The sequence below is a fragment of the Mytilus galloprovincialis genome, chromosome 3 (genome assembly GCF_965363235.1).
Source record: "Mytilus galloprovincialis chromosome 3, xbMytGall1.hap1.1, whole genome shotgun sequence".
Classification (NCBI taxonomy): Eukaryota; Metazoa; Mollusca; class Bivalvia; order Mytilida; family Mytilidae; genus Mytilus; species Mytilus galloprovincialis.
In genome coordinates this window covers 84,891,547-85,102,745 of record NC_134840.1, presented here as the reverse complement: position 1 = coordinate 85,102,745, position 211,199 = coordinate 84,891,547, and the positions used below count along the sequence as shown (strand labels likewise).

Here is a 211,199-nt window from a genome sequence, read left to right as displayed (position 1 = left end):
CAGTTCATCTTCTTGATATTGCTTGCAAAGCACATTGCCATTGGTAAGATTCGCGGATACTCTGACCACTTTATTATATAGCATCCACAAACCTAAATGAAAAATATATCCACTAATTTCCAACTTTTCTTGTCTGACAGTGAGCTATTATTCCTAGGTGCATATGTAAGGAGGTTACTTTAGATGCATGATGATGGATCTTTTGAGAGTTACAGATTCGTTTGTAGCTTTTGAATATTAGCATCTGACCAATCCGGCAATCGTTAGAGTTTCCTGAGAATAAGAGTTGGTTGTTATATCTTGTCTATACAACAACATACTACATGTGTAAAAAGAGTTACGAGAGATATTGGAACAGAATTTCCCTAACAGTGTACTGGAAAACTATAGTCAAAACCAAATATACCAATAAACATGTTGCTGCGAATGATTCTTACTGCTTTATAAATCCGCATTTAGTTTGAGTCAAAGTCATCATCACCTGCTTTCTGAAGAGAGTGTCCTATATCGTCTTTCAAATTAATTCTTTCTCCCTTGTTTTCATTCATGAATATCAGGTAAATAAGCAAACATTAGACATAAAAAGTTGTGGTATGAGTGCCATTTAAACAACTCTCCATCCAAGTCAAACATGTGAAAGCTCTCTCACAGGCAAACAACCCAGATGTCTGTATTCTTTTATCTTGTACTACAGTGAAACTTCTCAAAACCGGCCGCCCGTCGGACCACGGGATTCGGCCGGTTTTCAGGGGTGGCCGGTTTGTTGATTTTGAAATTAACAAGAGTTACTTCCCTTCAATATTTGTGCATTTGGTTTTTTCACCATGTATTGTACCTCAATCATAAAGTTTGTTTTGTTGTGTAAATTTAGCTTTGTATTCTAAATTGATTATGAAATAAATATTAAAACATCATTTGTATCTTTATTATTTTTTATTTTGCAGGAATAACAAATAAAATGCAACTGTATAACAAAACAGTTTTAATATCGATATATTACGTTATTGAACTCAATTGACATACATTCATCATCGGTACCATACGATGATAATATATAATAAGCAGTACACCACATTACAGCACTTAACATGTTCCCAAATGCATAACTATGATATTTATTAACGATTTGAATTTCTGTAATTTGCCTAAAAGTTATTTTTTAAACATTTAATGAAAATTAATTATCATCATTGATTAGCGTGGGTGAAGATCATAATCTGTCAACCGATAATTTATTCGGGTATTGATTTGACATTGACAGGTAAACACTACTCAGTGGCCATGCAGGTGTCTAATTGACCAGATTAACTTGTTTGTTTATATAACAGTATTATATATGGACTAATGATTACAAATGACAAGGCCGGTTTTATGAGGTGATATTTTATTGATTTTGATTACACAAATACACAAATATCGGCCGGTATCCGGTTTAAAGGGGTGGCCGGTTTTATAAGGTTACTTGACCGTTTATTTACATACACGCCGGCCGGGACTTGTTATTTTGGCCGGTATGAAGGGAGAACCGGTATTTAGAGGGACCGGTTTAGAGAAGTTTCACTGTATCATTTGTTTTCAATGTCAACAAGTAGATTTCTTATTCGCCTAGAATAAACCTTACATCTTGAAAACTGGTGCTAAATCTTCCTCGGTTATGGAATCTTTAATGTAACTGTGATGAATTCAGCTATTGCGATTCCATGGCTTATTCGAATGTCTCTTCCTTATTCAGTCTTAACTTCACTAGAAACTCTTGATGCCTTTCGATAAGGCTTAGCAAGACAAGGATATTTCGTTTCTATCATGAATATCAGGTAAATAAGCAATCATTAGACATAAAAAGTTGTGGTATGAGTGCCATTTAAACAACTCTCCATCCAAGTCAAACATGTGAAAGCTCTCTCACAGGCAAACAACCCAGATGTCTGTATTCTTTTATCTTGTACTATCATTTGTTTTCAATGTCAACAAGTAGATTTCTTATTCGCCTAGAATAAACCTGACATCTTGAAAACTGGTGCTAAATCTTCCTCGGTTATGGAATCTTTAATGTAACTGTGATGAATTCAGCTAATGCGATTCCATGGCTTATTCGAATGTCTCTTCCTTATTCAGTCTTAACTTCACTAGAAACTCTTGATGCCTTTCGATAAGGCTTAGCAAGACAAGGATATTTCGTTTCTTTTACAATAAGGTCCCCAGCACTAATTCCTAATAAAGTTGTATCCTAAAGCTTTAGTACACTTGACGAACAGGGATATCAACATTAGTTGTTGTTTCTTCGTGGAGGTTTTTATCTGGTTTATACGAACCACAAAAGAAACATACATATTCTTTCATTGCTATTTCACATGGTAAGCTGATGCTGGTGAGTTTCCATCTCTGATTGCCTGTTTTTTTTCACAGATCATCTGTATTATTGTTACGTCTTCTTTTTTTTTTTAGCTCTCTTTAGATCTGTTGAATTGAACTTTAGATAGCAGGTCTTATGCCATGTGGCGTTGTTTTTGTACATAGTATGTGGAAGACCACTGCCGAAAAATTTGTTGGGTTCAGATTGGTCGTAGACAGTGAACATGGACGTTTTTTGTATTTTACGAGATTTTCCGCAAAAGTTACATATCTGGTACCAATATTGATACACTTTGAAGCTATTCTCTGTCAAATTTTGACAATTATACATATTAAATTGAGAATGGAAATGGGGAATATGTCAAAGAGACAACAACCCGATCAAAGAGCAGACAAAAGCTGAAGGCCACCAATGGATGTTCAATGCAGCGAGAAATTCCCGCACCCGGATGTGGTCCTCAGCTGGCCCCTATATAAATTTGTGTATTATAGTTCAGTGAAATTGGAGGTCACACCAAACTCCAAAACATATATATAAACTAAAATAAAGTACAGTCAGCAGACAATGCCCGAAGGTAACCAATGGGTGTTCAATGCAGCGAGAAATTCCCACACCCGGAACTGGTCCTCAGCTGGCCCCTATATAAAATTGTATTCTTAAATGAAAATGGACGTCACACTAAAAACAAACCAAAAAAATAAACTAAAAAAATAAAGTCCAGTCAACCTCTTTAACATTTGAGGAAGATCTTCCTGGTCTTTGGTCATCTGATGTCTCATTAAGTTTAAATCTTTAAGAGCTCATCTTTGAATTGTTTTTGAGACTTTTGATTTATAAAGTGTACGTCTATATCTTTATTCAAAAATAAAAATGAAAAAATATTATTCACAACAAATAAATTTTAATGATCTCAAAAGAAATAAAGACAAGATTTTTTTACACCTTCTTCTCACTTTTTGCAAATTATAAGTCGACATTTTTCATGCTTGAATTTTAACTCGAAATTTCGACCGGAAGTTGACCAAACGTCACCAAATGCTGCTTTAACTTTATAAACAATACTGAAAACCATCTAATTTTATTCAGATCAAATTAAAACATCAGTTTTTGTAGTTTAAACTAAAAATTGTGAAAAAGAGAATTTAAAAAAGTGGAAATTTAAACATGCATCCGCCATTTTGGATTTTACCGGAAGTTAAGTATATTTCCAGCCTGCCTCCATATCTAAAATTGAAGAGTATAGATAGAAGTATGTTTGAGCAAAATTTGGTGCTTTTAACACGAAGTGCACAATTCCTTCATATATTGCACCTATCTGCTGGACTATTAGTGTAAATGATACATATATAATCATATAAAACCAAACGTATTAAAGATACAAATTCAACCACAGACTGTAAACTGAAAAATGGTTTGTCTAATGACATGGAATACATAACTAATGATTAAACAAAAAAATAATGTTTTTGGCAAACTTGTACTTAATTAAATGCTAAAACCTCAAAAACAGACGATCTGCACTGCCAACAGCTACACACATATTAATTGTTGGTGTGTATATTCAGCTCTATGTATAGAAATCAAACAGAAAATCTTTCCATTATGATTTCTAAAACACAAAAAAATAATGTTTTTACGCGATTTCAGAGTTGAAGACCATAAAATCGACCTTTCGGAATACCTCGACACTTATCACATTCATTGTTCACGTAATCAAACATAATATGTAGTCCGTGAATGATGCGAATATCTCGCGCCAATTTCTCTGATGCATTCCCGCTTACTAGATACCACTAATTTTAATAAAGATCGATATGGCTATGAATTAAAGTGTGTCAGTGTATTTTGACTCGGATGGCATGTACCTCCACATAATATAAACTTGCAAATTCAACCTGAATTTGGGAATCGTCGAAACCCAAATTTTATCGGCCGTTGTCACTTTCACAATATGTATAACAAGATCATAACTCATGCACAATTGAATGAAAACTTTATAAATACTCAATGAACCATAAACTATAATGCACAAAGCTATAAAATGATTACGTTATAAATCAAATAAAAATATATTAAACTATGCCTATAAATTTATTTCAGATGGCTTTTACCTTTTTAGTTATCTCTTATATTAATTGCTTCTGTACATTCCAACATATGTAATCGTCTGACAAAAACTGCTTTCTGCGTCATTGCAGCATACAACATCGTTGTTAAAATTAAAAATCTTCACTTTTCTTGAGAAAACTAAAATGGCGTCCTCTAGCATTCAGTGCAATTGCGAGAATGCTGGCTAATCTAAACACATGTGAAGAGGTAACATGCACCTAATCCTCATTGGTCAATTAAATATCGTTAAACAATCATACTAGTAATTAATCTTGACCCTGATCGTGAGATAACCCCACTGATCTTTGCCTGTAATCAAAAACTTACAGACAACCCCATGCAAATTTACAGTTTCATATTACTCTTGATAAGAATAATTTCCTGACAAAAATGTTTTTATGTCCCATAAAATTATTTGAGGTAATAGTCCGAAATGATACAAGAAGTATAAAGGTTGGACTAGGTTAACCTCGAGCATAAAACTATCTACAGAAACGTGAAAGAAGACAAAAAAAAGTGCGAGTGACAGATAATCTGTTTTTCTCAGTGTATTAGGGACGACATATAATGAAGGATAAAAACTAACTTCAAATAGTTTTTTTATGGGGGGGGGGGGGGGCAAAATTGCTATAAATTTTGTTTGATTGACATCGATTTTATATATATCCTTATTCGTCGATCAATTTTCCCCAAATTGAGTTAAGAGAGGGGGTAGGGGTCAGTGAAAAAACTATATGAATTAAGTTTTTTTTATCCTACATTGAACTTTTGATATCGTCCCTTAAAATAGATATATAGTAAATTATCAGTCGCTCTAAACAATGCGAAACTATTTAGCTCATTCGCTGCACTCCCTCGCCGAAAATCTATGTTTGCCATGTTTGTAATTCATGAAGTGATTGCTTTAGCATAGATTAGGCATCTGTTCTCCTCCTTAGAATGTGATCCGTTTTATTATTCTGTGATGTTTCAAATACAAGTATAACTTACTATACTAAGTTGCATGGAAATATTCGCTGTTGAAGACCAAATGTCAACCTTAAGTTGTTTCAATCCATAAACTTTGGTTTCTACTAGATATTTGTCTCAGTGGCAACCCTTCGGCGTCTCCTTGTTTTGATATTTAGATAATCTGTACAAAAAGGTTTGGCAGTTAAGGGTTTTCCTGCATGCCGCTTCAGTGCCATATTAAAATGCAGAGAGTTTGCCGCGGTTCGCCTGTTATCCTCCCTGAATATACCACTGTTGAATTAATTTTGTATGTTTATAGAAGAAATGTTTACAAAACAGAAAAGGTAACAAGAATGCACAAAATTGAGTTGACGTAAATTTGTAAAACTGACAACACAATGACGAAAAGAAAACCAACGTACAACAGAACACAGACCAATGTACAAAAGTCTACGCAACACTAAACAGACCAACTTACAACACTAAACAGACCAACTTACAACACTAAACAGTCCAACTTACAACAGTCCACACAACACTACACAGATAAACTTACAAAAGTCGACACAACACTCAACAGCCCAACATACAACAGTCCACACAACACTACAAAGATCAACTTACAACGGTTCATACAACACTTCACAGATAAACTTACAAAAATCCACACAACACTAAACAGATTAAATTACAACATAGATATAGGAAGATGTAGTATGAGCGTCAATGAGACAACTCTCCATCCAAATAACAATTTATAAAAGTAAACCAGTATATGTCAAGGTACGGCCTTCAACACGGAGCCTTAGCCCCAACCGAAAAACAAGCTATAAATGGTCAATTACAAGTGTAAAACCATTCAAACGGGAAAACCAACGGTATAACTAATCTATATAAAAACGAGAACACGTATAAATTACATAAACAATCGACAACTACTGTACATCAGATTCCTGACTTAGGACAGATGCAAACATTTGAAACGGGATTAAATGTGTAAATGGTACCAAACCTTCTCCCTTTTCTGAAACAATAGTCTAACATCACAACATAGACAAACATACTATAAAATATCAATTGAAAGGCCTAACTCAATAAAAAAAAACACAAATTAACACACCATGAACAAATAAATTTGATCTGCGAAACCTGAATGCATATACCAAAAAAATTTATTAGAGATTAATTGTTAAGGGCAATAGTAAACAAACATGTTTAAACTAAGTTAAAGTAAGATACCACTGTGAAATATTTAACAATTTTTTGAAAATCATCACCTTTGAAAAAACCCGTTTCATATCCTTCAAAATAATTTTGTCAGTCCACACAAAAATAAAAAGATCAACTTACAACAGTTCACACAACACTACACGGATTAACTTACCACAGTCCACACAACACTACGCAAATCAACTTACAACAGTCCACACAACACTATACAGATCAACTAAATAACCACAGTCTACACAAAAATACACAGATCAACTTACAACTGTACGCACAACACTACACAGATCCACTTACATTAGTCCACACAACACTGCATAGATCAACTTACCACAGTCCACACAACACTACACAGAATATGGAAAATATAACCAAAACAATCTGTATAAAATACCGTGAACGAACAAGTAGTACTGCGAGCAGAGCTAGCAAAATGACATCCCATCCCTAGTATAAGCCATCACTGGCTACAGAGAAAAACAAAGATTCTTATGATATGATTGAAATTGCGAGAAAGTTAGATATCATAAATTACAATAAGGGGTTTAATTTAGGTGCCAGATGAGGACCGCCTCTGACCCATCGGTGGCATTGAGGTGATGTTTGCTTTTTGGTTGGGTTGTTGTCTCTGACATATTCCCTATTTCCATTCTTATTTTAGTATTTAATAGTGGTATTAAACTAAAATAAAGCAAAATGTGGTCCATACCTTACTAGGGGAACCCAAAGAAAAATATCCTATCCCACTCCACATACACACAAAACAATAAGAAAGTGTACAATAGCATTACGCAGTTGAGAATCTGCAAAAAAATAATGTAAATGTGATAAGGGGATAACAAATGTTTACTACAGTATGCAATATCACTTCTTCCAAAAATTAAACCCAAAATATAGTCAAATGATAAAAATGAAATAATAGGCACAGAAGTTAATATTTTCAGTAAAATCTCGTCAAAGTCTCATACATTTTTGTTCATCAGTTAATGCGGGGTTCACACATTGCCGATTATTGCTCCCGATTGAGATCAGACAGCAATACGACACGAAAAGTGAAAAAGTCGGATTAGTATCCTCAATTATCTGGAATGTCCTATCATTGTCTGAACGCATTCGTTTTAGTTCGTAACAGATTCCTACGGATCGGGAAGGGTCCGAATAGTTCGGCAAAGCATCCCGACAGTTAGGTGCGTCCCGTAACATTCGGGGCAACTCAGCCGATTTTGTCTAGTCGGATTACAATCGTGGCTATGTCGTGACAGATTCTGCTGTATCGGATCGAATTCCGAACAATGTCTTGTGTATTCTGGACGGTGTCCTGTGGAACGGGAATGATCCGGAGTAATTTTTCATAGTTGTTTTTCTGCCGATTGAGTCCAGATTGCATCCAGATCTTGTCGATTGCGAACCGTTTTTTGCCGAAACCGTTCCGAAACAGTCCCGTTATTAATACGAAATTCGTCAATGATACCCACGTCAGAGTCCCGACAATTACAGAATACAATACGACTGAGACCAGACAAAGCCGTTTGCAATGCGATAGAGCGGACTATGATAGGATTACGTTCCGACAGTACTTGATCATCCCGAATATGCCGACAGTTTTCGAACGGATAACTTCCGTCAGCGTCGGTTCACTGTCCGGTCACTGTCTGATCTCAGTCGGATAACCTTCGGTAGAGTCGGGACGCAGTCGTGACAGACTCGGTCGAATTTTACCTGGCGAAAAATACAAATCGGATTAGAAGCGGATTCAGAACGGTATTATCGGGACTAATTCGCTTAGAAACGGTTGAATATCGGTGCTTCCTGAATACTATCTGATTGTTGTCGTGATCAAATTATTTTTTTTACAAATTTTAATTTAAGTTTGAATTTCCATCCACGATTCACAGGATCTTGATCAGACTTTTAATAAATTTTAATCGGGAATGGTCCTATCAAGAACGGTAGTAAAAATCGTGAATGTGTGACCCCAGCTTAAAGCGCGGAAGCGGATAAAAAATCGCATCAAAACTACGAACGGACGAACTTCTCTGTCACTGTATAAGGCGGAATATGACTAAAATACAATGTACGAAATTGATGATGACATAAACCACAGCATGGAAGGAATCCGAGAAAATGTTGCGCTTGCGCTAATTCTATTCACATCGACGTCATAAACAAACATCTCCGCTGACAACGTTATTGTCGAAGTATCGGCAATAGATTACACAAGGATAAGTTTTCAGAGTTTAAAAATATTAATCCCGTGCAGCTTTTTAGAAGATAGTGGAAATCAAAAGAGGAGTGTGGTGAGTTTTTAATTTACTTTTTAACCAAGTAACTCTGTTTTCCATTTCAAAAAGCTAATGCGACAAAAAAGGAAAATCATCTTTAAGGGAAATTTTATTTTAAGGCCTTCATCACCTACTAGTTAATGTAAGTCTTCTTTTCCATTGTCTTGAACTGAGTTCGTTACGTTAATGAGAAGGTCGTTGTTATATCTCCTAATAAAGTATAAAGACATATCAATGTCTGTTAAATTTGCTGATCATCCTCTATACTTCCATAGATTTTGCGATAAATTTTGTTTGCCTAGACAGCTAATTCTAAAAGTACTTTTGACCTTGAAATTGGAGCTCTGTGATACAGTAATGATCAGTAATCTAAGATAAAATGCATGCAGGGTCAATATTAACTTCTCTGTATCTTAGCTTGGTAGAATTCGGCAAATTAGATATGTTAAATTTCGTTTATTCTAGAATCATTTTCAGGGTTTGAAGCCATTTGAAAAGTTGAATTTTGAAACTTAAATTAAATGCATTGGTCAAATGAATGTTTTAGAGCTAGCTTAGATTTTTCTAGTCATTCATACAATATAATAAGTAGTCATCAAGAACAAATAAATATAATATATAGTTGCTCAAGCAGACTGTTTTGAAAGGGGGATATAGGGTAGGGGTAACAACGAATTTCACAATGCATTTTTAATTTTGTCATTTATCTCAACAATCAACAGGATAAGTATGGAGTCCCAAGAAGAAAAGGTACATCAGACAGCAGCTGTCTTGTGTGAAGCGGTCATCAGTGTTGCATCATTCGATTTCACGCTTGAACAATGGGAAGAGGTGGAGGTTGACATCAGAGCTGCTGAAGACAGGGAATCTGCATTGTTAAAGGAATTAGGTATGTTCGTCAAATAGTCTTCCTCCTCTGTCTTAGCTTACACTTCTGAATTATAAATCAAAATAAAGATCGTCTCTTATGATCCTTTTGTACATGTATTGACCACTACTAGTTTTGTTCCTAACATAAAGATAAATTATAACCTTATGTTTTGTAAAATATACTGTTCAAGATGATATTAGATATAAAACAAAATTGTTTGTAGATATGTTTGTATCATGTACAATATAACAGGCCATCTCCCCAATGTTCAAGATCATTGTGATATATAAAATAGAAAATGGAAATTGGTAATGTGTCACAGAGACAACAACTCGACCAAAGAGCAGACAACAGTCGAAAGCCACCAATAGGTCTTCGAGGCAGCGAGAAACTCCCTCAACCGGAGTTGTGCTTCAGCTGAACCCTAAACAGAAATGTATACTAGTTCAGTGATAATTGACATCATACTAAACTCTGTAATATACACAAGAAATTAAAATTACAAATCATACAAGACTAACAAAAGCCTTTTTCTCCATTTAGATAAATTAAAAGATCAGAACACAACTGCAGAAGAAAACATAGAAACAGAAGACATTGAATTGACAGTTCCAGACGACACTCAAAGTGTAGATGATATATTGACAGACTTAGGGGAAGCACTAGACGAAGTAGAACAGCAGAAGACATTAATGACAGTAGCCGGTAATGACGTCACTTCTTTCTATTCTTGAATTCAACTTTGCTAATTGAACATTTTATTTGAACAGTTTGAATATATTTTATTTCCTTCACCTTAGACACAAGTACGTAATACTTTTTAAATCTTCTCCATACTTGAGTCGTATTTCTTGACGGTTCTTTTTAGTTTTTGCTTTTAGTTAAAATTCTTTCAGCTATACCTTTAAGTTCCTTGTTTTATGTTATTTACTATGATCTGAACAGTAGTACAGAGTTTGATCGTTCATTAAACATCACTAAATAACATAAATTGTAAAGTCAACAAGTGTGGACACAGATGAGTGTGGATAGTATGGTTGGATGTTTAGTGTCTTATGAGTGTCTTATGACCAAAAGAGTTCTATGTTTTCCTATATGGTGTTATAAACTGTCTTACATGGTGAAAACGTAACTGAGCCTTAGGAGTGTTTTTTTTTTTTTATTATTCTTTTTTTTTTTTATTAAAGTCAATTATTTTGAAGTAGTTGGATATTAAGAATTATTTGATGTTTCATCTTTATATTTCAGTTTACTAAGTTTATTTATTTTGTTCATTTTATAGGACCAACAGAGAAAACGATGGAAGATGTCAGATATGTTTTTAAGGTAAATAATAAAAGGAAAGATGGTGATTATAGAAACAATCTTACATGATATACTGTGAAATATTAATGAGAGGTGGACAGATTTCTTTTTATTGCTTTTTTTTTGTCCTGAATATGTACGAACTATTTGCCACTGAACGTGAAGGCGGGAGAACAGCCACTCTGTTGTGTGAAAAGGGTAAAATGTTACTTTTTGCTGTAAGATTTTACACGATTGATTGATTGATTGATTAATTTATTGATTGATTGCTAGATTTGTTTGATAGTTTCCTCCAGGAAAACACTAAGCAATAAGATATGTATAGGCTTCTAATATAAAGTGCAAATAAAACATGCTAACAAATATTACCAATGGAACCTGTAATAGAAAGCGTACTAAAGAACAAAGTTGTATCCTATGTGATGGTTCTTACCCTTATAAATGATCATGCTGTTGGTGGCTGTATAAAATTTATAGATTTTTAATTACACCCCTAGTTTGTGATTGGGTTCGTGTTGCTTATTCTTTATTTTTCTATGTTGTGTCGTATTTACTATTGTTGTCTATTTGTTTTTTTCGTATTTAGCCTTGACGTTGTCAGATTATTTTCGATTTATGAGTTTGCCTGTCCCTCTGGTATCTTTTGTCCCTCTTTTACTTTTACGACCTCTGGGCAAACGGGTTTAAGCCCTGGTATAACCCCACTAACTAATTGTTGTACCTTTACCAAATCTGGCTGTGTTCACCTTATATTGTCAGTTTTTGATGGTCTTTGTGTTTGAATATGGTGTTCAAGTCTTTTCAATCTGCGCAGTGGGGTGTTGGTACATGGTTTGTGTGATCAAACGCACTATCCAATATGCGAGTAACTCCTGTTATCTTCTGTTTTTGTCTTACTAGTATAAATGATTTTTTTTTCAATCGGTGAGTCTTATTGTACTTGATACACGATATTATAAGGAGGTTTATGGGTACGTAAAACTGCCTGTCAGGTATGACCTAATAATGGTCACATTCTGACTATCTTTGCTATACGTTGTTTTGTTCGTTCTTTTTTTACTACTTTTTCGTGTTTATTGGTTCATAGTAGCGAGGCGATGTTGGTTGCTGTAGTCTGTGGTTCTGTCCAATAGTTTGGAAATTCCTGGTTTTTTTAAATGTTTTATAAGATATGATATTATTGATATGCTTCCCGAATGATTATGGAAAAAGGATGACATCAAAGACTACATAAACGATGGGTATTTTTTTTTTATAGGATACAGTCCAGAATTTTGATTTAAATGGAGTTATTAGCAAGCAAAGGAAAAGGGAAATAAAGAGGGGGAAAAGCAAAGCAAAGAAAGAGGAGAAAATAAAAATAAAAATAGCTAAAGAAGAAGAAAAAGTCGTGCAGTTGTATTTCAAAGCAGTTGACAACATTATGTCAAGGTACAGCAAGGATGTTAGAGTACAACATAAGAAGGAAGAAAAGAGGAGGAAGCAAATGGAAAAGGTGGAGAAAAAAGCCCTTAAGATGTTGGAGAAAGGTACATATTCATTTTATTAAAACGTACACTTTTAGGGGTTTTCTCCTTAATATTTTCTTATTCTTAATTTAACCAACACATGCCAATGATGAATAAAATATCGTACAAAATCAAAATTTATGAATTTAGTAATATATAAATTCATTTCCTTTAAAAGTTTCTTAAACAATGGTTAGATTTACAATTGGAACACTGAACATCAAAGCTTCTTATGAACTGAATATGTGTTGTAATTTTTTTTTTATTAATACCCACTAAACATAATTAATGTTAAAAAAGAACAACAAAAACTCATTTAATTCAATAATAAAAACCAGTCGCTAATTCAAAACTTTGCTTCTCGGACGCTGATGCTTTTCGTGCCGTGAAAATTTTTGTTTAAAATATTCTTTAGATTATAGCAAATTTAACATAACAAGTAAAACATGGTCAAATAGTTGATACTGAAACAAAGTATGTTGCATGCAATAAAAAAAACCATTTTTGCACATGTGTCTTTATAGTATTTTAGTGTCTCGTTGAACGTAAGAACACTAGTGTTATTTTATTTCTTTAATTTTAAAACTTCATGAACTTATTTGTTTGTTACACTTACCTTTACAGAAATAAAGAAAAGAGAGAAAGAATGTGTAAAGAACGAAAAGAAGAAACCAGCCCAATCTTTAGATTTGAATAAAAAGCAAAACGATAAAAAGAAAAGCAAAGCAAAGAAAGTTACAGGGAATAAAAAGGACTATGAAAAGAAAGAGGCTCACACTGTTGATGATGTAGAGACTAAAGAAATTGCTATGAAGAATAGAAAAGCAAAAAAAGGAGAAGAAAAGGTCATAGATCATAAGGAGAAAGATTCTCAAACTATGGATATTAAGAAAGAAAACATTGTTAGAATAGATAACGCCATTGATGGAAAGAAGAACACATTTTCAGGAAACATTCGTGCATTTTTCCGGATTTTTTCTTGTACACACAAACGACAAGAAATGGACAAAGCAGCAGCTGTAGTTTGATAAATCGTTTTTGTATAACATTAAATTTTCTATATTTTTCACTGCATGTTTTTGTGTTTTATTTTCTGAATGATCAGTCAAAATAGTATAAGCTGAATATATGAAGGGATGACAGAAATAAGCTGGTTCTCGGCTGACTACTACACTTTGTTCATAGAGTGAAGCGAATACAAGCGGATTCCAGTTTATGACAGAAACGGACCTGCCTATCGGAATATGTAATTTGCCAGGAATTAAAAAGATAAGTTCGATCACTGAGTTAGGGCTTTATTGAATACACAAATGAATTAGAAAATGTCAAAACAAAACAAAGGCACATAACACGTACTATCTTATTGTATTTTCTATGGTCCAAGATCTGTAATTTTGTGAAAGTAGTTACTCAAAAACACGAAATCGGCTGGTACCTAACCATCTTACACATACTAAAAATCATAGAAATAAGAAGATGCGGTATGTTTAAGCATGCTAACAAGACATCTAGTCACAGTGACGTAAATGTATGCAATAATAGGGCACAGTATGGCTTTCAACTATGATACAAAACCCAAACTATATAGTAGGCTAGTAGCTCCTACAAGACATATCCAATCCCGAAAACCATAGAGTGACAGACACAATACTAATATGGCAGACAACAACCAAAGACCACCACCTAATTATATAGGCTCCTCTCTTTGCACAGACACGCAAATAATTTGTCGGGGTTAAACATTGTTTGCTAGTTCTCAAGACACTCTGAGCTTTATTAATACGCATAGGATAGAGTTGCAACAACACACAATTAGAATAACACGTTGATTTTGTCTTTTTCCTAGGCGTTTTTATGCTACTTGCCGGTATTATATGTGTTCTGAAAATTAATGAAATGCGTATTTCTACTTTTAAACAAACCCTGTTATCGATCTCCGACTTTCTATCACGTCTTTGTTCTTTACTAGAATGCTTTTTTTTATTAATCAAAACGAATAAATCAATGCTTGCTTCATACACAATAACCAACTTAGATAAACAAAAACAAAAATCTTAAATGAAAGATGGATAAAACATTCTTAATCTGAATCTGGTTTCAAGATTTATGTTTGATAGGCGTTTTTTCAAGAGACAGTCTGCATTCCAATGAGAACCATCTTCACACCGACTGGTTTCTTTTTTTGTCACACATTCTCCACATATAAGACTTTAATAAAGAGGAATTTGAAAGGAAAGTTCGAAATAGTAAGAAAAAAATTATGTCAAATAAAAGAAAACGTTAAGTTTGATCAAAATCGCTAGCAGTTCAAAAATATCAGTTCCAATCAAATTACAAAGAAGGCACAGAACCAATTCAAAGCAAATGACAAGATATAAAAAAAAAAAACCATACAAAATGCATGTCAAGTCGCAATAAAATAATGGAATGAGAGAAGAGAAAGCAGATAAAATGATTGAGGGAATAGTCCGAAATGATACATGAAGTATAAAGGTTGGACTAGGTTAACACAGCATAAAACTATCTACAGAAACGTGAAAGAAGCCCAAAAAAAGTGCGAGTGACAGATTATCTGTTTTTCCCAGTGTATTTGGGACGACATCGCAAAATCAATGAAGGATAATTTTTTTTTACTTCAAATAGATTGGTTTTTTTTTGTTTGTTTTTTTTTTTGGGGGGGGGGGGGATCAAAATTGCTACAAGTATTGTTTAATTGACATCGATTTTATATATATCCTTATTGGTCAATCAATTTTTCCCAAATTAACTTAAGAGAGGGGTAGGGCATCAATGAAAAAACTATATGACTTACGTTTTTTATCCTACATTGAACTTTTGATATCGGTCCCTTAAAATAGTAAATTATCAGTCGCTCTAAACAATTCGAAACTATTTAGCTCATTCGCTGCGCTCCCTCGCCGAAACTCAAGTTTACATAGGGCTAGAGACTGATATTTGTGCAGAAACCAGAAAATGTATACAATCAATATGGCCTTTTCAATTGATCGTTTAAGCATAAATAAGGCATCTGTTCTCCTCCATAGAATGTGATCCGTTTTATCATTCTGTGATGTTTCAAATACAAGTATTACTTACTATATTGCATGGAAATGATCATTGTTGAAGACCAAAAGTCAACCTTAAGTTGTTTCAATCCATGAACTTTAGTTTCTGCTAGATATTTGTCTCAGTGACAACCCTTCGACTCTCCTTGTTTTGATATTAAGATTATCTTTAAAAAAAGGTTTGTCAGTCTAGGGTTTTCCTGCATGCCGCTTGTCATATTAAAATTCAGAAAGTTTGCGTTCGCCCGCTATCCTCCTTGAATATACCACTGTTGAATATCATTTTGATGTTTATAGAAGAAAGGTTTACAAAACAGAAAAGGTAACAAGAATGCACAAAAAATTGAGTTGACGTAAATTTGTAAAATGACAACACAATGACAAAAAGAACGTACAACAGAATACAGACCAATGTACAAAAGTCTACACAACACTAAACAGCCCAACTTACAACAGTCCACACAACACTAAACAGCCCAACTTACAACAGTCCACACAACACTAAACAGCCCAACTTACAACAGTCCACACAACACTACACAGATAAACTTACAAGAGTCTACACAACACTAAACAGCATACCTTACAACAGTCCACACAACACTACAAAGATCAACTTACAACGGTTCATACAACACTACACAGATAAACTTACAAACGTCCACACAACACTAAACAGATTAAATTACAACATATATATATATAGGAAGATGTAGTATGAACGCCAATGAGACAACTCTCCATCCAAATAACAATTTATAAAAGTAAACCAGTACTGTAAATTCAGAAATTATTGCGTGTATTTATTATTGCGATTAAGTCATTTTAGGCTCAAATGCGATTTTAATTTTTACGATTTTGAGAAAAATCCTGTTTAACATACTATATAGTAAAAAATCATTTCTGTAGATCACCGAAAGGGGAAGTGGTCTAGAACACAGTATTATTTTATTTAGGGGGTTCACTATACACGCAAATTTTTATTAGTCTTCACTTCAAGGTTAATCGAGCAAATTTTATTAAATAAGGCTTTTTACAGGTTTTTTTTACATTACTACGGGCTCATAAGGATCTTAAATCTGATTTTATTGCTGTGTCCACAATAGACACAGCAATATTATTCTACGTATTTCACCTGTATCGGTTTGGACAATTCCATGGACTATTCCATACACACACCATTATGCTTTAGGGGTTTTCATATGTCATGTCAAGATGATATAGGCTATTTACCGTTGTTTGCCACAAAAAAAATCTGGTAAAGTCACTTTTCTGAAAAACCAATATAAATATAGTTAACATATTTATATATTTAATCTAACTGTGTTCATTGACCCGAATGTTTTAATGACAACACACACCTAAAATTCGTTTTGGTCTATTCCATGACATTTGCGCGGGTAACATTCATCAGAGACTTAATTTTAATGGACGTTCATTGTTTTACATAGTTAATTTTACTTACTTGTCAATACTATAATAAACACATTTTATACCGATGGTCATTACCGATGGTCATTACCGATGGTCATTACTGATTTGGTTTAACGAGTGATTGGCATATGTCGACTTATAAAAAGAAATTCCAAAAGTTTCTTAATGAACTGTTACACAAGAAGTCACTGGAAGTAACAAAGTTTATTTAAGTTGTCTTGTGAATATGGTGTATTGCAGTCATGTTAAGATATTTGAGATCTAGAGCCTCTTAAAAACACCGTAGACATATCGGAATGGCCCAAGACCTCGGTATCACTGTACGCAGCTACAAAAAGGCTAGCTTTTCACTTGCAAACGAAAGATGTAAATGAAAAGGATCTTGCACAACCAAAAGTTGCAGATTGTACAAAAAAGGCTATGATACCGTGTGGAAGTAAATGTCACCCCAAGCCTACATGCAAGAATGTAATTAGCGATGAAAACTAGCTATGGTATCAATATTTAAATTTTACGTAGTATTTGAATTATAAAAATATTACATTGTCATGTAACCATCATTGTTTTTTATATAAAGTTTTTGTATTATTGAAATTTGTATAATGTCATTTAAAAAAATATACCTATAAGGTCCAAATACTCATATGGTCCGGCCCATTAATAACCAAACGAGTATTCATACTCATATGGTCCGATGTTTTGGTGTGATAAAATGGAAGCTCATAAATTGCCATGTTCAGTCATGCAGAGGACTTACTGAAATAAGTGATTATTAAATCACTTTTTTTAGTAGAAAATTCAATTTGCAAGGTTAAGTCACAAATTGGGATTTTGTAGTTTTTCAAAACTTAAAACAAATAGATTTAAATGATATCTTTTATTTAGTACATGTACATTTAAAAAAAAAAAACACTTTTTGCTACTTTTAAGTAGCAAGTTGTATGCCTTTGATGCTATCATTTAGCTGAAAATTCTGTTTTAGTTGAAAAAATGCTATAATAATGGCTTTACATATTGAACTGATACTTTTTTAAATGATTTTTCCCAGCAATGGGAGAATTTTCCTGTGAAGTTCAAGGTTTCATCTTTCAGATTATGTAATAAAATTCTACTGTTTGCGATAAAAATATTCACTGTTTAGGGGTGTTGAAATTAGGTCTTACATAGTTGATGCGTATCCCATCTGTGATTTGTATATATTTCAATGGTGCCCTCGGTAAGGCCAAAAAAATATATGTTTGTTTACGGGAACCTGACCGATCCTATTTTGAGCACCCACCCTAAGCCATTTTATTGCAGTCGTAAGAAATAATCCAATCATTATAAATAGGGGAACTCTCGCCCCATGGACAACTCGGACCATGCAAGACGGACCACACAATTCAAAATCATGGCGCATAAAATAAAATGGACAAAATAATAAAAAGAAAATACTGACCTACCTACCTACCCTACATATTTTGATGATGTAACCTTAAACAAACATGTTAGTTTTCTCGTTTGAATTGTTTTACATTGTCTTATCAGGGCCTTTTATAGCTGACTGTGGTATGGGCTTTGATCATTGTAACATGTACAACAATCAAACATCAACCCACACTAAACTGAATGTAATTGAAAGACATCTAGAGGTTGATATTAGAGGCGGATTTAGGCGGGGGGGCGGGCCCCTGCTTTTTGAGAAAAAATTTGGTTGCTTATATAGGGAATCACTGAATCTTGACTGGAGCGAGCCCCCTCTTAGGTCAGTCAGTGGGCCCCACTTTAGAAAATTTCTGGATCCGCCACTGGATATACAGTATCGAACAGAAGATAAAAAAGGGAACAATATGGTGAATTTTAGAGATTAATATTATTTCATGTACATGCATTTGAAATATTTAAGATATATTGTTTCGATTTTTTTAGTTCTAGGTTCCACGGTGACCTAGCTTCCATTTTAAAAAACTGTGATTTAAATGCTAGTCTATTAGCAATGATTAGAGGGATATTTCCTTTTCATTGGTTGTAGATATGGAATCTTATTTTACCATGAAGTCAGATTTGAAAATGACTTTGGGAATGAAGATATCATAAAGACTGAATGTCAGTTTTAGTCTTATATATGTACTTTATAATTTTAGTCTTACATGTACATAATTATGTGTACCTATATCACTGATTCAGTGGCAATGGTAAATAGACACTGACAAGTCTTAGATACATGTAATATTTTATAGTTTTGAAAGTTTTGTCTGTTGACTAAAATTAGGTGGAGGTTTGTGTGTTCTTATTTCCAACAGAGGTAAACTCAACACATATCAATATGTGCATGAAGCAAATTGATAGTTGCTAGATACGAATGATTGTACCACAAGAAAGTTTTAACCTGTGTATATATACTTAATAAAATATGATTAAAAAAATCATGTCTTTTTCAGGACTTCTGAATCCAACCATGTAGTATGGAATGTTTTTGAGATGTGGTTTTGGTCGATGGATGTTAATGAAGGACCTGTAGTACAAAGTATATCACTGAATTTAGCTCTTTGTCTAAGTGTATTATTGAATACTTTGCTTTGAGCTCAGTTCATTGTTATGCAAATCATTCTTTGTGAAATAAAGATTTGACAGAAAACTCTCATGTAAAAGGATTTGTCAAAGTAGTATCACCTCTATTTACAATGTAAGTATTAGGGAGATAAAAGCATTCTATTTTGATTTGAACCAAACATATTATAAAAAAAAAGGACAAATTTACCCGAGAATGCTACTACCACAACTAGCAATATGATGCTAGGTTGTTTTAATACATCTGTACTAGCTGCCTACTGATGACTCGGTTCTGAGTGTAAATGGTCCTTCAACTATGCGGGGAAAAATTATAAGGCATATCTAGGCTTATCAATTCCTAAAACAATATTTCATTGTACATGTTTGAAATTTTTAAACAACCACAGAAATTTTTGCAGTTGAAATACATGTAGGTATCCTGTCGTCGTCCCAAGACGGATGGTTTCCAGATAATAACTTCAGTATAAGTAAAAAGGAAGCCTTAAAATTATAACATACTGTGGATGTCGGGATTGGGGAAACAAACAATATTTTAATTTAGGCCTTAGACCACATTCAATCTGTGTCAGAAACCTATGTTGTGTCAACTATTTAACCACAATCCAAATTCAGAGCTGTATCCAGCTTGAATGTTGTGTCCATACTAGCCCCAACCATTCAGGTTTCCACCTCTGCAGTCGTATAAAGCAGCACCCTGCTGAGTATCTGTTCCATTCATTTGTTATTTCTTAATTTGTGTGAATTAACATTGTAACAGTAAATTTTAATTACTACACTTGCATACCACAACAAATACTGTATTGGTACATGTATCACTTATATTTGTATCCATATAACAAAACAAAAAATGAAAAGGAATAATTTTGCAATACCTTTGAGTAATAAAGAGCTTTTTAGGTATTTAGACATATTAAGACTTATTAAGTAGATGTTGATGATATCTGCTTGACATGCTTCAAATTCGATCAGATTACTTTTGGAGCAGTTATGAGTCTTTGAAGCATGCTCACAAAGGTTCTTATGGTGAAATCATTTTTATATTGGTCAAAATTTGTCTTTGCTTCGACCAGCTTTGGAGGAGATATAAAGAATTGATATAAATCAGCACAGAGGTTTACTTCCTATGTTATTGAGCCCCAATAATCATGTCAGATATAAGCCATTGTCATTACTTAAGACCAATAAATGTATTCTAATCTGAGGGAAAAATTCGACATTTTAACAAAAATTTTTACTAAATAAATGATACTGACGATCCACCACAAAGTACAACATGTAATGTAAATAGAACCATACCAATAGTAAGCAAATACATATAAAAAAGATGAGGTATGATTGCCAATGAGACAATTCTCCACAAGAGACCAAATCGACACAGAAATTAACAATTGCTCTCCCAGCTACAAAATGTATCCAAAACCAAAGATGTAGAACATGTTCTATCATAATCATTTGGTAACTAATGTAATTACTGTCTCCCCATGTCTGTATTGAACATAAAAAAATATCAAATAAATAACACTCCTAATGCTCAGATCGGTTGTCACCGTGCAACACAGTTATTAACACCATATAGGAAAAACATAGAACTTTATTGTCATAAGACACTGTCAAACATCCAAACATACTATCCACACTCATCTGTGTCCACACTTGTAAATTCATATAAAATATAAAATATTTGCGAGTTTAAATTTTGCGTTTACAACTCAGTCGCATTTTTCGTAATAATAAAAACCTCGCATTAATTTCTGAATTTACAGTATATGTCAAGGTACGGCCTTCAACACGGAGCCTTGGCTCAAACCGAACAACAAGCTATAAATGGCCAATTACTAGTGTAAAACCATTCAAACGGCAAAACCAACGGTCTAACTAATCTATATAAAAACGAGAACACGTATAAATTACATAAATAATCGACAACTACTGTTTAGATTCCTGACTTAGGACAGATGCAAACATTTGAAACGGGATTAAACGTTTAAATGGTACCAAACCACACAAATTAACACACTATGAACAAATAAATTTGATCTGCGATACCTGAATTCAAATACAAAGTTAATAAAATTTATTAGGGATTAATAGTGTAGGTCAAAAGTTAACAAACAGGTTTAAACAAAGTTAAAGTAAGATACCACTGTGAAATATTTAACAATTTTTAGAAATTCATCACCTTTGAAAAAACCTGTTTCATATCCTTCACAGGTAATTGAAAATAATTTTGTCAGTCCACACAAAAATAAAGAGATCAACTTACAACAGTCCACACAACACTACACGGATTAACTTACCACAGTCCACACAACACTACACAGACCAAATAACTAACCACAGTCTACACAAAAATACACAGATAGACTTACAACTGTACGCACAACACTACACAGATCCACTTACAACAGTCCACACAACACTACACAGACCAAATAACTAACCACAGTCTACACAAAAATACACAGATAGACTTATAACTGTACGCACAACACTACACAGATCCACTTACAACAGTCCACACAACACTGCACAGATCAACTTACCACAGTCCACACAACACTGCACAGATCAATTTACCACAGTCCACACAACACTACACGGATCAATTTACCACAGTCCACACAACACAACACAGATCAACTTACCACAGTCCACACAACACTACACGGATCAATTTACCACAGTCCACACAACACTACACGTATCAATTTACCACAGTCCACACAACACTACACGGATCAATTTACCACAGTCCATGCAACACTACACGGATCAATTTACCACAGTCCACACATCACTACGGGTGCAATCAACAGTTTTTTTCTATGACGTCACATTTTGAGGGACCATGCATAAGTGACCCTTAGTGGTGGACTGATTAATAAAGATACTTGTATAAAACTAGATATCACTGGAATCAGAATGTTCTCTAGTTTATAATGAAATAAAAATAATGTGTACTTTTAATATATTAAAAATATTCCATCCAATGAACATAGGGGAAAAAAGGTCTAATTTGAACAAAAAAAACTTGAAACCAGGTCATGTGCACACCCATGAAGACATGATCCATGCACATTTTACATAATCAAAACTGTATGAAATTTGTAGGTTTTTACCTGGCCTTTCAAAAAAATCTTGTTTCAGGGTACGGTTTCCTGCTCCAAAAAGAGCTACAGTGGCTGCAAATAAGTTTTCAATTTTCACTGCCAAAAAAACAGGTTGTTTACAGTGTTGTCTCCCCTCAAAACATGTAAAGTTAATATAATTTTAAAAATTATTTCAACCATTCAACCTGTTTTAATTCAAAGCTAATTAACTAATTTTTACAATCAAATACAAAAAACATGATACTTTTTCACCAATTGAGTAAATAAACAGGGGTTTCCCTCCATGGTTATTTTTAGTCGGGGAATAACCCCTAGTTTTTTATACGAAACTGTTTATAGCACCCTACACAAACCAACTTACCACAGTCCAAACAACACTACACAAATCAACTTACCACTGTCCACACAACACTACACAGATCAATTAACCACAGTCCACACAACACTACACAGAATATGGAAAATATAACCAAAACTTCAGCTGATGTCTGCTGTTTGGTCGGGTTGTTGTCTCTCTGACATATTCCCCATGTCCATTCTTAATTTTATTAAGAAGATTTATGGATAAAAATAGTGGTAAACTAAAAATAAAGCAAAAGTGTGGTCCGTACCTTACTAGGGGAACCCAAAGAAAAATATCCTATCCCCCGCCCGACATACACACAAAACAATGAGAAAGTGCACAATAGCATTACACAGTTGAGAATCTGCAAAAAAATAATGTAAATGTGATAAGGGGATAACAACTGTTTACTACAGTGTGCAAACATAACTTCTTCCAAAAGTAAAACCCAAAATATAGTCAAATGATAAAAATAAAATAATAGGTGCAGAAGTTAATATTTTCAGTAAAATCTCGTCAAATATAAAAAAAAAGAAGAAAGTGGTATTATTGCCAATGAGACAACTATCCACAAAAGACCAAACTGATACAAATATTAACAACTATAGGTAACCGTACGACCTTCAAAAATGAGCAAAGCCCATACCGCATAGCCAGCTATAAAAGGCCCCGATAAGACAATGTAAAACAATTCAAAGTCTTATAAATTTTCATTCATCAGCTAAAGCGCGGAAGCGGATAAAAAAATCGCATCAAATCTACGAACGGACGAACACACATACGTACGGACGAACTCAGAGTCCTCCGTCACTGTATAAGGCGGGATATGATTAAAATACAATGTACGAAATTGATGATGGCATTTACCACAGCATGGAAAGAACCCGAGAAAATGTTGCGCTTGCGCTAGTTCCATTCACATCGACGTCATAAACAAGCATCTCCGCTGACAACGTTATTGTCGAAGTATCGGCAATAGATTGCACAAGGATAAGTTTTTAGAGTTTTAAATATTAATCCCGTGCAGCTTTTCAGAAGATAGTGGAAAACAAAAGAGAATTGTGGTGAGTTTTTTTTAATGTACTTTATAAGCAAGTAACTCGGTTTTCCATTTCAAAAAGCTAATGAGACAAAAAAGGAAAATCATCTTTAAGGGAAATTTTATTTAAGCCCTTCATCACCTACTAGTTAAAGTCTTCTTTTCCATTGTGTTGAACTGAGTTCGTTACGTTAATGAGAAGGTCGTTGTTCTTTCTCCTAATCAAGTATTAAGACATATCAATATATGTTAAATTTGCTGATCATCCTCTATACTTCCATAGATTTTGTGATAAATTTAGTTTGCCTAGACAGCTAATTCTAAAAGTACTTTTGACAATAAAATTGGAGCTCTATGATACAGTCATCAGAGATATAATGCATGCAGGGTCAATATTAACTTCTCTTTGTCTTAGCTGGGTAGAATTCGGCAAATTAGATATGTTAAATTTCGTTTATTCTCGAATCATTTTCAGGGTTTGAAGCCATTTGAAAGTTGAAATTAAGCAAACTTAGAGTAAATGCATTGGTGAAATGAATGTTTAAGAGCTATCTTAGATTTTTCTGTTCATTCATACAATATAATAAGTAGTCATCAAGAACAAATAAATATAATATATAGTTGCCCAATCAGACTGAAGTTTTGAAAGGGGATATAGGGGAGGGGTAACAACGAATTTCACAATGCATTTTAAATTTTCTCTATTATCTCATCAATCAACAGGATAAGTATGGAGTCCCAAGAAGAAAAGGTACACCAGACAGCAGCTGTCTTGTGTGAAGCGATCGTCAGTGTTGCATCATTCGATTTCACTCTTGAACAATGGGAAGTAGTGGAGGTTGACATTAGAGCTGCTGAAGGCAGGGAATCTGAATTGTTAAAGGAATTAGGTATGTTCGTCAAATAGTCTTTCTCCTCTGTCTTAGCTTACACTTCTGAATTATAAATCAAAATAATGATCGTCTTTTATGATCCTTTTGTACATTTATTGACCACTACTAGTATTTTCTTAACCTATGGACAAATTATAACCTTATGTTTTGTATAATATACTGGGTATGCTATTTGGGTATAAACTGTCTGTACATGATCTATATCTATTGATTAAAATATGAGTAAACTATGATGTTCATTGTATACTAATTGGTCATTTCTCAGATAAAACAAAAGATCATTCTGGTTCTCTGTTCTAAGCCTTACAATATGTCAAGGGCAACATCGTCTCGCGTCTATACAAGTGGTATCTTAAATTTATCAGATACTTTTGTTCATTGTTAGTTTGTTGTCTCATCATGTACACTATACCTTTTATCTCCCCAATGTTGAAGATCATTGTGATATATAAAATTGAGAATAGAAATGGGAAATGAGGAATGTGTCAAAGAGACAGCAACCCTACCAAAGAGCAGGTAATAGCCGAAGTCCACCAATGGGTTCCTTCAATGCTATCACACAGGGTCTGTTTCTCAATTTAGACAAATTAAAAGATCAGAACACAACTGCAGAAGAAAATACAAAAACAGAAGACAATGAATTGACAGTTCCAGACGACACTCAAAGTGTAGATGATATATTGACAGACTTAGGGGAAGCACTAGACGAAGTAGAACAGCAGAAGACATTAATGACAGCAGCAGGTAATGACGTCACTTCTTTATTCTTGAATTCACCTTTCTTATTGAACATTTTATTTGGTTTAGTTTGAATATATTTTATTTCCTACATCTTAGACACAAGTACGTAATACTTACTAACTCTTCTCCATAATTGAGTCGTTTTCCTTGAGTTCTGTTTGTTTTTTGCTGTTAGTTAAAATGATAAGTCCTTTCATCTATACCTATAAGTTCCTTGTTTCATGTTATTTACTATGAGTTGAATAGTAGTACAGAGTTTGGTCGTTCATTAAACATCAGTAAATAACATAAACTGTGAAAGTCGATTAATTTGAAGTAATTGGATATTAAAAGAATTATTTGATGTTTCATCTTTATTTTTCAGTTTACTAAGTTTATTTATTTTTGTCATTTTATAGAACCAACAGGGAAAACGACGAAAGATGCCAGATATGTTTTTAAGGTAAATAGTAATAGGAAAGATGCTGACGACAGCAATAATCTAACATTATATACGGCTGTGAAATATTAATGGGTCCGTGGACCGATATCTTTTTTATTGCTTTTCTTTGTCCTGAATATGTACGAACTATTTGCCACTGAACTTGAAGGGGACTTTTTGCTGTAAAATTTAAGATGGTTGATTGATTGATTTCTAGATTTTTTTGATAATGTCCTGCAGAAAAACACTAAGCAATAAAATATAGACTTCTTATATAAAGTTCAAATAAAACATGCCTCTAACAAATATTAATAATGGAACCGGTTTGTTCATTCTTCTTTGACTACCTTTTCGTGTTAATTGGGTCGTAGTAGCGAGGCGATGTTGGTTGCTGTAGTCTGTGATTCTGTCCAATAGTTTGGAAATTCCTGTTTTAAAAAAATGTTTTATGATATATGATATTATTGATATGCTTCCCGAATGATTATGGAAAAAGGATGACATCAAAGACTACATAAACGATGGGTATTTTTTTTTTATAGGATACAGTCCAGAATTTTGATTTAAATGGAGCTATTAGCAAGCAAAGGAAAAGGGAAATAAAGAGGGAAAAAAGCAGAGCAAAAAAAGAGGAGAAAATAAAAATGAAAATAGACAAAGAAGAAGAAAAAGTCGTGCAGTTGTATTTCAAGGCAGTTGACAACATTATGTCAAGGTACAGCAAGGAAGTTAGAAAACAACATAAGAAGGAAGAAAAGAGGAGGAAGCAAATGGAAAAGGTGGAGAAAAAAGCCCTTAAGATGTTGGAGAAAGGTACATATTCATTTTATTGAAACGTATTCTTTTAGGGTTTTTCTCCTTAATGTTTTTTCAGTTTAACCAACACATGCCAATGATGAATAAAACATCGTACAAACTCGAAAATTATAAATTTAATAATATATAAATTCATTTCCGTTAAAAGTTTCTTAAGCGTTGGTTAGATTTACAATTGGAACACTGAACATCAAAGCTTTCTATGAAAATATTTGTTGCAATTATTTTCTATTAATACCCACTAAATATAATTAACGTTAAAAAAGAAAAACAAAAACTCATTTAATTAACAATAAAATCAAGGCGCTAATTCAGTTGCTTCTTGATCGGACGCTGACGCTTTTCGTGCCGTGAAAATATTATTTTATAGATAAAGGAAGATGTGGTGTGAGTGCCAATGAGACAACTCTCCATCCAAATAACAATTTAAAAAGTAAACCATTATAGGTTAAAGTACGGCCTTCAACACGGAGCCTTGGTTCACACCGAACAACAAGCTATAAAGGGCCCCAAAATTACTAGTATAAAGCATTCAAACGGGAAACCAACGGTCTAATCTATATAAACAAAACGAGAAACGAGAAACATTCTTATTTTCATATTTTATTTTCAAAACTTCATAAACTTATTTGCGTGTAACCGTTGGCCTTACCTTTACAGAAATAAATAAAAGAGAGAAAGAATGTGTAAAGAAAGAAAAGAAGAAACCGGCCCAGTCTTTAAATTTGAATAAAAAGCAAAACGATAAAAAGAAAAGCAAAGCTAAGAAAGTTACAGGGAATAATAAGGACTATGAGAAGAAAGAGGCTCACACTGTTGATGATGTAGAGACTAAAGAAATCGCTATGAAGAATAGAAAAGCAAACAAAGGAGAAGAAAAGGTCATAGATCAAAAGGAGAAAGATTCTCAAACTATGGATATTAAGAAGGAGAAAATTGTTAGAATAGATACCACCATTGATGGGAGAAAGAACACATTTTCAGCAAACATTCGTGCATTTTTCCGTATTTTTTCTTGTAACGCACGACAGGAAATGGACAAAGAAGCAGCTGTAGTTTGATAAATCGTTTTTGTATATCATTAAATTTTCTATATTTTTCACTGTTTTGTGTTTTAATTTCTGAATGATCAGTCAAAATAGTATAAGCTGAATATATGAAGGGATGACAGAAACGGACCTGCCTCTCGTAAGATGTAATTCGCCCGGAACATAAAAGATAAGTTCGATCACTGAGTCAGGGCTTTATTGAATATTTGGGGCCCTTAATCATTTTTGCTGTTCGGCGTGAGCCAAGGTTCCGTGAAGAAGAACGTACTTTGACCTATAATGGATTTTCTTATACAAATTGTGAATTGGGTGGACAGTTGTCTCATTGGCACTCATACCGCATCGTCTCAAATCTAAATAAATTGATTTTCGTTTATTTAACCTATTACATACATAAAGTCGAGTTGTACAAATGAATCAAAGAATTATCACACTTTAATACAGTGTTGTACGACGCACGTTTTGTTTGTACATACCCTTCATTTTTTGTCTGGGGGTAAAATCAGTGCATTCCCGGCAAAGGATGTTACAGAATGTGTTTGAAAAGATAAAGAGATCGAGTGGCCAATAACGGACAACAATGCACAAAACTAAAAACTACTTCAAGACGAACAAAAATAACCAAACATCACTAAAAAAACATCAAGATTGAGCAAAAAGTACCAGAAATCGGGTGCTCCGGAATGGACCAACAGCAGCCCTGTTCTACTACTAACAAGATGTGTTACTCTTGTTTAACCAGTTGCTGTAATATGATGTGCCAGCGGATCCGGAACTTTTCCTATTTCCTAAAAAAAAGGGGGGGGGGTTATTTGACTGACCTAAAAGGGGGGGGGGGTTATTTGACTGACCTAAAAAGGGGGGGCTCCAGTCGTGCTTCAGTGATTCCCTATATAAACCCTCCCTCCTCCCCATGGATTCGCCTATGTGTAACAGTGCTGATCCCAGTCAGTGGTCCCCTTTTTGGTAATCACAAATCCGCCACTGTGACGGTAACCCATTATGATGTATATATACTGAGCAAAACAGCAGGACTGAATATTTTTCAGCCGTATACTAGTATATAGTTCGCTTTGTTATCAAGGGTGTCGTAAGACTAAGGTAAGGTGTTTTCAGAAGTTGGCCACAACCCCAATTTTCAGTCTACACGTGACGTACTTCACTAAAACGAAACCGATTGATACCGCTTTTACGCCAAAAATTAAAGTATCATTTTTTTGAAAAATCATATTTCTCTTCCTCTTAACTTCAGATACAATTTACAGCAAAACAATTTAACTATACTAACCTCCTTTTAGAATATTCTAGTCCTAAAGACAGATAGATTGGTTATCGATGATATCGGACTAGTCATGTTAAAGAAGGGTAGTGTACCTAACCATATATAATGACTTCACGGTTCAGCTAGTAATTAGCCAAAGAAATTTCCGTAAGTCATTTTGCTATTATATACAAACTAAATTGAAATATATAGTTATTAACACAGCTATAACTCTGTGCATTTTTTTTTATTACTAAAAATAGGCGTTCGAAATCGTAACCGGATTTCTGTCAACTCTCTCCGATATTTATCTGTAATTCGCATTGAATTTTGACAGATGGCGGGAAAATTATATAACCAATATCATTTGTGATTAGGAAAGAGAACAACTCAGGTTCTTTTAGAGAGGGCTAAGGTGCAGGTTAGTCCTATAATATATGCCTTCGCATTATATATTCACTATTTAACGTTTTCATGCTGATATTTTCATTTTTTATTTTTTGTATAAAACAAGACAGATAAGACACAATCATTGAGTGTCAGTGTTCATGATGAGAAATGAAAACTGTGTAGAAGGATCATTAACATTGATAAAAGTTTAAAATATTCTGAAACAAAAAAAACAAACAAATTATGAAGGACATGCATTCATATAAATAAAATTGAGAATGGAAATGGGGAATGTGTCAAAGAGACAACAACCCGACCAAATAAAAAAACAACAGCAGAAGGTCACCAACAGGTCTTCAATGTAGCGAGAAATTCCCGCACCCGGAGGCGTCCTTCAGCTGGCCCCTAAACAAATATATACTAGTTCAGTGATAATTAACACTATTCACCTATTAATAAAAAATCTGCCAAATTATGCATTTCCCCAATTGATAGGCTTTTAACTTTTCAGTATCAACCCCGAGGGGTATAAATGTGCATTTCATAAATAAAAGTATTTATAAAAAAATAAAATGTGGTATGATTGCCAATGAGACAACTATATATCCACAAGAGACCAAAATGACACAGAAATTAACAAATATAGGCCTTCAACAATGAGCAATGCACATAATGCATAGTCGCCTATAAAAGGCACTGAAATGAAAACAATTGATTTCAAACAAGAAAACTAATGGCCTTATTTTTTAAGCCAATTTCTAGCAATTCAAGAGAATCACTTTAATTACCTATAATTTACAAATATTTGTTTTTGGTGGCCAAATAGAATTGTTACAGTTCTATACAGTTTTTTTTTCGTCTTCATTAAACCAATTGAGAGGCTATGATTACATACATGGACATCAATTAGTGCTTACATAAATATATACAGACTTGTGACAGTAGAAACTAAATACATTTTAATATTAAACAAAGCAATTAAAAGGTTTGGACCCCCTCCTCAGGTGAGGGAAAGTGGCTGATCAAGAATTTTTTTCTTTGTGGCTGCCCACACTGGTCATGCTTGCCCTCTGTGAATCCCTGTATAAAAAAACCCTACCCCCTCTAATTGCACCTCTAAGGGGTACTCCTTAAATGAGGGACTGTCAGTCAATCAAGGGGTTATTATGCTGTTGTAGAAAATAAAACAAAATCTTGTTGTTTGTTGATGAGTTACATATATGTTTTTCGTTCATATTTTATACCCTGTACATAAATAAGACAGTTAGTTTCCTGTTTGAATTGTTTTACATTTGTCATTTTGGGGCCTGTTATAGCTTACTGTGCCACATGGGCTTTGCTAATTGTTAAAGGCCTAATAGTGCCTTATACTTGTTAATTTCTGTGTCATTTTGCTCCTGTGAAGGTCCTATTGGGCCAAGTGAGTTTTTTTCATCACTTGTTTTCCGTCTTCTGTACATGCATGTCATTTGTCTGTTGTCGTCGTTAACTTTTTCAATTTGAACTTCTTCTATAAAACCACTGAATGGTATGAAACCAAACATGGCATTAATGTTTCTTATGAGGTGCTGACCAAGTATTGTTACTTTGTAGCCTATCCATCATCCAAGATGGCCACCAGGCAGAGGATGACTTGGTTTAACATGGGACCCTATGAGTAATACATTCAAATGTCTTCTTTTAAAAAAACACTGAATTGAATGAAACAAAACATAGCATAAATGTTCCTTATGAGGTGCTGACCAAGTGTTGTTACTTTGTAGCCGATCCATCATCAAAGATGGCCACCAGCAGGGGACTTAGTTTAACATAGGGAAATCTTCTTTTAGAGAACCACAGAGAGAGCCTCTAGTTATTTTATTTAGCTTTTAACTTAAAAGGGGAAAATTCTTTATAATTTCAAACAAACTTTCTTAAAAGAGAAATCCTCTTCTTTTAATATTGAAGAAGATGCAAGTCAATGAATATTACAAAAATCTTGGACATGTTTTAACCATATGATACCAGGTAGACGTATAGTTCTTTGGGAAAAGTTTCTTCAAATATTAAAAAATATGTTCCCTTTTATACTAAGAAGTGGTTTTTGAAATGTACCATATTTTAAAGGGGTGCTCATTACTTTGAGGGGTTAACCCTTACATGTATTTTGTTCCCAACCTGATTAAAGTTGCAATGTAAAAAAAATGTACTGTGGATTCATTTATTTTTTTGGGTACCAATTTTCGTGGTTTGAGGAAAACTTGCATATTTGTGGATATTTAAATTCGTGGTTTTTGTAAAGTCTGCATACATTCCTTAAGTAAATCTGTAATTCGTTGAACATTTGAATTCATGGTTCTTCGGTATCCACGAAATCCACGAACATTGGTATCCAACGAATATTAATGAATCCACAGTAATCTCCTTTGAAACAGTTATTAGGTACCGATTATCAGATTGTCTTCAGAATGATATTGTAAAATATCAGCTGCAAGTTACAAAATGAAGCTTTTTTGTCAAGAGAGTGCAGCGAATGAGATCAAGAATCCTTCCTATTGTTTCAAGCAGCTGCCATTTTACAATCTCTATATACAGATTTCGTGCTGTATTTGTGTCTTTTAGAAGTGTTTTCTGAGTTTCACCAGCAAACCAGAAGATGACTTGATAAGTTCGGGTCAAACATATTATTAACTTTTGTTCAAACATTGTGATATTGCTTATATGTCTGGGTCAAGGCTATTTAGGCTGGGTCAACATTTTTGACGTCACTAAGCTGTGATATGCAATTTTATTAAGAGCTGACCAGAGTGATATACTCTGACAGTGGGACGAATGCTAATGCTTATATTATACTCAGCCCGGATATACAACATACATTTTTTACATTGTAAATGTAAACCTCTAGCCAGGAGACAACATTACACTTTTACTCTTTAAAACCAATTGTAATTTGTACATGAGATGCAGGGTTCCGCAGAATACTTTTTAGATTTTTTCAAAGGAGCGAATTGTAATAAATTATTTTTCCTATTGTCTGGATGTGAGATTTGATAATAATGATACTAATATTTTTCTATTTTCAGTCCAGAAAAGCTCTTTATAGATCACACTAAAATGGATCCAGTCTTAGAAGAAAAAGGTAATAAATTAAAGATAACAAAGGTAGAAACAAAAAAAGAACATTTTGGTTCAATTAACATATATTTAGCCCAAGTGCTTCCTTGATAAAAAAAAATCAAATGAATAAACACATAAAACATGAACAACAGCAAAAAAACAAACTTGATTTACACTAGGTTACATATCAAAATAAGATCTGATATTGTCAATGTAAATTTACTGCAGAATAAAGGTTCCCCTACAAACCTCTATTATAAACATTACCATAATATCTGTTCCAGTTGAAACAAATATTATATATCGGTACCCTTTATTTCTATAGGAAAGATACTGTAATATTTGTTCCAGTTTAAAAAATGTTACATAATATTTCTTCCTCTTGTTACTTATAGATTATTACATGGCATTTTCCATATGGCCCTGGTATCAGCCCTAGACTACCATATCAAGGCAGAGGGCGTTAGCCCGAGGGCTTGATATGGGTCGTGGGCTGATACCATGGACCATATGGAAAATGACATGTAATAATCTATTTATCACATATTTTCAAGCAGGAGAAAACAAATAGCTTACACCAAATTATGTTTAATATTTCATCAAAAATCTAAAGATATTCAACGAAAAAAATAAATAAATGTATCAATGTGAGTAAAAAAAAAAGTTCGTATAACAGTAGGTTAACAACGTTTTGTGAAAAGTTTCAGAAATAATTAACAATAAATATATTTATTCTAAGAATTGCAAATATTAAACGACTTTAAAGTGTTACATTACAAATGTTAAAAAATGCTTAGGATCGAAGAATCCTATATCGATACTATTCCAGTGTGGTGTCATATATTTTCTAAATTCTTCATGACGTCAAATTTTACGGGAACTTTTGTGATTTTCACTGATGATTTCTACTTTTTTTTTCTACAGCACATTTGTAACTTTCTAAATTTCTTTTCATTGTGTTCAACTTGTTTACAAATAGCCTTTGATTGACAGATTACCGGAAGTTAAACTCGGGGGCTTGATATGGATTTCGAGGGTTGATATCGATATCGGCCCCGAGGGCTGATAACCAACCTTGACTTCCGGCTATTATTGCAAAAACGTACATATTAGTACAAAATATGTGATAAAAACTTTTATTTTGTGACAGTTGGATAATATCAGATTATTACATGGCATTTTTCATATCGCATGTATTATCAGCCCTAGGTTTAATATCAGCCCAAGGCCGCATTGCTCGAGGGCTGATATCGACCAAGGGCTGATAATACATACGATTGAAAAATGACATGTTATGATCTTTTTATCATATGCTTCAACAGTTAAGAAAAATAACAGACTAAGGTATTGATCCTTTCACGTGTTTACCGAAGTTTAAAGAGTAAAAACGTTCACGGACGTCGGACCCAAAATTTGATACATTCAATAAGAAATTTTTCTATCATATGCCTCAACAGAGAGAAAAACAAAACAACAGTTTAATATATACGAATCGACAAACAAAATAATTCAACAATATACATAATTATGAACATTGTTTGGACAAGTGTTTTTTTAAAAGAAACTTTCTAAATTATGTTTCAGAAAAAATTAAAAAATGCGTTTATTTAAATTTTTTTTAAATTTTTATTTTTATTATTTTTATTATTTTACACGATATACCTTCCATTATAATTGTTTTATACACTAGTTTGTAATGTTTTCCACTGAAAACGTAGCATTGAAGTGTATTTTCCGGAATTGGCCGAGTATCACCGGAATGCCATGTGATAACGCTACGGAAAGGCATGTGATAACAATGGAAGCATGTGATAAACTTTTCATATCAGCTCGCTAAGCACCAATTTCGAAAAATATGAAATTTACGTCAATTTAATGCTATTATAATACGGTAAAATTTATATGTTATTTAGTCTAAGTATATGATAATGCAAGTTTCAAAACTTTCCACCAGAAATTATCAGTTTGTTAAGTACCAATTTCAAATCATGCCTCCTACTTTAAGGGTAAAGAAACATGAAGGTTACTAAAAACCAGACATTAATGATCAAGATTAGTCATATTGGGTAACTGATGAAAATCTAAGTTATCACATAGAAGTGGATTGGTTACTGTAAATTCAGATATTATTGCGTGCATTTATTATTGTGATTTTGTCATTTTACACCTGAATGCGATTTTAATTTTTACGATTTTGAGAAAAGTCATGCTTAATTCAGTTAAAATATTACAAAATGCGAGTTTTAATTATTGCGTTTACAACTCAGTCACATTATTCACAATAATAAAAACCTCGCAATAATTTCTGAATTTACAGTATTGTGGCATGTTTTACATTTGAAAGACATTTGAAAAGATATAAACCACAGTTGAATGTAATCTTTTACAGTATATAGAAACTTTTATTTTGTACCTCTGCTCTTTTTTCTAGACATAGAATAAACAAGTCTAAAAATGCATGTAGATGGGTTTTTTCTGGACATAGGATAAACTAGTGTATAACTGAATCATAATCGCGTTACAACAACGAAAAAAAGAATTCCACACTGTATTACATTAAAATTTCCTCTTTATTCATAAATCTTTAATTTTTACCTTTTTTAGGATCAAACAATAGTGCAGGTTCTGAAACACCTATGGATACCGCGGAAGGGTCAAGTGACTCCAAAAGTCCCAAACATAGTAAAAATGATAAGTTACTAGATTCCGACTCCAGCAGTCCATGGTCAGACTTTCCCAGCTTGAGTGACGATGATTCATCAGAGGAGGAAGACATTAAGGAAGATGAACGCACAAGTCAAATTAAACTGGACAGATTATTCTGGTATCTTTATTCTAGGTTACTGAAAGATAAAAAATGTTTAAATGATATTTACACAGACCTTTTTGCTAGTCCTGGACTTTATGACAAGTTCAAATTCATCAAGAAAATCATGAATGCTTGCGAGTTTGGACCAACCTTTGATACTTTTTGTTTTTCCTTGCCACGGCCAGATAATATGGAGAATGATTTCAGAAGAGCTGTTCACAGCATGAAAGAGCTTCTAAGGAAGTGTCAAGATGGGTCTGTTACACCAACTGGTATGAATTCTTTAGATTTTCCTTCAGAGTCATCCAAACAAATGGCAGAAAAATTACTACAGAAGATTAAGAAAAAACTTGAAAAAGAAACAGTTGAACAACCTAAACAAGATAAAGCTCTTCGTGAACAAACAAAGAAGGCTGAACAAATCCCAGATAAGAAGGTCAATGGTACTAAAAATGATGATCTAAAGGACACTAGTTCTACAGAAAAAGCTACCTCCAATGCATCAAATACAAGTAAAAAAGAAACCAGTTCCAAAGATATTACTGGTTCCAAGGAAGACGATACCAGTCAAAAGGGCACCAGTTCTCAGGATAAAAAAATGAAAGTGAATGGTTCTAAAACGAATGCTGAAAATGAAGATCTAAAGGACATCAGTTCTAAAGAAAAAGCTACCTCCAAAGCATCAAATACTAGTAAAAAAGAAACCAGTCCCAAAAGGGATACTAGTTCCAAGGAAGATAATGCCAGTCAAAAGGCCATCAGTTCTAAGGATCAAGATAAGCAGAAACCAGATGATCCAGATGCAGAACATGATCAGAATGAGGAAAGTAAAGAGGAAAGCCAGGAGGAGCACAATGATTCTGACTGGGATTATTATGGAAATGAAGAGGAGTTTGATGAACTTACTGAGGATGAAAAAGTAAATAAGATTCTTGGATATAGCTTCCCTCATAATATAATTTATTTGCTGTCAGATGGAAAAACAGATATTATACCATCTTGGTGTGGTCAGATACAGGTTCTTATCAATCCTGTCAGTAAAACATTGTCATTTTTGATGTATGATTATGTACCATCTTATCCAGATGATATAAGAAGAGAGATAGTAAATGGAAATTCAGCACCAGTTGTCCGTAGAAACATTTCTAAGGAACTGGAGAAATTTGAATGCTGTAGACTGTTAAGGATGGATGTTCCACTGAACAGTTTGGAGGAATTGTTTGTTGTTCAGCCAAATGATAGTGAGTTTCTCATATATTCAAAATTGACTCCGCCTGCAAAATTTTATCAGAGATATATCAGTGTTAGTTGCAGGGATCGAAATAATTGGAGTGAAAGACAGCCATTTTTACCTTTTGAAGGTCACTCATTTTCAGATTGTTCTAGAAAATATATGCTCATTTTTGGAGGAGAAGTTTCTGAGATGTCAGACATCATGGCACAGATCATTGCTTGTAGGCCAGAACAAAAAATCTGTACTGAACCAAAAGGAAAAATTTCTATGATGGATCTAATCAAAAAAATAAATGAAAATAGCAACCCAGAAAGTTCTAGTACAAACAAAGAGGAGGAGGCGGCTGTGCATCAAAATATAGATGTTAATATAAGGCACAGGAACAATATATTGGACATGTTGATTAAGTACGAGATTATCACTGAGGATCAGGGTGAAAAAATGAAACAGAATGTGGATTTGAAACAAAAAAAGCCACAAAATAAGAAGATTAACAATTTTTTTGACAAGCTAGATCTTGACCCATGTTTGAAGGATTATGTCAATTTTGGATGTGAAGATGTCAGCAAATTGGAGAAACACTTGACAGATAAATTAGAAGCAGGAGAATATGGCCATGAAATGGAGAGCTTAATGTTGAAATATCCAGAAAGATACAACTTTGATGATATAACAGTTGCTGAATACCTAAATGCAGAAAAAGAGGAGAACAGCTATAGGACTCTGTTTTATTCCTTTTGCAGGTCTGCACCAGAACAATGTGACTGTACATGGCATTGTAAGGTATGCAAGCAGTGCCAGGATTGGAGATCTTGGCATTGTTCAAACTGTAACAAGTGTGCATATGGCATATCAAATTCCATATGTGAATATTGTGGATATAAAAGTTCTGGAAAATTTGTTCTTCAGCCTGATTCTTATCACACAGAAAAAATAGAATCATATGAAGGGATGTATACTTGTAATAAAGTAAAAGATGACTGGAATTTAAAGTTGGCCACAGATGATGTCCCAGATTGGACAAAAGAGTTGAATGTCGATGATGAAAGTTCAGGAGACTTCAAGCTGAAAGATTATATAAACAGGGATGACCTTGGAATAGTTAACCTTTGGGCATTGGCTATTGGGTTGTCTGGTAGTGGTCCAAGGAGGCACATCGGTCGTTTCTTCACTGAGTATTTTAGATATCAAATTGCAGAAAATATTCCTCTTATTGTGTTACATTAATAAATGTATCTGTATAGAGAGAGAAAAAAATAAATAGGTCAGCTGCTGATGTTTATACATGTATACACGTGAATGTACATTTGTTTTTCGAAATTAGATATTTTGTTACATTAATTTCTTTGAATATTTTGTATTTGTGTTCTACAGATTTTTTGTTATTGATTTGCTTTTACAAAAAAACATTTTGTATATCAATTTGTTTACTTATATATACATATATTCTATAAGAGTAAGCTGATTTATTGATAATGAATGTAGTGCTAGCATTTTGTTTAAAAAAGTGTAAATATGGATTCAACATGTTCAAGTAGTGTGAATTTTATTTTATATCAAGTTATTTTGTTTCCAAGCTGGAGTTTTGTTGCAATGATGTGGATCATCTACAAGAAGTTATGAGAAAAATAGAGTGTTCATTTTTATGTTTGTGCTATTTTGTAAAAATAATATTTTTGTTCATGTACATTTAGTTTTGAAATTTTGCTAGAAAATTGAGAATCAGGTTACAGCTATAGTGTCTGAGTGAAAACTCTTAATTTTTTGTAAATGTAGTCAATACCTAAATAATGTTCAAGAAATTATGTAGCTTTCTGTTATAAGCAGTTAGTGCTTCAGTTATCTAAAACATACATGTTTTTCTGTTTTGATTTGGTTCTAATTGTACAGTTTGTACATGTGGTGTTTTCCTTGAAAAATTTAGTTTATTATTTTGACATTGAACTTTGACAAACAGGTAGAATATATATAAAGTTGAAGACTTTTGAAAAATTTAATGCTTAAGTAAAATGGTAAATATTTTTTTTTTTATATAAAGCTTGGCAAAAAAGATTTTTTCAAAATTTCAATACAGTTATAGTGGGTTACTTCCCCTTAAATTAATGATTGTACAAGGAATACACAAACAGTGTTCTGCAAACAGTCCAGAATGATAAATGATTTGCAAAGTGGTTTTACTACCTTGTTAATGAGAGGACTTAACCCACAATAATTTATTGTAAATGATATTTCAAAATTTTACACAAGAAAGAAACCTTAATTGGTTAACAATTTCATTAAGAATAGATTTATTACCAAAGACATATAAAAATTGTTTTAGTTTCTACCAAGGCTATTGAAATAGGATCATTATGAGTTATAAGTTTTAATTTTATTTGAAAATTTCTTAATATATACAAATATCTTGTATGCACATGGAATGGTTATTATACATTTATGTTGTGAATATTATAAGCTATACATTTGACATGGGGTAGTTTGTTGACATAAATAAAAACTTCACCTTCATTTATCCAGAAAATTGTACATAGAGGTTTTCTTTTTTTGTTATTTATCATTGTTTGAAATAAAAATTCAATGCAAGATTTGATTTTGTTTTCATGAAAGGACAGCATGAGCTTTAATTTACAGTGGAGCTTTCAAATAAACTTGACATTTAGTACACATGTTTATTATAATTCAAACATTTTAAATCTATGTAAAATTAGGGTTTTAACCCAGATTTTACAGTTCACTGTACACAGAAATATAATGGTGCAATCAGGATACGATTTCCTTATGACGCAAATTCTTCATGAACAATACAAAAGTTGATGAAAAATCTTTTAATAGTCTTGGTGAAAAACTCTTTGTCTAGAGATAACTAGATGATTTAAGCCATTTTGTGTGGATTAGACAATCATGTACTTCTTGGAAACAAATAGACATAAGAAGATGTGGTATGAGTGTCAATGAGCCAACTCTCAAACTGTAAAAGTAAACTTTTTAAGGTTTACGTAAAGCCTTCAACATGGATACTTGTCTCACACTAAACAGCCAGCTATAAAGGTCCCAAAAAATTACTAGTGTAAAACCATTCAAACAGGAAAACCAACAATCTAATCTTTATAAAATCCAGAAACACCTATAACCTTTAATTTTAAACCTAGAGAACCATTAAAATTTCATATTTTTTATTTGACATGTATAATAACCAACACCAAAGGGTGTGTTATAATGATTGTAAAACTTTCTAGGTTAAAGGTCAAGGTCAACAAATCTAGTTTATGTTGACAAGCTAATCTTCTATGGTTAAGATCATGTCCGCTTTATATCCTGAGAACCGTTATGATTTCGAAGTTTATACTTGACATGTACATTAACCAACACCAGAGGATGTGTCAAAATGTACGTACAACTTCCCAGGTCAAAAGTCAAGGTAAAAAAATTTGGTTTCAGTTGATTACCCTATATCCTCTGGTAAACATCGTGTCAGCTCTATATCTTGAGAACCATTCTAATTTCAAAGTTAATACTTGACATGTATATAAACCAACACCAGATGGTGCGTCAAAATGTATACAACTTCGAAGACGAAAGGTCAATGTCAAAAACTTTGGTTACAGTTGACAACCCTATGTCCTATGGTAAAGATCGAGTCCGCTGTATATCTTGAGGACCATTATGATTTCAAAGCTTATACTTGACATGTATATTAACCAACACTAGATGGTGTGTCAAAATATTTGTACAACTTCCTATGTATAAGGTCAAAAACTGGTTTCAGTTGACAATTCTATGTCCTTTGGTAAAGATCGTGTTCGCTGTATATCTTGAGACCCCTTATGATTTGAAAGATAATACTTGCTATGTACATATACCAACACTAGAAGGTGCGTCAAAATGTATGTACAACTTCCAAGGTCAAAAACTTTGTTTTCAATTGACAATTCTATGTCCTTTGGTAAAGATCGTGTTCGCTGTATATCTTGAGACCCCTTATGATTTGAAAGATAATACTTGCTATGTACATTAACCAACACCAGAGGGAGGGTGAGTCAAAATGTATGTACAACTTCCAAGGTCAGAGTTTAAGGTCCAAAACTTTGTTTTCAGTTGACAAATCTATGTCCTTTGGTAAAGATCGTGTCCGCTCTATATCTTGAGTACCATTATAATTTCAAATGTTTAAATACTTGACATGTACATTAAGCAACACCAGAGAGTATGTCAAAATATATATACATTCATAGGTCAAAGGTCAAGGTAAAAAACTGGTTTCCGTTGACAACTCCATGTCTTATGGTAAAAATAGTGTCCGCTCTATATCTTGAGTACCATTGTAATTTCAAATTTAATACTTGACATGTTTATTAACCAACACCAGATAGTGTGTCATAATGTATGGACAACTTCCTAGGTCAAAGGTCAATGTCAAAAACTTTGGTTTCAGTTGATAACCCCTATATCATTTGGAAAAGATCGTGTCACCTCTATATCTTGAGAACTTATAATTTCATAAAGTTTATACTTGACATGAATATTAACCAACACCAGAGAGTGTGTCATAATGTATATTGTACACTTTCCTAGGTCAAGGTCAAGGCCAAAAACTCTAGTTTCAGTTGACAACATCATGTCCTATGGCAAAAATACATTTGTTTTTACTACACGTTATCCATCTTAATGATGTCTAGTTAGCTCACATACAGTTCTGCTGTCAAGACTATACATGCTGAAATGTATCGCCTGCATCTACTTATCATTATCACAGTGTACAAGCGGACAGTGACACAAAACGGAAGTTGCTGATCTGTCCGACGGCGATCGGCTCGTTGTTTTTCAAAAAAATATAGAATATCAACAACAAGTGTCCCATAATGGATTGTTCAGCAGCTCAAGGTAAGTGAATAACTACAATGATGTATTTTTGACCATTTAAAGCTTATTTTATGCTTTTAGCATCAACCGTCTTTTTAAAATAACTCCTGATCATGAAGAGGGGTCAAAATTTTGCGATTTTTCGAGTCATAAATCTTAACAAAACTCCGAAAATTCAAACATTTTCAAGATTTTTAATCGATACATAGTTGAATAATCATATTCCGCATACACACACAAAAGTTTGGTTCATTTTTTTTTATTATATTGTCACAATTGAATCTTTTCTATTCAAAGTGTACTGTCCGCCTCGTTGCCACCGTATGTTTTCATACTGTCCGATTCGTTGGTCATATTCATGATCGATATCTTAAGCAAAAGTAAGATTGAAACATGCAATTTATCCACATTTAAACTTTATTCAACACAGATACTGTCTATGATTATATATGGAAAATATTTATAGATTATATATTCAGCTTGGATCTCGTGTCAATTAAAGGGGGACATTGGTCACTCTTCCAGAACCTTTACTCATGTCTGCTGCTCGTATTCATCGTTTGCGGACCTTGTTGTTAGATTCTCTACCGATATAATATTCTAATAAATGCATGGTGAATTCAGTACACATGTTCCCTATGACATGATCTTTCTAATTTAATGCAAAATTAGAGTTTTGATCCAATTTTACGGCCTAATGAACATAGAAAACGATAGTGCGAGTGGGGCATCCGTGTACTATGGTCACATTCTTGTTTAAAAGTTATTTTAAAACAACAGTAGATGATAGTGAGTGATGCAGCGCACTTAAGAACATCAATTAAATAATGTTTTGCTTATATTTTCAGATATACATGATGAGTACTAGTAATCCTTATAGTTGTACAACATGCTTGTTTTCGTGCAAATTGTTAAGAGAGAATTCATACCCAGATGAAAGATTAAAAAAAAAGTAACTAGGGTTCCCAACCCCGGACCCCCGACCGCCTGGATCCGCAACTGCCTAAGCGATTACAAATACATGTATTAAGTAACGTGAATGTATTCATATTAATTTATTTAATCGATGATTTGTACATATAAGAATTGAATAATAACTCATACAGAATAAATGCAAGTTATGATAAAAAATTTAACAAGAAAGGCTTCGCCGCATACTTCATGTTAAATGTGTGTATATAAGTATTCTTACCTCTACTAAGGCAATAGGAAAACAAACTCATGGACCATTCAAGTACACCGTAACTTTTCAATTGATTCTTTTTGACTTGAATTCCAAGCCATGAGATTTGTTTGATTATTGGTGAAATTAGACGCAAACTGGGTGTAAAAAACTATTGTTTTGATTTTCTGTGTCAAACGTTTATAAATATAAAAAAGAAGATTTGGTGTAATTGCCAATGAGACAACTCTAAACAAGAGAACAAATTAAATGACACAGAAATGAACAACTATAGGTCACCGTACGGCCTTCAACAATGAGCAAAGCCCATACCGCATAGTCAGCTATAAAAGGCCTAGAAATAACTTTTGTTGCATGGTTGTATTTTTCATGAAAAGTTATTACCCCTATTTATGTTTTTAAGTGATAAAAATAACAATGTTCCACATGAATGTATGAATAAATATACCATAAAAATCACCTACGTGCCCCATTTTCCTAAAACAAACTAGAGAAACGTATATTAAATTTTCATGTGCATGCATTAACAATGCTTTTTATATGTAATAATCAGTAACATTTTATAAATGTTGATATTTCCTAGGAAATCGGTCATGAATGTGGATAAATTGCATGTTTCAATCTTACTTTTGCTTAAGATATCGATCATGAATATGACCAACGAATCGGACAGTATGAAAACATACGGTGGCAACGAGGCGGACAGTACACTTTGAATAGAAAAGATTCAATTGTGACAATATAATAAAAAAAAATGAACCAAACTTTTGTGTGTGTATGCGGAATATGATTATTCAACTATGTATCGATTAAAAATCTTGAAAATGTTTGAATTTTCGGAGTTTTGTTAAGATTTATGACTCGAAAAATCGCAAAATTTTGACCCCTCTTCATGATCAGGAGTTATTTTAAAAAGACGGTTGATGCTAAAAGTATAAAATAAGCTTTAAATGGTCAAAAATACATCATTGTAGTTATTCACTTACCTTGAGCTGCTGAACAATCCATTATGGGACACTTTGTGTTGATATTCTATATTTTTTTGAAAAACAACGAGCCGATCGCCGTCGGACAGATCAGCAACTTCCGTTTTGTGTCACTGTCCGCTTGTACACTGTGATTATTGAGTATGAACATGACGAAGGTTCTACTATAAATATCACATAAACCTTAACATTATCCATTATCAAATCAATGATCCTACAAAATCGGGTTAAGGTCAAATGAACCCTGCCAGCAAGGTTTGTATAAGAGTCGAACTCTGCTTATTATGTAACATGATTGTATAGACGTAAAACATTTTGTGTTTCTGGACAGCTATTAAAGCCATAAGTGGCAATATCTTTATCAAACCCAGTTTGCTAATACCTAATATATTTTGATGTGTCGAAATGTTAAGGTTTGCAACAGCTATTGAGGGGTTTTGCACATTGTGGAAGTCTGTACTAGGCCAGAGTAATATATGTCTTTGATGCGACATATAATTGCTTAAATTCACGCTAATGATTGGACTCTGGTGGATAGTTTGTCTGATTGGCAATCATACCCCTTACCGAAAAATATTGCCGCAACCATTTTACCATGTAAATGAAGGTTGCGGCAAGCTTGCTGCAAACATCATTATGCAAATTAGATTTGCAGCAAGCTTGCGGGAGTTGCTTGATGCAAACTTGCGGCAAACTTGCAGGAACTGCACACATACCAGTGCCATTTTTGTAGACACATTCAATTTATCTCTTTCAAATTACACAGCAACATTTATAAAAAGTCAATTCCTGCCTGTATACAAACAGTCATTGAAATAATTCTTGTAAACTTATGAGATTTAAGGAAATGCTGAATATCATATATTTATTGAACCAAAATGCCTCCTTGGTCTCTTATATGTGAAATGCATTTTCTAAACATAGCCAACATGACCTAGCCACAATTTCAAATTGTTTGCCTCCAGGAAGTGCCAGCTAGGCATGCCAGGTCAATATTGTATAATTCTTGCAATGTTCTTGCAAAAATATAGAATGGTCAAAGTTTTCTGCAATCTTGCGGCAATATATAGAACTGTGAAAGTTTTCTGCAACCTCAAGTTGCGGCAAATATTCTTTATCATATTAAACTTTCTGGCAATCTTACGGCAAACATTAATGTTTCTGCTAACTTACAGCAAGTCTGCAGCAAAAGGCTGCCAATAGTTTGCAGCTAGCGTCAAACATCTGCAAACAATTCTGTTCCACAAGGGACCCTATTCGCTTATGTTATATAGAATTTGGAATTTCAAAACATTTTAGCTTCAAAATTTATCTTATGAACCATTTTTGGAACTTTGACCGGAATTTACCTGACAATGCATCAATAATAATAATAATGATAATTTATAAAACCAATTTTAATGAGTTAGCAGGTCAAAGTTCAAGTTAGCAGAACTATCAACATACTGAAATTAGGGGGGATCGTAAAGCTATATTTTGAACCTAACCTACATCCTTCACCAAACGTGGTTTAGTCTATAGTTGTCGAATTTCACCTAGAAGGGAAAAGCAAGACTCCCCATATAGACCAAGATCAAAGTACATATAGTTTTTGTCGAGTCTGCAACTTTTGTTGCAGAAAGCTCGACAAAAGGATAGTGTTCCGGCGGCGGCGGCGGCCTTAATTAAATTCTTAAAAGCTTTATATTTTAGAAGGTGGAAGGTCTGGATGCTTCATACTTTGTATATAGATGCCTCATGTTACCAAGTTTCCGACAGTCGCATATGTCTATTCCAATGTCCTTGACCTCATTTTCATGGTTCAGTGACTACTTGAAAAAATAGTTAATTTTTTTTGTAATGTGTAATTCTCAATTTGTGCCCATAAGAATATCTACAATCAGACGATACACTTTACTATCGAAACGTACATAGATGTTGTCAACTTTAAGGTAAACATGTATAATCTTCACGGTCTCTATTCCTGCCAATATAATTAAGGATGATTTATAATTTTTCGTTTTTTCAAAAGAAGTCTACAAGAGTTGCAGTGGCGATAAATTATCAATCATACTTGTTTTGATAATAATCACACACTAAGAGTATGCAAATCATTTCAGACTAGGAAAAATAAACTTAGGATAATGGGGTAAACATGTATCATCCAAGTTTTCATGGCTTTGACGTACAAATAAAAAAAAAAACACAACATTTTCCTATCAAATGGATGCGACAACTCTTCTACATCACCTGAATTCTACACTGTCCTGTCTACTGCTTGGACTGCTGCAGTACTTTAATATAAGTATAAAAGTCCCAGGCTGCCCACAGTTACATCAGATATATGTCTAAAAACCGGATTTTATTCTTGATTATGTCCGATACGGTTTTATTATTAGAGTTAAATGACAGATGGCGGGAAACTTTCCCTCGTTAAATCTTAATTCAGAATTCTCGCAAGATTGATTTTTACCATAAAGTAAGTTAACAATTAAAATTCCAAAATCAGAAGCATCTCTTTTGTTACCCTACAAGCTCACGAACTTCATAACTATTGCCATTCTTGTCAACAAAGTTGAAAAGTCAATAGTACTTTTCTCAGCCTCAGCTACAGGGCCTCATGCAGCTACAGGACGATGTAAGGCGTCAAGGAAAAAAATATAGCCTTTCAAGACGTCATAATTTGGACTAAGCCTCAGCTGGCTCCGGTCTCAAATACATAAAATTTTATGTTCGTAATCACAAGTCTCAATTCAAGAACACCAATCACAGGCACTTAATTGTTTTCTATCCATGGGAAGATCTACTATCCCTATATATTTCTATTTATATGGATAGTCGACCTTCCTATAGATAGAAACAAGTGCCTGTGACACCAATCAAGTAAAAGATAAAGAGGATACACTCTTGATTTAGAGCTCATTTGTTTCTAACCTAGTCCGAGATTACTCTGACGTCCAACGGCTAACAGACTATCTAACCTAAACAATGTAAACGATTACACGCATAGTCGTTTAGTCCATTTGTTTCTTACATTTTTTGGTCAACGTTGACATCGTTCACATAAACGATATGCACGCAAAATAGTTGTGTAGTCGTGATCACCAAAACACAATTTTGTAATAAATCCATCTGTTTCCTTTGTTTGATTTTCACATAGACCAAGGTGAGCGACACTTGCTCTTTAGAGCCTCTAGTTTTCTTAATGACTTCAGATATTGGGCTGAATTTTGGTATGCATAGGCGGATCCAGGGGGGGGGGGGGGGCTGTGTGGGCAAAAATTTGGTTGATAATATAGGGAATCATTGAAGCATGACTGGAGCGGGCCCCCCCTTAGGAAAAGTTCTGGATCCACCACTGGTATGTGAGTTAACCATGATGCGTTATAGGTCAAGCTTAAGTTTCATTCTGCTGAATTACAGGCTTTTGATAAATTATTGGAATTCACAGTTATACGGTTTTTTCTCTATTCCCCTCCAGATTTTGAGCTGATTTTTGAAATGCGAGACTACCATCATGATTGTGTCCACATGTGTTTATATTGAAATTGCAGATTTTTCAACATTTTGGGACGGGGCCATTTGTGTCGCTTTGACACAACTAGTTTTTAGCTAATTTTAAGGATTTTACATAAAATTTCCAAAAAATGATTAAACAAGGAAAACTTGTGACACTATTTATTTTTAGTCATGTGTGCTGTCCATAAATGATATAATAAAAACAATGTCAGAGTTGTCAAGTGATTTATAGTTTTTTTATTCCTCATAGTCTTTTAATAATAAATGTACAATTATAAATCGCGATAGTTTAGACTTGGCAACACATTAATTTGAAGATCTTTTCTGCATTGATTTGAACTTCAAACATGTCAAATATGTTTAAATTTTAAACAACATAGAGAGGATGTTATATTTCTTACTAGTCTGATTGGGCTAGAGATAAATAAAATTTACTAGTCCGAGCTGAAAATTACTAGTCTGGGGCATCGGGCTAGTGGTTAACATCGCAGACTGCCAAATCATTAATATATTATCCAAAAATGTGGAGAGGGGTAATGTCTGTAATGGGTTGTGGGAGTGGAGTCAGCTACATCAGAGATAAATAGATTTTACAACTGCAAGAAGAGAATAAACATATTTCTCCACCTGAGACAGTTATAATTAAATTTCAATATTTAAAGCATGAGGCCTACCAAGCTTTTTAAATAATTAATTAAACTTTAAAGTCATAAGAAACGAGTGACTGGTGAAAAATAATGTTCATCCACTTCTTGAACCAATGCATGTATATATCATAAACTTAGTCCTCTCTGCACGATTTTATCATTTTTTACGCAAATCTATCGTATAATTGTCAATATTTTTTTTTTCTATTTGTCTGTTATGATTTAACAAATATGGCTACTCATTAAATGCCGTGTTTTGAAGGCGAAGTTTACGGATTGTCACCTTATAGTAAATAATCAACAAAAAGCATGGGTATTTAGCACATGTTTAACATATACAGGTAATTGCTTATTTTAATCAATTCAAATCAAATCAAATATTTTATTGTCATTGTTTTGGACGTATCAATAATAAAGGCGAGTAAACACAAAAGCGTCTTCAATGTTTCGTATGCTTTACTAGAGTAATATATACAAGAGAGACGTTGGCAAGTGACGACGTTGCGGGCCTATTGTTACGTAAAATGGCGGTAAAACGTTAAACAAATAAAAGTGATAAAGTGCTAAACTGAAACTAAAACTAATTCACAACATTCTGGGGGCCGCAAAATGCAATTACTGTTCATGTATTGGTCATAAAAAGGGTATTGAAAAAACACTTTTAACAATTAAAGTTCATATTTCCAGTGGCACCAGTTTCACAATTGGTCTCGTGGTAATCAGTCCATTTGGTGTACGTAGTTTGACTGCTCTTACGACTCCATCCTTCCCGGTAATCAAATCTTCTATAACAGCTAGTTTCCACATCATTCTCGGTGAATTGTCCATGATTTGTACGACGGAACCGATTTTCACATGTGCGCTTTGGTCTCCGGCGACGCGATGAAATTCTCTTAATCCGGTGAGGTATTCCATTCTCCATCGTTTTGCAAAGTGTTCAATTAAAGTTACTTTATGATTAAAACGTTTGTTAGCCTCTGTGAAATCTAAATTAAAATTATTGTCCTCTGAATCAGAATTGTTGTCTTGCGATAATCTTCTTCCCTGCAGTAGATGTGACGGCGTTAGCGGCTCTGGATCTCGGATGTCGGACGACACATATGTAATCGGACGATCGTTGATTACACGTTCAATTTCTATCAAAGTTGTTCGTAATACGTCAGAATTTACTTGTGATTTTCCGAGTACTTTTTTCAATGTTGTTTTCGTAATTCCAACTAGTCTCTCCCACCATCCACCGTACCACGGTGCTGCTTTCGGGATAAATTTCCAATTAATTTGAATGTTCATTTCTTTCGGAATGTCATGTGAGGCGGAAACAAAGGTTGGTGCATTATCGGAATACACAGTACTCGGAATTCCTCTCCTACTAACGAATCGTCTAAACGCTAATTTGAATGATTCGATTGTCATATCAGTAACTAGTTCTAGGTGTACGGCACGAATACAAGCACATGTGAATAGGCAAATATACGATTTTGCAACAAGTTCATTATCTTTAACGAATAGTGGTCCAGCGAAATCAACACCAGTTGTCGTAAACGGAATCATATCGGTGACTCTATCCTTTGGTAGCGGAGGCGAAATTTGCTGTGGAAATGCTTTTCCGGTCACTTTTCGGCACTTCACACATTTCTGTACGATGTGGTTAACGCATTGTCTAATGGAAGGTATCCAATATGATTGGCGGATTTGCGTAATTGTCTGTCCAGCACCAGAATGTAACATCTGCAGGTGCGCGTTCAATATAACTAAGTCCGTAAATTGATTTTTCTTCGGTAGTAACACTGGGAACTTCGCGGAGTCGTCTAACTGTGAATTGTGTATGCGCCCGGCGCATCGAATGACACCTTCTGTATCTATGAACAAGCGCAGTTGTCTTACTAACGGTAGATTCTTGTCATGTGACGGGTTTGCGAGTTGCTGCTTTTCATTACTGAATTTTTCATTTTGAATATCTGTAATCCATGTACGAGTTGCGCGGTCAATTTCATCTTTCGTAATATCTTTTCCGTGTCTAGCATATTTCCTCAAGTTATACGGTCGCTTACTTTTACATATATTAACGAATTTAAACACGTAGCATGTAACTCGTAGTAACTTCTTCAATAACGAGAATCTTGATAGATCGATTATTTTCGAAATTCCATTTAAAGCACACGGTTTTGTCTTTTCGCTGTCATCTGTTGTCGTAAACAAAAGAGTCTCTTGTTTAATTTGTGGGGTCCATGTAGGCCAACTGTTCTCATCTGATATCCACGACGGTCCTTGCATCCACAAAGTCGATTCTTTGAATTGCGTTGATGTTTTCCTCTAGTTTGAAGGTCGGCTGGATTTGAGTCTGTTGGTACGTATTTCCAGTCGTAGTTTTGTGTCGTTTCTTTAATTTCTATCACACGATTCTGAACAAATCTTCCAAATGATTTTAAAGACGAAATCCAGTGCAGAACGATCTGACTGTCACTCCATAGTACTGTGCGTTGTGGTTTTAGGGTTTTCGTGAGGTTTTTAGCCATTCGAGCTCCTATTACTGCAGCCATCAATTCTAGCTTTGGTAATGTCATTTTGGCGAGCGGAGCGATCCGGTTTTTTGCAATTACGAGAGAAGAAGTGTTTCCTTTACACAAGTAGGCACTGGCTCCATAAGCGCGTTGGCTGGCATCAACAAAGACATGTAATGTGATTTTCTCGTTACTTACGTATTCATTTTGATCGTTGAAATAATGTCGTGCGATTTTCGTATTAACTGTTACATCTCGGATGTCATCTAAAATTTCATACCATGATTTAACTATGTTGCTAGGCAACACCTGGTCCCAATCGTATCCTTCTTTCCATAATGTTTGTACCAGTAGCTTAGCTCTTACGGTCACTGGTCCAAGAATTCCGAGTGGGTCGTAAATTGACGATGATTTACTCAATATTTCTCTCTTTGTCGCTTGTGAATTATCAATATCTATACGATCTTCATTTAATTTCGCAAATGTCAATATGTCTGACTTCGCATCCCAACGCATCCCAAGAATTTTCGTCTCGCTATCCGTATCAAGTACGTTTGCCTTTGTAGCTTCGTTGCTAAGTTGCTTGCTATTTGACTTCCATGTTCTCAAATTAAATCCTGCATTTGTCATGAGTTCTCTAGATTCTTCAAAGAAATTTAAGGCTGCTTCTTCCGTATTAACACTTGTAAGTACGTTGTCTACATACAAATCTCGCTTGAGTATCTCAGCTGTAGCACTTGTAACCGTTGACAAATGTTTCAATAATGTAGCGTTTAGAATAAATGGCGAACATGTCGCTCCGAATAAAATTACCTTCAATCTGTAAGTCTCAAGTTCACTCTTGGGGTTGCTTGGGTCTCTAAGCCAGAAAAATCGGGTGGAATCGCGGTCTTCTTCGTCTAGTCCAATCTGGAGGAATGCTTTCTCAATATCAGTTGTTAAGGCGTATTTCCCGTAGCGGAATCTTGTAAGTATATCTGTTAGCTTATTAAGCTGCGGCGGTGTAGAAGAAAGGCAATCATTGAAGCTGGGTGATTCTGAATCTTGACGACAACTGCAATCATATACTATACGTATCGGTGTAGTCGATGAATCTTTTTTCACTGGGTGGTGCGGAATATAGTGTACTCGATTAGTAGTCTCATCCGGGGTCTCAACCTTCTCTATAAAACCTCGATTTTCTTTGTCGTTGATAATGTTACCGTATATCTTAAACATCTCTGGTTCTTTAGCAAGTCGGTTTATCACGTTGTATGCTCTCTTTCTGGCGATCATCTCGTTGCTAGGCAACTCCGGATGTTCTGGTTTCCATGGAAACTTGGCGATGTACCTATTGTCTTTCAAATGAATGTTATTCTCTTGGTAAGTGGTCATTTCTTGTAAGTCCGTTTTCGCTTTCACTTCGCTGTCTGTTTCTGTTCCTATGGATTCGATTTCCCAAAATTTATGTATTTCACATTCTTCTAGTCTGTGTGGGATCAAAATGTTCATAATCGATGACGTTGATTGATTATTACTGTTAGTGTTCAATTGTATAGGTCCTGATAGCAAGTATCCAACTTTGGACTGTACAGCGGTTGGTCCGGAACCTCTAATTACTCTGTCTCCAACTATATCCCAATAATAATCGGCGCCAACTAAGACTGATATCTCAAAATCCTCGTCCTGTAAAGCTGGGTGGGCTAACTTCAATCCATTTAAATGCTGAAAGCTCGACTGGTTCCTTGCGTAAGTATGTATTGGATAAGCAATCTGTGGTACTATAAGAACTTCAATAGGGATAAGCGTATTCGTTAGACCTTTTATATAAATAGAAGCAACTTGTAAATTTCTAACCTTCTTGTTGGATTCACCGAAACCGGATATCGTTATCGCTTCTTTCCTATGTGGTCTCAGGTTCATCTCTTGAGTGATAAAGCTTCGCTGGGCTCCTTCGTCGAATAGTATATTGGCGGTGTTAAAATGTGTCTTGTCATACGTGATAGGCGCTATCGCGGTTTTCAACAATACCTGCGATCTAACTGATGATGTTGATGAATGCATGCTTGCGACTTCGGCATCGGTATCTGGTTTTGATGTAATGCTATCTTTAGACTTGGTATACAAGTGTGTTCCGTTCTTTGAACAAATGCTAGTATGGTGTCGTTTATTACAGTTTTTACACGTTTTATCGGATTTGCAATCGGCAACTCTGTGATTTCCTAAGCAATTAAAACATGCCTGTTTCTCCTTGACAATGCGTTTTCGAGCTTCAATTTCCGTAACAGTTTTACAAGCTAATGGGGCGTGAACTCCTTGACAAAAGATGCACGGCTTCTTGGTTATGTCTCTTTTTCCTTTCTGATTTACGAAGTTGCGATTTGTACCCGTAAAGAATGCTGATGTGGGTGTGTAATTTGGTTCTATATCATCACCGTTTACCGACTGACCCGCTTCACGTTATCTCATGTTGAATAGCTTGCCGTAACGACGGCAAGTTCCAGTGGTCGCCTCCGTGGGCACGTACCATGTTTTCTCGTATATTCCCAGGTAATTTATTTAATATTATGGGCACTAAAAAGCTTCCGAACGACTTGTGAGACTCCCCTATACTTTCAAGGCCACGGATGTAGTTTTCCATACTGTCGTAGAATTTTTTCAAATGTGTAATATTTGACGTTGGACTAGGAAGGCTGATTAAACTCTGCATGTATGTCTGTACTATCTTATGTGGTTGACCGAATCTTTGTTTCAGTACATGTAATGCTTGTCCGTAATTTGTGTTAGTTATTTGTAGACCTGCTATGCATTGGGTGGCTTCTCCGAACAGTTGAGATTTCAAGTAATTAAATTTCTGTACATCGTTTAAAGACAGGTTATCGTGTACGGCAGCACTAAACGAATCCCAAAAGGGTTGCCATTCTAACATATTCCCACCGAACGTTGGTAAATTTAATTTGGGAAGTTTGTGGTACATGCTGGAGTTTGAAAAAACGGACGCTGATGTATTTGCGTGCATGAAACTGGGTTGTGGCTGACTTTCTTGATGATTTGTGTAATTAATAAACTCGTGTGCATTTGGGTTTAGCAATGACTTACTTGACTGTTTGACTGTGATTTCCGATTCCTTAATGATTTTTGAAAGTTTAGTTACACTCATTTCTATGTCATATGTGTATCTGTCGGCTTCCTCTATTTCTTTGCTCACTTCCTCTTCCGATAGTTCCTCCACAATCTTCTCGTTCAGTTGATCGATCGTTTCCTGCTTCTTCACAATAAGTCCTCGAATGGTTGAAAGTTCACTAACGTCATATTCCTGCAAAAGTTCCTCGGAACTCGGTTCCACTTTCTTCAGTAACTTTGTAAGAACTCCCCGATGTCCAGCTCGTCTGGTCTTCATCTTCGCGGTACTCATCTTTTAAATTCGTATTCTTCTGTTTTTGTCACGGCACCAATGTTTTGGACGTATCAATAATAAAGGCGAGTAAACACAAAAGCGTCTTCAATGTTTCGTATGCTTTACTAGAGTAATATATACAAGAGAGACGTTGGCAAGTGACGACGTTGCGGGCCTATTGTTACGTAAAATGGCGGTAAAACGTTAAACAAATAAAAGTGATAAAGTGCTAAACTGAAACTAAAACTAATTCACAACAGTCATATAAACTTTACAGTTTGTGACCAACATATATTAACACAATAAACACAATTAACATATACCAGGTATATTAAACATACACAATAACAACAGCATCAAATTTTTTTTTTAACAACAAACAAGTTGTTAAGAGTCCCCTGCCCTCAGTTCTAATGACTTTTTCAAGAAGGATCCTAACTTATTTGTTTGTAAAGGCGATGATGGATTTAGTAAATATTGAATTTTTAATGACAGATTCATGCGTATTGCTATCACTGGATTTTTACGAGGAGGGTCACGCTTAGGTCACTATGCATACGGAAAATATGTCGGCGAATTGCTTCCTGGCAGCAAGCAATTAAAAATATGTAAACTTCTTCTAAATGTGGACAAATTAAAGAATTTTCCTCAGAAAAAAGTATATGTATATAAGTTGTATAATGAAAACTATCCATTTAGTTTTAAAAAACATATGCATATTTTTTTTTTAATTTGAGGTTTCATATGACTTTAAAGTTTAACTGTTGAGATTGGAGAAATATCATAACAGTTGGAAATCTGTGTTTTCCTTTTAAAAAGATTTGAAGAAAGTTGTGTACTTTTATGTGACATCATCAGGCATGGCATAGGCGGATCCAGGGGGGACCTGGCCCCCCTTTTGTGGGAAAAATTTGGTTGATTATATAGGGAATCATTGAAGCATGCAAGCCCCCTATAGGTCAGTCAGCGCCCCCCCTCCCCTTAGGAAAAGTTCTGGATCCGCCACTGCATGATGGTCTCCTTTTTTCATGACATCACAATATGAAAATTCAGAAAAAAATGAAATTTATTAAGTAAAGTTAAATGTCTACCAATCATTTTGCCAAGAATAGATTTTTCACATTGATCAGGAAATGTAAAAATAAAAATGAAGTCTGTCATTCACAAGGGACTTATCATTTTTTATCTGGGAGGTGGGTGGGGGGTTTGGGCTGGTCATTTTGAAATCAAAGAAATGAAATTTTCTTGATCCCCCATAATATTTCGCTATTATCAGCTCACCTGGCCCAAAGGGCCATGTAAGCTTTTCTCATCACTTTGCGTCCGTCGTCCGTCGTAGTTGTCCGGCGTCATCTGTTAACTTTTACAAAAATCTTCTCTTCTGAATCTACTGGGCCAAATTAAACCAAACTTAGCCGCAATCATTATTGGGGTATCTAAGTTAAAAAATGTATCCGGTGACCCAGCCAACCATCCAAGATGGCCACCATGGCTAAAAATAGAACATAGGGGTAAAATGCAGTTTTTGGCTTATAACTCAGAAACCAACGCATTTATATAATTAGAGGAAATCTGACATGGGGGGAGGGGGCGGGGGGGGGGGGAAATTGTTTATCAGGTCAAGATCTATCTGCCCTGAAATTTTCAGATGAATCGGACAACCTGTTGTTGGGTTGCTGCCCCTGAATTGGTAGTTTTAAGGAAATTTTGCTGGTTTTGGTTATTATCTTGAATATTATTATAGATAGAGATAAACTGTAAACTGCAATAATGTTCAGCAAAGTGAGATTTACAAACAAGTCAACATGATGGAAATGGTCAGTTGACCCCTTTAGGAATTATTGCCCTTTATTGTCAATTTTTAACCATTTTTATTCGGGCCAGGTGAGCTTTTCCCATCACTTGGCGTCCGTCGTCCGCTGCGTCCGTGGTCCGCTGCGTCCGTGGTCGTTAACTTTTACAAAAATCTTCTCCTCTGAAACTACTCAGCCAAATTAAACCAAACTTGGCCACAATCATCATTGGGGTATCTACTTTAAAAAATATGTGGCGTGACACGGCCAACCAACCAAGATGGCCGCCATGGCTAAAAATAGAACATAGGGGTAAAATGCAGTTTTTGGCTTATAACTCAAAAACCAAAGCATTTAGAGCAAATCTGACACGGGATTAAATTGTTTATCAGGTCAAGATCTATCTGCCCTCAAATTTTCAGATGAATCTGACAACGCGTTATTGGGTTGCTGCCCCTGAACTGGTAATTTTAGGGATTTTTTGCTGTTATTGGCTATTATCTTGAATATTATTATAGATTGAGGTAAACTGTAAACAGCAATAATGTTCAGCAAAGTAAGATTTACAAATAAGTCAACATGACTGAAATGGTCAGTTGACCCCTTTAGGAGTTATTGACCTTTATAGTCAATTTTTAACCATTTTTCGTATATCTTAGTAATCTTTTACAAAAATCTTCTCCTCTGAAACTTCTGGGCCAAATTAATCCAAACTTGGCCACAATCATCTTTGGGATATTAAGTTTAAAAAATGTGTGGCGTGACCCGGCCAACCAACCAAGATGGCCGCCATGGCTAAAAATAGAACATAGGGGTAAAATGCAGTTTTTGGCTTATAACTCAAAAACCAAAGCATTTAGAGCAAATCTGAAAAGTGTTTATCAGGTCAACATCTATCTGTCCTGAAATTTTCCGATGAATCAGACAACCTGTTGTTGGGTTGCTGCCCCTGAATTGGTAATTTTAAGGAAATTTTGCTGTTTTTGGTTATTATCTTGAATATTATTATAGATAGAGATAAACTGTAAACAGCAATAATGTACAGCAAAGTAAGATTTACAAATAAGTCAGCATGACCAAAATGGTCAGTTGACCCCTGAAGGAGTAAGTGCCCTTTATAGTCAATTTTAACCATTTTTTCGTAAATCTTAGTAATCTTTTACAAAAATCTTCTTCTCTGAAACTACTGGGCAAAATTAAACTAAACTTGGCCACAATCATCATTGGGGTAACTTGTTTGAAAAATGTGTGGCGTGACCTGGCCAATCAACCAAAATGGCTGCCTCGGCTAATAATAGAACATAGGGGTGAAATGCAGTTTTTGGCTTATAACTCAAAAACCGAAGCATTAAGAGAAAATCTGACAGGGTTTAATTGTTTATCAGGTCAAGATCTATCTGCCCTGATGTTTTCACATGGATCGGACAACCCGTTGTTAGGTAACTGTCCTGAATTGGTAATTTTCAGGAAATTTTGCTGTTTTTTGATATTATCTTGAATATTATTATAGATAGAGATAAACTGTATACAGCAATAACGTTCAGCAAAATAAGATCTACAAATAAGTTTACATGACCAAAATAGTCAGTTGACCCCTTAAGGAGTTATTGCCCTTTATAGTTAATTTTTAACATTTTTAGCTCACCTGGCCCAAAGGGCCAAGTGAGCTTTTCCCATCACTTGGCGTCCGTCGTCCGTCGTCGTCGTCGTCCGTCGTCGTTAACTTTTACAAAAATCTTCTCCTCTGAAACTACTGGGCCAAAGTAAACCAAACTTGGCCACAATCATCATTGGGGTATCTTGTTTAAAAAATGTGTGGCGTGACCCGGCAAACCAACCAAGATGGCCGCCATGACTAAAAATAGAACATAGGGGTAAAATGCAGTTTTTGGCTTATAACTCAAAAACCAAAGCATTTAGAGCAAATCTGACATGAAATTAAATTGTTTATCAGGTCAAGATCTATCTGCCCTCAAATTTTCAGATGAATCGGACAACCCGTTATTGGGTTACTGCCCCTGAACTGGTAATTTTAGGGAATTTTTGCTGTTTTTGGCTATTATCTTGAATATTATTATAGATAGAGATAAACTGTGAACAGCAATAATGTTCAGCAAAGTAAGATTTACAAATAAGTCAACATGACCAAAATGGTCAGTTGACCCCTTTAGGAGTTATTGACCTTTATAGTCAATTTTTAACCATTTTTCGTAAATCTTAGTAATCTTTTACAAAAATCTTCTTCTCTGAAACTACAGGGCCAAATTAATCCAAACTTGGCCACATTCATCTTTGGGATATCTAGTTTAAAAAATGTGTGGCGTGACCTGGCCAACCAAACAAGATGGCCGCCATGGCTAAATATAGAACATAGGGGTAAAATGCAGTTTTTGGCTTATAACTCAAAAACCAAAGCATTTAGAGCAAATCTGACATGTGGTAAAAGTGTTTATCAGGTCAAGATCTATCTGTCCTGAAATTTTCAGATGATTCGGACAACCTGTTGTTGGGTTGCTGCTCCTGAATTGGTAATTTTAAGGAAATTTTGCTGTTTTTGGTTATTATCTTGAATATTATTATAGATAGAGGTAAACTGTAAACAGCAATAATGTTCAGCAAAGTAAGATTTACAAATAAGTTTTCATGACCAAAATGGTCAGTTGACACCTGAAGGAGTTCTTGCCCTTTATAGTCAATTTTTAACCATTTTTCGTAAATCTTAGTAATCCTTTACAAAAATCTTCTCCTCTGAAACTACATGGCTAAGTTAATTGTAGATAGAAATAATTGTAAGCAGCAAGAATGTTCAGTAAAGTAAGATGTACAAACACATCACCATCACACAATTTTGTCATGAATCCATCTGCGTCCTGTGTTTAATATTCACATAGACCAAGGTGAGCGACACAGGCTCTTTAGAGCCTCTAGTTATAAATTTTTGTAAATTTTTAGAAAATATTTTCCACTGTAATTACGGGGCCAAGTTCATTACAGATAGAGATAATTGTAGCAACAAGAATGTTCAGTAAAGTAAGATCTACAAACACATCACTATCACCAAAACACAATTATGTCATGAATTTATCCGTGTCCATTGTTTAATATGCACAAGACCAAGGTGAGCGACACAGGCTCTTTAGAGCCTCTAGTTCGTAAATCTTAGCAATCTTTTACAAAAATCTTCTCTGAAACTACTGGGCCAAATTGATCCAAACTTGGCCACAATCATCATTGGGGTATGTAGTTTAAAAAATATGTGGCCTGACCCTGCCAACCAACCAAGATGGCCGCCATGGCTAAAAATAGAACATAGGGGTAAAATGTAGATTTTGGCTTATAACTCTTAAACCAAAGCATATAGAGCAAATCTGACAAGGGGGAAATAATCTGTTAGGTTAACATCTATCGGGCCTGAAATATTCATGAAATATCAGACAACCTGTTGTTGGGTTGCTGCCCCGGAATTAGTAATTTTAAGGGAATTTTGCAGTTTTTGCTTATTATCTTGAATATTATTATAGATAGAGATAAACTGTAAACAGCAATAATGTTCAACAAAGTAAGATCTACAAATAAGTCAACATGACCAAAATTGTCAGATGACCCATTAAGGAGGTATTGCCCTTTATAGTCATTTTTAACCATTTTCCTAAAATTTTAGTCTACTTTTAAAAAATCTCCTCTGAAACTACAGGGCCAAATTTAACCAAACTTGGCCACAATCATCATTTGGGTATCTAGTTTTAAAAATGTGTGGCATGACCCTGCCAACCACCAAGATGGCCGCCATGGCTAAAAATAGTACATAGGGGCGAAATGTAGATTTTGGCTTATATCTCTGAAACCAAAGCATTTAGAGCAAATCTGTCTGGGGATAAATTGTTTATCAGGTCAAGATCTATCTGCCCTAAAATTTTCAGACAAAACAGACAATCTGTTGTTTGGTTGCTGCCCCTGAATTGGTAATTTTAAGGAAATTTTGCTGTTTTTGTTATTATTTTGAATATTTTCATAGATAGAGATAAACTGTAAACAGCAATAATGTACAGCAAAGTAAGACTTAAAATTAAGTCAACATGACCAAAATGGTCAATTGACCCCCAAAGGAGTTATTGTCCTTTATAGTCAATTCTTAACAATTTTCATAAAATTTGTAAATTATAGATAGAGATAATTGTAAGCAGCAAGAATGCTCAGTAAAGTAAAATGTACAAATACATCACCATCACCAAAACACAATTTTGTCATGAATCCATCTGCTTCCTTTGTTTAATATTCACATCTATATAGACCAAGGTGAGCGACACAGGCTCTTTAGAGCCTCTAGTTATTTGATCCACCCTCTGTAAAAAAAAATTAATGCCTCGTTCACACGTACTTTTAATTCGAATTGAATTCGCTAATCGCCATAACACACTCTTCTTTTTTTAATTCGAATTGCTTCGAATTGGCTAATTCGAAGTAACTAATTCGCATTAGAAATAGTTTTTTTTTAATCTGAATTAAAAGTTAACGTCATTAGGACAGTAAAGCGAATTTGACGCGCATCCCAATTTGAATTAGAATTGGCGTTAAACGTTTGAATGCGAATTAAACTAATTCGAATTAGTTAATGCGATTCGAATTCGAATTACGTGTGAACTCATCATAAAAATGTGATCTCCCTCTATTAAACATTAGTTTATATATATGCCAAAAATTAAACATGCAAAACGCTTACCATGTCATTTCACGGAAATATTGCAAACATAAAACAGTCTTTTCTTATTTCCTATATTGGGCTATTAAAGAAAAACATGTTCCTAAGTATAAAAATATACTAATTAAGTATATGTTCCTCTTTTGCGTAAACGTAAGTTTTACGTTTATAGGCCTTATAAAAACCTCTATTGAGTCTGTAAACTTTTATATGGAATAGTAGTTCATGCTTTTAGCTTGAACATTTCAATTACTCATTTATTGTAACATTTTAATTCATAAATGTGTGATACATTATCATAGTTACCCCAACATTTTGTTTTATTAGCCTAAACAGTACAAATTTTGAGAGAATGAGAGGTCTAAATGGACCCGAAAGGGATCTTTTAATGAAAGCAAAACAGCACATTTGTAGTGTTCGTCATCTCAGAATCATCTGTTAAGACTTTTGTATCAAAATTCAACTGTTTGTATGCAGATTTGATGAATATTTTATCATTAATTGGAGAATTTATTACTTTACAGTATTTTCTTGAATGATGTGGATTGCCTATGGCCATGATTTGATTTTTTTTACAAAAATTTCACAAATTGCTGTAAATTTTAATTTATAATTAATTTCTCCCAACATGCTCGAACTATTAAGCTGATTATAACAAAATATGAGTGAAATATAACGATTGGTTTATTTGGGTTATGAAGCACCAATATAAAAAAAGAAGATGTGGTATGATTGCAAATGAGACAACTCTCCACTAAAAGTGACCAAAATGACATCCAAATTAACAACTCTATGTCACTGTACAGCAGAGATGCAACTAATCGTCAGACCCGTCGGACCTAAGGGGCAGAATTTATGCAGGTCCGGCAAAACTCGTAGCTGTGCAGGACCTGATGGCCGGCAATATTTAAGTCCGCTTGGGTCCGCCAAAACTGAAATCCCCGTCGGCGGCGGCAGAGTATTTTGTTTATAAAATTGCGATCATCTTTAATAAAAGGTAATGTCCTGTTCCCCCGCATTTTCTAACTCCGGGAACCAGTATTTCCGCCCAGTAATAGTCTTTCGTACCTTGTCCATCTCGCCCCGAACAATTCTCCGTATTTCCGTCATGTTTTTTGTTTTAGAAATTCGCTCTCTAGGAAGGAGGTTTATTAAGCATAGTTGATAAGTTCAGGAAATATGTCATGGCCGATAGCATAATTTCATTTGATTTTTGAGTGAAAATATGGGTCTGGCAGAAATTTGATCGGTCTGGCAAAACTTGGTACCCTGTAGGCCCCATTGTCTGACAGGAAAAAAAACTGTTTGCATCTCTGGTACAGCCTTCAACAATGAGCAAAACCCATACCGCATAGTCAGCTATAAAAGCCAGGAAAATAACACTAACAATTCAAACGAGAAAACTAATTTTATGTATGTATTTTATATCAGACAAAATGACACAAAATGGCAGCTTCCTACATCACCTAAATCATATAATGTCTTACTTAATTGTCATGATATGAATGGTGGTAAAAATATAATTCCATTATTTGACTGTTGTAATCATCGGTTCTCTTTGACATTGGTATTTTGAAGTATGCAAACTACTCATTTCCATGTGCAAAAAATATTGATCCCCCATTTTGAATTTAAAAAAAAAATGAACCCCCCTTTTCCACACACAGAAAGAAACTTGTATTTTTACCACAAAATGACAGAGTTCAGATATTTATTGTATGTTCTTATTGGTAATTATCAAGATCAAAAGGTTACCCTTCTGAAATTGTTTCAAGTTAGAAAACTTATAATATTAAAAATGGTATTAAGATATTTAAGTACGTGTATAATGTCATTGTATGTAGAGCAAGTAAACAAAATTTATTTCAAAGAGGGTGTTTTCAATGACCTGGACTACCCATGAGGGTCTTAACATCGTTTTTGGAATATATATGATATGTACAAAGGGAGATAATTCAATCCCAGCTATCAACTTATAAATGATGGAGTTTCAGCAGCATTTTGCCACAAAATTATTGCATTTTTATACGCCTGTCAAAATTTTGACGGGACGTATTATGGTATACAAATGTCCGGTGTCCGTCCGTCTGTTTGTCCGGCGTAAACATGTCGCACCGTAACTTGAGAACGACTTATCCAAATTTCATGAAACTTAACATAGTGGTTTCTTATGATGGTCAAATGATCTGTATACTCTTTGGTGAAAATAAGATTAAAACTTTTTGAGTTACGGCACTTTGTAACTAAAACAGGGGTGTGTTTTTTTCACATGTCGCACCGTATCTCAAAAATGATTCTTGATTATGGCTTAAAACTTTAAACACTTCTTAGTTATATTAATCTTAATATCTGTATACTTTTTGGTGATGATTCAAAATTTTTTTTTGAGTTATTGAGTATTTTGTAAAAAAGGGGGAGGGTTTTTTTACATGTCGCACCATATCTCATAAACGATTTATGATTATTGCTTAAAACTTTACACATGTCTTTGTTTAATTAATCTAAAGATCTGTATACTTTTTGGTGATGATTCAAAATTTCATTTTTGAGTTATTGAGTATTTTGTAAAAAAGGGGGAGGTTTTTTTTACATGTTGTGCCGTATCTCAAAAACAATTTATGATTATTACTTAAAACTTTACACACTTCTTTGTTATATTAATCTATAGATCTGTATACTTTTTGTTGATGATTCAAAACTTTATTTTGGAGTTATTGAGTATTTTGTTAAACAGGGGAGGTTTTTTTTTACATGTCGCGCCGTATCTCAAAAATAATTTATGATTATTGCTTAAAACTTTACACACTTCTTTGTTATATTAATCTAAAGATCTGTATACTTTTTGGTTTTGATTCAAAATTTTATTTTTAATATAGTGATATTTAGTTTTTCGAAGAAAAAAAACAGGGTTAGGGGTTTCACATGTCCCCCCGTGTCTCAAAAACAATATATGGTTATTGCTTAAAACTTTCTCAGAAACTATTTATGATTATTGCATAAAACTTCCACATAAGACGTCGGGCACAGCTGTTTATTAAATTTCATTAACACAAAATTAGATTTAACATACAATTTTGAGTGCAGAAATATTGTTTCTCATCTGAAACAGGATTTATACAATGAATTAGAATCCTGTGGTTAATTTATTTTTCTGTATTCATATAATTGTTCATATTCCTGCCAACTTTTTAAAATCCCCATAGCATTTAGAATTGCAAGTGCGCCTCTCATATTGTCATAAGTGTTTTTAACCTACTTCTTTATGTATGTAGGTTGAATGAGTTTGTATGTGCTTAAAAAACCTTTTAACTCATTTGATCTCTGTTGGGTTCTATAAAAAAATGTTTGGTCCTAATTCATGGTATTAAAATACATTCTGAAAAGACCATATCCATCAATATATATGTGCTGTAAGGTCCTAGGTAGATCAGTGGATATGACTTGTACTTGCACTCGAAAAATCTTTTATGATAGACTAACCTATACAGTCATAGTGTCTACTATTGTTAAATGAACAGTTAAATTTCATAAGTAATTTTCACAAACCTTAACAATCTCTTTAAGACTGCGCAGAATTTACAATTGATTTAAACAATAGTCTAGATCTGCCTTCCTGTTACTTGTTAATAGACAATTACTTCTATTTCAGAGTTGAATACCATGGCCAGTGAAGGTTCAGAAAACTCTATGGATTCATGTGATGTGGAAGATAGTATCCAAGATTCTGATAATTCTGAAACAGATTTTGATAACAGTAGTGACCAGAGCATGGAACAGGATGATTTGTCATCTAGAGAAAAAGAGGAAGAAGAATCTGCTAATCAAATGAAATTAGACACAATATTTGGGCGTGTATATTCGAACAAAAAAAAAGGACCCCTTGAAATATATGAACTTTTGCCTGGGTCACGTTATGAAAAGTATGAATTTGTTAAGAAAATCATGAACGCCTGTGACTTTGGACCAATCTTTGACACATTTTGTTTTTCACTTCCAAGACCTGATGATAAAGAGAACAGTTTCAAAGGAGCTGTTCAAAACATGAAAGAGCTTCATAAAAAGTGCCAAGAGGGATCAGTGGAATTTCCTTCAAAAGATTTGTCAGAATTCCCATCTGAATTCTCAAAACAACAAGCTAGCAAATTACTTGTGAAGATAAGAAAAAAACTTAAAATGAAATCTCTGAAAGAAAAAGATGAACCACCAGTTGTATTATATACTAAACTGGTACCTGGTGGAGAAATAAGAAAAGTAACAAAGAAAAGAAAACTTGGCACAAATGAAAAAGATACCACTACTGAATTGAAACCTGGCTTCTGTATAAATGAGCGTAAGAAAGAAAAATCACCAAAGAAAAGAAGACACAACAATGATGAAGATGGAGATTTTGAAACAAATGATCAAGATAATCATGATAATAATGATTCCAATATGGACGATTTTGATGATGAAGAGGCTTCTGATATGGACGATTTTGATGATGAGGAGTCTTTCAGTGATCAGAATGAGGAGCAGATTATTAACACTATACTTGACAACAGTTTTCCTCATGGTATACTACATCTGCTGTCGGATGGTAAAACAGACATCTTGCCATCATGGTGCAGTCAGATTCAGCTAAGAGTAAATCCTATTGATAAAACATTGTCCTTTTTAATGTATGACTATGAACCATCCTACCCTGATGAAATAAGAGATGAAATATTTAAAGGAATTTCCTCGCCAGAAGTTTGTGAAGCAATTGCTAAAGAGGTAGAAAAATTTGAATGCTGCAGACAGCTAAGGATGGATATTCTACTTGAAAATTTGGAAGAATTGTTTGTTGTCAAACAAAATACAAATGAGATTCTGATGTTTTCAAAACTGGTTCCCCCAGCCAAGTTTTATCAGAGGTTCATTAATGTCAATACCAAGGATAGGAACAATTGGACAGAAAGACAGCCATTTTTACCATTTGAGGGACAATCCTTTTCTGATTGTTCAAGGGAGTATTTGTTAACGTTTGGAGGAGACTTTTCAGAGATGTCTGACATCTTGGCACAAATAAAGGCATGTAGGCTTGATCAGAAGATTTGTATAAATCCAAAGAAAAATATCATGTCTGATCTCGTGAAGGATGTCAGTGACAATCAAACTGGAAAAGACTATTCTTTTTCAAATGCTAAAAAGAAGACAGAAGGTCCAAACGTTGTAATAGATTTTACACGTAGGAATAAAATACTTAATGTTTTGAAAAAACACAACATAATAACAAAAAAGAAATTTGACGAAATGAAGAAGACGATGAAAGTCATTCCCGTAAAGATACCCAGCGGAAAAGTGTACAATGGCCTGGATGAATTGGAACTTGATGATGTTTGTTTGAAGGATTACCTAAACCATGTTTGTATAAATGTTCGTGAACTTGAACAACATTTGACCAAAAAATTACGCGCAGGAGATTACGCTCATGAAATGGAGAGCTTGCATTTGAAGTATCCAGACAAATATGATTTTGACGGTATAACTGTAGCTGAATTCTTAACAGCTGAAAAGGATGATATTACTGGATGGAAAGAAATATTTTATTCCTTTTGTAGATCTGAACCGCAACAAGATAACTGTACATGGCACTGTGACGTGTGCAAAAGTTGTGAACCTTGGAGAACTTGGCACTGTCCAAAGTGTGATAAATGTACATATGGAAAAGAAAATCCAATCTGTGAATTTTGCGGCTACAAGGATTACAGTTGTGACTTTGAATTGATGGATTTAAGAAATAAGAGACACAAGAACCAACAGTTTATCATCCAGCCATATACATATTATTGGGGAGTGATGTTAAGTGAAGGGAAAACCAGTACACTTAAAAGTGATTGGAATATTATATTGTCTTTGACTGATATACCTGATTGGACAAGAGAGATGAAAGTTGATGGTAAAATTACAAAAAACTTCAACCTGAAAGATTACCTTAATCATGATGACCTTGGGATGGTTAACCTATGGAGATTAGCATACCGCTTGCCAAGTAGTGGACCAAGAAGGCATATTGGTCGTTTTTTCTCTCAGCGTTTTAGATGGGAAATTAAAAGTAAATTTCGGTTGTTGTAATGAAACCAAGACGTAAAAAGACAAAGATAGTGGGGATGCAACAAGTACAGTATGCATCAAAGGAGTAGGTCCGGTAAGGCCCCTTTTTGGCCCAAAAATATAACAGTTTTACAAAATTGTTAAAATGTAAACTTTTAGTTATTTATTGGACAGATGAATGCTTCTGCTACATAAATATGGGCTGTTTTTTGACAATACAATGCACATATATCGGGTTGTAGCACCATTAAGTCATGCTAAATTACTGAAATCTTCAAAATTCTATAATTTTAGTTAAATTTTAGACGGTTTCCGTGTAAAACGAAAGTGGCCGCATTCGTGTTCATCCATAATATTGCAATGTAAGTTGTATTTTATGATAATACATTTCATATATAAAGGTTGTGGATGAACACGGATGCGGCCACTTTCATTTTTGACTAAAAACAATATGAAAAGTGACGTTTTTTGGCATATTTGAGAGATTTTTCATATTTGAGCTTCAATCGGGTCGTTTTTAATGACTTAATCAGTTAAAATCTTTCACATAAACTTATTGAATCAAGTGAAATAGACACTTAGGTGTTTAAAAAGTGGTCAAAATCTTTCGTCAGATGAAACTGAAATTTGTGGCCAAAATGAGTCCTTACCGGACCTACTCCTTTGTTTCGAAAGTATTTTCAAACAGAATAGTTTTACATTATTTTTATTTTTTCTGCAGTATGCATCAAAATAAATCTAGAACAATGATAAGGTTTAGCACTTCTAAACATCTTTTCTTTTAACATGTATAAGGTTGGAAAAATGTTTGATACACCATATGTTTTGGGTATATTTATTTTTCCTCCAAGGTGACATTGGTGATTGTCAATGTGTTGGTGATTCGCTCAAGATTTTTAATATATTCATTAGTTGGTAGATACGAATATGTGCCAAGGCATTTTTTTTTTAAATTTCTGTAGGATATTTTAAGTGCAGGAGGACTTAATGCTCCTCTTATCTTGTCATATATATGTATTTCTAATCTTTCTGTTTTGTTTGAATGAGTATGTATGTGCTGAAATATCCTTTTTACTCATATAAATGCCTGCTTTGAGGTGTTCAGTGTAATAAAACTTTCAAAACTCAGCTCAACATCTCTAATGTGGAAATTCACAATAAATTGTGATGGTTGCCAGGTCTGCTTCTGCAAAAACCTTTTCTAAGTTAAGGAACTTAGAAAACCTTCACTTAGAAAATGTTTTTGCAGAGTTAAGGAACTTAGATAAGGTTTTTGCAATTTGATGCAAAGCTGATTTTTATGCAAAATACTAAGTCAACATTGTTAGATTGTTTTATTTTATTTTAAATAATACAAAGAGTAATCAAGAATACAGTATAACATTGACAACACAAAGTTTCTGTTTACTTGTTGAACAATGGTCAATCCTCGTTCAATATCGTATCCCAACACTGGAAAAAAAATGTCATCAAATTCTATAGTACTGTATAGTCTTGCACCCCTTCCATCAATTTCATTCCCTGGGTAAAAACCCGCGGACTATACAAGCCTTTCTACAGTATTTTTTTTTAAATCGGTTATATATGACATATATATGTACATGTATATATGTAAAGTATACTTTTGTTGTTACTGTATTTTCAAATTTTGAAGAGTTTCATTGTATGTATTTACTTAAACCATACCTGCAACACAAAGCTTTTTGTGGAGTATATGATGTACAGTGTATTTTTGTTGTATATTTGCTCATTTTCCTTTATTTTACCTTTGTCGTGCCTGCAATAAAAGGCTATAGCTATTGTTCAAGTATATGATGTATTTAATAATTTTTGTGAAATTTTGGATTTTTTAATTTTCACGTCAATACCTGCATTAAACAGCATTTGATCAAGTGTAAGAAGTTATTTTTTTGTGAAATTTCCAGTGGTTTTTTTTTCATTTCTTAAAAAAAGCTATTGATCTTGTAAAAGACATATTAATTTAAAGTATGTTTTTTTGAAATTATTGTTTTCAATCAAGCCTTTAAAAGGGCTTTTTTTCCCAGTACAAGTGCATTTTTGTTATATTTTGAATTGTACACCACAACAAAAAATGGTTGAATCAAGATTTAATAAGTCCTTGTAATAAGTTTTTAACACTAGACAAGTTTTTAACATACTTACTTTACAAGAATTAACTTCATAATGCAAAAAAAAGTATAATACATGTGTTTATGCTAACCCTACCTACCCTAACTTTACCTTAACACTTTTTATGCCATTTTGTTAAAGTCTGACTGATTCCCTAGAAGTAACCAGCAAAAAATGTTTGTAAAATAAATTATATTACCTTCCTACCCACCTTATTTTTTTCAGCACTTTAGCAGAAACACATGTATTATTTTGTTTACCTAATTTCTTTTTCAGCTTTGCCATAAGAAGACAAGACATGTCCCTGTGTGGAAAGTTATGTATTAAATAATAAAAAAAAAAAAGAGATTGCATTGCTTGGTATTTTATTTCCCCAGTGATCCTGCTTTACGTAAGCTCTAAATCCCATCATATATATTAAAGTCGGAAGATGTTGTATGATTGCCAATGTGACAAGTTTTGCCCTTCAATATACCAGAGACCAAATGACATAAAAGTTACCTGATAATCCACAAGTCACTATACAGCCTTCAACAATGAGGAAAAAACATTTAGCAGTCAAATCTATATCGGTCCTCAAAATGACAAAATGTAAAACAAATCAGTAGAGAAAACTTTCATCCTGATTTATGAATGAAACAATATTTACAACAACAAACAACAACCACTAGACTGACTAGAGTACTGAATTACATGATCCTGACTTTAGACAGGCACATACAAAATGTGGCAGGGTTAAACATATTTGTTGCAGCTCAAACATTCTCTTACCTGGGACAGTGATGGAACAGAACAACATAAGAACAAACCATAAAAATACCAACAAGAGTGCACATGTTGAAAAGTCTTGCCTGTTTTAATTTACTCATCATTTAATTCTTGTTGAAAGTAAGCATTTAACACAAGTAACATTATCAATGTTTTATAAAAATGAGGTCATGGTCAGTTGAACTATGCCAGAAAGATCTGTACATATTACAGAAATTCCATACACCACACTTAGTGGTCCTCTATTGTACCAGAGAAATAGATCAAAGCACAAAACCTAAACATTGACCTATGAACCATGAAAATGGGGTGAAGGTCGTATGAATCTTCAATCTTGCCAGAAAGACATATACACTTTAAAATATAGTTGACCTATTTCTTATAGTATCTGATAAACTAACTCAACTACAAAAACTTTTTGACCAAAGAACTATGAACATGAGGTCAAGGTCATATGAACCCAGTCAGACATGTACACCTTACAGTTCTTACATTCACCAAATATAACTGAAATGCATAAATTATATGAGAAAAGGACTAAAATACAAAAACTAAATGTCCAATGAACTGTGAAAATAAGGTCATGTCTGATAAAAACTGCCAGTCCAACATATTCACCTTATAATCCTTCCATACACCAGATATAGTAGCTCTTGCTTATTGTAAAAGAAAAAACCTACCACAAAACAAGAAACCTTGACCATGCAATGAACCATGAAAATAAGCCAAGGTCAGATGATGCCTGCCAGTTGGAGATGTTCACCTTACAATCATTACATGTACCAAATATAGCAGACCTATTGCTTATAGTATGTGAAATATGGACTTGACCATGAAAACATAACCTTGTTTCCTGATCCATGAAATGAGGTAAAGTGAAAACTGTCCAACAAGGAGCAATACAGTGGCTGTCCTTGTAAGTGCTGTGTTACATATTTGTTTTTCATTCATAATCTTCAATACTATATTATATAGACACCTGCATTTTTCAGGTGTCTATACAATAAATAGTCCACAATATAATAACAAGATTAAAATCATCGGGTAGACTAAAATGTGTGAATAATTTTTCAGAAACTATAAAAAAATAAATTGCTTTGAGCGCAGAGGTCGAATCCTGAACAGTTGGGGCAAATTTGGACACAATATTCAAGCTTGATACAGTCTGAATTTGGATTTTGATCAAATTTTTTTACACAATATAGGTTTATGTTCAAAGATCTTACAAATCTATTGCGCAACACTGCAATTGAAGGTATCTTCTTTCTTCTTGAAACTTTCAAAATTTGAAAAATTTTGAAGAAAAAAATATGAACCCCTTAAAAAAATCAGAAAAAAATCCCCCAATCTTTTGAATCCCTCCTTGGAGCAATTACCCCAAATTCAATTGAAGCTTTAGTAGTATGGAACATTGTAGTACAATTTCAAAGAGATCAATTCACTAAAACACAAGTTATTGTCTGGAAACTAGAAAAATGCTTGTTTATGGCCCTTTTTTGGCACCTTTTTCCTACTCAATCCCAGACTTCCCTTTGTGATATGGAACCTTGTGGTACAGTGTCAAGAGAGATCCATACCCTCACACACAAGTTATTGTCCAGAAATAACATAAATGCTTGTTTTGGCCCTTAATTTCTAAACAGTCGGCACCATAACCCCAAAATGAATCCCAACCATTATACCTTTGGTATTTAACATGTGGTATGATTTTATCAAATTACTTATACACAAGTTTATATCCTGAAACTAGAAAAATGCTTGTTTTTTGCACCTTTTGGGCCCCTATTTCCTAAACGGTTGGTACCATCATCCCTAAAACCAATTCCAACCTTTCTTTTGTGGTATTGTAAAAATTTTTACCGAGATCCATCCACTTAAACTAAAGTTATTGTCCGGAAACCAAATGTATCTTCGGACGACAACGCAGACGACATCATACCATTATACGATCCCAAAAAATTTTCAATTCACTAAATACAGTTAATATTGTGAATTCATTATTTATTGGATATTAATCTAAGGTGGATTTTATTGGTAAAAATTTCTATTGGCTTATATGCAAACCTTTGGCAAAACTAAAGTATCAACAAATAAACAAAAGTTTTACAATCCACTTAATTAAATTGGTACTCAGGGCCTTTTATAGCTGACTATGCGATATGGGCTTTGCTCATTGTTGAAGGCCGTACGGTGACCTATAAATGTTAATGTCTGTGTCATTTTGGTCTTTTGTGGATAGTTGTCTTATTGGCAATCATACCACATCTTTTTTAGCTCACCTGTCCCGAAGGGACAAGTGAGCTTATGCCATCACTTGGCGTCCGTCGTCGTCCGTCGTCTCGTCGTAAACTATTTCAAGAATCTTCTCCTCTGAAACTACTGGGCCAAATACTTTCAAACTTTAACTGAATGTTCCTTAGGGTATCTAATTTATAAATTGTATCCGAAGTTTTGATCTATCAACAAACATGGTCGCCATTGCTAAAAATAGAACATAGGGGTCAAATGCAGTTTTTGGCTTATAACTCAAAAACCAAAGCATTTAGAGCAAATCTGACATGGGGTAATGTTGTTTATCAGGTCAAGATCTATCTGCCCTGAAATTTTCAGATGAACCAGACAACCCGTTGTTGGGTTGCTGCCCCTGAATTGGTAATTTTAAGGAAATTTTGCTGTTTTTGGTTATTATCTTGAATATTATTATAGATAGAGATAAACTGTAAATGGGAATAATGTTCAGCAAAGTAAGATTTACAAATAAGTCAACATGACGGAAATGGTCAGTTGACCCCTTTAGGAGTTATTGCCCTTTATAGTCAATTTTTAACCATTTTTCGTAAATCTTAGTAATCTTTTACAAAAATCTTCTCCTTTGAAACTACTGGGCCAAATACTTCCAAACTTTAACTGAATGTTCCTTAGGGTATTTAGTTTGTAAATTGTATCCGAAGTTATGATCTATCAACAAACATGGTCGCCATTGCTAAAAATAGAACATAGGGGTCAAATGCAGTTTTTGGCTTATAACTCAAAAACCAAAGCATTTAGAGCAAATCTGACGTGGGTAATATTGTTTATCAGGTCAAGATCTATCTGCCCTGAAATTTTCAGATGAATCAGACAACCTGTTGTTGGGTTGCTGCCCCTGAATTGATAATTTTAAGGAAATTTTGCTGTTTTTGTTTATTATCTTGAATATAATTATAGATAGAAATAAACTGTATACAGCAATAATGTTCAGCAAAGTAAGATCTTCAATTAAGTCAATTTGACCAAAATTGTCAATTGACCCCTTAAGGAGTTATTGCCCTTTAAAGACTTTTTTCACAATTTGTTCATCATGTTGACTTACTTTAAAAAATCTTCTCCTTTGAAACTGGGGTATCAATTTCAGCCAAACTTAGGCTAAATGAGTTTCAGAGTATCTAGTATAAATTTTATATTTTATTTCCTTGTATGTCAAGAAACATAGCTCCTTCCTATGGCTAAAATAGAACATAGGAGAAAATGATTATTTTTTTTTGGCTTTTGAAGAAAATAGGACGATCCAAAAACATTTAAATAAATTGAAAAGCCAAAATAATCATTGATGAGAGATTTAACCAAAAGAATTAAGGTGAGCGATTCAGGCTCTTGAGAGCCTCTTGTTTTTTTATACTACCCATGAAAATTAATTAATTTACAGTATGACATTTAATCATATACTGATGAGCTAAAGGTAACTAACAGTTAACTTGGTACCTTCACACAGATGAGAATTGTGGAGCAGGATCTGCTTACCCTTCTGGAGCACCTGAGATCATTCCCAGTTTTTAGTGAGGTTTGTGTTGCTCAGTTTTTAGTTTTCTATGTTGTGTCAGTTTATTTTCGATTTATGAGTTTAACTGTTCCTCTGGTATCTGTTGCCCCTCTTTTATGTCTTTTGGTCAAATAAATGTAAGAAAAACTTGAGGGTACATAAAATATTTTTATTAATTGTGCAAGGAAAAACTGAATTTTTGTCTTCAGCTTTATAACTATCATCAATAAAAAAAAGTACATGCACAATATTATGTCCCATTGGTTAATAGTCTTGACAACAGAACAGTCAGAAATTATTTTAGCAAGGGAGTTAATAACATTGTATAAAGGGAGCAACGATTGCAATTATAAGGAAAGGCAGACATTTAAAACAATTCCATGATCACAAACAAATCTATCAATATATAAAAAAAAAAATGGATGTGCTTGTAGCAACAACAAAAAAAAATAAAGAAGAAGAATAAAAAAGTTTTGTAAATTTTGTGAAAAAAAAATGTGTTCTTGTAAAACCAATTTCTCACCCAACTGCATAAAAATGAAATAGTTGCTCCCTACAGTTCTGCAACAATTCAATGTTTTAAAAAACTTTTAAAAACTGTTTTAATAAGTTGATTGATTTAAAATTAGTTGCTTAACAACCAGCATATACTTCTTAACTCATTTTATATCTTGAAAGGAAAATGTATGCTGAACACAAACTAGAAAAAAAAATCAAAACACACTGGTTGATAAAAGATATCTATATATGTAGAATGTTGTTTATATATCTTTCCAAGGAATGGAACAATAGGATTTTTGTTTTTTTAATGCATCAACATAATTAATCATAGGTTACTGGAGTTTTAATTCAAATTTCAATAAAAATACTGAGATATGGGAGATAACTCAATGTGTATTCCACATATGATATACTTTTCAGTAGTACCAATTATCCATTTGTAAAATGCATGCATATGCTTATGCTCCATACAGATATTGAAAAAATTAAACAAACCACATCAATTTGATATATTCAATCTAGATCTCTTAAAAATCAAATACACTCCCTGTGTGAAGTAGAAAGTATGACCTGAGATAAAACATATATATGTGAAAAAAATTGACTGTCTGCAAGTCTCATTTTTTTGGCTAATTGTAAAATTGTAATGTGCCACAGTCAAAACTTAGCCAAACTTGGAATAAGAATATGATAGTTTAAAAAAACACAGATATTTGAGATCTAAATACACGTCATTCTGAGTACACCACAATTCTTGCCGAGAATGGGAACAAAAATGAGACACTGTTGTACAATGGGTATATTGACACATCATCAGTCAGCTGGGCTGGGTAAAAAAATGTACATATTGACATTTCAAAACAATACAATTCTTGTATTGAAAGAATTGTATGTATAATGAAAACAATTTAAAATGTTCTATGATATAATGCATCACTCATGTCGTCAAAATATACAATTCTAAAATGACAAATTGTCACATGTAAAAAATGCAAAAAACAAAATGCACTTGAACGGAAATGCATGTATTACATAATAATCCATGTAATTCATAATTATTGTACTACAACAGTATGCATGGCTCCTGTAAAAAAAGTCTGACTCATGAACGTGTAAAGTTGACACAACTTCAATGGACAAAACAATTATTGTTTTAGTAATACATGTACATGTAAATCAATAGAAATCTACATTGATACCTTGAGTCAGGTAATTTTGCTCGTCCTGCTATGTGTTCATTTCTTTACCATAATTTTAATTCAAATTAACAGATTAACCCGACAACCAAAATTACCAGCCAGCTATACAAATAACTTTTTATTAGAGGGTAAAGACAATATTATCAAAAGATCAAGAGAAATAAAAAGTAAATTTTCCTCATATGTTCAAAGTTGCACCAGTACTTTTTTACAAATATTTCCAAGGTGAAAATACAATTTGAAAGTTACATTGATCATCAAAAGATATGTACATAAATGCCTGATGCTTATGAAAAAAATCATTTAGAAAATGCAAAAAATCTGATATGTACTCCAGAGATTTTTATAGGTCATAAAAAAATATTTATACACCATTTTTTTTTTTTATGCAATGAAAACCTTATATGTATGTTAGATTTAAAATCAACATTTTTAAACAAAACTTAATTCTAAGGAGTCAAAATTTTAATGCTGCTTTGTGTGGTCATGTTTTGTTTTCTTCCAGGTATAGGGTGATTTATGTTTTGGCTCTGTGGTGCACCATTCAAAGTTGCTATGAAGGAGAATTTTGAAAAATTATCATGAAGCTTAATGTTAATAGTTATCAAAAGTAACAGGATTATAATTTAGTACGCCAGACAGGCGTTTCGTCAACATTTGACTCATCAGTGATGCTCATATCAAAACCCTCTATTGTTTTAACTCAGAAAGTTAACTTTCATGTAAATTTTGACAATTTTACGCAAAAAAAATATACTTTTTTAATCAAAGTGCACCCTGATAAAAATAAGGGCGAGTGATGATGATAACAAATTTCTTTCTTAACATTTTTTATATGCAAAACATTTCCCCCAATCAAAGGGAGAATGTATGCCCTCTACACCTCACCTAAAACTTTGTAATATGTAATTGTTTCTTAGCATGGTAGTTTATTTTGGTAGGAATGAACATTATTATATAGATATAAAATGCTGGAATGATTATAAATTATGAAGAATGGTTATGAATGAAACAATGGTTTGAATTTATTTACAATTCAACAATATTTACAATTCTTAAAATAAATTAATTTCATCTGAAAATTTTCATCAACTTTTCTCTCCTGATCATAGAGTTTGTACAAATATAATATTAAATAAGATGTTGAGAGTTAACTCCCTTTGGATTTTATAACTGAGAGTTATCTCCCTTCTGATTTAAAGCTAAATTTTGCAAAAAAAATATTAATAGCATTCAAGTGTTTTAGCTTAAAACAACTGTCATCATTTGAAAGTTCATTTTATAACTTATTGTAACAGCATATAAACCAAGAAGCATATGTTAATTTTCATGGAAATGATGAATTGCATTTAAAGATTGCAGAAGAAATTGCTATCAAAAGTATAACAGCTTTATTCATTTTTTCATATACGGCCAAAGTCCCTGCTCAATAACTTTGCTGTAAAAAGCTTTTTCGAATGCTCTTTCAACAATAATACTATTATAGAAAAAGGTAAACACATGGATGGTTTATGCTATAAATGTTAATAACAATATACTTAGTCTTTTCTTTAAGGGGGCTGAGGTTTGTTCAGGAGGAGATAACTCTTAATCAGTTATGCATTTGAAAAAGTCAAGCTTCATCAATGCATTTTAAACAATTACCCGAAACAGATTGGAAATAATCTGTGTAACACAGAAGCTTAAAATATATTAATGAAAGTGGTAGACACAAACGTAATGATGATTTTAAGAGTTATTTCCCTTAACCTATGACTACCTCCCTACTTTACCATAGAAATAAGCATAACAAAACAATCCACTTTTTCTTATTGCTATATTTATCATATTTCTATAAACAAATTCATAATTCAAGCATGTACAGCTGGGAAAAGCATGAGCTTAAGACAATTCATAAGTCCTTAAATAAACTGACCTAGCCATAATAGTAAATACAACACTGTCAACATGATTAAAACTGGAAAATTTAAGATATGAACCTCAGGTGTTGATGATGTTTTCATTTTAAGATCAACCAAGAAAATTCAGCAACAGTGTCACAATAGAACATAGGGTTCAATGACATCAAACCAGCAAAAATTCGCTCCTGAGGTCAACATCAATTAAATCAATGTTGTAAACATAAAGATGGTTGATATCAAAGAGAAAAAGTAAAAGTACCTAGATTTAAAAAAAAATGTTTTTATAATTTTACCATTGAACTGTAAGTTTTTTTTTTATTATTAAAAAAAAGAACCTCTTAGATTCCATACATCTTTTTAAATCTAATTTAAAATTTACAGCAGAAACCCTTCATGTTCGCCAATATTCTTGCAAGAAAAAAAGTAGTTAATTCAAAAATTTTCAAGGTGACTTTGTTGTAATTTTTTTGTACAGAGATATTAAAATTGTTGGAAAAATTACAATTCAAGGAAAATCTTACACTCTATATTTAGATTTATTAATCTTAAGGAGTCTGCCAGCATCAATACACTGTGTAGCTTGAGTTTGATCTTTTTTTTTGAATTTTTTCTTTCTTTTATTCACCAAAGAGAAATCATCACTATTCCTTTCTTTCTTTTATTCACCAAAGAGAAATCTTCACTAAATTCATATTGATTTACTAAAGCCATTTTGATTCTTACTTCCTGGATTTGTCGCACACATTTCTAAAAATAAGAAATTACAAAAGAAACATATCCGTACCTAATATTATCCAATTAGTTTGTCCACTCGTACAAAAAGTAGTCAATTGATTTTATGCTCAAATTTATCATTAAGTGGCAACAACAAAAGCAGCACCAGCTGCCTTTGAGCAAAAAGCTTAAGAAAAATCCTGTCAAACAATGCTCGTAATAGCATCGGAAGAAAATTCACTTTATACCGTTAATGAATGACTGGACGAATACAGCATGAATGCTTATTATAACCACAGGCGATGTTATATATATACATATAAAAACATTTCTACTGGACAGATAACACAAAGATGTTTCACATTTTGTATAACCATACATTAATCAAAACATGAACATTCTAAAAATATACTTGCTTTTTAAGCATGCTTAGTTTTCATTCACAGAAATCAAGGACATAATGACACTCTTATCTTTACACTTGTTAGATGAATTAAAAAAAAAATATGTTGTCTAAGTTTAAAGACATTTAAGTTCTAAGAAAAAAACTTGTCCAAATTTAAAGACATTAGTTCTTAGTCAACAATGTTGCACTGCCAATGCAGTTTGCACACTTAAAAGCAAAATTTTTACGATTTTATTGTAATTATTGTGAAAAAAATCAAAGCTTTCATTTTAAATTTTGATAGCATAAGTTCTTAATGCAGCATTTCCTAAATTTTGCAATAATTGATCTTGCCTGTGTGACCTAACAATATACAATAATAAATGCAATGAAATAACATGTTGTTTAAATAAAATGCAATGCAATAACATGTTATTCAATTAATTGATATGATAGAATAAATTTTAAAAAATCAGAATTTTTATTTGTTTACCAATACTGCATACAAACAATTTTAGGTTTGATATGAATGAAGTTTCAATGTTTATAATATGTATACAATATCGTGCAAACTGTTTTAAAAGGATTCTGACTTTTCAATAAAAATATACAGATGCATTCTGGTATACCAGAGGGAGACAACTCTTTGATATGTAACTTTTTAAAATTTCCATGACAACAAACTTTCAGTTTAAGTTACAAGCATTTTGATGACTCCATTTTCAATTCCATTTCATTTCACTGTGGAATAAAAACTATATTGTTATTCTTTTGATGTTCATTTTAAGTTCTAACAATCCTTTTTTTGGAAGAACATCAATTTAAGTCTTTGTAACCATAGTTACTGATAACATCAATGGTCTCTATTGTCTTCTGCTAAATTGTCTCTTGATGATGATCGTCCAATTTCTTGTACTATTTCTTGATGTTCATCAAGCATTTTTTCAAGCTCTTTCTTTCTGTGTTCTGCGTCTTCCTGAAAGATTAAAAAAATAACTTTTGAATGAAATGAAAATACTCCTATATTTTCACAGGAAAAGGGATAGATAGTAACAATCACAAATTAGAAACAAACCATTTAACCCATTATTTTTACATCACTATGATATGTCCTGAAAACTATACAAATAAAATTAAATGCATGTCAACTGGATATTATAAATAAATGTTTATGTATTCTCTTTTTAAAGAGTTATATGAAAAAAGAATTTTCATGATTGCAGTTTCATCATTTAATCAGTAGTTAGCAAGATGGATACCAAAGTGGTTAGTACTACAGTAGTATTTTCTTCGTTTAAAGGTACAGTGTATTGATAAACGCAGAAAACTCTGGTCTAAATTTTGCATTTGAATTTTTTTTTTAATTACAAATGTATCAGAATTAATATTATTACCAATCAAAATGTCAATTTTAAGAATATTTTTCATCTTATTCATAATATCATTATTAATAAACCAAAAGAAGATGATTATTTTTTTTTTTTTACTATAAATGACAATGACTCGTCTAAAATTTATATCTACAAACAATACAATTTGAACTATAATCATTCCAAGCAATTTGAGCTAGTACAATTAACCCTGATACAATACATGAAAAATTTTCCTCCATTGAACAATAATTGCAGCTAAGGTTCATTGAATAAAGAAATCAAACAGTGTGGATACTACAGAATCACGACAGTCAAATAAGAAGCCTTCCTTCCACGGTAAAAGATCCTGTGATCTGTCGAGTTACTACATAAAAATCAATTTAAGTTGAATTAACTACTCGCTTCCTACCAAAATAATAACAAGTATTTCTAGTAAATCAATGCTCTTATCATCCTATGACTGTTTTTCCGTTATTTTTATTTAAGTACATTATGTCATGAAATTGAAATAACTTTCGGTTAAAAATTTCATGACAAACGTGGGCTGACTGTCCATAAAATTCCATACTGTTGCACATAAAAGACTTTAATTGGAGATGGCTTCTAGATATTATTTTCTAATATAGGAACAAGATACTTCATAGACATACGCTTATAATAACGCTTCAAGCCAGAGAAATATCACATTACTAGAAAAATAAGAATGCAGTAATTCATCATTGATTAAGTATTATTTTATTGACTTGAATACAGTGTAGTATAAATGATGACAAAATTAAACAATAATATATTTTTATTTTATAAGAGTGGACATATACTGAAATATTTCGCCTGATCATGATTGAATTTATGTTGAAAGTGTTTTTAAGATAATTTTTTTTAACAATTCATTACCAATAGTCTACGAAAATGAAACCTAGGTAAGATGAATCCTGCTAGACAGACATGAATACCTTTCATTCATTCCATATACACCAACTAACAGGCTATCATTTGAACTTGGAATTATTATCAATTATGGAATTTACATAGTTTCTTGGTTTGAAATTTTTTCAATAAATTCCATGTTTATTCTATACTTTAATGTTCTGTGCTGTACACAACACTTTCTATTACAAAGAAGATAGTACATTTTCAATAGAATGTACTGTGCCGCGCACAACACTATCTATACAAAATACATTGTATGGAAAGTGTTATGAACAGCTCAAAACATTATAATGGTGAATAAACATGGAATCTATTAAAAATTTCAAGCACAAGAAATTATGCAAATTCCATAATTAAAAATAATTCCAAGTTCAAATAATAGCCTGTTAACTATAGTTTACTTTCTTCTAACATACCTTGAATCACAAAATGTTAAGCTTCAACACTGTAACATGAAAATGAGGTCAATGTCATTCTTACAATCATTCCATATACCAACTGCTAAAAGTACTTGCGACCAACCTTTATATATCAATGTGTATTATGTGGGATGTAAACGAACACTCAGTGAGTAAATGGCAATTTCTGCCAGATACTAACAAACCAAGTGTACCTAACCCTTTTGTATATGATAAGAACAAGTCATCAAAATTGCTCATTAGGGAGAAAGGAGTTCTTACAAAAAATACTTCCAACTTAAGATTTACCTAATCACCATATAAAAGAAATTTTAGTTTTTGCCATCAAAGAATGACCTCTCACCTTGTACTTATTGACTTTCAATGTGTCATATTTAACCCAATTCTAATAAAAGATAAAAAGAAAACTGACAGCTTTTGAAATCAAACTGATTACACAAAACTCAAATAACTTGTTTTAAGAAGCTCTTGACTTGGAATTGTACTTTGGTTAATACATGAATGGATTTTACCTAAAAATATTAATGTTGTTATAGATCAATGATGTCATATCAGAGATGATATTTACAGCTGAATTTTCCTAATAATTGATACCAGTAAATCTAGTTGGTTTAACAACTGACCCTGTCGCTAGATTTTCTGGACTCATCTGATGATTTATTGTACAATAAAGCTAGGTCAATTATCTCGTATTTGGAAATACATCTCGACATTTATACCATAACGGATGACCAGACCAATTAATCATACGGAAACACTGATTTCCAGATTTGATTTCCGACTTCTAATCATTAATGGATGTTTCTTTTGTCTAACTACCGAAATATTATATTGGATAATAACTCAGAATTATAAAAGGTCATTCATCTGTAAATAAGACAGCCACCCAACAAAATGTAAGTTTGTTTTGTCCAACTACTGAAATCATATATTAGGTAATAACTCAAAACTATAGAATGTCATTCATATGTAAGTTAGACAGCAACCCAATAAAAATAAAAGCCAAAAGACACGAGTCAGCAACTCAACGACAAAAATAGCCGAAAGACATGAGACACCAACCTAATGAAAATGCCATAAGACATGAGACAGCAATCCTTTGAAAAAAAGCCAAAAGACATGAGACACCAACCTTATGAGAAAACCATTAGACATGAGACATCAATCCTTTGAAAAAAAAAATAGTTAATAGGCATGAGACAGCAAACTAGTGAAAATGCCTAAAGACATGAGACAACAATCCTATGACAAAAATAGCCAAAATACATGACACAGCAACCTAGTGAAAATGCCATGACATAGACAGCAATCCTTTGACAAAAATAATTAAAACGACATGAGACAGCAACTTAATGAAAATGCCATGACATAGACGGCAATCCTTTGACAAAAATAGTCAAAAAGACATGAGACAGCAACCTTATGAAAATGCCATAACACATGAGACAGCAATCAAAAGCTCAAAATATCGAATGAATAGATAACAACAGTTATTTTCCAAATTTGGTGCACACATTTCTTATGAAGAAAATGGTCGATTAAACCGGGTTTTATAGCTAGCTTAACCTCTCACTTGTAAGACTGTCTCATTAATTTCACATGCATGCACTGATATACTTTATCACTATTTTTTCATGATTTATTACCTTACTTGATGTAATTACATAATGAAAGATCCAACTTTCAAATACCAGTGACAATTTAAAGTGATTTTTCTACTTAAGAATATCACCAAAAAATTTATGGCTTTTGAAAATTGGTATGAGATTAAAATTAAACTATAATAGTCATTTGAATCCACAATAGAATCTAATGCCAATAGGTCAAGACAAATTTGATATCACAATAGATTAGCTAAAATAGATTTTAGTGTTCACAAATAACCAGATGCTGTTATAAAGTATCGAAAGAGATGTGATTTCACAGCATGTTGAAGTCTACAAATAGTAACAATTGTCTTTGTTTAAAATTACTTACTAAGAACAATACGGTTATATCTTGGTACATATAACCTAATCAGACTAAAATGGGAAGAAATGTTTGCAGCAAAATAATTCCATTCAGACATCTTGAAGGGGATGTAATTGAACTGACTGCTGATTTGTAAACAAAAGATGGATGTATTTCTAGTTGATCTAAACTATGCTTAGAAAATGTTATAAAGCCTAACCGAAGACCAGCTCCTAATTATAGTGAAAACTAGAATGTGTCCATAGTACATGGATGCCCCTCTCACACTGTCATTTCCTATGTTCAGTGGACTGTGAAATTGTGGTCAAAACTCTAATTTGGCATTAAAATTAGAAAGTTCATATAATAGGGAACATGTGAACTAACTTTCAATTGATTGTACTTCAACTACCTTGACCTTAAACTTTAACCTGAAGTTGGACAGACAGACGAATGAACAAATGAACAAACCAACAATTATTAGAAAAAGTGAACAAACTACCTTTGAAGTCAGAGCATAAAAATGTACTCCAAACAGGATTCTTGCAAAGTTTAAGTAAATATTGTCAATTGTACAATCAGTTTGGAGGTGGATTAATTAGTTTTTTCTGAAAGTTTGATACAGTTAAACATGCATCGATTCAGAATTGGCGTTCCTTCATTGGAATGCTACAGTTGTACAAGATTTTAATTGGACTTAAACTTAACAAGTAAGACTGCATGCTGAGACTGTAAAATAATTTACACTGATGGAAGACAAAATCAGGAAATTTCTAATATTGATGATGACAATGATGGATTGCTGTTTAACTCCCAGTGGCAAATTCAGGACAAGGTTAACGCTATATGAAAACTTTAACCCTGCTTCTTTTTGTACTAGACGGACACTATGTGCAGAATTTTTACATGCTACTAGTTGACAAAGTTGAGTACACCGGTAAACATGTCACCCTTCCGAGACACATTATTCCATCTCTCTGACTCTGAGCCAACAAGTCTTGGTTTGCTCTTACTATCATATCATGCATGCTTAGCTGAGAAGCATCAAATACCAATTTTAAAGTATGATTTGACCTGGCTTGGTACGACACACAACCTCCTACACTCCCAGCAAACATGCTACCACAAGACCACCAATTATTATACTAATATTATTAACAGACATGTTATTTCTGTAATTATACTGGTAGCTAACTAAATAATTATTCTAATACAATAACTATACTACTACATGTACTATTTCTATTAAAACACCAATCTTCACTAACGAAAGGTTACGATTCAGTCCCCTCCTGGATTGTAACCCCTTGGCTAGCCAAGATGTACAACATCATGTCAAATAAAGATTTATACCAAATATTGAAAGATACACATGCAATCATTCTGACAAAATAAAATAAAATTTCATATACAAAGTTGGAAGATGCACATGCAATACTTATGATCAAATATAGATATCAAACAACAATATTGATCTTTACAAAGTACTCAAAGACCTACTATAATGTTTTTGTATAGAGACCCTCAGAAGTAAGTTACTTTATCGTTTATGTGAACAATAATGTGAAAAACAATTGAGAAAAATAACTTTTTAAGTATGGTGAAAAAGCTGTGAAAACAGAGTACTGTGAAAAATTAAAAACTGTTCTTTTGTTGTTGCTATAAGTTGAAAACAAAGCCAGAGAATTCAATTTCTATGCCAATATGTTAGATATTCCGTATGCATACATGGACTAATAATTGTGAAGTTAGTGAACTACAGGTACATGGTTAGAACATCTACATGCAGGTAAAAATAAGGGGGGTCTACACCAAGTTTACCTTTATTGTATCAATATAAGCTTGAGATATTCTCGACTTTTCAACTTTATCAGTTATTGAGGCTTTACGAACTTTTCCTCTAAAGGGTATTACTACAAGAAATCATGTTTTGAAATCATTAAAGATAACCTGAAAACGTATACATTAGTAATAAAAACAAAAACATATACAACATGAATTTGATTAGTACATAAACAGTAAATTCCAGATTCAAAATAGAGAGCAGGATTTGTTTAACTTTGGAAAGTGTTAGTTACATTGAAGCAAGCTTTGGAAATTTACCATTTCCACAGATCACTGCAAAATGTAGACCTGACATAAGTCAAACAAGGTCTAACAAATCTTGCAATAATAGAAAAAACAGTCTAAAAACATGTCTGTTCAATAGAAACAAAAACCAAGTTTCAGCCATATTTAAAAATTGGCATACCCGTACTTTGGATTCAATTGGTTTTTTTTTAATTTTGGAAAATTTGTATTTTCGTGAAGTTTTGATTTTGTTAATTTGCCAAAGGTTGTAAAAGCCTTTAGAAAATGTTTACATTATTGAACATTTAAATTTGTGGTTTATCTTATGCCACCAAATCCATGAAAATTTGTTTCCCAATAACGTTAATGAATCCATAATATATTCCTTACCAATTCAACAATTTGGTTGGATGATGCAATCTGAACAGGGTCAAATGTTTTCAAAGTTGCATACCAATTATGGTCACAATTAATAACAGACAGCCTTTTGATTAGACCAATTTGTTAGTCTGACAATGCCAATTAATAGCAGAATTTGAGAAAGACAGATAGCATTTTAAACTTAAACTCAAAATGACACAACAAATGTCAAAAATGATTTATTTATTTCATATATTTGAAGATTGTATGAACTATTTGTTAGATAAATAAAAATCAATGAATCATCTGTTTCTTATATTCTCACCATTTTTATTCTGGCATGTATTTTCATAATGTAAAATCCCGAAAAATATAAGAAAAAGTAATGAATTTTAAATCTAAAAGTTATAAACATTAAAAAAAAAGTTCTTAGAAATTGAGTGCATAAATCTTACAGATCTTTTTAACTGCTTATGATTAAAGGCAATTGCTTTGACCTGCAAAAAAAGTTCCATCAACAGATTCAATGTTTAATGTCCTATTTAATAGAGTAATAAAAATTAGAAAAATATAAAATAAATGGAATTCAGGAATGCCTTAATATCACATGGATTTTTTTGCAGCCTAGTTACACTAAGACTTTGAAAAAAGAAACACTCTGTCTAAAAATATTTCATATAATACACCAAGCATCATATTTTCTCAATTTAAAATTCTCCGAGCAAGAATCCAATTTAGATACGTTTCACAGTATCACAATAAATAGACTACAAAAGTGAAAACAAAACCTTTTCCGTAACTTTACAACCACTCAAACATAGAATAGCCGGGAGCAATAACGCTTTCCTTAAAATGGAAGCCGTTCAAATCAATGTTATTAAGAGCTAGTTTCACAGAGGTTGTCATCATTAAGGTTACATATTAGTTAGAACAGAAATTCAGCTATTCAAATGTAAAACGTGCCTTTAAAAACAAGTTATATTGATTCACAACTCTACAAATTAACAATTACAGTCCATTTTATTTTTGGTTGGAAATTCCTGTTTTACAAAGATTTAAAGTGCTTCTTAAGTCACACTTTTTAATAGAAGTCATGACTTTTAGAAAACTTGCTTAGAAAGAGACTTGATGTCTGAGCAATGTCAAATAAACTTCATGTCTCAAGACAACATTAGGCAACCCCACCCAGCTCCTTACTTAGAAAAGATATCTGAATACAATAAAGTTCTTTAAGGAATATATTAAATTTCATTCACATTATTATATAATTTTTACATGAATAGAAGAAGAGATATTATAGCTGTATACTTTTTTAAACAAGTGAAGGACATGGGCCAAAAACATTATTGCCATTAATCACCATCCAGTTTATTCTTATTTTTATAATATATATAAAAATAAACATCAACTTATTGTCACCTGTGAAAACATAAAAATAGAGTCTGTCTGTCATACAGACAGGTCTTGTTAGCACTCAAAAGTCTACAATTCTTACCATGCAGATATTTATATGATTTATATCAACAATGTTGTGAAGGAGTTACATCAGTTTAGATAATCTAAAAGGAGTTCTGCCCCTTGGAAATACTTATTATATAGAAAATTGTATTGTTAGTGCTCTCAAGCCTATATTTCTTGTAGAGATGTTAGAAAATCTATATGTACGCTTTATATCAGCAATGTCTTGAGTGAATTGGAAAATCAACACTTATTTTAAAAACTTTTTTCAGGAGTTATATATCTCTTTGACATGTAATTTTATATTGAACATTGCATTGTAAGAACTTTCACGGCTACTGGGTGCACTTCCCATCAAATTTTTGTGAAGTTTATATATAGAGGCTTTTATGCGAAAAGTTTGAGAAGAGTGCTTTTTACAGGAGTTATATCCCTTTGAAGTAGAAATATATGGAAACTAGCATAGTGTTAGCCGTCTTATGTCTACATTTCTATTTCTCTTGAGATATTTATGAAAAGTTTTAATTTCTTTTTAGAAATTACCCATGCAGAGATAAAAATGGTGCCAAGCAGGGGACATTGGAACTTTGTTCTTTTATAACCCTTCAAAGGCTCACAAATATTTAACAGTATAATCCTTGGTGTGTGGTTGTTAGTAAATACACAGTGATACAAAACACACAATGGTAAAACAATTAGATGTTTTGGTTGTGTCTACGTCACTTTTTATGAGGTTACGTCATCAAAGATCAAAGTCTGAGCATAGTTATTCAAAACTGCCAGAAGAAAAGTGAAATATCTTGTAAAATAGATATGCATAAAATGATATGATAATTTTTCATTAAAATATATTTCATGATGTTTGTATGTAAAGCCTCTAGCACTGATCTGCATCACGAATTTTCTTTCGACATTTGAAAACATATCTATTCATATGAATAAATCAAACAAAAAAAAAACATATTTATAAATAAATAGGACCAAATTTTACTTTTCTTTTGTGAAAACAAACAAATTTTTAAAAATTCTGTCAAAACTAAATTTTTCTTACAAGAAACTGATGCAAAAGTAGTTTTTTAAATCTTTGAAAAATTAAAAACCTATTTATTTATTCGATAAATATTTCTTATACATAGAAAAATCTTTTCATTTTTCAAATTGGTTAACCAGTGGTGTTCACACTCAAACTGCTGACGGTTAACCACCTAATATAGTTTCAGTCTAGATACATGTAATTATTGTCATATCTCACTTTTTTTAAATCTCTCCATTAAATCTCAGCAAGAATAAATGATTGATGTCAGAATTACGACAGTTTAAGTCAGAGAGATGTGACAGCACAAATAAATCATACCTATACCATGTGATTTTAACATGGCTATTATAATATTACATGTACATGAAAACATTGTTATGTAATAATTAAGACATATGACATTTATACACTTATATTAAATTAAAAGTTCTTTAAATAGATATTTGCCTTCACTGTGAAAGTTTATTTCCACATTTATCATGAATTTTATAGCAATACTTTCTTTGAAAATTTGATTTTATATTCTTAATCTATAATCAAATGCTGTAAATATCTCAATTTTTGTAGTTGTTTCAAGCAAATTGTTAATACAAGAACTGTTTTTAAATCTGAAGCTGTTGAAATCTAAATTTCTGAACATTATAGTATTGTGTCTATGGTTAATTCACACGAAGCAAATAGTTTCATCTTGGCAATAAGTATTTCTTAAACTACTAATTAGACATAAGAAGATGTGATATGAGTGCCAATGAGATAACTCTCCATCCAAGTCACAATTTGTAAAAGTAAACCATTAATAGGTCAAAGTACTAACATCTTAAAACAGATTCTGTTAGAATTTTAATAGTTGATTTCCAAATTTATTATATCATAGATGTAATACATTAGATCTATGATTATACTGACTACATTTATGATAAAATGAGAGAAAGAATATTTCAAGAATTTATTTTACTGAGATTCTAATTCATTAAGCTATTTCAATTCCTTTGGTTTATTTTCTCTTTTAACTTGTTTAGAATAAGATCTGTTACTTAATTTGTTGAAGTGACAGTTTAGTACAAATAACAGCTTCATTAGGGATCTCTGATGAAATATCTACACCACTTTTCACTATTTAAATGTGGCATAGCTGTCTGAACAAACATACTTTTAATGGTTAATAAATAAAAGACTGATTGCTTCCTTTGAAGTTGTCAAAAAAAGAGGGTATCCTTTATGAATTGCATGTCAGAAGATATATGATGCTGATGAGGTATTACACTCAGATCACTTTCTATTTTCATAGTGCTGATTCTATGGCAAATATCTTATATTTCACAATGTTTTTTTGAATAGGTGAAGTTCGTATGTAAGATATATCCTTCGGAGGAATGCAACATGCATCACGTTTATGCTTAACAATTGATACCTTTCATAGTGCTGATTAAATAATAAGGCAAATATCTAATATTTCATATTTTTTTTAAAGAGGTGAAGATCATATGTAAGATATAAACCTCCAAGGAATGTGATATGCATCGGTTTATGCAATACAATTAATATAAAGGTTAAAAGTACATTCAACAATCAAAAACTCTACTCAGCAGCTGTATCATTATTCTGATTCAAATTCCATAGCCTTGAAATGTAATATAATTTGGAAATTTCTATGCTTAAAACAGGTCAATTATAGAGGAATCATTTTAAAATCGCTTATCTGATTTTATATGGTTCAAAAATAGATTTTAGAATTACTGTTTTCATATTTAAACTATACAATTAGAAGAAGATATTAAATTATTTTCCAGGCTACTTCTATAATGAGCAATAATTATGTCTGTGAAACAGAAAAAAGCTTCAGTTTATGCAGTTTAAATAGTAAACAAATGTATTAAAAAGGACAAAAAACAAATTTTATACCTAAAAATAGTCAGTTGTTAATCTTATAGTGGAAAGAAAACCTATTTTGTAGCAATAATTGGACATCTAATGCAAATTAAATCAATGTAGAAAATTTCTTTTATGAACAAATCATTCTAAATGATTTTTTATACAAATCAAATGATTATTCACTGGAAAAAAACGTCATGAAAAAGATAGCCAAAAGATAGATACAATAAAAAATCTTAAATAAGATGTGCAGAGACATGAAATAAATGCTGACATAAGCATGTTTGAAGACTTAATAATGCAGGTTGTTCACACATTGTGCAAACTTTTATGATTAATGACGTGAACTCTCCGTAACAGACAATGCATGGTATTAGTTATTACACAGAAAACAATATCCGGTTATGTTCTATACTTTTACAATGAAACACTCCAACTTAGTACATACATGTATTAAACTAGTCAGAATTATGTCTATTTTAGTACTTCTTATTTTAAAATAAATAGCCTCTAAAATAAAGATAGATAGGGCTAAGAAACTCTAGTAAGAGGTACTTTAAAATGATCATAGCTTTAAATGAGGGTTTCATTAAAAATTTGCTGAATGAGAAGGATACATGTAATCATTCTCTTTCATTTAACTGATGAACATTTTAAACATGGTACATTTGTGGTTACCATGTCAGTCCAAATGTCTAATAAGACAAAATTCTTTTTATGAACATTCAAACTTCTTCAGCTTATATGGAAATAATAAAACCACAAGAAAACTAGTTTTAAGAAAATATGTATAAGATTGGAATGTTTCTGCAGTATAAATCACAAACATAATTACAAGAACATATCTAAATTATTACCTTCTTCTTGCTCCTCTTCGGGAGCGTCTATTTCGACTTCGCATTCCTTCCCATGCTCGTCTGAAACTCCAAAATGGATGTCGTCTTTTTTCTGGTCAGAATCTGACATCTTACAGTCATCACCGACCTTCATGGAAATATGAACAGGTTTTCCCGTTTCTGAAGAAAACAAGATCTTAATGTTACAAAAAAGTGTTGGAAATGTCATACATTGATGATACACACCATACGAACTATAATCCTAAACGTTCTCATTAGTTAATATCACATCAGAATCATTTCCGTTCTCTCGTACCATTCTTTAAGGAATAGATTTCCCTGTTTACAGTGAAATCAGGTGGAAAATTAAACATCATTAGATCATCAATACAATACAAAGAGCAACGAGCAAACCTTACCTTCGTAGAGTTAATTAAAAGAATCAAAAAGGTCTCAGGTGTGAAAGACATACACAGTGAATGACGTATAGATTTGTCAAGTGAAATAATGCTTCTTTGTATAACATGCTCATGTATAAAAGTCATACATATATCTTTAATCCCATCTAAACGTTATATTAGCGACAGGTACTTGTAAACTGTACAAATTTAGTCAATCACCTATCAATTTACAATTCCATCTGTCGTATATGGCTGTTCAAGCATCAACAAAAGGGAAATTAAAAGTGCTTAGCAAACAAATGTTTGGTCATTTAAGTTTATATCGTAATAAAATTATGTGATTACATTCAGAATTATAGCAAAATTATTCTCAATATAAAAATTTCATTCTTGTACAATGATATTTGGAAGCAAACACATGTATGGTAATTAAATGTTTATATCATTTGATTACATTCAGAATTATAGTAAAATTATTCTCAATATAAAAATTTCATTCTTGTACAATGATATTCGGAAGCAAAGAAATGTATGGTAATTAAATGTTTATGTCATAATAAAATTATTTGATTAAATTCAGAATTATAGTAAAATTATTCCCAATATAAAAATTTCATACACCAATTTTTCTGTTCATTGATATTCGGTAGCAAACAACTGTACGGTCATTAAAAGTTTATACCATAATATTTTTTCTTTTATTTCATTCACAACGAAATTTATAGTAGAAAAAAAAAATTAAAAAAATTTCATTCACAAATATTTCTGTTCAATGATATTTGTGGTTAATTTAGATTTTAATGATTTTCAGTAAAAATATGCAAAATAGGGCTTTCAAATTCAATTACCTTTATCAATTAAAAGATATAAATAGAAAAAAAAAGTTGTTTATAGAAACAAACAATAGGCAGGTCAGGACTATTTTAAAACTTATTCTTGATTTAAATTTTGGATTATAATAACTTTTACAAATACAGTGAAAAGGAAAAATTACAGTCGACACAATGGGAAAAGTTTAACTAAAGTTTGAAAACATTTTTTCCATTTATGACCCATTAAGCCAAATCATCTATGTTATACTCTAATACAACTAAAAGAATTACGACCATACATGTGTTAAACACCAATTTTCTTGTCCTTGTCAGTTCGATATTAATTCATCAAAAGCATTATAATCACTGGCAGTACAATAATATTCTAATATGACATTCCTCAAACCCTTGAGTACACACCCTTGGTAAAACATGAACATATTGCATGTCAGCAGATTGGCAATGTCATAATATCTCTGGGCTGTTCCAATTGTGCAAATTTTCTACCTTCCGTAGAGAGCTTATAGACTAGAAATATTCCTGTGGGCTTGAATTTATACTAATTTTCCCACAGGTTTGCCCTTTAGGCCATAATTTTACCCCTCACCATCATGTGGTAAAATCAGAATAAATTAAAGCCCTGCAGATTTAGTGAGCAGCAGGTTGCCCCCCCCCCCCCCCCCTTTCCCCCCTGACTTCTGGACCTACATTTATTGTTAATGCAGACTATGTTTAACCCCGCCACATTATTTATGTATGTGCCAGTCCCAAGTCAGGAGCCTGTAATTCAGTGGTTGTCGTTTGTTTATGTGTTACATATTTGTTTTTGTTCATTTTTTTACATAAATAAGGCCGTTAGTTTTCTCGTTTGAATTGTTTTACATTGTCTTATCAGGGCCTTTTATAGCTCACTATGCGGTATGGGCTTTGCTCATTGTTGAAGGCCGTACGGTGACCTATAGTTGTTAATGTCTGTGTTATTTTGGTCTTTTGTGGATAGTTGTCTCATTGGCAATCATGCCACATCTTCTTTTTTATATGTACCTGTTCCCACATCTGTAAAATTTTGAATGCCAGAATTTATTTTCAAATCCAATGTTCCAAATTACAAGGTATCAAATTGTTTCAAGCTTCAAATGAGAAAAAGCTGAATTCTATTTTTAGACTATTTTTTATTTATAACACTGCACATGGATTCCAAAAGCAATGGGGTCAAATTTTCTATCAATTGACCAGTTTGATTGAATGAATTTAAAACAGGGGCGGATCCAGCCATTTAAAGAAGGGGGATTCCCAACCCAGGATAAAGGGGGATTCCATCTATATAGTATATGTCCCTGTTCAAATGCATTGATCGTCCAAAAAAGTTGGGTTCCAATCCCGTTAAAAAACCCTGGATCCGCTACTGTAAATCAAATTTGGAAAAATATTTAACCAATTGGTATTGAAATCAACATTACTCACTTGTAAAAGCTAGCATCAGGTAAATTTGCATTAGTTCCTGCAGAGTACCACTGAAGTTTGTTTTATTTCAAGCGATATTTTTCAAAGTAGTTCCTGATAAAATTGAAATAGAACTGACCGCTTACAAGGAAACTTGTTAATACCAGTATTGATTTCGATTGTTATTTAGTATAAAGATATTTTCATTACGTAAATTTAAATTATCAACTACAACGAGGTATCAGGATATATTTTGAGTAATATTAACACCTTTATGAAAACCGGTAAACAAAAAATAAATAATTAATTTTACTTCCGACTTTATTCAATACAAAAGTAAAAAGATAACCACAAAATAAATGCTGAAAGCTATTTATCAAATTTGTAATTAAATAAAAAAAAAATCAGATTAAACTTAGGCATTACTCGGTCAAATAATCACAAGACTAGAAAACTGACAAGTCAGCAAAGGGCCCTGCTTGCACATTTATCTGAGTCAAAGAAAATGATTCATAAACGCGAATGCTCATTAGTCGTCATTTTCATAAATTTTGAAACCTGCAATTATTTCAGAATGCACAGTACTCAATTTAATAATGCATGTTTTGTTAAAATCCAAGCACTATGTATTTTGGTGGACTTGTGAGTTCCAAGATTTTTATCCATAACAATTTTTAATCTCTGTAAGTACCATGACCTTTTTAAACTTTGAGAGAACTGTGATTTTAAATATACATTTCTTAATCTGTGAAAGTATCAGGAATTAAACTATAAGAGTACCGCTATATCAAATATACTTCTTTTAAACCTTATGTACTATGATTTTATTAATACATTTTTTAAACTCCGATAGTACATTGATTTTAATGATACTTTTTTTCTATTAACACATCACAATACTCATCAACACTAAGTTACATTAAGTAATCAACAGGTCAAGAAAAAATCTGATGTTAATTATTCATCTGAAGACTTTCAAGGACTTATAATAAGCATTTCAGAAGATAATTTCTCTGACAGGAGTCAACCTGCAGTTCACCCTTTAAGTACATTTTCTTATCAATTTTATTCTTATATAGTTATTTATTTAATTATCAAATGAGCTTAATAATATAAGATCGATAACAAGATGATGATGATGGTGGGCTGTATAATGTCCAGTGGGAAATTATATGCATTTGCAGGACCAAAAAGTGAAAATGTGATATGACTAGACTAACACTCTGCAATGACTTTTTAACGGTTCAGTTGAATAGGTTTCATTCCCACGGAAGACAGGTTCTCCAACCCAGACACATAATTCTTCAATCAAAGCTAACCAGTTTTTCTCTTACTGCTAAATGATGCATGCTTAGCAGAAAAGCAGCTAATATCAATTTTCCGGTCATCGGGTTTTGAACACGCAGACCTATGACCTCCAAGACTTGAGGTAAACACAACACTACCGAGGTTGTCAATTTGAAAAAAGTAATATCCCAAAATAAAATAAAAAAAACGTCCATCCATCCACTATCATTATGATCAATCTCACATCAACGGAAAAAAATATCATTTTTTATAACAGAAAACTTTCAGTGGTGGATCCATAAATTTTCACAAGGGGGAGGCATTGACTGTCTAAGTGGGTGCCTTCCCAAATCATGCTTCAATGATTCCCTATATAATCTTTTAAATCCCTTAAAAAGTGGAAGGGGGCACCATGTCCCTAAATCCACCTCTGACCTTGTCAAGCTGAAGGCATATTGTAAATAAACATTTTTTTCTTTGAATTGAATTGTATATCACAGACTGGAGACAAATTATTTCCATCAGAAAAGCAGCAACGTCTAAAAAAAAATTTTTTTTTTTTTTAATCTTTTAATGGCATCTTTTCTTAATTTATTAGTAGTTATATACCATTTTTGTGGGTTTAGTGAGTTCAAGTGAAACATAAATTCAAAATTTGTGAATTATAATTTTTTTTATAGACTTTGTATGCAGGGATTGGCAAAACCACAAAATCAGATATCCACAAAAATTGCCAGTTTTCCTCAATCCCAGAATATAAATAAATCAACGATTGTATGTGATGCAAATTTCTCTCTCCCAAAAATTAATATCTCCTTAACATCAATGATCAAATGACTATTTTGATCAAATGTCTCTTAAAAAAAATTGATTTAGAATAAAAGTTTCTTATCAGGATCAGAATCCACTAAATCCAACATGAAAATTTCAGCGAAATCTGTCAAACGGAAATTCATAAACTTAAAACTTTTAAATCTTCCTTGACTGGTTTAAAGAACACATTAAAACAAACACAAATATTTATAAATTTTAAGAAGTGTCAACTTGTTTTTCTGACTGTACAACAAACTAAACATGGTTTGATAACAGAATACAAATGTATATCTTTATAACTTTTAGCTCAAACTTATGACATCAATGCCCAACAGGGAACTTTTAGTGGTGGATCCATATATTTTCATAAGGGTGCCCATTGACGGTCTATGTGGAGCCCTCTCCAGTCATGTTCAGTGATGCCCTATTATAATCAACTAAATTTTCCCCTTAAAAAAGGGGGGGGGGGGGTGGGGACTCTTCCCTCAATCCACCTCTAACTTTGTCAATCCAAAGACATTGTAAATAAACTTGGTTTTTTATCATCATTAGCTAAATTGTTAATAACAGACTGGAGATAAACGTCTTGAGGAAACTATGATAGTCCGTCAGAAAGGACGATAAATGGCTGACCCGTGTTAAGAAAGAGCCATATCTCTTGTACGTTAAAGACACCCTTGTAGATTTCGAAAAAGAGCAGCCAATGCCTCTACAAGGCAGCACTTGCACCCGCAAAGTGGAAAGGGATTAATATAAGTTGCAAAACTTGTTTCCCAATCCACTATAATTAAATATGTTTAAACTATATTATTCATCTATGTGAAAAATCTATTATCTATTGAGGTGACCAGAGTAATATAAATTATTTCCATGAGATAAGCAGTAACATTTTATATTTTTTATCATTTTTTTTTCCTTTTATCTTTTAAATGGCATATTTTCTTAATTTAATTTAAATATGTGATGCAAAATTATCTCTTTGATAACCCCAAAATTTAATATCTCATTGAACATCAGTGATCAAATGTGTCTTTAAAAATAATGATTCAGAATAATAGTTTCTTACCAGGATCAGAATCCACTAAATCCAACATGAAAATTTCAGCGAAATCTGTCAAACGGAAATTCATAAACTTAAACTTTTAAATCTTCCTCAACTGGTTTAATGAATACAAAACAAACACAAATATTTATAAATTTAGAGAAATGTCAACTTGTTTTTCTTACTGTACAACAAACTAAACATGGTTTGATAACAGAATGTATCTTTATAACTTTTAGCTCAACTTATGACGTCAATGCCCAAGTCAATTTAATATTGTGTTAATTAAGGCTTACTCGAATCACAAAAGTTTAAAAGTTTACAAGATTTTACAATACAATATTAAAATCTTACCACAAGAAAGCATTACACAATATTAGATGAGATTTGTTTAACAGGTTTCAATATCGTCAGCTCACTGGGAATAGTATAGAATTTTTAAATCTGGTTAATTATAAAACAGATAGAAAAAATATTTGGCAGAAGATAAGACAACTGTATGGAGAGAGAAGCCAGGCAGTGGTTAGATAACCCTCAATCAGGTTTTGTAATACTGGACACATTTTCCGTCATACGGGGAAATTTACCATGCTAAAAAAGAATGTTGGGCAGTAATTCTTTAGTTCATTTACCATACATAAAACGAATCAATAATTCATTAAATATCTTTATAGATTCATCACCAAAACATGTGTGAATTGATTTAGACTTCGTTTCTTTTTCAAGTTGTTCTGTTAATTTTCCTGCAGATTTGGTTTCCCCAATTTTCCATCAATAAATTTGTAACATTGATTATATTTGTTGATAACTGTAACTTTGGTATCTTTTCACATAAGAATATCTTGTCCTCTGGGAAAAAAAAGATTTCTGCATTTGCTTCAAGATATTTTCAAGGTCAAATCTGAACATCAGGGGTCGTAAAGTCAATCCATTGAAAATTTCACCTCTGGCCAAAGTAATGTAACATGGTACCATTTTATCAATGTTCCATCAAATGGATATATCTGTATTGTGAAATAATTTTATTTATTGAATTCAATATCTCCTGATTGCTGATACTGATTTTGATTGACACAAAAAGGTGTCCATAGTACATGGATGCCCATCCGGACTATCATTTTCTATGTTCAGTGGACTGTGAAAATGGGGTAAAAACTTGAAATTTTGCATTAAAATTAGAAAGAATTTTGCATTAAAATTAGAAAGATCATGTCATAGGGAACATGTGTAAGTTTCAAGTTGGTTGGACTTCAACTTAATCAAAAACTACCTTGACAAAAAACTTTAACCTGAGGCGGGACAGACAGACAGACAAACGAACAACTGACGCACAGACAAAAAAAACATTTATATATATAATGCCCATAAATGGAGCATAAAAACATAATGCCCATAAATAGGGTATAAAAATATTCTTCAAAATCAGACTTAAATCTGACTGAATAATTTCATATACCTGGACCCTTTAAGGGTTTATATCAATGAGAGAGACTGTGACAGAAACCTAATGACAAAATTAGCCAAGGAACATCTAGAGATCAATGGACTGTGTTTAATAATAAACAGGTGTCAATGGTATATGTCAAGCTCTATATTTAATAATAAACAGGTGTCAATGGTATATGTCAAGCTCTATATTTAATAATAAACAGGTGTCAATGGTATATGTCAAGCTCTATATTTAATAATAAACAGGTGTCAATGGTATATATCAAGCTCTATATTTAATAATAAACAGGTGTCAATGGTATATGTAAGCTCTATAATAAACAGGTGTCAATGGTATATGTCAAGCTCTATAATAAACAGGTGCCAATGGTATATGTCAAGCTCTATAATAAACAGGTGTCAATGGTATATGTCAAGCTCTATAATAAACAGGTGTCAATGGTATATGTCAAGCTCTATAATAAACAGGTGCCAATGGTATATGTCAAGCTCTATATTTAATAATAAACAGGTGTCAATGGTATATGTCAAGCTCTATATCTGTCCAAGTTTTAAAAAACTGTGAAGAAATTTCAGAGAAATAATCAAAATCTGCCATGGGATTGAATTGCTTATAATTAGTAACTGATAAATTTATTCCTTTTGTAGATATTAATTACTAATTGTTAATGACGCAGCAGCTACTGACACATATCTTAAAGGTGTCAGACCACAAATTCAAAATCTCTGGCTTTTATTAAATGTTTAGTTTTTGGCATTCCTGATGAAATCCAGAAAAGTGTGAATTCAAGATGCCCAAAGTTTTATAATGTGTTTATTTCGTTTGCATTTCACAAATCTTGTTATCTTTTTATATTATCTATCTACATTATTTCATGTGTATATAAGCTTACTCCAAATCAACACTCATACCTAACTGGTTTTTAAATTTTGTGGTTTTTCTGTATTGCAAATTTAATGAAATTTTTTATGTTTTCTCCAGAATAACGTTCTCTTGGTCAAGTTATTTATCAACAATTAGAAGATCATAAAATCCATTATAAAGATGTTTTCTCTGTAAAAGTTTTAAAAAAAATAAAGGAAAACTCATGCTACCAGATAAACAGCCCTTAGTATGAGATTACAGCCAAGAAACTCCCTATTGTTTGAAAAACCATTGATAAACTATAAATTGATGAACAAGTATATTTGTTTAGGGGCCAGCTGAAGGGATGCCTTCAGGTGCATGAGTTTCTCGCTGCATTGAAGACCCATTGGTGGCCTTTGGCTGTTGTCTGCTCTATGGTCACATTGTTGTCTCTTTGACACATTCCCCATTTTCATTCTCAATTTTTATTATAAATAATTGATCTATTTGGTCATCTTTATTCCAATTGTTTTTTCATGCAAACTTTCAAGACCTGAATACTTAAAGGGAAAATTCACGATTTTTTACTTATGGTTTAAATATGTTCATTATGACATAATATATATATTCACAAAGTTTTATCGCTATATGTGCAGTAATAAAGGAGAAATTCAATAATTAATGAAAAAATATCAACTACTTCCTGTAGGTCGTGACGTTTTCTCCTGATTTTTGCATGCCGGGATTTAAAATACAATCATTAAAAGTCTTGGTTTTTAATCATATTTTAACGTAATCGTAAGCGCGCCGATGACTTATGCTTTATCTAATAACCATCCGATAATAAGAAGATAAAACGCACAGACGTTCAATTGTACTCATTCGTAAGATAAATTATCTATGTTAAACGTATATATTCGAATAATGTTTGTAGACAACACAAAAAGTTATAAATTTATTTTTAATAAATGCATTTTCGGACTGATAAGGTGAACAAATTAAAGTACAATAATCTGTAAAGACAATATGTTGGTGTACTCATGATTATTGACCTTTTACTATCTCTGCTATGACTAGGTTTATACGATGTGTGTATTCACGGCTCTGTGGCAATACTCGTAGATGGCTAGTTGAAAGGTAAATTGTTATTTGCACTTCGGTATTTAACCACGCCTCTAGGGCACACCTTGCCAGGTGTGACTGTCTATTCGGATCAGTGGGAGCATTTAATACACACATTACAAATACATATTCAAGTTGGTGACAAATAAAAATTGGTCGCCGTGGAATTATTTTATTATATTTGGTGCTATTATTTATTTGAATTCAAATAAGTTAATTTACTAAGAAATACACAATTTTCGGTTAAAGACGGGAAACTTAATTCATATGTCAGAATGAAATGATATACAAGTCTTGTCCTTGATTTATGTCTCATGAAAAAGGGGGACTTAGAAATTAGAAATAGCTTTACTAAATCATTTTTATTTGTCTTTATTGGGCGAAAAAATGTACGAGAACACTTACATTTAGACTTTTGAAAGCCATGTATTAATTAATATATGAAACTATCTGAAGATAACTCTACCGAAGCGGAATATAATATGTACGAATAAAGAAAAAATACTTTTGTATTGGAATGGAATCGAAAAATTACGAATAGATATTCTTTTCAAGTGTGAAAAACGTCAACCAAATTTATTCATAATCGGGAACGTCCTTATTAAAATCTGAGACTACTATAATAATCGTCGTCTCCCAACGTATATATATACTTAAATAACTATCTGACCAACGATGTTTAAAATTAAAAGACAACGAATTTAATGTTATCATTCCCTATTTTTGAATGTTATTATAAGTCTGTTCAACTTGCAAGAATACCCCTAAAGCGGACAAATATCCGACAAGCAGTTTATTCTTTAAATTGCTGTCATTGAAAATCAAGAAAGAAAATAAATCCCGAAATTGATACTCAATAGTTTTCCTAGAAAATATTCACATCCCTTGGGGATTATTAGTATACGTCCAGTTGCATATATTTTACATGAATGTTGGAACAATTGTGATGATGACAAATTTCGTCCTTTATTCGAGAACAATCTAATTGATATATAAATCTGTGAGTTTACTATGTTCTTAACTTCGATGAACCAAAGCAAGTTATAAATTGACCTGTATTTAAATCAAATTGTTTCTTTTTTTTCTTCTTCTTCTTTTGGTATACAATAGTCTATCGAATTCGTTGATTACATACTGTTGGCATACGTGGACTAGTCTATAATAATATACAATACTTTTACCACAATTTACACAAAATGTATGTTTCTTTCTTATGTTCAATGTATACATGTATACATATTTTAAATTGCGCTACTGACTATAGTTCCGTAACTTTCTACCCAGGCGTATGTATACACGAATCGTCGACAAGTGCGCACATTTTTTTAAATCAATAATTCTGGTATGTTCCAATCTGTCCTAAACTATTGACAATGAGTATATATTACATTTTCCCAAATTAACCCTTGGAAAAATATGTAAATAGATTTGTATTTCTTCAATTTTTTTTTATAGATAATATTCTTTACACCAGAAATGTTATTTATAAACAAGCGTATGAGTTCAGTAATGACTAGTATAAATATCACTTTCGGACACGCAAGACAAAAATGTATATTATACATGCACCTGATAGTTCAAAATGGAAAGTTATAAGTAACGGTCGTGTACACTGATCAATACCTACAGAAGTGAAACGATGCATGAACTTGCAAGCCAGCCGGACAGGAAATCGATTGAATACCTGGACGTGTCACCTTACACCCCTTCCAATACCTTTGGGAGTAATACCTTTAGCCATGCTGGTGATCAGATGAGGGAAGATCCGAATTTATTTAAATAAAGTTTATTACTTGAAGGAATTATGAACGAATTAGATTTTCGAAAACAATTTCCACGGAACACTTATTTATGATTTGAACTTTGACTTTTTAACTAATTACAATATTATCAGTTTAAAAATAACAGACTATATGGTTATTTAAAAATATAAGACCATTTTCCGTATCAAGTTATTCAGTCAGATAAAACAACCGTACGATTGACAAGATATCGACACGCAATTACGACTACATCGTTTACTGTAGTTTTGTTCCTTTGTGGTTTATAGACATATCGGGATTTTTCATCGGAGAAGGTGACAAGATGGCGGAGAGCAGAGAACTGATACTCAAAATTTAAAATCGATGGTGATCTCTTATTTAGCGGAATAAAACTTTAATATCTATAAATTTGAGCATTTTTATACAGAATGGACATAGTATCAATTTTTGATTTTTTTGCGAAGTTTCCCTTTAATCCATTGACATGATTAAATCTCTTTTTCTAGTTTTCAGACAATGAATGCCAAGCAGAGGGAGAATATGAGAAAAAAAATCCAATTACATCCATCTCAGCTCAAACCTATATTAAAAGTCAAACCAAAGCACTAAATAACTATTAATTTAATTTTCCGGCTGCCCATCAAGGTTGAATATAAATGATTATGGGAATATAACCTATTTTTGTTCCAATTTTTATTTCCAAGAATAATTCATAAACTTTTATTGAAATACCTTACAAAATCCAGATCCAAAGCTCTTTTCTTCACAAATAAGATTTAAAAGCATAAAAGCGTCATTCGTTTATGATTCTATGGCAATTTTATTGAAATGGGAGACTGCGTCTAAGGAGAAATTGCTGATACAATAAGTCAACAGATCTAAAAAAAGAAGATGGGGTAAGATTGCCAGTGAAACAACTCTCCATAAGAGACCACAGAAATTAATGACTATAGGTTACAGTACAGCCTTCAACAATGAGCAAAGCCAATACTCATAAGCTGTTAAAAATCAAGATAAAGCAGTTTAAACCAGTATGCTCTACCATAGTTTTACTTACTAGTAAGTTCAGATTGAGCAATCTTTATAACTAAAGCTACATTGTTAAAACTGAAAATAGGTTTACACCTTTTGATTTTTATAGTATTTTTTACTAGTAAAAAGGTTAATAAATAAAACCTTATTGGACTCAAAATGATTTAGTGCCAATGATAGTTCTCTGTAGACATCTGTCTTTTGTTGAAGGCTGCATGTTTGTTGATGATCATCAGATATCTTTGCGTTTTTTTTAATAATTTTTTCATTGGGTTTCTGTTTCATTGAAGTAAAGTAAATATACCCTTCATTTCTCTTAATTCAAAACACATGAGTGATTGAGTAATTTCATAAAAATATTTTTTTTGGTTAAATTTGTACAAATTTTCTTACACCAGGTTATATATCTACTCTATTTCTAACAAAAACTATTAGAGGGAGGGCATAGGACATTTGAGCGAAAAAGAAAAAAGCACATAGGGTCATTTGAGCGCCGACTTCATAGGACATTTGAGCGCCGGGATATTAACCTTACCTGAGTTTTCAGACAGGACATTTGAGCGAAATTTTCCCTGATAATTTTACACGAATTAAGATTTTTTTTTAAAAGTAAGAAAAAAAAGTAAGATTTAGTTATAAATATTTTTTATTTTATTTCACACCCGAGTAATTCGACCGGTTCTGGCTGGTTTATGTAAGTGATTCAGACATTAGTAAATGGCTTAAAGGGATTTTTGGGATAGCCTTTTTAGCTCCAGACGAAGTAGCCGACTGTTTCGTAGAAGATTTTATGGCCGTTGTACCTAACGACAAGCCTTGTATAGAATTTGCAGATTACCTGACTGATACTTATATAACAGATGAATCGTTATTTCCCCCTCATCTCTGGGCCGAAGTTCCATCCTCGTTAAAACGTACTAACAATGGGCCCGAATCATTTCATGCCCATTATAACGAGCAGTTCTATCACAGTCATCCATCAATTTATATTTTCCTTGACACTATTATCAAATTGCAATCTGTGACTTACATAAAAATTCGGAGTTTGAACATTGATGCACCGCAGAGCCGAACAGAAAAGGAGAAGGAACAGAATCTCCGGGATTTGCATTCGAAATACTGCCAGCAGGAAATTACGAGGGATTTTTATGTCAGAAGCCTGGGATATAAGTTCCAAGCCCGAACAGACTTGTAAATAATGCCGTTGCCGAGTTTTATGTTTTATGACAGTGCTTTGTTTTTAGTGCTTTGTTTACAATTAAAAGATGTTTTAATCTTTTTGTTGGTAAACTCCTGTTTTATGACTGTGCTTTGTTTTTAGTGCTTTGTTTTTTACAATTAAAATATGTTTTAATCTTTTTGTTGGTAAACTCCTCATTTAATGAACTATATTCGTAAGAAAATGTGGTATGATTGCCAATAAGACAATTCTCTATCCAAGACTTGTTTTCGCTCAAATGTCCTACGCTTATTCTTATTTTCGCTCAAATGTCCTAAAATTTAGGCGCTCAAATGTCCTATACTTTGGCGCTCAAACGTCCTTTTTTTTTCGCTCAAATGTCCTGTCAATGCGCTCAAATGTCCATTGCCGTAGAGGGAATGGATTAGAAATTGACATATGATGTAATGAAATGACATCTGACCAGCTGCAACAAAACAGTGCATGAGGTCACAACTTTTCTGCTCTCTGAGTCATCAGAAATTGACTGTTAACATATTTAATTAGAACTTATTGGACATTAACATGCCTAACTTCATTCTTGATCCTACAGTTTTGTATTGCCATGGTGATAACTGAAAAAGTCAATTCTCAAAATGTCACACTATAATTCAATTTATCACAATATAATATGGCTGTCACATGGCTTCTGGTAGAGAGCGATTTTACTTCATTCAATTTTTCATTTTTTTATTTAATAAATCTTTAGAGCTCAAATTCAATATAATCTGAAGTCAATCACAATACATAAAACAGTATAAAATATTACCTTGGTACAAAACAAACATGGCTCCTTGAAGCGAAGATTTTGGCCCTGGAAATAGTCTTCAAACAAGCACTTAAGATATTTTATTAGAAACCAATTTCTTGATTAGAGAAGTTTTTAGTAGACTATAATAATTCTTTGTTAATAGCCACTTGAAATGACGTCAATACGATTTAGTAAGGAATTATAACGCTATTTACACGACCAGAAGTCAAACAAAGAGAATACAATATATGGACATTCGCTTTTTTATTCGTTAAACCCCACCTTATATAGACAATAAATTGGTGAATATAAAAAAAGGAACAAAACATAAGAGACGTTTTCTAGAGATTCTTCGTCAAATCAATACATCGTTCTTTCTGATTTGTAATTGAAGATTTATCTATAAGGGGCTTGCTGCAAAAAATCTATAGTTGTTAGCTTAAAAATTTCTTTGAAACTGAAATAGCCCGTGTTTAATCTGTAATAAACCATCATCTGTCATTCAGTGTTTAATGGACATAATTAAACCATCCACGGAAAATTATTAAGCAAGGGAAGTACAAGGCAAATTAGATTAGATTTACGATTTCATCAATAGTTCAAGAAAAAAATAAACAAATCAGTTATTTCATCATTCCTTTACATTGACTTTTCAGCAATGAATTATACTTTTTTCTATGCATCAGAATAACAAATGCTAGTATAATTATACTTCTAAATATTCTAATAGTATTTTCTACAATTAAAATAGGTGATTGGGGATTTCATGTAACAAATAACATTTTACGATTCCTGCATGATCATAATAAAATAAATCTATTAGATCCCAATACATGGAAAGAACAAAAATACTTTTATTGTTAAAATAACATTCATTAAATAAGTGTTTTACTTTTATTTAACTTCATGTTATTGGGTTGCTGTCTCACTTAACTTTCATTCAATATTTCCATAAAACTTACATGCATCTTAGCATAAAAAATCTCTGCCTACTAACAGCAGCTGAATAGATCATTTTCATAGTACAGACTTTTTGACTCTAGATTTAAATAAGTAACCTATCCTGAGGTAGGACATCCTGGTACTTGGTCAGGAAAGAGCAACCCAAAGGATCAAAATGAAACATATAATTGGTGCAATTCCTGAGAAGTTTACTGTTTTCCAATGAAATTGTAGTGTGTAGAAAACATATAACAATTAATTCCCCTCAAAATTATACTGATTGTAAGTTTGATTTTACTTCTTTAAGTTGCTCCTGCTTGACTGAGTACCAGGATGTTCTACTGCAGAGAAGGTAAATTGTTGAAAACATATAAACTCTAGCGTTCAAAGTCGGTCATATAAAAATAAACTATTGTAATACTGTAATGAGAAGTAATCTAATTATACATCAAAACTAGAGGCCCTAAAGAGCTTATGTCCTTCACCTAGATTTCTTGCCTTGTGAATCATTTTTGCTATTTAAAGTTTGTTTGTACCTAAAATGTACCTTTAGCTGTACCCATCTCTACATAGTCCTAAGTCCAGAAAAAATATAAATGCTATCAATGCTCCCTTCCCCCAAAAGACTAAAATAAAAGTTATATCTCTTGAGACCACTTACTTGACATGGATGTGTTTATTGCAGTTTTTTTAGCATTTGTATCATCCTACTTGAAAATAAGATTATAAAAACATCCCAGAAAGAAATACTGAACTAATAGACAACAAAAACAAAGGTACATTTAAATATATGTATTACCTTCTTGTGTTATTGTTTCAAAGCCATTCAATTATTGAAAGCAAGCTTAAAGTACTTTTATCTTCTGAAATAGATATCGTGTTGTTCTTCACTTTAATATGTTCTTCTTCTTTGGATAAGATTTCATTTAGCAAATTTATCAAAAGTGCAGGAAGACAAGATTGCATGATTTTGCAAAATCGTCTTCAAATGTCAGAGGTAGATTTGTACAGAATTTCTTAAACAAAACAAAAGTAAGAAATGAAAGAGTCAACCTTAGAATCTTGTTTCAAACTACAATGTATAAATAAACAAATGGGTATTCTTAAAAAAATATTTGCTTTTCATAATAGATAGATTATACAAGGAGAAATGAAAGAACATATTGGTTAAAGTCAATAGGACAGCAACCAAGCAATGAAATGAAAAATAAATATTCATATGATGCAATTGCAAATTGAGATAACTTTACATCTAAAACAAGAATATGTATCCATGGGATACTGATGCCCCACTAGCACTCACATTTCTGTGTACAGAATCTATGAATGCTTGGTCAAAACTCAAAACCCTTATTTGTATATAAATATAAGAAGATGTGGTATTAGTGCCAATGATACAACTCTTCATCCAAGTCACAATTTGTAAAAGTAAACCATTATAGGTCAAAGTATGGCATTCAACACAGAGCCTTGGCAGACACCAAACAGCAATATATTCTTATAGAGTAACATCATGCTGGACATTGCTAAATTTTATATTTATGTAACCAGAACTTCATGGTAAACTTCCTTAAATCAAAACTTTAAGCAGGTATAAGATGGAAAAATGGATGAACTAATACGTAGCCCTGGAACATAAACCCTTTAGTACTGCTTTCTTTATTTGGCAGGACATGAAAACAGGTACTTTAAAGTCAGGAAGAAAGAATTTTGAGAGCAGTGAAATTCTAGCTTTTTATGTGTTTTTTTGGTTCTACTAAGAAATATTGTCCCTAAAACAAGACCAATTTGTTATCATTTGAATGTGCATATAGTTCGGACTTTACATGAACAAATAATTCAAAGCAAAAATGAGAAAAAAAAAACTTTCCTATCCAAAATACACCTTTTAGATCACCTTCTTCTTTCAAGGCCTCTTTACCCATAAGTCACCATTTTTTAATGCACTTGTTCTATTTTCTGGAAAAATTGTTCCTCAATTTAATTGTCTACGACCTAATCCCTATATACAACATAATTAATAAAAATAGAAAATCACAAAACGTATGAACCAACTTTTCTGCTGGCATACAAAATCATAGACTGTGCGATTGAATAGATATCAAAGAAAAAGAAAGGAATGTACTAGTAATTAAATCAGCGCTGTACAAAGTTGAAAGTGATATTGTCGATTGAGAATGCATCTGCATTGTATGTTGTAATGGGATTATTACGGTACTGACGAGCAAAGAAGAATCGCATCCACACGTCTCATTCATTACGGGATTAAGTATAAAGTATGTAAAATTTTCCTATCAATATATGTACTTTCTGACAATTGCTATTGATTACATCTCTAAAGTTAATTCCTTTAAATTGAAATAGAAAGTCATTGGTCCTGTCTCCAATAGCACGGCAAAACCACTAACCAGATAAAACCGATTTTTTTTATCTGCAGGTTTTTCGCATTGTTTTTTCAATGTGATTTTTCTTGGCTTCCTATGTACAGGAAGAATTGTGAGGTAATATCCCATTCAATTTAAATTCTTAATTAGTTGACTCGAAAACAACAAAACAAGTCTGTAAATCATCACAGCTAAAACTCAATACTGCTAAGTATCTGCTTTGTAACAAGGTTTGAGAGGAAAATGCAAGAACTTAGCGAAGCATTTATAAATTAAGGGATTAAAAGTTCTAGGGATCATATAGCTTTAAGAAAATGAAAAGAAGGTTTAAGGCTAAAAAAATCAAAAAATCAAAAAATTGCTTCTTAATTTGAATAAAAAAAAGAAGAACTTATATTGCAACTGAGTTTTGGCAATTATAATACAACTGTATTGTCAAAAGGTCAGAGCTTCTTGTGTTAGTATATTAATGTAGTAAAATTTAAGACTTCTTCAAATATATGTATAAGCAAATAAAAAAAATCTGGTTACATTGAACTAAATGCCATTTTTAATTTCACAAAGAGCTCTTATAAATAATTAAAGATATTGAAACCGAAATTGATAATCAGGCTGATCTCATATAAAACCTGCAGCGGGATCTGATTACCCTTCTGGAGCACCTCAGATCATTCCTGTTTCTTGGTTGGGATTGTAATGTTCAGTCTTTAGTTTTCTATGTTGTTTTTTCTGGACTAATTTGTTTTTAATTTCTTGCAATGGCATTGTCAGTTTGTTTTAAACTTATGAGTGTGAATGTCCCTTTGGTGTTTTTCACATTTTTTCCCCCTAAAGCAGCTGCTTCACCTCGTGGGCAATTATCGATTCAATACTTTACAAATCTTTAAATAACCTCTACCCGATAAAAACAGTGTAAAATCCAAATTAATCTCAACAGTTTTAAAAAAATTAATCAACACATGTACAATTTTTATGTGTCATCGCATTGTTTTAACATTTTAAAAGTGAAATAGTGACCAAATAGATATTGACCCACTTTCCTTTGAAACTACTGATGTCTTTAAACATAAGTTTGTCACAGTATGCTTTTTAGGCACTATAACGTCATTTTAATAATTTAGTGAATAATGAACAAATGGATATTGACCGACTTTCTCTTATAATTATTGTTGTCTTTAAATATAAGTTTGTCTCAGTATGAGAAATTGCAAGATTTTTCAGGATAATCCTTCTTATAAATTAAGTAACATCACAATGCTCTACATTTATCGAAAATGTGATTAGTACTTAGTACTTTAAAGATACTATTTTTTCCTGGATTTCGTGGGTACTGGTTTACAACAAATGCCACATTTCCTATTAAGTTATAAAAAGAAGATGTGGTATGATTGCCAATGAGACAACCATCCACAAAAGACCAAAATAACACAGACATTAACAACTATAGATCACCGTACGGCCTTCAACAATGAGCAAAGCCCATACCGCATAGTGAGCTATAAAAGGCCCCGAGAAGATAATGTAAAACAATTCAAACGAGAAAACTAACGGCCTTATTTATGTAAAAAAATGAACGAAAAACAAATATATAACACATAAACAAACGACAACCACTGAATTACATGCTTCTGACTTGGGACAGGCACATACATAAATAATGTGGCGGGGTTAAACATGTTAGCGGGATCCCAACCCTCCCCCTAACCTGGGACAGTGGTATAACAGTACAACATAATAAAAATAGAAAATCACAAAACGTATGCACCAACTTTTCTGCTGGAGACTTTGATTAAATTTCATAGACTATAAGCTTTGCACTTAGCACTGGAATTCATTTCCTAAATATACAAGTAAAAAATCAATCAATTTTTTTATTCCATAAATAGAAATCACTTTTGACTTCCACCAACTATAAACATACTGAATTTCTCATTTTGTAAACAAGTGTGTATTGTTTGTCCGCTAACCAATCTTTTTATTTGTCAATACTTTTTACTGGTTTTACACCAAGTTTACATTTTTTTAATAATGGTAATTTAAAAATCAAATTAGTCAAAAAGTTTAATACAGCTAATTAAACAGACAACAGACATACGCAAATTGTTGACAATAGCTCACACATAAATGTGATGGACTATGAAACTCAGATCAGGAGATTAGGACTCAGATCAGGATCGGGTTTTTTATCGACATAAATTTTGTTGTAAATGTAACCGTATGATGTAGAAATTGTATTTTTTCTTTTTCAAATTTCATATATATGTTTATACATTTTTGTAGTACCCTTATTGCCTTTCTATTTGAATGAAAATAAAATATTAAGAAGAATCTGTTTCTTGTTTTGTTTTTAATAATTGATTGTTCACTGCTTGCAAATAAATCATTATATGTATTTATCTTATTTGTACAGATTTGTATTCATGTCTCCATCTCCTTATCATTGGTAACTGTATAGACAAATAAGAAACAAAGCCACATAAACAAGGTGAGCTAACAAGGTGAGCTAAGCAAAAAATTTCTACCCATCCACATATTATAACCTTTCATTTATATATTGAAGTAAATATGAATAATCATTGTTGGAATTACTAAATGTACATGAAATTGAAGAAAATACCTTACCACTAAAATGTAAACTGTCTACCCATCTACCTATAATTACCTTTGTCAATGTATTGAAAAATACATGTACATGTATTATCATTGTTTGATTTGCTATAATATGAAACTGAAGAAAATAAGACAATTATAAATCCATACTTAATCTAGGAGAATGGAAAAAATATATTCATATAGATTCTATTACAATTCCTGATATTCATCTTTTGTAGAGTCAAGCAATGATGTAATAGAATTGAAAAGTGAAATTCTAATATCACAAATAATGATTTAAAGCCAAAAAATATGCTTCTTCAATAAAACTTACGGAATATAGTCAACTATAATATTGTAAAACCTTCATGAATTTGACATAAAATTATAAAAAGAGACAGAAAGCACAAAAGTGACATTCAAAACTCTTAAGTTGAAGAAAACCTATTTTATTTATAACATCTTTTCAATGATTGAAAAGGTAATACAAATGTAATGTCAGCCATGTAGTAGAGAGGAAAAATAAAGAACTGGAGAAGGCCAATGGCCAAAACATCTAAAAAAGTTGGTTTATTGATACAATCATATTGAAGCAAACCGACAACACCATGGCGAAAAAAAAAAGAAATTAAATGGAAGATAACATACATAGAAGACTACAGATTGAGAACCAAAAGAGTAAGCAGATCCTTGCTCCACATAGGGTTGCTAATCCTGTCACCATAAGTACACACTTGGTGATCAGTCTTTATCGGTGATGTCACACACAGGGAAAAGAGAACGTCTAGCAAATAATCGAAATGGTCAGAATTAGTCTCATAAAACATGAAAAAGACGTAGAAAAAAATGTTTTCACAAGATATTGATGACATCAAATTAGCACTTTGTTTTCTGTTATAATACATGTATCATAGTATCACATCATATAAGGTTACAGAATCAATCTAACAACAAAAAATATACTGGAGCAGGTGTTTATGTGCTAATTCTAAAGGCAATTAAAGAACCTTAGTGAGCACGCTCACATACCCCACGTCCCCACATTGTCATTGGAGAAATAAAATAAGTGTAAGAAGAGAAAATTGTATAAAAAAAAAAAGACTGAATCATAATTTCCTGTCAATATGCACATCTACATAGTATGTCCTTATTATGTACAAAGTTTCATGAAATTCTGTTGTGTGGTTTCAGAGGAGTTGCGATGACAAACTGTTGCAGAAGTACATTGAAGCAAATAAGATCAAAGGAGCGTAACTCCTAGAAAAAAAATTGAATCATAATTTCCTGTCGATATGCACATCTACATAGTATGTCCTTATTATCTGTAAAGGTTTTGTGAAATTCTGTTGTATGGTTTGAGAGTAGTTGTGATGACAAACTGTTGCAGTAGTACATAAATTCCAAGCGAGAGGAGTCAACAGTATAGTGAGGCAAATAAGTTCAAAGGGGCGTAACTCCTAGAAATAAAATTGAATCGTAATTTCCCGTTGATATGCACAACTACATAGTATGTCCTTATTATCTGAAAAGGTTTCATGAAATTCTGTTGTGTAGTTTCAGAGGAGTTGCGATGACAAACTGTTGCAGTAGTACATTGAAGCAAATAAATTCAAAGGGGCGTAACTCCTAGAAATAAAATTGAATCGTAATTTCCCGTCGATATGCACAACTACATAGTATGTCCTTATTATCTGAAAAGGTTTCGTGAAATTCTGTTGTGTGGTTTGAGAGGAGTTGCGATGACAAACTGTTGCAGTAGTACATTAAAGTAAATAAGTTCAAAGGGGCGTAACTCCTAGAATAAAAATTGAGTCGCAATTTCCCGTATATATGCACAACTACATAATATGTCCTTTTCATATAAAAAGATTTCGTGAAATTCTATTGTGTGGTTTGAGAGGGGTTGCGATGACAAACTGTTGCAGTAGTACATTAAGTAAATAAGTTCAAAGGGGCGTTACTCCTAGAAAAAAAATTGAATCGCAATTTCCCGTCGATATGCACAACTACATAGTATGTCCTTATTATCTGAAAAGGTTTCGTGAAATTCTGTTGTGTGGTTTGAGAGGAGTTGCGATGACAAACTGTTGCAGTAGTACATTAAAGTAAATAAGTTCAAAGGGGCGTAACTCCTAGAATAAAAATTGAGTCGCAATTTCCCGTATATATGCACAACTACATAATATGTCCTTTTCATATAAAAAGATTTCGTGAAATTCTATTGTGTGGTTTGAGAGGGGTTGCGATGACAAACTGTTGCAGTAGTACATTAAGTAAATAAGTTCAAAGGGGCGTTACGCCTAGAAAAAAAATTGAATCGCAATTTCCCGTCGATATGCACAACTACATAGTATGTCCTTATTATCTGAAAAGGTTTCGTGAAATTCTGTTGTGTGGTTTGAGAGGAGTTGCGATGACAAACTGTTGCAGTAGTACAATAAAGTAAATAAGTTCAAAGGGGCGTAACTCCTAGAATAAAAATTGAATCGCAATTTCCCGTCGATATGCACAACTACATAGTATGTCCTTATTATCTGAAAAGGTTTCGTGAAATTCTGTTGTGTGGTTTGAGAGGAGTTGCGATGACAAACTGTTGCAGTAGTACATTAAAGTAAATAAGTTCAAAGGGGCGTAACTCCTAGAAAAAAAATTGAATTGCAATTTCCCGTCAATATGCACAACTACATAGTATGTCCTTATTACCTGAAAAGGTTTCGTGAAATTCTGTTGTGTGGTTTGAGAGGAGTTGCAATGACAAGAAACAGGACTGACGGACTGACGGACGGACGGACTGACAGACGGACGGACTGACGGACGGACGGACGGACGGATGGACGGGTCAAAAACATTATACCCTCCGCAACTTCGTTGCGTGGGGTATAATAAAGATTAATATATCATAGATACATAAAACAAAGATATTGTATGATAGCCAATACAGATAAGACAAATATCCACCAGACACCAAAGGACACTAATTTTAGCAACTATAGGTCATTGCTCTGTCATCAACAATAAGCATTGTCACATTTTGAGTATAAACAAGATCCTGTTAATGTTAGGTGATCTTAAGTGCAGATAAGTAAAATTTCTCTTCACATTATATAAGATCTTACAAGAAATTAGAGAAAACAAATTAACGCTCTTTTATTTTATTTGTAATCCTGTTTTGATATATTTATACAAGTCAAATTTTTTCATAAATTTGACAAAAAACGTGATTCTTAAAGGTCACAAATTGTGCTTAATTATAGTCCAATCAGAGTGCTTTTCTGGATTAAAACTTCATGTTCCACTCAAAGGATAACAAAGTAATTACAAAACCATCACTTTGGTGTGTCATTCATCTTAATCCTACATCTACTTCTAAGACATATCAAAACAAAATAAAAACAACCTTTATAACTCTAGAATCATGCCTGACAACTTGTCAAAATCTCAATGGGGAATTTGAAAAACAAGAGGACCTTAATAAATTGTTTATATATGTCAAAAATATACTTGTGTTTTGAATGAGTATAAAAATTGAGAATGGAAACGGCAAATGTGTCAAAGAGACAACAACCCATTACCAAAGAGCAGAATGTATATATGCGCCTAAAAACCAATTTATGGATTTAGAGCGAAAATATTTCCAGTTTAGTCAACACCTTTGACAAATTTGACCATAACAATAATTAAAAGCAAGTGTTATTTCTACGGGAGTTATAGTAACAGTTAGTATAAATTGTATAATCTATTTGATTTGCCCTCTACTTCAAACCTTTCAAAAAGGTTAATGTATATATCTTAACAACCATTGTCTATTGCATAAATTGAAATCTAATTTTTACGTCTATAGCTAAATTTCATATACCTCTACTTCAGACTTTTCAAAAAATTTAATGCATAAATCTTAACAACCATTGTGCATTGCATAAATTGAAAAGTAATTTTTACATCTTTAGCTATATTTCATTAGCTTCTTCAAACTTTTCAAAAAATCTAATACGTAAATCTTAACAACCATTGTGCATTGCCTAAACTTGAAAAGTAATTTATACGTCTTTATAGCTTTATTTCATTAAGTGTAGTTCTCCTATTGATATGCCATATTAAATAACACCCAAGTAATTAAATCTGGTCACGTATGGTAATACAAGAGAGGAGTATTCAGAGAGAAAAAAATCTATACCTTTTTGTTGTTTTCGTCTTATAGTTATGGCTTAATTAAAACTGAAGTAAAACCTGTTTTTACTGAAGCGACCATAAATGGAAGCAATGACGTTTTTATTTTAAATTATTTAATGACCTGCATGACATACAAATGCTTTTTTTTTCATGTTTAAAAGACAGCTGTTCAATTTTTACGATTCCTTCAACAATTTTCCAAAAATATTTTATAAATATTCTGTTAAAAGTAAAATGTTGTGTGTTAAAAGAAAATAAAGACCTACCTTGTATCGAATCTTCATCTTTATTATCTCTAGGAGTACCCTGTAAATACAGAGAAATTATCATGTCAATAAATCAAGGAGAAAAAAAATCTCAAATCAATAGTATAAAATAAGAGTGTAAACCTACCATTAAATGGCAGCAGAATTTTTTCATCAACCATGAATTAAATCTTTGCATTTAAATTTTCATTGACACAAATTCTCTGTTAAAATAGTAACGCTATATTCCCAGTTGGTGACGATAAGGACGGTCTTCAAACAAGTGATCGTTAATTGCAATTTCCTCTATCGTATTCCTTACATCTCAATTCTGTTGACCGAGCAGTTCATTAACTGGTTAATGTCACAGATCCATTTCACTCGTAACGAAATGAGCGACAATACTATAACAAGAAGATTATAACGCCTTTCTCTCACTGTCCACCAAGTTTCACATTTGTATCCAAATCGGATAAAACACAATTATCTCCTAAATGGTAGTCAGATCTTTCATTGTACGGCAGTGCATCGTAATTTAAGAACCGATAGGACACAATAGAGAAGAGCTCAATATGATGAAACTTTTATGAATTGGCTTTTTGTTTAGAGTATGAAGGAAGAATAATATAAAAAGATTATCAATATTTCTCAATCACTGTTTTCGTTCTGTTTTATAATCCGTACTCTATATTTAGATAGTTATAAAAACACCCCCATTCCCTATGTACATTATATGAGTTATTTCTGTATTTTAGAATTAATTAAATATTTCTATAAACTGAAAGAAATTAAAATCATAGAACCAAGATGGCTTTGGCCCAAACATTATATTTTACCTTCATTTGTATAACATAATGTCTAATTGTACTTGTTCTACACTTTTTTTAGTATCATATATCAAGTGTTGGTGGATACATTTTAAGAAGAACGCCTTCTTACTTTTAAATAAGTTAAAAATACACAGCTATACATAAATGTTATTTCCTAACTACAAATTAGGTAAGAGATACTATTTATAATCCACTGTGAAAAAGTGGGAAAACTCATTTAATTACCAGGCTTATTTCAGATATGTTAAATTCATCAGTTTTGCTAGAAACAGTGAAGATGGTAAGCCAAATCAATTATGAAGTCGATGAGCATAAATGATAACAAAAATAATCCAAAGTTTTGCCAAATAAATCTGACTTTCGATATGCTTAAAATTATTGCAGCTTTTTGTTAACAGTGAATTTTGAATTATTGCAGCTTTTTATTTACATGTAAATTTTGAATATTGCAACTTTTTATTAATAGTTATAAGTTTTGAATAATTGAAATTTTTTATAACAGTAAATTTTGATTTTGAATATTGCAATTCTATCAACAGTTAAAGTGCACAATGAAAGAACCAATGATATTTCTTGACAGCACAGCACTGAATACTGGACTGATGATATGTACTCTCAAGGATATAAGTCTACAAGCAGTTGCAAGTCAACCATGTGGTTTTAAACCTCGCCAAAGATAACAAACAGCATGGATTATGATTTAATATACTGCATACAAGTATGTCTACACAAAGACTCAATTATGTACTTCGTAAAAAAAAGCCCAAACCTCCAAAAATATTTTATTAACATGTTTTTAACATTAACAGCAAATGACCTTATCATTGTCATAAAGACAGCATTATAAGCACTAAATACTTGGCTGGAGATATCCACAATAACTTAACATCAACCAGTTGACATCAACCTAAGTAGTTTTTAAATTTTAAAATAAATACCAGAACCTTATAAGACAACTTATGACATACAAAATATTGTTTTCTCTTTTTCTATCTTTCCAGAAACACATCTTTTAAGGCTATATCACCTAACATGCAAGACCCTCAGATCCCTCGAGGAAGGTCAAAGTCTTATAAAAAAAAAAAAACTTATTGTAAATGCTATCTTATTACTAGACATATATTGCACACAAGACAATTGGCATTAAAAGTGGACTCAAAACATGACACAAAAACATAACAAACAATTTCTTAGAATAATTTCTTATTCAAAATAATCATAGAGGGGCCTGATGGGTTATTTTCGTTTTTCGTGATCGGCACATTTTCAATCGCTATGGTGAAACGTTTTTCGACAGATTTTGTTTTTTATATATTTTCATGATCTGTGATCATGGAAATTTATTTTCTGTGAATTGTGATTGACAAAAAACTTGTGAATCGTGATGAGACCACCCCCCTCATCATAAGGATGTGACCAGCTTAAAACCTATCCAATAATTTGCTACTAGATTCAAATGGTCGTCCCTGAGCTTCTAAAATCAAAATGTCAATGCATGACTCATGAGAAATATTTATACCTTTTTTGATCAATATAACTTATGTTATACATATATATAGTGCTCTTTGCTCCTTTGTATAACACCATAAAATGCTCCTTCTATTCTACATAACACTATAAAACCTGCTTTTATTGCAATCTTTAATGCAGGTAATGGTTTCCGTAGTTCATTCATTACCATCATTATCAGATATTGAACTTTAAGGATACTATAACCTAAATGAGATTTTCAAATGCAATCATAATTTAACATGGAAAAACTAGAATGGAAAAGATAGGCTTTCAAATTTCAAAAAAAATATGCAATTTTGATAGCAAGATTTGTAAAATGTTTTCACCTTATTGTTTATCAATGATTTTGTTGCATAACTTTACCACAGAAATAGTTCTTAAATCTAAACTGATTGTTTTGGTACTTGTTATGCAAATCTTTAAAATTTATCAAATTGTATTTTAAAAATATCCCATTAATCTTTGAAAACTGCTTTGAATTTGAGTTTGAAACAGTTCGATATAATTGCCAGTAACTACAAAATCGAATAGATTCCCCCGATTTCAACCTTGACAATTTAAGTCTCAACACCATAATTTTTGTTTAGTGTAGCATATCTATAGATATGCAATAAAATAAAAATAAAATTGACGATCTACAAGTCAATTGTCATAAGAAAATGAAGAAATGAATTGTTTCTGCTGTCATTCAGTTAGGTTATATTTGGTTCAGTTATAAAAGATGAACTAATAAAAAAAGTCCTTTCCGAGTTCATAGTAAGGTCAACTAAAGAGAAAATACATCACAAATAGCTAATATTTATAGATTTCTTAACAATCAATGTAGTCCGACTTTCAGGGATACACTACAGATTTAATTAATTACAGGTTTATGAATTAAGTTCAATTAGTAAGGGGAGAAAACTCTGAAATAATCAATGGAGGGAAAGAGATAGTTTACACATTTTAAAATTCATCAATCTGAACTATACGCTTACTAATAAGGCATGTTGTTTCAACTGAATTTCACTCCAAAGTTATGTTTTAACACAAATTAATTTTATTAAAAGACATGTCAGTACCAAATTAAACGATCAATCAATCATTCGACACACATGCAGTAACAGAAAAGAAAGGGTATGGAATATAAAGTCATAAATCTTTTTAAATACACTTGACAAACTCCAAGGCAACCAAACAATGCTTTTAGTGCCTGAGGCTCACATTATAGAAAAATTGAGACAACAGTATAAAAAAAAATTAAAAAGCTAAATCTAAATAAATAACCCTATAATCTACCATGCCTCAAAAAATCAAGTTACCCTCCACTAACTGGCTATCACAATAATAATGACAAATATTATGGTTTGCTGCGCTAGATCAAAATTTGCTTGTTGATAATGTTTTTCAGTTTATGGTTTCTAAAGGGTAATAACTCCAACAAATAGTCAATTGAGTATTTTTGGTCATCTCATTTATTTGTATCGTATTTCTTGCCTGGGTGTTAATTCTTTGTTTTGTACAATCTCTGTTTCTTGATATAAAAAAATCTATACTGTAGGCAAAAACATAAAAATTAGCCAAAAACATCATTAAAGAACAATTAGGCCTATAAGAAGTCAATTTAATGGTTTCAGTCATATTGTCTTTTTTGTATTTGTAAGTTATTGTAGTATTCATGTTGCTCAGTCTTAGTTTTCTATGTTATGTACTTCTGTTTGTCCGTTTGTCTGGTTTCAGCTATATTGGATTTATTTTGTATCTCAGTCATTTTAGGGTCCATGTTGCTCAGTCTTTAGTTTTTTAAAATGTGTTTTGTCTATACTCTTGTTTGTCTTTTGATCTACATCTATTTTGCCCTGGCTTTGTCATTTTCAACATTAGTTTGAAAATCCCTTTGATATCATTAGCCTCTCTTATATTGCTGATCAATTGTTTTTTTAATTATAGATTCAAAGACAAAAGACAGAAAACTTTAACATTTGTTAAATAAAATAATGCATCCAGGGGCAATAACTCCTACAAGGAGTTAATTAATGGTTTGTCATGTTGGTATTTTTGTTGATTTTGTAATGCTAGCCAACTAATTTTGTTATTAACAGATTCTTCCTACATTTTCTCAATTATATTATTCAAAGTTATTTATTTCTTGTGATTTGGTTCCTGTTGTTTCTACTATTTTGGGTGCTGCCTGTTTTGAAACATTTTTAATTTTGCAATGGTTTATTCCATCTTAATTCCATTTTTTCATTTTATCATTTTATATTCTGAAAGCCCCATCCAGACACTAATAGATCTAAAATCATAAGCAGAAGTGGACTCTTAAACTCTATATATATTTGGGGATATTGTCTCTAATGTTCCATCAATACCTCTTAATTCTTCCTATTTAATATCTATTTAGAGATGAATTCATCAAATGGAAACTCAAATATAAATTTCTGTTAATAGATCAGATGTTATTTCTTAACTTAAAAGTGTCTTATAATAAACCTTTATTCTTAGATTCACAGCAGACGCCATTCACATGCTAATTTTTATTTTTGAAAATGATCTATTAATTCTATTTTGATAATTGCAGATGTTATTTTGAAAATTATTAATCAGAATTTAAGATGGATCACCTGAGTAAGACTTATTTAACAAATAACATTCTTAAATAGATTCTATTTACAACAACAAAAAAACTGCAAAGATTATGGATTGAGCTTTTGATTTAGCCTTTTGACTTTCCATTTTAGATTTTCTTTGGCGTTCAATATTTTATTATTTTACTTTTTACAAGAAAATTATATCTTGTATTGCTGTTAATCAGTTTTGTTGTATACATTCTATTCTTATCTTTTGTACTTTTTCAACATAATCAGCAAGAATACTAAATTTGTTAAAACAAAAACAAAAAATTAAGGGCAATAACTCTAACTTGCAACTTTTGTGGTAATAAAGTAAGTATATATATCTTGATATTTTGAGGTTTTGTTTTTTTTCCCGTTTTTTTTTACCTATCTTATTTCATTTCTTCATTTGTGTTCTATTTTAAGCCATGGTGGCCATTCAAATTGATTGGCAGCAACAAAAAACAGAAACTCGAAACACTAGCAAAGTATTGGTTGAAATTGTTCTATGATTTTAGGAGAACATTTAGAAGTTTACCACAAGTTACAGACACCAAATGATGCCCATCAGTTTAGGATAGCACAAAGAGATGGCTGTATTAGAACAAAAAATAAAAGAAGAAGAAATACTACTTATGTTATTATCTCCCTTCATCAAGGGGGAGACAAAAAAAAAATAAAAATTTAAAATACTACTATATAGCCCTATAAAACAAACCTACCCTATTGGCAAATAAACTAAATAGATGAAATACATTTCTAAACACACAAAATACTGTATCAGAAATAATTATAAAAAAATCCTTTTCATTAACAAAACATACAGAGGAAATTATATGTTATTGAGATGAACACTATACCATATCTTCATTTTCAATCAACTGGTCACTTTTATCCCTAATGTTATAAGAGCTATGGTAAAATTACAAGAGCAGTGAATTTGAATATAAAGGGAAACAGTTCTTATTTCATCATGAATAATACAATATTGTAAACTAAATTCTTGCAAATTAGTTTAAATTAAATTTCAGATTTTTTCAGAGGTTTTATTGAAAAATTAATGCAAAGAAAACAGCTTGTTTTGATTTTCTGGGTACTTTTCTTAGAGTTAAAGTTTTTTTGCTTTATTTTCCAAACATATTTGCGGCATTGCCTTATTCAAAACAGAATAGATGTCACAATATAGATCAGTTGCACAAACATAGATATGGTATGGAAATAATGTGTTATTTATAAAAATAATCAGTTTTGTGCTATAGTAATGGATGAACAAAAATAAAATATCTAAATAAAAAAGTCAACATGTTATTAAAACATAAGAGGAATATATAATGGAATGACACAATCCTAAAATACCTGAACATCTGGTTCTGAAGGTCGATAAAAAAGTCCTTGACCCTGAAGGTGGAAACAATATCTATTTGGTTATATGTACCCATATACTAAATTATGATGAAAGAACAAAATTCATGTTCAAAATTTAATCATGCTTTCAGACATATTCAAAATTAACCTTTACCAGTATAAACATATATAACTTGAAACCCTAGAAAACATATACAAAAGAAACAAATAACAGGCAATTATTTGAACTTGGAATTATTTTTAAATATGGAATTTGCTTGATTTCTTGTTACTGAAATTTTTAATAAATTCTATGTTTATTCTGTACTGAAATGTTCTGTGCTGCGCACAACACTTTCTATTACAAAGAAGATAGTACATTTTCAATAGAATGTACTGTGCCGCGCACAACACTATCTAACCAAAATACATTGTATGGAAAGTGTTATTAACCGCTGAAAAGATTATAATACCAAATAATTACATTAGATGTATGTTTCATTATAATACTTTACTCTGATTGGCCAACTGCACATCACGTGTTATTCCGTAAGCAGTTGCATCGCTCAATACAACTTTTCATTCATGATAACACGTGGTCCAACAATAAAGTGCACAGGTGAATTAAATTAAAAAAAATATATAAAATTCGTGTTTTCATGATCATAGCTAAAAAATGTAATTATAAGTATTGAATGCTTCTTTTTGTAACTTTATAGGGTTGTAAAAGCGTTGACCGTGCGCACATTTTTAGAATGAAGCGCTTCCGCGCTTCATACAAAATGTACTTCGGTCAACGCTTTTACACCCCAATAAATTTACAAAAAGAAGCATTCAATTCTTAAATAAACATTGATTTATTAAAAATTTTAAACACAAGAAATTATACAAATTCCATAATTAAAAATAAAAGTTCAAATAATAGCCTGTTAAATTCTCCTTCTTTTCGATGAGTTACAAAATATCTTGTCTCTAGATGATATATTCTAGATTTTATATAAATAAGAAGATGTGGTATCAATGTCAATGAGACAACTCACTATCCAAGTCAAAATGTATAAAAAGATAAAGGTCGAAGTACGGATTCCAGCATGGAGCCTTTGCTCAAACTGACCAGTATGCTATAAAGAACCTCTAAATTTCTCACACAGGCAAACAACCCATAATTGTAAAATATAAGGATATACACAAACATTAGTACTGGGACACATTCCACTGCATCCACACAGCTCGACCAACAAACCCTGCGATCAACATACTTTAACATGCTTGCTTATAAGCATATGAATTCTGAAAACATTAAATTGCTTGTGTAGACTTCATATTATTTATGATAAGCTGATGATTGTACAGATAAAATGCTAAGATGGAACTGGCTTAAATTGCCAGAAAATTGGCAAACTTAAATTGTACTTTATGGCTCCAGTTGTAAAAGTTACAACATTATAAGTGTTTTTATACATAAAATTGAGAAAGGAAATGGGGAATGTGTCAAAGCAACAACAACCCGACCATAGAGCAGACAACAGCCGAAGGCCACCAATAGGTCTTCAATGTAGCGAGAATTCCCGCACCCGTAGGTGTCCTTCAGGTGGCCCCTAAAAAATATGTATACTAGTACAGTGATAATTGAAGTCATACTAAACTCCAAATTATACACAAGAAACTAAAATTAAAAATAATACAAGACTAACAAAGGCCAGAGGCTCCTGACTTGGGACAGGCGCAAAATTGTGGCGAGGTTAAACATGTTTATGAGATCTCAACCCTCCCCCCTATACCTCTAGCCAATGTAGAAAAGTAAATGCATAACAATACGCACATTAAAATTCAGTTCAAGAGAAGTCCAAGTCCAATGTCAAAAGATGTAACATAAGAAAATAAAAGAAAATGACAATAATACATAAATAACAACAGACTACTAGCAGTTACTGACATGCCAGCTCCAGACCTCAATTAAACTGATTGAAAGATTATGTCTTCATCATATGAATATCAGGCACAATCCCTCCAGTTAGGGGTTTAGTATCATACTATCATAAAATATATGAGAAGAATCCAAACTAAACCATGTTATTGCAAAATGCCCTCTGTTAGACAATTTTCATGGTTATAAGTAAAATAATTATGAAAGACCTTTCAAATTTACCATTAACATTGTTTATTTCCATTCCATAAACAATGTTTGACCTTTTGATCACACCCACTATAATAATGTCTGATGTTTGAAATCTCAAATATCATCAAACAAAATAACTTCCTGCCGACCAATAAAGTACAATAAACTTCATTCTAAATTGTGTTTATTGTGGGTTGAAATCTTTCTGTAGAGACATCCTATTAGGCTTTTACTCATTAGGAGTTTGAACTCCTTAAAAATACATATAACATATATATTTGATCGGGTAATTGTACTATAAAAATGGAATCAAATAAGATAATAATTTGTTAGTTTATAATGATTAAAAGTCCAAGATACTGAACTCAGAAACCAAAAGTATGAATGGCTGCAACATTGAAGAGAAGGTCACAGTCAGATGAACTCTGCCAGACTTATGTATAACCCTGATAACAATTTAAGTTTAACCCCTCCACATTCTGTATGTATGTGCCTGTCCCAATTCAGTGGTTGTGGTTTATTGCTGTGTAACATATTGCTTTTCATTCATTTTTTTGTACATTAATTAGGCCGTTAGTTTGCTCGATTGAATGGTTTTATATTTGTGTTTTTGGGGCTTTATATAACATACTGTGTGGTATGGGCTTTACTCATTGCTGAAAGCCGTAACCTATAGCTGATAATTTTGGTGTCATTTTGTCTCTTGTGGAGAGTTGTCTCATTGGCTATTATACCACATCTTCTTTTTTATAATTAAACAAATGAAGGAAGAAATTAAGACCATAAAGATTGTACACAAACTATTTTTCATATTTCTTTCAATTGATAAAATAAAATGCTTTGAAAAACTAATTAATTCTATAAGAATTATGGTATTTCAAACAAAAAGTAACAAACTAAAATTTCACAGAAAAATGCCAAATCCTTAATCTTCAAAAAGAAATAATTTAATTTTGGATGTAACGCGTCTTCTGATTGGCTGACGTTATTTTGTTATGAGCCCATAGACATAATTTAGTCATGTGACCATGACGTCATCAACGTTTTTTCATGGTTTTCTACGGTTTAAAATGGAATTTAGAATTAAATTATAAGAAATAACTGTAATATTTTTTCTGTCTATTCGAAAAAACATAAAAAATGTGGAGCACACTGTTAAATAACCCGCTACACGCGTTATTCAGTGTACCTAATTTTTTATGTTATTTCTTCATAGACAGAAAAAATATAACAGTCATTCCTTAAGGGCATACGATACAGTTTTGAACCTGTATTTACAAGTTGATGAAAATTTGCATTTAGGCTATTTTTTACCTGATAAAATCAAATATGTAATAAAAAATATACCTTCATGTGCTACTTTTTGAGTAAAATAAGGTCGAAATTTTGTATATTTGCTCAAAATTCAGATTTGTGTCCGTATTTTCTTTTTCGAAAGAAAGATATAACTTTTTTGTTTTAAAAGATAAACACAAAATGGTTTTTGTTAAATAATCGGTAATTTCGGCATTTTATAAGTATCATTAAAAATTATGCAATTTTTATTCCGAAATAACTCTATATTTATCAAATGTTCATGAATAGAGGAAAAAACGTCATTTTTGCTGCATGTTTATCAAAATTAAAAAAATTGCGCTATTTACAGTTTTATAAAATTTGGGTCACATAATCTCCTTGCAAAATGAAACAAATTGCTGTTTTAAAAAATAGGGGTCCATGCACTTGTTTTCAAATTAAATCAGTTTGAATGATAAAAATCAGTCGAAAAATGCATCTTTTCCCGATATGTCAGAGTTTGACGTCGCGAAAATAACATTTTACGTTAGAAACGTCATTACCTTCACTGTAACTGTATCGTATGCCCTTAAAGAAATAAATTGTATTTTTACAGGTGCATCTTATGCATAAATAATACTTGTTTGCAACAATAGACCCGCTACACTTTGAATTTTTCATTCATTGTTATTTTAAACAAAAGCAATTAAGAAAGCCAAATATTATAAAGTATAAACCTTGGCTTTGTTTCTCTTGTTAAAAATCCATAATGAAACAGTGTTCTGGTTTATGCCAAGTCAGCATTTTTAATACATCATATATTTTTTAACCTTATTTGATCATAATCATCATGTTGATGAGGGAATATAATATATATTTCAATATATAAGAATGAACAATGAGAAGACATCATTAGTTACCTTGATGGAGGGATTATAGACAAGACATATCGCGTTATTGATTTTTACATAAGAAAACTTTTTTTTAGGTTTATTTCCTGATGCTGTGTAAATTCATTAATCAGACTTCATCCAGCTTTATTTTTTCTACGATTTAGAACTGGATGGTACTGTGAATTATGCAAATCTAAAGAAACCTTGCAAAAGTAAGATGGAAAAGAAAATCAAACATTAAGTCTACTTTGATGTTAAGCTTGTTGAAATTTCTGACAGGGAAAATGCTAAGAAATGTTTTCTAGCATGAAAATTAGTTAATCTTGGAACAGAAAACTTCTAGTTTCTACCAAAAAATACTTTAATTAGGTACCACTGAGTTGAAACTGATCATTCCTGGCAGATAAATAAAAATCGGCGATTTTTTTGTGAGAAAATTAAGTAGATTATATAGGGAATCACTGAAGCATGACTGGAGCAGGCCATCTGTTAGGGCAGTCAGTGGGCCCCTTTTAAAAATTTCTGGATCAGCTACTGATAAATATCAGTTCCAGATAGGCAGTGTTACCATACTGACAAACTTTTTGTAGTATTCCAGTCTAAATTAATTTAATTATTCTAGAACTAATGTTTTAACTCCCTAAGGGAAAGTTGACTTGAGGAGGTTAAATGGGCTATCTCTCTGTTTTTGGACCTTTTTTCAATTTTAGTATCACATATATACTTTAGTACTTCAAAGGTATTTTCCAGAATCAAACTTAGTGTATGCAAAATATTTTTCATTTGTTTACTTTTAATCATGTACCAAGTATATGCTCTCTATATTTGATGTTTGTTTTTGTGAGTTTGTTTTTGTACTGTTTTTGTACTGATTTACAAGTTAAAAAGGTTAGCAAACTGTTGTAACATATGCATACTTTAATTTTTCACACAAAAACTGGAAAAAATCAGTTCAATAAACAACAATAACACTTTAGTGTGAGTTCATTCACTACATGAAGATGTTTGGTCACCAAGACAACAACTCAACACAATAATATAGACATGTTTTAAATTGTGCAAGTCAGCAAGTTTTTGTACATTATTGTTTTCCATATTTTCATTTTGAAAATTGGATGTAGTAAAAGCAGATTTTCACTTGTTTCTTTTATATTATTTACAAACTATACAGATAAAGAACAATTTCCAGTTTGAAATTTATAGACACTTATTGATTGTGTATGTTTCTCTCAAAATGGCCTTTTTCATTACTGGTAATTTTGTGTTGGGTTGCCATTTTGATTGTTATCTTTATAAACTATGATTTGTTTCATTCACCAAACATGTTTCTAAATTTCAACTTCAAATTTACAATCCAATTATTGCTTAAAACTGATGCATCAAAAACAATTTCATGGTGGCCATTTTTTTTAAGGTTTGAGGAAGACTAATGCTGAGTTCACACATAATTCGAATTCGATTCGCATTAACTAATTCGAATTAGTTTAATTCGCATTCGAAACGTTTTAAGTCCTAAAGTCAATTCTAATTTGAATTGCAATGCGCATCAAATTCGCTTTACTGTCCAAACGACGTTAGCTTTTAATTCGTATTAACAAAAACGTATTTCTAATGCGAATTGACTAATTCGAATTAGTTATTTGTTCGAATTAAAAAAGAAGAGTGTGTGAATGCGATAAGCGAATTCAATTCACATTCGATTCAAATTCAATTCAAATTAAATGTTCGTGTGAACAAGGCATAAGTTCCAGGGAAGAACCACAAACATTTGGCCAGAAAACTGGCAAAACCAGTAAATTAAGATACGAAAAGTCATTATAGTAATTTCTTACCATTATAAAGATAATTTTCACCATACAAAAATTGGTACTTTAAAAAAACAAATGGATTGATTGATTGATTTTTGGTGTTAAACACCCCTTTGACACTGTTGGATATTTTGTGGCATCCAGTTTTTGTGTTGGTGAGGAACCTTGAGAACATGGAGAAAAAAAATAAATGAAAGTGAGTGTTTTATTAACAACGACTTAAAGTCAGTATCTGCCAAAATTTGGAAATTTAGAAACAAATGGATTGATTGATTGATATTTGATGTTAACACCCCTTTGAAACTGTTAAATATTTTGTGGCATCCAGTTTTTGCATGAACCCCCTGAGGGGTTCATGCTTATATATTGGCAAGTTTTGGATGTGTCTATGGGCCACTCGATATATCTCGGCCGGAAGTCAGAATAAAATTCTCGGAACGTCTCGAAAGTTTTCGGTCATTTATACAGGTCTTAACAGGTTGTTATCTACGTCTTTGATATGGTCCCTTGATGGCCCTTGACGACGCAATTATATTTGTTTTAAAACGACCACTGTACACTGTGTGTATCTGGGTCAATTATAACGTGGTAATGTATGTTGTCTCGATAACATGTGAACTAATTATGTTTGAAGATTTAACCACGGGATACTGAGTGTGTATTTCATCATAGACTTATGGGAGAGAAGATTCTGGTTAACATATTAATATTAGATCGGAAAAAAGAAAGATAATATTCTTATCAAAAGTATTCAATCGGAATCAAAGAAATATATACAAAATATATACTGTATTTTTGTTTCTGAAGAAACTAACAATGATTGAAATCAGAATATTTTCAGAGTTGCAATTAAGAAATAAGTATTTTATATTACAAGATACTCTGCTTTGGTATTTTTAAATATTCATTTGTAAAGAAAACATAAAAATTACATCTAAATAAATTCTTGCATCCTACAAAAAAAAAAAAAATGTTTATAAACAATAATCATTATATTTCGTTAATTATTTCATACCATTTTAGTATTTAGGTTTTATGAGTAATTATTATTTATTTTTTGTACTGTAATATATCCATAAAATGGAAAGTACGATAAATTTAGTAAATATTTAAATTTTAAACAGTTGTGAATAAAAATACTTGTGTGTTTTCAATTCATAAAGCATGATTTTAAATCCTTGCAACTCACAACAACCGTAAAAATAATTTACAATAATCACAACAAAATTTAATTACAACCATAATGTTGATTATTTCATACCGTTTTAGTATAGATTTAGAAGTCTTTGCTTATATTTTGTATAGTAATATATTCACATAGTGGAATGTTAGAATTTAAAAGTAGATTCATTCGATAAATAAACAGTCCATCCGTAAATACTTGACGTTCGTGTTTATTGATATTATATACAATGTATAGTCAAAAGAATTTGAAAATAAAATAATAACAGGAACGTTAGTTTTTTTATAAAATTGTAATTCAATTTTTGTTTGTTTGTTTTAATAGTTTAACCGTATAGCATCTACATATTTGTACTATATGGTAGGGTTTTGAAAATTGTATTCAATGTGTTGACCAACTATCCTACACCTCTTGATGCATTCACATTATAGATCACATTTCAAAAGCACACTATCGGTTTGAGTTCTCAAAATTCCGGATAAAATGTCAATGAATCCGGAGTCAAAACATTTAATGTAGGCCGTTTGACATTCGAATTCAACTATTAGATTAAGATATGTGATGATGCAAATGCGTATTCTTTTCCTTAGTATCAGTGAGATGCTTTCTATTTACTATTTCGTGCGCTAAGATACTACTTGCATGCAATACTATTAAATTCACTCGTGAAAGCTTATTTTCGTTATTGTTATCTAAATTCAGGACACGGAAGAAAGAGCTTCACATATGACTTTCAAGCACGGTCATCATTTCTAACGGTATTCTGACTTCGAGTTGTTTCTCTTTTGTTTCTTTTTTGAGTTACTGTCCTATTATAAACTTTGACCTTTTCGAAAAGCTAAGGATTGTCTACACAAGGAATAGATTCCTTAACTTTGTAATGTATTTAGCCTTTTAACTTTTTTCATTCGAGCGTCACTGGCATGGTGCTTTTTTTGTGTCTACTGAACTCGTGTCTGGCGTACATCATTTTATTTCTGGTATCTTTTTATATCTACATACCTTTTTATATAAATTGGTTATTTTGAAAGTGTGTACAGGTATTCATAAACTTCTGAATTAAGAAATTCTTCAGCAAAACTAAGTTTCACTGTAGAATGTTTGAATTGATTTAAGTAAAACCAGGAAATCCTTTTAAAAAATTTGAGATGTTTTATGAGACCAAAATCAGTCTCTTCATAAGAGGTCCCAATCAATTGTATGCCACAGGTTTCACCGCATACAACATCTACCATGAGTAAAGACAGCTTCAAATACGAGTTGAGAATATAAAGGCATTCATGTAGGAAACAAAATATAAAGATATGATACATGTAGATAAAATAAATGCATCCAGAATTCCACATTTTAAAGCAAACTTAGTAGGTTTGTGCAATTTGCATAAGTCATCCGGTTAGTAGAAATTAGGATTTGCCAAAGGGTTATAATCGGAAAAGTTATGTACATTTCCAAGTAATAAATAAAACAGTCGAGCTTTAAAATAACTATTCAAATAGAAGCTGTAAATATATACTTTCAACTGGCTTCTTATATTCACAGTCAATTATTTCAATTCAAAAGCAAACGCAAATTCAGCAACAACCTTTTGGTGACCCGGCATTCACCGGTCTTAGGTTCATGTATTGCTTTTCTTTTTTTAAAGAAAGCAACTTGTTTGTTGATGAAGGAACTCTGAGAGCATGGAGAAAACAAATAAATGGAAGTGACCTTTCATAGGCAGATCCAGGGGGTCCCTTCTTGAGCCTGTCCCCCTTTTTTGTGGTAAAAATTTGGTTGATTATATAGGGAATCACTGAAGCATGACTGGAGCTGGCCCCCCCTTAGGTCAGTCAGTGGACAAAAAGTTCTGGATCCACCACTGGTTTTATTATTAAAGTCAGTATCTGCTTAAAATGGCATTTTTATGTTTTATTTCAATTCATCATAAAACTTTCATTGAGTAAGCTCATGTGCAGCCAGGGAAAAATAGGGGGGATGTCAATACTGTATAAATGTACTTTGAATAGAATTGTTTGTACAATATTTCTGCTAAAAATATTGAAAACTAAGAACTGTAAACTTAAAACATTAAATCAATTTTAAGAATGAAATCAAACAGAATAGACTAAGTGAAATTTTATGTAATTTCAAACTTTTCATAAATCAATGTCAGGTTCTTTTTTATTTTAATTTTATAAATAAGCTTTCATCAATAATGTCAGAGTTATTTACATGTACAAAGAAAACAGATCATTGATTTTCACTTTTCAACTGATAGATAGCATCAGTTCACATAGTTTTCCAAAGATCTTATTTAACAGTGAAGATCTCAAATAAAATTTCAGTTTTTAAATTTGATAAAGACTTTGATTAAGATTTATTTCATATTCATTAAACCAATATATTTTATGATTTTACACTTCAAAACCTTTTAATATTTACAAAACCATCTGTAAAAGTTACTTAGAAAAAATCATTAAATTGAAAAAGGAAAAAAACAAGAATGTGTCCAAAGTACATGGATGCCCCACTTGCACTATCCTTTTTCATGTTCCATGGACCGTGAAATTGGGTAAATATCTAATTTGGCATTAAATAAGAAAGATTATGCTATAGGGAACATGTGTACTAAGTTTCAAATTGATTGGACTTCAACTTCATCAAAAACTACCTTGACCAAAAACTTTAACCTGAAGGGGGACGAACGATCGAACAGACGGACAGATGAACGAACGGACGGACGGACGGACGAACGAACGAACGGAGCCACAGACCAGAAAACATAATGCCCCTCTACTATCGTAGGTGGTGCATAATAACTGCTCCTTATATCTTTGAAGATAGACAATAATTTCCTGTTTAAATTTATTTTTATTTAAATTGTATATTATCAATAGATATAAGAATATGTGGTATTAGTGCCAATGAGAAACTCTCCATTCAAGTCACAATTTGTAAAAGTAAACCATTATAGTATGGTCTTCAATATGATGCCTTGGTTCACACTGAACAGCAAGCTATAAAGGGCCCAAAACATAACTATAGTGTGAAAACATCCAAACAGGAAAACCAATGGTCTAATCTATATAAACTAGAGGCTCTTAAGCATGTTAAGAGCCTGTGTCTAGCCACAGATAGATTAATGACAAAATGTGATGTGTTTGTAGCTCTTACTTTACTGAACATTCTTGCTACTTACAATTATCTTCATCTATAATGAACTCGGCCCATTAGTTACAGAGGAAAATATTTTATCAAAAATTGACTGTAAAGGGCAATAACTCCTTAAGGGGTCAACTGACCATTTTGGTCACATTGACTTATTTGTATATCTTACTTTGCTATACATTATTGCTGTTTACAGTTTTTCTCTATCTACAAAAATATTCAAGATAATAACCAAAAACAGCAAAATTGTCTTTAAAAATGACCAATTAAGGGGGCAGCAAACCAACAACCGGTTGTCCAATTCGTCTGAAAATTTCATGTTAAGTAGATCTTAACTTGATAAACAATTTAAGCTATGTCCAATTTGCTCTAAATGCTTTGGTTTCAGAGTTATAAGCCAAAATCTTCATTTTACCCCTATGTTCTATTTTTAGCCATGGTGGCCATCTTGGTTGGTTGGCTGGGTTACCGCACACATTTTTAAAACAAGATAACTCAATGAAAATTTTGGTCAAGTATGGTTAAATTTGGCCCAGTAGTTTCAGAGTAGAAGATTTTTGTAAAAGATTACAAAAATTTACGAAAAACTGGTAAAAATTGACTATAAAGGGCAATTACTCCTTAAGGGGTCAACTGTTTCAGAGGAGAAGATTTTTGTAAAACTAAAAGACGACGGACGACAGACGACGACGACGGAGGGAAGACGAACGCCAAGTAATGAGAAAAGCTCACTTGGCCTTTTAGGCCAGGTGAGCTAAAAAGGAGAAACAAGACCCACTTATGAACTAAACAACAACCACTGAACATCAGGTTCCTGACTTAAGACAGTTGCAAACAAATGCAGCTGGTTTAAACATTTTAAAAGATACCAACCTTCAACCTTACCTGAAACAATAGTGTAACATCACAACTTAGGTTATAATGTACTATTTTGCAGATTGTTGTTTGTGAATTTCAGCAGATGTTTGCTAAAGATCAATGAATCAGAGACTAACAAAAAAAAAAAAAAGAAAAAATATGTATAGGTCATAAACAACTGACAGGTGTCTATACAAAATGAAATAATCAAGTCTAGAATTTTTTTTTACGAAGAATATCAGAGTGAACACAAAGTCCCCCAAATAACTAAACAGCAAATAGATAAAATTCCTAAAGGAAGTTCCTGATTTGGGATAATTTTATACCAAAAATTGAAATGTGATTTGAAAATACAGAGGTTTTTGTTTTTTGGATGCATTTGATCAAAGGGTGTATGCCATCTACGTAACTCTGGATCCTCCAATGGAAACCCATCAAATTATAAATAATCCACCTGCATAAATACCTACTGAAGTATCATATTTTTCATGTTTAGTTACTGGAAATAGACCTAATAAGGAAACAAGCATGAAAATAGATCAGATTCACCACCGACAGTTTGTATAAAACCTGCTTTCATATACAATCTAATTGGTTTTAGCATTAAACAGATATTGTATATGTTATTATTGTCATCACATGGTAATTATTACCTATAGATTATTTTTCAGATTACTTGGTTCAGAGACATGTAAAAACCCTAATGTTATATGTCTCTGATTTGTTACCAGTGGGAACAGTGCAAATAACAGGTGATTTTGTTATCAATATGTGCTAAACATTCCATTAAAAGTTCACTAGATGTGATAGCTTTTCTAAAATATGACTAACATTTTTCAAGAAAATAAACAAGGTTGTTAACTTTGTATAAACTTACTAATGAAATAAATTACGAAATATATTCAATACCATCTCCTCCCCCTCCCCTTTTTCCTCATCTCAATAACAGTGAACAGCCCACTAATAGGCTCTCTCATCAAAGAAGTGACAATCAAAATCCAGGATTTTCGACATGTTATAATCGTATAAAGAGGTTAGGCCCCTCCGAGGTAAGAGAGGTCAATACAAAGAGAGTCCAATTTATTTGGGTTACCTTTGCCTGAAGAATATCAATTTCATTACAGGTATAGTAAGATTCATTTGGAATTGCAAGATAAGACAACACCTGTAATATTAAAAAGTTAGTCTGTAAACCAAAAAATCTATAATATTTACAGTAAATCATATTTTTCACAGCACATACCTGTAAACATTGTACTGTGTACACATATACATAGTAAACATTGTACCGCATGAGGATTCATTTATTTTCGTGGGTACCAATTTTCGTAGATTGAGGAAATATTGTATTTTTCGGGGATATTTGATTTCCTGGTTTTACTAAGTTCTTCATACTTAAGAGAATTTGTACTTTGTTGAAATTTGAATTCGTGGTTCCCCTCAAAATCCACGAAAAAAATAGGTATCCCTAGGAAATAAATGAATACACAGTATTCAAGAAAAGAATCGTAAACTCTGAAACTTAAAACTGAACATGTACTGTAACATCAAAATGCAATAAGAACACAATAGGAGCATACCATGTGCCAGACCTAAAACCAATGAAGGCATGCTGTAAAAAAAGGACAAACTGTGAACATTGCAACTGTGACTAAGACACAAGTCAAAATTTCATGCAAATACATTTTTTGAGAGTGATCTCCCCTTTACCCTGTGTTTTCCCTTTAACCAGCTGACAAACATTTCATGCCAATGAACACAACTCACTTTTAAAATAATGATGAATGTGAACGAAGTCTTTTCCTCTCCAATAACTACAAATATGTTAACAGTGGTTCAAGAAATATATCAACATAAATCTCATAAAGTAACAGTCTACAATATATGTTAACATGTTTTAACACTAGAGTACTAGTGATATGAAAGAGCTTTAAATTACCATATAAACTGAAATTGAAATATATGCTGCAATTATAAACCCTTCTGTAATTCTATAAAAGTGACCCAAATATTGTTGTTACAGGTAGACTAATTGCTTTACAAAAAGAGTCACTTTTTAAGCATTGCATTACCTAATCTGAAACTCCACCGAATCTTAAGCTTGACCGTTACAAAGTCTGAACATCATCTGTGATTGTACAGATTATTCAGGCACAATTAAAACATGGATTTTATTTTTACACCCTCAAAATATATTGTGTTATCCAATCAAAATTGGTGTTTCAATGGAGTTTCATTCATAATCTTCTTACTATATATGGTATTGCGGCTAGATTTTCGGAGATGACTTATAGAAGCGACTGTGTTTATTAAATAATAAAACATAATAACCTCTTCTACATGTAATTAAAGTAACTTATACTTACATGCAATTTTCCATGAAGTCTAAAATCTGTTTCACTCCATGCTGACCTAGTTTTGATTCCGCGAGACAGAGCACCAGCACCTTGAGCTGCCATTATTTTGGAACCAGTTCCATTCAAAGACTGGAACTGATCTGTAAATAAAACAGAAATTCTTTATCTTGAAAGTTAGATATACCATATTCTATGGAGTCATATGGACTAGAAGGGCTTTTAAGTTTTGGACAAAAATAAATTCATCAATACTTGTCATGGAAGATTTTCAGCAAAAACATAAAAGTACTACTTTTATGGCAGTACTTTTATGGCATATTTATTGCGAGTTTGAATTTGTTTTACTTATCTAACCTAGTTTAATAATATAATTCTTCAATAAGCACAACTGAAGTTCAATGTTGACGTCACCATACGAAATTTAAGATTTTTAAATTTGGAGTAGATTATCTATCATAAGTCGGATTAATATTAAGCTTGTCAACTTTCATTATACAACATCTCCGTTATTAAAGGATTAACCTATTACAAGGCTTTGGAATTTACAAATTATTCTTCACCAGTCAAATATAGGTTGTTTTATCATGTAGGAAATTAGATATATCAGCAGAAAATGTTTTTTTTTCTTGAGAAGGCCTATCTAGATTGTGTCTAGAGAGGGCAATAAGTCTTTATTGTTTCAAAATCTAAAACCTTGGTTTTTGGTTTGTAATAATGTCTGACTCATTACAGTCACATGGCATCACATTTATACATATATATTGCTAAACATAAACATTCAAGATTGAACTTTAAAACAGATATGTGCTATTTACAAGCATCAGTATTTGAATTTTAAATAATTAAATCATTTGTATTATATCCCAATGAGCAAGGCAGATGATAGAAACATGTCACAGCCACAACCCAATCAAAAATAAAAAAAAAAAACAGCCAAAGGCCACCAATGGGTCTCTGATACAACAAGAAGATCCCTCACCTTGAAGTAGGTCGCACCAAAAATGACCCTGGAAAACCCCATTTTCTCCTTTTAGAAATCTCAGAATCTATATCTCTAAAAGCTAATTCCTAATTTGAGGCCGGCATTACCTGTAAAATGGGGACGAAGTCTGTATGTTTTTTTGTTTTTTTTAATGAAACATGTTTATAAGAGAAACGGAAATACCGTAACGTTTCCGATTTTGGTTCTGTTGTTAGCGATTTAGTTGTGACGTTATGACGTCATATTCAATGTAAATAAAGAAACGCTGTCATTAGGTAACCTCTTTTTTATAACAAACAATTTTTAAAAATGAATTTTTAATGAGTTCCTTTCTTAGACTGATAAATATACATTTTATCCAAAGTCGCAAACAAGACCGCAAACAAAAGTAGATTTCTGCGTAAATTTAGAAATTCAAAAACGTGACATTCCAGATTCAACATATTTTTGAACGATTTTGAGTTCACTAGTACAATAAAACTAGAGGCTCTAAAGAGCCTGTGTCGCTCACCTTGGTCTATGTGCATATTAAACAAAGGACACAAATGGATTCATGACAAAATTGTATTTTGGTGATGGTGATGTGTTTGAAGTTCTTACTTTACTGAACGATTTTGCTTCTTACAATTATATCTATCATGAACTTTGCCCATTAGTAACAGAGAACTATATTTGGTAAAAATTTACATAAATTTACCAAATTAATGAAAATTGTTAAAAATTGACTATAAAGGGCAATAACTCCTTAAGGGGTCAATTGACCATTTAGGTCATGTTGACTTATTTGTAGATCTTACTTTGCTGAACATTATTGCTGTTTACAGTTTATCTCTAACTATAATAATATTCAAGATAATAACCAAAAACAGCAAAATTTCTTCAAAATTACCAATTCAGGGGCAGCAACCCAACAACCAATTGACCGATTCATCTGAAAATTTCAGGGCAGATAGTTCTTGACCTGATAAACATTTTTATCCCCTGTCAGATTTCCTCAAAATGCTTTGGTTTTTGAGTTATAAGCCAAAAACTGCATTTTACCCCTATGTTCTATTTTTAGCGGTGGCGGCCATCTTGGTTGGTTGACCAGGTCACGCCACACATTTTTTAAACTAGATACCCCAAAGATGATTGTGGCCAAGTTTGGATTAATTTGGACAAGTAGTTTCAGAGGAGAAGATTTTTGTAAAAGATTACTTTAATTTATGAAAAATGGTTAAAAATTGACTATAAAGGGCAATAACTCCTAAACGGGTCAACTGACCATTTTGGTCATGTTGACTTATTTGTAGATCTTACTTTGCTGAACATTATTGCTGTTTACAGTTTATCTCTATCTATAATAATATTCAAGATAATAACCAAAAACAGCAAAATTTCCTCAAAATTACCAATTCAGGGGCAGCAACCCAACAACCGATTGACCAATTCATCTGAAAATTTTAGGGCAGATAGATCTTGACCTGATAAACATTTTTATCCCATATCAGATTTCCTCAAAATGCTTTGGTTTTTGAGTTATAAGCCAAAAACTGCATTTTACCCCTTTGTTCTATTTTTAGCCGTGGCGGCCATCTTGGTTGGTTGACCAGGTCACGCCACACATTTTTTAAACTAGATACCCCAAAGATGATTGTGGCCAAGTTTGGATTAATTTGGCCAAGTAGTTTCAGAGGAGAAGATTTTTGTAAAAGATTACTTTAATTAACGAAAAATGGTTAAAAATTGACTATAAAGGGCAATAACTCCTAAACGGGTCAACTGACCATTTTGGTCATGTTGACTTATTTGTAGATCTTACTTTGCTGAACATTATTGCTGTTTACAGTTTATCTCTAACTATAATAATATTCAAGATAATAACCAAAAACAGCAAAATTTCTTCAAAATTACCAATTCAGGGGCAGCAACCCAACAACCGATTGACCGATTCATCTGAAAATTTCAGGGCAGATAGATCTTGACCTGATAAACATTTTTACCCCATGTCAGATTTGCTCTAAATGCTTTGGTTTTTGAGTTATAAGCCAAAAACTGCATTTTACCCCTATGTTCTATTTTTAGCCGTGGCGGCCATCTTGGTTGGTTGACCGGGTCACGCCACACATTTTTTAAACTAGATACCCCAATGATGATTGTGGCCAAGTTTGGTTTGATTTGGCCCAGTAGTTTCAGAGGAGAAGATTTTTGTAAAAGTTAACGACGACGGACAACGACGACGACGGACGACGACGGACGACGACGGACGACGACGGACGCCAAGTGATGAGAAAAGCTCACTTGGCCCTTCGGGCCAGGTGAGCTAAAAATTAGGGAAATTTTCCCAATTTTTAAAAAAAATTTTTTTATTGAATTTTCTACTGTAACAGGGGACTTCGTCCCCATATTAAGAAATATACTTGGAAAGGACAAGGTACAATAAGGCCTGTTTTTGGCCACCCTACATTTTCTCAATTTTTAAATTCTGCCTTAGAAAGCTACTTATTATGTAAAGATTTTCCCTCCGGTTTGAAGTTTGCTTAGATGAACTTCAAAACAACTAATTTTAACAACTGGGTGAGGTGAGGGCGGTAAACTTTCTGTTACATGTATTATTCAAATATTGTAATTATTATTCACTTTACAGGTGTTCCGTACAACAAATTTTTAGTTTTTAAGTGCCTGCGCCTACATAACCCGGGAATTTTTTTATTCTCATGTCATGAGAACTGTTTTTGCTGACTAAATCACCATAATTTTCTCCGGGTCAGATAGGCACACGCTTATAAATTTTAAGAAACAATGGCCAAAAATTGTAGTTTTTCCTTCTTTTGGCATTTTAGATGCTCTTTTAACCCCCTAATCTCACCCTTCTTCTGAAATTAATGGTTTTGAAGTTCATTTAAATAAACTTCGAACCCAAGGGAATATTATAAGGTGATAAGTAGCTTTCAAAACAAAATTTGAAAAATAAGAAAATATGGGGGGGGGGGGGGGGGGGGGGCAAAAACAGGCCTTATTGTACCTTGTCCTTTCTGTTCTCACTGGTCATTCAGGTCATGAAAGTTTTATAAAATAAATAAAAGTTTGCAGACTATTATCCAGGATTGTATTTAATTATATGGGGGTGTTCCTGACCTTGTTTTGACACAAAATTGGCTTTACTTTTACCTATACATTGTATTGACTTTTGCCCTTTTAAAGTGGAGAGATGGGGGTCTTTGCACTGGGGTGTGCCCTATCTTAAACCATGCCTGGATTGAGTATAGTTGTCAAAATTAAACTTCAATACTGAAAAAGCATAAAATTAGTAATTCAAAAATAAAATTTCAACGGAGCATAACTAACTACTCACTTCATACCATTTCAAATATCAGACATCATTTCAAATTTGTGTTAGATACAACGGCATTGCAGACTTTTATTTAATTTTCTGGTGCAGCTTAAGTTCAGCAGTTTTAGCATTATGATTGATTGAATGATTTAATAAAAATCTAAATAAATAACCTCACATAAAAAAGAGAAATCTTAATGCATAATAAACTCACTAAGAACTCCTTTAAAAAAAATTTAAAAATATTCAGAAATTCTGGTAGGAATTCTTTTTTCCAGGCACATTCCTGCTACAATCCAGCTGGAGTATACCCAATTTTCCTGTAGGAATTTCAAAGATATTCCTACAAGATTAAGCATTTTTTTAAGATTGATAAGTTCATGTATGCAGGTGTACTCTACGTTAATATTTAGATATTTGTAAGCCATTCAACCGAATAGATAACTACAGAACCAATTAAATAGCTTTGAATAAGACTGTTAGCTACAGTTAGACTTAATAAATAACTCCAGCTTTAATCAAATAGCTTTAATTAGATAGTTACCTACAGTTTGCATTAATTCTCATATATTTGACAGTTATGTCGATTCTATTCTGATTAACTTTCATTTTTTGACAGCTCTTGTTAATTAAAATCCATAACTATACTATTAACACAATTTCGCCTTAAAATAATAAATCCTTATTCTGATTGACTTTCATATTTTCACAGTTTTTGTTAATTAAAATCAATAACAAATCTATTAACACAAATTGCTTTAAAATGATGAAAATGATAAAAATCATTTACAGAGTTTAATCTAAACCCTGAAGAACCACAATAAAAAAAAACCTTTTCCTGCGATATATTGTTTTTCTTCATAGTGAGATGGTTGTCTATTCTACATCCTGCCCCGTAGAAATAAAAGAAATAAAATTATCAACGAAAATATAAAACTTAATCACATTGCCATCTGAGAAATCATTATGAGATCTGAAAAACCATGACAATGACAAATAAATAAATCTTGATTGCATTGAATTTTATGAGATAAAATGCTATATGACAGTTGGAATTATGTGAAGTTAGGTTAACAGTACCAATTTTACTGCATTAGATTCACATTTCAACTATTGATGTCTAGTCAGTAATTTTTAGAGGACATCTTATTTTTGGGGCCCTTTATAGCTAGCTGCTTGGTGTGAGCCAAGGCTCCATGTCAAAGGTCGTACCTTGACCTATAATGGTTTACTTTTATAAATTGTTACTTGGATGGAGAGTTGTCTCATTGGCACTCATACCACATCTTCCTATATCTATTAACACAACATTGAGGACACAGGCACTTGTTTTCTATCTATGGCAAGATCTACTATTCCTATACATAGGGACAGCCTCAGTTGTTAAAGTGGTTGAAGAGCCTATAAAAGCAAAGAGGACATAAAGAATAGCCAAATCTGGTCACAGAATTAAAGCTATGAATGAGAGATATATTCCTTAATTTAAATGATTTCAAAAATTGCATAACAGCAAATTTCAATCAATTACAACTGAGCATTATAGCAGAGCTATGACAAAGTTAATTAATCAAACTTTTCTGATGTCATTATTTTTTTCTATCTACATAATTCTTTTCAATTTCTTAATTTCCAAGTTTCCCTTTTTCATTTAAAGCTGTTTACACATGAATCAAAGGTCATAAAGGGACCTCAAAATTACTGGTAAGCAACTAACTTTTGAGAGCAATTTATCAACATGACTTTTGTGAATAGGAAAATAGCCTGATTATTTGGGACTGCTTAATTTGAATCTTTTCAAATATGAATATATCAATATAAAAGTTAGAAAATTAAATGAAAAATAAATTGTTGCAAATTAAACAACCGAAATTGGTTAAAACCATTCATTAACATTGATTCCATTTGTAAAGTGTTCTTCTTTTAAAATAGGGATTGCCATTAAGCAACAACAAAATACGATTAATGCATGTTTTTAGTTTTCTCAGTCACCACATTAATTATCCTTTGGATTAGATCAATGTTATTACCATGTCATTAGTGCTAGCTATTGAGGCGTTCATTGCAATTGTGATATTTAAAAAAATATTGCAATTTTTCTGCATTTAGTTTAAACATATTTATAAAATATTGCAATTTTTCGTTCATTTAGTTTAAACATATTTATTTATAGTGGATTGGGAAACAAGTTTTGCAACTTATATAAATCCCTTTCCACTTTGCGGGTGCGAGTGCTGCCTTGTAGCCGCATTAGCCTACTCTTTTTCGAAATCTACAAGAGTGTCTTTAACGTGCAAGAGATATGGCTCTCTCTTAACACGGGTCAGCCATTTATCGTCCCCTTCTGACGGACTATCATCGTTTACCCAAGACCATACTCGCAGATGGTTTCGTTCATTTGCGCCATAAGGTTTTATTTTTTATCCTCCAAAATAAAAAATCTAAATTTGAGCCATTGTATAGGTGGCAGATAACAGAAAAGTTTTAATATTCATCCCTTTATACAGAATAGGTTTTTTTAGGAACTTGATATAACCAACAATTAACCAATCAAATTCATTTCATGTACATTTTAATAAAGAACTTTTGTTCAAAACAACAAAAGGTATGCATTTAAGTGTAAGTAGCAAAGAAGATTCCAGCAATAGCGTCCATAAAAATGAGATCCATGGACACACCAGCTGCCAGAATCTCTAATAAGTAATTTTTTGCTTTAATCTTTCACTGGTTCAGTAGTTTCAGAGTAGAAGATGTTTGAAATAACTTACACAACCGATGGAAGAGGACAACGATGGAAGACAATGTAGGAAGACAGATGTCAAGTGATGGCAAAAGCACAAAGCTTGAAGTCATCACATCTTAACAGTTATCACTTCCACGGCAATTGCCACCTGGGCAATTTACACTCTGAATTACCTCAATTATATATTCAAGGTCATCACAATTAAGAAAAACATTTTCCAATTATAATGCTGAAACAGAAATTAATGCGCCTGGTAACTTTACTATAGACAATAACTGAACTAAATTACTATGTTCAAAATGCCTTAAAAAATGGTGATAAAAACCTTTTTAATCATGGTTAATAACTTTATTTATGGGTTAAACATAAACATGTGCATGTTCCTCGATTAAGTCCTAGCATTGTTGAACACTATTGCATTAATTGACCCTTTATAATCAGCCCCAACTACCTTACTATTTCAGTATATGATGCAAGGCTATTTTTAATGCTGATTTCATATGAACATAGACATATATATGCATGATGATCTTAATACACATATGCTTCACCCAAGAGTGAGTGTGAGTGGTTGTATTGAGGAAATCGAGATATGATAATATTATAAACACAGTTTTTTGCTTTCTTATTTATGCAAATTATAATTATTTACCCTTTTGAAGTGTGTAATAATGTGATTTCTTTTATTTTTTATGTGGATCAAGAAATATCATCAACAGAAAGTTAATATCATGATTTTTTTTTTTAGTTTGCATGCATCAACTTTTGTATTTCCTCGATCACTCATTATCATAAAAACTTCGCATCTTAGTTAAAATGAATCTGAAGTTCTGTCAAAATTTCCAAGAGTTGTTTCCCTTGCGCTTAATATGATTGACTGATTGGTGACTGCTAAACATGGCCAAAGCCCACAACAAGTGTTATTGCAATGACAGCTTTCTAAATGTATTTCAGAAAAATGATTGATTGATGGTTGCATTGCAACAGACTGTTACTATGAATAGATAAACAAAATTCGTGAAATAAACAAACAGCCTTTTAGTTTGAAGGTGACAGGACTTACTTATTTTAACTGTAAATAAAAATAAAATGTTTATAACTATTTCTTCCTTTTATATACACTGGACTGACCATGTGAGGGCTGTATAGCCAGTCAAGGTCATTAAAAACTCCCATCATCATTTTATATGTAAAGTATATTGCTCTCTTAGGAGAATTGATTTCAGGGACACATTTTGAAATTAGCTGCTTATCATTTAACCATCTAAAGAGAAACACTGTTCTACAGATATTTCCTAGAGTTATATCCCTTTAATTTTTAAAAAATTGAAATATAAATTCAAGCAGCATTTTACGAAATATAAAAGTAAAATATATAATAATTGTTTAATCAAAATAGAATATCACTTTGTAAAACTTTAATGACGCTACAATTAGGAATAATTTACACTTATGACAATACATTTGCTATTCCTGAGCACATAAAATATCTGAAGGCTTGTCTGCATAAATAATATGAAGCAGCTTTAAAATAGAAAGCACTGCTTATTCATTATTCTTGTAAATATTTTCCATATCAATACTGCCATAATTATAATATTTATCAAATCAAGGTAGTTAAATTTCAAATTTTTAAATGCAAGGGTTGGCAAGCAAATCGGAAAATTTAACCATCAAGAGATGAAAAATATTGTATTCTACAGAGTATAAAATGGAAGAATCTGTTTTGAATGAATGAAAAAAAAATCCTTTAAACATTGAAAACAAACATTCCCTTTTGACCTGCTCAAGCAGTCTTGTTTTAGTTTTTATTACCAAAGAAAACTCTTAATATCTTTTTTATAACTTCATAATCACATTTATCAGGACGTCATTAAATTGGAAGTGTCTATACTTGGATTAGATATTATTGCTGCAGACATAAATAGAAATCTTAATCAAAAGTACATCTTTCAGTGAAAAAACTAGGACACAAAATGTCCTTATCATACCATGTCCTTATATGGAAATACAATATATAGGTCATATGAAGTTACAGCAGTATATGCCGATAGGTGGTACCTAATTATCTTCTCTTATATTTACAATTACATCTCATTTCCTCTCCACGTAGTTTTGTCTGACAAGAATGTTCTCCTGTTATTGGATTAATCATTCAAAGAACGCATACTGTCCTGTACATCATAGGACTTGATAAGAAATTTGAATTTGCCGATTCTCTAGATGCTAGTGAAAACCGTTGATACTTTTTTATTATTTGAAAACTTTATTTAATAACTGGGATATCCTCAGAGGTGAATTTTTCTTAAATTTTTCTTGAAATACTTCCCTAGAATTTAATTACATAAAGATTTTGTCCTACTCTAAAAGTTAATGATTATCAAGTAAAAATGACAAGATATTGTTTTCTTACATTACAAAGTCTGTCAAACCTAGCTTAGAAGGTAACTCGTTTATATATGGATTTTTTAAACATTAATCATGATTTTTTTTCAATCTAATTATCTATTTGTAAAAAAATATACCATTAAAAATTAAGAGAGGTTCTAGAGTAATTCTTCAACATACCGGTAAACTAAAATATTTTCCTTATAATAAGTCAAGCTAACAACATTGGTTTTAAAAATTCACCACCATGATTGGAAATTATTGAATTTCATCTTGTCACTTTCATCAACATTTCATCAAAATACCTGGTTTTTCTACACTTCATCAGATAACCAAACAATAAAAAAACATAAACTTACTTTCAAACTTAGAAGATGGAGTAGTCCTTCCATTTTTAGCACTTAATGAATATTTTGTATATGGATTACTATAATATCTAAAGAAATAGGGACTGGGCACCAGTGGTCGACTTGGCTGTGATGGTACTGTTTTTGGACGTCCAGTTTGATTAAAGTTAGCCATTATTTCTGCACTTTTGGGATTTCTGTAACTCCTGTTAAACAAAAAAATAAGAAAATTATTTAAAACAATTTTAGAGCTTAGAAATTCAACAAGGCATAGAATTTTGCCTCCTTTCACACAAATAAATAATCACATGAGAAAATATAATTTTTCAAATAATCAAGAGTGAAGGAAATTTGGAAATGGTTTAGATAATCGATAGTGTTTTTTTTTCAACTATCTACCAAGAATTTGTTTGGACATTGTCACTTGATCATAAATTTTTGTTCTTATCCATATTATGCAAAAAACAAAATATTGATTTAATTTATATTTCAATTAGGAAGCCATCTTCAGTGGCAAGCAATAATAGTCCTCAAACACTTCAAAATTGCCTACACTGACAAAAACAACTGTCCTATTTTCAGTTTATGTTAAGAACATCTATTATTGTTGAATGGATAAAGAAAATTTTCATTGATCAAATCTGCCTGTATCTTTTTAAAATTCAATTGCTATTTCAAAGAAGCCATCTTGGTTGGCAAGCAATAATAGTCTCTAAACACTCCAAAATAGCCTAAGTAAAAAAGACCAACATTGATAAAATGTCCTATTTTTAGTTTATAAGAAGGACATCTATGATTGTTGAATGGATAGAGAAATTTTCATTGATCAAATCTGCCTGTATCTTTTTGAAATCAAATCAATGAAACTTTTGTCTGACTGTCTGCTGCATGGCAAAACCTTTATCTGTAATTACAATCTTACCTTACAGTAAAACCTGTACTAAATGCAGTTTGTGATCTGTTTAATTGCTGTGTCTTCCTGTAAGGTAATAATGTCTGCATATTTTCTACTTTACCCTGAAATAACAATTATAATCGAATATTGGAACTTGAATTAAAGAATGTGTATTCATTTCCTGAAAGTAATTGTTCTTTAGATTGGATGCTGATTTCATGCTACATATGTACCACAAGAGAACATACTGTTTAGTGTGCATAAAATCCAAACTGGTACATTTTAGTTACATGCAATGACAATTTTATAAATTTTATTAAATTGATTTCCATAAGCATAATAATTACTCTTCATTTAAAACAAAATATAATCCATACTAGGAAACAGTATCTAGATTGCCTACATTTGTTTATTTTTTTGTTGGTATTTCAAGCATGTTTCAGTGCCCTTGGAGTGCCCATCAAAAATTTCTTTGGAATGAATTGGTTTAAAAATTATACAGAAACCCATTCATTTTTGCAGGTGTGAGTGCGTCCTTGTAGCGGCATTAGCCTGCTCTTTTTCAAAATCTACAAGGGTGTCTTTTACGTGCAAGAGATAGGACTCTCTCTTAACAATGGGTAGCCATTTATTGTCACCTTTGACTGACTATCATTGTTTCTCAAGACCATACTCGCAAATGGTGTCAAGGGAGAGCCCAAAATTCAGTCCCTGAAATTTTCTCCCCTGAACGGGGATTGAACTAGAAACCCTTGTATTAGTAGTCCGATGCACCAACCACTACAACCCATGAAATCAAAAAACTTTATATCCCACAAACAAATAATGAATTAGGAGATAACTGTATTGTATTCTAAGCTCCGACGGCATCAATTGGGCATTTGATGGTCGCAAATTAAGTTTACTGGCAACGCGTTAGCAGAGACAGTAAACGGGTATTTGCGACCATCAGATCCCCAATTGATGCCGTCAGAGCTTAAAATACAATATTGTTATCTCCATTCTAATGAAACTGACAGAAAACAACGTTAAAACATGAATTTAAAATCTGTCATATACCATCTGCCATGTAGATAAGTGACGTTATCCAATCAAAATGAACGTTACAAACGTTGTTGCATTAGATTCCACAGTATTACCTTGCAAACATGTCTAAAACAGTCCTCTAAAGCAGAATCTTCTACGTCATGTGTAGATATCTTCGTCACCTCATCCGCCAAGGCTTCAGCGTACATGCCATCACTATTATGACCCTCATCATAACTTGCTAAACCAGATAAATTCTCTGACCTTGTCACTCCATTGTTTACCACCACTGTAAAGTTTCTAGGATTAGTCCTGATAAAAAAACCAAAAAATTTTTTATCTCAAGTTTTTTTTATTTTATTTGTATTGTTATAGAATCATTTTATAAAATTGTTAGCATGTTTGAATTGCATCTACACCATGTTTCAAGTAGCATATTAAATAACGATGAATTTATCAGAATTCCACCTTTCGATCTTAATCTGAACAAGTAATTTACTGGTTACAAAACATAATGGCTGACATGTAAATTTGGTTTTATTGTAATACAGCATACCCAGGCAATCATACCACATCTTCTTATTTTTATATTTATAAGGTCAAAACTTTGGCCACCATTATCTGTCTATTATCCTTTTTATATGTTTTTCATGTTTTTGAGGTTCTTGGTGATTTAATCTTTATTAAAGTTTTGAGGTTTAACCAATTCATTATTTTTGCATTATGAAAGCATTTATTTTCATTTTTAGGGACCTTCCCAGAATGATATCATGTAGAGCTAAGGTCAGGACATTTCATTCATTAAATGTTTACAATCCAACAACAAAGTAGGTCATGAAATTCCTTTTATCATGACAATTATGTATGTCTGTTAAAAACGTTTCTATTTACCTTTAACTTAATCAATTATTTACATGAATGCAAAATATTCAAAGTAAACGAAGTGATTAGAGATATCAAGTTTTATGTCTGATTAAAGCTTGGGAGTTCTTAATAAGTTTTTGATCATAATGATCCCTTAAAAGAGCAGTATATCAAAAAACAAATTTCTTCAAATACAGTTATTTAAATTGATTTACTTTGAATAGAAAATTTATTTTGAGATTGTCCTTGAACTGAAACCATAGAAAGTATATTATGCGTCTCAAAAGTAAATAACATTATATATAAGGATAATTTTTCTTGTCATAAATTTTTATATTTCCTTAAAGCTTTGTAACCCTCCGACTTTTTTCTATGCTATGCAATAATAAAACAGAAGCAACAGCTATATTACTCAAAAATTAAGGTCTTTCCCCTACATGAGGAAAGACCTTATTGTTTTTCTAATGTTTTTTCTTTTTCTTTTTTTTCTTCCAACATTTTTTTTTTTTATGGCCTCCCCATGTTTCTTTTGAAGTTATCAAAACCAAATATGGACTATTGATAGACCTCATCATGAGGTATTACCAGATGACCCTGTTAAGGATTTCATAATCCTCTTTATAAGTTATCTCCATTTATTGTTTTTTTACAACATGGCCCCCTCACGTTGTTTTTAAAGATATCATTACCTTATTTGGATGATAGGCAGATTTCATCATGATGTATTACTGTATGAGGCTGCGTAGGATTTCATCATTCATTTTGCGAGTTATATATATCTCCTTGAAGCAATTTCCTTTATTTGCATTTTTTTTAAAACGTTTTTGAGATAGAGTCAATTTCAAAATGGCAGCATGTACAAGAACAGATGGCAATGTTGATAAACATAAACATTTATTTTGTTAACAACCCTTTAAAGGAGTTATTTCCCTGGAAAAATTATACATAATTTTTGAAAATTTGTATTTTGAGAACCAGATGTCGTAGAGATTTGGGATCTTCACCAATAATCTTTAGTTCATGTGACCTTTAATTTGCATCCAAGGTTAAAGGTCACAGAGTGCAAAAAAAATTTACGCTGCAATTTCAAGCTTACATATTAGGAAAACGATAAGAGTTTGCTGCATACATACTGTGTATAAAATGTTCCTCTGACGAGCTCTACATTTTATACATTAAGCTCAATAATGTCCGACCATCTGTTCAAAACTTACAACGGAATAATTCTTAAAAGTATAGTTTTGTGTGAATATCTTATGAAAGGAAACAGATAGCAACCTACTATATACTGCAAAAATTAACAGTATTTTAAGACCTTCAATTTGAGGTCATTGTCAGGTCATGATGAAATTTTACTTTGACCTTCAAAGTGTACTATGACCTTGACTTCGTGAAATTTGAAAGGTCAAGTGGTCCTGAGTTAAATGGTGGTAGTCTTATGTCTCTACGACTTCCGGTTCTCAAGTTTAGTATTGCATCATATATTTGATGATTCATTGTGACCTTGATAAACTTTGGAATTATACCAATTTTTTTTCTACAATGTTGACCTTTAAGTGCAGATCATTTATCATTTATCAGATTTGAGATATCTATTGTCGTTTAAGAGGTAATGCAGTTCGAAATTTTGCGAGCAGAGTTGATATTGCATCATTTTAGGCACTTTGTCAAATGGGGTCATTTGATATATCAAATTGAAGGTCTCAATAAACTCTACTTAAAAATGAAAATTTTAAACCCCTTTTTCATCCAAGGGGGAAGGGTGGGGTCATTTAGTGCAAAAATTCAAATTTCTCAGATTGTAATTAAGGTTGTCGCATATCAAATGAATGAACATAAAGCATACATTTCAAATTTTAAATTGACATCCCCCAAAAAATTGGTTGGGTGGGGTCATTGAGTTCAAAAAACAAATAAGGTTGTTGTATATCAAATGAAAGGTCATGATGCATACATTTGATATATCAAATTCCTGGCCTCCAAAAATCAGTTGGATGGGGTTATTAAGTGCAAAAATCAAACTTTCTAGAACATGGCATTGTCGCAAATCAAATGAAAGATCATCAAGTCTATGTTACATATATCATACTTTCGATCTCGAAAATGTAGGCGGATGAGGTCATTAAGTGTAAAAAGCGAAAAGTTTCAGCAGGTATGCTTGTCGTATATCAAACGAAAGGTCGTACAAATAACATTTCGAAAATATCACTTTTACAAGAAAGACCTTTCAATTGTTTAACAAACAATTGAGATACTAGTTTTGATTATTTCTTGTACAGTTTCATTAAGTTGAACAATCATTTTTATACATATATTTTGCATGAAAAATCCAAAAGAAACTGAATTTAGGCAACAAACAACAAACAACATTAATAAATCTACAAAATGCAATCTACCACATTCCAGCATCTGAAACTGCCTTACCTAATGAGATCATAGAAATCATTTCTATTGGCATGTTTTGCAGGTCCCCATTGTTTTGCCGTCTGGGATCGTGGAGAAAGACTTGAATTTATATTCTCAGGACTAACTGCTGGTTGCTTCCTCTGTAACAGATGTTGCTAAAAAAATAATAAACAATCATAACATCACCATAACATCAAGCCTTCAAAAGAAATATTTATAATTTAATAAAAAGTGAAAGTTGACTTCACTGTTGCTAACTAAAATAGCAATTTTCAATAAAAATCCATTACTTTTTCCAAAACACGTAAAAATACTAATTACCAAATATGACATCAACACAGTCATCTGGTCTGAGAAGTTCACATTTTCAAAATAAAAATTAAAAAAAGAGACCTTGAATTAGTGTTATTTTTAGCTTGTTCATTTTAGGTATTTCCTTTAATCTAAAATATATAATAAACAGCTGAATCTTTAGAATATGATATGCCAATCTAAAACAAGACGTAAGACGACGCAGGACGACGACGACGCCAACATGATAGCAATATACGATGAAAAATTAAAATTTTTGCGGTCGTATAATAAGAAATATATATGAAAGGATAATAGGGGAATAGTCAATAAATCAGCAAGTTAGAAGACAGCAACCTGGCAAAAAAAGAGTAGAATGATTGATGACAAAGACTATCTATCACTAACAAGCATAGCATGTAACATCTCAATGAAAACTCAATAGTTGGTATGTATAAAATAAAATTGAGAATGGAAATGGGGAATGTGTCAAAGAGACAACAACCCGACCAAATAAAAAACATACTACTTTTTGATAAATATTCCTAAAGTAATGAACTAGAGCAGTTCTCGCTCGGACACACACTCCATAATCTAGTATATTATAAGAGCATAAACCTGAAGCACCGGGAGGCACTCTACTGCCTCCACACGGCACTAAAGACAAACTCTGTAAAAAATAAAATTGAGAATGGAAATACACTGGGTTTGTTGGAAAGATTTTATATTGGTTACTGTGTAAATTGACCTAATGTGCCAGGTGACATTTCATTAAAATATTGTTATATAACTTATATTGAACAAGAAAAGAGACTAAATGAACACAATTGTTCCCGTAAATCTAATTCAGAGCTTCAAATATCCTTGACCTACCTTTAATGGCTGTCCAACAAATCCTCGACTTTCTTCTTTAATTCTTAGCTGTTCTACCAATCTCTGTAAAAATAATAACGTATGATGTTAACAATGGTAAACGTGTTGGGTTGCTATCTTTCTTATAAGTTTTACCACACATCTCCCGTTTTTTATATATCACCTTAATGTTTTGATTATATTTTGTACATATTGTGTTTTGTTTTTATGTCTTTATTTGTAACAAGAGGCTGTCACAACGACAGCAAACCGAATTTATTAATATTTATTTGTGTCCTGGCAATATCACAAGAACCATTACTGATGAATGGTGAAAGTGAAAATCGTCAATATCAAATTTGACCTCCATTTTGTCATCAGTATCAACATATTAAAATTTGAAAAGCTTAGATTGAATGGTTCATGAGTAAATGCAACAACGTGAATGGAAACGGTAAAAGTCAAAATCGTCATTATTGAACTTGACCTCTATTTTGTCATCTGTAACAACATATAAAAATTTCAAAAGCTTTGGTTGAATGGTTCATGAGAAAATGCACGGACACGACAGGAAACACCATTTTTCAATCTTTCAAGAACCATAACTCCTGAAAGGTAAAAGTCAAAATCGTCATTATTTAACTTGACCTCTATTTTGTCATCAGTTACAACATCATAAAATTTGGGAAGCTTTGGTAGAACAGTTCATGAGTAAATGCACGGACACAACTGGAAACTCCATTTTTCAATCTTTCAAGAACCATAACTCCTGAACGGTAAAAGTCAAAATCGTCATTATTGAACTTGACCTCCATTTTGTCATCAGTAACAACATATTAAAATTTGGGCAGCTTTGGTAGAACAGTTCATGCTTAAATGCAGGGACACGACTGAAAACTCCATTTTTCAATCTTTCAAGAACCATAACTCCTGAACGGTAAATGTCAAAATCGCCATTATTGAACTTGACCTTCATTTAGTTGTCAGTAACAACATATTAAAATTTTAAAAGCTTTGGCTGAACCGTTCATGAGTTAATGCACGGACAACATTTGATTGCCGCCCGCCCGACCGCCCGGCCGCCCGACTGCCTGACTGCCCAGCCGCCCGGCCGCCCGCCGTACATCCCCAAATCAATAACCGACATTTTTGTCACAAAAATCCGGTTAAAAATAATGAGTTTTTGCATTTTCAATTGAAAATTGTTAGAATTCATTCTCCTAAATTAACAGTTTATATGACATCCAGACCAAAATTACAAGCCAAATATGCTGCAACTCAAAAAGTAAAATACATGTACACTGTAGGTTTTTATGCAGAAAGACAAGGATATAAGAATTAACAATGAACATTTCCTATTTCCATAAAACAGATACTGCACAGCAGAAATCTATCATATAAAGTGAACCCATTTCCTTGTAATAAATAACACTCTTAAGATAGTTACTAAAGCATTTGACAAAAAAATACAAATATAAATAAGAAGATGTGGTATGGTATGAGTGCCAATGAGACAACTCTCCATCTAAGTCACAATGTGTTAACAGTAAGCAATTATAGGTCAATATAATATGGCCTTCATCACAGAGCCTTGGTTCACACCAAACAGCAAGCTGTAAAGAGCCCACAAATGATAGCTTGATTTGTTGATTTTTTTCTAAAATGCTTGCATTTTTGTAACAACCTAAAAAGCTTCCAATACAAAAAAAAACCAGATCCAATACAAATGAAGTTGCTTGACTGTAGCATTATGAATTTCCTTTTGCACTTTAAAGATTAACTTAGCATATGTTTAAGGAAATATATTGTGTATAAACAACACCTTTATAATAACCTTTGAAAGATCATAATAAAAATTTGTAAGGGTTACGCGGAACCCAGTGTTTCGCCTACTTTTGCCGTTAATCGCAGGCTCAACAAAATGAGGAAAAAAATCAATTAAAATATTTCTAATGATACTATCTTTTGATTGTAAGAAGCTTCTGTCCAAGTTTGGTAAAATTCCAGGATAGTTTATGAATTAAATAAATGTTTTAAACCTTAACAGCGGACTGTATGTAATGTTAACTTCAAGAAAAACTAAGTCCATTTATATGAAAAATACAGAAAAACAGGTACAAAATTTTAACAAAATTTCCTTCCAGATATAAATAGCTTTTGATCATAAACAATTTAGCTAGTTCAAGTTTGGTACAAATCCAGGATAGTATAAGAAAGTTATTGAAATTTTAAAAACTTTAACCTCAGAGTGGATATTTGTGGCCGCAGCCACCGCTGACGGAATGTACGATCGCTATGTCTCACTTTTTTGACTAAGGTCGAAGGCTCAACAAAAGGGTGTTGATTTCTAAAAATGCTGAAAAATGTGGTCAAACATGCGCTCCAACATGTAAGCATGTGTTATAAATGTCATATAAAATCCTGTAAAAGTGTCTGGACTCTAAATAAAACACAGTTTGCAAACAAAATGCCATAAAATATCATAATGGCCACTTGTAACCAGGGATAAAAGTATCATTCTCCCTCAGTGAACAAATTATTACCCTGAAATATGTATGTGATAATTGTCTGTAGCAAATATAATCTAGCATGCCTATTTACATATTTATAATTAACTGACTGACAAAGATTATTACTACATACCAAGGAATCAATATAAAAGTACACTTGAACCCTGATCTAGCTTGTAATATCTATAATAAAATTAACGGTACCAATTTTCTTGCACCAGATGCGCATTTCGACAATACATGTCTCTTCAGTGATGCTCGTGGTCAAAATATTTGCAATCCAAAGCTTATATAAAAGATGAAGAGCTATAATCCAAAAGGTCCAAAAAGTATAGCCAAATCCGTGAAAGGAATCAGAGCTTTGCATGAGGGAGATACATTCCTTAATTTATAATAATTTCTAATATTTTGTAACAGCAAATTTTAATAACACAATAAATATATAAAGTATGTATAACCTTGGCTATAATTTTCTAAATCTCCAATATAATAATAAAATTGAGAATGGAAATGGGGAATTTGTCAAAGAGACAACAACCTGACCATAGAAAAAACAACAGCAGAAGGTCACCAACTTGTTTTGACCAGTTGGATAAATGTTTGATAAAGCACCATTGATTAACAGTAATTAATTGTCTGTGATTTCACACAAAATCTTTTTGGAGTACCATACTTAAAATAATTTTTGTTTCAATCATTAGAATAACAGACTCTTTTACCACATTATAGATATAGGAAGATGTGGTGTGAGTGCCAATGAGACAACTCTCCATCCAAATAACAATTTATAAAAGTAAACCATTATAGGTCAATGTACGGCCTTCAACACGGAGCCTTGGCTCACCGAACAACTAGCTATAAAGGACCCAAAAATTACTAGTGTAAAACCATTCAAACGGGAAAACCAATTATTAAAAAAAAATCTCAATGGTTACATGTTCAAATTGAACTTCATTGTATCTCTAGTTGATAAATATAATAATCAATAATGATTCTGGGTAAAGGTCAATATGACAGCAACCTAACATTATAAGCATCAACCATGGGTGACAACATTTTTCTACTATAAATTGATAAGTGTCAATAGCTCATACATTAGCATTGCCGAGAATATGGACAACCAATAAATACTCTGAACAGAGTCATGTGACCCTTATATCAGGCAAAAACAACTGGCAACAATGACCTTGAGACAATTATCAAGTCAAAAACTACAAACAAATTACTTTTTTCATTTATTGAGAAATAAAAAAAATATTAATTATTGTAACATTGGCACATGCTACCAAGACATCCTTCTAAAAAAAACCTTGACAATTTCTATTAGACAAATATTATCGTAGCTTATCTTACTTCCTTAATTAACATCAGAAAAATGGTACCCCGCGGAGATATATAACATTGAAATAATATTTATAGCTTGTTTATATACAAACATGTTTAATACATAATAGGATGACAGACAGATCATTTGGTACGTAACAAAAATTAAATCCTGCTGTAAAAGTTATCATAGATGTTATACCATTATAAAAAAATATTTGTATATTAAGCAGTCTTAACAATTGTGAAAAGTAACTTGTCTGTCATCTAGGTTAGAGGGAAAAAAAGAAACCGAACAAGGCCAGTGGCCAAAACATCTTAACAAAAATAGTTTAATTACTACAAAATGTTCCCTATTGGATTTCTACACTAGATTTTCTAATGTCGTCATGTTTTTATTATTTGGTTGTAGAGCGAGTGTCTTATATAAAAAAAAACAACACATCTCCACATAATCTATATTATAATATAGTGTTATTTACTGGCTGTTTCTGTATTGGCACTGGTATAGATTCAAGGTTTGCTGTATTGGCCTCGAGACCTGTAGGGTCGAGGGCCAATACAGCTGACCGAGAATCTATACCAGTGCCAATACAGAAACAGCCAGTTCATAACACTTTTATTAAATGATTATAAGAGAATTAAAAACCGGAAGTGAACGTCCCATATTAGCCCATGGGCCAATACAGCTTTTTTCCCCCTTTTTTCCGTATTGGCCCTCGTTTTTTCCGTTTCAAAACTTTAAGACATTACAAAACATTGCACATCATTTAACCTGTTTATTTTATGACTTTAATTTAAAAAATATTATACAAATGTTTTTATGCATAACGATACTTCCAGAGTTAAGTAATGGCATAATAAAATTGAAAACCGGAAGTGAACGTCCTGTATTAGCCCAAGGGCTAATACGGCTTTTTTCCCGCTTTTTTCTGTATTGGCCCTGTTCGAAGAGCAATATTAAATCTTGATTTATATCGACAGTGAAACGTTTTTAGTATTGCACATGCTGATTTATCCGTATTAGGGCTTATTTGCTCATATCATTTAATAATAAACATAACAATTATTTTAATGTTTTCTTTATACCTAACTGTTGGTGGAGGACCGATGGCAAGAAATGTCTATGTTCTTCATGGATGAAGAAAAGTCTACATGCAATCAGATGATGCAAATTACATACCCGTAGCCAGGGGGGTTCGGACAAACCCCCCTTGAAAACAAATAATGACTGTTAAAGTCAGCGTTCTGTTCGAATTGTGACTGTTAAAGTCGAGTTTTTGAGGCCAACGAACCCCCCTTTGGAAATTCCTGGCTACGGGCCTGAATTAGATACAAAACCTGTCCTTTCAATGCTTTACTGAATTTAACATTCTAAGATTGAATTAAACCTATATATATATATATTAAGGATTTATAATTTATCGTTAGGTACTACAGTCCATGAATTTAATTAATAATAAAGATGAGTCACAATTTAAATATTGAACAAAATACAACTTTCTAACAGGCTTGTTTGCAGAATTTGACAAAACCATGAAATCAAGTATCTAAGAGAATACAATGTTTTCTTCAAACCAAGAAAATTGGTATTAAAATGTAAGTGGTATTATATAAAATACCTATCTGATCAGACAAGAATCAAGAAAGACAAAAGAAAAACGGCTCCTCGATTGCAAAAGAAACATTACGATTGATTTCAATGAACTTTGATTTAAGGACAGAAGCTTAATATCAAATAAGCTTTATAATTATTGCATCACAAAATAAATAGAGCTCAATGACTGAGCATGTTTGAGGATCGTGGTGATCAAAGGAAATCTTTATAAGTGGCATTTCAACATTATTACATAATTACATGTCTCCCTTTACTTAGAATAGTAATCATTAAATCAAAAACAAAACATTTAGCAATTTATATATTAAATCACAATTACAAAATCGTCTCAGGCATTACCATTTATCTTCTTTTATCTACAAGACAATTTATTTTAAATTCATTTTACTAAACTGAGTACATGTACACAATGCTGGCTTCATTACTGACATTTCAAATACACTAGCAAAAACATCAGTACAATGTAAATCCATAATATGAAAATTTCTGTTGTTAGGGAATGACCATTTAATTTTTAATTTCAAGGAGGGGGGTGCAGATTTATCCCATACCTTATAGTGCTAAATTTTGAAAATAATTTGATTGACAGCATCAAACTAAATAAACATTTTCTGACTCAGAAAAAAAGCCCACCTTAACCCCCCTTGAAGTTAAATGGTCAGTCCCTTATAATATGTTGCTCTATGATGGCTACATTAACATGGCAAGGAGGGGTGATTGATAAAGGGGAGGGACTGATTTATTAGGGCGGTAATATCATGGTACACTTTCAATGAAAAATATGTGAATATGCAAGAAAACGAATAACAAACGAACAAGAGGGAATTATATGAGTCAATACACCTACTCACAAACTTGTCATTATCACTTTAAAATATGTTCAGAAAATTAAAAAAATGTTCACAATATGACAACTTACCATGACAACTAATCAAGAAAAAATTACAAATCTATTTAAGAACTTACACAAGTGGACATCGTATTCAATCCATAAGTCAATTTTTCAACTTATCTATTAATGTTCAGATTGATAACAAACACAACATACTGAATTTTCTGAAAGCTTCTTAACAATACTGAATTGACTGTAAGCCATACGTCTGAACAGTGCTGAATTGACTGCAAGCCAAACGTCTGAACAGTGCCGAATTGACTGCAAGCCAGACGTCTGAACAGTGCTGAATTGACTGCAAGCCAGACGTCTGAACAGTGCTGAATTGACTGCAAGCCAGACGTCTGAACAGTGCTGAATTGACTGCAAGCCAGACGTCTGAACAGTGCTGAATTGACTGCAAGCCAAACATCTGAACAGTGCTGAATTGACTGCAAGCCAAACATCTGAACAGTGCTGAATTGACTGCAAGCCAAACGTCTGAACAGTGCTGAATTGACTGCAAGCCAAACGTCTGAACAGTGCTGAATTTACAACAGGTAAAAATATCTAAAAGTAACTTTAACTCAAGCCAGAACTGAGCGTTTTTCAGTTCACACTTCTCAGATGTTGTTCAAATTAAAATGACTACTGTAAAAGCAGAAAAAATCGTGGAGGATTTAATTTCGTTTATTTCGTGGAAAGAATATATCCATTAAATTAAAAACCCCACGAAAATTTAACCTCCATAGAAAACCACTTACAGTTTAAGAAAACTACAAAATTAAATCCCATGAAATCTTACAGAGAGACAAAACAACGAAATTTTAACCCCATGAAAATTAATGTTGTTACAGTATTTCAGAATAAATATACCAGAGAGAATATTGGTGTGGAAATTGTGTGATAACACCTAAAACACTTCAAATTTAAGGAAAATATATATTTAATGAGGTAAATAACATTTCATATGTTTTAATTTGTGCTGTCTAAAATGTGCTTGAAGTTTTGTAAAAGCAAAATGCATAAATTTCTGCCAAAAACTAATTTCTACAAAAAGTTACTCTTTATTTATGATGTTTTGGTTAAAATTATAAATATTTGAAAACAAGCTTTATATTCTTGGGCTGCCAAAGAATTTGAAACCGATATTACTTAGATGTGATTTGCAGTGTCTGCAATTGATGCTCTTAAATATTACCGGTAAGTGCAAAGTTGACATGCCCAAAAAAAACAAAATTTTTTTGCAGGCCTATCTTTCAACCATTCTTTGCACAAAAGATAAAACCATTAATATTAAAAAAAAGATATATTAATTATATATAAAGGTGAAGGGAAAAGGTCAAAATCACAAATGCTGGTGCTACCCATAAAACAATTGATAATAAAAAGTTACTTTCCAATACCACAGTAGATATCAAAAACATACTAAATACTAGAAATAGCAAAATGTAAAAAAAACTAAACAAGTTTACCTTCCTTTGTTCCTCCTTGCTCTAAAATAATTTTACAGATTATGTTTATAGAAATTCTTCCTGAAAATTTGTCATAGAGTTAGAGGTATGAGTTTTGTTTAAAACTTAAAAAATGAAAAGTATCTAAAGTCTGCCAAGGAAGATGTGTGTGCTCTGATGAACAAACATGATATGTTAGTAAGAATAATTGGCAAAGCCCATGTTTTGGTATTGTAAACACCAAAAATTACAAAAAAAAAATAAAAAAAACAAGTACATGCCTTCATGTCCTCCAAAATCTATCATTTTTGATCTTTTGTCACTTAATTTTAAGTCATCTGCTGTATTATTCCTTACAGTAATTTATGTTTCTAAATACTTCTCTCAAAATGAATCATAAACAAGGGACATAACTCATAAAAAAGATTTATTAAATAGGACTACTTAGTTCTTTATTAACACCAGTACTTTGTTCTTACTAATGTCAAATATGGACTTATTGGCAAGGATAAACTTCTAAAAAGACTAAAGCTGGGTTTTTTTAAGGCAAAATGTATAAATATTAAATTTCTAATTACTGTAAGCCTTTTTCTGCCCCTTCCTTTAAAGAACTTACATATCGTCTTTGTTCTGTGGGTGTGCGTATCCTATTAGAAATTCTTCTTCCTCTTGCCAATGGTGAAATGCCCACTGTTGTTTTCACAGATGGAGGTTTTATGTTCCCTTCCTGGAAATGGAAAAGAAGATACATCTAGAAATACATTAGTGTCTGTACAGGAGGTCTTTCATTTTTTACTCTTAAATCTTTCAGAAATTTTTCACTATAGTATTCTTTACAAATTATACGAATCTTTCTCTATTCTTTACAAATTATACGAATCTTTCTCTATTCTTTACAAATTATACGAATCTTTCTCTATTCTTTACAAATTATACGAATCTTTCTCTATTCTTTACAAATTATACGAATCTTTCTCTATTCTTTACAAATTATACGAATCTTTCTCTATTCTTTACAAATTATACGAATCTTTCTCTATTCTTTTTTATTCTAACACCCCATTCTGCCATGTTGTCCTGTCAATTTTTCTTCATTCTGCACTTTTTGACCATTATTCTCTTATTCTGTAAACCCATGCATCCAGACCCTTATACATGTACATTGGCACTGGCATATACTTTGCAGATAGTATAAATGTCCTTATAGTGAACTCAAACAAATCCTTTTCACTATTATTCATGAAAAATGTTCTCTTGTCACTACATTAAGCATCAAATAAGCATACGCTTAACTTGCTGCATTTGTTTGCACTCATCCTAAGTCAAGAATCTGATGTTCAGTAGTTGTTGTTTGTTGATGTGATTAAAAAATCTTTCCCGATTCTGTTTTCTTGTATAGATTAAACCGTTGGTTTTCCCATTTGTATGGTTTTACACAGTCATTTTTTTTACCCTTTATACTTGCTGTTCAGTGCATATGTGAGCCAAGTCTCAGTGTTAAAGTCTGTACTTTGACATATAATGGTTTACTTCTACAAATTGTGACTTGGATGCAGAGTTGTCTCATTGGCACTCACTAACACATTAACACATCTTCTTATATCTATAAAAGTTTAATAACTTCATTTGTTACTATCTCAGATATTACATTTTTAATGATGTATCAAAATTCCTGAAGATAAAAATTTTGTACTTACCAAACCAAGATAAATACCAGTCATATTGCGTGGCTGGGCTTTACTGGGAACACTTTTTGTGGTGAACGGCATATTTCTTGTCACTGGCAGATCCGGAGAATTTGGTGGTAAATTCCTCATGATTTTTAAAAGTCTTATAACAATTCAATTTATTTTCTCCATTTAAAATATCACATATCTCTAATTCACATAGATTTTTTTTCTGATTATATTCAAGCTTGAGTTTCCTCTCTTTTACATTTTGTTAATTGTCAGGTTAAAAATTAGCTACAAATAGAAAGAGTTGACATGAATAGTAATAAAATCTCATAAATAAATATTTTCATTATTGCTTTTTATGAAGAACAAAAGAAATTAAATAAAGTACTTGTAACGTAACAGACTTACGATATATCATGTTTCATATTTTAAACTGAAATCTATTCAAACTGAACAATTCTAAAGTGACAAAAATCAAAATGTCACATATTGATCAAACACGATTTCATATTAATCCTTTACAAAAGTTAGGTACACATTAATGATATATATTGTAAAGTTCCTTTGATAAAACTGAAGTTTCAATGTTAATAATATTTACCTTTCAAAGCAATATCTACTTTTTCAGAAATATTACGACTATAGAAGAATACTTCACTTTTTCAAAGTCAATCAGCATTTTAATTGTAAAAAAATATTATTAATATCAATATTACAAGATTTACCGATTTGATTCCGATTGCATCTAAAAGGGGGATACACAAGGTCATAATATTTCTGATTCTGACACAGTGTCAAAGAATTAAAACCCATAGTATTTAAACAAGACCAATTTAAAGATATAGTGTTAAAATCCCACAGAAAAATCTTATCAAGAAGTTCAATCAAATATTTTTTTTGGCAGTAGGCCACCCTACATGATACTGGATAACTTTACACATTTGAAGTGTTCAATAAATTTCATTGTTTACTGAAGCATTATATTGCAACACACGATACACATTGAATGATATTGATATGCAAGTTACTTATAAGACCTATAAAAATAACACTCAATATATGCATGTAAATTTAAAAACCTTCCTAAATTGTTTTACATGTATTTCATAATTCTATAGCTTGTTATCTCCCTTTGACAGCTCATTCAAGTTTTAATACATGTACTTGATTTCCAATGAAACTTGAAAGATTACCTTTAAACAACTCAAACATATAGCCATAAACTTGACATTCCAATTCAATACTGTTCAAGTCAGTTCTTAACCTTGATGACTTTATAGTCCAGTTAAACTAAGATTTAACCTCAAACCAGAGACATATATACACATGTGTATATATGTCTCTGCTCAAACTAATTGCAACAGAAAATGTTTTAGTTTTAATCTATAGCATTATGCCCTTTATACACACAGAAAAATGTCCCATAAAATCTAACTTGGGGAAAACTCAAAATCAGCATTTTTAATTTCCTATGGAAATTAACATTGGAAGGGGAGTTTTTTGTTGTTTTTCTTGAAATTTATGTAAAGAATGATACTTTGATGAGTTATAAGTTTGTATTTGACTAAATTATATAATATTCTGCTCATGAAATTTACAAAACTGAAGTATTATGGGTATTTTTTTCGTGCATTTCTCTTAAATTGCAAATTTAAAGCTTTGTAACCATTTTGAAAAATTAATGTGAAAATTTGGTATTGTTTATATCTGTATATTATATTTTTGTCAGCAACTTACTTATCTAAAGAAATTTTAAACCACAAAAAGAAGAATTCATGCTTAATTATCGTTATTAAATTTAAGATTCTTTACCATGACATGTTGAAAAATTCAATAAATGGTCAACTAAATAATTACTAAATCTAGATTATAGCTTGATATTATAAATGAAAACACTTTTAGAATTGTTTGTTATACTCTAAAGATCGCTAAAAAATCAAGAATCAATATATTTTGATGAATAGGAGCGGTAAAGTTATAATTTTGTATCAATTTTTATTGAATTTTCTGCCTTTTTTGCAAGAGTTATCTCCCTTCTCAATGCAAATTTCCATAGGAATTTTAATTGGTGATTTTTTTGGTCTTCCTCAAGTTAGATTTTATGGGACTTTTTTCTGTGTATATTTGGGATATAATGCTAAAGATTAAAGTTTAAAAATCTTCTGTTGCAATTACTTTCGGGTTAGGGTCAAATTTATGCTAGATTGACTGGACTATTAATATAATTAATATATTATATACATTTTTCTCTAGTTGTCTTGGATTGTGTTGTACATTGTAGTACCAAAGGCATTTAAAAAAATTCCCTTGCAGAAAAAAAAAATGAACCTAGTGCAAGACTCTTATAAAGATGTCCATAATTTTGACAAAAACAAAAAAAGACCAAAAACTCCAGATCCACAATTTGATAAATAATAACATCTGTAGGGATTTATCTAAAACTTTAAAATTTAAAATCAAAATTGGAGCCTGACAAAGGCTGACATTATGGAACAAATTTGAAAAGAATTTGAGTTGACTTGAGAAATGTTCAAAATTGTCATTTTAGTAACAACTAAAGTCCAATAACTCTGACTGAAAAATAAAAAAAAATAAGCAATATCAACAATGTCAGTGGCTTCATACATTTATTACCATTAATATTGTATTAATTGTTTGTCAGAATCATTTAAGAAAATATCAACATTGTACATTACATTCTACATGCACAATTGAAAACTTAACCTAGGAAATGGCTAGGATGACACCCATTTTATTTAATTACTATCTCTTTTATTGACCTTTAAAAAACTAGTGCTTGAAATTTTATAATAAGTCCCATGTTTATTCTGTATTGTAATATTCTGTGCACAACACTTTCTTAATTACAAAGAAAGTAGCATATTTTGAATAAAATGTACTGTGCTGCGCACAACACTATATATCTATACAAAATAATTTGCAAAAACTCAAAACATTATGATACAGAAGAAACATGGAATTTATTAAAAATTTCAAGTACAAGAAATTATTCAAATTCCATAATTAACCAGATGCTCCGCAGGGCGAAGCTTTATACGACAGCATAGGTTGAACCCTGAATGGTTGGGGCAAGTATGGACACAACATTCAAGCTGGATTCAGCTCTCAATTTGGATTGTGATTAAATAGTTGACACAGCATAGGTTTTGGACACAGAATGAATGTGGTCTAATGAACTTAAAATAATTTTTTTGTCTTTGAGCAATCACTATGCTGTTGAATATTAATCCTCTCAAAAAAATGTTTAAAGAAATTTTCTTTTTATTTATGAAATCTGAAAAGAGAAAAATTAACCCCCCCCCCCACCATTTTTTTTTCACATCCCCCTTTCCCTTTTTTCAAAACTGATCTCAATTCAAATTTCTAATGGAGTTTGCAACAATAACTACTCATTTAAATACATCATAAAATATTAAAATGTAACAAAAAGTGCTTGTTATCACTGAATGGTAAAGAGTGTTTTAATTTATCAGTTGGTAGTAAAAGTGAATATACATTGTGCATTGTATAAAACAATGATTTAAGTTGATTCAACTACTATTCTGGACAAAGAAAGATAACTCCAATCAATTGAAAATTTCTTGCTATAGCACAATATTGTGCAATTAGATATTTCTTGCTATTGCGCAATACTGTGCAATTGAAAATATTTGCTATTGCACAATACTGTGCAATTGAAGATTTCTTGCTATTGCACAATACTGTGCAATTGAACATTTTTTGCTATTGCACAATACTGTGCAATTGAAGATTTCTTGCTATTGCTGAATACTGTGCAATTGAAAATTTCTTGCTATTGCACAATACTTAATATAATAATTTTGGATCCTGATTTGAACCAATTTGAAAACTGGGCCCATAATCAAAAATCTAAGTACATGATTAAATTCAGCATATCAAAAAAGCCAAAGAATTCAATTTTTATTAAAATCAAACTTAGTTTAATTTTGGACCCTTTGGTATTTAATGTAGACCAATTTGAAAACGGGACTAAAAATTAAGAATCTACATACACAGTTAGATTTGGCATATCAAAGAACCCCAATTATTCAATTTTTGATGAAATCAAACAAAGTTTAATTTTGGACCCCGATTTGGACCAACTTGGAAACTGGGCCAATAATCAAAAATCTAAGTACATTTTTAGATTCAGCATATCAAAGAACCCCAAGGATTCAATTTTTGTTAAAATCAAACTAAGTTTAATTTTGGACCCTTTGGACTTTAATGTAGACCAATTGGAAAACGGGACCAAAAATTAAGAATCTACGTACACAGTTAGATTCGGCATATCAAAGAACTCCAATTATTCAATTTTTGATAAAATCAAACAAAGTTCAATTTTGGACCCTTTGGGACCCTTATTCCTAAAAACCTGTTGGGACCAAAACTCCCAAAATCAAACCCAACCTTCCTTTTATGGTCATAAACCTTGTGTATAAATTTCAAAGATTTCTATATACTTATACTAAAGTTATGGTGCGAAAACCAAGAATAATGCTTACTTGGGCCCCTTTTTAGCCCTTAATTCCTAAACTGTTCAGACCTCAACTCCCAAAATCACTCCCAACCTTCCTTTTGTGGTTATAAACCTTGTGTTAAAATTTCATAGATTTCTATTCACTTTTACTAAAGTTAGAGTGCGAAAACTAAAAGTATTCGGACAACGACGACGCCAACGTGATAGCAATATACGACGAAAAATTAAAATTTTTGCGGACGTATAAAAATAATTCCAAGTTGAAATAATAGCCTGTTTAATAGTCAAGCATTGAGGTAGTCATATAAACCAACAAGAGTGCACACGCTGAAATGTCTCGCCTTCTATAGTAATCATTGATATTATGTTGATAGTCCTTAGTATAAAGCTAAGCTTTATAACAACTGTCACATAAACTTAACATTAACCAAGATAACTAAACATAGACCAATGAACCTTGAAAATGAGGTCAAGGTCAGATGAACCATGCCAGGCAGACATGTACAGCGAACAATGCTTCTATACAACAATATATGTTGAACATATATAGTTGACTTATTACTTATAGTTTAAGAAAAATAGACCAAAACACAAAAACTTAACACTGTGCAATGAACCGTGAAAATGAGGTCACGATCAAATAAAACCTGTGCGACTGACATAAAGATCATAAAATATTTCCATACACCAAATATAGTTGACCTATGGCATATAGTATTAGATAAAAAGACCAAAACTCAAAAACTTAACTTTGACCACTGAACCATGAAAATGAGGTCAAGGTCACATGACATCTGCCCACTAGACATGTACACCTTACAATCGTTCCATACAACAAATATAGTAGACCTATTGCATATAGTATGAGAAAAACAGACCAAAACACAAATATTTAACTTTGACCACTGAACCATGAAAATGAGGTCAAGGTCACATGACATCTGTTCGCTAGACATGTACACCTTACAATCATTCCATACAACAAATATAGTAGACCTATTGCATATAGTATGAGAAAAACAGACCAAAACACAAAAATTTAACTATAACCACTGAACCATGAAAATGAGGTCAAGGTCAGATGACACCTGCCAGTTGGACATGTACACCTTACAGTCCTTCCATACACTGAATATACTAGCCCTATTGCTTATACAATGTAGTATCTGAGATATGGACTTGACCACCAAAACTTAACCTTGTTCACTGATCCATGAAATGAGGTCGAGGTCAAGTGAAAACTATCTGACAGACATGGGAACCTTGCAAGGTACGCACATATCAAATATAGTTATCCTATTACTTATAATAAGAGAGAATTCAACATTACAAAAAATTTGAACTATTTTTTCAAGTAGTCACTGAACCATGAAAATGAGATCAAGGACATTGGACATGTGACTGACGGAAACTTCGTAACATGAGGCATCTATATACAAAGTATGAAGCATCCAGGTCTTCCACCTTCTAAAATATAAAGCTTTTAAGAAGTTAGCTAACGCCGCCGCCGCCGCCGCCAGATCACTATCCCTATGTCGAGCTTTCTGCAACAAAAGTTGCAGGCTCGACAATAATTGCTTTATTCCATATTTTCGATAGCCAATTATGTGCATCAACTATTTAACGGTAATTATGCAAACACAAAAAAGTAAAGCTGGTGAATCGATGTCAATAAATCAAAATTGAGCATAACAACATATTCTTTTTTATCTTACTTCATTTACCTGCACCTGACATATGTGAACAAAATCTTAAGTCCCAATTAAATAATTGACCTAGGACTGAAATAAATAAATTTGTTTTCGCACACCTTTGTCTGAACCCAATTTTTATTGCATTTTTGTCTATCCTAAAGATCGTTTTTGTCATTTTTTAGCATTCAATATCAAATTAAAGTCAGACTGTGTCAATGATTGAAACATACAAATTTAAACAAAACAGTAACTTGCTGAATTTCTATGTCTAATTTATTTTAGTAGTATGTTACATGTACAAAATGTAGCATAAATACTAGTATTATATTTTGGAGGTCTTTAGACAGGCTTCACTGTATTTACAAATTCATCAAACAATTCATCATCTTTATCCAAGTTTATTATTAATTATCTCCCCTTTACTTAACTTAGCAGATGGGAGTCAGGTCAAATATCAAACCTTATCGGACCACAGATGAATTATCACGTTGTGATTGGTTAAATGCCGTCACGTGGTGACCCCCTATGAGACCGTATGGGGTTAGTAAGTTTCATATGGGGTTCATGGCGCTTTAATGGCGACGTCATCTATTAATATTGTTGTGTTTCATTGTTTATTTTTCAACTAAACGCCGCAGAAAAAGTCCAGCGTCCGATAAATTTGTTATACGGTTAACTACTAACCCCCTACGGATCCATAGAGGGTGAATAAAATTCATAGGGGACTCGGCCTCCGGCCTCACCCCCTATGAATTTTACTAACCCTCTATGGATCCGTAGGGGGTCAGTAGCGAACCATATAACTTATAATATTGACACTTTTAATATTTCACCACATGCATGGCTAATTTGAGATAATCTTGTCAGAATCATTCTGAGGTACTACATGTACATGTATGTATTTGTTTGTGTGGGGTTTTTTTTGTTCAAGTTAAAATGTGTAATCCAAATGTGGAACATTTACAGTAAAAACAATATTTGTAGGTTGAAAACAGTTCAGGACTGCAGTCTTTGTAAATTGAAAAATCTATAGTAAAAAGGTCAGAAAGGAACATATCTTGACAGAGAAGAAGTAATTTGTCTAATAAATTACAAGCAAAGACTACAAATGTTACGTTTTGACTATACATGTACATATTAGTTATGATTTAAAATCTAAACAAGAATGTGTCCATAGTACATGAATGCCCCACCTGCACTTTCATTCTCTATGTTCAGTAGACATTAAAATTAGAAAGATCATATATCATAGGGAACATGTGTACCAAGTTTCAAGTTAATCGAACTTCAACTTCATCCAACACTACCTTGACCAAAAACTTTAACATGAAGTGGGACAGACAGACAATTGGACAGACTGAAAAAAAAAAAACATTATTCTCATAAATAGGGCATAAAAAGCAGGTATATTATATATAGGTAGTATGATTGCAAATAATTTATTGATTGATTGTTGTTTGCATAATGACCAGTGGCAATTATATAACAAATATAAAATCAGGGTTGGCAAAAACCCTGGTTTTTTTAGTATTGCCCAGCCCAGTGGGAAAGCCTGGGAAAACCCGGGTTTTAATGGGTAATACTGGGCAATACTGGGTAATATAAAATACTGGTCTAAATTTTATAGAGGATTCAGTGATCAAATGCAAATGTAATATATTTGAGATATATATAACTTGTTTTATTTGTCTAGATTGGTCAACCTGTAAATATAAAGCAAAAAAAAAATTTTTTTCAAATAAGTATAACTCTTATATATATATATTTAAGAAGTAAGAAAAAAATACATTTAAATAATGTATATGTACTGTCACTAATTAATAAGTAATTATTCAGATTAGAACACAGATTTGTGTATGTACATGTAACAATAATCAGCCCTTTCAATTCTATAAATGTTAATGGCATAACCCCTATTAGGGTGTTTATTTTAGCAATATGAATGTACATGTATAACAATTAGAATAACAATTCACTTAAAAAATGCATTTTTATCAAAGTTTGGATTATTGAAACAATGCTTGGAAATTATATATAAACAAGGTATCCTTAAATGTGCAAATCTTGTATTCTGCTTACATATATAGAATAAATGAAGAACAGAATGAAATTGAATTTTTCATTCTACTAGAAATGACTCAATGGTTATCTGTATAAAAAGTATATATTTAGCTGTGATACTATAAAATTACACCAAGTCTAACTATTGTGTGTTAAAATAAGCTTAAAAAATCATATTGCCCAGTAATGCCCAGTATTACCCATTTCTGGGAGTATTGCCCAGCCCGGGAAAACCCCGGACCTGGGAATTCCTGGGCAGGTAATACTTTGCCAACCCTGCAAATATTATTAGCAAATAAAACAAAACAGCAGTTTCAGAACATCTAACCAGATTATTACTTTGAAATACATGTACTACCAATGTCTGATATTTTCAAAATAAATAAAGTGGAAAGTTGCACATTTCATGTTCTGATTGAGGTATCTGATTTAACTTTGTTTGTATTTTATGTGATATTTCACAATTGTTTGCCTAACAATCTGCAGAATGGATATCTACAATGTAGGAAAAGTTTCTGAACTGAAAATAATAATTTTGCAGAGGAAAACTCTTTACAGCTTAAATCCTCATCATTTGGACTCTGTAAGATACTTGATTCATGAGCAAGCATACCACATTTCCTTTTTTTAAATCTATACATGTACATATGCAGCACTTTTTATTGTTGAATTATTTATAACCACAATATGAATCATTATTTAACTTACTTTTCATTTACAACGGTATATATTTTTATATTAAGCAGCAAAAATTATGCTGACATAACACAGCAATTTTTAAACATAATGATTTGTTAAATCAGAAACAAATTAAATGATGCAAGTATGCTTGCTCACACCTCACATAATAATTATTGGCAATTACCTGTTGTTTCTGTACATTCAACTGATGTAATATGTAAGGGGTCGTAATGGGCCTTCATAAGGAATAGCAGTAAAAATTCTTGCCAAATAACATTACTGGTAATTTTGGGTGCAGGACGATAAAATGCACTCTTTCTTTTAGACGATAAATTAATCCACTGATTTTTAAGAATCACATGATTTTTTTTCGAAAACAAGTCACAATAAATATTTGAGACCTCTGAGGAATTATGATAAGAAAATTTTGATGTACCACGGTAAAATTTTAACCAATTTGATGCTAACAGTAGCCGAAAATAACCTTTTGACGCCTGACAGTAAAGGACATCCATATCCTCATAAGTACGAAAATTATAATTCTTCTTGGGAATATTATTTATCAGTCTTTATTTTTACTTAAAGCTGTGTAAGAAGTTTTAAAGGAATAAGTAAAATAGGTTGAATAGTCAAATTAATGACACTAAAAACAACAGTATCAGACAGCAGAGACTTTCTGTACTACTATATACATGTAGTATAGAAAGTCCCTGGAGTTACTGAATTATCATGTAAAATCCATTTGACACTGGTTTATTTACATGAAGCGACCAGTCATTGAGTATATTATATGCAATTGCTGTTTCAATTATTTTCTTACGTGAAAATAACTTGATATCAATGTTTATTACACTTTTACGTTTTGCATGATCATGGTTTTCAACACCTTTGCCGTGTTTACATGTTTCACATCGTCTTTTCATGTTCAAACAAAAGAATTGAGGGTATGTCATTGATCTTAAATAACCATAAGAATGTATGTCAATTTAAGGTTATCACAGTTTTCAATAAATATGCTTTTTACCTTAAAATTTCCTAAAATTTCTGTACGTGACGTCAGCTAGCAACATCAAGCTTTCTGAATGGCCAAGGAAAGTGTCAGAGGAGTTTCGATTGTAATTTTAGAGTTAGTTCCCTTGTATGACAGGTGCGCGTTTTTCAATATTTTAAAATGACTTAAATTTGTTAGAAATATTAAAGTTAATGTCGAGCGCCGCCTCGATGTGTAAATTTCTTTTCGAATTTCAAAAAGTCTCATGGTGCTAGCGATATGCGTGTCTTAAGTTAGGGCTTTTAATACCTTAAACAGAGACATATGTATATGTCTCTGCCTTAAATAATACTTTAAGGGAACAGTCATTATTTATCAGATGAGGGGTCGGTGCATTTTAGGGGGGGGGGGGTCACACAATAAAGGTTTTTATGTCTGACTTGTATATAAATTGTTGACAATATTGGAGTGACTCGGTGTGCGATCTGTGAAATAATGTCTGTTTATTATATCTTTGTAAACTGTAAAGCACCATGCATCAGGATATGCCTATTTTCCCAAGGCTGTGAATCTGATCACTCCTTATCACAGTTGTGTAAATTTTCAATCAATAAATTAACAACTCTATGAAACGTTTCTCCCTAATTTTGACCACAGGAAACAGTGAGTTGGAAAGGTTTCTGGACATGCATAATTAACTTTCTATAGTCATGATAGTGTTTAAATCATTTTGATGTGATTTTTGAGATGAAATGGGTGTGTATATATAATTATTTTGATGAAAGCAAGGATGCATGTTAGTTATATGTCCGTCACGTGGTAATAGGTATACTTATTTTATGAAATTATTACAAAGACATCGAATAAGAATAAAAGATGATCTCGATATTATAGGTATATCCCTTCTGTATTCTTAAGGTAATATTTTTCTATTCGTTAGTATTTTTTGCCCTTTTCTCCTTTTATTCATATTTGAACACCAGTGTTCTGTTCTTTTTTTTTATTCTTTTTTTTGGTCCATTTTTCTGTAAATTTTATCCATTCTCCGATATTCTTTCCTATCCAAATTTCAGACCTTAATAAAAAAAAAATACTTGATGGGCACCATGGTATTCACACACACTACAATACACTATATGATTTGAACAAAGAACAAATATATTCAGCTTGGGCCCCTAAACAAAAATGTGTACTTGTTTAGAGAAAATTGATAAGACACTAAACTCTTAAAACATACATCTGTACAAAACAAAAGAAAGGCCAGAGGTTCCTGGCTTGGAAGTATATTTCTTTATCTAAAATAAATCACTTACATAATATTTAATCAAGAAAGGACAAGAACCATTAATCGGGGTTATTTTATTTGCACTTCCTAAATCATTTGTACATTGGAATCCTGAACCCCCCCTTCATAACTAGATATTTTAAAGTTCAAAGGTTAAAAAAATAAGATACAAGGGCCTGTGATTGGGATTAAAATAACAGTCAATATTGAAAGTTTATCTACCAATATACTGATAAAATTTGTAGAATTATAGGTTGCAGTAAAATAAATTAATAAATTGGAACATCAAATTTTCTGTATATTTTTTTTTCTATTTTTCTACATGTACGTATCAGATATTCCTTTTTGAAAAAAAAACAAGAAAAAAGGCTGTTTGTTATACTCAGAGCTTCTCAAAGCCGGTTACTATGCAGCTGGTCATCATCTCCTCAACAAAACTGGGAATCCTTTTTTTTTTGGGGGGGGGGGGGTTCAAACTTTTGAAATTATGTTCTTAGGGGGGGGGGGTCATTATGTGGTTTTATAAAATAATTGGGGGGGGGGGGTTCCCCAACATAAAATTTTATATAAAAAATTTGAACCGACCCCCTCAGCTGATAAATAATGACCATTCCTTAATAACTGTCAGAGGCGGATTTACTGCGGGGGGTTCAGAATATCCGCCCACTTTTTGTAGGAAACAAAAAAATAGTTAATTATACATAGATAAGAAATCACTAAAGCATAACTGGAGGGGCACCTCTTAGGCAAGTCAGTAGGCATTTCTGGAGCTGCCGCCAAATCAGTATAAAGTCATCGGCCGTGATTTTGACTTCAATATACCAAAGACATATATACACAGAGATTGGCAACTGTGTATATATGTCTCTGAATATACGTAAGAAAACATAAACAACGATTGTAGTATGAGATCTCTGGTCTTATTTGATCAGATCCCTACTACCATTCACATATATTAGCCATATGCCGTCCAAGATTATCCGTCCTAGTCTTACGAGAGTCGTATTGCCAAGAATGTTGTGGATTCTAAATGAAACCGTCCATTACAAATTAGACAACAATTTCGAAGAAATCATTGAATGCATTGGCTTTTCTTTTTCCTGGCCAAACGAAACCTGCCGATAGTTTTTATGTGGCAAAGACTTTTTAAAAAGTCTTGTTTAGTCGTCACGAACAAGTGTAAAGTTATTTTCAATGTATGATGCTACTTTTTCCGGCTTTAATTTAGTGATGCATGATGTATACCAATAACTTGATTTGGTATAGGTACTTCCATAAGATAGCCATGTACACTTAGTATAACTTGACTAGAAGGTACTGATCTACAAAAGATACACTGAATGTTCAGAAAACCGACTCAAGTCGAATCAGTTTTATGGCAGAATTCTGGTAAGTCATTCTTATTGGAATTCATAGTTTACTCATAATTTTTACTAATACAAAGACTGGCATAATACTAGACTTGATAATATTGACCGAATACGATGATGACCTCTAACATGCATATATAGTCTTGTACGCCAATTCTCTTTGAAAGGTGAACAACCCAAATAACAGCATTTACTTTAAATCGTTTGTAATAATATTACACACAGAGCCCCGCCTTAAGCTGCTATTTTTTTCTTTAAGTTTTCTAAAATCTCCATGCCTGTGGATTTCTATCAGGCATAATTCGAGGAACAAGGCAATTTTTAAAAGTCCGTGCACCGCATCATTAATATTGTGGAAGCGTGTCGGATCGCTTAAGCAGTCTGGGGTGTTGTGGATACGAATTAACTGCCTTTCTCCTTTGCAAGCGACAAGAAGGCTGAGCAAGAGAAAACGACAGACTTGTCGGCCTTGATTCAGAAGAATGTTTCCCAGTGGGTGACATGTCATCCTGGGAATTGGCACTGAGATTAATCATCAACCTATCATGCATGGACCAACATCCCAAGTTCATGAACGTTGGTGTACATGTATTAAGAAATTCGATGTTTTTGGTTTCATTTAAAATATTTGTTTTCGGTAAACTTTATATAGAACCAGACTTAAGACGAGACTATGCAGTACTATTGACAATTCTCATCAGACAATGACATTGAACTGGCTGTAGCACAGATTATTTAACATAATAACCAGACATTGTCAACGCTAGAAATTTGCATGTTTTTAAATCATTAAAATACAAACACTGTCATGAAGGTCGGACAAGAAATCTAAATACAGTTCGTCCGAATTGAGTATTTGAATTGGTTAATTCGACAACTTAGTACGTCACATTGTTAGTCCTATCTGATCTAAGTGGTCCTTGTACCGTTTGTAAATTCAGACATGAGTGACTCGGGTTTGGATATTTCAGTTAAAAAGGTCAAACAAAACAAAACAAAGTTAAAAACATCTTTCAGTTATTAGATTGTTTTGAATTCTAATTACCAAAACATTAAAACTCCATTTTTATATTCATGCTCAAAACTGACAGACAACATAAAACTGCAAATTATGCAAACTGATAGTAATAAACCAGATCAAACCCGATTAAGTGACAAAACACACAAACAAATTGAAACATTGTTTAATTTTCGGCTCACGTTTTGCAACTTCAAGAGACCAACTGTCAAAACGTAATTGATTAGTATTTCATAAATCTAACCCAAGGTCCGCAAAGTTGTTTTTCGCACATTTTTTATTTTATAACTTAATATTATAAAACGTAGAATGAGCATTAAAACATATTCATATAGGAAGATGGACGACGATATGAGAGTCAGAGTTAGGCTGCATAAAAGACTGTCTGGTTTAAATGATGTATTAGACAACGAATTAAATTACAAAGTTAACAAAATAACCAAGGACCAGAGGAGAGCTTTTGCTCAACTGGAAACAGGTATGAAACTTTTAAAAAGGGAACTTTCAAAGTGTTCATTAAATTCAGACAAAGAGTTGGACCTTTCTCAAAACAAAACCTGGGATAAACCTTCTGCTGTGGTGTTAAAGGCCAGGATGATGATTAAAACTAACCCTTTGCGGAAGAATAAATCTGAAGAGAGGGACAAATATAATCGAGAGAAAATACTACCAAAGAATGTGATACGCTTGGAAGATTTACCAAGAATAAGATACGAACTTAAACAAAAGCTTGATATTTCTAAAGATGAAGGAACGACTAACACATATGATTCAGAGGAAAATATAACTAATTCGACTCCGAATTCCAGTGAACTTATGACTAATGATATGACCTCATCATATGATGAAATCGAAGGTTCTGACACCGTGTCTGATGAATTAGTTTCCGAGTTGTTCCCGAAAAGATTGATACATCGACGCAAGTCTCTTCCAGTCATATCTTCACCACCAATCATATCGACAACACCAATTGTATCGACAACACCAATCATATCGACAACACCAATGTTATCGACAACGCCTATCATATCGACAACACAAATGACAAAAAGTTACTGCAACACTTTTAGGAGAGGATCTATTCAATCGAATCAGTTGGAATTGATTGATTTTAAGCACAACAGAACAGAAATCGTTCCTGACTCTCGACTAGATCGTCGGCGTTCTTCTATTCAAACTGATATTGAGTGTGTGCAATTCAAAGTTCCGACTCAATCAGAACGTCGCCGTCAATCGTTACCAAACATAATGGTCAAACCAAATACCAGTAAGTGCTCTAGCAGATTAAATGGAGAATCCGATGGGAACGAATATCTTGAAGTAAAATTTAACAAATGTACAGGTCCATCAAATAGTGAGAGACGGGTTCTTATGAGGAAAAGCAGTTCGTTCAGAATATATAGGTATTTAGCAGATGAAATCCCAAACATGTCTAACCAAACATTAGCAGACATTCATAGTTTGAGACAGACAATTTCCGATAACAAAACATGAACCGTTGATATCTATTCTTCTCAAATAAATTTTGGACACGAGACAATATTCAGTAAGTGATGTCTTTCTTGTAGCAGCCACTGAGGCTTGTAAATAATGGTCGAAAATGAACATTAGAGAAGTAGAAAACGGTATTTGAGTATTTCTCATTTATTTCTTTCAAGTTATAATCATGCTCTTAGTGTTTAGATGTTTCATCTATTGGCTATTGCATGACATATTCATTTATCATATAGAAAGGGACATTTACACAGCTACAGTATACCAAAAACACGGTAAAGAATTGATTTTCCTTTGTAAGTTGTATATTTCTATGTACTGATTCGTTTGTACTAATAACCTTTTCGGCCTGTCATTTAGGAAACTAGAGTTGAATGGTTTAATACTGGTATTTCCCCCCTCCCCACACCGTATGTTTGTGAGTAAGGAACTTGGTGAGCCGGCGTCTTACGTCATTCAGGTGCGGGTTTTTTCTCGCTGTGTTGATGACCTTATAGTGGCCTTGGACTGTTTTCTGCCCTATGATCGGGTCTCTTTTACACATTCTCCATTTTCATTCTCTATTTTACAGGTCTTTTGTGCATGTCTCTTTACCATATTTTTGATTTCTTGCTTTACTGTCTTTTTTATAAACACATATCCCACATTATGAAGTAGTTTTTTTTTTAGAGAAATGGTGTAGACACAGATAAGTGTGGATTGTATGTTTGGAAGTATTGCAGTATGTTCTGAGTTTTCTGGTTTTTCCCCATATGTTATGTTAAGCTGTGTTGCACATTGATTTTAAAGTATTATACGAAGAAGTTTCTGACAGGCAGCATGTCAAATATATGCTTATCGTTGATATGTTTGCTCACTAAATGCTTTATTTGAATATAATTCTACTTTATAGTTATTGCTTTTTATACGCCCGTCAAAATTTTGACGGGACGTATTATGGTATACAAATGTCCGGTGTCCGTCCGTCTGTCTGTCTGTCTGTCTGTCTGTCTGTCTGTCTGTCTGTCTGTCTGTCTGTCTGTCTGTCTGTCTGTCTGTCTGTCTGTCTGTCTGTCTGTCTGTCTGTCTGTCTGTCTGTCTGTCTGTCTGTCTGTCTGTCTGTCTGTCTGTCTGTCTGTCTGTCTGTCTGTCTGTCTGTCTGTCTGTCTGTCCGTCCGTCCGTCCGTCCGTCTGTCCGTCTGTCCGTCTGTCCGGCGTAAACATGTCGCACCGTAACTTGAGAACGACTTATCCAAATTTCATGAAACTTAATATAGTTGTTTCTTATGATGGTCAAATGATCTGTATACTTTTTGGTGAAAATAAGATTTAAACTTTTTGAGTTACGGCACTTTAGAACTAAAACAGGGGTGTGTTTTTTTCACATGTCGCACTGTATCTCAAAAACGATTCTTGATTATGACTTAAAACTTTAAACACTTCTTAGTTATATTAATCTCAATATCTGTATACTTTTTGGTGATGATTCAAAATTTCATTTTTGAGTTATTGAGTATTTTGTAAAAAAAGGGGGAGGGTTTTTTTACATGTCGCGCCATATCTCAAAAACTATTTATGATTATTGCTTAAAACTTTACACATGTCTTTGTTATATTATCTCAATATCTGTATACTTTTTGGTGATGATTCAAAATTTTATTTTTGAGTTATTGAGTATTTTGTAAAACAGGGGAGGGTTTTTTTTACATGTTGTGCCGTATCTCAAAAACGATTTATGATTATTGCTTAAAACTTTACACACTTCTTTGATATATTAATCTAAAGATCTGTATACTTTTTGGTTTTGATTCAAAATTTTATTTTGGTAATATTTAGTTTTTGTAAAAAAAAAAACAGGGTGGGGGGTTTCACATGTCCCGCAGTGTCTCTAAAACAATATATGGTTTTTGCTTAAAACTTTCTCATAAACTATTTATGATTATTGCATAAGACTTCCACATAAGACGTCTGGCGTATCATGCGCTCATGGCGCAGCTGTTTATTAACATTGCAAATACTAGGAATGTGTTCATCGAAAGGTTACTGGTGAATGTATTTCCTGCAACAAGTATCACAATTACTAAAGTTCAACTTTCATTAAGTTCACATCTTCCAATCAAGAGTTACAAGACTTGTAAAGATGTCCAATTCAAATAGGCCGGGAATGTCTGTTATCACACAAAACATTCTTCCAGTTTATTTCTTATATGTTACAACGTATTTAAGGTGGTACCCAACACATTAACTAAAATTAATTTGGCACGTTTAATTTTCTTAAAATTTTGACAAAGCATTTATTTTGACCCTTTGACAAAAATATAAAAATTTAAAAAAATTTGAACCAATCGTTTAATCAGAAAAATTACACAGGTTATATAGCAGTTTGACAAACACTTATTTTGATCATTGAAAAGCTTAATATTCCCTTAACAACACAATGTAATTAAAACGTTTTGCTGATTTTACAAAGTTATCTCCTGTAGTGTTAGGTACCACCTTAAGAGAGTATCGCGCCTATCGCTATTCTAAAAAAAAGGAGATGTGGTATGACAAGACAGCTATCCACCAGAGGCTACAGAAAGAGAATGTTAACATCAACACAGTGAGACCTTCATCAACGAGTAAAACACATGACGTATTGAAAGATATATAAGGTCATGACACGACAAAATGTGAAACAAATAAAAACAAACAAACAAACAAACAAACAAACAAACAAACAAACCCAACGACATGAAAAGTTAAGACCGATAAATACGGCAGAGCAACTAACGATAACCTCTAAATTATACAGAGGGCCGATAGATATTCCAGAGTATCATTCAATCTCATAAATCGAATTAACTGACATTGTCATGTCTAAAAAAAAGAAGACAAATAATAGAACACAAGACACAACATAGAACACGAAAGACTAATCAACATGAACCACACCAATAACTGGGGGCTCCGGAATGGTAAGCAGAACCTGCTCCACATGTGGCACCCGTCGTGTTCCTCGTGTTATTACAAACCCAGTAAATGGTATAATTTATTAAGTCACATTCGTGAAAAGGGAACGCGATTGTTGTTACAACATAAGAAACATATTCAATATCATCAGTGGACTTCTGAAAAAAGGCGAAAGATATCAAAGGGATATTTAAACTTTTTAAGGAGTTTAAATGATATAAGGGATATTTAAACTAAAAAGTCGAAACAAATTGACAACGCCATGGGGAAAAAAACAACAAAAAAAAACGGGGATGATCTCAGGTGCTCATAAATGGTAAGCAGAACCTGCTCCACATGTGGCACACGCAACGTCAGAACGTAGGTGGACATCTGAGTGAAACGATCAATTCTAAACCTTTAAAATATATATTATCATTTTTTTTTATATAATTATTTCGTTGGATCTTGGTATTGTTACAACTAGACATCGGGTTCGTAAATCTGCTTTTTAAGTCTAGTTAAAGATTGTACTTCTCGATGAATGGTATTACTTCGTTGTAAGATCATGCTTATTTCCCTTTGACGCTTATGCATATCATCCTGTATTTCTGCTAGTTCAAAATGTCGAATTGGCACATAATTTAATCTTCTGTCAGATTCTTCATCTGCCATTGGAGAATCGGTTTTAATGAAAGCCCACTTATATTTTGATCCATGATTTTTCATGAACTCGTTATATCTGTGATGTGCTGGTGAAAAATTTCTATTTGAACGGTATTCGGGCCTTGGTAAAATATCTCGAAGTCGTTTTTTCAAGGGTCCATCTTTTTCCCATAATTTTGTTAACTCCTTAAACTTTTCGGCCCAGAATTGTGCTTGCTTCAGAGAAAAATCAGGTTGCTTAACGTCTATCTTTTTAGGTTTAATGAATGCATATGGCGGCGATTGATATGTCGGCTGCCGTCTTTGTAATCGACTAGGTCTTGCACCTTCAATCTGTATTCCCCCAGATATACTTTGAACTATTTTAATTTTTTGGAAAGCATTTCCCCATGCAGTTTTTCCCTTCGATGTTTTCGGACGTTTTGAATCGTTTGGATGACGCTCCTCTTGTACAGTTTGTGGTCGAGCAGGAATACTTGGCTTTGGCTGGTTAGATGGAGACACCTTTCCGGGTGCAGTTACGGGTCGGATATCAATTCGCATGGTTGGTAGGCTACCAGCATGTATTATTTTGGTATCCCCACCCTCATCACTTTGCGCTATTTTCTTCTCTCGTTCCTTTTCGGCATGTAGCATTGTGTGATGGTTGTACATTGTTTCTCCAGCCTCTTTAGACAATAGATTTTGAATTTTTTGCGGACATTCTATCTTTTTAGTCAAATCCTCAATTTGACGTATGGGTTTGATTTTCGTTGTCATAATGGTTCCTAGAATAATAAAAAAATAATAATAACTTTAGGACTACTTTAAAAATATATTTAAATCAAAGTTACATACATTATGGAAGCGAAATCGATATAATGTTGGAAATTGTTGTATTTATAGCGAAATTTAGACATTGTCTTTTTGGTTAATTTTTGTGAATGCATAACATTAACGCAATTAACTGCTCTTTAAGCACTCCCGTTTTCCATATATTAAATGCTAGTACTCGGAACAATTTAAAAAAAATTCAGATTATAGAGACATGTAGTAACAAATCTGCCAAGGGTTGGAGACTGTATGATAACCTCGATAGAGTTCGTCGTGTCATTGTGTCTTTTTAATGTATACTCCAGATTTCAGAGGTAGGATTTTGCAAAGGGAAAGGGGTGGGGATGATGGCAAAATAAGCAACATTATAATAGTGGGACATTGAAAAAAATCTATGGATTTACCCACTTATATTATAATTTCATTGGATGAACTGCCGGCCCCTTGTCAACACCCCGAAATATGCATCTGCATCCCCCAAATATAATTATTAATTTTTTTTATTGAGTTTTGATACTTTAGACAATAATACTTTCTGTTTTAAAAATAGATTTTGAGACATAAAGACGCATTTATACGTCGGTCAACAATCCATAAGCTGTAAAAGAGAGGCGAAAGATACCAAAGAAACATTCAAACTCTAAGTTAAAACTGACAACACCATAACAAACAACGACAGACAAACAACAGTAAACCAAACACAACATATCAGGGGAAGGGTCGGCGCCTTCAAACTTGTTTAATACGATCGCATTCTGTCTCTGGGTCTCTCTGAAGTCAGGAGCCTGTAAGTGGTTGTCATTTTTTGCTGTATATATTATTTGTTATTTTTTGGTTCTCGGTATGTTATGTTATAACACTACAGTCTCATGCAGATTAGGGGAGGGTTGGCACCATTAAACATGTTCATAAAAAAAGGCAGTTATTTTTTTTTTCAATTTAATTGTTTCATATTCTATATGGCTGGGCCTTTTATATATAGTCTTCTATACGGTAAAGGTGTTATCGTTGTTGAAGACCGTACAGTTGCATGTAAATGCTTACATCCACCTTATTTCATCTTATGTGGATAGTTTGTCTTATTGGCAATCATACCACACACTTTATATTTATAGTGAAAACTAGAGATTGAAGGTAAATATGTTAAAATCGTGTATGCTGTATATGTGTTGTTGCTCCTGTTGGCAAAGCATATAAATATTAAGATATATTTACTGATTATATGCGCTTGGTTTGTTAACGTAAAGGACAGATAGAAATTATCCAAGTATATTTTGCAACCGATAAGTTATGTTAAACGACCATAAAAATGTATGCTTCTTTGCCTTTGGTAAAATGACATTAAATTTTATTTTAAATTTGTATTCTATTTCTAAACTATCTTCTGTGGAATGACAGATTATTTTTTTGATATTTATTCAAAAAAAAGAAAGAAAAAAATGCATGACATGTAATTTGATAATTTAGTATAGCAAAAACTAAGTCATGCACGTGCTAAATTATTGAATTTGGATTATCGTATTAGTTTACAGTATTTATAAGGAGTTTGTAACACTACCTTTTGTGCCACTCATGTGTTGTCATATGAAGCTTAGAATTTATTTTTAAAAATGGTTGACACAAACGTACTGATGATTTTAAGAGTTATTTCCCTTAACCTAGGTCTACCTCCTTAAGACTCCTCTTTCGAGACACCTGTAGCCCTTAACATGATTATAAATCTAAAAAGTAAAATCGGTTGTGATTCATGGAGCAACTAAAAGATACCATTTAAATGTCGAAAAAAGAGAAGGTTAAGATATCTGTGATCCTGAGAACAAGCCTGCATGGTAACAATTTTAAAAGTTTTGAGATGTTACTGATTTTAAAAAAAATAAACATCTTTATTTACAAGAATTTCCCGTCTTTGTTTTACAACAGGGACTTAAAACCATCCAACATACAGAAAACTCGGTACGACAAAAAAAAAAAAAAATAGTTCTAGTGGTAAGAATATCTTGATCGATGTCTCCATTCAGGTAAGTTTTTTGCACAGACCCCTTGATTATAAACCAGGAACTAAAAAAAAGTAGTCCTAAAATATTCACATCCAGGTGTTATGTATATATTTTCCTCAAGAGTACCTAGTAATATTTTTTCCCCCAAGTCAAGTACCAAAGTTAAAGTTGTAATCTTTAACCTATAACTTTTCTGTCTGAATTGGGTATTGGGATGGATGGGGAAAAAAATGATATTCTGTGTTTTTATTCACTATAAAATTTCTAGAGATGTGGCATTTAAAAGCGTTGCATGTTATCTAGATAATTGTCAAATACTTATTATTTCTAGTTCCTTTTTTATCAGATAGGTTTTTAACTGTTTTGGTTCATATACATTCTTGGTTTTCAAATATTCGACTTAGAGTGTTCCTGATAAAATAAATCCAGAAAATCGTATAGGACTTATCCAACTTAGTTTATGAATTAATATTTTTAGTTTTGTTTATCTGTTTTTGGATACCATATGCTGAACCAATTTCTTTGTATGTTTTGTGTCGTGTAGTAATTAATCTAATGTTTATCACACATCTCCATTGCTTTTATACATATTCAATCCAGTTCAAATACGTCACATAATCACGTGTCTGTCCTAAGTCAGGTACCTCGTCAGGGTTTGTCTTCTGTCATCATTCATTATCCAATTAAGTTGTGGCCATATTGAACTTGTCAAAGGATTTGAAGTAATAAGTTCATGAACATCCCTAGCGAACAAATGCTTTGGAAAAAAGGAGAGATCTATAGGTTGAATATCACTTCTTTTTTAGCCCCCACCACTGAACCTGCTCAGTAATGCGCACGCTCTGCCCTTTTAATTTCACTTAAGATGTTTAATAACAGCTTCATCCTCGAATCATAAAAAAGATACACGAGTCTCGTTCTTTTCAAACCATCTTGTTTTGTAACTTACAATCTTTGGGTACTTCTTACTCAGTATGTTTTAAAAAGTGTCTGATGTCAGCTTTTAACGTCTGTGTTAATGAAATTCGGGAAAGTATTGCGAATAGAAATATTAGTTTTACATATATATTTGTGGTCAGGAGGTATCTATAAACAGTGTGAAACAACTAAACAAAATATTCATTTCATAGGGGCCGGTTATAGTGCAACCAGATCTACGACATTAATACAACCAACATTTTTCTCTTTAAACTTACCTTTTTATTCCTCCACAGAACTGATTTTTCCTTCCCTTTTGACCTAGGTAACCATTATATATTTTTTCTAGTTATTAAAATTTCGATTTTACGAATCGTGTGACATTATACCAACAATGAATGCTTTCAATTCAGTGAATAATTTAAAACAATTGTATCTAGTATCTTAAGTGTCACTTTTTATTTTCGACCATTTAACCCTATTCAAAGCATGATAATGCACATATACGACCTTAAGCTAACCGAGGCGTGTGTATGTGCATATAAATCCGTCCATGCATTTGACTGGAGAAAGAAACGAATGTGCAACATTATTTAGCTTTACACTAATAGAATTGTCACTTGGTTACGACAGCTATTGTTTGTTCAACATCGTGTACGTTGCTTGGTTGGTAAAATTGTGTAAATTTAGAATAAGTGCTTCGTTCTAACTTAAAGATTTGTGGTTCCGAGTGTATGCCTCTTAAATGTCATGTTGTTTCTGCTTTTTTCCGCACAATTGTAGTTCAGACTGATACTACAGACGTCTGCTTTCTATCGCACAATTGTAGTTCAGACTGATACTACAGACGTCTGCTTTCTATCGCACAATTGTAGTTCAGACTGATACTACAGACGTATGTGGGTTTAGTCATAGGTAACTCACGTGTCCGAATCTAATTGCACGTGTCTTTCAGTTGCAAATTTAAGACACGTTCTTTATTTTTTTAACACGAAATGAAATAAGTTAATCAGTATTGGTGTTTTGCAGTATGTTCACATACTTGTATATAAATAACTCATTGATTTGACACTGTTTTGTTTAATAGAACGGATGGATTCGTTTACATATAAGGTCTGTGTGGTCAGGTTGAATTAGACGGTCCATAATTAAGTGTAAGCCCCCGGGGGTGTAAGCATGGCAGTAAGAAAGATGATTAGCAAAAATACGTGTTATTCTTTATATATTTTTTTTTTTTATCTATACTGTATTTGTTTTACAACTTCTTTCCCGAGTCTCTTAGGTGTCTGATGCGAATCGACCATTCTGAAAAAAAGGGGCACAGCACTTAAACTAGAAAAAAAATCTGGGGTGGTATAGGTAAAAAATCAGGATTAACAATACATGTAGCTCCATAAGAAGGGCATCCTCCCTAAATCCCTCTCTGAATGTACATTACTTTAATCACAGCGCATTATTTTGCTGAATACCAAGACTGAAAAGTTGAAGCTAAACACATACACACAAATTATTCTTTCATTGTTGCATAATTCTATCTTATTAAAACATATCTGTTCAAATGGTTCGAGTGTCAAAGCGAGTCTTTCTGGGCGGTCAAAGTATAAAAGCATCTGATACCAAGTGTATCGATATATATCTTTGTTAAACTATCATTGAACACTATGCTCAATTATATATTGGTTTGTATTTGATATTTCAAATTTTGTCTTCAAATATAGATTTTTTCCTGGAAATTTTTGATAAATTCATTACCGAACTCCTACCCTCCGAAGATAAGTCTTTTGCATAATCGGCATACTTCTCGACTGAACGCTGTATTGATCCGCTTTTCTTTACTATCATTTTTGTGTTTTTTAATCTTCGTGATACATCCCCGTGAATGCTTGCAAGTTCCTGTCTAGAAATAGAAAAGTTTTTCCGACCGCCCGTAGTTACAGCGCTATGATTGGATGTCGCAGACGATAGGTTCATCTGTGTCCTATATTTGGAGCCAAATCTCCGAACAAATGCTTTCAATCTTTTCTCTGTTTCAGTCATTTCTGATTTATGCACAGGTGGTGTAATTGGGCGTTTTGCACGGGAAGCACGACAAGCAACGCTAAATATATCATTATCGATGAAATCATCTTCGTTATCCTCTAAATCCCATTTATCAATGGCATATCGTACTTTTCTTGACCAAAATATAGCCAATTCACTTTCAGGTTGCTTCTTCCGATAAAAATCGGCAGTTTTTGGTCGGCGACGGTTTTGCTGTAAATAGTCGTATGTAACCGGAATGTTTTCGATAGATATTTGTTCATCTTGAGAATTCCTCTTTTCGTTGAGTTCATTTGAATTCACAGAACTTGTTTTTTGTACAATTTCTTTGACCTTTTTCCAAGCATTCTTTGGTTTTTGACCAGTATCTTTACGCTCAACATCGCCTTGTTCATCATCACCTTTGTTTTCGTTCTGCGGTATTAATGGATGAGCTGAAGATGGTCGCTTTTGTTTACTATCAATTTTATCATGTTGACCATGAGCTGTTTGTGGGCGAAGTCGTGTATTGTTAACATCAGCGTCTACAATAGTTCTTTCGTGTGTATTGCAATAACTCGGCTTTGCTGTTTTTGGTCTTTTCTTAAAATTTTCTTTTTCTTTTAATGTTGCTTCATGCAACAATTGGTAGGTAAATGAAACACATGATTCTGCTATGCATTGATTCCTTCTCTGGGAACTTTTGTATTCTTTTTCTAGACCTTTAAATGATCTCTCCAACTGCTTTTGCAAAACAAAATTTCTGTCTAATGTCCGATTCATTGAATTTTAGTTACCTGAAATATAGATGATATTGAATATTTATACGTGACCAGTAGCCAGAAAATTTCAACTTATATAATGTAGTTGATTCGATACACATACTCTATCAAACCAATCACAAGCCCATCAAGGGGATGCTATATGGTGTCTCAAAGTTCGCAATGTTAACAAAAAATTGAAATATATGTTCATGAAGTTAAATAAATGTTCGTAAAACGAATACATGTTCATAAAAAACAATACATATTCAAGAACTCAAAATATAGTTCATAAAAAAGTATGTATGCATAAAATATAAATAATTGTTCATAAACAAAATATGTTTACATTTATATATATGTTCATAAAACCCTAAAATGATTGATCATAAAAAAGAAATGTGTTCATAAAATAGAAATATTTGTTTATAGAATTTAATAATTTAGAAACAAATTTAGGAACTGCACTTCTTAATAAAAGAAAGAAAATACAACCATAAATTTATCTGACGTCTGGCGGTCTCTTTTAGAGATGGTAGGTCTCACGACCAAAGTAAGACATAACATGCTCGGTCAAATCTCAAAGCAACCTTGGACTACCATGAAAGCAGTCCGTCAAATCGCTTTAATTGTATATTATTACAAACATGCAAACTTTGTTTTGAAAATTGCAGTGAATGTTTATTTTCTTATTATAGTTTCGTAAATACCACTGTATCCCTTCTGTATTATTACAAGTTAGTTTACCTTAATTTTCAGAAATTTTAGACAGAAGTTTAACCTGGACTACCAACTCGAAAGAACACGCGTCAATAAATTGTTCGGACAGAAACACTAATCATTCTTACTATGAGTAACTTAACATTGCTGTGAGTCGGTGAACCCCCTACACCCCGCCCCCCCAAAAAAAAAATCAAATAAAAAAACAGACGTATAAGCTTTAATACGGAAGTACTACGTTCGGGACACGAATTTATAAAAAAAAATGTATAAATTGCTCTCCCAAGTTTAATTTCATCTACAACGGTGCTGATTTGTTTTTAAATGACTCTGTAAACTTCATTCTAATGCTTACAATGTGGAAGACATACAATTGGCCAAATGTTAAGAAGTAATAAACACATTTTCTTCTTAAACTGTGCTGTACACAACCTTTTTTTTTTTAAAGAATAAAAATATGAACTTACCATTTACCGGTACATATATCAGTTTTTGTATTTCATTCATTATAGAACATATTTTCTTAAATTTGTAAAAAGATGTATGTAAATCTGCACTTACCTTTGTAAAATTCTAACCAGGTTGTTTGAAATATTTGAAGAACGAAGAAAAAAGGATTTTATTTTATTTTAGAGACCTCTTATGTACGAGTTAAGTTAGTAGCAATTAATCGACAAACTATGTGTATTACAAATAGCTTTAATCGGATTTAGTTGTATTTTTAATCGTCATATTGGTACTTTGTACAAGTGTTTAAATACAATGTTATGAGTATTCTAAATCTCTTGTTTGTAGTTGTATACCCTGTTATATAATCAAAGTTAAAAATCTGTAGAAACGTCACAAAGAAACGAAAATCAAACAACTCTTCTTTGAACTTTAACACAAATATCTTTATACCTAGCACTTGAAATATGATTTTAAAAACACCTTTTTATCAGAAAATATGTTCTCTTAATGAAAAAAAAAAAGAACGACGAAAGATTAACGAAGTTAGAGAAAGAGTGAACACGATACAATGAAGTCGGTGTTTGTCTATAAATTACAAAGAAATAATGTCGCCAAATGTTTCATCTTATTATATATTATACCTTAAATGGAATACGTGGATCATACGTTATCTCATAGAGATTATTGTCAGTACTGTTTAGAACAGGAGAACCTGGTAAGGTCATCTGGTTCATAAACAAATACTAAGCTATTGCAATCACATTTTGTCAGCCGTGCGTTGACGTTTTGATATTCCAATTCCAATGAAGAATACACAAAATGGAGAATATTGTCCTTTTAGTAAAGTTTTCTTCTATCTTAACATTAGAACAATTTAAAAAAGTAAAATCCAAAACAAAGAAAGCTTAAAACATTGCCAGCAAGATCCACTGCAAAGTCATTTAAATTAAAATTTAATTTAGAAAACCATGCGACGTCCACAAAGAGTCAACTTTTAAAAATAAGCAATTACAATATGTAATATGCATTCATTTCTTAGAATATGAATAGTGTACCAATTGTTCTAATTATTTAGAGAAATAAAACCGAGAACATAAGTTATTTGATTTTTGCGGATGTTTAAGCATGGATGCAATGTCCTCATTGCATAATCGTGTGTCGTTTTCAGGTCGGCTCGAAACATTTTTCTTTGATTCAATATGGAATCAAAATTGAATTGGTGGTATTATACAGTTGATAAACCTACAATTATACTATTTACCGGATTCGTAATAACATAAGCAACACGACGGCCACCACGTGTGGAGCAGGATCTGCTTTTCCTTCCGGAGCACCTGACTGATCAGCCCAAGTTTTTGTGGGATTCGTGTTGCTTAGTCTTTAGTTTTCAATGTTGTGTTTTCTGTACTATTATTTGTCTGTTTGGCTTTTTATTTTTAGCCATGGCGTTGTCAGTTTATTTTCTATCTATGAGTTTGATTCTCTCTCTCTGGTTTCTTTCGTCTTTCTTTTCTTCTACAACATAAACATTGAATAGAAACTTTTCATTGGATTATAAATATACGTACAGTAGGTGAAACTAGAAAAAACTGCAAAAAGGAGAAATTTGAATACCGCCACGTGAGGGAGCAACCATTTGACCTTAAAAAAAGGGGCCCGCCTTACTTTTGATGGAGTTGTGGCAGGATTGAATAATGGATTAGTGAAATCGCCTATTAAAAATTTAATTTGTATATTTCAAGCGAAAAAAAACACCATTCGGACTATATCAAAGGAGAGGGGGATATCTTTTTATTTTATTTTATTTCATGAAACTGCTGGGGAAAAAGAACTCAGTATAAAAATACTTTTCTTGAAGAGTTTAAAAATCATTATTTTAAAATCATTATCATTTAATCTGCAAGAAATTACTTCAATTATTCTTAAAATAAATAAAAGAATATATATAGAAGACTGAAACTACATTGACATAAGAAAATATTCAATGTATTTATGATTTGCATAGCCTGCTACATCAGACAATAAGCCTCTTGTTTCTAAATCGAGTTATCTTTTCTTTGTTTACTTCCCCTCAAAGTGAAAGTGACATCAGCACGTTGAAATGTCAATGCATCAGTGATTCAATGGGTCGTATCTTTTAATCATTAAGGCCAACCTAATTCAAAATCGCTAATCAGCAGTTTTATGGACAAAGGCTACAAGAGTTAGAAAAGTGCATGCATGTTTAATACGGAACCAAAAGGTCAAAGTTGGTAGACAATCAACACCGGCAAGCAAAACTATGTCAAAAAGATATGACTTGTTATTGAGATTATTGCTTGTTGGGGAAACTGGGGTTGGAAAAACTTGTTTACTATGTAAATACATTAACCAAGATTTCATCAGTGCTCATATATCAACAATTGGTAAGTTTTACACACGTGCATTTTGCAGTACATGTATATTATACATAATAAATGTATCCTTCGTCAGGTTTGGACTACTGGCATGACTGGGTCCAAAGGCAAATGTGTAATAATAATAAGTTTGGGACATAATATCCCAAAACAAAATATAGATTAATGGATTTTATCAAAATTATTTAAAATTTCATTTGTATTCAGGTTAAATGACTTTTCCAGAAGATGAATAATTTTTCTGAAATCCTGAATCTAAAAAAAACAAACATTTGTAACTTAGAAACTTTGTAATACAGAATTACTGGACTTTGCAATATTCAATAATTGTCTTCAATTTCAATATCAAGTATTGATGGAAGTCACATGGCAGAACATTACATTCTAATTGCCACCTAAACTTATTTGTTGCTAGATTATAAGCAGAAATTATAGGAATAATACAATGTAGAATAAGGCCTTTTTGATAAAGCTTCTAATGCCCCTTTCTTGGCTACAGTCATGAGTGGGTCTCATTGGGGTCTAAGCGTGAAACGGAATTGCCAATTTTTTGTATGTGAAACACGTGATCATGAAAGTCAAATTATTGTGCTGTGAAAATGGGAAATGAATTCTAGTGGGACATGGGAAATTAGAAAAAAATGAGAATTGCTTACGTACATACATATGTTGTGTAAGTGAAATACTGGAATCTGACAAAACAATAAGCGGGATCCGGGATCAGAACCCCTAACCCCCCACAATGAGACCTCCTCATGACAGTTTGCATCAAATATGCCTTAAACTTGAAAATTGTGATTGAAATTCACTATATTGTATCATACATGGAACTACCATGCATGATTTAGTGTCTGTAACATTATTTATAACAAAAATTACATTTAAACATAACTTGGGCTAGCCGATCAGTGGCGGATCCAACCATTTTAAAAAGGGGGGGTTCCCAACCCAGGACCAAGTGGGGGTTCCAGCTATATGTCCCCATTCAAATGCATTGAACGTCCAAAAAAAGGGGGGGTTCCAACCCCCGGAACCCCCCTGGATCCACCAATGCTGATTCCCACCTTATTAAAACTGTATATGGTAATATTGCATTCAACTTTTGAAGTAATATGTAAACAATTCTTGTGTAATAGTGAAAATGTTACATAACCATCTATAGTGGAAAAAAATATTCTCCTATGCCAGTTACAGGGTACATGTACATGTACATTCCAAACAAATCAGTTACATGTAATTCCAACTGCAAAATTGCCCTCCCCCACTTTTGAAATATATGAATAATTTAATTGCACAAAATTTAATTAAGAAAATTAATAAAGTCAAGCATATTTTTTTTAAATAATCATACATGTTACATCATTGTGTACATGTACATACTGTATCTTCTTTTACAGTTTACCATTTTTATAATGTGCATGTTTCAATGTTAACATTGTTTTGTGTGTAATATGATGAAATAAACACTTTGATACAGCTAACAATTTCTAAACTTTAAATTGTCTTTTATATAAAAAAAAATTTGTACAAATTTACAGGATCTTATCCAACCCATATAAGTGTCATCTCCTTTATAATACAATTTCATTGCTAATTCATGTAAAGAAATGTGTTAGATCATGACTAGTATACATGTATTTTAGACACTATCTTGTATCTGGTCAGTCGTAGAACATTTGATATTTACCCTGAGGTAATTTAGATACCAGTTATGACCTGTTTGAGATAATGTTGTTATAATGTATTGGCAATACTTATTTATTTTTTGTCTGGTTCAATTTTTTATGTAAATTTGCATGATTTATTTCTTTTTTTTGGGTACATTAGGGTTCTATTTTATTTTTCTAATTGTTAAACATGTGAAGTTTCTCTGCTAGATTTCTGTGTATTTGAATATGTAGTTTATGATATTGAAGAGACTGATTCATTCAACATATTAAACATTGACCTTCAAATTTAATATTGCATCTTTGTCAAGGTCAGATTTCAAGTAGACCAGTGAGACAGAGTAAAGCCTAAAAGGCTTACTATATAAATTATAGAAGATTTGGGGTTTGTGTGTCGATGTGATAGTAACAAAGAGGAGCACAGTGGGAGGTTTCAAATGCCAAAACATTACAAAATATAGAAACATACATGTACACCTCAAGCATGGGGACATTATATACACACAGCACTAGAGACAAACTATACATGTAATGTATATAAATAAAAGGGGTATACTTCAATAAAACAGAAATAAGCTACCGACATAAAGATAAATTCATGGCAGTCAGATTCATTTGTGAAAAAAACTTGTTACCAGACATTAAACTAATTGTTCCTCAGTGAGAAACTGACAAACTAGATCAAAAACATGTTTATGTAAAGTGTACTTTGCTAATTTTTTTTTCGAATGAACAGTGAGAATCAAACCCTACATGTATGTAGATAGTGTTTGGTTGAAGTTTTCTGCTAAATGTTGATCAAATGCTGACAGTCTGTACCAAGATAGTACCATATGCTTATACTTATAAAAAATATGAAAATGTGGTATGATTGTCAATGAACCAACTCTACACCTGTGACCAAATGACAGTTTCTGAAAATTGTTTCCATAAGCAATGAAAATTTATGCAAGTTAATACATGTAAGCAAATTTTGATGGGATGTACTTGTAACCTTGAGTGACTTTTAGTACAATGAGTTTATTTATCTTAAATGTACATGTACACAAGAGTAAGGGAATTGGAAGACACCAATTTTTGTGATATAAAAATATATTTCAAAGAACTCTTTTAATCTGTGTGATTCCTTATTTTTTACTTAAAGGTATTGACTTCAAGATGAAAACATTACAGATTAATGATAGAGTAGTAAAAGTTCAAATCTGGTAAGTAGCTTAGGCTAGTACTTATACTTTAAACTGAAAAAGAAGCAATCTGAGATTGATGTAAAGGAGACAAAATTCTATTTCAATAGTAAAGAAAACACATAATCCACATTACAGTATACACTTTTTACTTTTAAACTGAATATATAACTTATACTATTAGCAAAATTGGAGTTGTCTTTCTTCTTTCATCAAATATGTTATGCCAATTTAAACCTCAATTCATATAACAAAATATTACATATGAAAAAATAATCAGCTCTGTATGAAAAGTAACCAGTATATTGACAAATCAGGACTTTTACTGCTTTTCATTTTGGCAGTTGCTTCTTCAATTATGAACTAAGAATTTTCGAAGCTAGCATCAAAACAAAGACAATTGGAGCAGTTGCACTCAACTCCAATCTTAATTGACTAGGATTGAGAGTTTTCCTACTCAAGGTTGATGGTTTTCTCCGAGCACTCAGGCTTTCTCAACCAATACAAACTGACCACAGCTAAATAGCATGATAGTGTTGAAAGTAACATTAAACACCAATCAATCAAAATAAAGACAACTGAATATTTGCTTTGATTTTAAGAAACCTGTCCTTTTATACACACCTTCTAAAAAATTTCCGAGACAAAAAGGGTAAAACCTACAAATCTACCATCAATTCATCATTATGAGCAACATGACTATGACAATGACATGCATTGACCTATGTTTTTTACAGGGATACTGCTGGACAAGAAAGATTTGAATCCATTACAAAACAGTTCTACCGACGTGCACAGGTAATTCTTACATAGAAAGCTTGATTAAAGATGAGTTAAAAACATATGTACATGTCATGCAGGACACAGATTTCTCAATTCTTATTAATTTTTAAAATGTATATTTCCTTTTTGGTAATATTTTTAATAATATGTCATTCTTCACTGTCTATACATTTGTATTTTGTAATCATGCACATGCGCAACAATTTTCTAGATTCATATCATTTTCATTGCAGAAAAAAGTCTTGCTTAGCCGGTACATTGACTTTTTGACCTCACCTACAGTTTCATTTGAACTGATCTTGTATCTTTGTTTTTCTCTATGTACATTGTTAAATTCTTTCTACAAAGAAAACATTTGTAAGTGAACACACTTATGGTCCCTTGATTTTCGTTGTTCACAAATATAGTCCCTAGTGTTGACAGTGGGTTACTTGCCATTAATTTTTATACCCCTTCCAAATTTATTTCTCCATGTTTAATGCCTCAAATTGCAAGTAGGGGGGTGAAATTACACTGTAAAAAAATTTGGGTCCAGAATTTTAAAGGAAAGTAGTGATTTGGTCCAGCTGAAAAAGGTTGAAAATTAGCACTTCGGAAGCTGTCAAAAGATTTCAAGACGCCGATGAAGTTTTCTATAATTTTGATATAATTTGTCCTAAAAGTAGTACAACACACTGTAAAAGTTTCTTTGAGAAAGCACAGGTGGGATTTTTTTTATTTTCATTTATGTTCTAAAAGAAATGCACTACGAAATAATTGTGTTCTCGGACCTTATATTGGCAGCAATATAGAAATAATCTCAATTAAGATACTTGTTCTTTGGCTCTCTGTAATGACATAATTTATGCACAACAAACACACAAATGATGATCAAGAATGTCCTCTAAAGCTTTTTACTTTGTTGGAGTTTTGACTATTGTTCCATTGCCTTAACTCTTGTGATTTAATAGAGATATGCGTATTGGAAACAAGAGATTAGGAATTGACCACTTTTTACATGTATGAAATATTAAGTGAGTTGATCTGCAGTTGTTTCATTGGATATTTTCATTAATTTCAGGGCGTTTTACTAGTTTACGACATGTCTAGTAGATCCTCATTTGAAGCTATACCAAAGTGGCTAGCCCATGTAGAACAGGTATTTGTACATAAATTAAATGTATGTTTCTCATAGCTCACTTTTTTATATGGACCAAATATGAAATAAATGAAAATAATAAAAAAAGCCAAGTATAAAGTTTTTTTTCAGATTTTGCATTCAAGAAAATTATTACAGTTACAGTTACATTATATTAATGTTTGAAGTTTAGGTTTTTCATAAATTATAAATCTTTAAAAAGGTTTTATTCTTAATATCATTGTCCTTTTTGTCAAAGTAAACTTTTTTCCACAGTTTTGTAAAGAAGACGTTAGTGTGATGTTACTTGGAAATAAATGTGATAGAGAGGACAGGAGACAAGTCACAACCAAAGAAGCTAGTCAGGTAAGTTACTCTCTATATAAATGTGATAGGGAGGACAGGAGACAAGTCACAACCAAAGAAGCTAGTCAGGTAAGTTACTCTCTATATAAATGTGATAGGGAGGACAGGAGACAAGTCACAACCAAAGAAGCTAGTCAGGTAAGTTACTCTCTATATTAATGTGATAGAGAGGACAGAAGACAAGTCACAACCAAAGAAGCTAGTCAGGTAAGTTACTCTCTATATAAATGTGATAGGGAGGACAGGAGACAAGTCACAACCAAAGAAGCTAGTCAGGTAAGTTACTCTCTATATTAATGTGATAGGGAGGACAGGAGACAAGTCACAACCAAAGAAGCTAGTCAGGTAAGTTACTCTCTATATTAATGTGATAGAGAGGACAGGAGACAAGTCACAACCAAAGAAGCTAGTCAGGTAAGTTACGCTCTATATAAATGTGATAGGGAGGACAGGAGACAAGTCACAACCAAAGAAGCTAGTCAGGTAAGTTACGCTCTATATAAATGTGATAGAGAGGACAGAAGACAAGCCACAACCAAAGAAGCTAGTCAGGTAAGTTACTCTCTATATAAATGTGATAGGGAGGACAGGAGACAAGTCACAACCAAAGAAGCTAGTCAGGTAAGTTACTCTCTATATAAATGTGATTGAGAGGACAGAAGATAAGTCACAACCTAAGAAGCTACTCAGGTAATTATAAAAAAGAAGATGTGGTATGATTGCCAATAAGACAACTCTCTACAAGGGATCAAATGACACAGAAATTTAAAACAACTATAGGTCACCATATGGCCTTTAACAATGAGCAAAGCCCATACCACATAGTCAGCTATAAAAGGCCTCGATATGACAAATGTAAAACAATTCAAACGAGAAAACTAACAGCCTAATTTATGTACAAAGAATGAACAAAAAACAAGTATGTAACATATCAACAAATGACAACCACGGACTTACAGGCTCCTGACTTTGGGACAGGCACATTCGTACGTAAATATGTAATGTGTGTGTGTGTGGGGGGGGGGGGGGGGGGGGGTTAAATTAGTAAAATTATTTCTCTCTATACTATCTTTTTATATGTAAGAAGCTAATCTGTCCAAGTTTAGTAAAAATCCAGGACCATATTTTGAATCTAATAAATGTAGTAAAAACTTAAACTGCAGACTGTATGTAATGTTAACTGGTAGAAAAACTAAGTCCGTTTATAAGTAAAATAAGTAAAATATGGAAAAACAGGTACAAAATTTTAACAAAATTTCCTTCTAGATACTAGCTTTTGATCATAAACAAGCTTCTGCCCCAGTTTTGTACAAATCCAGGATAGTTTTAAAAGAAAGTTATTAAGATTTTAATAACTTTAAAAATTTTTAAAATAACTTTAACCACAGAGTAAATGTAATGTTTCCAGGCAGAAAAACTATTAAGTCCATTTATAAGTAAAACACTGAAAAAAAGGATTTTCTTTTACAAAATTTACTTCTAGATACTATCTTGTGATCATAAACAAGCTTCTGTCCAAGTTTGGTAGAAATCCAGGATAGTTTAAGAAAGTTATTAAAATTTCAAAAACTTTAACCACAGAGTGAATATTTGTGGACGCTGACAACGACGACAACACCGATGACGGAATGTAGGATTGCTATGTCTGGCTTTTTTGACTAAAGTTGAAGGCTCAATAAAAAACAATTTAAAAAGGTTTAACTCATCAGATGGGTACAAAGAGAAATGCATCTAACAAAAACAGAGTTAATCTCTACAAAATTATGTCTTTCTACAAAATTATGTCTTGATATTCCTGCTACACGCTCTTTTAACATTACCAAGCACTAAGCAATCTTTTCATATTTTACCACAAGGTCATTAACAAGACCAGGATGTAAGAGAAAAATGTATATGACGCCAGTAAACCAGTTATGTATTGCAAACTTTTTAAAAGTGCATTTTGATTTACCCGTTGTGTTTTAAAAAATTCTAGAAACTCTCTTATATAGGTCAATATCATCAGCAATCACAAGTAAATCTTGGTATTGAGAAGTGCAACAAATTAGATGAAAATCTTCACATTGTGTCAAGATGCTAATAGTTTACAATATCTATACTAAAAAAACCAATAATCAGTTTATAGTTTTGATAATTTTTTGTCTCCCTTAGATATGTTTTAATTATCTGTAATGATATAAAATACTGCTATCACATTTTCTAGCATCATGATGTTGGTGATAAGTTCTGCTCTAACACCATGAAGTTGTGATAGAAGAGAACTAGGCAGTAGAAATGGGCAATATAAGCACAGGAAGTACAATAAAATTATTTTTAATATGGAACAAATACCTTATTTTCAATGTTGATGTGAATAAATGTGATATTTATTATTGTCAAATGAATTATAATTACAGAAAATATAACTTTTATTCTTTTTTTTTAGTTTGCCAAAGAACATGGGATAATGTTTAGCGAAACAAGTGCTAAAAGTAGTAGCAATCTAGAGAAGGTAAGAATGTAATACAGATAATATAAAGAAACAAGAAGATGTGGTATGATTGTCAATGCGACAACTCTCTGTAAGAGACCAAATGGTACAGAAAATAACAACTATAGATCACTGATAGATTTCAATGATAAGCAAAACCCAATTTACTAACTAAGTCCAATTTAAAAAAACCAATATTTGTCGGTCAAATGCAATACATTTGAATGAAAATAAGAGAAAAATATTACCACAAGCAAAACCCTTTCATCACTAAGACCTTACCAAATTATGTGTCATTTAAAAAATCTTACTTTCCATAGATCTTCTAGTTATTTAAATTAATTGAATATTTTTCAGGTCCATTAGACTAGCAACATAAAGCGAAATATGTTTTGGTCCTATATATTTTGAAATTTGTTTTTTTATACACTAGTTTTCAGTATATCTAATAAAACTCAAAATAGTTTATTTTTATTTATTTTATTATCCATGAATTTGTGGTTAATTAAGATTCCATCAATTATAATGTTAATTTCGGAATACACATTTAAAAAACAGTCAAGAACTTCATAAATGGTTACCTATGGTTAAATTTAATGATTGTCCTTTTTGTAGTTTTTGGTCTTTATGACATTCTTTGGAATTTATTACTAACTTTATATACAACTTCTGTAACAAAGAACCTTCATACAATTAAGAGCTTAGCATAATTTAGATACATTTGTCTATTATTAGCGACTATATGCTGATCTGTAAATTATTTTTATGAGACTTTTGTGTTGTTAGGTTGCTGTTGCATTGATATAAAAAAACTCTGACAAAATATATATCCATATTGTTTTACAGGCATTTCTAGATATGTGTACAGACATCATAGAATCACAAGAACAGCAAGCAGCTGAATCTAGATCCAGTATAAGTTTAGATGAAGATTCTTCTCACTTTGATAGTCATTCTGATTCATCACAGCTTCTATCTGATGGTGGACGTAAGAGGTGCTGCTGAAAAATAATATTGGATCAATGTAGAAGGTGTCTGACAGAAGATATTGATGTAACTGCTTTACTTAAAGTATGTTTGAAACAAAATCATAACAAAAATTGTTTCTATGTTATTCCAATCACTTGTTTTTTATTACAAGTTGTGTTTTGTTTAGGTTTTGTTCTACTGTTAAGTTTTTAGGATGAATTAATAATCAAATTTAAAAGTTAGAGATTATACAAATTCATTGAAATCCATATATTGATTCTGCTACTAACAATCAATCTCCTAAAACCAAATATGTGTGTTACTTCATGTTGATGTGACTTGTCTGTGCATCTTTTATTGTCTCTTTTTGTCAATCAAGCACTGCTTTGTATCTGTTCCATACAGAACAAAGAAGCTAGAATTCAGAATGCTTTGTTTATGCTCCTTTTTTGGAATACCTTTTTTTTTAAAGATTTTTATAAAATACTCAAGTGAAAAAACACTCAAAAAGACAAACAAAGTTTGGTCAAGGGATAGAGTTTTTCACTGTTTCAGTTAGGTTAAACAAGAAGTTTAGGTTTAATTCATTTGAATTATGGTAAAAATGCTCAAAAACTTTAATGGTTAAGTTGAAAGTTAGAACCACATTATTTTATGTTGGAATTACAAATATGAAAATAATTCTCCAAATTTCTTTTCTTTTCTTAATATTGAAGGAAAAAATAAGTACATGAAATGCAAGTACATCTAGAAACTAAATAGTTATGTGGCTATAGAGAAAAATAGATAACATATGTATAAAATACTTACATAAAATGAGGAAAACAAATTTACTGTATAGATCTCCATTGAAATCAAAATCATATGGTAATGAAATGATTACAATAATGTACATACAAGTTTTAGCAGACCATCTGTTAAATATTTATGGAGTTTAAAAAGGTCCAACTTCTGAGACTTTTTTCATTTGTTTGTAAATGGCAAGTACCATGATATGGCCAGTGTTATAAGGATACAGGGAATATGAAATTGTGATAAAAAATAGTTGATTGTTTTATTTAATGCTTCCCATTGCACAATACATTAAAATTCAAAGCTTGTAAAATAACTTCTATTATGGTAGTAGCAAAAACATGATTAATAGAAATACTTAATATAAAGTATGTTCCCTATTGGAATTTTAAAAAACAAGAAATACTTAGGTCTTCTGCTAATTTTTATTTAGGTAAATAATTGTTTGACCAAAAGAAAACAACAGGTTATTATTGTATTTTGTGTACTATACTTTTTAGTCTGCTTTAGCAGGTTTAAAGAATGTACCGCTAACAGCATTTCATTTTTCATACAATTCTTTTTTGATGTTATCCAAAATGAAGTGGATGCATATTATATGATCATTTTTTGTTGAGCCTGCAACTTGAGTTGCGAAAAGCTCAACATAGGGATAGTGATCCCACGGCGGCAGCGGCGTTAGATAACTTCTTATATTTTAGAAGGTGGAAGACCTGGATGCTTCATACTTTGTTTATAGATGCCTTATGTTACGAACTTTCGGTTAGTCACATGTCCAATGTCCTTGACCTCATTTTCATGGTTCAGTGACTACTTGAAAAAAAAGTTAAGATTTTTTTGTAATGTTAAATTCTCTCTTATTATAAGTAATAGGATGACTATGTTTGGTATGTGTGTACCTTGCAAGGTCCTCATGCCCGTCGGACAGTTTTCACCTGACCTCAATCTCATTTCATGGATCAGTGAACAAGGTTAAGTTTTGGTGGTCAAGTCCATATCTCGGATACTATAAGCAATTGGTCTAGTACATTCTGTGTATGGAAGGACTGTAAGGTGTACATGTCTAGCTGACAGGTGTCATCTTACCTTGATCTCATTTTCATGGTTCAGTGGTCAAAGTTAAGTTTTTGAGTTTTGGTCTATTTTTCTAATACGTCAACTATATTTGGTATATATAGAAATATTTTATGATATATATGCCTGGCATGGTTCCTCTGACCTTGACCTCATTTTCATGGTTCATTGATCAACGTTTAGTTTTCTTGGTTAATGTTGAGTTTATGTGACAGTTGTAATAAAGCTTTATATTAAGGACTATCAACATAATATCAATGATTATTAAAGAAGGCGAGACATTTCAGCGTTTGCACTCTTGTCTTTTGAAAAAAGTGTTTTATCTTGATAATATAAAACACTTGAATGCTATTATTCTTACTTACATGTATCTATAATCAATAATTTCAGTATTAGAAACATTCATGACTGTTTAACCTGGTGTTGTTTTTCTTTTTTGGGGTATTTTGTGTGTTTGTTGGGTTTTTTTAACAAACAGTCTGTTTTTTTTTCACATTGACTCTTTTTTACTTTCATATTTCGTAATTTTGTTTCGTGAGCTGATGAATGATTTGCCTCTTTATATTAATTTTATATGTACAGCTAGTTACAATTTAATGGCAATGATATATAGTTTTTAGATAAATACCTTAATAGTTAAATTCTGTCCATACAAGATTTGAGAAAGTTATACATTTTAATTAGAGATGTCATGTCATAAAATATAATTTTTGTGCATTTTGATAAGTGCCTACGCAAATTCCAAAGTATTCTAAATATATAGATTTAGATTAAAAAAATCAACTTAATTTAAAACACTTCTGTTTATCCATACTATAAAAGTTTTCCTATTTTATATTCTATTGCATTAAAGTAGCACAATACAAAGATTTTTTTTCACTCCCAATCAGACAACTTTAAACTGATGTAATTCAATTCATCCTTCTTTATATTTTATAAATGAGGTACCAAAGAAAGAAGAAAGATTACTCTTTCAAATTGTGATAATTTCATTATGACATAATTATTACATAATGAATTGTTATGTAATTAGTTGCTATATTGTGATGTCCACACTTGAATGAATTTAGCGTCTTTGTTCTTCATAGCATCCCAAAATATTTTATAGATTGTTGTACAACACAGCTTGACCTCCAAAACTTGGTCTCAGATTTCCAAAAACATCAATAGAACAAATTTTATACCTAATTGAATTTGTTATGTAATTAGCAGCTACGCCAATTGTCAAGTGGACACCACCAGTTGAAGCTCGAACAAAAATGGAATTAACACCTAAATTCAAGATAGTAGCAGGGCCATCAAAATATATATATCCAACTCCGGCCAAACTTCAAGAAGAAATTACAGTTGACATCCTCAGTGAAGACCTACACATAAGTGAATCGGAAGATTCGGATGACGATGTGATCTATATCAAAACCACAGGACCACCCAAATTTCACACCAACAGTTACGGTTACGTAGTCGAGGAAATAGACACACCAGTAATTATGGACAGTTACACAACATATGAAGCACGTACTAACCAGAGAAATCCGTGTGAGGAGGAATTTAACAAACAGTTAACAGTCAAGGAAATTCACAACATTTACAGTATTTAAAAACAATTGACAATAATATTTAACTTTTTATTTCATTTTATTTCATTAATTTACTACCTTTATGTACATACATTTGTAATCTATTCATTTCATTCATTCATACATTGGTAACCAGGAACAACAAAGACAATGGAGTAAATACTTTATGACGTAATAATTTTGATACCATTATTTTGTACTTCAGTCATTGTAAATTATACACATGGAAAAAAGTATTGCAACACCTTGATTTTTTAAAACTTGAAAAATTAGCCTCTTTTTTTGGATGAAATATAATAAAATATGTGTATAATATTATTGAAACATAGTTTATGATAACATTGGCATTGAAACGAACAAAAAATGTTTGAAAAAAAAAAAGATTATATAACCACAATTTTAATAACAAAATGAATTGTTTTTTGTACAAAAAAATGCATTTTACAACTTTTACTGTAGTCGAACTTTACAATGTCAGACATTTCAAAAAGAATCTTCAGATGACTGTTCACATCATGGTTGATCGTTATACGCCAAAGAATTAGTACTTTGTGAGCAGCCTCCATTCAAACGAATAACTGCATCTAAACGTCTTCTGAATCCTGCCTTACATCGACTAATTTGTTGCTAAGGTAGCAGTAACCATTTCTGATGAAGGGCATTGTTTATTTCATGATGTGTTTGAACTTGGGTGTCCTTTCGCGCACTTTCCGCCCAATAGTGTCCCAAATATGCTCGATATGGTTCAAATCCGGGCTACGATCGGGCCAAGGAAGATCAACCGAATTCCATTTGAACATTGGATCTTCCTCCACGATGCTAGTTTCCAAGTTTGGCAAGCTCGGCACTACATTGGATACGGAAAACTGTGTGTCTGTTCGTTAGCAAAGGTCTCCGAAATGGTCTTATCGCACGATAACCAGTAGCGATGAGTCAATCTCGAACAGTTCTTGATAAAAGGCTCCTGTATGGCCACCACTCTCGTTTTAGGATTGTCTTGTATGCAATGGGTTTCCTTCTGACCAACCTTCATTATGCTTGATTTTCCCTAGCAAATGGTATAGGGGGTCTTCATTATATCGGAAGGTCTTTAACAGCGTCTATTGCCTGATTTTTATTCTCAAAACGACTTATAGTGGAATGGTGATGACCAACAATTCGTGCAGTTGTTACAGCGACATCCCTACTTCTCTTATGCTGATAATCTGCCATCTTGCTGCAGTTAAGAGTTGTCAAGGACCCATTACAAGGTGTCAATCATATAACTTTAAAAACTTGGTTATTTAAAGTGTTGAAAACAATGAGGATAAAAACATCTGTTTTGCTGTTTACAGGTACAGTAGCTGCACGTGCAGATAAAAACTTATCGAGTCGATATTTATTGATTAAACTCAGGTGATACTTAAATAATGTTTAACTAGTTCTATTTTACCAAATTATATCACAAAAAAGTAAAAAGTGTTTTTTTAATTTCAATTTCAATTTGGTGTTGCAATACTTTTTTCCATGTGTATATATAAAATTTGTCCTGAAGCCGCCGATCTAATCGGTGAAACTAGTCGGCATAATAAACTTGCAGCTCACTAAAGCATTGTTGTTAATCCAGCGGTATTTTACTAATTGAATTTAGTGATCTCTTATGAATTGATGTTGCAAACTTCATTGAAGATTTATGAGAGAATGAAATACAATAGGAAAAATCTGAGACATAGTTTTGGAGTTCAAACTGTGTTGTGCAAGAATCTATAAAAAAATTTGGGATGCTATGAATAACAAAGAAGCTAAATTCATTCCAGTATGGACATCACAATATAGCAACTAATTACATAACAATTAATTATGTAATAATTATGTCATAATGAAACTATCACAATTTTAAAGATTAATCATTCTGATTTCTTTTGGTACCTCATTTATAAAATTTAAAGAAGGATGAGTGGAATAACATCAGTTTAAAGATGTCTGATTTGGGATGAAAAATCTTTGTATTGTGCTACCTTAAGATTTAACAAAAGTTATCTACAATGTTTTCATTTGTTACCCTTGCATACAAACTTGTGTTTTCTGAATGTATATATCCTTAAATAATTATCCTTAAATAATTCCTTTGTCATTGCTGAAAATGAATAATTAAATAAGCATTTATATTTTTGCAATTTTGACTATATAGAAATGGCAATAACAGATGTTTAATATTTCAAGCAGAAACCAAATTAAAACAGTTGTTTAATGGTTATGTTCCAGACCGTATGAGTATTTGGACCGTACGCGTACGGTCTGGACCGTATGCGTACATTTTCAAAATACGCATACGGTCGGACCGTACGCGTACGGTCTGACTAATATTAAGAAGTTGGTCACGTTTATCAGATACAAATGTATATAACAGATCAACATAACTTATATCTCAAATTAATGTAAAAATTACAATAGTAATTGAAATAAAAAAAAAATATATTATAACTATTTAAAAAAATCACGTTTATTTAATCTGTTAATCTCCTGTATTTAGCATGTCAGTAATTCATAAATTGAAGCCAAGTATGCTCATTGGAATTGAAGTTATCGGAAGTAAACTTAGAGTGGGAGGACAATCGTTTTAGAATATTTAGGAACGTGCATGAACAAATTATGTTACTATAAAAAAAATATGACGTTCTTTGTGGAAGTCAGTGTCACCTTGAGTACCAAAATAGGATTCACGGATATACAAATAAACACACATTTAATTTCAATTGTTCGCTTAATCATTTTATCCATATACATGTAATAATAACAATTTGTATAACTAAAAATAAAGATTTTGTTAAATGTTTGTTTAAATTTAACCCATAAGATCCCAAAACATCAGCTGGACCGTACGCGTATACTCATACGGTCCGACCGTACGCGTATGGTCGGACCGTACGAGTATACGTATACGGTCCGGACCGTACGCGTACGGTCCAAATACTCATATGGTCTGGAACAGTTACATCCTATTAAACCACGGGTGTTATTTAAGAGACTACTGATGACTGTTCCATAAAAAATATAAAGGGGATCTGGGGAAAGGCACTCTGAAATCTCATCTAAGGACAGATGTCAAAATACTCATTGTTAAATTGTAAGTGAAATTATATCTTGAATGGACTTTTTTTATATAGATAAGACTATTGGTTTTCCCGTTTGAATGGTTTTACACTAGTAATTTTCGGGGCCCTTTATAACTTGCTGTTCGGTGAGCCAAGGCTCTGTGTTGAAGACCTATAAAGGTTTACTTATATAAATTGTTATTTGGATGGAGAGTTGTCTCATTGGCACTCATACCACATCTTCCTATATCTATTTATAAGTGGTTTTCATAGGGTACACTTTATGTTTTTTTTAAAGGAGCAACATTTAATTGCATTTTAAGCTTTTTTTTTAAACATCAACAGCTTTTGTTTTTGCTTTTATCACATTCCAAGTTGTGTTGATATCTTACCAAAAGAGTGGTTATCTTTAAGGTAGATAGTTATACATGTATATATAAATATATATATATTATAAATATATATCATGATGTTTATTGAATTTTAAGAAATTTAGGTTCTAAGAAGGGAAATGATTTTGTTTTGAGTAGATGTCACTTTAGTAAGTTCTTGGCCAATGAAAAATCTAATAAAAAATGATAATTGACATCAATTGGATTAAAATGAGTATTCCTTGAAAACTGGTGTGTAATTATTAGGAAATCTATAAATAGTACTGTCCAGCAAATTATTTGAATCAATAATCATGAGTTATCCTGACAGTCTATCAGTTTTCTTGGAAATATTCTAAGAGATATATTATATTGGTACATGGCCTGTTTAAAGCTGCCTATTATTTGGTGAGTAATAGTTGATTAATATGCCTTATATATTATACATATGCTAGTTAAATGTAAACACTTTTGCACACAATAGTGATATATATATTTGCAAATATTTTTTCTTGTTTATATTTTATATTATATTTATTAGTTATTTATATAATCATATTGTTAAATATACATTCATATTGTAAAATATACATACATATTTATTTTATACATTATAAAGTGCCTATTACATGTATACATGATTGCTGCAGAACCATGGATTGTAACTAAAAATTACAACTATACTAAAAGGCAACAAAAACATATTTAACACTGGTGCATTTTTGCACCTGTCCAAAGTCAGGAGCCTCTGGCCTTTGTTAGTCTTGTATTATTTTTAATTTAAGTTTTTTGTGTACAATTTGGAGTTTAGTATGGTGTTCATTATCACTGAACTAGTATATATATTTGTTTAGGGACCAGCTGAAGGATGCCTCTGGGTTTCGGGAATTTCTCACTGCATTGAAGACGTGTTGGTGACCTTCTGCTGTTGTCTGTTCTATGGCCAGGTAGTTGTCTCTTTGACACATTCCCCATTTCTATTCTCAATTTTAACAGTAGTATTCTGCTGTTCTATAGGCATAAATCAATATGGGAAAACAAATCTGGGTCACAAACCGAAGCTGAGGGAAACACATCAACTATAAGAAGAAAACACTGAACTGCAATAAAAATAAACGCCAACATACATAGAAACAGACTATTTATAACACCAGTCATATTTTGGATTTGGTACAGGACATTTTAAGAAAAAAATGGGTTGAACCTGTTTATGGCTAGCCAAACCTCCTGTTTATATGGCAACTTAAAGTTGAATTATCTAGATCTTAATTTTCCACATGTTCTTTTCAGTCCTGTATTATGAATCTCAGTTATTTGTTTTTGTGGTAAATATGATGTAAGAACCAATTTGTAATGGACATATTTTCATGCACCATATAATCAATTTTGTACAACATACACACAGTATCAGAGACCAAAACAAATGAAATCAGAATACCCTCTTTTATGTGGCCTGATTCCCACTGGGTAAGAAGAGGATAAGTAAGTAATAAAACACTATTGAAAAAAGTATCAAAAAGAATTATAGAGAGTTAATTCATGGTTCTGTAGTGATGGCTAGCTGCTTGCCTTGTGTATTTGCAATTTATGTTTTTTTATTATATTAAACTTTACGCAAGTTTCTAATTTAATGATAACAATTGTCAGATTATTGTTAAGTTTTTATTGAAATATTCCAAGAATATGTCTTATTTGCCTTTTTACAGTTATTATTTGTTTTATAATAATTTTAGTCAAAGACTTGCATTTTTAAAATCAAATTTATAGAGAATCAGCATTTTCTCTGGTTATCTAGTCAGTGGGACCAATATGATACACTTTATAAAAACAACATGACTGCCTTCTAATATTTTAATGTTTTGTTGTATTATTATAAACAATTTATAGAAAAATCAGTTTTATATTTATTTCTTACTATTACAAAAACCATCTGATATAGCATCATTCCATTTATGTCAGAAATATTTTATTAACAGTGTCAGTTTTTACTTAATCAATCAAGTACTGCAAATTTAAAAAATAAGTTTTATTATTAATAATTTGTTTATTTAAAGTATTTGTATTTAAAATATTTAGGGAAAAATCTGCTAATTTGCTTTGAAAGCCAGTGGACAATTTTCATATATTGCAAAATGTTGTATTGTAAAACAATTTTCCATTTTGGAATTTGATGAATCCAATGCAAAAGTATGTTGCATTTAAGACCCATTGGTGACCTTTGGCTGTCTCTGCTCTTTGACGCATACCATGGTTTCTATTCTATTACATATATCATCTAAACATTAAGTAAAAGCTATAAAAAAAATCACCAGAGTGATGAAAATTTTGTTTTGAATGATTTAATCCTGCAGACTTTATTGAAATCAAACTCTTTTTTTTTTAATGACAGTAGTTCATTGTTCATGGTACTAATGTTTGTATTGCTATTGCATTTAATGGTGGAAGGGAGTTTAATTTATTTAACAGGGTGTTTGATGTAGCATTTATTTTAAAATCAAAGTCAATTGCGAATCATGATGTTTTTAATGATTTCATTTGTTTTGGAATGAAATTGATATGAATTTGTTTTTAGTCACTTTGTATTTTTTACATTTTTTCAATATTTGTTATCATTATTTCTGTGTGTTTTGAACAGAATAGCTTTTGTTTGCTACATGATTAAGTATCAATTTATGAATAAATTATCTTATAAATGATATCTGTTTGTTTTTATAATTTGGAAATTTTCAACATTTAAAGATTAAGAAATGTATGTGTTGTAAATGCCTGATTCAGCAATTATCTAGTTCTGCTACAGTTCTGTCACAGCAATAGAGAATTCATGATCTGTTTCTTTTTCTCTCTTTTTATTCATTTCATTCATTCAAAAAAAAACTCTGAGCAAAAATTTTAAGCTTAATGAGACAGTGATTTATTCAAGAATGATCGACTTTAAATTTCAGTTTTGTCTTTTATAAAAAAAAACTCATCATAGATACCAGGACTAAATTTTGTATATACGCCAGACGCGTGTTTCGTCTACAAAAGACTCATCAGTGACGCTGGAATCCAAAAAAGTTTTTTAAAAAAAGCCAAATAAAGCACAAAGTTATTTCTCGCTTATGAAGTTAGCATTCATCTTTTGGATACAAATCCGACATCAAGTATTTGTTTAAATCCTTCAGTAGACAGTTAAGAGTATAACATTCATGAGCATGACATTCATATCAGACTTTCCATGATAAAGATTTGTTTAATCATTCTCTGTTTCATAGATGAACAGGTATATCTTCCATTTACTGTAGTATTTACAATCTGGTTCATTTTTCCTCCCTAACCAATTCATACAGAACCTTCCAATAGACGAAAAGAAAAGAAACATTTAGCAAAGATTTTTAAAATTATCAGTTATAGTGATGATATTGTACCACTCACTAACCCGCATTTTAATGCCTCCTTACATCTCCAAAATCCAAGCAAGCTTGAAATTGAGGATAATACCAAAATGAGACGATATACTTCTCGAAATTGACACAGGTGCACTTCACACTAGTATTTATGACAATAGTGATGATTTTAATTTTCCCATTGATAACTTCCCATTTCTCAACAGTAAAATACCCTCTTCTCCTATCCATTGTATGGCATCACATATCTCAGTTATTACATTACGCTCGTACATTTTCACACTTTCCAGGTGTGTGATACTTTCATAAAAAAAAAAACCTACTGTCTTATATGTAATTTTACTGATTGTATCCTATTCCCCATAGTTTTTTCTCATCTCCTTTTATTCATTTCGTACTTGATTGTGCAGGATTTGCCATGATTGTGTTGTTTTATTGTCTGTGTTATAATTTAATCTTCCACTGTCATGTGTTATGCTTCATAATATATTTGAAAAATATTGTTTTCTCGTGTAGATTGACGCTCATGGGTTTTGTTAACATATCTAGATGTCTTGTTGACTTTCATCAAGTGTTTTGTTTGGGATCAAAATAGTTTTTTTTGCTTTTCAATTGTTAGTTTTTAACATCTATACATTTAGATAAATTTCACATGCTCTTTTTGTGCCGGTTTATCTCATTCCTTGTAGAACGTTACATTTTTCGTTTAGATAATCATGTTTTGAACTGACCTTGAAAAAAGTAAAATCACAAAAAAAACGGAAAGTCCCTTATCATATGGCAAAATCAAAATCTCAAACACATCAAAGGAATGGAAAACAACTGTCATATTCTATTCCTGACTTTGTACAGGCGTTGCCTTATGTAGAACATAGTCGATTAAACCTTTTTTTAAAGGTAGCTTAACCTCACACTTGTAGGACAGTCGCATTAAAATCCAGTTCATTGACAACGATGTGGTAACAAAACAGTCATAAAAGGAAGAAAAAAAAATATTCTTAAATAGGGGTACAAAAAAATAAGTTTCCTAAATAGGGGTACATCAGTAAACATTATTTAATAATCATAATCAATATTAGAACAAACAAATATGTAACAAAGGAGCACAAAAATGCATATTGTCAAAAATGAAAGACAAGAATACAAAATTTACAATAGCACAATAACATAATGACAGGATTTAAAAGTACAGTGTCACGTCATGTGTATCAAAGAAACCCAACAAAGAATATAGACACAGAAAATTAGCAAAAATAAAAGACAAGAATACAATGTTTCCTTGGAATATTAGTATCTTAATGTATGGAAAATACAAAATAAATTGATCGAAGGCAGTAGTGCAATTTCAATTGAAACTAATGTTACAGAAATGTGTTTAACAAAGTAACAACATATTGTAAGTAAGGTCAGGTAGATATAACAACATTAAAGCACTAAAAGCAGTACCCATAGTTAAATGAGAGACCGGGAAAATCGTAGAGACTATCAAAAGTCTTTCAAATGCTACAGTAAAGGGAACTCTTTCGCGATCATCTGTGAGTGATATTCCATAACGGTTTACCCACGATAGCACCATAATTTTTTTAAGGGATGCATTTGACTTATCCTTGGCACAATATTTTATTTGTCTTTTGTTAGTAGCAACCTTTAACCAAAAAACCATGATAGAAAACACAAACTCTGGAATATTTGCTATTGTAAAGATAAATTCCATATGCAGGCGCTGCAGGAATGTTGCTACATAGAAATGGGAAGTTCACAATTAGACAGCTGATTTCTTCTCATTTGTAGTAAAGTTTTATATTCAAGCGACACTAATTCTGAATAGTTTGATAAGCAAACTTAACTATATTGGTAGTAACCTTTATTTCAAGTTCAAAGAAATAGACGAATTCATCATCGTCAACAAAATTTCTGAATATCTTAGTGTGAAAACGTACTACGTTACGAAACTTGAAATTGAAGGATTATGCTATCTTTTTAAAAAAAAATCCTCTCGTTAGAACTTTATCTGTATCATATGAATTAAGAAATAAGTCGAAAGGAATTATTACCAAAGGGATGACAAATGTATGCAGAAAACACGTCAAAGTAGTAAAAATGTTGATCGTTCTTCGGTGCTTAATGTTAATGGAAATTCAGATATAAGTTTATCTTAATAGTTCTTATTCTCTTTTTAGCTCACCTGGCCCAAATGGCCAAGTGAGCTTTTCTCATCACTTGGCGTACATCGTCGTCGTCCGTCGTCGTTAACTTTTACAAAAATCTTCTCCTCTGAAACTACTAAGCTAAATCAAACCAAACTTGGCCACAATCATCATTGAGGTATCTAGTTTAAAAAATGTGTGGCGTGACCTGGCCAACCAATCAAGATGGCCGCCATGGCTAAAAATAGAACATAGGGGTAAAATGCAGTTTTTGGCTTATAACTAAAAAACAAAAACATTTAGAGCAAATCTGACACAGAGTAAAAGTGTTCATCAGGTCAAGATCTTTCTGCCCTGAAATTTTCAGATGAATCAGACAACTGGTTGTTGGGTTGCTGCCCCTGAATTGGTAATTTTAAGGAAATGTTGCCGTTTTTGGTTATTATCTTGAATATTATTATAGATAGAGATAAACTGTAAACAGCAATAATGTTCAGCAAAATAAGATCTAAAAATAAGTCAACATGACCAAAATGGTCAGTTGACCCCTTAAAGGGGTTATTGCCCATTATAGTCAATTTTCAACAATTTTCCCTAAATTGGTAAATTTTTGTAAATTTTACAAAATATTTTCCTCTGTATCTAAAGGGCCAAGTTTAGAAAATTGTAAGTATCTCAAATATTAATATAGATAGAGATAAAATGTAAACAGCAATAATGTAAGTATTTTGGTTTCTTGTTCAACAGATTCTGAAGTTTGAATGTCAATTTCGAATTCTATGTATGTCCATGAGAGAACAACACAATACTTAAAAAGTGTGTTTTTGACCTCAAAAATGAAAAAAATAAACTAGTTGAAAGTATATTTAAGTTAAATCACAAGAAAGATTAGATTTAGGTTCACAAAGTTTCCTTTAACAAAAAGTATTATTGTTATTTCATGCATCAAAAAAAATCTAAGGTGAGCGACACAGGGTCATTGGACCCTCTAGTTTGTTTTGATTTTGTATAAGATCTTTAAATTGCAAAAAGAGTGCTTAAGTTTCGTTTTACGCATTTGCAATTTTCATCATCGTTTATTATGCCTTTTACACCAGATCTTTGTAATTTTATAATTAGTCAAACACTAACTTATTCGTAGATGTATATGACTGAAATTCTTTTATAATTCAAAGTTTTATTTCATTCACAATTAAACAAGTGCATAATGAACTGTTAAAGTCTCATTCAATGAAATTGGCTATTTGCAACTTAGTTTTTTCAGAATCCATGCAACCGATCATTAATTGTCCTTTTTTATTCAAACATATACTGACTGGTTCAGTTATTTCACTGTCTGCAATACAATTACAGATGAATTGCCCATCCTTCGAAAGGACATGAATTGCATTTGTTTTTCTCTCAGCCACAAGAACAAGACCCGAAGATGTTGTGAGAATATCGTTCGGAGAAAATGCATTTTCTGAGTTTATGTCTGGATGGCCACGGTATATCCATTTAGGCTCTCC

The 211,199-nt window shown here is 32.2% G+C and overlaps 7 protein-coding genes across 14 annotated transcripts in view; 3 read left to right on the top strand and 4 right to left on the bottom strand.

Moving 5' to 3' along the window:
• The first annotated feature begins 46,262 nt into the window (after positions 1-46,262).
• LOC143069204 (uncharacterized) lies at positions 46,263-66,551 on the top strand. The gene is made up of 2 exons (XM_076243719.1): positions 46,263-46,347; positions 64,053-66,551. Exon 2 carries the CDS (start codon positions 64,064-64,066, stop codon positions 66,494-66,496), a length of 2,433 nt encoding a protein of 810 aa, XP_076099834.1. The 5' UTR covers positions 46,263-46,347; positions 64,053-64,063; the 3' UTR covers positions 66,497-66,551.
• A 6,769-nt stretch (positions 66,552-73,320) lies between these two features.
• LOC143069212 (uncharacterized) lies at positions 73,321-170,017 on the bottom strand. 6 transcript variants are annotated; one of them, XM_076243737.1, is made up of 15 exons: positions 169,928-170,017; positions 159,988-160,254; positions 158,907-159,017; positions 158,312-158,332; positions 150,536-150,598; positions 149,390-149,526; positions 146,215-146,413; positions 145,103-145,197; positions 144,193-144,386; positions 134,420-134,550; positions 120,783-120,824; positions 114,512-114,551; positions 90,198-90,356; positions 84,366-84,457; positions 73,321-78,848 (listed from the first exon to the last, which is right to left on the bottom strand). In XM_076243737.1, the coding sequence occupies exons 2-15, from the start codon at positions 160,105-160,107 to the stop codon at positions 78,726-78,728; spliced, it is 1,527 nt and encodes a 508-aa protein (XP_076099852.1). In that variant the 5' UTR covers positions 160,108-160,254; positions 169,928-170,017; the 3' UTR covers positions 73,321-78,725. The 6 variants fall into 6 exon arrangements, with proteins under 6 accessions (XP_076099852.1, XP_076099855.1, XP_076099854.1 ...); XM_076243740.1 differs by lacking the exon at positions 84,366-84,457; XM_076243739.1 differs by lacking the exon at positions 120,783-120,824.
• Positions 170,018-173,869: 3,852 nt separating this feature from the next.
• LOC143069203 (uncharacterized) lies at positions 173,870-175,195 on the top strand. The gene has a single exon (XM_076243718.1). It carries the CDS (start codon positions 173,877-173,879, stop codon positions 175,059-175,061), a length of 1,185 nt encoding a protein of 394 aa, XP_076099833.1. The 5' UTR covers positions 173,870-173,876; the 3' UTR covers positions 175,062-175,195.
• Positions 175,196-178,253: 3,058 nt separating this feature from the next.
• LOC143069202 (uncharacterized) lies at positions 178,254-183,466 on the bottom strand. Its single transcript, XM_076243717.1, has 2 exons — positions 182,644-183,466; positions 178,254-179,404 (listed from the first exon to the last, which is right to left on the bottom strand). The coding sequence occupies exon 2, from the start codon at positions 179,394-179,396 to the stop codon at positions 178,455-178,457; it is 942 nt and encodes a 313-aa protein (XP_076099832.1). The 5' UTR covers positions 179,397-179,404; positions 182,644-183,466; the 3' UTR covers positions 178,254-178,454.
• A 104-nt stretch (positions 183,467-183,570) lies between these two features.
• Positions 183,571-186,977, bottom strand: LOC143069201 (uncharacterized). 3 transcript variants are annotated; one of them, XM_076243715.1, is made up of 2 exons: positions 186,957-186,977; positions 183,571-185,181 (listed from the first exon to the last, which is right to left on the bottom strand). In XM_076243715.1, exon 2 carries the CDS (start codon positions 185,165-185,167, stop codon positions 184,061-184,063), a length of 1,107 nt encoding a protein of 368 aa, XP_076099830.1. In that variant the 5' UTR covers positions 185,168-185,181; positions 186,957-186,977; the 3' UTR covers positions 183,571-184,060. The 3 variants fall into 3 exon arrangements, with proteins under 3 accessions (XP_076099830.1, XP_076099829.1, XP_076099831.1); XM_076243714.1 differs by lacking the exon at positions 186,957-186,977 and adding an exon at positions 186,427-186,515; XM_076243716.1 differs by lacking the exon at positions 186,957-186,977 and adding an exon at positions 186,333-186,352.
• A 1,420-nt stretch (positions 186,978-188,397) lies between these two features.
• Positions 188,398-198,379, top strand: LOC143069200 (ras-related protein Rab-10-like). Its single transcript, XM_076243712.1, has 7 exons — positions 188,398-188,720; positions 191,523-191,583; positions 192,300-192,360; positions 193,406-193,483; positions 193,739-193,828; positions 196,254-196,319; positions 197,145-198,379. The coding sequence occupies exons 1-7, from the start codon at positions 188,597-188,599 to the stop codon at positions 197,301-197,303; spliced, it is 639 nt and encodes a 212-aa protein (XP_076099827.1). The 5' UTR covers positions 188,398-188,596; the 3' UTR covers positions 197,304-198,379.
• Positions 198,380-210,914: 12,535 nt separating this feature from the next.
• LOC143066840 (uncharacterized) overlaps positions 210,915-211,199 on the bottom strand; it is a 1,699-nt gene continuing 1,414 nt past the window's right edge. The window contains exon 1 of the mRNA XM_076239652.1: positions 210,915-211,199. This exon is cut by the window's right edge and continues 1,414 nt beyond it. Coding sequence (XP_076095767.1) covers positions 210,915-211,199 — 285 coding nt within the window.

What these genes read in the sequence shown, in the direction of transcription:
- LOC143069204 (XM_076243719.1), top strand. Translation starts at nt 64,064, where the DNA reads ATGGCCAGTGAAGGTTCAGAAAACTCTATGGATTCATGTGATGTGGAA.
- LOC143069212 (XM_076243737.1), bottom strand. Translation starts at nt 160,107, where the DNA reads ATGAGGAATTTACCACCAAATTCTCCGGATCTGCCAGTGACAAGAAAT. An exon ending in GATTTCTATGATCTCATTAG is followed by an intron (nt 146,414 to 149,389) that starts GTAAGGCAGTTT and finishes TTTTTTTATCAG; the next exon opens with GACTAATCCTAGAAACTTTA. An exon ending in CGAAGAGGAGCAAGAAGAAG is followed by an intron (nt 84,458 to 90,197) that starts GTAATAATTTAG and finishes GATTTCTTGTAG; the next exon opens with TAATACCCTTTAGAGGAAAA.
- LOC143069203 (XM_076243718.1), top strand. Translation starts at nt 173,877, where the DNA reads ATGAGCATTAAAACATATTCATATAGGAAGATGGACGACGATATGAGA.
- LOC143069202 (XM_076243717.1), bottom strand. Translation starts at nt 179,396, where the DNA reads ATGACAACGAAAATCAAACCCATACGTCAAATTGAGGATTTGACTAAA.
- LOC143069201 (XM_076243715.1), bottom strand. Translation starts at nt 185,167, where the DNA reads ATGAATCGGACATTAGACAGAAATTTTGTTTTGCAAAAGCAGTTGGAG.
- LOC143069200 (XM_076243712.1), top strand. Translation starts at nt 188,597, where the DNA reads ATGTCAAAAAGATATGACTTGTTATTGAGATTATTGCTTGTTGGGGAA. An exon ending in GTAGTAAAAGTTCAAATCTG is followed by an intron (nt 191,584 to 192,299) that starts GTAAGTAGCTTA and finishes TGTTTTTTACAG; the next exon opens with GGATACTGCTGGACAAGAAA. An exon ending in GGCTAGCCCATGTAGAACAG is followed by an intron (nt 193,484 to 193,738) that starts GTATTTGTACAT and finishes TTTTTTCCACAG; the next exon opens with TTTTGTAAAGAAGACGTTAG.